The sequence below is a fragment of the Schistocerca americana genome, chromosome 11 (assembly GCF_021461395.2).
Source record: "Schistocerca americana isolate TAMUIC-IGC-003095 chromosome 11, iqSchAmer2.1, whole genome shotgun sequence".
Lineage (NCBI taxonomy): Eukaryota > Metazoa > Arthropoda > Insecta > Orthoptera > Acrididae > Schistocerca > Schistocerca americana.
The window spans coordinates 74,177,673-74,466,030 of record NC_060129.1 but is presented as its reverse complement, the minus strand read 5'-3'; positions in this window follow the sequence as shown (position 1 = coordinate 74,466,030).

Genomic DNA, 288,358 nt, shown 5'->3' with positions numbered 1-288,358 from the left:
GTCTCCTTCCATTGACCCCATGTGGCTTCCGACCTTCCTTCTCTGCTGATGATCTCCTCCTCCACCTGACACACTTCCGTTCCACTGACCTCAATTACTGTCGCTCCGCCATCTTTGTGTCCCTTGACCTTGAATGTAGTCTCCTTCCGCTCTCACTGCCCCTCCTATGTTACCATCCACAACTCCACCTCTTATACCTTCTACCCCTTTGCAGGTGTGCCCCAAGTTTCCATCCTTTCCCCTCTCTTCTACCTCTTATATGTGGCAGACATGCTGCAGTCCCCACCACCCATCCATCCTCTGCAATATGCCAATGACACCACCTTCCTTGTTCTTGCCCCCTCCCTCCTACATTCCCAGCGCCTCCTCCAGTCACACCCTGACCTTTTCACCACCTGGTGCAACCAATGGCTCCTTAAGATTAATCCCTCCAAGACCAACGCAATCATCATAGTCCATACCACCCCCTCCTTTTGCCTTCTATATTTCTACCTCACCATCTATTTCCACCCCATTGCCCTCACTCCCACCCTCAAGTACCTTGGCATCATCCTCGACCACTGCCTTCCCTGGACCCCCCCCCCCCCCCCAATCTCACATTCCAAGCCAAGGTATGTAACTGTCTGTCTGCTCAAACTCCTCTCTGGTCGAACATGCGGATTAGACCCTTCCACTACCTACATACCTATAAGTCCCTCATCCGCCCCATCCTATGCTGTGCCCACCCAACTTGGATCTCTGCCCCCACATCTGCTAGAAATCCAAGTCCTTGAGCACTAAGCTCTGTGCCTCACTTACTGCATCCATCTCCTGCCCCCACATGGATACTTTATGATCTGATTCCCTTCCCCCGTCTCCTCCTGTTCCTAGAACAAATACAGATCATATATGTCTCCTGCAAACTGGATCCCTCCATCCTTTGGTTTCACCCATCCTCTCCCACCCTAGCCCACTGCCCTGCCTGTACCACAGTGTCCCGCCTGGTCTCCATCTCCACATGCTCCATACCCTCGCCCAAGGTGGCTTCCACCAACTCCCCCTCCCAAATGATGTCCTTGTGCCTTCCATCTACCCCTCCTGCCAGGTCTAAACCCTCCTTCTTCCTCCTCTTCAGGGCTCCCTCTCTCCCTCCCTCTCCCCCTTCTCTTCTTCCTCCTTTTCCCCAGCCAAACACCTTCTTTTTCCTTTTCACCTTCCCAGGCTTCCAGCTCCTTTCCTTCTCCCCTCCACTGCCCCTTCCTACCCCCCACCGTCTCTCCTTCCTTATCTTCCCCCATCCTCCCTTCACCCAGTGGTAGGTCCCCTTAAATACCATGATTTTTAACGTTTTCGTTGTGGTGTCAGTGTTACTCCAGTGCTGTGTGCGGTGTTATGTTCCACCACCACCAACAGTGTTACCAGCATCATTCATTTGTGTTCCCACAGTGTGGTGTTTCTTTGTTTTTGTGTTTACACTGTGTTGATTCTCTGTATGTGCGTGTGGCTCTCATCTATTTTGTTTCTAAATCTACCGTTTATACTCATTTATTTTTGTTCATGTTTATTCATCACTTTATACCATTCTATGTTATGTTATTTTCTCATTTGACTAGGTTTTTTCTGTAACTCTCTTGGCTGAAGAGCGGCATATTGCGCTGCTGCCAGCCCACCCCATTCTGGGGAGTGAAGTAACAATAAAGAAAAAACAAGTTTAGTTTTAGGAGTAGTAAAGGGCAAGTGAATAGGAGATGAGAAGCTCCTATGAAGAAAGACCCTGTCTGCCTTTATTATAATGTTGAGTTTTGTCCGCTCGATGTCGAACAAAACCAATTCATGAATAAAAAACTCTTGTGGAATGCAGTTAACCACACTGTTTGACATTTCAAATACGCCATCTCAACTGATGATGAAGAGGAGACTGCCACAAACGTTCGACAATCCGTCTAAAGCTGTGAAACACTCCAATGGCACACGAGCAATCGGTTCAACTCTCCATATATCAGTGCCAGATTCATCTGAATCGACAACACAGATGAAATGGTAAAATTAAGTGCAGTTATTCGTGTTTATAAAAAGTGTGTGGAGAATGAGATTGTGCAGATAGCTAGACTTCGCACAAAACTGTTATGGTACAAGGACAGTGCCTGTCATTTTAAATACAGACAGCAACAGAAGCTGTATAAAAAGGATCAAGTGAAGGGCAAACAAATTTTGAAGACTATAGGATCCCAGTGTTTAAAAATAGATGCCATTGGCTTGTTGTTAAACCAGATTAACATGCCATCTGCAAGATGGAAAGACAAAACTAAGCTGTTCGCTCTAAATTTATTATATTACAGCACTCAGGCATACAGGTTTTGTCAGAATGTTTTATCTTTCCATCAGTGTGCACGTTCCACAGGTATATGGAAGGCATACAAATAAAATGTGGGATAAGTGACAATATGTTCCATCTTTTAAAGCAGAAGGTACAGCATTTCTCTGATACTGATAAACTAGTGCATATGTCATTGGATGAAAAGGCAAATTTAATGTATGACAGCACTTCTGACAGTGTTTTTGGCTTTCAGGGCTTGGAGTTTACATTCACAGTATATTTATCCCACTATTTGGCAGTTGATTTCCCCACTTAGAATAATATAAAGCTGAAGGTCGTACTAGTGGCAACAGACGGCAATGACTGAGACACAGTAGACCTACGGAATGACAAACTGGGCGTCGATCCCTTTTGCATGTAGAGGTAGGCGTCTGTGCTTCGTAAGTGTGAATCTATGTGTTTATATTCCGTGAATATAAAGGAGGTAAGCTGCAGTTCTATGCAACGTCAAAAGCGTTTCTTCACGAGCGTGCTGTAGCTTGCCACTGGATTCATGAGTTTTATCCCTACTTGCGCTTATTTTAAAATCATTTTCAGAAACATATATGTCTTCTGATGATGGTAGTAAAAAAAAATAATTCAAATATTTCTTAAATCACGTAGCAAGGGGATGCAAAAGAAGATTATGCTTATGACGCATCTTAAGTTCTGCTTCCTCACCGCTTTGAGTGCTAGTGTCGCTCCACTTGTCAAACGGTAATAACGTTTACAGCAGTGAGTGTTGTGACTGTTATGTTAGACTGTGATAAAGGCCCGAATAAAAAAGTCTCCTTCTTTATTGTGATTTCAACTCCTCCCAAAGTGGGCGCATTGACAGCAGATTAAAACAGCACTTCAGATAGAAGTTACATAAACTGTATTTAAAAGGTAGTTAAAATATGTAAATGGTTCTATACAAAGTCATCCCCGCTGCTGGCTTCTGCCCCAACCCATTGACAACTTCCCGCATCCTCTTACTCCTCAAACCCAACAAACCCCCATCTGTCACCTCTTCCTATAATCCCATCCCAGTAAGGTCTTTGAATCCATCCTCTCCCGTCGTCTCCATCACCACCTCCATCAACACCACCTCCTCCCCATTACCCAGTGTGGCTTCCGACCCTCATTCTCCACCGAAGACTAACTCCTTAACCTCATTCACCTTCTCTCCCTCCAAGTTAACTCCCAACCAACTCCTTAACTTCGTCGACCTTCTCTCCCTCCAGCTTAACTCCCATCGCACGGACATTTTTGTTTCCCTCATCCTCCGAAATGCCTACGACAGCATGTGGCATCCTCATCTACTCTTTAAACGCCAAACCTAGGCCCTGCCAATCGATTTTGTCTGTCTGGTCGGATTCTTCCTCTCATGCTGTCCCTATTTCACTCTCCAAGCGACCAAATCCTATCTCTTTTATCCCACTGCTGGTGTCCCCCAGACCTCCATTCTCTACATACTCCTCTGTCTCCTGTACACTGCCAATACGTCCAAATCACCTCCACCAGTCCACCTCCTCCAATACGCTGATGTCACCACGTTCCTGCCTCTCTATGCTACCCTTCAATGGTCCTAGCACACTCTCCAAACCCACTGTTTTCATTTCTACCTCACTATTTATGGTCATCCCATCCAGATCACCCCCACCCTGAGATTCCTTGCCCTCACCCTCGACCATCACCTCACCTGGCCCCCTCACCTCCTGACCATCCAGCAGAAAGCCCATTCCCTGCCTCCTGAAACACCTGTCTGGCCAGACATTTGGACTGCAACCTTCCACCATCCTTCACACCTACAAATCCCTCATACATCCCATCCTCTGCTATGCTAGTAGTGCCTGGATCACCACCACCTCCCCCACTTATATAAGGCTCTCCAAGTGCTAGAATGCCATGCACTTTGCCTTGCCTTCCGTATCTGCCTTCCTTCCACTACAAGACTTTTGTATGGCTTCATCACCTACCCCAACTTCCTCTTATTCACCCAACATCTTCACATCCTTTACACTGTCCACAGGCTTGGTCCCCCCACCCCCTGGTTTTCTCCTTCATCTCCCCCCCCCCCCCGACCAGTTGCTGCAACTCTATTGCTGTATCCCTCCCTCTCTCCATGGCATGGACCTGGGCGCTGGTGTTTAGTGGAGGAACAGAGCGAGCTGAATTTCGCAAAGTCCCTGTTTGTGGAATCCGTGTGCATTTTTACAGAAGATATTTTCGTTACACAGAAACGTATTAATACGTGCATGCAGAATATCTCTCATAACAGATTGACATCAATAACACAAGTCTATAACTATGTGCATCTTTCATAAGACCCATCTTGGAACTGGAATGACATGTGCTTTTCTCCAACACTACATACCCTTCGTTGCTCCAGCGATCTGCAAAGATAAACTACTTCTAGAAAGGAGACAAGGCAGATGCCAGACTGCGATTTATTGGAAGAATCATCAGGAAATGTAATCCATCAACAAAGGCAGTAGCGTACAAGACAGTCGTTTGACCAATACCTGAGTACTGCTCATCAGTATGGGATCCGTATCACTGAAAGAAAATAGGCACTATAAAATAATAATCTCTCACGGAAACGACACCATGTGGTAAAAAGTATGAATATATGACTTTATGTGTTCTTCAAAAATTTGTAATTATGATTTTAAAACGTAATATTACAAATAGCAGCCATGAAATAAAAGTCCACGGATGATACTGCAATTGTAGTGAAACACGTTTCGGATATGAAACAAAATTGTGTTTTGCTAAAGGCGGACCCCGTCCAAAAACATTTGTATGTTCAGTTTCTAAATATTCACATTTTTCTCTATGAATCGGCAAGCGATTACGTCACTCCCGGTGGTGAGAATACATCAACGTCGTCCAGATTCTAAAACGCATAGGGAGACATAATAGTGAACTTTGGAAATGTGCCATATATATTTTCTTTGATGGCTGCATGTCTCACGCGATTTTACACAATTGTCCCATTAAATTGCCCAGTTACGCGACGTATTTACAAGCACCAAATTCACCGTCACATCTACATTCCCGTACTACACTGAAAACCACTGTGAAGTACATGGCAGAGTACTTGGCACGGTAACAAGTTTCGAAATTTTTTCCCGTTCTGTTCGCGTACGGAGTGCGTTAAGGACGAGTGCTGAGACGACTCGGTGTTGTGGCCGGCCTTCCTCTGCCTTCAGCCTCCTTACGGCAGCGACGCGTAGTGGCTGGAGAGCGCATCTGGACTCCTCGCTTAACAGTCGCCTGCGAAATATCGTAAGCGGCCTCTCGTGGGGTAACTTGCGTCCTCTTCAAGTGTCTGCCGATTGTGTTGTTTTAACACTTGCGTGGCACTCTCACGTGGGTCGACCACACCTGTGATTATTTGTGCTGCCCTTCTCTGTATACGTTCAGTAGCCGCTGTCGGTGCTATCTTGTATGGGAGTCACACACTTGACTATCATACTATGACAGGACGCACAAGTAACCAATATTGACTGCAGTTGGCTCCACTGTCCGAGCAACCTGCCAGAGGTCCGGAGCCATCGTCACTACATGTCACCCCAGCTGACTAGTTTACAGTTCGTCAGGATCGGATAACGGAACAACTAAGATGGCTTGTAACAAAAAAAAGAGTGCCCCAACACAACTCCGGGTTAAAATTTTGTTACAAATGGGAACGGAATTTCGGACATTCACGATCACGGTATGTCTGCTGCGTCAAATCTGAGTAAAAATGCGAGATCAGGACGGAAACCTCCATCGGCTTCTGCTACAACATCTGACTGCAGTCCTACTGTCGATGTCTGCGACTCACTTTCCGCACAGTGAGACATAAATATTTCGAATTCCTGTATAGTCTCTTAACACTGAGACTTATTCCGCCCAGACAGCTAAAATTATTGCTGACCTTACCCCTAATTATTACTCTCTATGACATCAGAGAGTGACAGTATGCAAACTATGATAGTTTATTAATTTGTATATCCTCAAAATGGGCAATTATTCTGACTGCAAAAGTTGCAGAACCTAGTCGCCTTAGAAAATCTAAAATACTTTCCAATTAAGATTTTGATCTATATGTACACTAAAAAATTTAGTATGCTCTACCCTGTCTACTGACTTCTGTTGGTGAGTTATATTTATTGAAGCAACTGTAATTTTTACAGAAGAAAACTAGGTGTATTGGGTTTTTTTCAAAGTTTAAAGTAAGCCCATTTGCAGGAAACCAATTAATGTCTTTTCCAGAGACTTTATTTCTATCATTTTGAATTGGATATTCTTTTACTGGAGTAATAATGATGCTTGTATCGTTAACAAAGAGTGTTAGTTCAGCTTCAGGTTTCAGATAAGAAAGAAGGTCATTCGCATACATCAAAAACAAAAGGCGCCCAAGATTGAACCCCATGGAACACCTAATGGAATTTTACCCCAGTTACATGAAGTGGGACAATTCCATAAATCACTTGACCCATACAAAGAAACTTTTTGTTTGCTGTTCTGTGGGTATCACGACAATTCCATAAATCACTTGACCCATACAAAGAAACTTTTTGTTTGCTGTTCTGTAGGTATCACTTAAACCACTCTTATGCTATTCCATTTACACCATAGTATAGTCTTTCTGTAACATAATGTCATGGTTCACACAATCAGATGCTTTGGACAAGTCACAGAAATTCCTAATGGTGACATTTTACTATTTAAAGACTATTATGTGGACAGTGAAATTGTATATTGCTGTCTCAGTGGAACAGAATTTATGAAATCCGAACTGTGATTTACTAAGTATCCCATCCCCGTTGAGATGGCTAACCACTCTTGAGTACATTAGTTCCTGTTAGATTTTTGAAAATGCTGTAAGCAAGGATACTGGCCAATAATAATTGACATCTGTGGTGTCTCCCTTTCTGCAGAGAGGCCTGAAAAGTGTATATTTTCACCTGTCTTGGAAAATACCTTGAGTTACTAATGCATTACATATGTGACTCAGAACATCAGTTGTAATTGCTCCACATTGTTTTAATATCTTATTTAAGATGTCATCTACTCCAACAGAACATTTATTTTTCAAAAACGTAATAACTTTACTTATTTCAGAAGAGGTTGTTAGGTGAAACTCAATCTGACTAAAATTTTTCAGAACTGACTCTTCTCTGTACTTTAATAGTAATATTACTTCCCCCAGTGGTTACTTTTCCTGTCTCCCTTCTAACAATATTCCACATTGATTTGATTTTATTGCCAGAGTTGTTAATTTCTTCTCTAACATACACATTTCTTGATTTACTTACAACTTTTCTCAGAGTCTTACAATACTTTTTATAGTGTAAAACTACTTCTGGATATTTACTAGTTCTTGCTGTCTCATACGGTTTTCTTTTTCTTTCTGAAGACATTGTAATACCTGTAATAATCCAAGGTTTCTTTGAAAAGTTTGTGGTGTTACATTTAGTAATTTTATTTGTGAAACAATGTTCAAAAATGGATAAAATTTATTAAGAAATATATTGCATTAATCATTACCATTTGGCTCATTATATACATCTCCCCAGATAACATTTCTTAAACTTTCTCTGAAGTACTCTATAGATACCACGTTGAGCAACCTAACACTTTTACTTAATGGCTTCTCAACTGGACACCCTGTTAAGGTTTTGTAAGTTAATCAGTTGTGTGTCATGGTCTGACAATCCATTTACCACAGGGAAAGCATGTGTTTGTTTTATATCCTCTTTCTGTACAAATACATTATCTATTAGAATGCTGTACATGTAGGGAAATTGACCACTGATTCTAAGTTATGTGTTGTTAATAACACTTCTAGTTCACTTTTCCTATCAGAATTACTCAGAAAGTTTAGACTGAAATCACCACAGATTAATAAATTCTCCTTTTGTCTGACAGATAGCAAAATAGGGAGTCAAACTTTATAATGAATAGCTTCCAGTCTCCTAATGGGGACCTGTACACTGTTGCTACTATCAATACTACACTATCTAGGTGAAGTTTACATGCAGAAACCTCAAAGTGCTAATCAACACAAAATTTGCTTACTTCTATAGTTTTATATTTAATGGCTCAAATGGCTCTGAGAACTTAACGTGTGAGGTCATCAGTCCCCTAGATCTTAGAACTACTTAAACCTAACTAACCTAAGAACATCACACACATCCATGCCCAATGCAGGATTCGAACCTGCGACTGTAGCGGTCGCGTGGTTCCAGACTGTAGCGCCTAGAACTGCTCGGCCACTCCGGCTGGCGTTTTGTATTTATACCCTTGTTGTATGAAAGTGGCAACTCCTCCTTTATCCATCCTAGATCTACAAGTCTAAAATGCTAAATTATACCCATTTATACTGTTCACTATCCATCCCCACAGTTACATGGTGTTCAGACAGACAGAGTATATCAATCACATTCTTATTTTTGAGACCATCTAAATACGCTAATAGCTCATCTACTTTATTTTTTATTCCCCTGATATTTTGATGAAGTAACTTGATACTGCCCTTAGCTTTGCCCCTATTTAGTGTACATGAAGTTTCTTTTATTCTATTTATCTTGATTGTTGTCTGTCTGGACTTTGGCTTTAAGCTAAAAAGCCTGTCTACCTGGATCAATTAACCACAGGTATCACCTCTTGTGCGACTGCCTCCCCCCCCCCCCCCCCTCGCCCTTACGGTTTCTGCTAATAGAGAAGCTAACTTATTTTCCCCCTTCCTGTTTAGGTGCAGGCCGTATGTAGTGTATCCCCACCTACCAATAGCATTAACTGGAACAACACATACGTGAGATTTTGTCGGTGTCTGGAGCAGCACATTCAACTCACTGTTAACATACCTTAAAGCAGTGTTTACCCAGGGCTGATCATGGCGCTGAAAGACCTCCACAGACGCCACATTTGTGTGCCCAGTTTCTGCTCCTATTTTATCCAGGTCACTTCTAATACTGTATCTCGGATTCATAGCAAGGGTGTTTCCTGCCCCCACAACTATAATTACCTGATCTTCCTTCTCAAAGTCATTGCGTAGCTGATCTTTCTGTCACCTGCCTAAGGCTAGCACTTCGTTTCACAAAACTTGTTTCCTGGTACCCTGCACCTAATTTCTCACACTCCTCCCATGAGAGCTGCCTATAAGCAGACTTCTTCTTTTCCTGTTCTGGTTTGATCCTGACCTGTCTTTCTTCTTTAAGCTAATATTCTGCTTCAACCTACTTTCGACTACATCTGGATGAGGCCCTTCCTCCACTTCAGATAGCAACCCAAACTGATTTACTATTTGAATTTCAGGAGTCTTTTCAAGTGTTTCCCCTTTTCGCCCTTTGCTTTCTACTTTTTCCCAGTTCCCAGTCTCTTTTTACTCCCTTAAATTACATAATTCCTAGTTCGCGTTTTCTAGTTCAGCCTTAAGGGCACAAATTTTTGCCTCATGTTATGCGATTTTTCTGTTCTTTCTACATAACTTACACTGCCATCGAAGAGCCTCATTGTATTCCCTCCACGAAACCATAACTTACAGTCTACACAGAAGACCCCCCTCGTCAAATTTCTATGGCAAACAACACATTTGTCAAATATGGTTTGATAGACAAACAGCAAACAATAAGTTGGCACAAGACCTGTACTAATCCGTAAATAAACACTAACGTATACAAACTTTTAAACTTATTTCCGAAAGTTTTAACTACATAAACACTGTATGAGAGAAACGAATGAGTTAGGATTTGAAGGGATAACTCTAGTCAAAAACGAAAATCTACACTCGTGCCATATTTACGGCTAAAAAACGTAAACAAACTAGCGACTAACGGCCTTTACGAATTTCTTCCTTTTAGATCGAAATACAGTCAGGAAACCGATACCTTCAATAGATAGACTACAGGAGAAGTAAGTACATTAATCTAAAATTTAATATTAACAAAATTAGCTCTTATTTCAATATTAATCACTTAACTTAGTGACAGCTTTGTTATACTAAATATTGACCAGAATATGCAGTTGGTAAAACTGAAACCACAAAACTTGGTACAAGTAGTTTCCCAGTAACTGTAAACCATTTAAAAGACTTGCTTGACTTTATTGATAACTTGGGAAATTTCACCAGTAAGAATGATGATAGTTCACAACAGACCACTCGCTATTCATAACAAAATATTTGAAAATATGGTAAATTGTTTTGAAGAAACTGAAAGTAGCAACATTAGTTTCTTATGTGAGGAAGTGAATTTAATGGGTGAACAAAAGAAACATTTCAGATATTAGCTAGATTTTATTATATTTTGCAGGATTTTATTTTCAATATCACCAGTGTCTTGTGCTACCCTGTCCTAATACACTGCATAAGATTAGTCCATATTTTGAAACACACCAAACAGGTGAGCATCTAGGTGGCAATTTTCTGTTGTACAAAACAGAAGATACAGTTCCTTTGTGAATCAGATTATGTTGTTTCACTAATGGTTGACAAAATTCACTTGAAACACTATTTGGACTACACAGGAGGTAACATTTTGGAGACTGGATTCAGTTCTAAAAATTGTGGCATCTGGTGCTCAGTTTTTTATATCTCCAGTTAGGAACGTAAATGGTGAAGAACTCTTCACTCAAATTAAGAAAATATTTCATAGACTACACGCAATTTGTTTCAATTAGCCTGTGTTGTTAGTGATAAGATTTTAATTAACACACGTGCCACATCATTCCCCTCCTCAACTGTCAAATTTTTACGAACACCCCTGTGATGACACAAAACCCCTCTTTGTGATTTATGTTCTGTTCACATATTAAAATGTGTCAGAAAGAACTGAATCAGTAAGAAAGATACTGATGAGAAAATAAAGTACCCACAGTTTGAAACAGTTTCAAAAAGTATACAACTGCTAGTGACCAAGTTCTCTGCAGTTAAAAAGCTACATGATGGAGTGCATACAGAGATAATAAAATCTGTCAACAAACTTAATTTAAAGGGTCTTTATAAAAGCAACATTGAGCAACAAAATGCCAAACCTGTGCTTAATAGTTTCAGTGAGATCGCTGATCAAGGTTTGTTAGCCTTGGAGGAACATTATCTTGCTGAAAGTTTTGAGAGCACTGCTAAATTCATCAAAATTAATTTGTACATGGTGGAATATTCTAAATGTTTGATGTCGTGGTACATTATCCCTTTCAAGGATACACTGCAGAAACCACTTTCCGGAACAACCGACAAAAATATCAGATATTTAGAAAGTTTTTCATCGTGGTTGGATATATGGAAATGTCGTCCTGAACACACATTTGAATTATCCAATAGCATACATTTGGCCATATCAGATACCATTCACTGTATAGAGATGACCAAGTACTGTAGCGAGGACATGTATTTTAAATATATTTTGCCATGAAATGTTCAGACAGATGCTGTAGAAGCGAGATTTGGGAAATAGCGAACAGTGGAAGGATCTCAATGATTGGTATCTTTGGTATCTTGAGACAGATTTTGACATTCAATTCAAGGTTAGGATTCAGACGCTGCTGTCCCTGAAAATTCCATCATCTGTTCTTGGAGAAGTTGGAATAGATGTAGATTCTTTTATAACTGACTGTGAAGATGATGTGACCTTACCTCCAACATTTAAGGGATAATCGATTTCAGTGAGGAACAAATTCAGTCTGTTCAGGAATACTTGCCTGTTTTCACACACTCATGAGTGTATTATGCCAGATCTGTTCCTAAGAAGCTGAGATGTGAGACATCTAAAACATATTTAGAGCTAGATAAAAGTCTTTTAGTAATAGAAAATGATGAACATATAAGAAACACGGACAGAAATAGGTCGTATTGTCATAATAATGAGGCTATTAATGCTGTTATTGTTATTTATTTGGTAGCTAAAAACTTAATGTCTAAAGAACATGAGCACAGCTTCATGAGATGCTCCTCCCGGATAAATTTGCTGTTGATGCAATTAAAAGAGACTGCTACCTAAGGGAGTTGTCTTGTAGTAAGGTAGATCACACAGACTACAGAATTATTTACTGTGTACCGGTAGTAAAAGTAGGGTATTATGTTTCTCCATAGCGGTACTAACAGTGCAAAGAGAAAGTTTTCAACTGTAAAGTAGTTTGGAATAAATTCTGTGACACGTTAACAAACATTTACATTTGGCATTTTCCTCTCAGTCCTAATTTTCTATTCTCGATATGCGTAATTGCAGTTTCAACACTGAATGTGTATAACACTAAGCCTATATTTTACTTTCAATGAATCTGTAAAGAGGTCGACGTCTTGAATTCAGGTGTTAATACTACAGAGTCAACCAACACGTACTGCCGTGAGCAAAACACTGACTACCGCGCTGCCAGCTGTTGGCGACGACAGGCCGCCGTTCGCCATCCTGTAGCAGTCGACAGCTGGCAGTCACGTTTATATCGCATTCTGACGCCTTCTCGGAAAGTATTTGAAGTAGAGCTCAAATCAACAACTGTATATCTCTTGTTCTTTAAAGACCTTTATATAAGCGAACGATGGTTGACACTACTTATTCCAAGAATATTTAATACTCGTTCCCATAGTTCGTGACAAATGGATATAGTTCACAACTCTTCCTAGCACTGGGGATTCGAGGGTTGGATTCCCTCACTTCCTCATCGAGGACTCGCACTGCCTGGGCTACTCTCAGGGTGTATCTTCGACGTGGAAAAGCCCCCAACCGTGCCTGTCGTGTTGTTGCCCGTCTGCACGCCGTCACTGCTGCCTGCCGCCGCCGCCGCCGTCTGTTCGCCGCCGCCGCCGACTGTCGGTGCTCGCCGCTTCCTCTTCCGCCGCCGCCGCCACCTGGTCGCCGCCTCTTCAGCCGCCGCCGCCGCCGCCGCCGCCGCCGCCGCCTCTGTCGCCGTCTCTTGGTGCTCGCCGCTGCCGCCGTCTCTCGGTGTTCGCAACCGCCTGCGATCATGGACGTCCCAACTACCACCATCATCTACACCTCTCCTTCACCTGCCCCCACTGTAACGTCATGGAGTGCTTCCTCTGGGATTCACCCGTCTCATGCACCTCCCCTACTCACAGTCTCCTCCCCATCTATCTCCTCTCCATCGATGTATCCCCACCTGTACGTCACTCCTGCTCCTACCCCTGCTACTGCCCCTGCTGCTTCTCCCGCTCCTGCCTCTGTCCCTGCTCCCAACCCCCCCACCCCTCCTGTCGCCCGTCGAGACGACTTTCCCCATCTCCCCCCTGCGACTACCGCTGCTTCCCCTGCCAGAGTCTCCGCTCGCCGCGCCACAGTCGCCGCCGCAGAGCACCCTACCCTCTCATCCGGTGCTACTGCCTCACAGGAGGGCCCTGCCTCCCACCACCTCCCCATCCATCCAGTTCCTCCTCCCTCCTCCCAGGCAACACCCGCCAAAAAATCTTCCAAACGGCCCAGTGGCGACCTCTCCTCTACTCCTTCCTCCAAACAGCCACTGCCCGCCCCACCTCCCACTGACCCCGCTATGGATACCACCCCACCTCCCTCCTCTCCAGCCCCCTCCCTGTATACCTTTGCCCTAGCCAACCCTGATCCGAAATTCCTGGATGCCCACACCCTCACCCTTGAAATCCGGAAGTACATCCCCAGTGCACCCATCACCCAACTTATCCCTTGCAGAGACTCTGTCCTCATCAAGTCTCCCTCTCCGTCCTTCCATACTTATCTCCTCCGGCGCATTCCCCGCATCACCTTTGGGCCCCACGCATCCCACACCCCATTCCTTACATCCTCCTCTCCTCGTCAACCCCAACCGCCTCGTCGTCCGCCGACCCTCACTGCCGTCATCACAAAACTCAGTCCTGTGGTCACGGAGGCTGAGGTGTTGGCGGAACTGAATGCCCACCCCTCCCTGGAAGTCCGCTCTGCCCGCCGTATTTACAACTCCTCTGGCCCTACTTTCCTCATGCGTATCTTTATAGAGTCCGCCTCCTCCATCGACCACCTCCTCACACAGGGAGCCCTGATTTTCAACCGCCGCCACCCTGTTGACCCATCCCGTTCACCTCCTCAATCCTACCGCTGCCAGCGTTGTCTTCTGTACAATGACCACCTCACCCAAAACTGCAAGAACCCACCCACCTGCCCCCATTGTAAAGCCTCCCACTTCCTCAAACAGTGTCCCAACCTCGCCTCCCCCCCATCCTGCAACACCTGCAATGAACCTCACCCCACCTATTCCTCCAAATGCAAAGCCAAGCCCCCTCCCACCAACCCTGAACTCACTGTCCCCGTTCGCCCCATTGATCCACCTATCCACCCTAACAATTCCCTCTGCCCTCCCCCTACAGCAGAAGACATCATCCGGTTCCTCACCGTCGTCCTGCAGAACATCCACCCCTTCCAGCGCCCCCACACACTCCAGCAGATTTCCCTCGCTGCCCGCTCTATTTTCCACTTAAACACCTACGCCACGTACTCCCACAACCAGGCCCACTTTACCTTCACCCGCCTAGACACCCTCGTTTAAGCCCCTCTCCCCTTCCCACACCCTTCCCACACCCAACCCCATGGCTCGTCAACAGTATCGTCTCCTCTACCTCAACATTCGCTCCCTCCCTGCAAACAAATACCTCTTCATGCATACCCTCTCCCAGCACCAGGTTGACTCCTTCATCCTTAATGAAACCTTCCTCCAACCCCACCATGTAGTCTGCATCTCCCCTTATCTCCTTCACTGCACCGACAATCAACTTGCCCTAGCTCAAGGCGGGGTCACTATCGGCCACCTCCGGCATCTCCCTGTCCAGCCACAACCCCTCCTCAATGACCCAACCGAACACCTCCTCCTCAGCCTCTTTTTTCCTTCCCTCACTGTCACCTGTGCCACTATCTATATTCGCCCCGCAGCTCCTCTCCCCTTTGACTTCATTTCCCATACCTTCATTGAGCATACCTTCTCCACCTATGTGATCGCCGCTGACCTCAACATCCACAGCCGTGACCCTGCCACCCTTTGGCGGTGGCATCAGTTCCTTGCCACCCTCCATGGTGACCTTGTTCCTCTCCCACAGCACACCCGTCCTGAAAGTAACTCTACCCCCGATGTTATCCTCGCTTCCCCCAACCTCCTTGGTCGCATTGCCGTTGATGTCCTCGATCCTGTCGGTAGTGACCATCTCCCTGTCCTTCTCACCATCTCCTCTACCCGTCCTGCCCCTGCAGCCACCTGCCCACCTGCCCCTCCGAAATCTGTCCATGGCTACCACCATGCCAATTGTGATGCCTACCGGGAATCCATTGCCTTACAGGTTGAAAGCCACCCCCTCACTTTCCACCACCCTGATGACATCACCCATGCCTCTTCCTTCCTTCCGAAGACCATCACTGACGCTGTGGAGGCTCATGTCCCTACCAAACTCATCCACCCTCACCGCCCTACGCTTCCTCCACAGGCCGTCCTTCTTCTGCGTGAATCCCGCACGCTCTACCGCTCCTTCCTCCGCACTCGTGACCGGGATACTCTCACCCGCCACTGGCTATTACAGCGACATATCCGGAACCTTCCTGTCTGTCCTTACAGCAAAGAAACTCCGGGACTGGCGACAGACATGCACACGCCTCAACTCCACCCTCCCTGTCAACTCCTCCACGTACTGGTCAGCCTTCCACCACCTTACTGGTAGCCATCCCACCCCGCATTACCCCATCCTCCATGACGATCGACCCTTTCCTGACAACCTCAGTAGGGCTAACCATTTTGCTTCTCACCTGTCCGAGGTCTTCTCCATTCCTGACGATCCCCATTTTGATTACTCCCTCTTCCCCACTGTTCTTGACCGCACTGACACCTCTGTCCCCCCACTCACCCCTAGCGTCCAGTACTTGGATCGGCTACCCCCCTCCGATATCAAAACTCCCATCACCATGCAAGACATCACACTCGTCCTCCGCTCCAAACGAAACACCGCCCCTGGTCATGATGGCATCACCTACCGTCACCTCAAGGAATCCCCTCCATCCTTCCTGTCTGTGCTTGCTACGCTGTACAATGTCCTCCTCTCCACTGGATTTTACCCTGACCTGTGGAAGACTTCCCGTGTCCTGCTGTTCCCTAAGCCTAACAAACCCCCCTCTGCTACCTCTTTCTATCGTCCCATCTGTCTCACCTCCATGTTCAGTAAGGTCTTTGAGGCCATCCTCTCTCGCCGTATCCACCGCCACCTTCACCAGCAGCGCCTCCTTCCTCTTACCCAATGTGGCTTCCGGCCTTCCTTCTCTGCTGACGACCAGCTCCTTCACCTTACCCATCTTCTTTCCCTCCAACTTAACTCCCGTCGCTCTGCTATCTTTGTTTCCCTTGATCTCCAGAACGCCTATGACCGTGTCTGACATTCCGGGCTCCTTTTCAAACTCCAGACCTATGCTCTCCCCATCAACTTCGTCCGTCTCGTTGCTTCCTTCCTCTCCCATCGTCCCTCCTATGTGACTATCCACAATTCCAACTCCCGTACTTTCTACCCCTCTGCCGGCGTGCCCCAAGGTTCTGTCCTTTCCCCTCTCCTCTATCTCCTGTACACTGCTGATATGCCCAAACCTCCCCCTCCTGTTCATCTTCTCCAGTTCGCTGATGACACTGCCTTCCTAGCCCTTTATCCTACCCTTCAACGGTCCCAACGTACCCTTCAAACCCACCTTGAACAATTCACCACTTGGTGCAACCAGTGGTTCCTCCGTGTTAATCCCTCCAAGACCCAGGCGATCATCATAGGCCGCACCACCCGCTCCTTCCGCCTCCATGATATCTACCTCACCATTTACGGCCGTCCTATCCACCTCACTCCTACCCTCAAATACCTTGGCCTCACACTCGACCGCCACCTCACCTGGACTCCCCATCTCCTTACCATCCAAAACAAAGCTCACAACCGCCTCCACCTCCTGAAACTCTTGTCCGGCCGGACGTGGGGTCTGCATCCTTCCACCATCCTTCACACCTACAAATCCATGATCCGCCCCATCCTTTGTTATGCCAGCATCGCTTGGATTTCCGCCCCTCCCCGGTTCTATAAAGCCCTCCAAATCCTCGAACTCCATGCACTCCGCCTTGCCTTCCGCATCCGCCTTCCGTCCCCCACGCGCATCCTCTATGACCTCATCCCCTTCCCCCACCTTCTCCTTTTCCTTGAACACATCCGCACACTATATATTGTCCGCCGCCTTGATCCCCCTCACCCCCTGGTGTCTCCCTTCCTCTCCATTCCCAACCAGTTGCCGCGCCTTTACCGTTGTGTCCCTCCCTCTCTCCATCTCCACACCCTCCATCTCCTTTCCCAACACAACTTCCACCGTCTACCACTCCCGGATGATGAGCTTCGCCCTGACATCTACCCTTCCTACCAACTCTAACCCCCTCTTCCTGCCTCCTCCTCAGGGCTCCCTCTCCTCCCCCTCCCTCCTTCTGAGCGGATTTCCCCTCCTCCTCCCCGTCCATCTCTTGTGCCTTCTTTCAGTGTCTCTGCGCTCCCTCCTGCCCTGTCTTCCCTTTCCCTCTCCCGCCCCATGTGTTTCCTGACTCTTCGTGCAACCACAGTTGCCCCTCCTCTCTTCATCCCGCCGCTTCCCCAGCTGCCCCCTGCTCTCCCCTCCTTTTCCATCCTCTCTGCCCTTTCCCTTGGCAGGTCCCACCTGGTAGTTTTACTCTTCGTCGTGTGTGCTCCAAGTGGGTTTTAAGTGTGTTGTTTTCGGAGTGTTTTTTAATACTGTGGCCAACTTTTAAACTGTGCATGCGCATCCAGTGTCTTCTCTGTGTTTTAAGAATCGCAAACTGTGTTTTAAACTTTCTGGTGACTATTTTAACTGTCCCCAATGAACTTCTACATGTCAGTGATTTTTACCTCCATTTTCTCCCCTTACTCTGTTTTATGTTCCCCTTTTTTTACCTCCTTATGTATGTATTATTTTATTCTTGTTTTAGTTGTCATGTCACTCGGCTGAAGAGCGGCGGATTGTGCTGCTGACAGCCCTCCCCTGCCCATATGGGGCACAATAAAGAAAATCACAATAAAGAAAAAAAAAAAGCTAGCACTGGGCACCCCGCCCCCTGCCACGTCTTCACCGTTGTGTCCCCCCTACCCTCCATCTCTACACCCTCCATCTCCTTTCCCAAGGTGGCTTCCGTCAACTCCGCCTCCCGGATGATGCCCTCTCTCCCTCCATTTATCCTTCCTATCAACTCTGATCCTCAATCCCCCTCCTTTCCTCTGTCTTTTCCCTGGGCTCCCTCTTCCCCCCCTTTCCATCCTGTTTTCTCCCCATTAAACCACTCCCTACCTCCCTTCTCCCCCCAGTCCTTTTGTATTCCCCTCCCCCTGCTCCTTCCGTTTCTGCGGTCCCTGCCAGGGTGGTCGCCCGGCGCGCTACTGCCCACCCTCCACTCTCTCCTTCACCTTCATCGGCTTCACCATCGCCATCGCCCTCACCTGTCCCACTCCCCGCCACATTCCAGTTGTTCCCATCCTCCACACCTCCTCCACCGCCCTCAAGCGCCCCAGCGGCACCCCTGCCTCCTCTGCTTCCAAAAAGGCTCCGCCTCGTCCCCCTTCGCCCACCCCTGATGCCATGGATGTCTCCCCGCCCGTCCCTGCCCCCTCCTCCTACCCCTACCTCCTCTCCCGTCCAGATCCCTCCCTCCTTGAAGCCCGGAACCTCACCCTCTTCCTTCGCCAGCATTGTCCTGGTGCCCCCATCTCACTCCTCGCCGTGATTCGGTACTCATCTCCTCCCCCAGCCCTACCCTCCACACCGATCTCCTTTCCTGCATCCCTGTCACCCGCTTTGGCCCTCATGCCTCTCTCAGCCCTGCTCCTTCGCCACCTCCCTCCCACCAACCCCAACCCCCGCGTCGCCCGCCGACCCTCATCGTCATGATCACTCGGCTCAGTCCAGTGATCACGGAGGAGGAGGTGTTGGTGGAGCTTCAGGCCCATCCCAATCTGGAGGTGCGTGCAGTTCGCCGCATCCATAACGCTGCCGGCCCCACCCGCCTTATGCGGGTTTTTTCTGAGCACGCCCCCTCCATAGACCGTCTCCTGAAGAAGGGTGCCCTCCTTTTTAACCAGCGTTATCGAGTTGACCCCTCCCGTTCCCGTCCTCAATCCCTCCGCTGCCAAAGGTGCTTGCGGTATAATGCGCACCCTACATCTGAGTGCCGCGAGGCACCCACCTGCCTGCACTGTAGGCAAGCCCACTTTTTATGGCAGTGCCCCAATCTCCAGTCCCCCCCCCCTCCTGTAATACCTGTAACCTCCCTCACCCCACCTACTCCCAGAAGTGTAAGGCCCGACCCCTCCTACCACTCCTGAACTCACCGTTCCTGTCCGCCCGCTGGACGCCCCCACCCCTCCCGGCAACTCCCTTCGCCCACCCCCTACCGCGGAGGACATCATCAGATTCCTCACCATTGCCTGCAGAATGTTCATCCTTTTCAGCTCCCACACACCCTCCAACAGATCTCCCTCTCCGCCCATTACGTTTTCCACCTCAAAATATACGCCACCACTCGAACAACCAGGCCCATTTCACCTTCTCCCGTCTTGACACCCTCGTTTAAATCCTTGTCATGGCACGGCAGCACTGTATCCTTTTTAACAACATCCACTCCCTACCCGCCAACAAGATCCTCTTCCTACACACCCTTGCCACCCACCGCGTGGACACCTTCCTCCTTAATGAAACCTTCCTCCAACCCCACCACACCATCCACACTTCGCCCTACCTCCTCCACCGCTCCGATAATCCCTTCCCGATTGCGCGTGGCGGAGTTGCCATTGGTCACCACCGCCGGATCCCCGTTCGGCTACAACCTCTCCTTCCCGACCCCACCGAACACCTGATCCTTAGTCTCTTCTTCCCCGGCCATACCATTACCTGCGCCACCATCTATGTCCGCCCTAACGCTCCTATTCCCTTTGACTTCCTCTCCCACATTGACCGTACCTTCTCCTCCTACGTGATTGCCGCCGACCTCAACATCCATAGTCGTTCCGCCGCCCAGTTACGGCGGTGGCATCGGTTCCTCTCCTCCCTTCAAGGTGACCTCATCCCCATCCCCCAGCACACCCGTCCCGAATCCAACTCCACTCCGATGTTATCCTTCCCTCCCCCAACCTCCTTGGCTGCATAACGGTGGATGTCCTGGAGCCTATTGGTAGCGACCATCTCCCTGTCCTCCTTACAGTCGTCGCCCCTGCCCTGCCCCTCGTAATGACTCTCCCCCTAAGTACATCCATAACTATTCCTGTGCCAACTGGAATGCCTACCAGGATACCCTTTCCACCCAGGTCGATCGCCACCCCTTCACCTACCACCACCCTGACGATGTAACCCATGCCGCCTCCTTTCTCCAGCAGACCTTGTCTGAGGCCGTGGAGGCCCACGTCCCTACTGTCGCCATCCACCCCCACCATCCTACCTTACCCCCACAGGCTGTCCTCCTCCTCCGTGAATCCCGCCGTCTCTACCGTGCCTTCCTCCACACGCGTGACCCGGACACCCTACGACGCCACCGGCAACTCCAGCGACACATTCGTAATTTGCTCGCGGCTATGAAATGCCGGGACTGGCGACAGACATGCACCCGTTTAAATACTGCCCTACCTGTCAACTCGTCCAAGTTCTGGTTCAACCTTCCGTCGCCTTACCGGAACTAAACCCTCACCCTACTATCCTCTTCTCCATGATGATCACCCCTTTCCTGACTCCCTTAGTAAGGCCAATCACTTTGCCTCTAACCTCTCCGATGTCTTTTCCATCCCCGATGATCCACAGTTCGATTACTCCCTCTTCCCGGATGTCTGCGATCGAACTGACATCTCTGTCCCTCCCCTTGCTCCTGGTTTCCAGTACTTGGACAACATTGCACACACGGAACTCAATGTCCCTATCAGTACGCAGGATCTCATTGGTACACTCCGCACAAAATTCAACACCACTCCTGGTCACGATCGTGTCTGCTATCGTCACCTTCGTGAAGCTCCTGTCTCTTTCCTCTCCGTCCTGGTCAGCCTCTACAATGTAGTCCTGTCCACCGGTTACTACCCCGACCTGTGGAAAACCTCCCGTATTCTGATGTTCCTTAAACCCGGCAAACCGCTGTCCGCCGTCTCCTCCTACCGTCCCATCAGCCTTACCTCGGTCTTCAGCAAGGTCCTGGAATCTATCCTCATCCGCCGCCTCCACCAGCACCTCAGCCAACACCGCCTCCTTCCCGTTACCCAGTGTGGCTTTCGGCCGTCCTTCTCTTCTGACGATCCTTCTCCTTCACCTCACTCCTCTCCTTTCCGACCTTCTTAATTCCCGTCGCTCTGCAATCTTCCTCTCCCTGGACCCTGAACGAGCTTATGACCGCGTATGGCATTCCGGTCTCCTTTTCAAGCTCCAAACCTTCGCCCTTCCCATTGACTACGTCCGTGTGATTGGCTCCTTTCTCTCCCACCGTCCTTCCTACGTCACCATCCATAACACCGACTCCTACACCTTTTTCCCCTCCGCCGGTGTGCCCCAAGGCTCCGTCCTCTCCCCCCTTCTGTACCTTTTGTATACGGCGGACATGCCGCCGCCATCACCCCCCGTCCACCTCCTCCAGTTTGCCGATGACACTGCCTTCCTTGCCCTTGCCCCCACCCTACAGCGCTCCCAACACCTTCTCCAATCCCATCTTGACCAGTTCACCGCTTGGTGCAACCAGTGGTTGCTCAAGGTCAATCCCTCCAAAACCCAGGCGATCATTGTAGGCAAAACCACCCCTTCCTTCCTCCTCCTTGATTTCTACATCACCATCTATGGCCGTCCTATCGCCCTCACTCCCACCCTTAAGTAGCTTGGCATCACCCTCGACCATCGCCTCTCCTGGACTCCCCACCTCCGGACAATCCAAGCCAAGGCACGCTCCCGACTCAGTCTCCTCAAGCTCCTCTCCGGCCGTACGTGGGGTCTGGACCCCTCCACCATCCTCCACACCTATAAATCCCTCATCCGCCCTATCCTTTGTTATGCCCATCCGGCTTGGATCTCCGCCCCCCCCCCCCTTGCTTTTGTTGATGTTCATCTTATATCCTCCTTTCAAGACACTGTCCATTCCGTTCAACTGCTCTTCCAAGTCCTTTGCTGTCTCTGACAGAATTACAATGTCATCGGCGAACCTCAAAGTTTTTATTTCTTCTCCTCGGATTTTAATACCTACTCCAAATTTTTCTTTTGTTTCCTTCACTGCTTGCTCAATATAGAGATTGAATAACATCGGGGAGAGGTTACAACCCTGTCTCACTCCCTTACCACTGCTTCCCTTTGATTTGCCTCGACTGTTATAACTGCCATCTGGTTTCTGTAAAAATTATAACTAGCTTTCCGCTCCTTGTATTTTACCCCTGCCACCTTCAGAATTTGAAAGAGAGTATTCCAGTCAACATTGTCAAAAGCCTACTCCAAGTCTACAAAAGCTAGAAATGTAGGTTTGCCTTTCCTTAATCTAGCTTCTAAGATAAGTCGTAGGGTCAGTATTGCCTCACATGTTCCGATATTTCTACAGAATCCAAACTGATCTTCCCTGAGGTCGGCTTCTACTAGTTTTTCCATTCGTCTGTAAAGAATTCGCGTTAATATTTTGCAGCAGTGACTTATTAAACTGATAGTTCGGTAATTTTCACATCTGTCAACGCCTGCTTTCTTTGTGATTGGAATTATTATAATCTTCTTGAAGTCTGAGGGTATTTCGCCTGTCTCATACATTTTGCTCACCAGGTGGTAGAGTTTTGTCAGGACTAGCTCTCCCAGTGCTGTCAGTAGTTCTAATGGAATGTTGTCTACTCCCAGAGCTTTGTTTCGACTCAGGTCTTTCAGTGCTCTGTCAAACTCTACACGCAGTATCATATCTCCCATTTCATCTTCATCTACATCCTCTTCCATTTCCATAATATTGTCCTCAAGTACATTGCCCTTGTATAGACCCTTCTTCAGTAAATGAAGAAACGTAGCAACATATTTTATCTCATATATTAGTTGTTACGTGAGCAATAATAAAGCAAAGGGAGCCGGCGAAAACTTGTAAGATGTTGAGCTTACCTTCCAATTCTGTATAACCTGGAAATATTCAAGATGTATTGCAGTCAGCTATACAGTTCTGATTTAGCTCTGTCCATTTAGGACATAATTTCCTCTGCAACGAGGCACACAACACATATATCAGCTGTGTAAATGAAACAAATTAAGTAATGGATGCAACTGTGAGAACTTCAGTTGGTTAAGACAAGTTCCTGCATAATGTTAGAAATCGAAATCAGTTATGGCTGGTGCTGCCATCGAACGGCGCGCCACGCAACTACCCCTTGCTGCAAGCCGTCGCCACAAGATGGCAGCACGGTGGGCAGCCTCACACTTGTCGTGAACGATCGTTAACTCGTGCAGTTTGTAGCGTAAAGCTCGCCGTATTCAGGTAACGCCACCTAGAAACAAAGCCTCACAGCGTGCGAAATAACGTCATACAGTATCGGCGCTTTGGCAGGCCTTGCAACACCGACTGTCCAATTAAGTGAATGTACCATTACTTCCTGCTTCTTGCAAAATCTAGTAGTAGTAGTAGCTTTATTCATCCATAGATTTCTTTTTTCAGGGATATAGGACATGTCAAAGTATTTAGAAATTTAGATCAATTTAAAATAAGTTAGTTAGAGACTGACACACACAGTGGTTACGGTTACTACAATCCACACCACAAGTTGGGAAACGGGGCCAAATTTCTAGTAGTTTACTGTCGAGATTTCCAAAATGTTTTATTCGTATCTTACAGAAACTAGCAGTACGGCAATAAACAGCCTTTTAAAACACGCCACTAACGCAATCAAAGTAATTTATAGCAATACAAAAATTAAAAAAAATTTAAAGAACATTAGTAAATCACCCACTCAGGGATGCTCAGGCTAGACACAATACTGACCAATTTAAATACGCTCGTAAACACAATTGCCACTCTCAGGCTGGTCACTGCACCGACTTTTAGCCAGCGAAAACTTGTAATAAGATGGCTTAACTTGCTGACACAATTAGAGCTAACCTCGTGCAAGGAAACATTACACCACTCAGTCCTGAATGATCAACCAACAAGAAGCATGGATTTACCCATAACCCACAACAGAATAACGAAACAATTAAACTGCCAAAGCTACACCTCCCATCGGACAGTGACGAGAGGAGGAGGAAAGATCACTGTCTTCAGTTATACTAGTGCCAGGGACAGGAAACCCGGTCGCCGGAGGCCACAAGGCCGATGAAACGCTGGTTACGCAGACTTATTACTTAATGATTAAACCTTCCGCGAACTTAACTTGCAGTTATGCTCGAACAGGCCGTACACGACCTCCGATGGCAAGGATCCACACATCCGACCGCGCACGCGTCGCCAGCGTACCCAACACGCCACGGTCACGCGACGACACGCTCTGTCACCAGAGTTCACGTCTTCTCTGCAACATTGACGGGTAGTGACCGCACCTTCATGGTAGGTGTCTCCTTTTAAACTCCAGTGTTGAAACGGAGGATTTAAAGAAGCTTGCTAACGTCCCACCAAGGCGAAATGAACAGCAACTACTCGTGGGGCGATTCTGTATACAACCAACACGCGGGGAGCTCTTCCGTCAACTCGACCCGCTCGTTACACACAACCGACATACATCACGTGGCGATTCGGTTCAACCGACCACACCTGCTTCGCGCTGGAGAGCCACACTGCCCTCCCGTGTCCACCAGACTCTCTGAGCGCACGCCCCTACTTCTCCGCCACCACACGAGGTTACAACTGGTCAAAGATCTCACTTCCTACATAGCAATTTCCCGGAAGCAAAAACGCAGATGTCGAAAGCAGAGGGACAAGACAACCAAGCAGCCACTTAATAACAGGCAACATATCAACAAACATGTCAGGGGAAGAAAAGGAAAACCAATACAATCTAAACACAAGGTGTAGCACAAGTCGATACATGGCATTAGATTTACTCCTGGTATACAATACTTCCTTTACACATAACTTATTAAATAATGTAATGCCACACTTCAATCATATCTCACTATCAGTCACTGCACACACTATACACAGATTGTTTCATAACACTTCACTCACTACACACCCACCCACCCACACACACACACACACACTCTCTGGTGATCTCTGGGCCATGTTCTGTACCGCATCTTCTCGTTTGCTATCCTGAAAAACTGAGTCAGCATCCTTCAATAATGAGTGAGATGTTGAGTGCAGAAAGAGGAAGAGGTGTTAGTATTGTTCTTTGTGTAGTTTGTAAATTGGCTTTTCAAAAAACCTAAGATAAACATGGTCATAATTTCCTTCACTGTTGTCTACTATAACTGCAAATCTCATATTCGCAATATTTCGATTTCTTTGAGGTGCAACGTTGTAATTTTAACATAACTCATAGAGTGACAATACATAAATCGTAATTTGCGCCTTTTTACGTTACAATTAGCGATCCACGTCAACGCTTGTTTTATGTAATATATATATATATATATATATATATATATATATATATATATATATATATATATATATGATCAGAATAAGATATTAACAATTTTTAATGGAAATCAAGCTCAGATGTGAATCACTAATTGTAAAATACAGCAGGAGTATACTATGTTCATTTCCTGTTACTATAAAATTACCAAATTACCTGAAACCTAGCCACCAAAATTTTGTTTCATACAAATACACATTTAAAGAAGCTGCACACAAATAATGCAAATGTATCGAAATCTATTGATTCATGTAATGTCATCAATAAGTAAGGAAACACACTTTCATGACTCTTTAAAATAATTGAGATATTGTGTTACATACAATTTTCACACACACACAGACACACAGACAGACAGACAGAACAAAAAAACCACACACACACATAAAGAAAGCGAGGGTGTGGGAAGAAAAGGAATGTAATTAAATAAAAATATAAAATGACTTTTTACTTCAGCTCATAATATGAAATCCAAACACTGTCTTACATGTCATTAAATAAATTAAAGTACACTTTAGTCACATTTTTTCATTCTTTTAAAACATTTATATTTTCCTTTGTAGTTGTATCACTACTTCTCTTAGTATAATTATTTAATACGATATTTACACAACAGAGCAGTAAGGAAGACCAGATAGATTCAAGTCTATGTCTGTTTGTACTAAACAAATCACTGGGAATATTACAGGGTGCTACCATCAAAAGCACACACCTTCAATTTGCCTGCTGCAGAAACAAAATTTCATTTTCTTATACAATTTTTTGAAAAGTTCAATAATCATAAATTCACATGCCACTACATATTCTTTGGGATATGCCAAACCTCCTCGATCCTTTGCCATTCTAAAATGATAATCCTGCTTTACTTCATCTGAAATGAGAATTACTTTGAAATACTCACAGGAAGATTCTTCAGCACCTGGTGTCTCCTGGATTTCAAAAGTTGTTTCAAAAATATCTGACACCTTAATAACCACATTTCCAACTACATTAAACTGTACTAAAAGAGAAAACCTGCTCTGTACCCTAAGTTTTTGGTTGGTTTAAAAACCTGTCTAAGAGAAATGTGGTAATTTCCCCCACTTAGCTGGCGGTTTTTACCAAACCTTTCTAACTGTCAGTCTGCACTCTTCCAAGAGGCAAATAGGAACTGTTTTTGACAGATAGCCAATAGCTACTGAAATCGATCAAAGTGGCTGTTGTATGTTTTGGAGCAAAGTGTGTCTCTTTAGAAAGTTTCCTGTTATCATTCATCCCATGCCTTAATCTAACCAAGACACAAAGCTCTTTAAAAAATCAAATATCTGATGGGAATTACAAGTTACAGGTTCCTATAAAATATTTCTTAGCCTCTGACACTGGAGTAATGTTTTCACATTTACAATACACCACCAAAGATTTACTCTTTTTATAAATGTCACAGTGCTTTCCCGATTTTGAATTCCTTTCTTTGAGCCTAGTCTGCAGTGCAACTACTGTCATATCATTAAAAATTTTACATTTTGCTTTTCAATTGAAGTTGTAAACAGAGATTTTAAAGTTAGAGAGTTTCCGTATTGTAATAAATCATCTTTTTCAATGATGTGTAGCTCTTTTAGTGCTGTGAATGATGCAACACCTCCCTCCATGCTCTCACTGAAATCAAGAAAACACAGAATCTGCTCCTTTTCATTGAACCAGTTGTTACAGATACACTTTACAACATGAACTGTATCCACAAAATAGTACAGTGGGCAGGGTGACAGTGTTTTACCTTTACTTCTGGCGAAGTACTGAAATTAGATATTGGTTTCTATTAATTGAATTATTGTCTGCCACTAATCCATCACCTTAAATCAAGCTGCTTCTAATTTAAGAATTACTTTTTTTATTTATGAGAAATGTACATCAGCCTCCATTGTTTTAAGTGGGAGAATGTATACCACATCCTTGTAAGGTGAATCTAAAATTTGTATCATAAAAACTTAAGCACTGATTGCACAGAAACATTCGTCAGAGTTGCAGGCACCACATACAATATTCCCACCTTAATAATGAAGCTGGGTTTTCAAATGTATTTCATCAATTAAGAGAAGAACCGTTTTATCCTGTGAGGCAAATGTTCCATATTTCTGTGAGATATAACTCATAAGTTGACCACTTTGTTTTTCAATGACTGGTCTTGTTAAAAGTTTAGTACAAAACCTGGACAGTGTATTTGGATTTGGCATAGAAATGATGCCAGTGCTTCTGGGAAACTTATATCCACGTGGGGTGATAGCATTTACTAGTCACCACATAATTAGAGAGTCAGCATAATAACCAAACTGAGACGAACTTTCACATTTCAGGAATGAAACCTATTCCTTTGAAAAATATATTTCACTTTCTATTTCTGGCAACTTCTGTACTAAATTTGGCAGATTATCTTCAATGGACGAGAGAGCATTACCAACAGGAACCTCGTCGTTACTACACACCAAATACATTTTCCTAAGAGCGTCACTCACCTCTTTTGTGTTGCAGACTTTTTTGGGAAGTTTCATGTTTCCAAGACATTTCACTTCCACATCATTAATAAAAACACTGAGAAATAAATCACTGTTTATACAGAGTAGCAAACAACTCTTGGCTAAGGATTGTGATTATTTAATAATAAGCACACAGTCATGTTAACTACAGTCCAGTCACTACGCTTATCACAGTCACTTATTTTACTTTTTAGTTGCTCTAAACTACAGAAACAAGTCGCTCCTATCAACTTCTCCTGCATTTCTACACTTTCTGGAATGGAATGTGAGGGGCAGTGTTCTCTAGTCGCTCGCTGCGACTTTTGGGGTCCTCTCAGGCTGATGTTGGACAAACATGAAGGGTATCCCAGTAACTGTGAAGGTATAGCATCTGAAAAAGAAAAGTTTAACATCAAACCAGATGCAACTATACAACCAGCTTCCTCCTTATGAAATAGTAATTTGCAAATGTAGGGCTCTGCCTAACATTTGGTTCTTTAACCTACCTTTCCTTGAGCGTCGACGATCCAATGGTGCTGTTAACAGCTTGCCAGTTCTTGGGTGGTACATACTCGTACTGCTTAATATACCTTCTTCGCTGAAATGCAGCTCACAGACCTTAAAAGAAGCGTACAGTTGATTGTTAAAGATGTTATGAAAATGAACGTCAAGATGGGCGGAACTGTGTATTGCTTTCATGCGTAATACTTTTTGGAATAAAAGTTATTATGTGTTACGCTTTATGTAATGTTATTGTAGTAGTTAACAAAAACAACGGTACTTACAACTGAATGTTTGCTGGGCATCCAATCTTGTCTGTGAACAGCCGAGAACCATTTCAGTTTTAGAGATTCATCAGGCGGAAAATAAAACACAGAAACATTAGGCCCATTGCTGCCTGAGACGTGCGCTGTGAGGCTTCGTTTGAAGGTGGCGCTGCGTCAGGTCCCAGACTCCCAGAGCTCTGACGACGCCGTAATTCGCACAGCGCGGAACCGCGGCGCTCCCTGAACACTGCCGGCACTCCACGCAGCAGCGCGACTGGCGACACAGCTCTGCAGGCTGCGTGGCTGAGCGGTCGGCGCCTCCGTTACCCGGGTTTCCCACTCTCCACCTGCAACCAACCCACCACATCGACTGGCAGTGAAATGCTCCGCACTACCGCTCGACACATTACTAACGTGCAACGCACACCTCGTCACCATCCAACAGCCCCCACTGTCCTCGCCTCCAAGTCCCACCTAAACCGTCCCACAGAGCGGTGCGGGGCTGATCCTGTGTCCTTAGCAGGCTACAAGACTTCCGTACGGACAGAACTCTACACGTCGCTCTTAACGGAACAAAATGGACAGATGTAACGGTTATTTCAGCAGTACCACAAGGAAGTGTGATAGGCCTTTGATGTTTACAAAGTATGCAAATGGTGTAGTAGGATGCTTCGTGTAACGTTCATGTCACATCCCTGCCCACGTTTGTCGCATTTTTGTTGCTGTGTTTTAATGCACGCTATAGGAAGATTTTGCTCCAAGAACCGAGTCTTTTATCACCTACATTTACTGCTTAAATATTAACACACAGCTCCAGCGGTGCTGATGACGTTGCTTACAGTTTTGTACTTCTGTCACGTTGAAAGATTCTCTTCAGCCGACGTTGGTCCCGTTCTTGTAGGATCTTTTACTGGCCGTAGCGACGTCAGAGATTTGACGTTTTAATTTTTAATTTTAATAATTAACAGCCTCAGTTGCACCGTTTGCCTAGAATTTACCTAGGTTTGGGTAGGTGTAACGGAACCTTCTTCAGAATAACAGTAACTACCGTCTTTCCATAGTGGACATCGTGAAGCTAAAACTACAAATCCATAAATTAATACACTGAAACCTAGGTAAATTGTAGGTAAACGGTGCAACTGAGGCCGTTAATTATTCAAATTTAAATTAATATTTACACAGTTGCTGACAGGGCCGCGAAATGTTGAAGGTATTTAAATTTGATGTTTAACCGGAATCCTGATATTCACGGCACACTCATGAAATGCTTGTACGGAAAACTCCCCTACCTCGGAGGTGGTTTATCCCATCGCTCGTGCGCCGACTGCAACATCATAACAACGGCGTCAGGCTCTTCTTGTCTTACATACGCGATGCCGACCGCTGCGCCGTATTCTGCCTGTTTACATATGTCTATATTTGAATACGAATGCCTATACCAGTTTCTTTGGAACTGCGGTTATCCCATCAGACATTATGTCTGTTTTTGTAATCGTCAGCTCTCTTAAGAGTTTGGCGCCTACCCTTCGGTCCATCAATTCCATCAATAAGCCCTGACAGCAACTAAAAATTTGTAATTAGCATTTCCTGAAGAATGGGTGATATTGAAATTATTATTAACTTGTTTTCGCTGCAAGTAACGTCATCAGCACAGCTGGAGCTGTGTATTAATATCTATGCAGTAAATGTAGGTGATAAAAGACTCGGTTCTTGGAGCAAAATATTCCTATACTGTGCATTAAAACACAGCAACAAAAATGTAACAAATGTGGGCAGGGATGTTACATGAACATTACACGAAGCATCGTACTACACCATTTACATACTTTGTAAATAGCAGAGGCCTCTCACACTTCAGTGTGGCACTGCAGAAATAACCGTTACATCTGTCCATTTTGTTCCGTTAAGAGCGACGTATTGAGTTCTGTGTACTTTGGAAAAGCGTCGTGTATTTCCGTTGATGGCTGCACGTCTCACGCGATTGTACACAACTGTGCTCTTAAATCGTCCACTTAGGCCACGTCTTCACAAGCTCCCAGTTCACCGTCACCTCCATATCTACATACCCGTATGTACATCTAAATCTACATTGTACTCTGCTATTCACACCTAAGTGCCTGGCAGAGATTCATCGAAACATTTTCCTACTAATTCTCTACCATTCCACTTTCGAATGGCGCGTGGGAAAAAGGAAGACCTAAATCTTTCTGTTCGAGCTCTGATTCCTCTTATTTTATTATGATGATCATTTCTCCCTACGTAGGTAGGTGTCAACAAAATATTTTCGCATTCGGAAGAGAAAGTTGGTGATTGAAATTTCGCAAATAGATATCGCCGCAAAGAAAACCGCCTTTGTTTCAGTGACTGCCACCCCAACTCGCGTACCATATCAATGACACCCCTACAGCGCGATAACACGAAACGAGCTGTCCTTCTTTGCACTTTTTCGATGTCCTCCGTCAATTCTACCTGGTAAAGATCCCATACCGTGCAGCAATATTCCAGCAGAGGATGGACAAGTGTAATGTAGGCTGTCTCTTTAGTGGGTTTGTCGCACCTTCTAAGTGTTCTGCCAACAAAGTGCAGTCTTTGTTTCGCCTTCCTCACAATATTATCTATGTGGTCTTTCCAATTTAAGTTGCTCGTAATTGTAATTCCTAGGTATCTAGCCGCATTGACAGCCCTTAGATTCGTGCGGTTTATCGTATACCCAATATTTATCCGATTTCTTTTAGTACCCATGTGGATAATCCCGCACTTTTTTTTTTTTTGTTTAGTGCCAATTGTCACTTTTCGCACCACCTTAAATTCTCTCTAGATCATTTTGTAATTGGAACTGATCGTCTGATGAATTTACTAGACGGTAAATTACAGCGTCATCTGGTAACAATCTAAGGGGGCTGCTCAGATTGTCACCTACTCGTAGATTATTTATGTAAATCAGGAACAGCAGGGGGCTATATAACTACGTTGCGGAACGCCAGATATCAACTCTGCTTTACTCGATAATTTACCGTCTATCATTACGGACTGTGACCTATCTGAGAGGAAATCACGAATCCAAACTGAGTTAATACTCCATATGCAAGCAATTTGATTAATAGTTCTTGTGAGGAACGGTATCAAAAGCCTTCTGAAAACCTAGGAATATGGAATCGATCTGAGATCCCTTGTCGACAGCACTCATTATATCATAGAAATAAACAGCTAGCTGTGTTGCACAACAATGTTGCTTTCTGAATCCGTGTTTGTTATATATCAATAAGTCATTTTCATCAAGGTGATTCATAATGTTCAAGTACAGTATACGCTCCAAAATCTTACTGCAAATTGAGGTCAGTGATATGGCTCTTTAATTCAATGGGTTACCCCTATTTCCTTTCTTGAATATTGGTGTGACCTGTGCTACTTTCCAGTCTTTAGGAACAGACCTTTCGTCAAGTGAGCGGTTGTATATGATTTCTAAGAAAGGCGTTATTGTGTCTGCGTACTCTGAAAGGAACCTGATTGGTATACCATCTGGACCTGAAGACTTGCCTTTCTTAAGTGATTTGACTTGTTTCGCAACGCCTAAGATATCTTCTTTTATTTCACTCATGCTAACAGCTGTTCTGGTTTAGAATCCTGGAATATTTACTTCGCTTTCTTTCGTGAAGGAATTACGGAAAACTGTATGTAGTAACTCCGCTTTAGTGGCACCATCATCGGTAACATTTCCATCGCGATCGCGCAGTGACGGTATTGACTGTTTTTTGCCACTGGTGTACTTTACATACGACCAGAGTCTCTTTGGGTTTTCTACCATGTTTTGAGACAATATTTCATTGTGGAAACTGTTAAAGGCATCTCGCATTGTTGTCCACAGTAAATTTCGAGCTTCCGTGGAACTTAGCCACTCTCGGGGATTTTGCATTCTTGTGAATTGGCATCCTTTTTTCGTTGTTTCTGCAGCAGTGTTCTGACGTGTTTTGTGTACCATGGTGGATCAGTCCCATCTCTTATTGACTTATGCGGTATGAATTTATCTACTGCGGTCGATACTGTATCTTTGAATTTGAGCCATATCTGGTCTACACTTACGAAATTAGCTTGCGAGGAATGGAGACTCTCTATTACGAAGGCATCAAGCGAATTTTTATCTGCGTTTATTTTTAGAGGTTTTGGTTGATATGGTTCTGAGCCTCGCTACCATGACTTGGTGTTCACTAGTCCCTGTATCATTCATGACCCTCTCTATTAGATCAGGATTATTTGTGGCTAACAGGTCAAATGTGTTTTCGCAACCATTTACGATTCGTGTGGGCTCATCAACTAATTGTTCAAAGTAATTCTCAGAGAAACCATTTAGTACAATTTCTGAAGATGTTTTCTTTCTACCATCGGCTTTCAACATGTATTTTCACCAACAAATCGAGGGTACATTGAAATCTCCACCAATTATAACTGTATGAGTGGGGTACTAATTTGTAATGTGAGTCAAGTTTTCTTTGAAGCGTTCAGCTATTATATCACTTGAGTCGGAGGTCGGTAGAAGGAGTGAATTATTATTTTGGTACAACTGTTGAGTATAACCTCTACCCATAGTAATTCCAGGAACTAGCTATTTCAACTTCACTACAAGATAAACTACTACCAACAGACACAAACAGACCACCACCTACTTTATTTAATCTATACTCTCAGAACACGGTTTGCGCCTCTGTAAAAATTTCGGCAGAATTTATCTCCGGCTTTGGCCAGCTTTTTGTTCCTATAACGATTTCAGCAAACCACTATGAAGTGCATGGTAGAGGATACTTGGCACGGTAACAAGTTTTGAAATTTTTTCCCTTTCCGTTCGCGTACGGAGTGCGTTAAGGGCGAGTGCTGAGACGTCTCCGTGCTGTGGCCGGCCTGACTCTGCCTTCAGCCTCCTTACGGCAGCGACGCGTAGTGGCTGGAGAGCGCCTCTGGACTCCTCGCTTCAGGGGAAATGTAATGGATTTTTGTCCAAAAAATCGATTTTTCAAAAACATTATTTTCTTGATATACGCAGTTTAATCTATGTTGTTTGTGAATTTTATCACGCTAGCAGCTTTAAAAATGCCTTTAAATTGTTAAACTGATTAATTCTTCACTTGGGGCCTCTCCCACCTTTTCTGAGATTTGGGAAACTGCTTGCTTCAGCGAAATTCTTTTCAGTGTGAAGGCTATTTTCTTTCGATATTTTGGATGACATCTATATCTCTGGCTGACATCTACATCTTTGCCTGAAAGCTTTCTTGCAGTGGTTTATTTACGTTTCGACTATACTAACATATATTAGTGGGTGGACGCTTGAATTTGCAAACCTTTACGTGGAAGTTAAGATTTATGCATAATGTTGGTGGAAAAACTGTGTTTGGATGACGGAGATTTAATGGAAATCGGTTTACCAACAAAAAAGAGGAAGCAGCTCGAAATGAAGAACATAAGCTCTCAGCTTCAGCATCGGAACTTGGGACAGGAGAATTGTACAGGTGCGTGAATGATGTTGATATCGATTCCACTGGATTCAGACTTATTGATTTAGAGCTTCTATGCCAGGCTATAAAGTTTCCATGTTCGTGTGTCTGCTGTAAAAATGCGAAGTGCATGATTGTTGTTGAAGAAAGAAGAGTGGGAATAGCTTGTGACTTTAAATTAATTTGTAATTCGTGTGACAATGATTTTCAATTTCCTCCTCCAAAAAACCTGACACTAGTACCTATGAAAGCAATTTCAGGTTAGCATGTGCTCTAAGATGCGTAGGACAGTGCAGGGAAGGAGGTAATTTATTGTGTGGTTTTCTGAACATGCCTCCACCTTGTGCAAGGCGCGAAAATTAAATTAAGAAATGTCTGATGTTGTATGACATACTGCTACAGTTTCTATGAAGACAGCAGTGCAGACACTGGTGGAAACAATCCAGAGAGATCCTTGAGTAGATATTCATGACAGTGAATCTCCTACAAATGTTAATGACCAGTGTGTGTTTGTAGATGGGATATGGATGCACATATCTCTATGGAGTTGCATCTGTTCTTGCTATTGACTCAGGTACAGTTTTAGATGTAGAAATTACGTCTAAATACTGCCATCAGTGTGCAACAAAGAAAATATCCAACAGTGAAAGTGAGAAACTGTGGCACGAAAAGAATGCAGTAGCGTGCTCTAAAAATTATAGTGGCTCAAGTGGGGCATGGAGGCTGCTGCAGTTGTGAGGATGTTTCCAGATCTGAGGACGAGTATGGTGTTAGATACACTAAATACCTTGCTGATGGGGACTCCTCTACGTTCACAGCTGTAACCGATATAAAGCTGTACAATACAACAATAGAAAGGTTGGAATGTGATGACCACATCCAAAACAGGCTTGGTCGCTTGCTGAAACAGAAGAAAGGTGAAGTACTTGAGGATGGAAAACCACTAGGGGGAAAAGGCATGGTTACTCTGAAAGAAACTGATTCTCTACAGTTATATTATGGGAGAGCTATCAGAAAAGGTACACATAATTTAGAGGCAATGTGGCGTGCAGTGTGGGCAATTTTTTTCCACAAACTATCCAGTGACCAAACACCAATGCACACTCTGTATCCGAAAGACGATTAGTGTAAGTTCAACAACAGCAACGAGATGTATTCACATAAACATGTAGTGGTTAATAAAAAAAAAAGAAAATGAGAAGAAAAGAAAAAGAAAGGGTTGAAAATGTGGGAAGAAATGGTGAATAAAAAGGGGGTTTCAAAATCGTTATTGACCGTGAAAAAGGGAAAGAATGAAATGCAAATCGGACTTCGTATTACAGAAAAGTTATCGGACTTCGTGATTCGGAAAAACTATTGTTGAGTGGTCCTTGTGGCGTTTCTGAGCAAAAGTCAAACAATTTCCACTATAAAAATTATTTGAAGGAGAGCAGAGAATAACAAAACGTGATTAACAGGAGGAAAGGGCGTAGATAAGAGTTGATCCTTTACCATGTTAACATGTCTTCTCTTCTGCGGCGTCCAGGTCTTCAAAAATCTCCTACTTAATTTCTGCGTGAAAAGCAGTAGCTGCTCCGAAATCTTGCAATCGTCCAGTAATCACTAATTTATACAAATCAAAATCATCTTGATACTGGATGCAAATTATTTTACGTTGCTACTTCCCTCCTCCGAATTTCATACCAACTTCCACAATACGTCTGCACATCAATGAGTTTTTTCGTCTTAATCCGACCAAGAATAGCTAATAAGTAAGTTAAGCTTCCGCTCTCAAAGACAAAAGCGGGTAGCAAAACAGAAGGAGTTAAAATTTTTTGTACCTTCATATTCTTATTTTCTCTGCCGTCGAGAGCCCATACCGCTGTGACGGTGTAATTTATGTCTGAGGGAACGAGTGTAGCGCGGCGAAATTCAAAGTCCCGCTACAAACACTCACTACCAGAACCAGTTATGAACCCAATGAAGCCCACATTCAGGTTTCTTGCCAACCCTGGTTTATTGAGGAAGTGTCTTCATGGAAAGACACAAAATTTAAACGAAAGCCTCACTAATTTAATTTTGATTGGATGCTCAAAAAGGTCATTCTGCAGACTTGAAGTACTAAAAATAGGTGTCTATGATGCCGTTTTATGTTACAATAACGGAAATAATGGCAGAATTGAAGTACTGAAGAGAGCTGGTTTAGATCCAGGAACGTTTACAACAAAAGCATTCTACACCATCGACGAGAGCAGGGTCAAGAAAGCTAACAGATGAGTGTCTTACCGGCAAATACAGGGCAGTCAGATTCGAGCAGGAGGGAAGAGAAACCTGGAGTATGAGCAGTATCAGTATGGAGAATAAAATTTTCAGATTAATTGCATGATTAGAATTTGAGTTATGGCTTTTTATGAAGAGGACAATAAAAAAATAAAATTCTGTTGAGTGTCAAAATATTAATTTTGCATATTTATTATTTTTCCGTTAAAACAAAGCTCTTTCGCTTTACACATGAAAAATTTTAGGTTTGTACATTAATAAATACGGCTACAATGATTTTTTAAATAAGTGTTTACAGTTTCCGTTACATACCCCCTTAATAGTCACCTGCGAAATGTCGTAAGTGGCCTCTCGTGGGGTAACTTGCGGCTCTCTTCAAGCACCTGCCGACTGAGTTGTCCCAACACTTGCGTGACACTCTCCTGTGGGTCAGCCACACGTGTGACAATACGTGCTGCCCTTCTCTGTATACGTTCAGTAGCCGCTATCGGTGCTGTCTGGTATGGGACCCACCACTTGAGTATCGTGCTATGACGGGACACACAAGTGTTTCCTAACCAACATCGACTGCAGACTGGCTCCACAGTCCGAGTGTCCTGCCAGACGTCTGAAGTCATTGTGACTGCATTTCACCCCAACTCTCTAGTTCTCAGTTCGTCAGTATCAGATAACGGATCAACTAAGATGACATGTAACAAAAAAGAGTGCCACCAAAACAGCTTTCGGTAAAAATTTTGTTGCAACCGCGAACGAAATTTCGGACACTGACGCTCACGGTATTTCTGCTGCGTCAAATTTGAGTAAAAATGGAGTATTAGGACGGAAATCTCCATCGGCTTCTGCCGCACCATCTGACTGCAGTCCTACTGTCGATATCTCTCTGTCCGCACAGTGAGACATCAATATTTCGCATTCCTGTGTGATCTCTTAACGCTGGGACATTACCCGCCGCGACAGATATAGTTATTGCTGATCTTCATACGATGAACGGCCTCTCTGTTCATGAAAACGTAAAGCATGAGTGCCGACCACTGGATCAAGTTGACATAAAGTAAATACCTGTGCCTAAAAGTCAACAGCGAATATGAATGGTCATCTTAAGTACTCAGAGTGCGTCAAGCTGACCAAACATTGGCATATTATAAAGTCGGGGGGGTGCCATTGGTTTGTTCTAATAGAAGCTACAGATATTCCTACACTTTTGCGCTCTGTTGTGATAAATACTGACGAGAGTATGTAGTTAGTAGAAGTGAAACCACAAATCTTGGTACAGGTATGTTCCCATTAACAATAAACCAATGAAAGGTCTTACTTGACGTTATTGATATCTTGGAAAACTTCGCCAGAAAGAACAATGATCGTTCACAGCAGACTACTTGCTACTCATAATCATTTATTTGAAAAATAAGGTAAATTTTTTTTAAGAAACTGAAAGTAGCAACGTTAATTTTTTGTGTGAGGAAGTGAAATAAATGGGTGTGCAAAAGAAACAGTATAGATACTTGCTAGATTCTATTATGTTTTGAAGTATTTTATTTTCAATATCACCAGGAGTTTAAAAGAGCACACACTGTTTTGTGCTACCACATCCTAATACACTGCATAAGATCTCTCCCCATTTTGAAACGCACCCAGCAGGTAAGGAGCTAGGTGGCAATTTTCTGTTGTATACAAAGCAGAAGATTCGTATCCTTTGTGAATGAAATCATGTTGTTTCACTAATAGTTGACGAAATTATCTTGACGCCTTATTTGCACTTCACGGGAGATAACGTTTTGGAAACTGGTTCAGTTCTAAAAATGCACTAGGCTCAGGTTTTTATCCTTACAGCGAGAAACATAAATGGTGAAGAACTCTTCACTCTAATTAAGAAAATAGTTTCTAGACTACATGCAATTGGTTATAACTGTCTTGTGTTGTTAGTGACGAGAATTCAATTGAAGGGGTCACATCATTCTCTGATTCCTTTCCTCAACTGTCAATAGCTTTCAAACACCACTGTGATGAATCACAACCCCTCTTAAAGTTTTATTTTTTTCGCATATTAAAATGTGTCATAAACAACTTAATCGATAAAAAAGATACTGAAGAGGCAATAAAGTAACTACAGCTTTAAACAGATTCAAAAAGTATACAACTGGTTATGGCCAAGTTCTCTGCCGTTAAAAAGCTACATGATGCAGGGTGTATACAGATAATAAAATCTGCCAATCAACTTAAAGTATCATTATATAAGCCACCTAGAGCGACCAAATGTCAAACCGTGCTTAATGGTTACAATGAGATGACTGTTCAAGGTTTCTTAGCCTTGAGGGGACATCATCTTACTAAGTTCTGGGAGCACTGCTAAACTCATCAAAATTAATTTACACATGGCGGAAGATTTTAAATTTTACCTCACCTGGTAGAGATAACCATTTCAATAATGCTCTTCAGTAACCACTTTCTAGCAAAAGTGGCGAAAATGTCAGATATTTAGAAAGATTTTTATCGTGGTTGGATATACAGACATGTTGTACTGATTGCACATTTGGATTATCCAATAACACACATTTGGCCATATCAGATACCATTCACAGTCTAGAAATGACCAAGTATTGCAGTGAGGAAGAGCCAGGAAAGGTTCAGATAGCTACTCTAGAAGCGAGATTTGGAAAACATCGAACAATGGCAGGATCTCAACGTTTGGTTTCTTGAGACAGGGATTTGATATTGAAATTAAAGCTAAGAATTCAGACCTGGCTGCCCTTGAAAATTCTGACATGTGCTCTTGAAGAAGTTGGAACAGATTCAGATTCTTTTTAAACTGACTTTGTAGTTGATGAGGCCTTACCTCCACTCCCACCAACTTTGACAGTGAAATGGATTTCAGTGAGGAACAAATTCAGTCTGTTCAGGAATACTTGACTATTTTCACATACTTGTCAGGGTTTTATGCCAGATCCTTTCTTAAGAAGCTGAGATGTGAGACATCTAAAACGTAATTAGTGCTAGATAAAAGACTTTTAGCAATAGAAAATGATGAACACATAAGAAAGGTGAACAGATTTGTGTCGTGGTGTCCTAATAATGGGTCATTAATGTTGTTATTTTTACTTATTTTGTTGTTAAAATCATGGCATCTAGAGAACATGAACACAGCTTCATGACATGCTCTTCCCGCCGGCCGGTGTGGCCGAGGGGTTCTAGGCGCTTCAGTCTGGAACTGTGCGACCGCTACGGTCGCAGGTTTGAATCCTGCCTCAGGCATGGATTTATGTGATGTCCTTAGTTAGGTTTAACTAGTTCTAAGTTCTAGGGGACTGATGACCTCAGCTGTTAAGTCCCATAGTGCTCAGAGCCATTTTAGATGCTCTTCCCTAAGATATTTACTGTTGTTGTAATTAAAAGAGAAGACTTCTACCTAAGGGACTTTTCTTGTAGTAAGGTAGATCAGACAGACCACAGAATTATTCAGTGTGTAACAAAAGTACCATGTATATTTTTTTCAATAATTATGTTTAAACATTTAACGAGAGCCATAATGGTAATAACAGCAAGATGAGAAAATTTTCAACTGTATATTAGTTTGGAATAAATTTTCTGACAGGTTAACAAACATTTACTTTTGTCATTTTCCCCTCATTCCTAGTTTTCTCTCCTCAATATGCGTAACTGTACTTTTAGCACTGAATGTTCATAAAACTAGGCCTATATATTATTTTTTCATGTGTTGTTTAAAACTTGGTTACATGAGGGTTTAAAATTTAATTAATCCCAGCGACAATATCGATACGATCTTTGGTGAGTCATTTATGTCTCAGTGAACTACATTTTTGTCAAAGTAATTAAACGTAAGGTCATCAGATTAATTACTTCATCCTGTCTTCTAATTTTTACTAAAACTATCTCTATCACAGATACTCTTGTAGGGTAATTTACAGGCTGTGATGTATGTCGGTTTCACTCTCAGCATTTTTCTTAACAAGCAATAAAATTTTGTATATCATCTCAGACACAATGGCAACGCGTTTGTGATAAATTTTCAGCGCCCTTTGACCTTGAAACGGCAAATGATAAAAACGTTAATGTTTAACTTGAAAATGATTGACGAGAACAACTCACTCCTCAAAGAGCACTCCTATACGTAGACATTAACTGCCGATAATCGTTATATGGGTCTTAGTATTGCAATGACTATAATAAATCATTTCAAGGCTGACGTGTTTTTGTAAATATCCCGTATGCGCACATGAAGTCCTGTGAGAGGCCCGTACCGAACGCTGACGAAATTCGCGGTCGTCGACTTTTGCGTGTGGGGTGAAAGTGACGTCACGTTTGCGGGAAGTTGTGCGAAACGAGTGTTACCAAATTGGCTGTGAAGACAGCAATACAGGTAGAGATTTCAGTGCAGTGACCTCCTTCATAATGTTTCATTTTCAAGCAGTCAAATAATTCTTTCAGTTTACAGTGGAGTAATGTTATTTCAAACGATTAGTTACTGTATCGAAATTAACACTGTGACACAGTTAGTTGCAAGTTCATGCCCGTTTTAGAGAAACATTCTGTCTGTGAAAGGTTGCCACTACTATAGTATAACGTTTACTAAATTGAAACTGTAATAATAAATCAAGATACTACTACAATAAAATTGAGAAAGTGACTCGCTTTAGCGTGAATTATCTGCTTTTGATGATGGACCCCGTCAATACTACTATACTACTTATGCATGTAAGGATTGGAAAATTCTTATCCCAATTATAAAAAAAGAACTTCTGGTAGACAGTTGCACAATTTCTGATGTCACTTGAGATGAAGCAAGTTCAGTATACTGGCTCATCTTCTATGTTTTCCAACCCCGATAAATTTTCGAAAGTAACTATAGTAATAATAACTGTAATAATGACAATATGATACTGCACCTAGTACCCAGGGAGTGCATAGTGATTTCAGGTTCTTAAGTAAGCTTAGCCCTACTGACTTTCATTCTCATTACACACTACTTACTAATACAGTTGCAGTTATCTAATTAGTTAACTCAGAAACTTTGTTTATTGTGAATTATTGTTAACTGAAAAAGTTCATACAATACGACCATACAAATGTAGCATGTGGTAGGAAACGTATTTCAGCATGTTAACGAATATCATTTGAAAGTACCTATTAATTCCACAGGGTATCTAAAATTGTCTGAAACTAATTATCTTCTGAATCAATTATTATTAAAGCTAACTACTGTTACAAATTATGTCGAAATTACTGATAGATTCTGAACTTGGATTTTATAATTTTATTAGTAAATTTTTATGTTCCATTTGATATGCAGCATTTGTTGATTACATAGCTAATTATAAAGCTCAGTATTTGGAGGGTTATAAAATATTTTATGCAAGATGATTGCTATCAGTAATGAGTAGAATAGAACATATTGTTCATAGGCGAAACTATATACAGACCTAGTACATCTGAGGTAAGGCAGTCTGTGGCTGAGGGTAAATGGAGCAACATTTGTATCTCTTGTCATGAGCTGTGTGCTGTAGTCTGATAACTAACATTCTGAAATATTCACATATATTGTGTACTGTACGATTCCTTCATTCGTGACTTTTCTGACAGTAATTACTTATTAATTCCGAGTGAGAACTTATTATTCACTCCCATGAACGATGACCTCTTAGCAGGGCAGTGTTGTCGGACTTTCTTATTTTTGTGCACTATCTCAATGGTTTAGAGTTCCTTAAATGTGTATGAGAGCAATGTCATGGATTACTGATACGTTAAATTTTTGTTACATGTGAATCGCTTTCAGTTGCTGGGCTGTGTAGTGTGATTACTAAAACTAGGACAATTTAACAATCTATGAATCAGTGTAGTAGATTTTCTTTGATTCGAACTACATGTGAGACCCAAATCTGGCCTTATCGGTGAATACTTTACACTGCGAGTGTAATTAAAGTGTTTTAAACCTACCTCTGGTGTCGACCACAGTATCCCTTTAGACTATTAGTAGAACCAGAATCTTTCAGCCAGTTCTGGAAGCAGCACAGCTACCGAGAACAACAGTAGAAACTTATGCAAAAGAAAACAGGATTGTTCTATATTCTTCCTTCAAAAGTACTGTAGGTTCAGTTCTAAATAAGCTTAAATATTCATTCTAAGCCTCCAATTAGCCACGAATATAAACCAGTAGGCGTACTATGTTTTTCTTCTACAGACCACTGGATGACAGAAACGTCCATACCCAGGTAATCAGGGATATGACACAAAACTTGTTATTCGAACAAAAATCAAGAAGATATTAAAAGAAATTACTTCTTTACGAATTTGCGAGAGCTGCAGGAAAGTGTGACATTCCAAGACAAGAAACATTTTGAACAAATTGAGAAACAAGAATAATGGGAAAGGCGGAAGGCCCACAGTTCTTACCGGGACTGGAGAAAGATCTTTTGTAAAAGACAGTATCTGTGTCAGTGATGTGGGTCTCTCAATATCAGTCTTTGAATTGAGGTGCATGGTTAAATCATAACTTGTTACCTATAAAAGGAAAGTAGACTGCCTTGCTGATAACATTGTGCAACAATGAAAATGTAAATCGAATGAAAATAGCCGATTCCTATCAGTTCTAATGTACTTATCGCGAATATCACAAAGACAATTCAAAATTAGCTCTAGTTTTCATTTTACACTGTTGAATTACGGTGAGATTATTATATACGGATTTTTATATTAAGTTTAAAACCAAATATTACATTGGTTTGTTAAAGTCATAATTACTAGTAACAATGCATTATATTATTGTCCCTGCCCTTACCTGTGCATTATTTTAGTTATAAACATTTTGATGTAAGTCTTAGTGATCTTTTTGTCTCCCTCATCTTCAACTTCATAGACTTTATGAATGCATGTAATAGTTTTTGCTCATTTGTTTCCAGATTAACTACCAATTGTTCAAGGTGACTTCTACTGAAGTGAACAAAAATGCCACGAGTTTGTGTTAACAGTGCTGACACATTTTTCTGTGTGTGGGGAGAAGTGACATTTGCTTTACAAAAGAGAGTGAACCTCTAGTAGACCCTAAAAGATTCTGCTCCCGCCCTTGCACATCAAGTTGGGTCTCATGAAAAACTTTGTTAAGGGATGAACAAAGATGGTGACGCATTTAAGTATTTAAGGCAAAAATTCCCTTACTTAAGTGATGCCAAAGTAAAGAAGGCCACCTTTGTAGGCCAACAGATTCAAGATCTTTTTGGAGACCATACTTTTGATAGAATCATACAAGGTGATGAGAAGCACACATGGGAATGTTTTAAGGCAATCTATTAACAGTTCTTATGGAACAAATGCACAATAAATTACAAGGAGATTGTAGATAACATGTTGTCATCTTATGAAAAACTAGGTCCATACATGTCACTGAAAATGCATTTCTTACGTAGTCATCTTGACTTCTTCCCCAAAGATTGTGGTGCAGTAAGTGATGAACATGGGGAGCGATTCCATCAAGATACTGCCACATTTGAGAAGATGTATGCCAGAAAGTGGAGCCCTACTATTTTAGCAGATTACTGCTGGACTGTCATAAGGGATGTTCCCTAGTTTATGTATAAACGTAAAGTCAAGCGAAAACGGTCATCTTCTGTATTTATCGCCGAACAAAATATGTAATTGTATGTACTATACATATGGACATTTAACATTTCTAATCCTTTATATATATATTTGTGGCCAGTTACTTTATATATTTTCTTTTGTGCTTTACATAGTTCTGGTACAATGTACACTTACAAAGTATTTTCATTCATGTGATATCATCTTCATTTTTTTCCTTATTACTTTACTTTTGTACTCCCAGAATGGCACTGAAATTCATCAATGCATAACACGTAACATAATTCAAGTAATTATTCAGTTAAAATTTGTTATGCTGAATCTTGGAACATGAATACATATTTAGTTAGTAAGTTATTTATACAAAAATGTAGATTACTTTTTCAAAAACTAGAGCTAAATATTTATCAATATGATGCATTTGTATTATTTATTTTGAAAGAAACATAACTAACTCAAAATCATGCAACTTACACGCTTCTACTTCAGATTTGTTGTTCAGTGTAATATGCTTGGATGGGACTGGGGAAAGGCATTTTTAGAGAGACAAATTCTGAACTGTCTCACATATTTACAGTCAATATTTCAAGGAATTCTGCTAATGTAAATGGGAATGTATAACTTTTTAGGGAAATACCAAGCTGAGGTTGAAGGCGTCCCTATGAAATATCTTCAGTTTTGATAAAACTAAGTTTCAAGACATACCAGCAAAAGAAAGCTCTTGTTTTGCCAGACATGTCGACGTCCTGAGAAAACTTCTCATGTTATTTGGGAATGCACAGGAGAATTCCTTCTCCCTTATCTTATTTAGAAAGAAAAGCCAAAATGGCCTGACTGGATTTACAGGCACCTCCTGGAATGCAAATGAACACTGCAGATCGGCTAGCTAGAACAGAGTTGTTTGGCAATTGGTTTCAAACTCACTCCCTCCTGTTTGCCTTAAAGAGAGAAGGAAGCAGAGTAATTATTGAAGATAATCTCTCTTGTCACATCTCAATGACAACTTCGGAGCCGTATGAGGAAAACATCATAAAGTTCATTTGCATTCCACTGAACGCTACTAGTCTTCTGCAATGTTGTTTCTTTTTGTTTTCTGAAGAGTTTCTCTGGTGGAGGAGGATGACTGCAAATGAAAAGAAGAAACAGCGTTTTCTGTTGTACATTTAGTGGCGCATTGGCGAATATTCTGCATTTAGGTGAACAGACAGCTTCTACAAATTTAGTGAAACAATTGAGAAATGTGGATATTAAATGCGATGTGAGTCTTATAGCATTTCCCTGTTATGCCAGAAATAAGTCTTGTGCTATGAGACATGTGGGAACTGAATTCCACAAACGTTTGGAGACGGTGAGAGAGACAGTCAGTTTTCAATGTGACAAAACGTATATGTTGCCCATTGAACCAGGGATGATATGGACGTTATTTTCGGATAGGATATGTATTAAAAGAACAAACAGCTTTCATAGCCATGTTATTATTTGATTTAAATATCTTTTATTTCCCCTGAACTGTAAAGAGTGGTTTATGTTCCTTTAGCCTTCCCCTTAGTGGGGAATTTGTTTAAGAGTAGAGAAGTCGACTTTCCTGCATACCAACACGTACTGCTGCATGCAATAGAATGACTACCGTACTGCCATCTGTTGGCGACGGCCGGCAACAGTTGCGCGGCCCGTCCTTCGCGTTCCGAAGCGGCCGACAGATGGCAGTCACGTTTATTTCGCTTTTTGACGTCTTAACGGAAAGTATTTGAAGTAGAGTTCATCTCAACAAAAGCATATCTCTTGTTCTTTAAAGACTTTGGTATAAGAGAACATAGATTTGCAGTAACTTATTCTAAAAATATTTAATACTCGTTCCTATATTTTTTGTCATATGTTATATATTTTACAGCACTTTCATTATTGGCATCAGTAATAATTTTTGGCTGGAGCAGATTCAAAATGTGATCCGTTTTCCATGACTTTTATTGAACGTTGGGACGTGTGGGTTGGATCTATGCATTAGTGATTCACGTCATATTTTGGAACCAGCGAAAGCCATTAGGTAATTCATTTCAAAACCCAGAAGCTCTAGAACTGATGCCTTTCGAACAAGCAAAATAAATTTGCTCTGCAAGAAATAATAAAGGTGCTATAAAACAATAATATTCAAAATTGGTGTCACTTCCCTTGTAAACTGTGACTTAATAAAACGTGTTTTCTGTTGTTTGAATATAGCTGGAGGAGAAGATGTTCGGTACTGGAACATATTTCGATGAATAGAGAACTTCCGCCCATTAACATAATTTTTGGACTGAGGACAAGGCTGGAACGACATAACCAGGCAGTTCAACGTCACATTCAACTGTCGAGTCAGGCGCACAGAAGGCTGTAGGGGGTGGAACCCATAGCTTCTGATTTTCAGGCCTCATGGCGCAACTGTGACGTCATCGCTGCTAGGCTGTGGCTGCAAACTTCCATCATACTGCAAGAGTGAAAGCCTAACAAAATCACGAGACTTACATCTCGACTATCAATCTGTACGCCATTTACAGAGAAATAGTGCCGGCCTTTATCATTCATAAAGAAACTATGTGGTTCCTGTATGCTGTAGTGTAAAATCCATATTACGCTGGTTGCAGTACTCTTTGATTTCCTTCTATTGCGTTTCAGATCATACGCAAAATTACGAGTGAAACCAACATACAACACAGCCTGTAATTTACACCACGTGAGAGAGATAGTTTTAGTAAAATTTATCAGCCGAGATGAAGTAATTATTCTGGTAGCAAAATGTCGTGTGACTAGGGCCTCCCGTCGGGTAGACACCACTTCGGCGACTTGCGCATGGACTTATTTTGGTGATCGTAAGCTTAATCACTTGGACAAAAATGTAATTCAGTGAGACATAAAGATCTTATCGATATTGTCGCCGGGATCGGTTTAATAGTAAATCGTCATCTTACCAAGTTTTAACCAACAAATCAAACAGAGTGTTTTCATACATCTGACACCTCCATCTGTCTGTGTCGTCAGAACTGTCAAATATGTACCAGAATAATGCCATTAATTAAATGAAATCTTTTTAAGTTAAATGTAGGCTTAGTATTATGCAGTTTCAGCGTTAACAATGCAATTAAACAGATCAAGAAAAAAAATTATAAATGAGGGGAAAAGAACAAATGTTAATGTCTATTAACCAGTCACGAAATTTATTCCAAACTGCTTTACGGTTCACATTTTTCCCTTTCTGCTGTTATTACTATTATGGCTATTGTTATTTTTTTAACATAATTATTGAGAAGCATATTACACCCTACATTTTATTACAGACCGAAGAAGTCTGTTATCTGTGTGATCTACCTGACTACGACAAAATTACCTTAGGAAGATGTCTTCTTTTTTAATTGCATCAACAGATAATCTTAAAAGTAAATTTCTCTGGAAAGAGCATCTAATGACGCTGTGTAGATGTTCTCCAGAGACCATGTTTTTAACATCGCAATAAGCAGAAATGACAACATTAATAACCTTATTGGCCTTCATCATTTTCTGTTGCTGATAATGTTTTATCTCGCTCAAAATATGTTTTACATGTCTTACGTGTCAGCTTTTTTCGATCCTCACTGAAATCCGTTATATTGTCAATGTCTGATCGTGGTGGTGGTAAGGTGACATCATCTACACAGTCAGCTTCCAAAGAATCTAAATCTGTTCCAACTCCTCCAAGAACAGATGGAATTTTCAAGGGTAGCGGGGCCTGAACTCTTAGCTTGGATTCGATTTCAATTACCTGTCCCAGAGATGTCAAATAGTGACATACTGCCATTGTTAGATATTTTACGATTTTTTTTCTACAGCATCTGTCTGAAACTTTCGTGGCAAAAGATATTCAAAATTCGAGTCCTTAGTGCAATACTTGGTCATTTCTAGATGACCGTGAGTGGCATGAGGTATGTGCAAATGAGTGTATTTGGATAATCCAAATGTGCGATCAGAACAACGTTTCCATTTATCCAGCCATGATAAACTCTTTTCAGAATATCTGACAGTGGCTTCTGCAGTGCATTCTTGAAACAGATTACCTGTTCAGCTAATATATAAAATGTTCCACCATGTCCAAATTAATTTTGCTGCTGTCAAAACCTTCAGTAACGTGATGTTCCCCCAATGACAGGAAACCTTGAACAGTCCTCTCCTTGAAAATATTTAGCACAGATTTGACAGGTAGTTTTTATAATGAGACTTTAAATTCAGTTTTTTTTACAAAAATTGATTATCTGTGGACTTTTCACGTCATGCAGCTTTTTAATTGCAGAGATTTTGGCCGTACTTAGTTGTGTACGTTCTGAAATAGTTTCAAAGTGTGGGTACTTTGTCTGATCTGGATCTTCTTTACTGATCCAATCGTATGTGACACATTTTAATACGTGAACGGAATGTTAAACTAAAAAGAGGGTTGGGTGTCATAACAAGGAAAATTGTAAACAACTGACAGTTGAGAAAGGGAAGCAAAGAATTGCATGGTCCATCAGTTAACTGAATTTTTGTCACTAACAAGGGAACCTCCCCATCGCACCCCCTACAGATTTAGTTATAAGCTGGCTCAGTGGATAGGCCTTGAAAAACTGAACACAGATCGATCGAGAAAACAGGAAGAAGTTGTGTGGAACTATGAAATAATAAGCAAAATATACAAACTGAGTAGTCCATGTGAAAGATATGCAGCATCAAGGATTGTCTGAACTCTAGAGCGCTGTGGTCACGTGGTTACTGTGAGCAACTGCGGAACGTGAGGTCATTGGTTCAAGTCTTTCCTTGAGTAAAAAATTTACTTTCTTTATTTTCGCAAAGTTATGATCTGTCCGTTATCATTGACGTCTCTGTTCACTGTAATAAGTTTAGTGTCTGTGTTTAGCGACCACACCGCAGAACCGTGCGATTAGTAGACGAAAGGATGTGCCTCTCCAATGGGAACCGAAAATATTTGATCGCAAGGTCATAGGTCAACCGACTCCTCCACAGGCAAAACACGTCTGATATATTCCATACGACACTGCTGGTGGCATGTGCGTCACATGACAGGAATATGTTGTCGACCCACCTAATTTGTACACTTGGCGAATGAGTAAAAGCATTCTTCTAAAGAAGACTGGGTGTGCGTCGTGCTTTGGATCTCAGATCGTAGAGCACTTGCCCGCGAAAGGCGAAGGTCCCGAGTTCGAGTCTCGGTCGGGTACACAGTTTTAATCTGCCAGGAAGTTTCATATCAGCGCACACTCCGCTGCAGAGTGAAAATATCATTCTGGGAACATTCTTCTACCTTCCCCGATTTAGGTTTTCTTGTGGATGTGATAATCACTCCCAAGAAAGTGATGAACACGTAAGAGTTTGTCACATAAACTGAAAATGAAAAATTAAAATTTTCACTTGCGGGAATACTTGAACGAAAGACCTCTCGTCCCACAGTTGCTTACGCTAACCACGGGACCACAGTGGTCATGGGGTCGGATGGTTCTTGATGTGAACTATGATGCACATCAACTACTCAGTTTCTATATTTTGCTCATTATTTCATAGTTCCACACGACTTCTTCCTGTTTTCTCGATTGATCTGTGTTCAGTTTTTCAAGGCCTATCGACTGTGGCAACTTATAACTAAATCTGAGGGGGGTGCGACGGGGAGGTTCCCTTGTAAGAACAGAGACTAATTAGTGAAGCAAAATGATCTGCTTCACACAAAAAGATTGGAACTTGTGTTTTGTATACAACAGGTATTTGTCATCGAGCTTCTAACCTGCTGAGTGTGTTTGAAAATGCAGCCAAATCTTATGAAGTGTACTAGGATGGGGTAGCACAAGACAGTGTGTGCTCCTTATATACTGGTAAGTGTGTGGTGATATGGAAAATAAAATACTACAAAACGTAATACAATCTGGCGAGTATCTGTAACCCCTCTTTTGGACACCCATTAATTTCACTTGTTCACATGAAACATTAATGTTGGTTTTTTTTTTTTTTTTTTTTTTTCTTTATTGTTATTTTCAAACCCGTACAAACAGGCAGGCTGTCAGCAGCATGGCACGCCGCTCTTCAGCCGTAGAGGAGATAAAGATAGAACAGAAAGAATACACAAATGTGACATAACGGTGGGTAATAAAACAGTAGACACATAAAGACAAACACGGAGCCGTTCACACTTGACGAAAATTCACTACCAACTGTTGTCACGACGCACTAACACTGAAGATGGCGATGGCACAGGTGAACGATGGAGTATGACGGGAACACTGAACACGAAACACGACGGCACTCACGAGACACTGATGGCGACGATCTCCGGCGCGCGAATGTCCACTCAGCGTGTACGAGTCCGGGGACCTGCCAAGAGAGGAGGTGGAGGAGGAGGAAGGGGAAATGGGAGAGGGGAGAGCAGAGACGCCATGGGCAAAGGAGAGAGGGGGAGGGAGGAAGGGGGAAGGAAGCCCGGAGGAGAGGGTAGGAGGGAGGGGGGGAAAGGAAAGAGAAGGGAAGGGAAAAGGGGGGGGGGAGGGTGCCTGAAGAAAAGGACACAGGAGGGGGGGAGGATCAAAGTTGATAGGAGGGGTAGATGCAGGGGAGGAGGACATCATCAGGGAGGGGGAGCTGGCGGAAGCCACCTTGGGAGAGGGTAAGGAGGGTGGAGAGATGGAGACCGGGTGGGACATGGGAGTACAGGCGCGGCAGCGGGTGGGGGTGGGAGAGGACCGGGGAGACGAGCGGGTGAGGTGGATCGAGTTTACGGGAGGTGTAGAGGATTCGTATCCTTTCGAGGAAGAGGAGGAGGTGGGGGAAGGGGATAAGGTCATACAGGATCCGCGTGGGGGAAGGGAGACGGATGCGGTAGGCAAGGCGGAGAGCATGGCGTTCAAGGATTTGGAGGGATTTATAAAAGGAAGGGGGGGCAGAGATCCAGGCTGGATGGGCGTAACAGAGGATAGGGCGGATAAGGGACTTATAGGTGTGGAGGATGGTGGAGGGGTCCAGACCCCACGTCCGGCCGGAAAGGAGTTTGAGGAGACGGAGTCGGGAACGTGCCTTGGCTTGGATTGTCTGGAGATGGGGAGTCCAGGAGAGGCGACGGTCGAGGGTGACGCCAAGGTACTTAAGGGTGGGGGTGAGAGCGATGGGACGGCCATAAACGGTGAGATAGAAATCAAGGAGGCGGAAGGAGGGAGTGGTTTTGCCTACAATGATCGCCTGGGTTTTGGAAGGATTGACCTTGAGCAACCACTGGTTGCACCAAGCGGTGAACCGGTCAAGATGGGATTGGAGAAGGCGTTGAGAGCGTTGCAGGGTGGGGGCAAGGGCAAGGAAGGCGGTGTCATCGGCAAACTGGAGAAGGTGGACGGGGGGTGACGGCGGCGGCATATCCGCCGTGTACAAAAGGTACAGAAGGGGGGAGAGGACGGAGCCTTGGGGCACACCGGCGGAGGGGAAAAAGGTGTAGGAATCGGTATTATGGATGGTGACATGGGAAGGACGGCGGGAGAGAAAGGAACCGATCAGACGAACGTAGTTAATGGGAAGGGCGAAGGTTTGGAGCTTGAAGAGGAGACCGGAATGCCATACGCGGTCATATGCGCGTTCGAGGTCAAGAGAGAGGAAGATTGCAGAGCGACAGGAATTGAGCTGTTCGGAAAGGAGATGAGTGAGGTGAAGGAGAAGATCGTCGGAAGAGAAGGACGGCCGAAAGCCACACTGGGTAACGGGGAGGAGGCGGTGCTGGCGGAGATGCTGGTGGACGCGGCGGGTGAGGATAGATTCCAGGACCTTGCTGAAGACCGAGGTAAGGCTGATGGGACGGTAGGAGGAGACGGCGGACGGCGGTTTGCCAGGTTTGAGGAACATGAGGATACGGGAGGTTTTCCACAGGTCGGGGTAGTAACCGGTGGACAGGACTACATTGTAGAGCCTGGCCAGGGTGGAGAGAAAAGAGACAGGAGCTTCACGAAGGTGACGGTAGGTAACACGATCGTGACCAGGAGCGGTGTTGCGTTTGGTGCGGAGTGTATTGATGAGATCCTGTGTGGTGATGGGGGCATTAAGGTCCGTGTGTGGAATGTTGTCCAAGTACTGGAAACCAGGAGCGAGGGGAGGGACAGAGGTGTCAGTTCGATCGCGGATATCTGGGAAGAGGGAGTAATCGAACTGGGGATCATCAGGGATGGAAAACACATCGGATAGGTAGGAGGCAAAGTGATTGGCCTTACTAAGGGCGTCAGGGAAGGGGTGATCATCGTGGAGAAGAGGATAGTAGGGGGAGGGTTTAGTTCCGGTAAGGCGACGGAAGGCGGTCCAGAACTTGGACGAGTTTATAGGGAGGGTAGCATTTAAACGGGTGCATGTCTGTCGCCAGTCCCGGCGTTTCTTGGCCGCGAGCAAATTTCGAATGTGTCGCTGTAGTTGCCGGTGGCGTCGTAGGGTGTCCGGGTCACGCGTGCGGAGGAAGGCACGGTAGAGACGACGGGATTCACGGAGGAGGAGGACGGCCTGTGGTGGTAAGGTAGGACGGTGGGGGTGGATGGCAACAGTAGGGACGTGGGAATCCACGGCCTCAGACAAGGTCTGCTGGAGAAAGGAGGCGGCATGGGTGACATCATCGGGACGGCGGTAGGCGAGAGGGTGGCTATCGACCTGAGTGGAGAGGGTATCCCGGTAGGCATTCCAGTTGGCACGGGAATAGTCATGGATGTACTTAGGGGGAGGGTCATGACGAGGGTCGGGGCGGGGGCGACGGCCGTCTGAAACGGTGAGGAGGACAGGGAGATGGTCGCTACCAATAGGCTCCAGGACATCCACCGCAATGCGACCAAGGAGGTTGGGGGAGGAGAGGATAACATCGGGAGTGGAGTTGGATTCGGGACGGGTGTGCTGGGGGATGGGGATGAGGTCGCCTTGAAGGGAGGAGAGGAACCGATGCCACCGCCGTAACTGGGCAGCGGAGCGACTATGGATGTTGAGGTCGGCAGCGATCACATAGGAGGAGAAGGTACGGTCGATGTGGGAGAGGAAGTCGAAAGGAAGAGGGGCGTTGGGGCGGACATAGATGGTGGCACAGGTAATGGTAAGGCCGGGGAAGAAGAGACTAAGGATCAGGTGTTCGGTGGGGTCGGGAAGGAGAGGCTGGAGCCGAACGGGGATCTGGCGGTGGTGGCCAATGGCAACTCCGCCACGCGCAACTGGGAGGGGATTATCGGAGCGGTGGAGGAGATAGGGGGAGGTGTGGATGGAGTGGTGGGGTTGGAGGAAGGTTTCATTGAGGAGGAAGGCATCCACACGGTGGGTAGCAAGGGTGTGCAGGAAGAGGTTCTTGTTGGCGGGAAGGGAGCGGATATTGTTGAAAAGGATACGATGCTGTCGCGCCATGATAAGGACTTATACGAGGGTGTCAAGGCGGGAGAAGGTGAAATGGGCCTGGTTATTGGAAAAGGTGGCGTACATTTTAAGGTGGAATATGGAACGGGCGGCGAGGGAGATCTGTTGTAAGGTGTGGGGGCGCTGAAAGGGATGGACGTTTTGGAGGACAATGGTGAGGAACCTGATGATGTCCTCAGCAGTGGGGGGGGGGACGAAGGGAATTGCCAGGAGGGGTGGGGGCGTCCAGGGGACGGACAGGTACGGTGAGTTCAGGAGTGGTGGGAGGGGGTCGAGCTTTACACTTTTGGGAGTAGGTGGGGTGGGGGAGGCTGCAGGTATTACAGGAGGGAGGGGATTGGAGGTTGGGGCACTGCCGGAGGAAGTGCGCTTGCCGACAATGCGGGCAGGTGGGGGCCTCGCGGCACTCTGCTGTTGGATGTGCATTGTAGCGCAGACATCTCTGGCAGCGCAGGGATTGAGGGGGGGAACGGGAGGGGTCGACCTTGAACCGCTGATTGAAGAGGAGGGCACCCTCCTTCAGGAGACGGTCAATGGAGGGGGCGTCCTCAGAGAAAACCCGCATAAGGCGGGTGGGGCCGGTCGCGTTGAAAATGCGGCGGACTGCCCGCACCTCCAGGGTGGGATGGGCCTTCAGCTCCGCCAGCACCTCCTCCTCCGTGATCGACGGGCTAAGCCGAGTGATCACGGCGGTGAGGGTCGGCGGGCGACGCGGGGGTTGGGGTTGGCGGGTAGGAGATGGGGAGGGAGCAGGGGTGAGGGTGGCGTGAGGACCAAAACGGGTGATGGGGAGGCGGGAGAGGATGTCAGTATGGAGGGTTGGGCTGGGGGAGGAGATAAGAACAGAATCCCGTCTGGGAGTAAGGAGAGAGATGGGGGCGCCAGGGAAATGTTGGCGGAGGAGGAGGGAGAGATTCCGGGCCTCGAGGAAGGAAGGATCGGGACGGGACAGGAGATATTTGTAGAGACCGGGTGGGGAGGAGGAGGAGGAGGGAGCGGGGCCTGGTGGGGAGACGTCCATGGCATTTTGGGGTGGGGATGGGGGGCGGGGTGGAGCCTTTTTAGGAGCAGAGGAAGTGGAGGCGCCACTAGGGCGTTTGACAGCGGCAGATGGGCGGGTGGTGACAGGAGGGACGGGAACGATGGGGAGGTGGTGGGAAGGGACAGGTCCCGGCACAGACGCAGCAGTCGGCGCCGGAGATAGTGACTGTGACGGTGCAGGCGAATGTGATGGTGATGGTGACGATGATGACGGAGGTGGCGGTGATGGCGATGGCGACGGGGAGAGCTGGGCATGGGCAGTGGCCCGACGGGCCACCACCCTAGCCGGAGCTGCAGTGACAGGCTGGAGGAGTGGGGGGAAAGGATCAGAACGAGAGGAAGAGGCGGGAGAGGGGGCGACAAAGAGCGAGGGCGAAGGGATAGAGAGGAGTGGAGGGATGGAAGGAGGGGGGTGGGACTGGGCACACCAAGTGATAGTGGTGGAGGCGGCGGAAGGGGACGTATACACGATGGCGGTGGTGGTAGTAGTGACGGTGGTGGTGGGGGCGGACATGACGACAAGAAGAAGAAAGAAAAACACAGCACTAAAAGGACAGGACACACACTGGGAGACGACGGACGGCGACGGCGACGGCGACGGCGACGGCGAGAGGCAGGGACGCTGCTGCCGCGGACGGGGCCGGGGCGGCGGCGGCGGCGGCTGCTGCTGCTGCTGCTGCTGCTGGCTGGACTGCTGCTGGCTGGACTGCTGCTGCCACCGGAGGGCGGGCGGGCTGGCTGGCTGGCTGGCTGGCTGGCTGGCTGGCTGGCTGGCTGCGGGACCACTGCTGCAGGCCGGGACCGGGAACTGCTGCTGCTGCTGCTGCTGCTGCTGCTGCTGCTTGGCTGGCTGGCTGGCTGGCTGGCTGGCACCTGTAACCCCTAGCACTTCGATTAGCGCGAAAATGGCACTATCGAAGGGCGGTAACCTTGCGGTGTACCGCCGGAGATGTTAATGTTGGTAATTTCAGTTTTACTACTCGTGGCTCATTTTCATAATTTCCTCTGCAACGAGGCACACAACACTTCTACACCATTCCGAACGATTACACTTCACTGCCACATATATCAGCTATGTAAATAAAACAAAGTAAGTAATTGATGCTACTGCGAGAACTTCCGCTGGTTCAGACACGTTCCTGCAAAACGCAAGAAAACGAAATCAGCGACAGCTAGTCCTGCCATCGAACGGTGCGCCACGCAACTAACCCCTGTTGCAGGCCGGTGCCACAAGATGGCAGTACGGTAGGCAGCTTCACGCTTGTCGTGAGCGACGTCAAGCTGCTTGCAGTTTGCAGCGTAGAGCTCGCCGTCGTCAGGCAACGCCACCTGGAATCAAAGCCTCACAGTCGGCGTCGTGTTGTCATAGCTGGGGTCAAGCAAATATCGGAACTTTGGCACACCCAGCAAAACGGTCTGTCCAAATACGTGAATGTACCATTACTTAATGCGTCTTGCATAAATGTAAATTGTCATTTCAAATAACGTAAAGTAAACATGTTCATAATTTCCTTCACTGATGCGTATTATGACTGCAAATCTCATATTCGCAACATTTCGACTTTTTTCAGGTGCATATTTGTAATTTTAGCATGGCACCATAGAGTGACGATACATAAATCGCAATTTGCGTCTTAATACCTTTTTAACGGAAAACAAGCGGACTCTAACTGTAAAATTTAGCAGGTGAATACCATGTTCATTTTCTGTTGCTGGAAAATTACCGAACTACCTGAAATCTAGCCACCAAAATTTTGTTTTATACGAATACACACAAATTACTGCAAACATTATGGAATCTATTCATTCATGCAATGTCATCAATGAGTAAGGAAACTATTTAACATAATTGAGAAATTCTGTTACAGACAGATGGGAAAAAAACACAACACAAAAAGCGAGGGGTGGGAGGAAACGGAATCTAATTAAATAAAAATATAAGAGTGACTTTTTATTTCACCTCGTAATATGATTTCTAAAACACTCTTGTACACGTCAATAATAAATTAAAGTACACCTTAATTACATTTTTCATTCTTTTAAAAACATTTATGTTCTTCTTCGTAGTTGCATCATTTCTTCCCTTAGTATGATTATTTAATACGATATTTACACAACAGAGCAGTGTGGAACAGCGGATAGATTCAAGACTATGTCTAGTTTTACATGGAAACCACTAAACATATCACTGGGAATATTATTACAGGATGCTATCTTCAAAAGCACACGCCTTTGATTTGCCAATTGGAGAAACAAAATTTCATTTTCTTTTACAATTTTTTGAAAGGAAAGTAAATGTAAGTTACACATGCCACTATATCTTGTTTGGGGTATAACAAGCCTCTTCAATCCTATGCCACTATCAAATGATCATCGTGCTTTACTTCACCCGAAATGAGAAATACTCACAGTCCAATACTCACAGTGAGTTTTTTTAGGACTTGGTGTGAGCAATATCCTGGTATGTGGGCAATAATGGCTAAGTGTCCTGTACTGTGCCTTAAACATCATTCTCATCTACTGCTACATTTAATAAATCTTTTAACTCCTGGATTTCAATAGTTGTTTCAAAAGTGTCCGACATCTTAATAAGCACATCTCGAACTACTTTACATTGTGCTCTAAGCCCTAAGTTTTTGCTCAGTTTCAAAAACCTGTCTAAGAGAAATGTGGTAATTTCCCCAAGGTAAATGGCAGTATTTACCCAACCTTTCTTCCAAACTGTCAGTCTTTACTCTTCCAAGGAGCAAACAGGACCTGTTTTTGTCAGAGAGCTAATTACTACTGAAATCAGTTAAAGAAGCTGTTGTATGTTTTAGAGCAAAGTGTGTCTCTTTATAAAGTATCCTGCATCATTCAACCCATGCCATAAACCTAACCAAGACACAAAGCTCTTTAAAAAATCAAATATCTCATGGGAATTAGAAGTTACAGGTTCCTGCAAAACATTTATTAGCCTCTGGCCCTTAAATAATGTTTTCACATTCACAGTTCACCAGCGAAGATTTATTATTTTTATAAATGTCGCAGTGCTTTTCCAGTTTTGAATTCCTTTCTTCGAGTCTAGTCTCTGCAAAGCTACAACTGTCTTATTATTTAAGATACGAAGCACCAATTTAACATCTTGCCTTTCAATTGAATTTGGAAAAAGAGTTTTTAAAGCGAGAAAATCTCCATATTGCAATAGATCATGTTTTTACAGATACACTTTAAGAGATGAACTGTATCCACAAAAGAGTACAGTGGGCGATCTGCAGAAGTTTGTGCAGGGTGACAGTACTTTATCTTTACTTCTGGTGGAAGTTTGATATTGCTTTTCTATAAATTTAATTATTGTCTGCCACTAACCTAACCACCTCAAAGCAAGCTGCTTCTCAGTTAAGAATTACTTCTTTTATGTATCAGGAAAGTTTACCTTCGTAATCAAGCTAGGATTTCAAATCTATTGCATCAGTCGACGCAAGAAGTGCTTTACCCCGTGAGGCTAAACTTCCAGCTTTCTGTGAGATATGACTACTAACTGATCACCATGTTTTTCAATGATGGACTAGTTAAAAGCCTACTACAAAGCCTGGACAGTGTATTTGTATTTGGCATAGAAATAATGGCAGTGCTTCTGACAAACGTACATCCACGTCAGCTAATAGTATTTAGTAATGATCACAGCACCAGTCAGTATAATATCTAAACTGAGATGAACTTCTACATTTCAGGAATGAAACCTGGAACTTTAAAAAAAATTTTCAATTTCCCTTTCTGGCAACTTCTCCACTAAATTCTGCAAATTATCTTCAGTGAACAACAGAACACTATCAACAGGAATCTCATCTTTATTACACAGTAAATAAATTTCGTTAAGAGCTTGACACACCTCTTGTGTGTTGCAGACTTTTCGGAAGTTTCATCTTTCGAACACATTTCAATTCCACACCATTAATAAAAACTCTGAGAAATAAATCACTGTTTATAACAGAGCAGCAATCGACTGTAGGGTAAGGATTGCGGGTAATTAACAATAAGCACACACTGTCTAATTTGTGATCTACGATCCAGTCACTATGCTTATCGCAGTCACTTATTTTACTTTTTAGTTGTTCTAAACTACAGAAAGAAGCCGCTCCTATCAACTTCTCCTGCGTTTATACGCTTTCTCGAATGGCGATGTGAAGGGCACTGTATTCTAGTCGCTCCCTGCGACTTTCGGGGTCCCTCAGGCTGATGTCGGCGTATTGGACAAATATGAAGGGCATCCCGGTAACTTTGAAGGTATTGCATCTGAAAAGGAAAAGTTTAACATCAAATGAGATGCAACTATACAACCAGCTTCCCACTTAAGACATTGTAATTTACAAATGTAGACCTCTGCCTAACATTTCGTTGTTTAACTTACCTTTTCTCAAACATCGACGATCCAATGGTGCTGTTAACAGCTTGCCAGTTCTTGGGTGGTACATACCTAATATACCTTCTTCGTTGAAATGCAGCTCACATACCTTAAGTGAAGCGTACAGTAGATTGATAAAGATGTTATGAGAATGACCGTTAAGATGGGTGGGACTGTGTATTGCTTTCATTCGTAATACATTTCGCAATAAAAGTTATGTGTTACGATTTAGTAGTTAAGAAAAACAACAATACTTACAACTGAATGTTTGCTGGGCATCCAATCTTGTCTGTGAACAGCCCAGATCCATTTCAATCTAGGAAACTGATATATGGAAAATAAAATACAGAAACTTTAGGCCCATTGCCGTAATTGCCTCTGCAATTTGGCAAGCAACACCTCCGTGGCATTCTGATAAACGCCGTAATTTATTTAGCACAATCTAAAATGTAAACAGTCACTCGATCCGAAGCACAACACACCATGTGGTACTTGCCAAAGTCTCAAAGACCTCGGTTTGTTATGACCCCTGCGTGTGACGTCACAGCTGCCTGAGGCGTGCGCTGTGAGGCTTCGTTTGAAGGTGGCGCTGCGTCAGGTCCCAGACTCTCAGAGCTCTGACGGCGCCGTAATTCGCACAGCGCGGAACCGCGGCGCTCCCTGAACACTGCCGGCACTCCACGCAGCACCGCGACTGGCGACACAGCTCTGCAGGCTGCATGGCTGAGCGGCCGTCGCCTCCGTCGCCCGGGTTTCCGACTCTCCATCTGCAACCGACAGTGTTGCACTGTTTCTGACAGTGAAATGTTTAGGACTAGCTCTCGACGCATTACTAATGTGGAACGCACACCTCGTCACCATCCAACAGCCCCCACTGTCCTCGCCTCCAATTCCTTCCTAAACCGTCCCACAGAGCGGTGCGGGGCTGATCCTGTGTCCTTAGCAGAATCAATGTCTTTTTAGAGAAATACAAAGCCGAGGTTGAAAGCGTTCCTTTTGAAATGTTTTCAGTTTTGATGAAACTGGGTTTCATCACATACTTGCGAAATAAAGCCCTTGTTTCGTCGGACATGTCGACGTCCTGAGAAAACTGAGGACACCTCAAAACCGTGCCTCAGTCTCATATTGTTTGGGAAGGCAGCACGAGAATTCCTTCCCCCTTATCGTATTGATAAAGGTAAGCCAAAATGGACAGACTGGATTTACAGTTCACCTCCTGGAGTGCAAATGAACACATTAGAGTGAGTGGCTAGAACAAAGAGTGTGTTTGACAGTTGGTTTCGGACTCACTTCCTCCTGTTTGCCTCAGAGAAAGGACGACGGAGAGTAATTATCAGAGATAATCCCTCTTCTCACATCTTAATGAAAACTACTGGGCTGTGTGAGGAAAACAACATAAATTTCATTTGCATTCCACCGAACGGTACTAGTCTTATGCAGTCTTTAGATGTGGCTTATTTTTCTTCTCTGAAGAATGACTGGAGAGAGATTCTTTGTCAATGGAGGTAGACTGCAAATGGAAAAAAGAAACATCGTTTTGCGAAGGGTGTATTTAGTGGCCCACTGTCGAAGATTTTTTAGATGAACAGACAGCTTCTACAAATTTAGTGAAAGGATTGAGAAATGTCAAATGCGCTGGAAGTGTGATAATACCAGAAATAAGCCTTGTGTTATGAGAAGTGTCTAAACTGAATTCCAGAAACACTTGGAGACGGCCAGAAAGACAGTCAGAATTCAATGTGAGGATCGTCAAAACGTATTTGTTTCCCATAGAGCCAGCGATAATATGGACGTTGTTTCGGGTTAGGGTACGCGTTAAAAGAACAATCATCTTTCATAGCCATCTGTTTTTATGTAATTCAAAATACGTTTTAATTAGCTTGAACTTTGACAGAAGAGCTGTTTATTTGTCGTCGGCCTGCCTCTTATTGGCCAACCAAAGTATTAGGAAAGAGGTCGTCATTCTTGCATACAGGTGTTAGTACTACTCCTACTACACGTACTGCTGTGAGCAATGGACCGGCTACCGCTCTGCCATCTCTTGGCGACGCCCCGCAACAGCTGTGCGATCCGCCGTCCCCGACCAGTAGCAACAGACAGCTGGGAATCGCATTTATTTCCAATTTTGACGTCTTGTCGGATAGTATCTGAAGTAGCGCTAATCTCAACAATTGTATATACTTTGTTCTGTAATGACGTTGATGTAAATGAATGAAGATTTACAATACTTCTTCGAAGAATGTTTAATACTCGTTCTCACGCTTTGTGACAAATGCTATATAGTGTTCAGAAACGTATTACACATATGACCATGCAGCCAAGGTTTCGTGCGGTTCATTAAACTGTCGAAACGTTGTAATTTTTGGCAGGCGCAGACTGAGGTAAGAGCCTGTGCCTTACAAAGTATTTGAAAAGTTGGATGCGTAGTTGAATAGTGCGTACATTCTTTGACACCAACGATTTTGACGTAATCGCACAGTATTGTCGAAAAGGTGTAATTTTTGGCAGGCACAGACTGCGGTGAGAGTTTGTGGAATTTATTTGTATTTTGTATTTGAAAAGTGGTATGCGTAATCGAATAGTAGGTACTTTCATTGAAAACAATGATTTTGACCTAATGAGATACAGAGTTTTACGTTTCCGAGCAGCTAGATTCCGAACAGCCGGGCTTGCAGAAGATAATAGGGGTCTCAACCCACACCCTCCGATATCCAGGCCTCACGGGGCAACTGTGAGGTCATTGCCTCTAGGTCGCTGCTGCAAACCAGCGTCAGCGCAAGAGCGTCTACTTCTTTCCCGAAAGTGTAACGGTGTGTCATTTACGAAGAAGTGGTGCCACTCTTTATCATTTATAAGGAAACTGTGTCGTTGCCATATGCTAAGGTGCAAAATGCATCTTAAGCTAGTTACAATACACTGTGGCTTCCTTCTGTTCTGCTGGAGGTCGTATTCAAACTTTTACTACGTGCGAAGAAAAACGTGGGGACAGAAACACACACCATAGCGTGTAAATTACACTAACAACAGAGTTACTGTGGCAGTGATATCTACACTAAAATTTGGTAGATAAGATGTCATAATTATTCTGGTGATCGTAAGTTTAATTACTTCGACAAAAATTTGATTCACTGAGACATAAATGACTCATTCACACAGAGAAAGTAAAATTATGTTCTACTATTATTTTTTAAAAAAGCTTCAAATATTACCGAAAATTGTGAAATAGAATATAATAGACATACAAATAATAATAAATAAAATATAATAACATAAAATAAATAATAGAAATTCAATAGGAGAAAAGAATATAAAACAAAATATCGACACTCGATATAGGCGTTTCGATATAAATATGTCGGCGTTGAATTTCACGTCGTTGAAAATCGATATATTTTGGAAAGGATATCGATATTTTAGGAACAGCTCAAGATTTTATGGCCGCCCCCCCCTTACCGTTCGACAGCTAGAGCGATACTAGCGCCCCGAGGGGTGAGAAAACAGTCACATGCGTATTAAGGATAGTGTTTTGTTTTTAGTTATTTTCTACTTAATTCAGGAAACAGCTGTTACATTTTTGCGTTCCATGTATTAGGAAGTTATCAAGAGACGTGAAGTATCATCAAATACATGTGACAACAGCCCAACCACACTGGTTCAATGATGTAAGCTATAACTAATTCATTAAGAAATTCTTTGGAATACGTGTATTTGCAGCGTACTGCGCTGAAAGAAAGAGAATGTAAACGCATGTGTCATGCACGAGTAGCACATGTTTCTGTTGTTATTGCCGTGGGCACTTTCCGAACCACTTAAAAAAATTTTATGGTGTCTCGTGATTTGCCCCTTTCTAACACATCACTCGACTTCCTAATACACAATTATTCTTGTAAATGTAATTACTTTTGTTTCAAAACTGCACGTGTTGAAGATTGTAGCCGTACGCGGCCCAGGTTTAGCAAATCATTTTTGAAATGAATTTTTCCGTGTCGAGAAACAGTTTTATTACTTCTGACGTTTTCCCTTAAGCTACAGTTGTGGGGGCTCATTTGTTACGTTAAGTAATTTAGGTATTACATTCCATATAGGTCTCCTACGTTCCACATTTTCTGATGTGGCTGAAAACGTAGCGAATAAAACTCTGCTTTGTTGGGTAGATATAAGACGTATCTCTGCAGAAGGTCAGGTCTTCAGGAGTTTACTAGGACTGTCTTGTTACAGGAGAATCGTAAATAAACTGCCCTGTAATGTAGCGCTTCATACCGCCGAGGGTGCTTACAACAGAAACTCCCAATGGCAGCCCCATCAGATTTGGTGGCTCGGTGGATAACCCGTCTAAAAATGAACACAGATCAAGCATGGAAACAGAAAGAGAGTGTTCTGAACTGTGCAAAAAGAAAAAATACGAATAGTCAACGGATAAGTGATTGACCTGAATAGCCACGGTAAGCAGTTGTCATACTATACGTTGATTACAGAATATGAGTCATGTGGTAAGAATACGTTACCGTCGCAAGTAAACGTGATGAATAGTGGAAGCAGTTGAGATACCACACACACGTCTCACAGAAATGAAAACAACTAATAAACGGGCGTGAATTATATTACGACAAAGGAGTGAAAACTTCCTACATGGAACGCAACTTAAAAAGACGTTAAAACGTATGTTTTGACAGAGCACAGAGAAACTGAGTGACTGAAACTGTTGCGTTCATTTGTTGCAGCTTATGTGACAAATTGTTATACAGGGTGTTAGAAAAAGGTACGGCCAAACTTTCAGGAAACATTCCTCACACACAAATAAAGAAAAGATGTTATGTGGACACGTGTCCGGAAACGCTTAATTTCCATGTTAGAGCTCATTTTAGTTTCGTCAGTATGTACTGTACTTCCTCGATTCATCGCCAGTTGGCCGAATTGAAGGAAGGTAATGTTGACTTCGGTGCTTGTGTTGACATGCGACTCATTGCTCTACAGTACTAACATCAACCTCACCAGTACGTAGCATCAACAGGTTAGTGTTCATCACGAACGTGGTTTTGCAGTCAGTGCAATGTTTACAAATGCGAAGTTGGCAGATGCCCATTTGATGTATGGATTAGCACGGGGCAATAGCTGTGGCGCGGTACGTTTGTATCGAGACAGATTTCCAGAACAAAGGTGTCCCGGCAGGAAGACGTTCGAAGCAATTAATCGGCGTCTTAGGGAGCACGGAACATTCCAGCCTATGACTCGCGACTGGGGAAGACCTAGAACGACGAGGACACCTGAAACGGACGAGGCAATTCTTCGTGCAGCTGACGATAACCCTAATGTCAGCGCCAGAGAAGTTGCTGCTGTACAAGGAAACGTTGACCACGTCACTGTATGGAGAGTGATACGCGAGAACCAGTTGTTTCCGTACCATGTATAGTGTATGCAGGCACTATCAGCAGCTGATTGGCCTCCACGGGTACACTTCTGCGAATGGTTCATCCGACAATGTGTCAATCCTCATTTCAGTGCAAATGTTCTCTTTACGGATGAGGCTTCATTCCAACGTGATCAAATTGTAAATTTTCACAGTCGACACGTGTGGGCTGACGAGAATCCGCACGCAATTGTGCAATGACGTCATCAACAAAGATTTTCTGTGAACGTTTGGACAGGCATTGTTAGTGATGTCTCAATTGGGCCTCACCTTCTTCCACCTACACTCAATGGAGCACGTTATCACGATTTCATACGGGATACTCTGCCTGTGCTGCTAGAACATGTGCCTTTACAAGTACGACACAACATGTGGTTCGTGCACGATGGAGCTCCTGCACATTTCAGTCGAAGTGTTCGTACGCTTCTCAGCAACAGATTCGGTGACCGATGGATTGGTAGAGGCGGACCAATTCCGTGGCCTCCACGCTCTCCTGACCTCAACCCTCTCGACTTTCATTTATGGGGGCATTTGAAAGCTCTCGTCTACGCAACCCCAGTACCAAATGTAGAGACTCTTCGTGCTCGTATTGTGTACAGCTGTGATACAATACGCCATTCTCCAGGGCCGCATCAGCGCATCAGGGATTCCATGCGACGGAGGGTGGATGCACGTATCCTCGCTAACGGAGGACATTTTGAACATTTCCTGTAACAAAGTGTTTGAAGACACGCTGGTACGTTCTGTTGCTGTGTGTTTCCATTCCATGATTAATGTGAAGAGAAGTAATAAAATGAGCTCTAACATGGAAAGTAAGCGTTTCCGGACACATGTCCACATAACATATTTTCTTTCTTTGTGTGTGAGGAATGTTTCCTGAAAGTTTCGCCGTACCTTTTTGTAACACCCTGTATTTTCAGCATTTCCTTGGAACTGATGACATTCATACGAACACCTATACCGGGCAAGGAGGTATATCTCACTCACTTATCAGGCGTACAAATTAGATGCGCCAATAAGAGGTTCTTACCACATGACACACGTACTGTCACTAATGCCGTGTATGACACACCAGACGTGTTTTCTGATGGAGGATTCGGTTGACCTGTCGCCTTGTCCTCAAACGTTTGCGGTTCCCATTTGAAAGACAATTCCTTTCCGCTTCTAATAGAGTAGTTGCGCAGAATAAACTGTCAATGTAGGTCCCATTCTTACACCCTGTTGTTGCAAACGGATGTTACACCACGACACAGACACAAATTTGAATATAGCGAACAAAGAAAAAGCAAGTTGGCTCGAGGTGGGTTTGAACACCACTCTCCCGCGTGGCGGCCCATCACCGTGATGCTACTATTTGTTTACGTTGTTGTTCATTGCATTTTTTCGGGGCGGATGTCCCATGACACCCGTTCTAGTTGTATCACAGAGGGCGCTTAACCCTCTCCCCAAACACGCTGAGCCACCGTGCCAGCCCTTGACCACAACGCCGTTGCTGCACTACAAGCACTAAAGAAACTGGTATAGGCATGAGTATTCAAATACAGGGATATGTAAACAGGCAAAATATGGCAATACGGTTGGCAACGCATATGTAAGACAAGCGTCTGGCGATGTTGTTACATCGGTTACTGCTGCTGCAGTGGCAATGGAAAGATTTAAGTGAGTTTGAACGTGGTGTTACAGTCGGCGCACAAGCAATGGGACACAGCATCTCCGAGGTAGCGATGAAGTGGAGATTTTCCCGTACGACCATTTCACAAGTGTACCAAGAATGCCAGGAATCCGCTAAAACATCAAATCTCCGACATCTCTCCGGCCGGAAAAAGATCCTGCGAGAAAGGGACTTACGACGACTGAAGAGAATCGTTCGACATGACAAAAGTGCAACCCTTCCGCAAATTGCTGCAGATTTCAGTGCTGGGCCATCAACAAGGTTCAGCGTGTGAACCATTCAGCGAAACATCACCCATATGCACTTTCGAAGGCCCGCTTGCGTACTCTCGATGACGGCACAACACGAAGCTTTATTCCTCGTCTCGGCCCGTCAACGCCGATACTGGACTGTTGATGACTGGAAACACGTCGCTGGTCGTGATGAGACTCGTTTCAAATTGTATCGAGCGGATGGACGTGTGTGGGTATGGAGACAACCTCATGAATCCATGGACCCTGCATGTCAGCAGGGGACTGCTCAAGCAGGTGGAGGCTCTGGAATGGTATGGGGCGAGTGCAGTTGGAGTGATATGTGATCTAGATACGACTCTGGCAGGTGACCCGTACGTAAGCATCCTGTCTGATCGCCTGCATCCATTCATGTCCATTGTGCATTCCGACGGACTTCGGTAATTAGAACAGGACAATGCGACACCCAAACAGAGTGGGTTCAGGAACACTCTTCTGAGTTTAAACACTACCGCTGCCCACCAAACTCCCCAGACGTCAACATTATTTCGCATATCTGGGATGCCTTGCAACGTGCTGTTCAGAAGAGTTCTCCAGCCCCTCGTGCTCTTCAGGTTTTATGGACAGCCCTGCAGGATTCATGGTGTCAGTTCCCTCCAGCACTACTTCAGACATTAGTCGAGTCCACGCCACGTCGTGTTGCGGCACTTCTTCTACGTGCTCGCGGGGGCCCTACACGATATTAGACAGGTGTACCAGTTTCTTTGGCTCTTCAGTGTAGTTACAAGTAGTTCGAGCTTTCATTGTCCATAGATTATTGGTTCAATTATTAAAGATATCAATAAAAATGTATCGACTTTTATGCAAATGTCAAATGTACTCTAAATATAAATATACTGTAAATAATCGGGATTTCAGTTTTGAAAGGAAAAAAAACCTAAGTTTTAACAAGTTGAAGACGATGAAAAGAGCGTACACAATATCCATTTCGCCAAAGATAGCGCTGTAGCTTTCAGTGAGCTTCGTTCTATTGATCTCACTGGTAGCCTGTCACTGTCGCTCATCTGTTTCGATTGTCGTTGGGAAGGAATAGAAGTTCTAATGATATCAGCAAATGTTTTGCATGCCTGGTCTGCGTCTAAATCTGAGAGGAGTCTTCTAGACGCGAACGCAATGGTCTCGCCATGTAAAGTTCACCTACTCTACGTGTGGGTTCTTCTGCTTTGTCACAATGCGTGGCATGTTGCGAGTCTTAAGGGAGGAAAGGAGGTGGTAAGTACATTGCGCTTTCTCAAAGTTCGATTGTCAACGTAACTGTTTCGTCTTACGTATCCAAACACCTGAAACGTATATGCGTAAACGTGAAATTCAGGTTTAAGATCGTGGAACTGTGACGAAGATATAGTGCAATACTGAGTCTGAGATTTCGCACGGAATTTATCAAGATCTACAAATTATAATAAGAAATCAAGTCGTTTCTCAATGGAGTGACTGATTATGTCGACATCCATCGAGAGTTAGCGTAGTTTGGCGATTTGTATTACAGAATAAGTTTTTTCTTTTATTCGTACCGTTTGTCGTGATGTCATTACAACTACAGTCTAATACAATTGCGACATTCATTACTGTGGAAATTTTTACCGTCTTGACAGCTGGTGTGATACTAGCGTCCAAAGCGACGAGAAAGCGACCGCAAAAGTAAAGTTGGTTTTTAACTGTTTTTCTAGTCGATTAGCGAAATAATTGTTACACTTTTGCGTTCGAAGCATTAGTAAGTTGGCAAGAGACATGAATGACCGTGAAACACATGTAGGAACAACCGAATTTTCCTGGTTCAATGCCTCCCTGAGTGGCCGAGCGGTTCTAGGCGCTACAGTCTGGAACCGCGCGACCGCTACGGTCGTAGGCTCGAATCCTGCCTCGGGCATGGATGTGTGTGATGTCCTAAGGTTAGTTAGGTTTAAGTAGTTCTAAGTTCTAGGGGACTGATGACCTCAGAAGTTAAGTCCCATAGTGCTCAGAGCCATTTGAACCCGGTTCAATGACATAAGGTATAGCCGAATGATAAAGTAATACTTTCGAATATGCGTATAATTGTAGCTTACACTGCTGAAAACAAGAGAATATAAACGTATATTTCATGCATGAGAAGAATATATTTGTTTTGTTGTGTATTCTAATTACAACAGACGCCTTCCTTGACGCATAACAACTTCGTAAGCAGCCTAATGTTTCACATAGTCTTACACGTCACTTGGCTTTCTAATACATAAATATTTTTGTAAATCTAATTACTTTTGTTTCAAAATCGAATGTGTTGAAGATTCTAACTGTTTGTGAATCAGACGCAGCAACAATTACGGAGTTGGTTTCATCTGTATTGAGAAACAGTTTTATTGCTTTTATTCTTTCATTGTGACTCCAGTCGGGTTTTTCCTTGTACTACAGTGGTGGTAGTTTATCTGCTACTCTAAATAACGTAGGTATTGCATTGCTTACACGTTTCCTATATTCCACGTGTACTGATTTGACTGGAAGTGCAGTGAAGAAAACTTTACGTTTTTGAGTAGATATATATCTACACCTACACAGTGACGGATACAGAAGAACCTCAAGGATGGGGCGCTATAGATATCTTGTGCTACCTTTACTTTTACTGTAATAAAAATTCGTTTTTAGGCATTTTCTCGAAAATCATTATTACCGTAGATTACAAGTTAGGCAAGGGAAACTACTGTTACGTTATTGGTAAAAATGTTCTTACGAGTCTCATAACAATATTTTTACTGAGAGATTACTACGAATTACTATTATTAATACTTCACAATCAATTGATCACTCTCACTCTTGACTGGCCTTCACACTTGCACTTGCAACAACTAGGACTTTTTACTTATTCATTCTTCAGTATTCATATTTCTGCTTCTGAATGTAAACTAGCTTCCTATTCGGTGCATAGTCCGTATTTATAACGCTACGTATCGAAGGTTCTCTGTACAAGGAAACAGTAGAATATTCGCGACTTTCTTGAACAAATGCCAGACAGGATAACGAATCGAGGTTACTAGAATGGTCGCGACTTTACTCGTAGGTGTGTGTTAGCTATTTATGTCCCAGACAAAAACGTATAAAATACGATCGCGCGTACCACATAGGGAAGTACAACTAAAACTGGGTTATTTTGGAAATCAGCCTTATGCAAGCACAATTACTTTATTTTTAGTACAACTACTCCATATCTCCTTTCAGTTGACTCGACTGCCGAGAGAAACAAACGAATCGGCCCCGCAAGGGGGGGGGGGGGGGGGGTGTCGCCCCCGTATGTATCCGCCACTACATCTACATGGATCCTCTGCAAATCAGACTCAAGTGCCTGGCAGAGGGTTCGTCCAACCACCTCCACAATAATTCTCTATTATTTCAATCTCCGAACAGAGCGCGGTAAAAACGAACACCTTTATCTTTTGTGCGAACTCTGATTTCCCTTATCTTACTATAATGATGGTTTATCGCTACGTAGGTCGGCTTCAACAAAATATTTTCGCATTTGGAGGAGAAAGCTAGCGATTGAAATTTCATGTGAAGATTCCGCCGCAACCGAAAACGCCTTTCTGCAAACGGTCAGGTCTCCTGCTGTTTACTAGCGATTTTTTTGTTCCTATAGAACACGACATTCTCTAGTAAATATCTGTAGGTTACAAGAAAATCGTAAATAAACTATTCCATAATGTAGCCGTTCACACCTGCTAGGGTTGTTAGGAAACCAAGAAAAGAAAAATATGATGTTTTCTTCTTGTTGTTGTTCCAATGTTCAGCGCTACATACGCTTCCGTTTGTAAAAACCATTCTACACATCAACATATACAATTACGCATTGCTTTCGCTTTCAAAAGAGCTCACCGAACTCAACAGTGTAACTTCCTGGCCGCTTGGTGTGCTGCAATCGCTGTGGGTAACAAGAAAGAGACGGAGCGCCGTGACTTACGTTAAAGACTGTGGCGCAGCTGTAGTCTTTCCTTGTTTTGCGGTACTTGGTTCGTTCCCATTTCGATAAATAGTTAAAGTTCTTTTGTGATAACCGTTCCGATTTGCTGCTGTCCCAGGAGCAACGGTCAGTATTCAGAGATATGACAGGAATGATCATTCGAAGCAAAAATGTCTATTAAACATGAGCTCTAACATGCATAGCTTAACAGCTACGAGCACTTCGTCATCTCAGATGCCGTTAAACCGATCTCTTCTATTGCAGCTCTTTGTTTTCCATATTTTGGGAGGTGTTCAGGGTCAAACGAAGAATGGGATAAAACTCGTCAGTCGTCAGCTTTGACTAATGACGTCATATATTAGTCATAGATATTAATTTATTTTCGAACCATAGGTAATATATCGGTTACTTTCTGTGCTAATAATCGTAACTAGGAGTAAATGAATATTTTATTAAGAAATAAATAATGTGTACGATTTTTGATGCTGGTGGTAATTTTGAATCACTTGCGTAGGTCTTGCGAATTATACCTGTGTCTGATAGTCAGTCGTTGCTGTTTCCTCTGCACTCGATTCGTATCTTGTACTATGTAGGTCAGCTGAAGAAGTATTGGCGAAAGAAGAAGAAGCGACGTACGCATAACTGGCATCACGGACCTCAGTTGAATTACGATGGTTGTATCCTGTTCTTCAGCTGACCTATACATGTATATAGGATACAAGTACTGTATCAAATGGCTCTGAGCACTATGGGACTCAACTGCTGAGGTCATTAGTCCCCTAGAACTTAGAACTAGTCAAACCTAACTAACGTAAGGACATCACAAACATCCATGCCCGAGGCAGGATTCGAACCTGCGACCGTAGCGGTCTTGCGGTTCCAGACTGCAGCGCCTTTAACCGCACGGCCACTTCGGCCGGCAGTACTTTATCGCCTTCGCTGGTACTAGTATCGTATTCTTCCACTGGACTATGTAGGTCACCTGAAGTACAGGATACAAATTTTATGTTTGTCAGTTCTCCTGTAAAAATGCAGCATTTGTATGATGTGCTCGATGCTGTGAAAATGATAGTTTTTCATGTTTCTACGGTACTTGTCTACCTCTGGGGTATAAAACGATGGAAATAGTCCAAATAGAGAGTATTTGGTTCTTCATTTTTGCGTTAAAAATTAAGTTGTTATGTTTTCTTACATCAATCAACTTTTATGAATTGTCTTTCATAAAACATCGATTGTTAGGAGTTTGTATTTGAAACGGAAACAGGAATTTCGCGTCCAATATGTAATTAGAAACAAGAAGTCATGCATTATTCATAGAAAATGATGATAAGTTTTATAATTACGAGACCTAAGTATTTCAAATTGAAAGAGAGGAAAAAATAATGCATTCAGAGGAACGGCCCAAGTGTGACACTGAAGCACGAGAGCGTGTAGCCAACTGATCCCGACCCTCCCCATACCTGTCGCGAATGGCGAATGTTAAAAATGATTGTCGGTAGCGTTAGCTCTAATTTCTCCAATTTTTTCGTTGTGGTCATTTCGCGAAATGTTTGAGGGAGGAAGTAACGAGCCGTCTGACTCATCCCTTCTCGAAATTTCAGCAGCAAAACTCTCCGTGGTACACAGCGCCTCTCTTGTAGCGTGTGCCGCTGGAGTTTGTTGGGCACCCCTGCGACGCTCTCGCGCCGACCAAACGATGACGAGACGAAACGCGCCGCTCTTCGTTGGATCTCCTCTGTCTCTCCTATCAGCCCTACCCGGTAAGCGTCCCAGACTGTTGAACAGTACCCAAGAATCGATCGTACAAGCATCTCGTAAGCCACGTGTTTCGTGGATGCGTTGCATTTCCTAATCCTTCTCGTTATGAGACTAGTCATTGGTTTACATGGTCATACCTCATAGGGTCGCTCTAGATAGTTACTCCTAGATATTTCAAGGTAGATACTGCTTCCATCAATTTGTAATCAATAGTAGCCGGCCGCTGTGGCCGAGCGGTTCTAGGCGCTACAGTTTGGAACCGCGCGACCGCTACGGTCATGGATGTGTGTGATGTCCTTAGGTTAGTTAGGTTCAAGTAGTTCTAAGTTCTAGGGGACTGATGACCACAGCAGTTACGTCCGGTAGTGCTCAGAGCCATTTGAACCATTTATCAATAGTGTAGTTGGGCAGCAGTGGATTTCTTTTCCTATCTATGCGCAATATGTTACATTCATTGACGTTCTGGGTCAACTCACAGAGGCTGCAGCATTCATCAGTCCTCTGCAGGTCATTAAGCAAATCGATACTGTCGTGTGGCGTCGCCACTCTCTTATAGACCGCCGTATCGTCCGCAAACAGTGTCGTAAAGCTTCCAACAATAACACTACCACAAGAGGGCTACAAAAGCTCTTGTTCAGTATATAGTTTGACACTTTAGTGACACATCCACGCACAGGGATGCAAAGCGTAATTCTATCACAACAGACAGCGGAATGAATGTTTGAAATATCGTCTGCCACAATACGTAGACGGGGGTGCACAGTGCCGCTATTTGTGATTCACGTATCGAAGTCCAGTGCGTCCTCCCCACACTTCTCGTAACTGATTTGTAGTCGACTTTCTTACCTCTGTTCTCGTAAGAGTTGCCCCAGTAGGTTTCTCCTCCACCGGTCGCGAGCTCAAACGTTTGAGCCGTAAACAGTGCATAATACTTTGACGGTTGGGTAGTCTGAATGCTAAGCATAATAAGAACCTTAAAATGATAGGATTCCAACTAAATTTCCAACTTTATTTGACCTACCGTAATATTACTCTACTCTATCGTTAGTATCCGTGACAAGATTCCCGGTCATTAATCGTTAGTTCCCGAGCACCACTAACACCTCAAAAATGCTTCAACGATCCAAGAATCAGCGTGAGAACCCACGGACAAATCTATCAATTAAATCTGTCTTTATGTGGAGCTGCACACACTAGTTCACATGTTGCTGTTTTGGAAGTATCTATATCGCGACGTATTTACGAGCTCCAAATATTCACCATCACGTCTACATCTACATCCCTGTACGTACACTGCAAGCCACTGTGAAGTGCATGGCATTGGGTACTTGGCACGGTAAAAAATCTTGAATTTTTTTCCCGTTCCGTCCGCGAACGCAGTGCGTTAAGGGGGAGTGCTGAGACGTCTCCGTGCTGTGGCCGGCCTGACTCTGCCTTCAGCCTCCTTACGGCAGCGACGAGTAGTGGCTGGAGAGCGCCTCTGGACGCCTCGCCTGCGACATTTCGTAAGCGGCCTCTCGTGGGACAGCTTGCGTCTCTCATCATTGAGTTGTTTCAACAATTGCGTGACACTCTCCTGTGGGTCAAACAGACATTTCACGATTTCTGCTGCCCTTCTCTGTAGACGTTCATTGGCCGCTGTCGGTTCTGTGTGGTGAGCATCATGCTATGACGGGACCCACAGATGTTTGGTAACCGATATCGGAGGTCAAAAGTGATCGTCACTACATTTCAGATCACCTCACTAGTTTTCAGTCCGTAAGGATCTGGTAAAGCAACAACTAAGATGACATGTAACAAAAAAAAGTGCCCCCAAAACAACTCTAGGTCGAAAATTTTTTTACAGTCGGAGACGGAATTTCGGACGTTCACTGTATTTCTGTTGCGTCAAATTTCAACAAAAATGCAAGATTACGATGATAACCACCATCGGCTTTTGCCACAACAACTGACTGGAATCCTGCTAGGACTCTATTTCTGCACAACGAGACGTAAATAATTCTGTAAATTCCTGTCTAGTCTCTTAACCCTAAGACAATATCCGCCGTGACAGTTACTGTTATTGTTCAGTTTCATACCCTGACGGCCTCCGTTGACGGAAATGTAAAATATGAGCGCCGACAGTTGGATTTGAAGTAATGTGAATAATTGTGGCTAAAACTTAACAGCGCATGTTTACAATCATTACTAACTATTCTTTCTCATAACTAGAGCTACACATATCGGGGTAACGCGATGTTTCCACTATTTTCACACGTGCTTGTGAGTGTCGGCGAGCAATTGCACCATAAGCAGCGACGAAAACTTATCGCCATCTGAAAGGCATATACTGACGTCAAACACATCTACGACGCTATAATTTCTGTATTCTTCAGTAGCGTAACGATATAAAGAAAAATCGTGATAAAACAAAAAATAACGTTATACAAAAAAAAGTTAGACAGTGCCTATTGTAATTAGCAACAAAAACCACTAATTTAACTTAAATCAGAGGACCTCATTTATGGTAAATACATTGTAGATATCGTGTGCAAATTGCGACCGTCGATTATCTACTGTATAATAAAATATTTTAACAGAAAATGAAAAAGCGGCGTCGTACATCACTAACAGAGTATATTTAAGTTACAATTCTATTTTTGCAAGGAGTATTTATTACTTTCATCAAAAACTTGACAACTAAGGTGAGAATATTGCAGGTGGTGCGTTCAACAGTGACAACTTTTTGTGTGCAACCAGTGTTTATGTTTTTAGGATATAAGGTTTAGATTCACCTTACAAGGATGTGGTGTAGTTTCTCCCACCTGAAACAATTCACGCTAATGTAGTTTTCTCATACATAAAAGAAGTAATTCTTAAATTAGAAGCAGCTTGATATGAGGTAGTTGGGTTAGTGGCAGACAATAACTGAATTTATAGAAAAGCAATATCTAACTATAGTACTCCACCAGAAGTAAAGCTAAAGTACTGTCAACTGCACAGACTTCTGCAGATCGCCCTCTGTACTATTTTGGGGATACCGTTCATCTTTTAAAGTGTATTTGTAACAACTGGTTCAATGAAAAGGAGCAGATTCTGTGTTTTCCTGATTTCAGTGGGAGCATGGAGGGAGGTTGAAAAGGATGATTTATTACAATAGAGAAACTCTCTAGCTTTAAAATCTCTGTTTCCAAATTCAGTTGAAAGGCAAGATGCTAAACAAGTGCTTTTTAATGATATGATAGTTGTTGCTTTGCAGAGACTAGGCTTGAAGAAAGGAATTCAAAATTTTTAAAGTGCTGTAACATTTATAAGAATAATAAAACTTCAGTGGTGTACTGTGAATGCGAAAACATTACTTAAGGGTCAGAGGCTAAGAAATGTCTTTCAGGAAACTGTAACTTCTAATTCCTATCACATATTTGATTTTTTAAAGAGCTTTGTGTCTTGGTTAGGTTTATGGCATGGCTTGTATGATAACAGGAAACTTTCTAAAGAAACACGCTATGCTTTAAGACATACAACAGCTGCTTTGACTGATTTCAGTAGTTACTGGCTGTCTGACAAAAAGAGGTCCTATTGGCTCCTTGGAAGAGTATAGACTGACTGCTTGGAATTAAGTGGGGGAAAATACCATATTTCTCTTAGACAGGCTTTTGAAACTGAGCAAAAACCTAGTACTGAGAGCACAGTCTATAGTAGTTGGAGATGTGGTTATTTACGTGTCATATAGTTTTGAAACAACTTTTGAAATCCAGGAGTTAAATGATATTCCAGTACCAGATTTATTAAGTTTGGTGGTAGATGAGAATGAGGTTGAAGGGATAGTGGAGGACAAATGGCTGTTATTTCACTACATATCAGGATACTGCTCACACCAAGTGCTGAAAAAAACTCACTGTGAGTATTTCTTATTTCAGATGAAGTAAAGCAGGAAGATCATTTGATAACGGCAAAGGATCGAGGAGACTTGGAATATCCCAAAGAAGATGTATCATGAGTAACATATGTTTATTTAACTTTTCAAAAAACGTAAAAGAACATCAAATTTTGTTTCTCCAATTCCCAGTGATTTGTTTGGTGGATGTCAGTGTAAAAAACGAACATAGTCTTGAATCTATCAGGTGTTCCATACTGTTCTGTTGTGTAAATATCATATTAAATAATCATATTAAGAGAAGAAATTATGCAGCTATGAAGAAAAATTTAAAAGTTTTTTAAAAGAAGTAAAAACATCATTAGAGCATACTTGAATTTTTTTATTGATATGTAGGAGAATGTATTGGAAATCACATTATGAGGTGAAATAAAATGTCAGTTTTATATTTTTAAATAATTATTCCATTTCTTCCCACCCCTCGCTTTCTGTGTGTGTGCTTTTTTTTTCTGCCTGATGTGTGTAACAGAATATCTCTATTATTTTTAAGGGTCATGAATGTGTGTTTTCTTACTCATTGATGACATTACATGAATCAATAGATTCCAAAATATTTGCATTGATTTGTGTGCCGCTCTTTAGATGTTTATTTGTATGAAAGAAAATTTTGGTGGCTAGGTTTCAGCTAATTAGGTAATTTTCCATTAATAGAAAATGAACATGGTATGCTGCCTCTATATTTTGCAATTAGTGAATCACATCTGCACCCGTTTCCCATTAAGAGATGTTAACGTTTTATTCTGATGAAACATATACGTTTTAACATAAAAATGCGAATACGTGGACCTCTAATTGTAGCACAAAATGGTGCAAATTACGATTTATGTTTTGTCAATCTACGAGCCTATGTTAAAATTACAAAGCTGCACTTAAAAAAAGTCGAAATAATATGAGATTTGCAGTGATAACAGGAATCAGCGAAGGAAATTATGACCATATTTATTTTACGTTGTTTTAAATGATAATTTACGTTTAGGCAAGACGCAGGAAGTAATGATACAGTCACTTAAATGGACAATCCATGTTGCAGGGCATCCCAAACTGCAGATATTGTTTGACTCCTGCTGTGACGTCACAACGCATGCTGTGAGGCTTTGTTTCCAGGTGGCAAGCTATACGCTAAAAACTGCACGTCGAGTAACGATCGTTCAGGACAAACATGAGGCTACTTACCGTGCTGCCATCTTGTTGCATCGACTTTCAACAGGGTGTAGTTACATCATCTTACTGAAAGTTTCGAGAGCGCTGCTAAATTCATCAAAATTAATTTGTGCATGGTGGAACATTTTTAATATTGAAACTTCCTTGCAGATTATAACTGTGTGCCGGGCCGAGATTCGAACTCGGGACCTTTACCTTTCGCTGGCAAGTGCTCTACCAACTGAGTTACCCAAGCACGACTCACGGCCCCACCACCAAACTTTGACAGTATAATCGATTTCAGAGAGGATCAAATTCAGTCTGTCCAGAAATATTTGCCTTTTCTTACACATACTTGTCAGGGCACTGTGCAAATGGTGTTCTTAAGAATCTGAGACACAACACATGTGAAACATATTTAGAGAGAGATTATATATTATCAGCATTAGAAAGCAATGCAGGGTAATGAGGTTATTAATGTTGTTATTTCTGCTTATTCAGTTGGTAATAGCTTGGTCTCCCGAGAACTTCAACACAGCTTCATTAGATGCCCTTCCCAGGGAAATTTACTTTTTAATTCTAGATGCTGATGAAATTAAAAAAAAAAGACTTTTTCCGAAGGGAGTTTTCTTATAGTCAGGTATATCACATAGACGACAGAATTCTTCAGTCGGTGGTAAAAGTATCGTTTAATGTTTCTCAATAATTAGCGATAACGGTAATAACAGCAAAGAGGGAAAATTGTCAACTGTAAAGTAGCTTGAAATAAATTTTGTATCAGGTTAACAAACATTTACATTTGTCATTTTCCTCTCATTCTTAATTTTCTCTTCTCAATACGTGTAATTGCGTTGTTAACACTGAAAGTACATAATGCTAAGCCTATATTTTACTTATAAAAATATTTCATTTCATTAACGGCAGTATGCTGGTACATATTTGACAGTTCTGATCACACAGACAGAGGGACGTGTCAAATTTATGAAATCTTTCTTTTTGCTTTTTTGGTTAAATCTTGGTTACATGAGGGTCTACAATTAAACTGATCCTGACGACAACATCGATACGATCTTTGGTGAGTCTTTTATGTCTCAGTGAATTATATTTTTGTCGAAGGAATTACGCTTATGGTCACCAGAATAATTACTCCATCCAATCTGATAAGTTTTACTAAAACTATCTCCATCACGTAGAATAATTTACAGGCTGTGGCGTATGGCGGTTTCACTCCCAACGTTTTTGTTAACAAACGGTAAAATTCTGTAAATGGTCTCAAACATAATAGAATGAAATCAGAGAACATTGCAACCAGCGTAACATGCATTTTGCACAACAGCATACAGGAAAGGCATAGTGTCTCTTTAACCGATAAAAGAGCGGCACAGTTTCATTGTAAGTGGCACACAGATTGATAGTCGAGAACTAAGTCTCGTGATTTTTTTACACTTTCACGAAAGAACTGCAGGCTTTTGCGGCAATCAGCGACGGTCTATCAGCAATGACGTCACAGTTGACCGTGAGACCTGTGTATCAGAAGCTGTGGGCTCAACCCCCTGAAGTCTTCTGCACGCCTGGCTATCGAGAGCTGAATGTGACGTCGGACTGCCTGGTTATGTCGTTCGTCTCGCCTTCTATCGAACATTTTTAATGGGCTTAAGTTCTCCATTCATCGAATTCTATTCCAGTATCGAAAGTGCTCTGATGCAACAGAAAGAAGTTGAAGCACGTTTTATTGTGTTACACGTTACAAGGGAAATGATCACCATTGTAGAACATTTTATAGCGCCTTTCTTTTTTTCTTGCAGAATAATTGTCTTGCTCGTTCGAAACGCGTCAGTTACAGTGCTTCTGGATTGTGAACGGATTAACATATTGATATTTCAATGAAACTCTGTTTGTTGAACACGATTACCTAATTTTAAATAATGTTCACAACATGGAATTCAAATCCTCAAGTGTCCTCATTCATCCGACATAATATGAACCATCTCATAAGCAAGACAGCCTACTCTGTAGATCCATGTTAACAATATAACACATACACCGCAAATGCTTGACCCACGTTACAAGGTACAAACCATTTTAAAATGTACCTCTTCAAAAATTATAATGAACAGAAATGGATTTAATATACAATGTTTCCAGCACGGATATGCAATAGCTGCGAACTGTATAACATTTGCCACAAACTACCATAACGAGTATTAAATATTTTTGTGATAAGTACTGCAAATATTCGAGCCCTTACATCAAAGTCTTTAAAGAAAAAGAGATATATTATTGTGGAGTTGAACTCTACTTCAAATACTATCTGACAAGACGTCAAAATGCGAAATAAATGTGACTTCCAGCTGTCGGCTGCTACTGGTCGGCGAAAGGCGGGCCACACAACTGTTGCCTGGCGTTGCCAACAGATGGCAGGGCGGTAGTTAGTCTTTTGCTCACGGCACTACATGTTGGTTAACTATGTAGTATTAACACCTGTATGCAAGAACATCGACTTCTTTACTGATACATTAGTTCCCCACTAATGGTCAGACTGATGAAATATAAACCACTCTTCAAAGTTTAGGCGAATTAAACATCGTTTCAAACTAAATAAGAACATGGCTATGAAATATGTTATTTTCTTTTTCATGCACATCCTCTCCCGAAACAATGTCCATATCATCCCTGGTTCTATGGGGAACATATACGTTTTGGCGATCCTCACATTAGAGTCTGACTGTCTTTCTCGCCGTCTCCGAACGTTTCTGGAATTCAGTTCCCACATGTATCATAACACAAAACTTATTTCTAGCCCAACAGGGAGATACTCTAAGTTTCCCATCGCATTTAATATCCACATTTGTCAATCCTTTCACTAAATTTGTAGTAGTTGTCTGTTCACCTAAACGCAAAATATTCGCCAATGCGCCGCTAAATGTACCCTTCAGAAAACGCTGTATCAAAGAATCTCTTCAGAGGAGAAAAATAAACAAGATCTGAAGATCGCAGAAGACTAGTAGCGTTCGGTGGAATGCAAATGAACTGTATGTTCTTTTTCTCACAAAGCTCTGAAGTTTTCATTCAGATTTGAGAAGAGAGAATATTTCAAATATTAATCTCCTTCATTCCTTATTTGAGGCAAACATGAGGAAGTGAGTTTGAATTCAATCGTCAATCAACTCTGTTCTAGCCACCCACTCTGCTGTGTTTATTTGCGTTCCAGGAGGTGGCTGTATATCCAGTCAGTCCATTTTGGTTTACGTTTATCAATAAGATAAGGCGGAAGGAATTCTCCTGCTGCATTCCCCAACAACATAAGAGTGAAGCACGGTCTTGAGGTGTCCTCTGTTTTCTCAGGACGTCGACATATCCAACGAAATAAGAGCTTTCGTTTGCTGGTATGTCATGAAACACATTTTCATCAAAACTGTAAACTTTTCAGCAGGACCGCCTTTAACCTCAGCTTTGTATTTCTCTAAAAAAGATATTGATTACATTCTCATTTACAGCAGCACCCTTCGTTTAAATATTGACAGTAAATTTGTGAGACAGTTCAGAACTATGTCTCTCTAAAAATGCCTTTCCCCAGGCCAATTCAAGCATATTATCGGCAAGGCAGTCCACTGTTCTTTTTCAGGTGACATGATTTAACCATGCACCTGAAGTCAGATACTGATATTGGAAGAACCGTGTCACTGACACTGATACAGTCTTTGACAAAACATCTCTCTTCAGTCTGGGTAAGAACAGTGGGCCTTCCAGCTTTTCCGTCATTCTTGTTTCTCAAATTGTTCACAATGGTTTGTCTTGGAATGTAATACTTCCTTGCGGCTTTCCTGTGTCCATTTAGTCGAGAAGTAATTTCTTCTAATATCTTCTGATTTTCATTCGAATGACCGGTTTCGTGCCATATTCCTGAGAACCTGGTTTTGGACGTTTCTGTCATTCTGCAGTCTGTAAAAGAAAAACATAGTAAGCCAACAGTACTGTTATAATTCGTGGCTTATTGGAAGCTTAGAATGAATGTTTAAGCTTATTTATAGTTGCACCTACCGTAATCTTCGAATAATTTGGAAGAGTGTAGAACAATTCTACTTCCTTCTGCATAAGCCTCTATTGTTCTTCTCGATAGCTGCACTGACTCCAAAATTTCCTGAAAGATGTTACTTCTACTAATAGTCAATAGCGATATTGTGGTCGACACTAGACGTAGACTTAAAACACTTTAATCTTTAATTACACTCTCAGTGTAAAGTGTTCACCGATATGGCCAGATTTGTGTCTCACGTATAGTTCGAATCAAAGAATGCAGAGTACTACCTACTACACAGGTTCATGGATTGTTAAATTGTCCTAGTGTTAGTAACCACACGACACAGTCCAGTAGCTGAAAAAAAAATTCACCTGTGACAAACATTTAACCTATTAGTTCACCATATCACTGCCCTCATACACATTTAGAGAACTCGAAACAATTCTAATAGTGCACAAAAATAATCAAGTCCGTCAACACTGCTCTGCTAAGCGGTCATTGTTCATGAGAGTCAATAATCACGGATGTTCCTCTAATAAGTTTTCAGTCGGCGTTAATTATTGATTACTGTCAAAAAAGTCACAAATGAAGGCCATAGTTGAAGAAAACGAACCGTACACAAATAGCGCGAATATTTCAGAATCTTTGTTATGGTACTACGGCACACAGCTCACGACAAGAGACACACGTGTTGCTCCACTTACCCTCAGCCGCAGACTGCCTGATCTCAGCTGTGCTAGGTCCATACGTACATTCGCCTTGGAACACTATTATTGATAGCAGTCATTTTGCATGAAATACTTTATTATCCTCAAAACACTAGCTTCCGAATTAGCTACTTAATTAACAAATGACATGAACTTGCAATTAGATGTGTCACAGTGTTTATTTCGACACAGTAACTAATCGCTTGAAATAACATTTCACCACTGTAGACAGAAAGAATTATTTGACTGTTTGAAAATGAAACATTATGAAGGAGGTCATGGTATTGAAATCTCTGCCTGTATTTCTTTCTTCACAACAAATGAGGTAACACTCGTTTCACTTTACTTCTTGCACACGTGACGTAATTTTGACGTCATACGCAAAAATCGACCATGGCTATCGAATTTCGTTTGCGTTCAGTATGGGCCTCTCACAGGACTTTACCTTCGCGTACGGTATGTTTACAGAAAACGTCGTTTTTGGAATGATTTATTATAATAATTGATATAATAAAAGTCACATAATGATTTATCGACGGTTAATCTCTTCGTATAAGAGTGTTCTTAGGAATGAGTTGTTATCGTAAATAATTGACAATTTAAACATGAAACAGCTTATTTTATAATCCGCAGTATGCCGTTTCGTGGTTACAAGGCGCTGATAACTTATCGCAGAGACGTTACCATTTATAAAGTCAGTTAATAACGTATCAACCGTTGGACTCTTCATGAGAGAATATGATAACGAAGACACAAGAAACAAATCACAACTGTGACGTCACCGCCACTAGGCTGTCGCTGCAAACCAGCATCAGCGCAAGAACGTGTACGTCTTCCGTGAGAGCGTAACAGACTTAGTTCTCGACTGTCAGTCTGTGTGCCATTTACAAAGAAACTGTGCCATTCTTGTAGGCTATAGCGCCAAATACATGACACATTGGCTGCTATTCTCTGTGATTTCCTTCTATTGGGTATGAGATCAAATACAAAATTTTACTGCTTCTTAAGAAAAACATTGCTAGTGAAACCGACATACACCATAGCCTTTAAAGTATGCTATAGCAGTTAGTGTGATATAGTTTTAGTAAAAGTTAGCAGACAGGATGCAGTAATTATTCTGGTGATCACGAGTTTAATTACTTTGACAAAATTGTAATTCACGGAGACATAAATGACTCACTATAGATCGTATCGATATTGTCGCTCGGATAGTTTAGTCCCTCATGTAACCAAGTTTTAATCAACAAAACCAAAAGAGAGATTTCATAAATCTGATACGTCCTTATGTCTGTGTCATATGTACCAGAATACTGCTGCTAATGAAACGAAATCTTTCTAAGTAAAATATAGGCTTAGTATTATTATGCACATTCAGTGTTAAAAATGCAATTACGCATATTGGTAAGAGAAAATTTGGATAGAGGGGAAAATGACAAATGTAAATGTTGGTTTACGTGTCAAAAAATTTATTCCAAACTACTTTACAGTTGACAATGTTCTCTCTTAGCTGTTTCTACAGTTATGGCAACGTTAATTTTCTTAACATAATTATTGAGAAACATATTACACCCACTTTTACTACACACTGAAGAAAGCTGTGATCTGTGTGATCCACCTTACTACAAGAAAACTCCCTTAGGAAGAAGTCCTCTCTTTTAATTACATCAACAGTAAATTTCTCTGGAAAGAGCATCTCATGAAGCTCTGTTTATGTTCTCTAGACACCAAGTTTTTAGCAACCAAATAAATGAAAATAACAGTATTAATAAACTCATTATTAGGTCATTATGACATACTTCTGTCCATCTTTCTTATATTTTCATCATTTTCTAATACTAAAAGTCTTGTATTTAGCTCTAAATATGTTTTAGATCTCTCACATCTCAACTTCTTAAGAAAAGCTCTGGCATAATACCCTGACAAGTATGTGAAAACAGGCAAGTAATCCTGAACAGACTGAACTCGTTCCTCACTGAAATCCATTATACTGTAAATGTTTGTTGGTGGTGATGGAGGTAAGTTCACATCATCTACTCAGTCAGTTTTAAAAATGGTTCAAATGGCTCTGAGCACTATGGGACTTAACATCTGTGGTCATCAGTCCCCTAGAACTTAGAACTACTTAAACCTAACTAACCTAAGGACATCACACACATCCATGCCCGAGGCAGGATTCGAACCTGCGACCGTAGCAGTCAAGCGGTTCCGGACTGACCGCCTAGAGCCACTAGACCACCGCGGCCGGCAGTTTTAAAAGAATGTGAATCTATTCCAACGACTCGAAGAGCATATGATGGAATTTTCCAGGGCAGCAAGGTCTGAATTCTTAGCTTGAATTGAATGCCACATACCTTTCTCAAAATACCAAAGATACCAATTATTGGGATCTTCCATTGTTCCCTGGTTCCCTGTTTTCCAAATCTCGCTTCTAGAGCATCTGTCTGCACATTTCGTGGCAGAACATATTTAAATTTGGTGCCCTCACTGCAATACTTGTCATTTCAAGAATGTGAGTGGTATCTGATATGGCTGAATGTGTGTTATTGGATAATCCATATGTGTAATCAGGGAAACATTTCCATATATCGAACCATGACAAAAAATCTTTCGAAATATCTGATAATTTCGTCACTTGAGCTGGAAAGCGGTTTTTACAGAGTATTCTTGAAATGGCTATATCTACCAGGTAAGGTAACATTTAAAAAGTTCCACCATGTTTAAATTAATTTTGATGAATTTAGGAGTGCTCTCAATACTTAGTAAGATGATTTTCCCTCAAGGTTAAGAAATCTTGAACAACCATCCCAGTGGAACTATTAAGCACCGATTTGAAATTTTGTCACTTAATGTTGCTTTTATAAACAGACTTTGAATTAGATTTTTTGGCAGATTTTGTTATCTGTGTACACTCAAGGTTATGTAGCTTTTTAGCTGCAGAGAACTTGACCACAAGCAGTTGTATACTTTCTGAAACTTATTCAAACAGTGGGTACTTCATTTCCTCATCACTATCTTTTTATCATTACAGTTGTTTGTGACTTATTTTAATATGTGAGGATAACATAAAACATAAAGAGAGATTGTGTGTCATCAAAAGGGTGTTTGTAAACAATTGATAGTTGAGGAGGGGAAGTAAATCATGATGTGGCCCATCTGTTAACTGAATTATTCTCACTAACAACACAGGCTAATTAAAACCAGTGGCATGTAGTCTAAAAACTATTTTCTTAATTAGAGTGAACGGTTCTTCCCCATTCATGTTGCTAACTGGAGGGATAAAAACCTGAGCTCTAGTTGCCAGATTTTTAGAACTGGCTGCAGATTCCAAAATATTATCTAATGTGAAGTCCAAACAAAGCCTCAATTGAATTTTGTCAACTATTAGTGAAACAACCTAATCTGATTCACAAAGGAACTGGATTTTCTGTGTTGTATACGACAGAAAACTGCCACCTATCTGCTCACCTGCTCAGTGTGTTTCAAAATGTGGAGAAATCTTATGTAGTGTATTAGGATGGGATAGCGCAAGACAGTGTGTGCTCCTTATAAACTCGTAAGTATGTGGTGATATTGAAAATCAAATACTACAAAACATAATATAATTTAGCGAGTATTTGTAATGATACCTTTGCACACCCATTAAATTCACATTCTCACGTAAACAATTAACGTTGCTGCTTTCAGTTTCTCCAAAAACATTTACCATATTTTTCAAATCATTGGTTATGAATAGCAAGTAGTCTGGTGTGAACTATTATTGTTCTTTCTGGTGAAATTTTCCTAATTATCAATAATGTCCAATAAGTCTTTTAAACGGGTTATAGTTAATGGGAAATTCCTTGTACCAAGTTTGGTGTTTTCACTTTTACCAAATATATACTCTGGGCAGTATTTATCACAACGAAACACAAAAGTGTAGAAATATCTGTCGCTTTTGTTAGAACAAAACTAAAGGCACCATCTGACTTTATAATATGCCAATTCTTGTGCAGTTTGTTACCCTCTGAGAACCTAAGAACGGTATTCATATCCGCTGTTGAGTTTTAGGCACAGTTATTTACATTACTTTAACTTGATCCAGCGACCAGCACTCATGTATTACATTTCCATCAACAGAGAGGCCGTCATCGTATGATGATCAGCAATAATTTTAACTGTCAGCGCGGGTACTGTCTCAGCGTTAAGAGACTACACAGGAATTCGAAACATATAAGTCTAGCTGTGCGGAAAGATAGTCGCAGACATCGACAGTAGGACTGCAGTTAGATGGAGGGGCAGAAGCCGATGGCGGTTTCCGTCCTGATCTTGCATGTTTATACAAATTTGACACAGCAGACATACGGGGAGCGTGAGCGTCCGAAGTTCCGTTCCCAGTTGTTACAAGAATTTCACACAGAGCTGTTTTGGGGGCACTCTTTTATGTCTCATGTCATCTTAGTTGCTGCGTTATCTCATCCTGACGAACTGAAAACTAGTGAGCTGGTTGGACATTTAGTGACGATGACTTCAGACCTCTGGCAGGATACTCGGACAGTGGAGCCATGTGCAGTCGATATTGGTTAGGAAACACTTGTGTGTCCTGTCATAGCACAATAGCGTGTGGGTCTCATACCAGACAGCACTGATAGCGGCTACGGAACGTATACAGAGATGGGCAGCACAAATTGTCACACGTGTAGCTGACCCACGGGAGAGCGTCACGCAAGTGTTGAAACAACTCATTCGACAGACGCTTTAAGAGATCCACAAGTTACCCCACCAGAGGCCACTTACGACATTTCGCAAGCGAGGAGTCCAGAGGCGCTCTCCAGCCACTACGCGTCGCTGCCGTAAGGAGGCTGAAGGCAGAGTCAGGCCGGCGACAGCACGGAGACGTCTCAGCACTCGCCCTTAAGGGGAGTTGGAATGCCCTATCTCGCCAATGTTAAATTTGCTAACTTTGTGTACCTTTTTCTTTGGAACTATTATCTTCAGAACTTTGAAATTCTGGCAGAGGTTTTCAGCATATATTGTGAGCCCACTGAACTAGAACCAATGTTTTCTTTTTGTTGGTATAGTATTTATGAATTTTTTACCATTAAGCCATTTTTTATTGGAAAAAGTATAACATAAACTTCCCTAGTTCAGAGAATAAGCCAGTTCTTGTCATGATTCTAGTTCAGTGGCCTCTTTGAACTGTTTTGCAGCATTTCTGAAAATTTGAATGTTGTTGGTTGAGTGGTTTATGAGATAAAGGTACATGTAACACTAAAAATGTCAAATGCCAGAAAATGCGATTAAAGTAATTTATTATGAAAATTCACAAATACCTTTTATTCTATTATCAAAAGTGTCCAGCAGAGTAATCAGGGTCATCTTCTAGTTCTTCTTCTTCACCTAGAAGCTTTCTTCTCCTTGCTGCCCTTGCTTTTTTTGTATTAAATTCAGCTGCATACTGAGCCTTCCTTACTCGCACGCTGTCCAGAAGCTGAAGACCTCTGATGGTGTTGATACCAGGAGCAATGCCGAGCCTTGCCATGACCTTTAGCCTACCCATATGACCATCATTGAATGAAATAACAGCATCACTGACTCCCCATTTCAATGTTTTTATCCCAACAAATACATTCTTAGGTACACGAGTCCAAATGAGGTTGTTGAACGACTCGTTTTGATTCTGGGTACAACCATGAAGACATTTTCGCAGAAGATCAGGATGCCCCAAGTCTCTATATATTGGTTTAATTACTTCCATAACAGCCAATGGAATATAATTTTTATGGTGATAAGGATCCCCAGTAGCTTGAGATTTTCTATAATTGCACCATGACTGAGGACCATCTGGACAAGCAAAATGTTGAGGATTATCATCAGTTGATGATCGATGTAAATATGTGGCCCATACAGCTTGTCTCATTTCCTGCAAATTATTTGCATTATTTCTTATTGCCATACCATAGTATTGTTGTAATTCATTTATAATTTTATCTGACAGGCGACCTCTAATGGTTTTACCATCTGACAAAATTTTGTCCTTCAGATTCTGTTTCAGTTTCCTTAGACGAGTGCCCATTCGTTTCTGAACATGACCGACACATTCTAGTTTAGTTATTGTCTTATTGACATATGGCATGGATTCTGTAACACTTTTGTATGCCTTGGAGTCCCCATCTCCAAGGAATTTTGTGTAAAATACTCCCCGTTCTTTTTCTGATCTGCTAAACATTTTCACAGCAGCGGCAGCCTCCATGCCTCCACTCGTACCTTCATAATTCTTGCTACATATGTGAGCTGCTTCTATCTTACCAGATGCACAATGGTAACAATGTTTAGTGAGCACTTCATAGTCCAAAACTTTACCGCTGTCCACACTAGTAACAGTAGCAACAGCATTTTTGGATGTGTGACCCCTTTTCTGCCAGGTTCCATCAAAAGCAACAGGGATATCTGGGTTTCCTTCATTTATATATTTTGCTTCACTGGCAGCAGCTTTCATTGATAAATCTGCTACAGACTGAACAGCATCTCCTATCACTTCAGTGTAATTGTCAATTTTAGCAGGTGGAGGTGGAAGATTCATTATGGCACAAAATGTTTGAGCAGCAGTATGTCCTTTACCAATTGCTCTCATTGCATACATTAGCCTGATATTACTCTCAAACAAATTGCTACTGCATGTTTTAGAGCTCCAAAAACAGGTCTCATTTTCACAACTGGCACAAACTATAGCAATTTTGCAGGAAAGTCCTATAGATTTTGTTATGTTCATATCAAAAGAACCTCCACAAAGATTACAACACAAACATTTCTTCATAAACTCAGTAAAAACAGGAAAGTCGACTAAAACATATTGTTCATTAGAAGCTTCATCTGTAATTTCACTTGCACAGTTTGATAACTTCTTTTTTGATGCACTGGTGGGCGTGTCTCCTTCACACATCTCAGCTGTACAAACGTCAGAACTTTCACCAGCATCAACAGGTGCTGAAGCAGAATCACTTGAACAAACGTTATTTGTAAATCTATTACCGCGAAACTTTCGCTTTTTAAATAATGATGCACTCCTAGGCATCGTAGAAACTACGCACTCACCACTGAAAGTCAAAACAAGACAGATAACAAACTCCAAATGAGCGACAAACTAAACTCGAGGCTCAAAACAAACACTCACAGATCAAAAACTGAACAATAAACACAGCTAGTCGTAAAAACAATGGTACCTATGGAAGGATCAAAGATTCTACAACTGAAGAGTGAAATCCACAGCCTTCTATATGTAATGTTTTCGGAAATGCGAAGATTTAAATGTGTACAAATCACAAGATGGGTAACTTTGCTGGGCGCACATGTAATTTTGAAAAATTAAATAAAAATACTTCCAATTGGAATTTCTTAACAAATTTTGCACCATTTTAAGCAGAAAATTTCAAATTAAGTTATAAGGTTAAAAACTGAAAATGTGAATTTTTTCCATTTTCCGGCATTCCAACTCCCCTTAACGCACTCCGTACGCGAAAGGAACGGGAAAAAGTATCGAAACTTGTTACTGTTCCAAGTACTCTCTGCCATGCACTTCAGAGTGGTTTGCAGTGTAGTCCGGGGATGTAAATGTGACGGTCAACTTGGTGCTTGTAAATACGTCGCGTAAGTGGACGATTTAATGGCAAAATTGTGTACAATCGAGCGAGAAATGCAGCCATCAACGGAAATATACGGTACTTTTCAAAAGTACACTTTTACGTCTCTATATGCGTTTTAGAATCTGGTACGGCGGTGATGTATTCTCGCCACCGTGAGTGATGTAATCGCTTGCCGATTCATGGAGAAAATGTGAATATTAAGTAACTGAACACACAAATATTTTTTGCTGGGGTCCGCCTTTAACAAAACACTATTTTGTTTCACAACCCAAACATATTTCACTGCAGTTGCTGCAATATCAGTGGGCTTTTATTTTATGGCTGTTAAACATACATAATGTTCTTTGTTGTTTCTACACACGTAAATATTATTTTTTGAAATCGCAATTACATATTTTTGAAGGACGTTTCTTATGTATTCATACCTTTTTACCACATGTTGTAGTTTTCCTGAGATGTTATGTCTTTATAGTACTTGTTTTCTTTCACAGTTTGTCATCTGCAACCATATAGAACTTAATGTAAACAAGTTGTTTAGCAAAAAGTACGATTTGGAAACTGTTATTGCTGTGCCTGAAATTAATTATTTCTGTGTGTGTGTGTGTGTGTGTGTGTGTGTGTGAAGGATAATGTGGGGGAGGGCTTTTATAGGTTGGAGTTACCTAATAGTTCTTTGAGGGCGGAGGACAGAGTTCCATTGCAGAGAACTGTATATTCATTTATTACCTTTTTTCCTTCAACTATGGCTTTTTGTATTTGATACTTTTCTTCAATTATTGCTTTATGTGGGGTGCTGTTGCCGCACTTGAGAATTTTCAAGGCAGTCTTGATATCTGTTGGGTTATTTATCTTGTACATGTGTTCAGCAAATGTGGAATGACATTAGTTATTTTTTAATGCTCTTCTGTGTTCTGTGTATCTAGTATTAGAGTTTCTGCTTCTCTGTCCTGTATAAACTGATTTGCTAGCCTGACATGTTAGTTGGTAAATACCACATCTGTTGCGTTTATCTGTCTTTTGCTGGTTGTTCTTGGCTTTCTCTGTGATGAGTTGTCTGTCCTGTAGGCTAATTTTAACCATTGTTTTTTGAGTACGTTGCCTATTCTGTGGGCTACCTTGTTGTTGTAGGTGAAAGTGAACCAGCTGTTTATTTTTGTGGGTGTTTCTTGTTCATGTGTGCTCATATGTATGTTCTGTTTGTAAGTTGCTGAGAAGGCTTTTGTTTTTATGTGTTGGGTGTCCTTCTTGATTGTGTTTTAATTTTGTGATTCAATTGATCTATAGCATTTGTATCGTATCCATTCTGTACAGCTATTTGTCTGATCGTCAGTAATTCATAGTTATAGTTGTTTTCAGTGAGTATTGGAAACTGGCTAGTTTGTGCGCAATGGGTTTATTAGAACGTTTGTGAGTGGCTGTGCTGGTGGAGTTCACATTCCTGAAAATGGAGAATTGGTGTTGGTTGTTGTGTCTATATATTGTGAAATCAAGAAAACTTAACACTTTGTCGTTTTCTGTTTCTGTGGTGAACGTCTCTAGTTTTATATCTTCGTGGTCTTTTCGCGAGATATACGTGGGAGGTGTCAGTGTATTGATTGACTCTTCTAGCAATGTACGCTCTCGGAACATTAACAATAAACCGTGATGTAACGCAGAACGCCTCTCTTTCAGCATCTGCCATAGGAGTTGGGTGAGGATCACCGAGATGCTTTCGCGCTCACTAAACGATCCTGTCGCGAAACGTGCTGCTCTTCTCTGGATAATCTGTTTCCTCTATCAGCACTACGTGGTACGGATTCCATATTGATCAGCAGTATTCAAGTATTGGTAGAACGATTGTGTTTTATGCTACTACCTTTTTGATGGATTATATTTCCTGTGGATTCTTCCAATGAATCTCAGTCTGGCATCTGCGTTTTCTCATTTCTACAAGCAGTTTATCTTTGCAGATCGCTGGAGCAACGAAGGGCATTTAGCGACAGGAGGAAAGCGCAGGGTCGTACGACAGATGTACATAACTACAGACTTTTATCGTTTACGTAAATCTGTTTAAAAATTATGGGACATGTTCAGCGCGACATGTTCAGCGCGCACTGTTTTGACGTTCTTGGGAAACGAAAATATCTTCTATAAAAACGCATGCGGATTCTGCAAACAAGGAGTTTGCGAAATTCAGCTCGCTCTATTCCTCAACAAGGCATCGTTGCTCAGGTTCATGCCGTGTTTGTTGACAGCAGGAAGGCATTTGACACCGCCCCACACTGCCGTTTAGTTAAGAAATGCGAGCTTAGCATGTATCGCAATAGATTTGCAACTGGCTACGAGACTTCCTTACCGACAGAACTCAACACGTCGCTCTTAACGGAACGAAATAGACAGATGTAATTGTCACTTCTGCAGTACCACAGGGATGTGTCATAGGGCTTTACCTTACACAGTATGTAAATGTTTTAGAACGATGCTTCGTGTGACGGTCATGTCACATCCCTGCCGGCGTTTATTACATTTTTGTTGCTATGTTTTAATGCACGATGTAGGAAGATTTTGCTCCAAGAAGCGAATCTTTTATCACCTATATTTACTGCTTAAATATTAATCCAGAGCTCTAGTGGTGCTGATGACGTTTCTTGCAGCTAGAACATGTTAATAACAACGTCTGACGGTTTAGAAGACGATTGTGCCTCTCTTTCTATGACAGCTGTACCATTCGCAATAAAAATTTATGAGACATGTCCGTCCATCATTGATTCCCGGTCAGTATTATTTCTTATCGCCAGCAATCAGTTATTTATGAAACATTATACTTAGTAGTAGGGGATGTGTGATAAGTTCCCCTTGAGCACCAGGCTTATAAAGTATGTGTTTGTGCTCTGACATGTGCAAAGGAAATGACTGTGTCCAGTCGTAAGGAAGGTATGGATTTGACGTGGAATACTGTGATAGTAAAGCAAAGAGTATGTTAAGTCATAATAATGGTACAGATATTTCAATTTCCAGAGCCACAGCCGTCAGCGGGGTGTATTTCTGATACTTTGCCCATTGTAGCATGTCATCCAAATGAGACCGCGATCCTAATATTTGTTTGTAAGTACAGTGACGGAACATATATGTGTCCGATGTCGTAGGATGATTCTGTGTGTGTGTGCTCGGCGCGGCGGTGGCTGTGGCCTGCAGTGGGAATGACCCACGTCTGCCACTGACGGCAGGAGCCCTCCGAATGGAGAGGCCGTCCTCCAGGTTACGTTTTTTATGTGAACTCAGTGTTTGTGCACTGCATTGTTTTTGGGTGTTTAGGAATTTTGAGGGTTTTTGGATAGCGTTACACATGCGTTATTTCGGTGATCTGTGAGCAGTTTGCATGTCTGTATGCTGTGTACTGGATTATTACGGTTATTTACAAGTTTCGTGTCTCTGCAGATCAGAGTACTGCATTATTTACGAGTAGTTTCCTGGTCTGTAAATTGTATATTTTGACCCAAAGCATGTCAGGGTTGCTGCTTTGTATCAATGTAATAAATAATCTACATGTAATCCGTCTCTAAATAAATTTTTCAAAAAATAAAGTGCACTCCTTCCTCCCACCAGCAGACCAAAACAGGCTGATTCCTTATCCCGCAATTTTCCCCTCCAGACCTCTGGGGCGATGAGTAGGCTGGGGCACAAGTGCAGCCAAGAAAAAAACGTTACGTCATTATGATACTGTGCTCCTATGGACTGAACTGCATGATCATGAGGCCCATAGCGGTGCCCTCTAGCAGTGAACTCGACAACTAGCTCAGTTCTCTGGTCTGGGGGATTGGAGGGAGTTGTCTCTTGTGTAGTGGGGGCTTATTCATAGGTTTTAGAAATGACAGACAATTCCAGCAGAGACAGATGTTTCCACGCATTGTGTTATGCAAAGCATTTATTTGCAGGACCTTATTCTTCTTCCTCTTCATATTTTCATGCATTAATGCCCGCTTCCATTCTTCATGCATTTGAGCTGTGGATGCAGTCCTTGGCTGGATGAGTGCATGTAAGACAGCTATTACAACTCCCCCTGTCTGGCATCAAAATCTCGCTAGTTGAACACACGCTAATTCCACACCTATAGGTCAACAAGCGCTGATATCTCAGCCTCTTGTGGTCATAGTACTACACTAAGCCACTAATGCTGGAGGTGAATAACTAATTTAAATAAATTTCGACAGATTTATACAAATTCGAACAAATTTAAACAAGAATGAGAGTGTGCACTGATATGAAACATTCTGGCAGATTAAAACCGTGTGCCAGACTGAGTTCCTCATTTAGAGTCTTGGTCTGGCACACAGTTTTAATCTGTAAGGACATTTCAAACTTATACAAATTTATACAAATTGAACGACATGAGCAGACTCTAGTGGGGGAAACACCATCTTATCCCCCCTTCAGCTGCATGAGTAAGTTCTTGGAGCAAAATTCCCTCCAAAATTCGAAATCCCCACCCATTTCCCAAGAAGATGACACACCATTATGCAACAAAGTCGGGAGGGGTGGGGACTCATAGAAGCACGTAATTCAATTACCCGAAAAAATCTAATCTTCCAAAGATGGTGGCATGGCAGAGGGCTGCCGTGGTACTTCCCTGCCAAAAGCCGCCATCTATGATATTGGTACTCATGTCATCAGATGACGTGACGGCCGCAATCATGGATGATGTCATGCTCTGTTGCCAAGTCTACAGGCCGCCATCTTGGATGACGTTATCGCCGCCATCTTGAACACATTTGACAACAATGGAGAGTGGGGTGGCATGAATGTTACCCTTCTACACATGGATTCATGAGGTCGTTTTAATACCTGTACGTGTATGAGCAGAACTGCAATGTGAAATGAGACTCGTCCGACCAAACAATATGTATCCTGTCATCAAAAGTCCAATGTCACTGTTGACAGGCTAATGGCTATGTGTAAGGCTTTTTGTTCTGTGATCATCAAAGCTGCACGATTGGGCCATCAGAAAAACAATATCGATGATGTCTCGTTGTGTGGTTCCCCTGCTGAAACTTGTTGGTGCCCCAGCATTGGAATCTGCAGCAATTTGCAAAGTTGCACTTCTGTCGGGTTGAACGGTTCTCTTCACTTGTCGTTCGTCCCGTTCTTGTACAATTGTTTTCCAGCCGAAGCGATGTCGGAGATTTGATTTTTCACCGGATTCCTGATAATCACGATACACTCGTAAAATGGTCGCTGGGGTATATGCCCACTGCGTCGCTACCTCGGAGATGCCGCATCCCTTCGCTCGTGTGCCGACTGTAACATCATAACAACGCACCAGGCACTAGTTGTCTTATATAGGTGATGCCGACCGCTGCGCCGTATTCTGCCTGTTTAGGTATCTCTGTATTGGATACGCATGCCTATACCAGGTTCATTGGGGCTTCAGTGTATTCGCAATACGCTACATCTGTTTGTGCTGAGGCTCCTTTGTTGCTTCCTGCGTCGACCCAATGCAGGTCTCGCTGCCTTTCGCTACAGTCCTCTACCGTCGTGACTTCTCTGCATACAACGGCATTACACGACTAAAGCCTCATGGAACGTCTGACGATATCTACTAGGTTCTCCATATATATCGTGAAAAGTAACAGTCCTACGACAGTCCCTAGGAGCACAGACGAAGTTACACGTATGTCTGACTCGAACGCTGAGTTCCGTTTGCTGGAAACTCTCCAGTCCAGCCACACAGTTGGTATCATATTCTGTACTATAGTATTCCATTGATTATCCGGCTGTGTAGAATGCCGTAGAGAAGTGAAGGAACGTGGCTGCGTAGGGAAGCAGCCTACTCACGCTGTAGTAAATTCACATCAGTTTCCATTGTGTGCCAGCCAGTCTGCTGTAACTAGCTCTGACGTCATAAATGTTGCGCAATACCTTAAAAATCAAGCAAATGACCTAAAACTTTTCTAGCATGTCAGGAATAATACTAAATTAATGTGTGTTAAATGTCATTTCGATAACTTCATCCATTTTCGAAATTTGGACGTTTTTCTAAAAAAATCATTGGCGCAACAGAAAAGAGCTAGAGACTTCAAAATTTATATTTAGATTCATCTTTCATTATGATTTAATAAAAACAGTACTTTGGATTTCACAAATTAAGACTTTAGTGGAAATTCATGATTTTCTGGTTTTCGTCTCAAAACTGAAGGAAGCAAGATAGATTAAGTAGGTTAATAAATAAGACTAGGATGTTTAGATTTAAATAGGTTGGAGGTCCGCTATGACTATGAAAATGTGAAAAGTTTCTTTTGAATACCTATGAAATTATAGCGATAGCGGATCTCAAAAGGCCAGTTCAGAGTTCATCTACTGCGTGCAGTGTGATTAAATTAATTCTCTCGCCCAAAATATTTAACTTAGCCACGTCAGAATTTTATTATCAATACTTACCTGCGTGCTGAATGCACGTTTAAATTAAGAGCTTCATCGGCCATCAGCAAAAGAAGCTATAAATTATTATGCAACTTGAAGTGTTGCGTTACTAGCCCAGCGGCTAGTCGGGAGAGCCGAAAAGATCAGGCGTTCCCTTAGCCGTCCGCACCGCGGCTTTATATATAAGAACGCTGCGCGAGGAAGGAAGGCCCCAGTTCTCTCCAGACGCTGAGTGACACGCCATCTGTGTCGGGAGTCGCGTCGCCTCAGTGTCACTGCTACAAACAGCCTCGGGTGCCGTATTAAGTTACTAGAGATACGCGGAACCATGAAAACATTTCATGTGAAGTGTTAATTCTGGGATGATTTTCATTATATAGCTTCAGTTTGCGTATTGTCGTATTTTCACGTGCCGTCGCGGGACAGATATTCTACCAAATATTTAGCGTGGCGTTTGATGAAATATTTTCATCAAATTATGGCGAGCATTCTTTTTAACATTTAATTCGGACATTTATAGTTGCATCAGCGCATTAGACTCTGAACTGCTCTGTTAGTTAGGTTGTAGGGATACTTGTGTTTTTTATCAGTGAATTTCAGAATATACTCGACTATTTTGGAAAACCGTTTTGATTAGAAATCCCAGACAATCTCCTAATTCCTCAGAGCTATAAGCTGCAGATATAATGTTATCTCAAATAAAGTGGGCACTAGGATCTCTAATTACTGGCTCCACGTTTTCTTAAATCACTTTCTGGGTGCTAAAAAGTAAATAGAGAGCAAGTGTTGAGAACGGCGATAGACAACATTCTAAAAGCCAGAAACTGATTCAACATGCAAGCATATATCCAGCAATTAGATTTATTTTGCAAACTTATCCGCCGCCCCACATATGGTGCATCGGACGGGAAGTGTTTCTACAGTCTATTATTTTTACAAAACTTATCCGCCGTCCCACATATGGTGCATCGGCCGGGAAATCAACTAAGTGAAAGTGATTTTTTTTTTAACTATTCGGATTCGCGAGTGAAATGCGACACGCAACTGAGTATAGAACAGTGAAAGTGTTACGTGTGCATGTGGACGACGCAATTGGATTAACAACACATCTGGATTGACGGAGCTGGCACTGAGTCTAGCGGTGCTGCCGGCATCGCGAGAAGCCAGTCTCGCCGCACCGCAGTCGTCCGCTGGAGCAGCCGGCGCAGCCGGCGCAGCCGGCGCAGCGCCTGCAATTGCGGGCCACGCAAACACACAACAGCCGTCGGAGAGCCGTCTGCAGTTCAACGTGCCACGTCGCATCAGGAATCCCGGTACGCCGCGCCGCCAACGCCATACGTCGTGCAGAAGGAACTAAGTTAAGTGAAAAGCTGTTAAAAATTTTACTAACCTGCACTAAAAGACTGTCGGCGATGGAACCGCCAAAAGAAACTGAGGTTAAACTTATATCAGAACCTATGTCTGTTGAGGGAACTGTAAATCCAGACAACGGTTCAAGTGTAAATATGCATGAAAGTAGTAAGGTTAAGGTGAAACATGAAGTATTGTCTCCTGACCGCAGTGTAAAATGGGGCAATGATTCAATAATAGAAACCCCTGTAGTAAAGCAGAAATTAGAAATTGTAAATTTATTGGATGACAGTTTCTCTGATGAATTAAAAATGAAACAGTCATCAGAGATGGTAGAGTTTAAGAAGGAGAAGTTAGATATGACTAATCAATCAGAAGTTTCATTTAGTTTTGATGATTCTGGTATTGGTGCTAGTTTTTTGTCACCTGAGTGTGATAAAAAGCCAGCTCGTGAGCAACCCAAAGATGCTGGGGCTGTTGATTTAAATGTTATATTACAAGCAATAGCTGCCAGTAATGCACAAATGACAGCTGAATTAAAGTCTGAAATAACTGAGGTCAAAAGCAGTCATGCACAAATGTCAGCTAGAATGAATGCTGAATTAAAGAATGAAATTGTGGCCAGCCAAATGAATTTTAATAAACGATTGGAGGTAATGGACGATACCTTCAAGGCTGGTTGCAATAAGTTGAAAGAGGATCTAGACAGTTTGTATTGTAAAATTGATTACAATCATGAAGATATTAAGAAAAAGGTTGTTCAACAGTTTTCTGAAATGTATAAAACAGTAAAATCCGAAGTTGCTGAGGTTCGCAAAGACTTCCAAATGGAAGAAGCGAAACTGGAACACAAGTTAACAGAAAAGATCGAGGCGGAATCTGAACTGTGCTCAGATAGATTTAAAGATGTTAATATAAAAGCAAACATATGTCAAGCAGACGTAGATGCAATCAAAAGTGATACTACTCATATTGTGCAAAGAGTAGATAATGTTGAAATGAAAGTAGAAAATATTAGTACTAACATTGCTAACATTGAGAGTAAAGTAGCTTCAGTAACTTCTGGTAACGGTAATATACAACAAGTTGTAGCTGCAAACGCCGCTTTTATCGGGTGTCGGTAGTTCTTGCGGTTCGTTCCAGATAAAAATATCCACCCGCTAGATTTCTGGAACGATTTTGAAGATGTGATTCCACCAACTTGGTCTGAACGAGAGAAAATCTCATTTATTAAAAGCCGTTTAGCAGGTGACGCCATGCGTTGGTCAGCTGATGTTATGTTGAAGTGTAAAACATTAGCGGAATTTAAAACAGCTTTTATTAATGAGTATTGGTCTAGCAATAAGCAAAATGAAGTGTTGAGAGAATTTTGGAGTGGGAAACGCTTCAATGCAGGCAAGGAATCAATTAAAGAGTTTGCTAGGTCATGGATCTCACGGTTGTCACATTTGGCGGAAAAGCTAAAACCAGAAATGATTATACTAGGTCTTGAAGCCAAACTGCCATGGTACTGGCAAACTAGAATTATATCTGCCCCTAGAGACAATCTTGATCGTTTCATTGAATATTTAGAACCTGTAGAACGTGTTGCTGCCAATGAGGAGCTAGCACGTAATAACAGAAATGCTAATAACAATAGTAGTAATTTTAGGAACGAGCAACATGGCAATGTAAACATCAGAACAGTAGGTGTTCGTAATCCTAAGAGAGGTAGGAATTGGGAAAATAATTATCAGAACCAACAATGGCGTCCAAGGGATAATAATTTTGTTCCAAACAGAAATATGCATGTAAACAACAGTACAGAAAGTAATGCTATGCCAGCTAACTATAATGAAACTAAAGGAAACAGTAGTAGACCGAGGCAGGGAAACTAGTTCCCGTCTATGAGGACACTGGCGGTTACTTTTCCTAAGCCAGTAGTTACGGGAATTGGTAAGACAAATCAGAATACTCAAACTGAACAGATGGATGAAGTGTCGGTAGCATCTAAGGATACAACAGAAATATTAGATCACTCACAGTATTTGATAGATACCGTGTTAGAGACGCTTTCTAAGTGGGAAGAGAAAGAGAAGGCGCAGCTGTGTAACGATAGGGACGAGCTACAAAATACTGAATTGTCAGGTGAAGAAGCAGAAGAAATTCATGCTTATATTTACGATGAGAATGATGTGCTCTTGTCTAAAGTGCCTGTGCAGGATGTTGATAATGTACTAATAGATTGAGGACAGGAGGTAAGTGAGAATGTAGAGGGTAGGCTGTTGAGGGTCGATGAACCCAGTAGCTGTGACCAGTTGTCACTTGAGAAAGAAACCGACGATAATAGAGAAAGTGGTTTAGCTGTAACTAGTATTATGCCCGGTCTGGAGGCGCAGAATCGCTCAGACTACAGTAATTTGGGTCATGTTCGGGAGACTAAATGTAATGAAGTCGTGCGGTGTTTCGATTTAAAATTAATAGACCGACTGGAAAAGGCAGCTGAAAATGTAATTCAGGAAACCCCTACACACTGTGACCTAAATGTAATGAAGACAGATGTCGATCACTTTAGTTGGAGACAAATCCAAAAGGAACTATTAGATGAATTTGAGGAACCACCTGTACAACCTAGAATAAGCCACCCTATAATAATAGTGAATATGTTGGGTATCAATGTACGTTGTCTCTTAGACAGTGGAAGTGAGGTGAGTGCAATATCTCAGTCCTTCTTTGACGCATTACCTGGTAAGGACAAGCTTACAGTAATGAGGGTATCAGGACTAAGAATAATTGGTGCTACTGGCAAGGTGTCAAAAACAGTAAAGCAAGAAGCTTTGCTACCTTTTAACATAAGTGGTAATTTAATTGATCATCCATGTTTAATTGTAAATAATCTCAGTATTGAGGTTTTAATTGGCATCGATTTCTTGTCAAAATATCAGAGTGTTGTTGACTTTGAAAGAAGCCAGTTGAAAATGGTCTTGCCAATAACCAGAGTAATTATAGTACCTTTTAGTGATAAACATGTAGCAACTGATCATGAAACTTGGGAGCTGCCTATACGAGTTCTGAAAAATAGGAGGTATTGGGACGAAGGTGTTAATCTTAGTAACAGTAAGCTGAACATAGAAGAAGAAGAAGAAGAAGAAGAAGAAGAAGAAGAAGAAGCAATTATTTTAGACAAAATAGAAGCTAAATTGCAGGAAATCGATAAGATTTCGGCCAATCAGAAGGAAGAACTGAGACAGGTTCTAAAAAGGCATCATAAAGTATTTTCAGATCGACGTGGCGTGGTCAAAGGTTATGAATGAATGCTGTAGGGAGGAGGTTGTTCTGTAACCTATACACAGTGTGGCAGCTGTGCAGTCCCAGCTGTGTGAGATCTTCTTTCCATTTCAGGTCTCACTCATTCTTTATCTTTCCTATCCACAAAAATTTCGACCTCTTCTTTCATACTAAAATTTTCCGTTATGACTATGAAGCCAGCATTAAGCTAATGAATGCTGTAGGGAGGAGGTTGTTCTGTAACCTCTACACAGTGTGGCAGCTGTGCAGTCCCAGCTGTGTGAGATCTTCATTCCCTTTCAGGTCTCACTCATTCTTCCTCTTTCCTGTCCTCAAAAATTTCGACCTCTTCTTTCCAGACATGAAAATTTTCTGTCGTGGCTATCAAGCCATGAGTTATGTAACCATTCTATCTACCGATTAGTGAAGAAAAATACCTAATGTGACAAACCTAATAGTGACAAACAATAGAGAAGTATGACGTAATGAAGATACAAATGTATTTGAGTAACAATTATGTATAGTACCCTGGTAATTTAGTAAGTACAAAGTGTTGTTTTATTGGAAATGGTCCCACAATAATATTTTAAAAGATGTAGAAATTCGTGTTCAAGCAGGATCTGAAGTGGTAGTGAAACCTAGTGTATGCATTAGAGCTAACTAATTAATAGTAAGAAAGAGTGCTTAGTGTCATGAAAAATATGCAGATAAGTTGTAAGATTAAACTCACCTGGTGTAGCAAGGAAAGGCAGTGTAATAAAATTGAGCAGTGTTTGTGGTTGAGACGTGAAGGACACGTCCCTGAAGTATTTATAAGGTTGGAGCTGGCCATTATTTTGGGTGTAGTGTGTGACAGGATACACCTACACGTATTGAGGTTATGAGTTGGAGGCGTGAATGCGACCATAGGTACCCTTATGTTAGATGAGACAGAGCAGCTCATGGTGTCCTATAGGTTTAAGGAATTTAGCATTACACTCGTCCATAATTACTTGATGCACTTTAGTGGTAGGTCTGAGAGGGACTACCTGAGGTTTCAGCGTCCGATCGAGTGGAAATGGATTGCCACGTGAGCAAACTAATCAACTGCAATACACTATGAATATGAAGTAAATGTGCTATCCTATGCTTTAAATATTAATAGAGGGAGTGTTAAATAAGTACATACACTAGCAAAATAAATAAATAACATACTGACAGACGTGAAACATTATTTTAGCTCAGCATAAATACACTTCAAAGTAAGTAAGTACCTAATTGCAGATGTGGAACTGACAACAGCAGAGGACCAATAAGTGGATTTAGTAGTCAACTAAACGTAGTGTGTTTTGAACACTCACAACTGTACTATTACCAAAAGTTACTCACATGTACAAAGAAGCTGAGAAAACAACCACTAATCATACTCATACTATCTCTAAGAATAAGGTAATCAAAGATGAGTCAGTTAAGTGCTTAAAATACAAATGTATCAGAAATGTACCGAGCATTGGTTCAGTGTTCCGGCCCAGAAATAATAAATTCAGATTAAATATGATTTATGATTGTATGCCTTAGGAGCATAAATTTTCTCTAGTACATGAATAAAGGCGTTTTGAGCCATTTGTTTAACCATTTTATGACAATTAAGTAACCGTGGGAGTAAAATTGAAAAAGGTCTGTTAACTTTGTTCCAGCAAAATATTGAAGGATAAAATGTATATATCCCCATTTCATTGTGACCCACCCATAGATATTAAGTGAACAGAGTCTGAGGCACTCTTTTTGTTTGTTCTACAGGACAAACGAGATAATGGCAGCCTGGTAGCTGCGTGAAAGTGTGGAGTGACTTGGACACAACTCACAGTGACCCCTCCCCTTTCCCCCATGTAATTTAGAGAGAACGTGAAGGACGCACACCATAGCAACTTCCCCTCCTCTACACTTGTGAATGGTAGTGTAGGACGCCAGCCAAAGCGGCTACAACCACGTGAGTAAAAATTATTTGTGAACTTTTCTTTCAGGTTTAGAAAAGACTGCTAAGAGATAGTCATCTGTTTATGTATCATGTTATTTTCTTTGAATTTGTGTATGTAAAAATGTATTTAATGGATCTAAGATTTTCATAATTTTTCAATTTGTATGTGTTTGTTTGTCTAAGGTAATATGTATACCAAAATATTTCATTGACTTTGCTTAAAATTTTGAGTAATGACATTGTTTAAAAGGCAGTGAACATGCCTACAATTTAAATAATTAATGTAGGTAATCAGTTTTCTTTAATATTTCTACAGGTTTATATTTCAATTTCGATTTTTCATAGGGAGTTAAACTGTACTCTTGCTTCCCTTTTTGTAATTAAATTTTTCTTTCATTCATTAACATTCATAAACAAAAAATTTAAGTAGAGGGTGATGTAGGGAAGCAGCCTACTCACGCTGTAGTAAATTCACATCAGTTTCCATTGTGTGCCAGCCAGTCTGCTGTAAGTAGCTCTGACGTCATAAATGTTGTGCAATACCTTAAAAATCAAGCAAATGACCTAAAACTTTTCTAGCATGTCAGGAATAATACTAAATTAATGTGTGTTAAATATGATTTCGATAACTTCATCCATTTTCGAAATTTGGACGTTTTTCTAAAAAAATCATTGGCGCATCAGAAAAGAGCTAGAGACTTCAAAATTTGTATTTAGATTCATCTTTCATTATGATTTAATAAAAACAGTACTTTGGATTTCACAAATTAAGACTTTAGTGGAAATTCATGATTTTCTGGTTTTCGTCTCAAAACTGAAGGAAGCAAGATAGATTAAGTAGGTTAATAAATAAGGCTAGGATGTTTAGATTTAAATAGGTTGGAGGTCCGCTATGACTATGAAAATGTGAAAAGTTTCTTTTGAATACCTATGAAATTATAGCGATAGCGGATCTCAAAAGGCCAGTTCAGAGTTCATCTACTGCGTGCAGTGTGATTAAATTAATTCTCTCGCCCAAAATATTTAACTTAGCCACGTCAGAATTTTATTATCAATACTTACCTGCGTGCTGAATGCACGTTTAAATTAAGAGCTTCATCGGCCATCAGCAAAAGAAGCTATAAATTATTATGCAACTTGAAGTGGTGCGTTACTAGCCCAGCGGCTAGTCAGGAGAGCCGAAAAGATCAGGCGTTCCCTTAGCCGTCCGCACCGCGGCTTTATATATAAGAACGCTGCGCGAGGAAGGAAGGCCCCAGTTCTCTCCAGACGCTGAGTGACACGCCATCTGTGTCGGGAGTCGCGTCGCCTCAGTGTCACTGCTACAAACAGCCTCGGGTGCCGTATTAAGTTACTAGAGATACGCGGAACCATGAAAACATTTCATGTGAAGTGTTAATTCTGGGATGATTTTCATTATATAGCTTCAGTTTGCGTATTGTCGTATTTTCACGTGCCGTCGCGGGACAGACATTCTACCAAATATTTAGTGTGACGTTTGATGAAATATTTTCATCAAATTATGGCGAGCATTCTTTTTAACATTTAATTCGGACATTTATAGTTGCATCAGCGCATTAGACTCTGAACTGCTCTGTTAGTTAGGTTGTAGGGATACTTGTGTTTTTTATCAGTGAATTTCAGAATATACTCGACTATTTTGGAAAACCGTTTTGATTAGAAATCCCGGACAATCTCCTAATTCCTCAGAGCTATAAGCTGCAGATATAATGTTATCTCAAATAAAGTGGGCACTAGGATCTCTAATTACTGGCTCCACGTTTTCTTAAATCACTTTCTGGGTGCTAAAAAGTAAATAGAGAGCAAGTGTTGAGAACGGCGAAAGACAGCTTTAACAACATTCTAAAAGCCAGAAACTGATTCAATATGCAAGCATTTATACAGCAGTTTATTTTTACAAGTTATCCGCCGCCCCACAGCTGCCCCTACCTGGGCGTCCACGTCTGCTGCTCTCTGCGCCTCGTGGACGAACGGAGCGAGCTGGGCTCCACACGGCCGTCGTCTCCTGGGCCCACCTCGGTCGCTACACGGGAGACTTCCAGTCCCCAGAAACGTCGTAGTCCGAGGGCATGACGCGTGCTCCAAACTTCTACAAGAGACTCGCATCAGGGATACGGGCCTATAGTTTTGTGCGTCTTTTCATCGACCTCCTCGAAAAACGTATGGCGCACTGCTGCTAGAATAGGGACAAGTTTCACGAATTCTGTGTAGAATCGAACTGGTGTACCGTCACGTCAAGTGGCATTCCCCATGTAAAAGCGATTTCAGTTGCTTTCCTGTCCCTCTGTTACTTATTTGCATAGCTTTCATTTTGTCGTTCGTGCGTCGTTTAACGGGAGTAACTTCAATGTTCAAAACATAGATATGCACATGCTGACCACATCTTAATCGTGAATCTAAGGAAATGCGTGAATTGGCGGAATACGAGAGCCGTCGAGTGAGTAAAGTGGCAAACTGCATTTGCGAGAATAATGCTGAGTATTATCAGCCGAAAATTACCGTGGTTGAAGTTTGTAATAATACCGAGAAACTGAGTAGCCAGTGTGGATAACTGGAAAGCAAAACGTAATAACATTTCATCACTACCTCGCTAAATGTATGCTTCAGGAAAAAACCATCATGGTGCCAGATATGTCCACTATTGTCTCTTCTCATATAAGAAACTTGTATACGAATATCGCTGTTGCATAAACTATTAATATCAACAGAGAAAACTTTATTAGGCATAAAAGAATAGCGTCTGCAGAAGCAATAGAGTCAATACAACTTTTAGAATTATCATTGTCTTTCAACTATTTCCAATTCAATGATAAGTATTACTAGCAAGAACAAGCTTTGGTTAGGGGGTATTATCTTGCTAGAACCTTGTCAGATATTTTCTTCAACGACCTTGAGAAAAAATCTTTACTAAATACCAAGTATAAGGGAAAACACAGTCTATTTTAAGCGATATGTTGACGACATTGTAGCTCGAATCCAAGGTGATAAGTAATATGTAGAGATTTATTTACAATACATCAACAGTATGCACAAAAAGCTGCTGTCCACTGTTGAATTAGAAGATAATGATAAATTAAGAGTTTTGGCTTTGACATTGACAGATCTGGTGGTACGCATTCGTTTCAGATGATCAGGAAACGACGTACCACTGATGTCTGAATATAAACATCGAATCTTGCAGCAGCTAGCCTATCAAATTCTGGCAGTTCACCTATATGGAGCACTGGCAGCAGTATAGTCAAAACAGTAAGTGTTAAGCTCCATCCAGGAGAGAAACATGACACCTATTTATTCACGCATTTATTATTATGCTTGTGCCACACTTATTTAAGAAGATACCAAGAGGATTTCCCATCTCTGTATTTGTCACTCTGACTCAGATTCATGAACGAGGGCGTACTGAAAAGTTATGTCTCCGAAATTTTTATGTGAAAACCGTTAAAGATTTGCAAATAAAACAAACGATTTTATCAGTCTACGTCTTTATTTTTCTGAGCTACATACTTGCAGCCCTCTGCTGCTTGACGGCTCCGAATTGTAGCGTGTAACATGGTGGTGCGTAATGTAGATATGTCGCTGTGTGATATACAGTGCAGAAAACTGAGAGCCTAAACGACGGCCACCAACTCACTCAGTGGCAAAGGCTGCCGCACACTACCAGTGGCTGGTGGCAAAAGATAGGGGGTATGAATGTGTTGTTACTTTTTTATTTTTTATTTTTTTTTTTTTTTTATTTATTGATTTATTTAACCTGGCAAGATTAGGGCCATCAGGCCCTCTCTTACATCTAACCAGGCATTCTACTTATTTTACATTCATATGTTTTAGTAGGCATGTTAAACTACATCTAGTACAAAAAGTGAGATAAACAATTTGAAAGGTACACCTGGAAAAATACATACATATAGAGTTTATATTCTTAGGTCACAAGTACTGTTATAATTAGACATTATTGAAGAGACAGATTTTAGATAGGAGTGCCGGCAGCACGGAGTATGAGGGAGACTCATGGTGAAGGGAGGAGAAGAATAGAGACATGATGAAACATAATTAAGGAAATATAAAGGAAAAGAAGATTGCGTGGCTAATAGAGAAAGATGAAGAGGAAGGCATCTCAGGAGCAAGATAGGAGACGCTAGCTTTGCTATTTGACAGATGAGGGGATTGTCCTTGTACATTAATTTTGTGGAGAACTTTGTGAGGATGATAGTAGGAAATGCTTCAACTTCTTCTTAAAAGCAGCAGGAGATCGAATTTTGCACAAGGTAAGGGGCAATTTGTTCCATAGGCGGACAGCGGCAACTGAGAAGGAGTTTGCAAAAGTTTTTGTTTTGTGAGTGGGCACAGTTAGGATACCAAATAAGAGTGACCTCGTGTTTCGATTATGATGACATGACAGGTTTTTAATCTCTGAAGCAAGGTACTGGGGTGCTTGCGCGATGAGGAGTCGGTGGAGTAGACATAGAGTGTGGTAGTCACGCAATTTGTCAGGCCGCAGCCACCCTAGCTCGGAGTATGAAGCACTAACATGATCATATCGGCGAATGTTGCAGGTGTAACGCACACAGGCATTCATGGTTAGCTCTAGCCGTCTTTTGTTTTCACTACTCATGCCTTGTTGAATCACATCACAATAGTGGAGGTTCGGTAGAACGAGTGCTTGCACGAGCTGGCGTTTCAAGTCCTGTGGAAATATGTTCCGAAACTTTTTGAGAGCATAGAGACAAGCAGACGTCTTTCGGCACACTGCGACTGTATTCTCCGCCCAGTTGAGATGCTCATCCAAAGTTACACCCAAGTTCTTCACTGTTTTCTGATATGGTATTGGAGTACCGTCGAGCAGAATAGGAGGTAGCCGTTCGCGGAAATCTGAACTTATTAATTTCTGATGGGCTATTAAGATTACTTGCGTCTTTTTTGCATTTAGTTTAAGCCCCAGGTTTTTCGCCCATCTCACTACTGAAGACAGATCATCATTCATCTGAGCGATTGCAGTGTTTACATCTTCAGGTCTGACACTTAGGTAGAGCTGGAGGTCGTCGGCATAGAAATGATATTTACAGGAGGACAGAACCGACGAAATATCGTTGACATATAAAGAAAACAAAAGTGGTCCTAAGACTGATCCTTGTGGCACTCCCGAGGAAACATGTTTCCAGGAAGATTTTTCATTTACGCAGACAACACATTGCTGTCTGTCTTTTAAGTAGCTTTCAAACCATCTCACTGCACTATCAGAGAAATTAAGCTGTTGCATTTTTCTGAGCAATATGTCAAAGTTAACAGTGTCAAAAGCTTTGCTGAAGTCCAGTAGCGTCAATATTGTTGCCTTTCGATTGTCGATGGCATATTTCAGGTCATCAGTTACTTTAATTAGAGCAGTGTTTGTGCTGTGATGTTTACGGAAACCGGATTGAAATTTGTCATATAGGCTGAATTCATGCAAGTGTTCAGTGATTTGGTCATGAACAATATATTCAAGTGCTTTGGAAACAGCAGGCAGTATGCTAATTGGTCGGTAATCACTAGGCAGTTGCGGGTTTTCGATCTTAGGGATGGGTCGAATTAGGCTTCTTTTCCATGCAGTAGGATATATTCCGTTCACGAGGGAAAAATTAAATATGTCAGTTAAGACAGGTACTAAGATATCGGCAACATTCTTAATCATGGTTATACCGATACTGTCGTTGCCTATTGCATCAGAAGAGATTCTCATTATTGCTTTTCTTGCCGTATTTGTTGTTACATGTTTCAGATGGAAGGTATCGTTGTTAGTTATCCTGTTTGGGGATTCTTGTGGACGGTAATTATCAGCTGTGCTGGTATTCAGAGGTGGAGAGAAGAATTCATTTAATTCGTTAGCAGACACATGAAAAGTAGTTTCCGATTTTGCCTTTCCGACCCCCAAGCTACGGAGATTCTTCCATAGAGTCGTGGGCGTCAGATCGCTGCATACAAGGGAGCGAGCGTGCCTGATTTTAGCATTGCGAATGCATTGTTTCACTCTGTTCCGTAGCTTTCTATATTCTTCGAAACGCTCGGGTTTCGGATCTGCCTTGAAACGCCTGTGGGCAGCATCCCTATTAGTCATCATTTGACGTAGTTCAGCTGTCAGCCATGGAGCAGGAGATTTTCTTACACGGATTGTGCGCACAGGTGCATGTTTGTCATAGAGGGCAGTGAGTTTATCACCAAGGTCATTAATTTTGCCGTCGATTGTGGGTTTTCTGATTATTTGATGCCATAGGATTTCTGAGCAATCGGCTGTTAGAGCGTCAAGGTCAATACGTTTCATGTTCCTACAAGTTATGTAACGCGATTTGATCCTTGGGGGCTGCACAGAGTAGGCCAGGAATATTACATCATGTGCTGAGAGGCCAGGGGCCGATGTTTGACCAACATCTCTTACTTTGTCAGTCTGTTTCGTTGCGATTACGTCTATAAGAGTATGACTGTGCGCCGTATGGTGTGTAGGTTGTAATGGAAGAATGTTCATGCTATTGCAACTAAACAGTCTTCTTAGGTTTATTGCGGAGGGAGTGTCTCTTAGCAGGTCTATGTTCAAGTCACCCATTACTCGATTACAAGTATTTCTGGACATCCCTAAACGCCTGAAATTTTGGGTGGAATACTCTTACACCAATGACCACCTCACACTTGTTCCACAACAAGTGTAATTTTGGTCGCCCAATAAAGCACCTCCGAACCCTGTAACAGACATGGATAGCAGTTTTGAACGTCCCTTTGTGTGCAGTCTCCTCCTCTTCCTCCTCCTCCTCCTCCTCATGTCCGTAATAAATCCATCCCCTCCATTAATCGTTAATGTCTCCCCTTCATATTAGGAAAACACTTATCAGTGCGCTGCACCAAAGACAGTTGCACCACAGAGACCGTACGTGAAAAAATTCTGAAGCTCTCAACATGGAAGCTTGTTAGGACTGTCAAAGGATGTCAAACTAAACACCTTTCAGACGTCAAATTTCCAACCTTATTTTATTTGGCAACCAGTTTCAGCATTTTACTACACTATCTTCAGGCCCCTGACCGACGTGTAGGAAGAATCTGCGTTGGTTGTGATCAAAACAGGGGTAGGAATACTGGTACGAGTAGATCACAACCCAGGTAGATTTCTCCTATACGTCGGTCAGGGGCCTGAAGATGGCGTAGTAAAATGCTGAAACTGGTTGCCAAATAAAATAAGGTTGGAAATTTGACGGCTGAAAGGTGTTTAGTTTGACATCCATTATCGAACAGCCGAGTCCCACAACCATGTATTAAAAGGCGGACAAACAACGACTTGTTAGGACTAGAACGCCGATTAAGATTCAACATGTAAATACGACTAGAGAAAAATGGTTTCCGAAATTTTTGTTAATCTGAATGTTGTGTCGAATGTAAACGTCGTATCCGTCGTACTGTTAACACTGTGTTGTCAGTAAATACATCGAAACTTTGCAGCAAATATTAAATTCTGATAGCCCATCTTGATGGAGACCATGAGGCAAAATTTAATAGCTTTTGGTGTAGTCAAAACGGTTAATAATTGGAACACTGTCTGCCTCTGGTCAGGAAAAAAAAAACGAGGGCTACTTGTTTCCATAAATCATTTTCTTTGCTTCGTAGGTACATGCAAGAGGAGTCAATAATACCGTATTTAACAGTCACTGAGTCATCACTTCTAAATTAAAAACGCTATAAAACTATTTGGTCTTTACTCACGATGAGGGGAGTAATGTGACCGACGAAGTTAAAAGCTTTGTTCCAATTTCAGTTATTTAGCAATTGATGAACGGTATGTAGTCTCTCCTTTCATTAATAACGATTGTGTAGGGTTGCTTATGGTGCCCTGTAACAGCATGACACACATTCTTGTCTCGGTGTTTTTACATTTCCTACTGTAGTAGACAAATATTGTAATCAAGGTACATATATCTTACTTTGTAGCACCTTTGTTACATCTATCGCATTTCCTACTGTCTACTAGACTTTAAAGTTCTAACTCACCAACATCGTATTCCATAATTATGCCCCTTTTAGCACATTTTACCAAAGAATAACTATTGGACACCTGAGAATGCGATCATCACTCTCTCACGTCACGTCAGTCGTATACAACGCTGCTGGATGACAAAACCTCGCCCAACGAGCCCTGCTGACGTTCAGCCTATGTTCCCCACGTCACTGCAACGCCAGCACGAGCCACACAAAGTCACGAAACCTGTGTCACATTCGGATGATTATACTGGTTTGGAGTGCATTCAGTCACAAATGCAGATCACAGTATTGCAGAGGCTGAATTTACTTTTCCGTCAGTTCCCCACCACACGAAGGCAATAAAGCTTTGTTGCTGCTGGCTCTCCGGAACATTGACAATTAAACTCACTCGCAAGTAATGGCGGTCTTCTGACGTAAATGGGAAAATTTTGTACAATCTACCCACAGCAGGACACCGCGTATCCTGCCAGTTGCGAGATGCGTATCCATTCCGACATGTGAATCACACTTGCTGGCCAGTTGTACTATTTTAATGCATCCGGACAGTGCTCTTTTGACCCGCACCTTCAGTGGTGGCCTTCAGCCTCAGATGGCTCCAGTTGATGTCAATCTAAACTCCTGAGGGGGAGGATATTGGGTGCTAAGATCTTCCAGAATAGAAATCATCAAAAGATACCGTCAAAACATTTTTATTCCAGCCAATTAACGTATATGATATTGTTCGACTATGTGCAACTGGATCACACGCGTTGTCCAGTAAGAGGTGTAACTACTTATACTCCAAGATTATGAAGACTAGTAACGGCTGGAAAGAGTCCTCTCGAGACAGGGATAAATCTGAACCATGTATGTAGAATTAGCGCATAGTTTGTCACCAGCCATCGATTGTGAAGATGTAATAAAAAAGCTAACGCCATCATCCGTTTTTATCGATGCGGAGTTTAAATGCACTGTGAGAAACTGTTTCATTTCGAAGCAATGCGTCCAGCTGTTGTTTTTCTGTTTGAGATTGTTGAAATGGCTCTGAGCACTATTGGACGTAACATCTAAGGCCATCAGTCCCCTAGACTTAGAACCACTTGAACCTAACTAATCCAAGGACATCACACACATGCATGCTCGAGGCAGGACTCGAACCTGCGACCGTAGCAGCAGCACGGTTCCGGACTGAAGCGCCTAGAACCGCTTGGCCACAACGGGCGGCATTTCTCTGTTTCGACAGATTCGATTAATAACTGGCAACAGATACAAAAGGTTCTAACCAGGACCTTCACATAAACTCCACTTAGGTGGTACAAAATTAAAACAAAAAACTTGTGTCATCCACATTCTTTTATCGTGATGCTGGGAAGAGCCGGTCACAAGAACGAGCTTTGGTTTACGGTGCCTGACTGCGTTATAGCTGCTCGTGGCCTGTGTAAAGCTTTCGATACACCCCACGCTTCATACCTTCGTCCATACAGATAGACACATAGACGGCGCAGAAATTATGTTTTATAAAGAAGGGATTTCATTTGACCCTCGTAAGTTATTAATGGGCATAAATTATTAATTAATAAATACATGTTATGAAATGGTCATTATAAATGTTATACATATAAATACATGTTCTAATAATGTTCCACATCTCCTAAAACACTGCAGCAATTTGAAGCAAACTTGGTATACATATCACTCACATACTATTGTGAAAGAAGAACAACCATTTGCAGTTCATACACATCATTTGCAACGCCAATAAAATTGTTAGTGGTTTAAGTAAACTATTCAATCATGAGGTATTGTTCGCCCCACACTTTTCGTTTTAAATTTTACATCTCGAAGAATTCACACGCATAAATTTTCAGGATATTTAGGATCTGTTTTTGGCTATGGGAAATTATTGTATACTTTTTAGTCCGTATTAAGAACGTTTTATATTAAGATATTTACGTATTTTTATTTATTTTTCTGATAATAAAGGCAAACTGTGTGTGTCAGCTGCATCACGCACGCAAGCACAGTGGGGCATCCTGTCAGATTTCAAAAAGTCCAAGCTCATTTGGGTGTACATCAGGGTGCAGAATCGATCGTAACGTTCTCTGTTACATCACGCCTCATACCTCGATACTGTGACGGTACCCGTATCGGATGAAGCAGATTTCATAATTGTACGTCAAGGATGTTATTTCTTAAAGCATCACAATAAAATAAACCGCACATATTGCTGAACAAATCACCATAAAACTACATGAATCCTGCCAAACCGATATCTGGTTTTCCCTACACGTGTAAATGAGTCACACAGTCAAAACAAGAAGAGAAGTTCGCACCATCTCAGAGCTTCCAACAGCTTGCGCAGTCCCCTGGTGACATCCAGGGTCCATGGTTCATGTGGTTGTCTCCATACCCGTACACGTCCATCCGCTCTATACAATTTGAAACGAGACTAGTCTGACCAGGCAACATGTTTCCAGTCATCAATAGTCCTGTGTCAGTGTTGACTGGTCCAGGCGAGGCGTAAAGCTTTCTGTAGTGCAGTCATCAAGGGTACACAAGTTGACTATCGTCTCCAGAAGCCCATATCGATGATGTTTCGTCGAATGCTTCACACGCTGACCCTTGTTGATTGCCCAGCATTGAAATCTGCAGCAATTTGCAAAAGGGTTGCACTTAAATCACGTTGAACGATTCTCTTCAGTCGTCGTTGGTCCCCTTCACGCAGGATCTTTTCCTTACCGCAGCGATGTCGGAGATTTGATATTTACAATACAGTCGTGAAATAGTCGTACAGGTAAAGTCCCACTTCTTCGCTACCTCGGAGAAGCTGTGTCCCAAACTCACATAAATATTGATAACCTGCCTTTGTAGCAGCAGTATCCGATCTGACAACTGCGCCAGACGCTTGTCTTACGTAGGCGTTGCCAACAGCAGCGCCGTATTCTGCCTGTTTACATACCTTTGTATTTGAATACGAATGCCTACACCAGTTTCTTTGGCGCTTGCAGTGTAGTAACGGAGTTGATGAACTAGAATGGGTGTCATGGGACATCCACCCCGAAAAAATGCAATGAACAACGACGGAAAAAAATAGTAGGGTCACGCTAGGCACAAGTTGATGAGACACGTATAGCGCGTGTGGCAGGGCGCAGTGCACCGCGCATGTTTGTAACTTCACAGGTTCAAATGGGGCCGCGCAAATTGGGACGCGACGCGACACAACCCTGCGCCAGCTGTTTCTCGCCTCGCGAGTCCTGCAGGAGGGGTGAGGCGGTGAGCGGGGGAGGGGGGGGCGGCAGTGTGTGCTCACTTAGGCACGGCGCATATGGGTAGTGAAAAAATACGGCCTTAATGTGTACTGAATTTTATTTTCACTGAGTAGTGTTTCGATTTTCGACGTTTAAGTGCTCCATCTCTTTTCGTTTGTACGTAATAGTTTTCACTTACAGATATCTGTGCAGTTCTTTTCTTTTGTTTACTCTTTTCGCAAGACCAATGCACAGTTCACTAAGTGGTGAGCCATTAGCCACTGGGATTATATCTTCTGCCTCCACAATGTTTTCAGATGGTGAGAAGGGACAGACGATTCATTGTAAGGGTAGTTAATTAGGAGCATTATAAAATCATGTCATCTGGAAGCAAGGCAGGAAAGTAAAACAACAGTAAATATCTCAGGGGAGAGCATCTAAAATGGCTCTGAGCACTATGGGACTTAACATCTGTGGTCATCAGTCCCCTAGAACTGAGAACTACTTGAACCTAACTAATCTAAGGACATCACACACATCCATGCCCGAGGCAGGATTCGAACCTGCGACCGTAGCGGTCACGTGGTTCCAGACTGAAGCGCCTAGAACCCGACGGCCACACCGGCCGGCTTTTTTTAAGTGTCTTGGAAATTGCCTACGGCAATAACAACAGAAATATATGCTACTTATGCATGACATACGTGTTTACATTGTCTTTCTTTCAGCGGAGTACGTTGCAAATACACCTATTCGAAAGAATTTCTTAATAAATATGTTATAGTTTATATCATTGAATCAGTGTGGTTCAGCTGTTTTCACATGTATTTAATGATACTTCACATCTCTTGATAAGTTCGTAATACATAAAACGCAAAAATGTAACAACTGTTTCCTGAATTAAGTACAAAATAAGTAAAAACAAATATTATCCTTAAGACCCATTCATTGCTTTCTCACCCCTGGGGCGCTAGTATCGCTCTAGCTGTCGAACGGTAAGGGAGTGCGGCCATAAAATCTAGGGCTGTTCCTAAATATCGATATATTTTATAAAATATATCGATTTTCAGTGACATGAAATTGAACGCCGACATATCGATATATTTATATCAAAACGGCTATGTCGAGTGTAGATATTTTTATTTTATATTCTTTTTTGTATTATATTTCCATTATTTATTTTTATTGTTTTATTTGTTATTTTATTTATTATTATTTGTCTGTCGATTATTATCTCTTTTCCCAATTTTTGGTAAATATTTGAAGGTGATTTTTGAAAGTATAGTAGAACATAATTTTACTTTCTCTGTGTGAATGAGTAATTTATGTCCCAGTGAACCACATTTTTGTCGAAGTAATTAAACTTACGATCACCAGAATGATTACGACATCTCATCTACTAAATTTTAGTGTAGATATCACTGTCACAGTAACTTTATTAGTGTAATTTACATGCTATGGTGTCTGTTTCTGTCACAACGTTTTTCTTAGCAAGTAGTAAAAGTTTGTAATATGACTACCAGCAGAAGCAAATCACAGTGTATTGTAACTAGCTTAACATACATTTTGCACCTTAGCATATGGCAATGGCACAGTTTCTGTTTAAATGATAAAAAGCGGCACCATTTCTTAGTAAATGGCCCCACTATTGATAGTCAAGAACAAAGTCGTTATACTTCTGGGAAAGAAGTAAACGCTCTTGCGCCGATGCTGGTTTGCAGCATCGACCTAGGGGCAACGACCTCACAGTTGCGCCGTGAGTCCTGTGTATCAGAGTGTGTGGGTTGAGCCACGTGCTGTCTTCTGCTAGCCTGGCTGTCCTGAGTTGAAGGCGACATAGGGCTGCCTGGTTGTGTAATTCCAGCCTCGCCCTCGAATGAACATTATGTTAATGTGGCGAAGTTCTTCATTCATCAAATTACCTTCCAAGTTCCAATACCGAACATTCTCTGCTCCAGCTTTACTCAATAACCACATAGATCTTGTAACATATTTTATGAAATCACAGTTTCCGAGGGAAGTAACAACATGTTGAATATTAAGATTATCATTCATATACATTGCGAGGCGCAAACTATTACTCGATCTGTGCCTGTCAAAATTTGGTAGTAGTTTAGAGGTTGTAGTGGGCAGTTGTATTTGAGAGAATGTCTTTTTTTTTCTTTATTGTGATTTCATTCCCCTGCCCCATATGGGCAGGGCAGGGCTGTCAGCGGCACAATCCGCCGCTCTTCAGCCAAGAGACATGACAACTAAAACAAGAATAAAATGATACATACATAAGGAGATAAAAAAGGGGAACATAAAACAATGGGAGAGAATGGTGGTAAAAAGACATGGACATGTAGACGTTCATGGGGGACAGTTAAAAAAAGTCACCAGAAAGTTAAAAAACACAGTTGGCGATTCTTGAAACACAGAGAAGACACTGAATGCGAATGCAAAGGTTAAAAGTTGGCCACAGTATTAAAAACACTCCAAAACAACACACTTAAAACTCACTTGGAGCACACACGACGAAGAGTAAAACTACCAGGTGGGACCCGCTGAGGGAAAGGTCAGAGAGGATGGAAAAGCAGGGGAGAGCATGGGGCAGCTGAGGAAGCGGCGGGGTGAAGAGAGGAGGGGCAACCGTGGGTTCACGAAGAGGCAGGAGACACGTGGGGTGGGAGAGGAAAATGGAAGACAGGGCAGGAGGGAGTGCAGAGACTCTGAGAGGAGGCACAAGAGATGGAGGGGGAGTAGGAGGGGAAAGCCACACAGGAGCAGGGAGGGGGAGGAGAGAGAGCCCTGAAGAGGAGGCAGGAAGAGGGGTTTGAGTTGGTAGGAAGGGTAGATGTCAGGGCGAAGCTCATCATCTGGGAGGGGTAGATGGTGGAAGTTGTGTTGGGAAAGGATATTGAGGGTGTGGAGATGAAGAGAGGGAGGGACACAACGGTAAATGCGCAGCAACTGGTTGGGAGTGGAGAGGAAGGGAGACACCAGGGGGTGAGGGGGATCAAGGTGGCGGACAATATATAGTGTATGGATGTGTTCAAGGAAAAGGAGAAGGTGGGGGAAGGGGGTGAGGTCGTAGAGGATGCACATGGGTTGACGGAAGGCGTATGTGGAAGGCGAGGCAGAGTGCATGGCGTTCGAGGCTTTGGAGGGCATTATAGAACTGGGGAGGAGCGGAAATCCAAGCGATGCTGGCATAACAAAGGAAAGGGCAGATCATGGATTTGTAGGTGTGGAGGATGGTGGAGGGATGCAGACCCCACGTTAGGGTGGACTGGAGTTTCAGGAGGCGGAGGCGGTTGTGAGCTTTGTTTAGGATGGTAAGGAGATGGGGAGTCCAGGTGAGGTGGCGGTCGAGTGTGAGGCCAAAGTATTTGAGGGTAGGAGTGAGGTGGATAGGATGGCCATAAATGGTGAGGTAGAAATCATGGAGGCGGAAGGAGCGGGTGGTGTGGCCTATGATGATCGCCTGGGTCTTGGAGGGATTAACACGGAGGAACCACTGGTTGCACCAAGCGGTGAATTGGTCAAGGTGGGTTTGGAGAGTACGTTGGGACCGTTGAAGGGTAGGATAAAGGGCTAGGAAGGCAGTGTCATCAGCGAACTGGAGAAGATGAACAGGAGGGGGAGGTTTGGGCATATCAGCAGTGTACAGGAGATAGAGGAGAGGGGAAAGGACAGAACCTTGGGGCACGCCAGCAGAGGTAGAAAGTACGGGAGTTGGAATTGTGGATAGTCACATAGGAGGGACGATGGGAGAGGAAGGAAGCAACGAGATGGACGAAGTTGATGGGGAGAGCATAGGTCTAGAGTTTGAAGAGGAGCCCGTGATACCAGACACGGGCATAGGCGTTCTGGAGATCAAGGGAAACAAAGACAGCAGAGCGACGGGAGTTAAGTTGGAGGGAAAGAAGATTGGTAAGGTTAAGGAGCTGGTCATCGGCAGAGAAGGAAGACCGGAAGCCACATTGGGTAAGAGGAAGGAGGCGGTGCTGGTTAAGGTGGCGGTGAATACGGCGAGAGAGGATGGCCACAAAGACCTTACTGAACATGGAGGTGAGGCAGATGGGTAGTGGGCAGAGGTAGCAGAGGGGGGTTTGTTAGGCTTAGGGAACAGCAGGACACGGGAAGTCTTCCACAAGTCAGGGTAAAATCCAGTGGAGAGGAGGACATTGTACAGGGTAGCAAGGACAGACAGGAAGGATGGAAGGGATTCCTCAAGGTGACGGTAGGTGATGCCATCATGACCAGGGGCGGTGTTGCGTTTGGAGCGGAGGACGAGTGTGATGTCTTTCATGGTGATGAGAGTGTTGATGTCTGAGGGGGTTAACCGATCCAAGTACTGGAAGCTAGGGGCGAGCGGGGGGACAGAGGTGTCAGTGCGGTCAAGGACAGTGGGGAAGAGGGAGTAATCAAAATGGGGATCGTCAGGAATGGAGAAGACCTCAGATCGGTGAGAGGCAAAATGATTAGCCTTACTGAGGTTGTCAGGAAAGGGTCGATCGTCATGGAGGATGGGGTAATGCGGGGTGGGATGGCTACCAGTAAGGCGGTGGAAGGCTGACCAGTACTTCGAGGAGTTGATAGGGAGTGGAGTTGAGGCGCATGCATGTCTGACGCCATTCCCGGCGTTTCTTTGCTGTAAGGAGGTGTCCAATATGTTGCTGTAATTGCCAGTGGCAGGTGAGAGTATCCCGGTCACGAGTGCGGAGGAAGGAGCAGTAGAGCCTGCAGGATTCACGCAGAAGAAGGACTGCCTGTGGAGGAAGCATAGGGCGGTGAGGGTGGATGAGTTTTGTAGGGACATGAGCCTCCACAGCGTCAGTGATGGTCTTCTGAAGGAAGGAAGAGGCATGGGTGATGTCATCAGGGTGGTGGAAAGTGAGGGGTGGCTTCCGACCTGTAAGGCAATCGATTCCCGGTAGGCATCCCAATTGGCATGGTGGTAGTCATGGACAGACTTTGGAGAGGCAGCTGGGCGGGTGGCTGCAGTGGTGGGACAGGTAGAGGAGATGGTGAGGACAGGGAGATGCACTACCGACGGGATCGAGGACATCAATGGCAATGTGACCAAGGAGGTTGGGGGAAGCGAGGATAACATTGAGGGTGGAGTTACTTTCAGGACCGGTGTGCTGTGGGAGAGGAACAAGGTCACCATGGAGGGTGGCAAGGAACTGATGCCACCGCCGAAGGGTGGCAGGGTCATGGCTGTGGATGTTGAGGTCAGCAGCGATGACATAGGTGGAGAACGTACGGTCAACCTGGGAAATGAAGTCAAATGGGAGAGGAGCTGCGGGGTGGATATACATAGTGGCACAGGTGGCGGTGAGGGAGGGAAAAATTAGGCTGAGGAGAAGGTGTTTGGTTGGGTCATTGAGGAGGGGTTGTGGCCAGACAGGGAGATGCCTGAGGTGGCCTATAGCAACCCCGCCTCGAGCTAGGGGAAGGGGATTGTCAGTGCGGTGAAGGAGATAAGGGGAGATGCGGACTACATGGTGGGGTTGGAGGAAGGTTTCATTAAGGATGAAGGAGTCAACCTGATGCTAGGAGAGGGAATGCATGAAGAGGTATTTGTTTGCAGGGAGGGAGTGAATGTTGAGGTAGAGGAGACAATACTGTTGACACGCCATGAGGTTAAGGGTGGGGAGGGTGCAGGAAGGGGAGAGAGGGGCTTACACGAGGGTGTCTAGGCGGTTGAAGGTAAAGTGGGCCTGGTTGTGGGAGTATGTGGCGTAGGTATTTAAGTGGAAAACTGAGCGGGCCACAAGGGAAATCTGCTGGAGTGTGTGGGGGCGCTGGAAGGGGTGGATGTTCTACAGGACAATGGTGAGGAACCGGATGATGACTTCTGCTGTAGGGGGAGGGCGGAGGGAATTGTTAGGGTGGATGAGTGGGTCAATGGGGCGAACGGGGACAGTGAGTTCAGGGTTGGTGGGAGGGGGCTTGGCTTTGCATTTGGAGGAATAGGTGGGGTGAGGTTCATTGCAGGTGTTGCAGGATGGGGGGGAGGCCAGGTTGGGACACTGTTGGAGGAAGTGGGAGACTTTACAATGGGGGCAGGTGGGTGGGTTCTTGCAGTTTTGGGTGAGGTGGTCATTGTACAGAAGACAATGCTGGCAGTGGTAGGATTGAGGAGGGGAACGGGACGGGTCAACAGGGTGGCGGCAGTTGAAAATCAGGGCTCCCTGCGTGAGGAGGTGGTCGATGGAGGAGGCGGACTCTGTAAATATATGCATGAGGAAAGTAGGGCCAGAGGAGTTGTAAATACGGCTGGCAGAGCGGACTTCCAGGGAGGGGTGGGCATTCAGTTCCGCCAACACCTCAGCCTGCGTGACCACAGGGCTGAGTTTTGTGATGACGGCAGTGAGGGTCGGCAGACGACGAGGCGGTTGAGGCTGACGAGGAGAGGAGGATGTAAGGAATGGGGTGAGGGATGTGTGGGGCCCAAAGGTGATGTGGGGAAGGCGCTGAAGGAGATCAGTATGGAAGGACGGAGAGGGAGACTTGATGGGAACAGAGTCTCTGCGAGGGAAAAGTTGGGTGATGGGTGCACTGGGGACATACTTCCAGATTTCAAGGGTGAGTGTGCGGGCATCCAGGAATTTCGGATCAGGGTTGGCTAGGACAAAGGTATACAGGGAGAGGGCTGGAGAGGAGGGAGGTGGGGTGGTATCCATAGCAAGGTCAGTGGGAGGTGGGGCGGGCAGTGGCTTTTTGGATAAGAGAGTAGAGGAGAGGTCGCCACTGGGCCGTTTGGAAGATTTTTTGGCGGGTGTTGCCTGGGAGGAGGGATGAGGGACTGGATGGATGGGGAGGTGGTGGGAGGCAGGGCCCTCCTGTGAGGCAGTAGCACCGGATGAGAGGGTAGGGCGCTCTGTGACAGCGACTGTGGCGCGGCGGGTGGAGACTCTGGCAGGGGAAGCAGAGGTAGTCACAGGGGGGAGAGGGGGAAAGTCGTCTCAGTAGGCGACAGGAGCGGGAGGGAAGTTGGGAGCAGGGACAGAGGCAGGAGTGGGAGCAGCAGCAGGGGCTGTCGCAGGGGTAGGAGCAGGAGTGACGTACAGGTGGGGATACAGCGATGGAGAGGAGATAGATGGGGAGGAGACTGTGAGTAGGGGAGGTGCATGAGACGGGTGAATCCCAGAGCAAGCACTCCATGGTGTTACAGTGGGGGCAGGTGAAGGGGAGGTGTAGATGATGGTGGTAGTTGGGGCGTCCATGATTTCAGGCGGCAGCGAACACCGAGAGACGGCGGCGGCGGCGGCGGCAGCAGAAGAAGCGGCGAGCACCAAGAGACGGCGACCAGGCGGCGGCTGCGGCGGCGGCAAGCACCGGGCGGCAGCGAACAGACGATGGCGGCGGCGGCGGGCAGCAGTGATGGCGTGCAAACGGGCAACAACGCGACAGGCACGGTTGGGGCTCTTCCACGTCGAAGATACACCCTGATAGTAGCCCAGGCAGTGCGAGTCCTCGATGAGGAAGTGAGGGAATCCAACCCTCGAATGTGTCAGAGAATGTCGAGGGCAGTTGTAGTTCATAGCATTTACCACAAACCATGAGAACAGGTATTAAACGTTCTTGGATGAAGTATTGTAAATCTTCGTTCATTTACATCAACATCATTACAGAACAAAGTATATACAGTTGTTGAGATTAGCGTTACTTCAGATACTATCCGACAAGACGTCAAAATTGGAAATAAATGCGATTGCCAGCTGTCTGTTGCTGCTGGTCGGCGGACGGCGCCAAGAGATGGCAGAGCGGTAGCTGTTCCTTTGCTCACAGTAGCACATGTTGGTTAACTAAGTAGTACTAACACCTTCTAACAATACCAGCACTTGCAAAGTAGGTTAGAAATCAGATTAATAATGTTGCTCACGCAGCATATGTTTGCTTCATTGGGCAACAACAAAGTTATTGACTGTGGATGCTATCGGCAGAATGGAAATAATGAACTCACTGTAAAAAACTTATTAATTTTGGCTCTTATCTTGAATGGATTCCCACATAGATTTCGTCAAAGTTGTTATGGCTCATCTTGTTGATTCTAGGGTGATTCCACTTTGACTGCTAGAAAGTCCAGATCTGTATTTTAGCACTATTTGAAGATCTAGCAAATGCGTCTTTCAGGAAATTCTTAATGATCAAACAATCTCAGATCAGAAAATGGTATGGTAGAAATAATTTTTGACTTGGTGTTCACGATTCATATCTTTATTTGACTTCTTGTATAATCACATATACTTCTTCTTAATTGTCACATCATCAAGAAAACAACTTTGTATCAATCTTAATACATTGAATAGCCACTTCAAACCAAACACAAGACTTGACTGCTCTTTTACAAAGCGAAATAACAACTTAACTTCTGCAAAGCGAAACAAAGACTGCTCTGTGCGCATTCGCCCCAAAACTGTTACAAGTAAGTCAAAGATTATGACAGTCTCACAGAAATGAATGCACACAAGAACCATATCGCTGTAATATAACGATACATCGGAGTACCTATACATTAATAAAACCAAATGCGAATATTGTCACAAAAATGTGTCTGTTATTTCGCAGAAAAGTAGTACGACATTACTGGTATCGAGAACTGGGTTGGAATGCCGTAATGGTCGCGTAAATAATGAACCATTACAACCTGTAAGAAAGAATGTCGACCTCTTTGCTGATACTTATGGTTGGCCAATAAGAGGCAGGCCGACGGCACATAAACCGCTCTTCTGTCAAAGTTTAAGCTAGTTAAAACATATTTTAAATTACATAAAAACAGGTGGCTATGAAAAGTGATTGTTCTTTTAATGCATACCCTACCCTGAAACAACGTCCATATCATCCCTGCCTCTATGTGGAACATATACGTTTTGACGACTCTCTTTCTCGCCTCCTCCAAATGTTTCTGGGATTCAGTTTCTACACTTTTCAGAAGACAAGACTTATTTCTAGCATTATCACACTTCCAGCCCACTTGACATTTCTCAATCCTTTCATTAAATTTGTAGAAGCTGTCTGTTCATCTAAAAAAATCTTCGACAATGGGCCACTAAATACACCCTTCGGAAAACGATGTTTCTTCTTTCCATCTGCAATCTGCATCCATTGACAAGGAATCTCTCTCCAGTTATTTTTCAGAGTGAAAAATAAGCCACATCTAAAGACTACATAAGACTAGTACCGTCCAGTGCAATGCAAATGAAATTTGTGTTGTTTTCCTCACACAGCCCCGTAGTTTTCATTAAGATGTGAGAAGAGGGATTATCTCTGATAATTACTCTCCGTCGTCCTTTCTCTGAGGCAAACAGGAGGAAGTGAGTCTGAAACCAACTGTCAAACACACTCTGTTCTAGCCACTCACTCAAATGTGTTCATTTGCATACCCGGTGGTGAACTGTGAATCCAGTCTGCCCATTTTGGCTTACCTTTATCTATACGATAAGGAGGAAGGAATTCTCGTGCTGCCTTGCCAAACAACATGAGAGTGATTCACGGTTTTGAGGTGTCCTCAGTTTTCTCAGGACGTCGACATGTCCGACGAAACAAGGGCTTTGTTTTGCAGGTATGTCATAAAACACAGTTTCTTAAAAACTGAAAGCATTTCAAAAGGAACACCTTCAAACTCGGCTTTGTATTTCTCTAAAAACTGTTATTGATTACATTCTGCTTTACAGCAGCAGCCTTCCTTCAAATAATGACTGTAAATTTATGAGACACTTGAGAACTATGTCTCTCTAAAAATGCCTTTGAATAATTTTTAAATAATTAGCAAGAGTTTAGAACGATCCTGCTTCCTTCTGCATAAGTCTACAGTGTTTTTCTCGGTAGCTGCGCTGGCTCCAGAACTGACTGAAAGATGTTAGTTTTACTAATAGTCACCAGCGATATTGTGGTCGACACTAGAGGTAGATTGAAAACACTTTAATTACACTCTCACTGAAAATTATTCACCAATATGGCCAGATTTTTGTGTCTCGAAAGCAAAGCAGTGTGCTACCTACTACACGTAATACAATCTAGCAAGTATCTATAATGTTTCTTTTGCACACCCATTTAATTCACTTGCTCACACAAAAAATTAGCGTTGCTACTTTCGGTTTCTTCAAAAAAAAAAAAATTATCATATTTTTCAAATAAATGGTTGTGAGTAGCAAGCGGTCTGTTGTGAACTATCATTGTTCTTTCTGGAGAAGTTTTCCAAGTTATCAATAAAGTCAAGTAAGTCCTCTAAATGGTTTATTGTTAATGGGAACTTCCTTGTACCAAGTTTTGTGGTTTCACTTCTACCAACTGCATATTCTGGTCAGCATTTATCACAACAGAACACAAAAGTGTAGGGATATCTGTCGCTTCTATTAGAACAAAACCAATAGCACCACCTGACTTTATAATATGTCAATGTTTGGTCAGCTTGCTGCCTTCTGAGTACTTAAGATAGCCACATTCGAGGTTGACTTTTAGGCACAGGTATCTACTTTACTTCAACTACATCCAGCGGTCGGCACTCATGCTTTACATTTTCATGAACAGAGAGGCCGTCAAAGTATGAAGATCATCAATAATTATATCAGTCAGGGCATAACTGTCCCAGCGTTAAGAGATAGCACTGCAATTCGAAATACTGATGTATCACTGTGCGGAAAGAGAGTCGCAGATATCGACAGTAGGATTGCAGTCAGATGGTGCGGCAGAAGCCGATGGAGGTTTCCGTCCTGATTTTCCATTTTTACTCATATTTGACGCAGCAGAAATACCGTGAGCATGAGTGTCCGAAATTCCGTTCCCGGTTGCAACAAAATTAATATTTTGACAGAAATTTGAATTTTATTTTTTTTATTGTCTTTTTCATAAAAATCCACAACTCAAATTCCAATCATGCAAATAATCGGAAAATTTTATTCTCGTCTCCTGAAAAGATCATACCATTGAATTACAGTTATTGATTTATGGTATAAACTGTATCATGAACAGTGTTTTTAATGTTGCACCTCCAGAATTAACTTTTTTTGCTACAATCTAAAAATGAGAATGTAAGTGGAAGATCTCGTTTTTTTTTACTTCCAGGGAGACAACAACACGTCGCAAACAGTTCCTGAAAATTTCATATCATTACCATTTGTACCTTTTGAGGAAAGGCTTCTGATAACATGAAAAATGAGGTTCGAATATTTTTCTCTCATACTTCTACATGTGATAAGCTAACCTCAATTTTAAAATCTTCCATGCTGATACTCCTCATACACCAAGTTTCTCTTCTCTCCTCCTTCACGAGGATGCATGAGTCATGTGACACAGCCTGCGTTCTACTCGTATACAGCCACGTGTTCCGTATATGGCTTAAAGCAGTGTCAACATCCGATCGTTAACGGTAAACCTGTCGGTCATCAGAGGACTTCCATCTCACGTGTGATGAAACTTGAAACATTCGTCTAAGCGAAGTTTGATTTTATGCGATCCCCCTGTCGCATCTTGGATGTAAAATCGAGACTTCAGGGTCATAACTAACTTAGCGGTAAGAGCTTGTGATGCGCTGCAACCCTGTGTACACATTTGCCTGACTGATTCTCTGTTTACAGAGTTAGTGACGGAATGACTTGTAATTTTCACATGTCGCACGCTGCTGCTTTGCGTTTAACTGTTTCCTTGTAGGAAGTAACTATCATTCTATGTAGGCCTTAAGCAGGCATCGTATAATTTCTGAACCGTGATCGGGTGTGGACCGTGGACACTATACGTCTCCGCAAAGCTATATTGTGCTCGTATCATGCAACGCAAATGATTTATGGTTCGACAAGATAGTTTAGCGTAGACAAATGGGGAAGAAGGATGTGTCTCTGATAGGTCGGAAACGTATGCTATCTAACATTATAGCCAGTTTTTAAGTGCAGAACGTTGTAGTCTTAAGAATGCGTGTGTTTATGTTCTCTCTCTTACGAATACCTTCCAGGTGCGGATCCTACACTAGAACAATACTTTAGAGTTGATAGCTTGGTTGATTTACGTAAAAATGTATTGAGCTCCATCCGTCTGGAGCTCCATTGCGTATAAAAATCAATCCTTTGTTATTCTTCTTAACTGTCTTCTATTATATGACCGCACTTTGGAGTCCGTTACTATACATCAGTAAGGGGTGTTACGCTCCCCGACATGGTCGCATCTTGAGAAATCTCGTGCACTTGGACGGGTTAGGACTCGGAAAGCTCATTCATTCACGAGACATGGAGTGTAGAGGTTTTCTTATGGTCGGATGCTGATTAATTCGCTAACTGTGCTGCAGTGCTGGTTGGTCAATGACAGTGTGAGGATGGTCTTTCACCCTAAGACGGCGAAAATGCTCTGTGGCTCCCATACGCTGAGAGATAGATCGTACATTAATAAACACTATGCTCGAGGTGATAGAACTATGTAGAGCGCTGTCTCGAATACTTTGATGATTTATGTGTTCAAGAATTAAGAGTTAGTGGATTTTGGCTCAGTCATATATCAATGTTGGCTCAGTCATATATCGATGTTCGCAGTCATAATCACAATGTGGATACTGAAACTGAAGAAACATGCTGTCACATCATTGGCCGGTGATGAACTTAGTGTAAAATTCTTCGCGCTATCAAGTCTGTTGCTTAATATTACAGTACATCGATGGTGTCTTTTCCATCACATCCTTGCATTGGTTACCACATAATCATTGAGTGACCTGGCTTGTTTGAGTTGGGGAACAAGTTTTGTGCATGGGTGACAACTTCTGGGGGTTGCTAGTAACTATACTTGAATACTGCTCAGCAGTGTGGGATCCGTACCAGATAGGGTTGATAGAAGAGATAGAGAAGATCCAACGGAGAGCAGCGCGCTTCGTTACAGGATCATTTAGTAATCGCGAAAGCGTTACGGAGATGATAGATAAACTCCAGTGGAAGACTCTGCAGGAGAGATGCTCAGTAGCTCGGTACGGGCTTTTATTGAAGTTTCGAGAACATACCTTCACCGAAGAGTCAAGCAGTATATTGCTCCCTCCTACGTATATCTCGCGAAGAGACCATGAGGATAAAACCAGGGAGATTAGAGCCCACACAGAGGCATACCGACAGTCCTTCTTTCCACGAACAATACGAGACTGGAATAGAAGGGAGAACCGATAGAGGTACTGAAGGTACCCTCCGCCACACACCGTCAGGTGGCTTGCGGAGTATGGACGTAGATGTAGATGTAGATGTATACAGCGATCATGTACATGAATGCAAAATTAGAAATAACTCGAAATGGAATGCGGAGCCATCATCTATTCCATCACCATGACACATGAGTTTAAATGTAGAAGTCATGAATCACTTTTGGACGGTACTTTGGAAACTCTCCACAACGCTGCCAAACTCTTCTAGTTTCCTTATATTGTAAGTGTGTCTTATCTAAAAATCATCCAGTGTTATGCTATCCGCCATAAAAGTATGATTTACACGGTGTGATGTCTAGTTTTCTGTGAGAGGTATAGCATCAGAGCGTCTTTATGTCGGCTTAGAATCTGACACAGATCTCGAAGTCATGGCAGAAAACGAAATGTTTGGCAATGTACAAAAGCGTGTTAGGAAACAGTGTTTGAATCAGGGCCCGAGGGAGCGTCTCATACGATAATTCGCTTAGAGAATAAGTGATGAAAGTCTAAAGGAGTCTCTGTGTGTTTGTATATTTAGTATGTTCGTCTCCACCTAGGCAGCTGTGGTTTGAGGTGTCGGACTTGGTGAACCGTTAGGAATGCCTGGATGGCTGCACGCTACGCTATTCTGCAGAAGTACTGTGAAATCTCTTTCTTCACGCTGGAGGATGACCGCAGCTTTGTGTCATTGCGCACGCATCGACGTCTAGCTTTTATAGTTCGCAATTTTTCTATGTTGGGGTGGGTATAGGATAACGAAGATAGCATGTTGGGGATCTGTAGGACTAGTATCTAGTTTGGGTACGCACTACATTGCGCGCATTTCCACAGAATGCTCAAAACACGGTCCTGCTGCAGTAACTCAGCTCGATCTGTTTCTACACAGCTTGCAGAAGGTGTAGGATGTGTCTTTCTCCAACTTAAATTGGAACTAGCACTTGTGGAAAGCTGTAAAAATGGGTGCGACTGGAGGATGTGTAGAGTGTGATTAAAAGGAGGTTGTAATTTTACTATAGAAGACAGATTCGAGGAATGGGACTCGTTTACAGATATGAGAGTGCGTGGAATATGATTGACTTGTGGGTGTGAGCCTATGCAAGTATGTGTTTGAATGGACGTAATTTCTAAATATATAGCGTAAGGCTAGAGATCTGAGAAGTTGGTGTATATTTTTCTTCTTAGCACCTCAATCAGCACAGCATCTACTACTACTGTCTGTCATCGCCTATAACTCAGCGGATATATCACGGAACGTCTGATATGGTCTCGAGACAGAATGCGTTGCAAAAACTAATGGATTATGTAGTTGCGAGCGGTGTGATGAAGCAAATAGCTCTTGCATACCACGTTCAAAGTTCATTGCGTTTATCGCGAGGTTGCATCGTTGGCTCGTAATACACACATTTCTACGATCACCGTCACGGTATTTGTCCGGAAAACACAACCTCATTCAGCGGTAGTGTCTTACCTCTATTCGTAAAGTGGTTATAGGGTTAAACATGGACACTTGGGACACCTGTAGAAGGAAGAGCGAATGTGAGAGTAACATGCAGTAGTTGTTGGGATCGAGATTTTTTCTTTAACATCTGCTAGATTACGTCTATGACACAGTGCTACGACTCGTGGGAAGAACGTAAGAGACATGCACACCCATCGTTAATTTCGGTCAGTATTATTTGGTGTCGTATGCATACAGTTATTGAGGAGGTAGTATTATATTTAGTATTAGTGTTTGGGTGTGTGATATGTTAGCATTTGAGCATCAGGTTTATAAAGTATATCTGTTTGTGTAAAGGAAATGTCTATGTGCTGTTGTAGGGAGGGTATGGATTTGACTTGGAGTACTGTGATACTGAAGGGAAGAGTATGTCTAGTTACAGGTATTTCCAGAGCCACAGCGGTCAACAGAGTGTATTTCCGATACTTCGGTCATTGCCGAATACCATTCAGTTGAGACCCCGATAGTTAGATTTAATTGTAAGTATAATGGTAGATGATATATGTGAGGGGTTTTCTAGAATGTGTACGTGTATGCAAAGTCTGTGGTGGTACTGATTCGGGTTCCCATGTAATTGGTAGCAACTTTCCGAATGCAGAGGCCTATTGGAGTGTAGGAATGTATGAGAGTTAACTTAACCATCTTCTAGACGACCGAATAGCGAAATAATACTTAGAATGTGCTGGGTGGCTTTTGTGATCAAGTGCAACTTTGGGAAGATTGTGCGGTTGCGATGGACCGTTATTCCCTCCCATGTAAATTGTTCTGTCGACTGCTTCTGCACATTCCGTGTCTTTATTTAGTTGAGGGGATATGGATTGTGGTTTGCTGGACATACGTTTGCCTGTTCTCTAGACTTGAGAAACACCCTAGTTGGTTTTTAAACAATTTTGATCATTTAGAATCTGTTACATAACCGACTTCGGTATTCGAGAGTCCCAATATCAATTTACTCAACTTGTTTCTAGTTAGTCAATGGTTTACAGCACGCTGCACATAGCTAAAGTTGGGTGTTTGTGGAGAAATAATTTACAGTCTATATCTTGTGCATTGTGTTGCGTTAGCCATCGGGAGGCTACTGCTTTGTGCTTGATATCGAGAAGTACGGCGAAAATTGTATAATATTATGGCGTAAATACGGTTGTTCTTTTAATCGACGAGTCTGGAGGTGTCTGTAGAAATGCGAGCAAGAAAGCGGAAACAGTAACGCGTTTGTGCCGGTGTAACGAGCCTGTCTTTCGCATCAGTTCTCAGAGAGTGACATTGGTTTGCTGATGTAAAGGGGGTGATTGGGTATGGTGGCGTATATGAATTGCATGTTTACTAGATCGAGACAGTACTCGGTGATATATTTCCTGCTTGGAGATTGGTTTGACGCTCCAATATTCTTGCGAGTACCGTATGTATTTGATGACCAGTAGACAACCTTGCGATGCTTAGTTGTCGGTGCCAAATGGTGATCAGTGTAAAATAGTTTATTACCACTGAGTGTAGCGTCTGTACAAAGAAAGAACAGGTTGTGGCTGTATAGATTGGGGGAACTGTCAGTTCAATTTAGCAATCTTTGCAAAATAACGACAGAAAGCCCCAGAAAGAAAATGTTCGATTGATTATGGTGGGATATTGGAGTGGTGACAACATTTGTGTGTCTTGAGAGCAGGGTTAAATAAAAAATACAAGTCCATTTTTACCGCCATTTTCCTAGGTGTGGCGCATCATCATGTTGGAATTTGAACTTCCAGCCATTTCCTGGGGGATGAGGGGTTAGTTTAGTGGAGGTAGCCCAATTGATCTTCTTCCCGCCAAAATTCAAACTTCCCGCCAAAATCCACCATCTTTGATGATGTCACAGTGGAACTGTCTGGTGGCGACAATATCAACTAAGCCAGTTGCGTCTAGAACTCGTGGCAAATACATATGCTTGAATTTGGTTAAATAATAGAGACATGTGCCTTTTTCCCCTCCATTTTTCTTGGTGCGACGCATTATCATATTGGAATTTGAAATTCGAGCCATTTTTCTGGGGTAGGGCGCATGGCACTTTCCCACCAAAATTCAAACTTCCCGCCAAAATCACTCATCTTGAATGACGTCACCACCGTCATCTTGGATGACGTCATCGCAGCCATCTTGGATGACGTCGTCGTGGACATCTCGGATAACGATACTTCGGAATAGATGTCTGTCGTTCAAATATTGCCAACCGCTGAGCCACGCAGCCTGCAGAGCTGTGTCGCCAGTCGCGGTGCTGCGTGGAGTACCGGCAGTGTTCAGGGTGCGCCGCGGTTCCGCGCTGTGCGAATTGCGGCGCCGCCAGAGCTCTGAGAGTCTGGGACCTGACGCAGCGCCGCCTTCAAACGAAGCCTCACAGCGCACGCCTCAGGCAGCTGTGACGTCATAAGCAGGGGACACAATAAACTGAGCTCTTTCAGTCTTCTGCAAGTACCACATGCTGTGTTGTGCTTCAGATAGAGTAAACCTTTACAACTCAGATTGTGCTACATAAGTTACAGCGCTGATCAGAATGACATGGAGTTGTTGCGCGCGACATTTCAGAGGCAATTGCGACATTGGGCCTAAAGTCTCGCTGTTTTATTTTCAGTTTGTTGTATCTCTAAGACTGAAATGGATCTTGGCTGTTCACAGAAAAGATTGGATGCCCAGTAAACATTCAATTGTAAGTATCGTTGTTTTTTTAAATTACTATAACACAATTACATAAATCGTAATGCATAATAGCTTTTATTCCGAAATGTATTACGAATGAAAGCAATACACAGTCCTGCCCATCTGAACGGTCGTTTTCGTAACATCTTTAACAATCAACTTCCCGCTTCTTTTAAGGTATGTGAGCTGCATTTCAGCGAAGAAGGTACATTAAGCAGTACAAGTATGTACGACCCAAGAACTGGCCAACTGTTAACAGCACCACTGGATCGTCGATGCTGAAGAAAAGGTAGGTTAAAGAACCAAATGTTAGGCAGAAGCCTATATTTGTAAATTACAATGTGATAAGAAGGAAGCTGCTTTATTAGTTCAATTTCGTTTGGTGTTAAGCTTTCCTTTTTCAGATTCTGTACCTTCAAAGTCATCGGGATGCCCTTCAATTCTGTCCAATACGCCAACGTCAGCCCAAGGGGACCCCAAAAGTAGCAGGGAGCGACTAGAAAACAGTGCCCATCACACTGATATTCGAGAAAGTGTAGGAACGCAGAAGAAGTTGATAGAAGCGACTTCTTTCTGTAATTTAGAGCAACTAAAAAGTAAAATAGCTACTATGATGAGCATAGTGAGTGGATCGTAGTTAACAAAGTAAATAGTGTCTGCTTATTATTAATTAACCACAATCCTTACCCAAGAGTTGTTAGCTACTCTGTTATAAACAGTGACTTATTTCACAGTGTTTTTATTAACGGTGCGGAATTGAAATGTGTTCGAAAGATTAAACTTCCCAAATAAGTTGTTCCTCTTGATAATGTTCTATCGTTCATTCAAGATAATTTGCAGAATTTAGTAGCGAAGTTGCCAGAAAGGGAAACTGAAGTATATTTTTAGAGGAAATGGTTTCATTCCTGAAATGTAAAAGTTCATCTCAGTTTAGATATTATGCTGACTGTCTGATTATGTGCTCATTAGTAAATACTGTTAGTACACCTGGACATAAGTTTCTCAGAAGCACTGGCATTATTTCTATTCCAAATCCAAATACACTGTTCAGGCTTTGTAGTAAGCTTTTAACTAGATCAGTAATTGAAAAATAAACTGATCAGCTTATGAGTTATATCTCACAGAAAGCTGGAACATTAGCCTCACAGGATAAACCAGTTATTCTGTTAATTGATGACATGCATTTGAAATCACAGCTTGATAAAGAAGGTGGGAATATCGTAGGTGGTGCCTTCAACAGTGACTAATTTTTGTGTGCAACCAGCGCTTATGTTTTAATGATACAAATTTTAGATTCACCTTACAAGGATGTGGTACACATTCTCCCACTTAAAACAATTAAGGCTGATGTAGTTTTCTCATACATATAATAAGTAATTCTTAAACTATAAGCAGCTCAGTGTGAGGTGGTTGCGTTAATGGGAGACAATAACTAAATTTATAGAAAAGCAATATCAAACTTTAGCACTCCGCCAGAAGTAAAGATAAAGTACTGTCACCCAGCAGAAACTTCTCCAGATCGCCCACTGTACTAGTTTGGGGATACAGTTCATCTTTTAAAGGGTATATGTAACAACTGGTTAAATTAAAAGGAGCAGATTCTGTGTTTCCCTGATATTAAAGAGAGCATGGAGGGAGGTTTTGCATCAGTCAGAGCACTAAAAGAGCCACACACCATTGAAAAAGATGATTCATTGCAATACGGAAACTCTATAGCTTCAAAATCTCAGTTTCCAAATTGAACTGAAAGACAAAATGTCAAACTGGTGCTTCATATCTTTAATGATTTCACAGTTGTTGCTTTGCAGAGACTGGCACGAAGAAAGGAATTCAAAATAGCGAAAGGATTGCAACATTTATAAAAATAGTAAATCTTTGGTGGTGTATTGTGAATGTGAAAACATTACTTAAGTGTCAGAGGGTAAGAAATGTTTTCCAGGAACCTGTAACTTGTAATTTCCATCACCTATTTGATTTTTTAAAGAGCTGTGTGTCTTGGTTCGGTTTATGGCATGGGTTGAATGATACAGCATACTTTCTAAAGGAACACACTATGCTCTAAGACATACAACAGCTGCTTTGACTGATTTCAGTAGCTATTGGCTTTCTGACAAATACAGGTTCTATATGCTCCTTGGAAGAGTACAGACTGACAGTTTGGAATTAAGTGGGGGAAAATACCATATTTCTCTTAGACAGGCTTTTGAAACTGAGCAAAAAGCGTTGAGAGCACAGTCTCAAGTTGTTGGAGATGTGGTTATTTAGGTGTCATAGATTTTTGGAACAACTTTTGAAATCCAGGAGCTAAAAGATACCCCAGTACCAGATTTATTAAATCTGGTGGTAGATGAGAATGATGTTGAAGGAATAGTCGAGGACGCCTGGCCATTATTTCACTACATAGTAGGATATTGCTCACAACAAGTACTGAAAAACATCTCACTGTGAGCATTGCACTGTGAGTATTTCTCAGTTCAGATTATTTAAAGCAGGATGTCATTTGATAATGGCAAAGGATCGAGAAGGCTTGGCAAATCCCACAGAGAGTGTAGTGGCATGTGTAACTTAAGTTTATTTAACTTTACAAAAAAATTTAATAGAACATGAAATTTTGTTTCTCCAATAGGCAAATCAAAGGCGTTTGCTTTCGAAGGTAGCATCCTGTAATATACTCAGTGATTTGTTTAGTGTAAAACCCAACATAGCTTTGAATCTAACAGGTGTTCCATACTGCTCTGTTTTGTAAATATCATATTAAATAATCGTACAAAGAGAAGAAATGATAAGACTACGAAGAACATTACTGTTTTTAAAAGAATGAAAAATGTAACTAAAGTGTACTTTAATTTTTTTATTGACATGTACAAGACTGGTTTGGAAAACATATTACGAGGTGAAATAAAAAGTCACTGTAATTTACGTATGGAGCTTTATAACTAAAAATTCTTAGTCAGCATTGATCGATTTGTTCTGAAAGTAACGGACACTAATCACATGTTTGCGTTAGTATTAGCGGCAAACTAGCCCTTGGGCAATATCATGTGTAGCTATTAAAAATGTTTTTGTCATTATTTCGAGGTCTGCGAACTACATTTCACTGAGGACCTCATTCTGAGACGTGGTAAATATTTCGACAGATCCACAGGACAGAAATATTCTGTGCCTCTTCTGAAACCTCGTCTTAAACCAGCAACTGTACCATTGATTCTGCCTAACTGTCTAGAGCACCTTTCGTCAGCTTCTTGTTCAATGGAAGTGCGTGGAAAACAGAAAATTAGACCTCGCTATTGCAGCCAATGTAACAACGTATGCCCATTATGAACAGGAAAGACATTTAGTGGACTTGAATGGCTTTCTTCAGTCCTTGGAAGGGATGAAGTTGCCCAAAGATTGCGTACTATAAAGTCTGAAAGTGTCATTAGTGTTGCTCTAATAGAAACGATAGATCCTCTTCCATGTTCTGCTGTGGTGAATACTGGCCCAAGTATGCAGTTACATCTTGGTAAAAATGTAACCTCAAAACTTGGTACAAGGAAGTTCCCATTAACTATAAACCATTTTACCCTGGTATGCGTATCCTGGGTCCAATGGACCTGCAGACAAACTTTTAATTACTGTATGAAAGACTTAAAATTGGGGCCCAGCTCATAAGGTACGCTCTCTTGCAGTATTCAGTAACACATTAAATGCACCATTAGAAATCTGTGTCTTTAGTTTTAAGCGTTACTTTCATTTTCGTCTTGATACCACACACTTACATAACTTGGGTCTAGGAAGCCTATGGTTTATGATGTAGCGTTATCAAATTATACTGGGTTGTAATCGATTACATTTTGTTGAAATTCAGAGAATGCATTATCGGTACACCTAGATACTGTAACTCCAGAAAGTGTATTGTTACAACTTTCAACAGATAGCATACTGCTGTGTTGGTAACAGAGCGTAATATTGTAGTCGATTATTACGAGTATGGGGAGAAATATAGTAATGATGTGGGAGTTTCCTGCACAGCAGTGGAGTGTCTGATATTCGATATAAGCTCAGAAGAAAGGTAAGAGCCATTCGTAACAATAAACAATAAAATGAACAGCAATTAGAGTCCTACAGTCGACCAAAGAAAAGACGTTATTTCTTCACATTATTTTTTCCAGATATAATGACAGAATGTACATCTAAAAAAAACGGACAGGAAAGAAGATAGTATATGCTTATCAAGCCTAAATTTTGAATCAGTTGTTAGTCAGTGGCTAGCTGAAGATGATGATTTCCATTCATATTTAAGTAATGCTTCAAATGAAAAACATGAAATTGTTCGTTAGGGAGCGGCATGCAGCTCTCTGAGTGAAGAGCAAAGTTGTGGTGGTGGCGGCGATGATGAAGTTAGTGATGATGATGATATGATGGCGACAATGAGGTAGGTAATAACGTCTCTGAGAAATAGGCAGTGTGAATGCTAACAAACATATTGCTCCAAACGGTATGCAGTGGAGTAAGTGCCCCCCAGTATCAAATAAAATGCCTTCACACAATTTTGTGAAATTTATTATAGGACCAGCAAGGAGCATAATCACTTACATCTCCAAAGATGCTTGGAATTTATTTATTCCTCTAGCCATTGAGGCTGGAATTGAGAGATGCACAAACCTAGAAGGAAGAAGAGTTTGTGTACCAAGAAAAATAAACCTAGAATCATTTAGCTAGAGAAGAAATATTCGGCTTCCGGGGGGATTTTACTCATAATGCAGCAGATAAAGTGTGGGATGTTCCAATCAGGGAACTTTTCTGGGAAGGTATTGCAATCCATTATATAGAGCTACAATGTCTGTGAGATAGTTTGAGGCAATAAGAAGATTCATTAGATTTGATGACAAATGAACAAAGAGCCTAGGTGACAAATTGATAACTTGCTGCTATATCCTATGTATGGAAAATATTTACTGGACAGTGTAAGAAAATAATGACGCCTAAAAGTAATGTTACGATGGATGAACAGGTAGTTCAATTTAGGAGTCATTGTGAATTTGTCCAGTATATGACAAAGAAATCTGGAATGTGTGGAATGAAAATATTCTGAATGTCCAAAGCTAAACTGATAATGCAGTTGACAGGTTTGAGTAGACAGGAAGAGAACCAGGTGAGCCATGCCAGAAAAATTTGGGCTTTTCCACAGTGAAGTCCCTTGCAGGCACCACTAATGGTACAGCACTGTTACTTATAGAAATGTTACCATAGATAATTATTTCACAAGTGTACCTTGGCAGAACATCTGTTGTGTAAAACGCTGATTGTTGTGGGAACAATTAGGATGAATAAAAGAGAAATTTCAAAAGAGATGAAGCACAATTGGCGCAGAGCAGTAAATTCAAGTCCATTTGCAATTACAAAAGAAATAAAGATGGTTAATTTTTCATCAAAGATAAACATATGTGTAGCCCTCTTACGCTCCATACATCATGATAAATCAATAGAAGAACAGTATCCAAACCATAAGCCTGAGATTGTGAAATTTTATAACCAAAGAAATCATGGTGTGGATGTTGTGGATCAACTAATGCGTAATTATATATGCAAAAGATAAACTAAACGGTGGCCAATGTCTCTCTGTTGCAACATAAGGGATGTACACACTCTAAATGCCTTTATTCTTTACAAAACACAACGCACCATGTATCACAATGGGATTTTGCACAAGAGGAGATTTCGTCAAAGACCTCTCAGTCGAGATGATCCAACAGTTTATGACGAGAAGATCGCCTAATCCCCTTCTACAGAAATCCATATACGTCGATATGGAAAATTTCATTACTATTCCTAAAACACAAAACAGCAATAGTAAAAACAACAGCACAGTGAGTCGTCAGAAGAGATGGCGTTCATTATCTCCTGCATCGAAGGACAGAAAAACAAAGACAATGTTCTGTAAATGCAGAAAACGTGTGCCAGGACCTTAGCAGCGTGCTACGTAACAATTGTAAAATTATTGTCATCCTTGTTTGCTTATTGATTTGTTCTTTGTGGATATCATAGCCACTGATCCGAGAACAACTGGTGGTTTATGTTTCAGTGAAAGTGTTATAAATGATCATAGCTGTCTTATAATATACTGAAAAGCTTTAAAACAATGCATTTCTTTATGTTAATATCCACAAAATATTGTTTCCATTAAAATTTTCGAATTAAACATAACAGGTTCATTGGACCCAGGGTATGTGAATGTGCAGAAAATATATGTAATGCAAAGAAGGGTTGTATGACTAAATTCACATCATAGATAACTTGGAAAACGTAACCAGAAAGAACAATAATACTTCAGTAGCAATGTAATTACTATTCAGAACCAATTATTGGAAAAAAAATTGTAAATTTTTTTGATAAAACTGAAATTAGAAACATTAAGTTTTTATGTGAGCAAGTGAATTTAATAAGTGTCCAAAAGAAGTATTACAGATACTCGCCAGAGTGTGTTATTTTTTGCAGTATTTTATTTTCAATATCACTACACACTTACGAGTTTATAAGGAGCACAAATTGTCTTGCACTACCCCTTCCTAATGCACTGCATGATGTATGTGTGCATTTTCAAACACTCAGTAGCTAGGGGCTATTAACTGTTGTATACAAATCAGGAATTCCAATTTCTTTGTGAATCAGTTCACGTTGTTCACTGATTACTCTGTGTTGTTAGTGACAAAAATTCAATTAACAGATGGGCCACATCATCCTTTGCTTCGCCTTCTCAACTGTCAATTGCTTACAGTCTCCCTTGTAATGACAGACAACCCCCTTTCTAGCTTAACATTCCGATCCTATATTAAAATGTGTCACATACAACTAGATCAATAAAGAACATCCAGATCAGACAATAAAGTACTCACAGTTTGAAACTCTTTCAGAAAGTACTCAACTCATTATGGCGAAAATCTCTGCAGTTAAAAATCATATGACGTGTAGTGTACACAAATGATAAGTTTTTGCCACATAACCTAATTGAAAGTTTTTTTTTTTTAATAAAAGCAACCTGGAGTACAAAATGTCATGCTTAATATTTTCCATGAGAGGACTGTTCAAGGTTTGTTAGCTTTGAGGGAACATCATTTTACTGAAAGTTTTGAGAGCACTGTTAAATTCATCAAAATAAATTTGAACATGGTGGAACATTTTAAATATTAGCTGACTTGGTAGAGATATCCATTTCAAGGATGCACTGCAAACACTACTTTCCAGCACAGTATCAGATATTTCCAAAGATTTTTGTCATGGCTGGATGTATGTTAACGTTGTCCTGATTGCACATTTGAGTTATCCAATGACACTCATTTGCGTATATATTGTACCACTCATGCTCTTCTAGAAATGACCAAGTACTGCATTGAGGACTCGAATTTTAAATATCTTTTGCCAGGAATGGTTTAAACAGATGCTGCAGAAAACAGATATGAAAAATATCAAACAATGTCAGTATGTCACTATCATCTATGTGACAGGTATTTGAGATTGAATCCAAGCTAAGAATTCAAGCCCCACTATCCTCGAAAATTCCATCATCTGTTCTTGGAGAAGTTGGAACAGATTTAGATTCTTGGAAGCCGACTGTGTAGATGATGTCACCTTATCTCCAGCACGACCCAACTTTGACAGTATAATGGATATCAGTGAGGACCAAATTCAGTCTGTTCAGGAATACTTGCCTTATTTTACACATACTTGTCAGGGTACTGTGCAAATGCTGTTGTTAAGAAGCTGACATGCGAGACATGTAAAACACATTTCGAGCGAGATAAAATATTATCAGCAAGAGAAAAAAATGAAGGTCAATCAGGTTATTTATGTTGTTATTTCTGCTTATTCGATTGGTAAAATCTTGGTATCTGGATAACACCAACACAGCTCCATTAGATGCTCTTCCCAGATGCATTTAGTTTTTAAGATTAGCTGTTGATGTAGCTAAAAAAGAAGACTTCTTCCTAAGGGAGTCTTCTTATAGTCACGTATATCACACAGATGACAGAATTCTTCAGTGGGTAGAGTATACTAAAGCTGTAACTACTATAGTTTATGCATATGGGTGGATACGATTATGTAATTATTGAAATTTATGCTAGAGCTAGCGTAGATTGTAATTGATGTAAAATAAGCTTAAGTATATTTGTATATTTGTAATAATTCAATAACTGAAGAAATATTTCAAATTATGTCTCGAAGTAGCAGTTTGACGAAAGCACAAGTTCTTATTGTAATTCGAACAAATTAGCATTTTGTGATTATTAAGCGTAATTGCTTCAATTTAATGTATCCCAATTATTCTTATTTATTTTTCAATATGAGCATGATATTGGTTATTTTTGTTACTTAAATATCACACACAACATTTAGTACATCGATTAATTAGAGGTATCACGTCTTATCATTAACTAAAAGTAATTGGATTAAGTATTTCACACACGCCTCTTTTTAGTTCTTAGAACAAAAATTATTTTTATCAGACAATGCACACAATACTATCTAATGCATAAGATGATCACTTATCAATTTATTCTACTCTTTCTTACCTATTATTGCTGAAGTGATGGTCAGTAGACTTGTAGCATGCCGAAAAGCGTTTAATTTGTGTTTCCGTGATCTCAAAGAAATTTCTAAGTAGCTTCTCGCCTCACAAGAGATTCAGAATGATTTAGTTTCATCTCGTGGTTATCGTGTTGGCGTCATAGGAAAAAATGTAAAGAAACAATCTATAACATTTATAAATTGGGAATTTGTGATTGCTACTTCGAAATGAAACTAGAAATGTTAAATTAAACAGTAATTATTTAACAAAATAAGTTTTTTGTACTGAAATCCAACATTTTGTGAATAATTGCCACAGTTTTGAACATAACAAAGAATTGTGCCGTATTTCGGCAAAATACTTGGAAGTTACAACAATTTTAGCTCAACTCTGGAGCGAAAGGATAAAATATTCATAATAAGATTCTATCAGTAGCCGCAATTGGTGATAATAATGGAATGACTGAATAAATTCCTAACAGGAATACAAGTTAAGTTCATTTGAACAAAATGGAAGAAAATAGGAGTCTGATAGCGTAAGATGCTGTCGGAAAGTCGCGCGATTAAAGAAGAAGGAGAAGAAGAAGAAGAGAGAGAAAAGACGGGCGCGCATTCTTATATAGAACAAAACACAGATAATAATGATACGCCGTTCACATTATTCTGGGTGTACATATTCGCTGACTTCCAGTGCAGTTCATTGACTTAGTGCTTAAATTATATCGTTAAATCTTAAGACTTCGATAGAAAAAAAATAGTAGGCTATGTTATTACGTCGCGGGCAGGGCACAATATTATAGTAGTAAAAGTACCGTGTAATATGTTTCTCAATAATTATGTTAAAAATTAATGATAGCCATAACGGTAATAACAGAAAAAAGAGCAAATTGTCAACTGTAAAGTAGTATGAAATAAATTTTGAGTCAGGTTAAGAAACTTTTACATTTGTCGTTTTCCTGTCATTCCTAATTTTCTCTTCTTGATACAAGCAATTGGATAGTTAGCACTGGGAGTGCATAATACTAAGCCTATATTTTACTTAGAAAGACTTCATTTAATGGTAGTAGTCTGGTTCATATTTGACAGTTCTGGCGACACCGACAGACGGAGGTGTCAGATTATGAAATCTCCATTTTGGGTTTGTTAGTTACAACTTCGTTACGTGAGGGTTTAGTATTACACTAATCCTGGTGACAATATCGATACGATGTTTGGTCAGTCATTTATGTCTCACTGAACTACGTTTGTGTCAAAGTAATTAAAATTATGATCACCAGAATAATTACTGCAATTTGTCTGCTAATTTTACTACAACTATCTCTATCACAGTAACTTTAATAGTGTAATTTACAGGCTGTGGTGTAAGTCGCTTTCGCTCACAACGTTTTTCTTAACCAGCAGTAAAAGAAGGTGAGGGAGGGCTCAACCCCCTGCAGTCCTTTGCGCGCCTGGCTGTGAGAGTTAATGTGACGTAGCACTGCCTGGTTATGTAGTTCCAGCCTGAATCCAACATTTTTTAATGGGCTGAAATTCTCCATTCATGGAATTATGTTTCAATATCGAAAGCATAAGTTTTGTAAGTCTGGATTGCGTTCTCGCTAACCTGACGTTTAATAATAATAATAAAAAAAATAGTGCTCTGCTCCAAAAGAAAGAAGTTGAAGCACGCTTTATTAAGTTACGCGTTACAAAGGAAATGATCACCAATGTTGAATGTTATTATTTTATAGCGCCTGTATTATTTCTTGTAGAGTAATTTTGTCTTGTTCGTTCGAAACACATCAGTTATAGTGCTTCTGGATTGTGAAATGAATGACCTATTGACATTATTACGCTTCTTAGTTGACATACATTCCTTGAAGCGTTTAGAATATGAGGGGCGTCGTACTGACTTCAGAGGTGCGGTCAAGCAGTTTATTGAATGTCCGGTGCTATACTGCCACAGAAAGCTTTCGCTGCCTTGAAAGAGAGCTACGAATCAAGTGGGATCAGATGAAACTTTGGATGTTAAGCACGATTACCTAGTTTTTAAATAAAACTTAAAACAAATCCTCTAGTTCTGATTGCTCATTGATCTGTCGTAATAACAACTAGCTTTCTCAAACAGGAACAACCTCTCCATAGCACCCCTAGTTCATCTCATCCTGTTCTAGAAACTGACACACACACTACTGGTTTGAGTATTCGGTAAGAGGCACACACACCTCACTTGGATGTGCCTCTGCCAAAAATTATCTACTTTAAGTGAAAAACAAGAATCAGAAATTTATCTTTTTTTTTCCTTTATTGGGTTCCGATTCCCCTTAAAGGGGGCGGGCTGGCAGCAGCTTATTACGCCGCTCTTCAGCCTACAGAATTTGTTTTAAAAAGATGAAGATCATAAAAAATAATAACAGTTGGCGATAAAATCGGTGACTTAAAGGTAAAAATAGCAGAAAATTCTGGAGCATAAAACATAAAACACAGGGTCGATGAAGCTAATAAAACACACAGGAAGCAGAAAAACAATAGACAGACAATTAAAAAAACACAGCGACAGTCTGGGTTCTGTTCGCAACAGATATAAAAAGCACACCCAGCGACAGCATGATTTCTGTTCGCAACATTGTGGAAGGACGCAGAACACCGAACACTCACTTAAACATTGCGCTAAAAGTTGGCACAAATACGACATACCACACCCGACAGCAGGTGGGGGGAAACTGGTCAGATGACGGGAAAAAGGGGGGGAGGAGAGGAAAAGTGAAGGGGGAGGGGGGAAAGGAGCTAATGGAAAAGGAGGATCCATAAGAGGGGTGGCGGTTGCTGAGCAAACGGGCCAGGGATTGGGGAAGGCAGAGAAGGGGAGTACAAAAGGAGTCGGGGGGGGGGGGGGGGGAAAGGAGATGATAGGCGGGGAGAAAACACAGGATGGAAGGGGTGAGGAAGAGGGAGCCCAGGGAAAGGACAGAGGAAAGGAGGGGGGGTTGAGGATCAGAGTTGATAGGAAGGATAAATGGAGGGAGACAGGGCATCATCTGGAAGGGGGAGCTGATGGAAGCCACCTTGGGAAAGGAGATGTAGGGTGTAGAGATGGAGGGTAGGGGGGACACAACGGTGATGACGTGGCAGGGGGCGGGGATGGGAGAGGAGAGGAGCAACCAGGGGATGAGGGGGTTCAAGACGGCGGGAGGTGTAGAGGATGCGGATATGTTCGTGGAATAGGAGCAGATGGGGGAAGGGAATGAGATCATAGAGGATCCGCATGGGGGATGGGAGGCTTCTATGGAAGGCGAAGTGGAGTGCATGATGCTCAAGGATTTGGAGGGACTTATAGAATTTGGGGGGGCAGATATCCAGGCAGGACTGGCATAACAGAGGATGGGACAGATTGAGGATTTGTAGGTGTGGAGGATGGTAGAAGGGTGCAACCCCCACGTCCAGCCAGAGAGGAGTTTGAGGAGTCGGAGGCGGTTGTGGGCTTTGGATTGGATGGAGCGGAGATGAGGGAGCCAGGTGAGGTGACGGTCAATGGTGAGGCCAAGATAGGTGAGGGTGGGGGTGAGGTGGACAGGACGTGCGCAGACAGTAAGGGAGAAATCCAGCAGCTGAAACGAGCGAGTGGTACGACCTACGATGATTGCCTGGGTCTTGGAAGGATTGAGTTTCAGGAGCCACTGGTTACACCATGCAGCAAAAAGGTCAAGGTAATTCTGGAGAAGGCGTTGGGACCGTTGGAGGGTAGGAGCGAGGGCGAGGAATGCGGTGTCATCAGCATATTGCAAGAGGTGTACTGGTGGGGGGAGGGGGGGCTGGGGCATATCTGCCGTGTACAGGAGGTAGAGGAGAGGGGAGAGGACAGAGCCCTGGGGCACACCGGCAGAGGGGTAGAAGGTGTGGGAATTGGCATTATGGATGGTAACATAGGAGGGGTGGTGGGAGAGGAAGGAGGCCATCAGATGGATTTAGTTGATAGGAAGGGCGTAGGTTTGGTGTTTAAACAGGAGACCGGGATGCCAGACACGGTCGTAGGCCTTTTCGAGGTCAAGTGAGACAAAAATGGCGGAGCGACGGGAGTTAAGCTGGAGGGAGAGGAGATGAGTGAGGCGGAGGAGTTGGTCATCAGCAGAGAAGGAAGGTCAAAAGCCACATTGGGTGTTTGGGAGTAGATGGTTTTTTGGTGGAGATGGATGCGCTGGGAAAGGATGGATTCCAAGAGCTTGCTGAACACCGATGTGAGACAGATATGACGATAGGAAGAGGCATCAGATGGAGGCTTGTTGGGTTTGGAGAACATCAGGATACGGGAGGTTTTCCACAGGTCGGGATAGAAGCCAGTGGCAAGGATGACATTGTAGAGGGTGGCAAGGAGGGAAAGGAAGGAGGGAGGGCAGTGTTTGAGGTGGCGGTAGGTAACGTAGTCGTGGCCAGGAGCAGTGTTGCATTTAGTGCAGAGTGTGAGGCTGATGTCCTGTGTTGTGATGGGAGTGTTAAGTGCAGATGGTGGGGTGTGGCCCAAGTACTGGAAGCTAGGAGCAAGGGGAGGAACAGGGGTATTCGTACGCTCTATGACATCAGGGAAGAGGGAATAATCAAAGTGGGGTTCATCTGGGATGGAAAAAAATCAGAGAGGTGGGAGGCAAAGTGGTTGGCCTTACTGAGGTTGTCAGGAAAGGGACAGTCATTAAGGAGGAGAGGGTAGTGGGGGGTGGGGCGGTTCCCAGTAAGGGGGTGGAAAGCAGACCAATACTTGGAAGAGTTTATGGGAAGCGTGGTGTTGAGTTGTGTACATGTCTGGCGCCAGGCACGGCGTTTCTTCACAGTAAGCAGGTTGCGGATGTGTCGTTGTAATTGCCGGTGGCAGGTAAGTGTATCCCGGTCACGAGTGCGGAGAAAAGAGCGGTAGAGGCGGCGGGACTCTTGAAGGAGAAGGACGGCCTGTGGAGGCAGGGCGGGGCGGTGAGGGTGGATGGCTTTGGTTTGGATATGGGTAGAGGTGGCGTCAGACAAGGTCTGGTGCAGGAAGGCAGCAGTGCGAGACATGTCATCAGGAGATTGGAGGGTAAGGTCGTGGCTGTCAACCTGGGTGTGAATGGAGTCCCGGTAGGCACCCCAGTTGGCACGGGAGTAATCATGGACAAGTTCAGGAGGGACGTCAGGGCGAGGATCGTTGCGGGGATGGCGACCATTAGAGATAGTGAGGAGAACAGGAGCATGGTCACTGCCAATGAGGTCAAGGACATCTGCGGTGACGGGCCCAAGGAGGTTGGGAGATGCAATGACCACATCAGGAGTGGTGTTGGATTCGGGAGAAATTTGTCTTTTTTTTTTTTTTTCTTTATTGTTATTTTCAAACCCGTACAAACAGGCAGGCTGTCAGCAGCATGGTACGCCGCTCTTCAGCCGTAGAGGAGATAAAGAAAGAACAGAAAGAATACACAAATGTGACATAACGGTGGGTAATAAAACAGTAGACACATAAAGACAAACACGGAGCCGTTCACACTCGACGATAATTCACTACAAACTGGTGTCACGACGCACTAACACTGAAGATGGCGATGGCACAGGTGAACGATGGAGTATGACGGGAACACTGAACACGAAACACGACGGCACTCACGAGACACTGATGGCGATGATCTCCGGCGCGCGAATGTCCACTCAGCGTGTACGAGTCCGGGGACCTGCCAAGAGTGGAGGTGGAGGAGGAGGAAGGGGAAATGGGACAGGGGAGAGCAGAGATGCCATGGGCAAAGGAGAGAGGGGGAGGGAGGAAGGGGGAGGGAAGCCCGGAGGAGAGGGTAGGAGGGAGGGGGGAAAGGAAAGAGAAGGGAAGGGAAAGGGGGGGAGGGAGGGTGCCTGAAGGAAAGGACACAGGAGGGGGGGGAGGATCAAAGTTGATAGGAGGGGTAGATGCAGGGGAGGAGGACATCATCAGGGAGGGGGAGCTGGCGGAAGCCACCTTGGAAGAGGGTAAGGAGGGTGGAGAGATGGAGACCGGGTGGGACGTGGGAGTACAGGCGCGGCAGCGGGCGGGGGTGGGAGAGGATCGGGGAGACGAGCGGGTGAGGAGGATCGAGTTTACGGGAGGTGTATAGGATTCGTATCCTTTCGAGGAAGAGGAGGAGGTGGGGGAAGGGGAGAAGGTCATATAGGATCCGCGTGGGGGAAGGGAGACGGATGCGATAGGCAAGGCGGAGAGCATGGCGTTCAAGGATTTGGAGGGATTTATAAAAGGAAGGGGGGGCGGAGATCCAGGCGGGATGGGCGTAACAGAGGATAGGGCGGATGAGGGACTTATAGGTGTGGAGGATGGTGGAGGGGTCCAGACCCCACGTTCGGCCGGAAAGGAGCTTGAGGAGACGGAGTCGGGAACGTGCCTTGGCTTGGATTGTCTGGAGATGGGGAGTCCAGGAGAGGCGACGGTCGAGGGTGACGCCAAGGTACTTAAGGGTGGGGGTGAGAGCGATGGGACGGCCATAAACGGTGAGATAGAAATCAAGGAGGCGGAAGGAGGGAGTGGTTTTGCCTACAATGATCGCCTGGGTTTTGGAAGGATTGACCTTGAGCAACCACTGGTTGCACCAAGCGGTGAACCGGTCAAGATGGGATTGGAGAAGGTGTTGGGAGCGTCGCAGGGTGGGGGCAAGGGCGAGGAAGGCGGTGTCATCGGCAAACTGGAGAAGGTGGACGGGGGGTGACGGCGGCGGCATGTCCGCCGTGTACAACAAGTACAGAAGGGGGGAGAGGACGGAGCCTTGGGGCACACCGGCGGAGGGGAAAAAGGTGTAGGAATCGGTGTTATGGATGGTGACATAGGAAGGACGGCGGGAGAGAAAGGAACCGATCAGACGAACGTAGTTAATGGGAAGGGCGAAGGTTTGGAGCTTGAAGAGGAGACCGGAATGCCATACGCGGTCATATGCGCGTTCGAGGTCAAGAGAGAGGAAGATTGCGGAGCGACGGGAATTGAGCTGTTCGGAAAGGAGATGAGTGAGGTGAAGGAGAAGATCGTCGGAAGAGAAGGACGGCCGAAAGCCACACTGGGTAACGGGGAGGAGGCGGTGCTGGCGGAGATGCTGGTGGATGCGGCGGGTGAGGATAGATTCCAGGACCTTGCTGAAGACCGAGGTAAGGCTGATGGGACGGTAGGAGGAGACGGCGGACGGCGGTTTGCCAGGTTTGAGGAACATGAGGATACAGGTGGTTTTCCACAGGTCGGGGTAGTAACCGGTGGAGAGAAAAGAGACAGGAGCTTCACGAAGGTGACGGTAGGTGACACGATCGTGACCAGGAGCGGTGTTGCGTTTGGTGCGGAGTGTATTGATGAGATCTTGTGTGGTGATGGGGGCATTAAGGTCCGTGTGTGGAATGTCGTCCAAGTACTGGAAACCAGGAGCGAGGGGAGGGACAGAGGTGTCAGTTCGATCGCGGATATCTGGGAAGAGGGAGTAATCGAACTGGGGATCATCAGGGATGGAAAACACATCGGACAGGTAGGAGGCAAAGTGATTGGCCTTACTAAGGGCGTCAGGGAAGGGGTGATCATTGTGGAGAAGAGGATAGTAGGGGGAGGGTTTAGTTCCGGTAAGGCGACGGAAAGCGGTCCAGAACTTGGACGAGTTTATAGGGAGGGTAGCAGTTAAACGGGTGCATGTCTGTCGCCAGTCCCGGCGTTTCTTGGCCGCGAGCAAATTTCGAATGTGTCGCTGTAGTTGCCGGTGGCGTCGTAGGGTGTCCGGGTCACGCGTGCGGAGGAAGGCACGGTAGAGACGACGGGATTCACGGAGGAGGAGGACGGCCTGTGGTGGTAAGGTAGGACGGTGGGGGTGGATGGCAACAGTAGGGACGTGGGCCTCCACGGCCTCAGACAAGGTCTGCTGGAGAAAGGAGGCGGCATGGGTGACATCATCGGGACGGCAGTAGGCGAGAGGGTGGCTATCGACCTGAGTGGAGAGGGTAGGCATTCCAGTTGGCACGGGAATAGTCATGGATGTACTTAGGGGGAGGGTCATGACAAGGGTCGGGGCGGGGGCGACGGCCGTCTGAAACGGTGAGGAGGACAGGGAGATGGTCGCTACCAATAGGCTCCAGGACATCCACCGTAATGCGACCAAGGAGGTTGGGGGAGGAGAGGATAACATCGGGAGTGGAGTTGGATTCGGGACGAGTGTGCTGGGGGATGGGGATGAGGTCGCCTTGAAGGGAGGAGAGGAACCGATGCCACCGCCGTAACTGGGCAGCGGAGCGACTATGGATGTTGAGGTCAGCGGCGATCACATAGGAGAAGAAGGTACGATCGATGTGGGAGAGGAAGTCGAAAGGAAGAGGGGCGTTGGGGCGGACATAGATGGTGGCACAGGTAATGGTAAGGCCGGGGAAGAAGAGACTAAGGATCAGGTGTTCGGTGGGGTCGGGAAGGAGAGGCTGGAGCCGAACGGGGATCTGGCGGTGGTGGCCAATGGCAACTCCGCCACGCGCAACTGGGAGGTAATTATCGGAGCGGTGGAGGAGATAGGGGGAGGTGTGGATGGAGTGGTGGGGTTGGAGGAAGGTTTCATTGAGGAGGAAGGCATCCACACGGTGGGTAGCAAGGGTGTGCAGGAAGAGGTTCTTGTTGGCGGGAAGGGAGCGGATATTGTTGAAAAGGATACGATGCTGTCGCGCCATGATAAGGACTTATACGAGGGTGTCAAGGCGGGAGAAGGTGAAATGGGCCTGGTTATTGGAAAAGGTGGCGTACATTTTAAGGTGGAATATGGAACGGGCGGCGAGGGAGATCTGTTGTAAGGTGTGGGGGCGCTGAAAGGGATGGACGTTTTGAAGGACAATGGTGAGGAACCTGATGATGTCCTCAGCAGTGGGGGGGGACGAAGGGAATTGCCAGGAGGGGTGGGGGCGTCCAGGGGACGGACAGGTACGGTGAGTTCAGGAGTGGTGAGAGGGGGTCGGGCTTTGCACTTTTGGGAGTAGGTGGGGTGGGGGAGGCTGCAGGTATTACAGGAGGGAGGGGATTGGAGGTTGGGGCACTGCCAGAGGAAGTGCGCTTGCCGACAATGTGGGCAGGTGGGGGCCTCGCGGCACTCTGCTGTTGGATGTGCATTGTAGCGCAGACATCTCTGGCAGCGCAGGGATTGAGGGGGGGAACGGGAGGGGTCGACCTTGTACCGCTGATTGAAGAGGAGGGCACCCTCCTTCAGGAGACGGTCAATGGAGGGGGTGTCCTCAGAGAAAACCCGCATAAGGCGGGTGGGGCCGGTCGCGTTGAAGATGCGGCGGACCGCCCGCACCTCCAGGGTGGGATGGGCCTTCAGCTCCGCCAGCACCTCCTCCTCCGTGATCGACGGGCCAAGCCGAGTGATCACGGCGGTGAGGGTCGGCGGGCGACGCGGGGGTTGGGGTTGGCGGGTAGGAGATGGGGAGGGAGCAGGGGTGAGGGAGGCATGAGGACCAAAACGGGTGATGGGGAGGCGGGAGAGGATGTCAGTATGGAGGGTTGGGCTGGGGGAGGAGATAAGAACAGAATCCCGCCTGGGAGTAAGGAGAGAGATGGGGACGCCAGGGAAATGTTGGCGGAGGAGGAGGGAGAGATTCCGGGCCTCGAGGAAGGAAGGATCGGGATGGGACAGGAGATATTTGTAGAGACCGGGTGGGGAGGAGGAGGAGGAGGAGGAGGAGGAGGGAGCGGGGCCTGGTGGGGAGACGTCCATGGCATTTTGGGGTGGGGATGGCGGGCGGGGTGGAGCCTTTTTAGGAGCAGAGGAAGTGGAGGCGCCACTAGGGCGTTTGACAGCGGCAGATGGGCGGGTGGTGACAGGAGGGACGGGAACGATGGGGAGGTGGTGGGAAGGGACAGGTCCCGGCACGGACGCAGCAGTCGGCGCCGGAGATAGTGACTGTGATGGTGAGAAATTTGTCACAGGTAAGGGCTGTAAACCATATCGCATTTGCCACGAACTACGAGAACGAGTTTTAAGTATTCTTGGAATAAGTACTGCAAAGCCTTGTTCGCTTATACCAAGATCTTTAAAAGGCAAGAGATATGTACTTGTTGAGTTGAACATCAAATACTTTACGACAAAACGTAAAAATGCGAAATAAACGTGACTGCCAGCAGTTGGCTGCTACTGGATGGCGAATGGCGGGCCACACGGCTGTTGCCTGGCGTCGCCAACAGATGGCAGGTCGATAGTCACTTTTATGCTTGCGGCAATACGTGTTGGTAAACTATGTAGTATTACACCTGTATGCAAGGATGTCAACGTCCTTACAGATACATTGTAAGTAAAATGTAGGCTTAATATTGTGCACATTCAGTGTTCAAAATGTAATTACGCATATCGAGAAGAGAAAATTAAGATTAATGGGGAAATGACAAATGTAAATGTTTGTTAAGCTCTCACAAAATTTATTCCAAACTACTTTACAGTTGACAATTTTCTCTTTTGTCTGTTAATACCGTTACGGCTATCGTTAAGTATTAACATTATAATTGAGAATCATTTTAAACCCTACTTTTGCTATACACTAAAGAATTCTGTAGTCTGTGTGATCTAGCTTACTACAAGAAAACTCCCTTTGATAGCACTCTTCTCTTTCAGTTACGTCAACAGTAAATTTCTCTGGAGAGAGCATTTCACAAAGCTGTGTTCATGATCTCTAGACACCAAGTTTTTTACTAACCAAATAAGTAAAAATAACAGCATTAACAGCCTCATTATTAGGACAATACGACCTACTTGTGTCCACCTTTCGTATATGTTTATGATTTTCTGTTACTAAAAGTCTTTTATCTAGCTCTAAATATGTTTTAGATGTCTTCTTAAGAACAGCTCTGGTATAATACCCTGACAAGTATGTGAAAACAGTCAAGTATTCCTGAACAGACTGCATTTCTTCCTCACTGAAATCCATTATACCGTAAATGTTTGTTGGAGTTAATGTCACATCATCTACACAGTCAGTTTTAAAAGAATCTAAATCTATTAGAACTTCTCCAAGAGCAAATGATGGAATTTTGAAGGACAGCAAGGTCTGAATTCTATGCTTGGATTGAATATCAAATACCAGTCTCATGATACCAGATACAAATCATTGAGATCCTGCCATTGTTCGATATTTTCCAAATCTCGCTTCTAAAGCATCTGTTCCACCATTTCCTGGCAAAACATATTTAAAATTCGAGGCCTCAGTGGAATACTTGATCATTTCTAGAATGTGAGTGGTATCTGATATGGCCAAATGAGTGTTATTGGTTAATCCAAATTCTGCGATCAGGACAACATTTCCATTTATCTAACCATGATGAAAAACTTTTTAAATATCTGATATTTTCTTCTGCTGGAAAGTTGTTTCTGCAGTGCGTCCTTAAAATGGCTATCTCTAACAGGGAAGGTAACATTTAAAATGCTCCACCATGTGTAGATTAATTTTGATGAATTTAGCTGTTTTCTCAGAACTAAAAACTTAGTAAGATGATGTTCCCTCAAGGCTAAGAAACCTTGAACAGTTGTTCCACTGAAATTATTAAGCACAGGTTTGACATTTTGTCACTCAATGTTGCTTTTATAAAGAGATTTTGAGTTTGTTGGCAGATTTTATTATCTGTGTAGACTCGATGTTATGCAGCTTTTTAACAGCAGAGAACTTGGCCACTAGCAGTTGTATACTTTCTGAAATTGTTTCAAACAGTGGGTACTTTATTGTCTCATCAGTAATTTTTTTTATTGATTCAGTAGTTTCTGACACATTTTAATATGTGAACAGAATATAAAACATAAAGAGGGGTTTTGTATCATCACAGGGATGTTTGTAAAAATTTGAGGAAGGGAAGCAAAGCTTGGTGTAGCCCATCTGATAATTCAATTCTTGTCACTAACAATACAGGCTAATTAAAACAAATTGCATGTAGTCTAGAAACTATTTTCTTAATTAGAGTGAACAGTTCTTCACCATTTACGTCCTTCACATGAGGGATAAAAACTTGAGCACTAGTTGCCACATCTTTAGAACTGAATGCAGTTTCCAGAATGCTACCTCCTGTGAAGCACTTGTGTGTCCCGTCATAGCACGATACTCAAGTACCAGATAACAGCGATAGCGGCTACTGAACGTATACAGAGAAGGGCAGCACAAATTGTCACAGGTGTGGGTGACCCGCGGGAGTGTGTCACGCAAGCGTCAAAAAACTCAATCGGCAGACGCCTGAAGAGAGCCGCAAGTTACCCCACGAGAGGCCGCTTACAATATTTCGCAGGTAGCTGTTAAGCGAGGTGTCCAGGGGCGCTCTCCAGCCACTACGCGGCGCTGCCGTAAGTAGGCTGAAGGCAGAGTAAGGCCGGCCACGGCACGGAGACGTCTCAGCACTCGCCCTTAACACACTCCGTGCACGAACGGAACGGGAAAGAATTTCGAAACTAGTTACCGTGCCAAGTACTCTCTGCCAGGCACCTCACAGCTGTTTGCAGTGTAGTGCGGGGATGTACATTGGACGGTCAATTTGGTGCTTCAAAATACGTCGCCTAAGTGGACGATTTAATAGCACAATTATGTTCAATCACGTCAGACATGCAACCATCAACGGAAATATACGGCAATTTCCCAAAGCACCCTTTTACGTCCCCGTATGCGTTTTAGAATCTGGTACGACGGTGATGCATTCTCGCCACCGTGTGTGATGTAGTCGCTTGCCGATTAAGAGAGAAAAATGTGAATATTAAGAAAATGAACATACAAATGTTTTGGATGGGATCGATCTTTAGCAAAACACTATTTTGTTTCACAACCAAAACTTATTTCACTACAGTTGCAGCAACAGCAGCGGGCTTTTATTTTATGGCTGTTAAACATAAAGAATGTTCTATGCTGTTTGTACCTATGTAAATATTACATTTTAAAATCGCAATTACAAATTTTTGAAGAACGCATATAGTTTTGTCGTCCTACATTTTTACCACATGGTGTGATATTCCTGAGGTATTATGTTGTGTTGGCAGAATAGCCAACATCGTGTTACTAGAGGAGGTCGAAATGCACGCGTTTCAGCTCACGCAGGCTGGCGTGAGGAGGGAAGAACTATACTGACGTGAGGTCTGGAACATGACAAGAAATTAGAATTCAGAAAGCGGACATAATTAGTTTGATACTTAACTTTAATCCATTAATGATGAACGTCGCTCTTGACAGTACATGATTCACAATTTTGTCTGTTCAGAATACATTCTTGAAGTTATTAGTTATAGTAACTGAATGTGGCGCCTTGCTAGGTCGTAGCAAATCACTTAGCTGAAGGCTATATGCTAAACTGTCGTCTCAGCAAAGGAGAGCGTATGCAGACAGTGAACCATCGCTAGCAAAGTCGGCTGCACAACTGAGAGAGTGCTAGGGAGTCTTTCTAAACTAGACCTGCTGTGTGGCGGCGCTCGGTCTGCAATCACTGATAGTGGCGACACGCGGGTCCGACGTATACTAACGGACCGCCGCCGATTTAAAGGCTACCACCTAGCAAGTGTGGTGTCTGGCGGTGACACCACATATTATGTATTTATATTGCGTGTTTTCTTTCAAAGTTTGACATCTACAGCCATATAGAACTTAGTGTAGACAAGTTATTTAGCAAAAAATACTACTTGGGAACTGTTATGGCTATGCCTCAAATTAATTAATTCTGTGTGGAAGATTTTGTGTGTGTGTGTGTGTTCGTGTGTGCGAAGAGTTGGTGCTCTCTAATAATTCTTTGAGGGCAGAGAACAGAGGTCCATTGTAGAGGACTGTGTATTCACTTATTACTTGTTTTCCTACAACTATGGCTTATCATATTTGATAGTTTTCCTCAATTATCAAATTTTTTGGGGGCTGTTGCTGCATTTGAGAATTTTCAAGTCAGTATTCATGTCTGTGGGGCTATTTTTCTTGTCCATATGTAGTGAAGTAGAAGTGGATAGTTCCTGTGAATTATTATGGGTGGAGGTTACACTCAACAACCGAGCTAGGTTAATAATTGGCTCCTTTTACCGACCTCCCGACTCAGCAGCATTAGTGGCAGAACAACTGAGAGAAAATTTGGAATACATTGCCAGATATAGACTGGGACACTCAGATGTTTAGGACGGGTGGTAGGGACAGAGCATCGAGTGACATTATACTGAGTGCACTATCCGAAAATTATCTCGAGCAATTAAACAGAGAACCGACTCATGGAGATAACATCTTGGACCTACTGATAACAAACAGACCCGAACTTTTCGAATCTGTATGTACAGAACAGGGAATCAGTGATCATAAGGCCGTTGCAGCATCCCTGAATATGGAAGTTAATAGAAATATAAAAAAAGGGAGGAAGGTTTATCTGTTTAGCAAGAGTAATAGAAGGCAGATTTCAGACTACCTAACAGATCAAAACGAAAATTTCTGTTCCGACACTGACAATGTTGAGTGTTTATGGAAAAAGTTCAAGGCAATCGTAAAATGCGTTTTAGACAGGTACGTGCCGAGTAAAACTGTGAGGGACGGGAAAAACCCACCGTGGTACAACAACAAAGTTAGGAAACTACTGCGAAAGCAAAGAGAGCTTCACTCCAAGTTTAAACACAGCCAAAACCTCTCAGACAAACAGAAGCTAAACGATGTCAAAGTTAGCGTAAGGAGGGCTATGCGTGAAGCGTTCATTGAATTCGAAAGTAAAATTCTATGTACCGACTTGACAGAAAATCCTAGGAAGTTCTGGTCTTACGTTAAATCAGTAAGCGGCTCGAAACAGCATATCCAGACACTACGGGATGATGATGGCATTGAAACAGAGGATGACACGCGTAAAGCTGAAATACTAAACACCTTTTTCCAAAGCTGTTTCACAGAGGAAGACCGCACTGCAGTTCCTTCTCTAAATCCTCGCACAAACGAAAAAATGGTTGACATCGAAATAAGTGTCCAAGGAATAGAAAAGCAACTGGAATCACTCAATAGAGGAAAGTCCACTGGACCTGACGGGATACCAATTCGATTCTACACAGAGTACGCGAAAGAACTTGCCCCCCTTCTAACAGCCGTGTACCGCAAGTCTCTAGAGGAACGGAGGGTTCCAAATGATTGGAAAACAGCACAGATAGTCCCAGTCTTCAAGAAGGGTCGTCGAGCAGATGCGCAAAACTATAGACCTATATCTCTTACGTCGATCTCTTGTAGAATTTTAGAACATGTTTTTTGCTCGCGTATCATGTCATTTCTGGAAACCCAGAATCTAGTATGTAGGAATCAACATGGATTCCGGAAACAGCGATCGTGTGAGACCCAACTCGCCTTATTTGTTCGTGAGACCCAGAAAATATTAGATACAGGCTCCCAGGTAGATGCTATTTTTCTTGACTTCCGGAAGGCGTTCGATACAGTTCCGCACTGTCGCCTGATAAACAAAGTAAGAGCCTACGGAATATCAGACCAGCTGTGTGGCTGGATTGAAGAGTTTTTAGCAAACAGAACACAGCATGTTGTTATCAATGGAGAGACGTCTACAGACGTTAAAGTAACCTCTGGCGTGCCACAGGGGAGTGTTATGGGACCATTGCTTTTCACAATATATATAAATGACTTAGTAGATAGTGTCGGAAGTTCCATGCGGCTTTTCGCGGATGATGCTGTAGTATACAGAGAAGTTGCTGCATTAGAAAATTGTAGCGAAATACAGGAAGATCTGCAGCGGATAGGCACTTGGTGCAGGGAGTGGCAACTGACCCTTAACATAGACAAATGTAATGTATTGCGAATACATAGAAAGAAGGATCCTTTACTGTATGATTATATGATAGCGGAACAAACACTGGTAGCAGTTACTTCTGTAAAATATCTGGGAGTATGCGTACGGAACGATTTGAAGTGGAATGATCATATAAAACTAATTGTTGGTAAGGCGGGTACCAGGTTGAGATTCATTGGGAGAGTGCTTAGAAAATGTAGTCCATCAACAAAGGAGGTGGCTTACAAAACACTCGTTCGACCTATACTTGAGTATTGCTCATCAGTGTGGGATCCGTACCAGGTCGGGTTGACGGAGGAGATAGAGAAGATCCAAAGAAGAGCGGCGCGTTTCGTCACTGGGTTATTTGGTAACCGTGATAGCGTTACGGAGATGTTTAATAAACTCAAGTGGCAGACTCTGCAAGAGAAGCGCTCTGCATCGCGGTGTAGCTTGCTCGCCAGGTTTCGAGAGGGTGCGTTTCTGGATGAGGTATCGAATATATTGCTTCCCCCTACTTATACTTCCCGAGGAGATCACGAATGTAAAATTAGAGAGATTAGAGCGCGCACGGAGGCTTTCAGACAGTCGTTCTTCCCGCGAACCATACGCGACTGGAACAGGAAAGGGAGGTAATGACAGTGGCACGTAAAGTGCCCTCCGCCACACACCGTTGGGTGGCTTGCGGAGTATCAATGTAGATGTAGATGTAGATGTAGGTATTGAGAAAATGTGGAATGACAACTGTCATTTTTTGATGTTCCTCTGTTTCCTGTGCATCTGGTATTAATGTTTCTGCTTGGCTGTCCTATATACAGTGATTTACAATCCTGTCATGTTAGTTGGTAAATACCAGATGTGTTGTGTTTGTCTGGGCTTGTGTTGGTTGTCCTCAGTTTTCTCTGTGTTCAGTTTGTCTGCCCTGTAGTCTGCTTTTAGCCCCTTTTTTGAGTATGTTGCCTATTCTGTGGTCTCCTTTGTTGTTGTTGGTGAGAGTGAATCAATTGTTTACTGTTGTTGGTGTTCCTTGTTCATGTATGCTTACATGTGTGTTCTGTGTGTTGGTAAGTTGGTAAGGAGGCTTTTGTTTTTGTGTGTTGGGTGTCCTTTTTGATTGTGTTTTAATTTTGTGGTCCAGTTTATCTATAGTGTTTGTATCGTATCCATTCTTTACAGCTTTTTGTCTATCTGTAGTTCAATGTTTTAGTTGTTTTCACTGAGTGGTGTTTTGTTCAGGCTGTGCAGCATATATTGGAAACCGGCTAGTTTGTGACCATTCGGATTATTAGAATGTTTCTGAATGGCTGTGCTGGTGTGTTCACTTTTCTGAAAATGGAGAATTGGTGTTGGTTGTTGCGTCTATAAATTGTGAACTGAAAGAAATTTGACATTTTGTCGTTTTCTGTTTCTATGGTTGCATTGATTGACTCTTCTAGTAATGTACGCTCTCGGAAGATTAACACTAGACCGTGTCGTGAGTCAGAACGCCTCTCTTGCAGCGTCTGCCACAGGAGTTGTCTCACTAAAAGAATCAGTGACGAAACGTGCTGCTGTTCTCTGGATCTTTTCTGTTTCCTCTATCAGTCCTGTCTGGTGTGGATCCCATATCGATGAGCAGCAGTCAAGTACTGGTCGAACGAGCGTTTCGTAAGCTACTGCCTCAGTCTGGCACCTTCCTTGCAGTGGCAAACTGCATTCGGTGGAATACTGCTGTATATTATCAGACGAAAATTACCGTGGGTTAAGTTCGTAATCATACCGACAAACTGAGTAGCCAGTTTGGATAACAGGAAAGCAAACGTAATAACATTTCATCACTACCTCACTAAATGCATGCGTCAGAAGAACAATTTTGAGTAAAAAGCAGATGCCTTTGTCCCACTGGGCAACGATTCGAAACATTCGTTAGATATACAAATCGCGCCGATTTCAACACATTGCAAAGCGCAATTTATAACAGGAAATGAAAATGACGATTATTTATTCGTTTCTCAAAATTGACAGGAAAACTACTGGTTTGTTTAAATATACATCCGGAATATGGAGCAGACTAGAGCGGAATTTCGGACGGAAGATACTACAACAATGGCAACATGTAGGTAGCACAGGTCACGTGGTCAGCTTGTCGAGTCAAGAATAAAGCGGGAGGTTCGGCGCTTCTGACCCAGAGCGTAAGAGGCGGTCTGACAGACGTCCATCAACTGTTTTCAACGTGTAGAAGACCTGTATAGTAGACACATTGAAATCGAAAAGCGCCTTGGTTACGTCATCAAAGAAAAAATCTTTTCGTGTAATAAATGTTTTGCTGTAGTGAGATAAATAGAAGGCCAACTTCATTCCAGTACACGTCATGCTGGAGAATCGTTCGCAACGTTTTCTGATGCGTCACACTTCATATTTCGATACTGCGGCGGTGTCTGTACCAGAATAAGCAGGATTCATAGCCTCTTACTCTGTATGAAAATCGTACAGTGCGGATGTACTGCATGACAATTAAACATTGTACACATATTGTGACCAAATTGCCAGAAAAGTACACGATTCCTTGCCAAACCGTTATGTATGTGCGGAGTGGAAAACAGCACAGTCTGGAAGCATTAAAATGGTTGGCCAGCAACTAACAGTTGTGATTCACATGTAGGAATCGGCACGCATCTCGCAACTGAGGGGATACGCGAGATTCTGCTGTCATCAGAAGAACAATCTTATATCATAAAACAGCCTTTACTCGCGAGAGAGTTAAACTGCCAACATTTCGGAGCGCCAGCAGCAACAATCATTCCCTGAGGCACCGACAAATTTCTGTCAGCCGCAGAAAACGGCAAACTGACGCAAAATTAAATTCGGCTTCTGCATTACTGGGCTCTGCATTTGTGACTGAATGTGCTCCAGATCAGTACAGTGCTACGCGGTCTAGTAGATTTTTAATCTAGTTTCACTTTGTTTTCAGAACGTCGACGGCACATGTATGTGAACATATACGCAATGTGTAATATCAGTGTGAGGAGGATACCATGATTCTTTCGAAACTAATATCTGGAATAAGGGTCTTAAATACAAGCGATCTTGGCTGTCACAAAATAATATGTATAAGCAGAGATCGCCCCAGAAACATTTGTAAGTTACGTAGTAATATGCCGCTCCAGGCGTTAGGTGAAGTATACAGCATGTTAAAACTTAATAAGAAGATAATTAGATGTGACCTACACGTAAACTATTAATAAGAGTGCCTTAAACAGCGCGGTACCCCTAAATACGTTTGGGTTACTATGAAGCACTCCTTTCAGATTCTCCGAAAAATGACACAAAGAGCAAAGTGGAGAGTGATCATAGCACAAATACAGAACTTTTATAAACGCAATTACCTCATGACCGCCAAAGTGATAAACATAGAGGATGACTTGAAGAAGATGCTATCGTTAGAGCAGTTTTGTGAAACTATCATTTGGGAAAAAATTAACAAACATTTTGATAGTGTGCAAACTGTTCAGAGTGATAAATTCAATTTGCTGATAGGATAGACCACATGACTAATATAAAGGTTACGGACCAAGAGCCTGAGTTGCTAGAAAACGGATTACAGTATAATATACCATCGACCATAAACGAATGATTAATGAAATAGTTAGAGAAACGATAATTGGTTTGCACTCTTCCTCCAGCGAGAAGTGTGAAAATATAACTGCGGCAATCGGTATAGCTCAAGTTTTTGGAACTGAGTTTTGTAGCCTAGCATGACAACAATAATGTAACAAAAATTGTCAAAACTGTCACCGAAAAGCTGACAGACCATAAAGCAATAATTATTAAAGCAGACAAGAATATTGCAGCGGTTGTTATTTATAAAGGCGATTGCTTTAAGAAAATTGAAAATTTTTTTAAGATAATGGCATAGTGTAGATAGATAAGAACTCCATCAACAAATTTAGTTGTGAAATTTGGAAAGAAAAATAATCAGTCACACTTCTTGTTGGAGGAAAGCCAAGTGTTCGCTAAAATGATGTCATGTTAATTATCCACAAATTAATACCCATAAACATAACAAAACAGATGATGCCAATTGTTGACAGATGACATTCCCCACTGCCAAGCTGAGTTCTTTTAATTTCTTTATTAAAAGAACTGTTAGTTTTTCAAAATCTTTCAAATGCAAAGAATAATGTAGTATTGGCGAATTTTTTTAAAACCATCATGGTGCCAGATACATTCACTCTAGCCTCTTTTGATATAAGAAACTTGTATACGAATCTCCATGTTACAGAAATTATTAATACCATTAGAGCAAACCTTATTAGGCATAAAAGGAATAACCCTGCAGAAGCAATAGGATTAATAGAATTTTCAGAATATTAATTGTCTTTCAACTATTTCCAATTCGATGATAAGTATTATTATCAAGGAGAAAGTTTGGTTAGGGGGAACTGTTTTGTAGGAACCTTGTCAGATATCGTCTTCAACGACCTTGAGGAAAACATCTTTACTAAATACCAGGTATATGGGAAAACAGGCTATTGCAAGCGATATGTTGATGACGTTATAGCTCTAATCCAAGGCGATAGGAAATATGTAGAGATTTATTTACAATACATCAACAGTATATACAGAAAGATGCTGTTCACTGTTGAATTAGAAGATAATGATAAATAAAAATTTTTGGATTGACATTGGCGGATCTGGTGGTATGCATTCGTTTCAGATCATCAGGAAACCATGTACCACCGATGTGGTAATGTCAACTCAGGTCACCGATCCAGGTATCAAAAAGCATTTTTCTTTTCTGTGATACAGAGGCTTTTGAATCCTTCCTTAGAACAATAAGCAAATTAAGGAATTTACTATTTTCAGATCGATTGCCTATAGAAATGAATATGAGTAATCCTTAGTAGATTAATTATATAACAGGTTATATAAAAGGAATAAGATATAAAGTAAACCACATTTGCTGGTTAAAACCAAGATCATATCAATTTCCTACCAAGATACTGTCTCAGACAAGATTGAAGGAAGTCTTTGGAGAACAAATATTAAAGTGACCTTTAGCAAAAATAATAATTTACAATTTAACACACGCCATTATGTTCGATTGCACAGAGATGATCATAGCAATTCAGAGGTATACTGATTACATTGTGTGGAGTGTGGTAGTTTCTACGTAGGCCAGACCAGTACATCCTTTTTTGGAAGATTTTGTGACCATATACGTAATCACAATAAAACAACCATTGGTGAGCATTTGTGACTTTCCAACAATACAGTCCATGTTATGGGGCACTGTATGAGAATACCGCATAAAGCACCTATATGTAATCAACTTAACATACACGATATTTCAGGAATAAATAAACCCTGGAAACACCACACATAACGCATTTTGAACGATCAATTGGAAGCAGGAGACAACAGCTTCTTTAATATTTTCCAAGGTGAATTGTGAAACTGAATCCCCTTACCGCATTCCCTTATTTTCCTTCACGACACCTATATCTAGTCCTCTATCAGATTCTCCTCTTTTCTACTACCTGATCACCCTATTTTCTTCCCCAACTGCCATCATTCAATACCTCCATCCCTCCCAGACTTCAGACCACTTTACCCCTCTCGCCCTTCCACCCCCTCTTTATCTGATAATGGATGAAGGCTTTGTAGCATGTTTCAGCATAACATATCAGGGTTGGCGTTTTCTGTGGGAGGAGACCAGACAGAAACGTCATCGGCCTAATCGGATTACGGAAGAATGGGGAAGGATGTCGGTCATGCCCTTTGAAAGGAACCATCTCGGCATTTGCCTGGAGCGATTTAGGGAAATCACAGCCGGACGCGGGATTGAATCATCGTCCTCCCGAATGTGAGTCCAGTGTTAACGTATCAGATTCACTCTTTTAACTTAGTTGTTTTTTTTAATAAAAGGGAAAATAGGTTCAGTTGAAAATTAGATTCATTATATACACCACAGTATGATATCAATGTCACAAAATTGGTTATTGTTATTATGCACTGGGAAATGTGAGATAGCTACGTATATCTTTGACAATATGTATTATGCTACTCGTGTTCCAACTTTACCTCCTATGTTATAGTACCTCATATACTACCTTAAGGTGCTTCCAGAACTTTTCTTCTAGACATTGACTTAGATAATCAGATCAGATATAAAATATTCAGCAGAGTTAAATTCAAATTTCAGCAATAACCTCAGTGCAGGAACATACTGTAAACTGGAGTTACTACTATAATCTGAAAGGCGTACTAGAAACGTTCGCTGTACCCTAGGAGGTTTTGCATGTTGTTTGTCTACTCCTCACCCACCACTTTCAATCACTTTGTACAAGCTCTGAGCAAGTTTCGATCACATACTTATTTCACAATGCTTCCTCTATTTGATACTTCTCTTAAGAGATGTTTGTCAATGGTTTTACTCTGTACTACCCTACTTAACCTCTTGGCACCTTTGCTGTTAGCTACATGTCGCTTTCCTTTAAAGATATATAATACTACCTTTTATCTCACTTTGTATCACTCAAACATAAACCTTATTATCTGTCCTCCTCCCTTAGGACTGGCTATGAGGTGATCTCCTCACTATCCCACCAATAATAACGTTGTCTTAATTATTTTAGTATAGTTAGTATAATCAGTTTAATATTATTTTACCTTAGTTCAATTAAAAAGAACCTCAGTTTAATCCACTGTGTGGCTGTTTTCATGGTGTGTAGCTTTAACTCTATTGGTGTTAGGGACGTTATACTTTTTCCTTTTATTCAGTTGACAACCTATCTTGGAACATTCTGTTTCATAAATGACAAACCATGAGCAGTTTTTTAACATATTTACATTTTGTTCACAAAATGTCAATGAGAGATGTATGTGAACATATACATAAAAACGATAATGTCAGTCTGAAGATGACAACACGATTCTCTCAAGACTAGTACTTGGAATAAAGGTCTTAACATAAAGCGATCTTGGGTTTCACAAAAAACAAATATAAGCAGAGATCGCTCCAACAATATCCGTAAGTTATATGAATGACTTATGTGTACTTTCCACAGACAAACAAACTAATATCAATCTGAATAGCAAGCCCAGTATTTTAGGACCTGTGACTATACCCACAGTGTAGAGACTAGAGTAGCTGACCAGCTACTATTCCCAATATCTTCAACATGCATGACTGCCCATAGGATCCTGAGATTAGAAATTTCTAAGGCTGCAATTATTTTTCTGTCTGTCTGTAATTTCCATAAAAGTCGTATTCTTCTCCTGCCAAGCACACAGAAAAGTGATGTGATTGAATTACATTTTCCAGTTATGAGAGAAGCTGAAAAAATGAAGAAAAATTTGTGTCACAGCCAGGACTATAACCATGCATCTATATTAGCTGTACTGTTATGGTGGTGTCATGGTTAGCACAGCTGCCTAGTAAGCATGAGACCTGGGTGCCAGTCCCAGCCATGGCACAAATTTTAATTCACTTCTTCAGCTTCTATTATTCAGAATGCTGTTGTTAAAATCTCAGAAACTGCAGAAACTGCTATAACAACATTCTAAAGGTTACAATTACTTTCAAAAATTTTGTTTCTTAATGTAAATCACAATCGTGTTAGTACCTGGTTCCTACTTATCATTACAGTAAATATTATTAAATGTTTAAACAGTGCTTTTGGAAATGTTTTTGCAGCAAACTGCAACTGTGGTTGCATAAATCGAATATTTTAAAAGTAGATGACAATTCCCAAAGCGTGTGTTTTGGGTTTCATTTCCCAATGGTGTTATTAGCTAAAACAAGAAAAAGAACTGACCATTTATCATAATTGTGTTATTCGTCATTGTACATTTCAGCAACTACTGAGGACATTATTCACAACACCATATTGATGACTCAAGAGCTGTAACTTGCCCTACATCATATGGCTTTTGAAACCTTCAAACACCGTCAACTCATTACCTGACATTTATATTATAAAAACGCTATTTCGCATGTTTTTATAACACCATCTTCTAAAGCTTTGCTAGTACGTATTTAATGTAGTTAAGGTTTTGGTTTTTATGTTTATCTTTCCTTTGAGCACAAGATTTTACACAGAAGAATTTTTTTAAATAAAAACGAGAATTTCGTGCTTCTTGGAAAAGGCTTAAACAGTTTGGATAAAATTTTATATTTAGATACGGATTTTGATTTTTTAGTTTATCTATATTCGTGTGTTTCTTGAAAAAAATCGATTTTACACAATAAGTATTTTATATCGCAATTTCATAAGTCTTTGTTACTATTGGATGTTACAGTAGAGGTGCATCGAAATTTTGTGAGATGGCGGTATAACATTATTCGAATACGAACACATTGGACTCACCGTACATCCAATAGTAACAATTATCCTAGAAATCTTTTAGGTTAGACATGGTTTCCTCTGATCGCTGGTATCTCGCAAATGAAAATTTATATTTAGTTAACTGTTTGCTTTCGACATTATTTGAATAATTAGCTTCTCCCAAAAAATACGATTTTACAAAAAGAAACAGAGCTAAACTCGGTCTTCCACACATTATAGTAATAACAAAAGTAATATGCACATAACGGCATTAGGTTACTGATTACTTGCATAACTGTATCAAAGTTTCTTGTATAAACACAGTTCAAAGCAAGTATTGTCACAAACATTTACAGTTCAGGATCAGTTCACACTGAGTTTATAAATTATAGTTCAAAAACATTATCTTTCTTAGTTGACTCGATGTTAGACGTCGTCGTAAGTATGTGAGAGTATTTCCAGCCCTTGAAAAAACACACTCACAAGGAAATGAGCTTCCCACCACACACAAGCGTAACATGAGCTGGTACAGTCTCGGGTAGTTTATCTTATGTTCACTCCACCATCTAAAAGGGTCTGCCTTTCTTCCTAAAGGCTGAATTTCGATATACTTGTCGAATTGTATTATTGTAGACGTCATGGGTGTAATAGTTTGATTCGAAGAGCGATGAACACTGGAGTCAAAATCTTCCCAAAATAAATCTTCCTCTGTGTCTGCTGATTGTTCCTGTTCTTCAGGCTGTTTTGCCTCATCATCGCTGAATATTCTTAATACTGCAGCTTTTTGTATAACAGACTGTTTTGCTTTGTTTTACGAATTTGTAGACAGAAATGCTTGCTTTTTAAATCTGGGATCAAGCAAGGTAGCTTCAGCCAACGTAGCTCTGTCTTCAATATCTTTGAAACGTCTGTCAAGTTCGTCCTTGATTTTTCTAATAACAGATAATACCTGTCTAGGTTTGTTGGCAGTATCGTATTTCTCAAAATGTTTTCTCAAGCACCGAGAAAATAGAATTAGTTTAGATATAGTTACTTGTTTCTCAGAACTCATATCCTCAGTGATATGTAAAAAAGGCTTTAAAATTTTACACATTTCTTTGACCATTTCAAAGTCTTTCTCAGTAATTACTATTGCAGGATTCATTATTGCTAAAGTTGCAACAATTGCATCGCTGCTCTTCACTACACTTTCAAACATTGCCAGGGTTGAATTCCACCTTGTTTGAACGTCTTGTTTCACACTCTGCTCTGGAAGACCCATTTGTTTTTGTACTTCATGGAATACTTTGCCACTGCAAATATCTCGCAGCTTAAATCATATTAGCGGCATTGTCAGTCAAAATTACGACAATTTTATTTTTAATCACAATTGCGACAATTTTATAGTCAATTTCACACTCTTGACAAGCCCTCCTTATTTCATGGGAGATATTTTCGGCAGTGTGTTTTTCATTGAACGCAAAACAATCAAGTAACGCGCTGCATAACTTAGGGGTTTCATCTAAATAGTGCACAGTTATTTCGACATAATTTTCGCCAGCATCCGAAGTCCAACTGTCTGTAGTAACACAACACGCAACAGCTTGAGACATGTTTGCTTTTACTCTCTCTTTCATACTATTGTACGGTGAATCCAACAGTGCGTTCGAGAGAGTCTTTCTCGAAGGTAATACATAATTTTCATTTAGATTGTGTATCAGTTCTCTAAATTCTGGCTGTTCAACTATTCTGAATGGGTGAAACTGCTTCACAATTAATTTCAGAACAATTCCGTCCAAAATTTTGACCTTCGACACTGGTAGGGGTCTCGTGACGAAATCACAAATTGTGCTCTGTCCCGTCCTCTGTTTTCTTGTTGCTGGCTGAATCGGTTCCTTGCTCGACGTCGAGGGTATAGAATACGATGTTGAGGGCACTATGACAGACGTTGAAAACGATGATGTTTTTACTTCAGTAACACTCTCCACTTCGTCTTCAATAACCAACTGAGAATCTTCGGGTGTGAGAACAGCAGTAGGATGCTGTGTTTCTAAGTGTCTTGCTAAATTGGAAGTCGTTCCAGCTTTGAAGGAATAAATACTAGAAAATATTTCGCATTTTGTACGACCAGGGTTAATTTCTAGAAAATATTTCCAGATAACACTTTTTTTCGCTTATCACGATCCATTTTAGTAACATACACTAACACTTTAACATGCACATACACAAAGAAAACGACAATCACTTATCTTTACGACGACGCAAGTAACTCAATAGATGAAAGTATATAAACACTCCTGTTTTCTGCCCTTTTCTCTCAGTCCTTAGGCAATCATTTTCTTTTTCAACGAATGATAGTATGTTTACTGTAGTTTCCGAATATTTGCAACACTTTTATAATCATGTATAACTTATTTGATCCAACCCTAGAATAAATGTCGATTGTTATGAACTCAGTAAAGATGAAACACCTTGCCATTAAATCATTACGCTTTTACAGGGTTACCAACCGTCCGGCTTTTTCCAGATATGTTCGACTTTTTTGTTCCTTTTTTTAATGTTTGGCAGAGTTTTTGTTTTTTAGAAATATCCTGCTTTGTGGAAACAAAGATGTATTTCATCATGTAACGAAGTTAAGTACAGCGTAATTGAAATGAGGTATAGATTGCAAACTCTTGGCTGTATGTTTTTCACGAGATTCGCTACCAATGGTTAGACTGGATAAATCTTTCATTCAAAGCCGAGATTAAGATTTCGCTATTCGAGATATTGTAATATGTGTAGCACTGTCTCGTCCACGCTCTTAAGGCCGTATTACACTATACGCCTATCGCGCTCACCTACGTATCAGCTCCCTAATCGTAAACATCGGGAACTGCAGACGTGTTCACGTTGCCCGAACAGACAGACGATGCTACGGCGATAGTCCTCACACGAACACGTGCATCCACACTAGATGACAATACCATGCGAAACTCCTAGGGAACCATCTCATTTATTGTGAAGACGTTCATTTTAACTATGTTTTCTGAGAGCTTACAGTTCATATTTGTCAAGTAGTCGTTATACTTTTTTATTGTCATTTTTATTGAGGAATTGTTCTCTCATATAGCTATCACCGAATTATGCTACGGTATTAGTGTTCTGACTTATGGTCTCAACTATTCGTTTCTTTTATGGCACTTAAGTTGCACAAGCATATATTTATCTATATTTACATTTATACAGCATTTCGCCCGTGGAGGACACATTGTTATTTGAGCTGCTGGTCTGTAACCCTTAAGATTATGGCAGCATGAGGATAACTAAAAGCCAGACGTTGTTGGGTTAAACCAAGACTGGAAAGAAGGTACGAAGGCAGATGTGATGCGGCTCATATTATGCTATCAATGAAGTCCACACAGTTTATTCATTCATTTCCTGATCGGACCATATCACCGACTTCTGTCAGTTTCTCTTTCTTGGCGTACTAAAATAAAGCAAACTGTGCAATCAAATCAAACGTGACCTTTCGTCAATTTTAAGACATTACCCATACAAATCGAAAATGACACTTGTAAAGTCATATGCATGATTAGTCAGAAATAAACAATTGGTGGCGTATCTTATCACGATGCAGTGGATCGTGAGAGGAATACAAACACCTTTCCTCGCCAAAAAGAATTGTTTAGTTGCTGTATTTATGAAAATTTGAGGAATGGACAAAATCTTCAATATAAAAACTTGAAGTTGGGATCTGGTCACAGAGGTTAATAACAACAGTAAACCATAAACAAATGAGCAGAAAACTGACTGTAGTACCCCCTTGTGCGCATGCGCGAGTTACCTCTATATACTGCACGCGCGCGGATTGGTATCACCCTACGTTTTTCTGTGCTCTTTCAAATTCCACAGCTCCTTATATGTCATAATAAAGCAGCAGTCAGCCATCACACACTGCAAATTTAGCTTAACTTTTGTTTCGTCGAAATACAAAGCATAGTTATTTTGCTTTTAATTTGTCTGAGAACTTGCTTCTGCCACTACTATTTATATGAGAAGACGACATACTTCTGAAGTGTAGGACACAATTGTATACAGCGACATTACTTCACTGCTAGTTTGCTAAATCTGTTAGTTCCACCAGTGCTGCCACTAAATGGCAGTCCCACTAGACCAATATTACAGAGCCTATATAGAGAGAATGTAGGCCCTCTAGCCAATACCTTTCTTGGCGGATCACCGTGTAATACCGTCTTTAAACAAAAGCGATTTAATTAATAATTTCAAGTTCGAGTTTTCGAACGTTATCGTGTTCAGATTCATATTAAATTTTAGTGAAGTAATGTCGCTGTATACGATTGAATCCTACTGTTTAGAAGTATGTCGTATTCTCACGTAAATAGTAGTGACAGCAGCAAGTTCTCAGACAAATTAAAAGTAAAATACCTATGCTTTGTATTTAGAAGAAATGAAAGTTAATCTAAATTTGATGCGTGGGAGGGCTGTCAGCTGCGTTATGAACTACAAGGGTGATGTGAACTTGGAAAGGCATGTTAGCACAGAAGAACATAGGATGATACGGGCCAAACCACGTCTGCCTCACTACCAGATTTTGTTGCAATAAAACGGACGTCTGTTGTTAGATACGTTCAAGCCACACAACCAGACTGGTATACCACGTAATTTTGCACCACCTTTCGCACAAATCGGCTCCTATTTCCTGGCATACTGAAATAAAACAATACATGCAATCAAATCAAACGCGACATTTCAGCAATTAAGGCATTACATGTATGAATCGATAATCACGCTTGTAACGTCATATGCATGTTTACTCATAAATGAACTATTTCTGGCATATCTTATCATGGCACAGTTCGATTCTAACCCCATTAACAATTTCAGTCATGTCCTGCCACATTTGACTAAGATGTAGAACTTTTTGCATGTCGTAAGTATCGTGCCATCGCAGAATGGAATGAATCGTGAACGAATCGCATGAACCGATATGCGATGAAAATCGCATTGTAGAAAACGAAACAGCAAAAGAAAGACGTCGCTCAACTCGTACACACACACACACACACACACACACACCACGATTTGCACTATGACACTGAAGGGCATTAACCACATTAAGGTACACCCCTGTTAAAAACATACATATCAATATGCTCAGCCTGCAACGAAAGAGCCGTACACTATATGGCATTTGCCACGAACTAAGAGAACGAGTATTAAATATCCTTGTGATAATTACTGCAAATCTTCGTTCCCTTATGTCAAAGTCTTTAATGAACAAAACATACGCTGTTGCTGGGTTGAGCTCTACTTCAAATACTTTCCGACAAGACGTCAGAATGCGAAATAAACGTGACTGCCAGCTGTCGGCTGCTGCTGGACGGCGAACGGCGGGCCACACAGCTGTTGCCTTGCGTCGCCAACAGATGGCAGCGCGATAGACAGTCTTTTGCTCACGGCAGTCGGTTTTGGTTACCCACGTAGTATTAACATCTGTTCAAAAGGGGTTCAGATGACTCTGAGCACTATAGGACTTAACATCTAAGGTCATCAGTCCGATAGAACTTGAAACTACTTAAACCTACCCAACCTAAGGACATCACACACTTCCATGCCTGAGGCTGGATTCGAACCTGCGACTGTAGCATCCGTGCCGTTCAGGACGGAAGCGCCTAGAACCACTCGGCCACAGAGACCGGCATTAACACCTGTGTGCAAGAATGTGCACTTCTTTACTGATACATTTGTTCCCCAATAAGGGGCAGGCTGATGGTACATAAACCACTCTTTAAAGTTCAGGGAATTAAAACGTATTTTAAATTAAATAAAAACTTTGCTATGAAAGTTGTTTGTTCTTTTAATGCATATCCTCTCCTGAAATAATGTCCGTATCATCCCTGGTTCTATGGGCTACATACACGTTTTGACGATCCTCACATTGAACTATGTCTTTCTCGCCGTCTCTAAATTTTTCTGGAATTCAGTTACCACACGTCTCATAACACAAGACTTGTTTTGTTTCTAGCATATCAGGGAGATACTATAAGACTCCCATCGCATTTCAATTCATATTTCTCAATCCTTTCACTACATTTGTAGACGCTGCCTGTTCACCTAAACGCAAAATATTCGCCAATGCGCCACTAAATGTACCTTTCAGAAAACTCTGTTTCTTATTTTCATTTCCTGTCTTCCTCCACTAACAAAGAATCTCTTCAGAGGAGAAAAATAAACAACATCTCAAGATCGCAGAAGACTAGTAGCGTTCGGTGGAATGCAAACGAAATATATGTTCTTTTTCTCACAAAACTCTGAAGTTTTCATAGAGATTTGAGAAGAGTGAATATCTCAATAATTAATCTCCTTTCTTCCTTATTTGAGGCAAACATGAGGAAGTGAGTTTCAATTCAACTGTCATTCAACTCTGTTCTAGCCACCCAATCTGCTGTGTTTATTTGCGTTCCAGGAGGTGCCTGTATATCCAGTCAGTCCATTATCGTTTGCGTTTATCAATAAGATAAGGCGGAAGGAATTCTCCTGCTGCTTTCCCAAAGAACATGAGAGTGAAGCACGGTCTTGAGGTGTCCTGTTTTCTCAGGACGTCGACATGTCGACATGTCCGACGAAACAAGCACTTTCTTTTGCTGGTCGGTCAGTAAACATATGTTCAGCAAAAGTGTAAACTTTTCAGCAGGAACGCCTTCAACCCCGGCTTCATATTTCTCTAAAAAAGATATTGATTACATTCTCATATACAGCAGCACCCTTCCTTGAAATACACACTGTAAATTTGTGAGACAGTTCAGAAATATGACTCTCTAAAAATGCTTTTCCTCGGGCCCATCCAAGCATATTATCAGCAAGGCAGTCTACTTTTGTTTTTCATGTCTTAAGATACGATTTAACCATGCACCTGAAGTCAAAGACTGATACTGGAAGCCCTACGTCACTGACACTGATACAGTCTTTTACAAAACATATTTCTTCAGTCTCGGTAAGAACAGTGGGCGTTCCAGCTTTCAAGTTATTCTTGTTTCTCAATTTCTTCACAATGGTTTGTCTTGGAATGTCACATTTCCTTTCACCTTCGCTGTGTCCAATTCGTCCAGAAGTAATTTCTTCTAATATCCTCTTGAATTTCATTCGAATAACCAGTTTCGCGCCATATTCCTGACTACCTGTTGTTGGACGTTTCTGTCATCCCATGGTCTGCAAAAGAAAAACATGGTAAGACCACATAATTTGGGGCTAATTGGAGGCTTAGAATGAATATTTAAGCTTATTTGTAATTGCACCTGAAGCACTTTCGGAATAATTTGGGAGAATGTATAACAATTCTACTTCCTTCTGCATAAGCCTCTATTGTTCTTCTCGATAGGTGCTCTGGCTCCAGAATTGACTGAAAGATGTTAGTTCTACTAACAGTCTACAGCGATATTGTGGTCGACACTGGAGGTAGATTTATAACACTTTAGTTACTCTCACTGTAAAGTATTCACCGATATGGCCAGATTTGTGTCTCACATACAGTTCGAAACAAAGGAAAGCAGAGTGCTACCCACTGCACAGGTTCATAGATAGTTAAATTGTCCCAGTGTTAGTAATCACACAACACAGTCCAGCGACTGAAAACAATTCACATGTGACAAAAATTTTACGTATCAATTCACTATAACAGTGCTTTCATATGCATTTAAGGAACACGAAACAATTAAGATAGTGCACAAAAGTAATCAAGTCCGTCAACACTGCCCTGCTAAGCGGTCACTGTTCATGGCAATCAACAATCACCCAGTTCCTCTAATAAGTTATCACTCGGAATTAATTATTAATCACTGTCACAAAAGTCACGACTGAAGCCCATAATTGAAGAAAACGAACCATATACAACACAAGCGAATATTTCAGAATGTTTGTCATCGCACTACAGCACACTGCTCTCGAGAAGAGACACAGGTGTTGCTCCATTTACCCTCAGCCGCAGACAGCCTGGCCCCAGATGTGCTAGGTCTATATGTACTTTCATCTACGAACTATATGTTCTGAACTACTCGTTATGACAGCAGCCATCTTGAAAAAAATATTTTATGATCGTCAAAACACTGAGCTTCGTCATTAGCTACTGAACTGGTGCGTTTCTGGCGCCAGTTTCCATCGATCGTCAGTTTGGTCTTTGAGTCGACTTCGGTGCTTGTTTGTCTTCTGCTCATCTTTGGCTCTGCTGGGGAGGTGTGTCGGGGGCTGTGTACGTAGGCAGGGCGGCGCGAGGACGAGTCGGACAACGGAGGAGCGGGGCCAGCGGCTGCGGCGTGTTGAGTCGTGAGGGCAGATCCACCGCCCACCGTGGTTTGGTCTTCCTAGAGGTCGGAAGGACGAGCTCCTTCGAGTCTGTTATAAGCTACGCCGGCCGACTGAATTGGAGTCGCCGAGTTGCTTCTGTGGGTTGCATGCGGCATAATTGAATATGCCAGTGTACTAAAAGTCCTTTGGAATTGTTTCAGTTGTTTATCACTTACCTCGGTGTCGTGACTAAGTATCCTGACGGCAGTTGAGGAAGTGTGGCCACGCCCAACCAACCGACACGAAGCCTGGTTAAAGACGTAGCTAGAAGTGCAACGAGGAATGAGTGAAGTTCGGCTCTGGCGTTTCAATACACGCCGAGATACGTCCTCTACTCTGCCTCGTAGTTCATTTCGTAGTTTGGCGTGTAAATGTGCGCCGAGATAATTCTTGTCATCCTAACTTTAGGGTATGATTTTTGGCGATCTTATTAATCAAAGTGTAAGGGCTGGCACTGGCCAAGTAACTCACCGATGCTAATTTGTTTTACATTCAGTTGTACTGATCACCTGTTCTCTAGATAAGATTGTGTAGTTTATGTCTCAGAGTATTGTCTACCGTTGATGTGTTGTGTTACAGGTAACTGGTAGCGGTCGACGCGAGCATACTGGGAGCACAGCACCGTGGGGGCAGAGAGGTATTTAATTCCCTGTCATCTCCTTTACATCTTGGGTTATGTTGTCACTTTGCCAGGATCCATCTTTCAGGTGGAGAATTATAGCATCAGAAGTACAGTTCCAGTGCAGAGTACATTTCTATGTAATTTTCTGTCTCGTGGATCTCTCGTATTGATTTGAATCCTTGGTCTGCTCGCATCTATCGCTAATTTTGCCGATGTTTTGCCTAGCGCGTGGTCGGAACGAGAGAAAATTTCTTTCATAGGAAGTCATTTGTCTGAAGTGCTTTCCGGTGGTCGGCTCACGTAATGACACGATGCAAAACTCTTTCTGGATTTAAAACTGCATTGCTTAACGAGTACTGATCAAGCAACAAACGAAACGATATTTTAAGAAAGTTCAGGAATGGTAAAAAATTTTCTCCGCGTCATAACTCCATAAAAGGGTTCTCTATAAAGCGGGTTTCACGGCTGTCACATTTGACAGAAAAGATGAAACCGGAAATTATTATAATTAGACTGGCAGGTAAGCTGCCTTGGTACTGGCAGAAGAGAATCATTTCCACAACTAGAGAAAATGTGAATAGCCTCATTGAACATTTAGAGAGAGTAGAAAGAGTAGCTGCTGCTGAGGAGCAGATGCAGAACAATAACAGGTCCTCTGTTTGGCAATAGGGAAGGCAATTCATCTAGTGGGGGTTAAGGCCCTGGGGACAATGCAAGTAGAGGCCTTCAACGCCTTTTGGATTTTTCTGGTTAGGTAATCAACAGCACTAACCAGATTGACAGGTGTGGTCAGGTCGAGATGTTGCTGGGTGGTGATATTGAGAATCCTAGAAAATTTGTCCCAATCTGTGAAGGTCAAAATGGATGTCTAAAGACAGAGCGATGTCGGTAAGGTGCAGAAGCAATTTACTTTTAAAGTTCATTATATATTTTTTATTTTAAATTGTAGTAAAGATTCCAGCTTTCAGCGTCTTCGCTACCAACTTCTCACTTCAATACTATATATCGCCTGAAATGTATTTGCTTGATGTTATCATCATCATTTAAGACTGATTATGCCTTTCAGCGTTCAGTCTGGAGCATAGCCCCCCTTATACAGTTCCTCCATGATCACCTATTCAGTGCTAACATTGGTGCCTCTTCTGATGCTAAACCTATTACTTCAAAATCATTCTCAAACGAATCCAGGTACCTTCTCCTCGGTCTGCCCCGACTCCTCCTACCCTCTACTGCTGAATCCATGAGTCTCTTGGGTAACCTTGCTTCTCCCATGTGTGTAACATGACCCCACCATCTAAGCCTGTTCGCCTTGATTACTACATCTATAGAGTTCATTCCCAGTTTTTCTTTGATTTCCTCCTGCCATTGTTCCCATCTACTAGTACCTGCAATCATCCTAGCTACTTTCATGTCCGTAACCTCAACCTTGTTGATAAGGTAACCTGAATCCACCCAGCTTTCGCTCCCATACAACAAAGTTGGTCGAAAGATCGAACGGTGTACAGATAACTTAGTCTTGGTACTGACTTCCTTCTTGCAGAAGAGAGTAGATCGTAGCTGAGCGCTCACTGCATTAGCTTTGCTACACCTTGCTTCCAGTTCTTTCACTATGTTGCCATCCTGTGAGAATATGCCTCCTAAGTACTTGAAACCGTCCACCTGTTCTAACTTTGTTCCTCCTATTTGGCACTCAATCCGTTTATATTTCTTTCCCACTGACATTACTTTCGTTTTGGAGATGATAATCTTCATACCATAGTCCTTACATTTCTGATCTAGCTCTGAAATATTACTTTGCAAACTTTCAATCGAATCTGCCATCACAACTAAGTCATCCGCAAATGCAAGACTGCTTATTTTGTGTTCACATATCTTAATCTCACCCAGCCAGTCCATTGTTTTCAACATATGATCCATAAATAATATGAACAACAGTGGAGACAGGTTGCAGCCTTGTCTTACCCCTGAAACTACTCTGAACCATGAACTCAATTTACCTTCAACTCTAACTGCTGCCTGACTATCCATGTAAAGAACTTTAATTGCTTGCAAAAGTTTGCCTCCTATTCCATAATCTTGTAGAACAGACAATAACTTCCTCCTAGGAACCCGGTCATATGCCTTTTCTAGATCTATAAAGCATAGATACAATTCCCTGTTCCACTCATAACACTTCTCCATTATTTGCCGTAAGCTAAAGATCTGGTCCTGACAACCTCTAAGAGGCCTAAACCCACACTGATTTTCATCCAATTGGTCCTCAACTAATACTTGCACTTTCCTTTCAACAATACCTGAGAAGATTTTACCCACAACGCTGATTAAAGAGATACCTCTATAGTTGTTACAATCTTTTCTGTTTCCATGTTTAAAGATTGGTGTGATTACTGCTTTTGTCCAGTCTGGTGGAACCTGTCCCAACTCCCATGCCATTTCAATTATCCTGTGTAGGCATTTAAGACCTGACATTCCACTGTATTTGATGAGTTCCGACTTAATTTCATCCACCCCAGCCGCTTTATTGCACTGCAATCCATTGACCATTTTTTCCACTTCCTCAAATGTGATCCTATTTCCATCATCATTCCTATCCCATTCTATCTCGAAATCTGAAACATTACTGATCGTATTTTTACCTACATTGAGCAACTCTTCAAAATATTCCCTCCAACTGCCCAAGGCATCCACAGGATTCACCAGCAGTTTTCCTGACCTGTCCAAAATGCTTCTCATTTCCTTCTTACCTCCCTTTCGAAGACTGCTAATTACACTCCAGAATGGTTTTCCAGCAGCTTGACCCATAGTCTCCAACCTGTTTCCAAAGTCTTCCCACGATTTCTTCTTGGATGCTGCAATTATCTGTTTGGCTTTGTTTCGTTCTTCAACATAACTTTCTCTGTCTACCTGGGTTCTGGTATGTAGCCATTTTTGATACACCTTCTTTTTCCTTTTACAGTCTGCCTTGACTGTATCATTCCACCAAGCTGTTTGCATCATCCTACTTTTACACACTACTGTTCCAAGACATTTTTTAGCCACTTCTATTACTGTGTCCCTGTACCTTATCCATTCCTTTTCCAATGACTGTAATTGACTACCTTCAACTAACTGGTACCTTTCTGAGATCACTGTCATGTACTTGTGCCTGATTTCCTTATCCTGAAGTTTCTCCACTGTTATCCTCCTACATATGGACCTGACCTCCTGCACTTTCAGCCTCACAATCCCAATTTCACTGCAGATTAAATAATATTTAGTGTCATCAAAGAATCCCCTGAATACACGTGTGTCCCTCACAGCCTTCCTGAATTCCTGATCTGTTATTATATAGTCAATGACAGATTTGGTTCCCCTGCCTTCCCAAGTATACCGGTGAATGTTCTTATGTTTAAAAAAGGAGTTTGTGATTACTAAGCCCATACTGGCACAGAAATCCAAGAGTTGTTTCCCGTTCCTGTTGGCCTCCATATCCTCTCCAAATTTACCCATAACCTTTTCATACCCTTCTGTTCGATTTCCAATCCTGGCGTTAAAATCACCCATGAGCAGAACACTGTCCTTGTCCTTTACTCTAACAACTACATCACTGAGTGCCTCACAAAAACTATCCATCTTATCTTGATCTGTCCCTCCACAATGCGAATATACTAACACAATCCTAATTTTCTTGCTAGACACTGTCAAATCTATCCACATCAGTCGTTCGTTTACATACCTTATTGAAACTACGCTGGGTTCCATTTCTTTCCTGATGTAAAGCCCTACACCCCATTGTGCTATTCCTGATTTGACTCCTGACAGGTAGACCTTGTATTCTCCCACTTCTCTTCTTTCTCACCCCTCACCCAAATGTCACTAACAGCTAAAACGTCCAGCCCCATCTTACTTGCAGCCGCTGCCAGCTCTACCTTCTTCCCAGAGTAGCCCCCATTGATATTAATAGCTCCCCATCTCATTACCATTTGTTTGCCAAGTCGTTTCTTAGGAGTCCCTGGTTTGTCTGTTAGAGGGGGGACTGCGTCACCTCCAAAGGTACGAGGCATTTTGCTCTGATTGTTGCCAGCATCATGTTTAAAGTACCAGGGAAGCAGGTTGCTAGTCTCACTTGCCCGGAGTCCCATTGGGTTTTACCCCTAACTGCTGAGGGACTAACCGGTGGATTTGGTAGTCTTTGCCATATGAGCACAAAGGTGACCACGACTCAGAATATGTCCGAGATGCCCAGCCTTATTCCAAAGTAACTGGTATCCCAACTGTCGGGACCACTTACTGGGCCACTCATATGTTGCCCGTGGTTCATGAACTAGGACATGACTACAGGAACCCACACCATGCTTGATGTTAATGAAATTTTAATAGGTTATGGACACATATATTCGCAGTGGAAATCTCAAGTTACAGAATTTTGCAGCATCTCAAAAAAAAATTTCATATGATTTTTCTAAAGTAACTTTTTCTCAGTCCAGGACAAACACAACAGAAAGCGTGGGTTCGTTTAGAATATCTGTAAGACGCTACAACCACTGCGACTATATAGTATGATAGGTATGGTATAAAGAGTGATATTTAAGACCACTTCTGTGCGTACTGGACCTCGCGATTAACAGCGTGCGTATGCCACGAACCCTGTGCTGTTGGAAAAGAGTTTCCCTGTGACACAACATAACACCTGATGCCGCCACTGGGCCCACTGTTATTCCCATTTACCGCGGTCCACGCAACAGCACCAGACTTATATATCACTCATTACAAAATTCATACGTTCACAGAAAAAGTCACTTTAGAAAAAAAAGAACTTTTTTTGGGTGGTTAAAAAATTTGTAACATGAGATTTCCACTGCCAATATATGTGAATATAACCTATTAAAATGTCTTTAACATCGGACAAATACACACATCAAAAAGAGTTTTTCATCACCTCGGTTCCGAGATTTCCGCAACCTATACAGAAAATTGGTACAGAGATCAATATAAACATCATTTCCGCCCTTTCTGTTACTCATGAAAACCACACCTTGCATGTTGTACCACCATACAGTGAGACCTTCAAACGTGATGGTCCAGATTGCTGTACACAACAGTACCTCCAATGCCCAGTAGCACGTCCTCTTGTATGCCTGTATTTGTCGTGGCATAATACCCACAAGTTCATCAAGGCACTGTTGGCCCAGATTCACCCACTTCTCAACGGCGATCCGGCGTAGATCCCTCAGAAAGGTTGATGGGTCACCTCGTCCATTAACAGCCGTTTTCAATCTATCCCAGGCATGTGCGATTGGGTTCGTGTCTGGAAAACATGCTGCCCACTCTAGTCGAGCGATGTCGTCATTCTGAAGGAAATCATTCACAAGATGTGTACGATGGGGGAGCGAATTGTCGTCCATGAAGACGAATGGTTGCACTGCCGGTCGGAGGATGGCATTCACGTATCGCACAGAATTTACAGCGTCCCACATAATGCCACCCCAATACAGCGTCGAAACTCCACCTTGCTGCAGCCGCTGTACAGTGTGTCTAAGGCATTTAGCATGACCAGGTTGCCTCCAAACACGTCTCCGACGATTGTAAGACATGTGCGACACTCATTGGTGAAGAGAATGTGATGCCAATCCCGAGCGGTCCATTGGGCATGTCGTTGAGCCCATCTGTACCGCGCTGCACGGTGTCGTGGTTGCAAAGAGGGACCTCGCCATGGACGTTGGGAATGAAGTAGCGCAACATGCAGCCTATTGCGCACAGTTTGAATCGTAACACGACGTCTGAAGGCTGAACGAAAATCATTATTCAACATGCTAGCGTTGCTATCAGGATTCCTCCGAGTCATAATCCGCCGCAGCGGGCATCCACTGCAGTAGTAGCCCTCGGTCGGCCTGAGCGAGGCATGTCATCGACAGTTCCTCTCTCTCTGCATCTCCTCCATGTCAGGGCCACATCGTCTGGTTCAGTCCGAGATGCCTGGACACTTCCCCTGGTGGCAGCCCTTCCTGTCACAAAGTAAAAATGTGGACGCGGTCTAACCGCGGCATTAACCATCTAGGTATGGTTGAACTACCGACAACACGAGACATGTACCTCCACCGTAGTGGAATGACTGGACTGATGGGCTGTCCGACCACTTCCGTCTATCAGGCGCTGCTCATGCACGGTTGTTTACATCTTTGGGTGGGTTTAGTGACATCTCTGAATAGTCAAAGGGACTGTGTGTTTGATACAATATCCACAGTCAACGGCTGTCTTCAGGAGTTTTGGGAATCAGGGTGACGCCAAATTTTGTTTGATGTGTGTATCTTTCAAGTTATATACACTCCTGGAAATTGAAATAAGAACACCGTGAATTTATTGTCCCAGGAAGGGGAAACTTTATTGACACATTCCTGGGGTCAGATACATCACATAATCACACTGACAGAACCACAGGCACATAGACACAGGCAACAGAGCATGCAGAATTTCGGCACTAGTACAGTGTATATCCACCTTTTGCAGTAATGCAGGCTGCTATTCTCCCATGGAGACGATCGTAGAGATGCTGGATGTAGTCCTATGGAACGGCTCGCCATGCCATTTCCACCTGGCGCCTCAGTTGGACCAGCGTTCGTGCTGGACGTGCAGACCGCGTGAGACGACACTTCATCCAGTCCCAAACATGCTCAATGGGGGACAGATCTGGAGATCTTGCTGGCCAGGGTAGTTGACTTATACCTTCTAGAGCACGTTGGGTGGCACGGGATACATGCGGACGTGCATTGTCCTGTTGGAACAGCAAGTTCCCTTGCCCGTCTAGGAATGGTAGAACGATGGGTTCGATGATGGTTTGGATGTACCGTGCACTATTCAGTGTCCCCTCGACGATCACCAGTGGTGTACGGCCAGTGTAGGAGATGGCTCCCCACACCATGATGCTGGGTGTTGGCCCTGTGTGCCTCGGTCGTATGCAGTCCTGATTGTGGCGCTCACCTGCGCGGCGCCAAACACGCATACGACCATCATTGGCACCAAGGCAGAAGCGACTCTCATCGCTGAAGACGACACGTCTCCATTCGTCCCTCCATTCACGCCTGTCGCGACACCACTGGAGGCGGGCTGCACGATGTTGGGGCGTGAGCGGAAGACGGCCTAACGGTGTGCGGGACCGTAGCCCAGCTTCATGGAGACGGTTGCGAATGGTCCTCGCCGATACCCCAGGAGCAACAGTGTCCCTAATTTGCTGGGAAGTGGCGGTGCGGTCCCCTACGGCACTGCGTAGGATCCTACAGTCTTGGCGTGCATCCGTGCGTCGCTGCGGTCCGGTCCCAGGTCGACGGGCACGTGCACCTTCCGCCGACCACTGGCGACAACATTGATGTACTGTGGAGACCTCACGCCCCACGTGTTGAGCAATTCGGCGGTACGTCCACCTGGCCTCCCGCATGCCCACTATAGGCCCTCGCTCAAAGTCCGTCAACTGCACATACGGTTCACGTCCACGCTGTCGCGGCATGCTACCAGTGTTAAAGACTGCGATGGAGCTTCGTATGCCACGGCAAACTGGCTGACACTGACGGCGGCGGTGCACAAATGCTGCGCAGCTAGCGCCATTCGACGGCCAACACCGCGGTTCCTGGTGTGTCCGCTGTGCCGTGCGTGTGATCATTGCTTGTACAGCCCTCTCGCAGTGTCCGGAGCAAGTATGGTGGGTCTGACACACCGGTGTCAATGTGTTCTTTTTTCCATTTCCAGGAGGGTAGTTTTACAGTAAGCAGTTAGTAGCGAAGATGTCGAGTGCCAGACAATCTTTATGACAATCTAAAATAAAATATATATCTTTGAAAATCAAATTTTTCCATACATCCTAACGGGGAATATAACAAGAAAAAATTGGCATAACTCATTTTACGTTAGGCCGGCCTACTGGTTCGCTTCTAATAAACTCATAAACTCGAGTCTCCATAATAAAAACAATCTGGTAGTAAGTGTATGACCGTGCACCTCGCAACGCAGTTTTTCAAATTTGGAAAAAAGCCTCACTTTTCTGGAGTAATTTTTGTAATTCCAGAAAATAATGGACGTCACACATTTTTATGAATGATGTCGTTTCAAAATAGAATAACAAAATAGAGGGTGCATCAAAAAGAATCATTCGTTTTGGCAGATTTCTGGAAGTAATAAACATAAACAGTGAATAGGAAACCCTTTCATAACTTTTCATAGGTATTTAATATGCCCCTTTTGAGATGCACCGCATGTGTCACTGTTGTATTCAGATCGTTACCACATTGCAGCGAGCTTGTCTCGAGCTACAGCTAGCACAGCTGCTGTTATGCAATGTCTCAGTTCATTCATATTCTCATGCAATAACGGTTCGCCTTTCCATTGTCCTCCTGCTTAGCTGGGTGGTAACGTGCTTGCCTCCCATCAAGCGGGGCCAGGTTCGATTCCTGGCTGGGTTGGAGATTTCCTCCGCTCGTGGACTGAGAGTTGTCCTCATCATCGTTTCAACCTCATCACCGGCACACAAGTCGCCCAGTGTGGCGTCGACTGCAGTAAGACTCGCACTCGGCGGCCGAATGTGCCCGGCTGGGGCCTCCCTGCCAAAAATGCCATACGCTCATTTCCATTTTACCTTTCCATTTTAATGGAATGTTGCCTCGTCACTAAATACTAAGTGTGGATGAAAACTGTCATCCTGCAACTTGCCAATAACGAAATTACAGAATCCGCACGTTGTTGTCACCTCAAAGAAGAGCTTGCGGTAGCTGAATGTTGTTCGGTTTCGTGTGTAAGCCTCGACGGCATGTTGAGCTGCCGAGCTGCACGGCGAACGGATTTCCGCGGACTCCTCGTGGAACTACGGCGGATGCGTTCGACGCCTGTGTCAGACACTCGGGGGGCGGCCCGGCGATCTGCCTTTACACAAACGACCTGTTTCTCGGAACTGTTCGTGCCGTCGTCTAATGCTCTGTGCTGTAGGAGGATCCACACCGTACCCATTACCAAAGTCACGCTGGACAGCTACCACTGACCCGTAATGCCCAAAACGGAGAACACAAAACGCTGTCTGTTGTCCCCAAACCATTTTTACTACAATCCGTTCAACATAAGAATAAACCTGGTGTAAACAAAGACAAACTCGATGATTGGTCAGAAGCCGTAGCACACGCACACTGGTGTTGTTACGCTCTTTGAACTAGGTCCTACTTACTATTAGATATCTTATTACTTACTTTAAATGAAACTGTAGGATATTCAAATGTATTAACAGCCATCAATGTTTTCCTTAATCGCGTTTTAGTTACGTAGACTTTATTTCAGAGAATCTGCAGCGTTCTGGTCTTATTGTCGCGCTGTTAACGCGCGATATGAAAATGGCTGAGGCTGCTTTCTGTTCTGTAGTGAAACACGCGTGTGGAATATGGTTAAATAGTGCCGAGAAATGGGCAGTTCTTAATGTTTTTCATAAATTTACGGGGGTAATCGGCTTTAAAGTTTTCCCGGGTTGTATAAATTGTAGTTGCAATGATCCTAACATTGAACGTATAGTGCATTTGATAGCATAGTGGAATATGTATGAATCACATGAGATTATATGTGCGTTAGTTCAAATCATCCCCGTGCTTTTCTTTTTTTTTCTCTTTCAATTTCAAATACTTAGCTCTCTTAATTATAAAGCTTATCATAATTTTCTATGAATAATGCACGTCTTCTTGTTTACAATTGCATATTGGACGCAAAATTCCGGTTTCCATGTCAAATAAAAATTCTTAATTATCGATATTTTATGAAAGACTGTTCATAAGAGTTGATTGATATAAGAAAACATAACAGTTTAATTTTGAAGGCAGAAATGAAGGACCAAATACTCTTCATTTGGACTATTTCCATCATTTTATACCCCAGAGGTAGATAAGTACCGTAGAAACATGAAAAACATTCATTCTCACACCATCGAGCCATCATAAAAGTGCTGCATTTTTACAGCAGAACTGATCTCGAGCCAACCTGCGGGATTTGGACCGAGAAGTAACAAAACTCTTACGGTGCCAAACTTAACTGAAACTAACGCACGCAGCTTTTTCACACGCCACTGCCGAACGCTGGCGGGATATAGAACGGCTCGTCATAAAAGAAGAGAAAATGCTGCCCCTGGTTGGCTTCGTAGATTCTGTTGATAGGCTTGATATCAACCTAGTAGGTTACACTTCCAGAACTGAAATATGTTTCTCGAATTCGGATGAGGAACTATACTGTGAAATCCTCTCTTACCTTACACACAGCTTATGCAGAAAAATACGTTGTGGCTAAATCAGGAATTTTCATCATTCTTGTTTTTAATTACAATAGTACATTAACTAAAAACTTTAAGGTATTGTGGTTTTCGTCTAAGGAGAGTATTGTTGGAGACTTACAGTGTATTATTCCATTCTGTTTAAAAATTAAATAACATTCGAAGTTTTACGCTCCTGTGTTCGTCTCCTTTTACGTGTGAATTGCAGCTGGCCACGTCACTGCAGGCTAGCTGTACGACGTGACCGGCCTGTGCTGTCCAAGTTAAATGCTCCGGTAAAGCTGTTATCCCGTACTATCGCTGAAGCCGATGAGCGCATAACGCACAGCACAAAACGTACCCTTATTTTCGTACTTGACAGTACTCGAGACAGCTTGGCTACAGTCCCACGTGACACGGAAATTCAATAGGGTTCCAGCTAAACCGGAAGAATACATAGTGCAATGTTTACATCAGGTTTATTCTTATGATGAACGAATTATAGAACTAAAATTGGCCGACACTGCAGCTACCTAGCAGGAGCCATTTAAATGTCGAGAGTTTGCTCTTCCCAACTAGACGTTGTTCACTCACGTACCTCAAATAACATAACAGTTACAACTTTTTATAATCGGATGACTCTTTTTGATACATCCTGTAAAACTTCTATTCCAGGGGCGGCTATAGGCTGAGTCTAAAACGTGTTTGAAGCAACCACAGCCCTCTACATAGTATTTGCCGTAAATAAATCGTTGCTTTGTATCGAACAATACACTTTACCAACATTGCTTAACGGGAGCTTGCGATTAGTTAAGGAGGAAACCGACAGGTTAAAATCGCTACCAGTATTTCAGTTTCGAATGGTCGGTACTTTTCGGTATTTGTTTCATTTCGACTGTAACAGGTGTTCTTTACTAATAACCCAATAAAAAATCGCGAAATATCAATTAGCCGCAGCAGTATTGCTAAAACTTTTCGTCTTTAAGTAATCAGTTTTTAAAAATAGGAGTAATTTTTATTCGTAAAATTTGCATTGGTTTGAAATACAGGGCTATTACAAATGATTGAAGCGATTTCATAAATTCACTGTAGCTCCATTCATTGACATATGGTCACGACACACTACAGATACGTAGAAAAACTCATAAAGTTTTGTTCGGCTGAAGCCGCACTTCAGGTTTCTGCCGCCAGAGCAATCGAGAGCGCAGTGAGACAAAATGGCGACAGGAGCCCAGAAAGCGTATGTCGTGCTTGAAATGCACTCACATCACTCAGTCATAACAGTGCAACGACACTTCAGGACGAAGTTGAACAAAGATCCACCAACTGCTAACTCCATTCGGCGATGGTATGCGCAGTTTAAAGCTTCTGGATGCCTCTGTAAGGGGAAATCAACGGGTCGGCCTGCAGTGAGCGAAGAAACGGTTGAACGCGTGCGGGCAAGTTTCACGCGTAGCCCGCGGAAAATTGGCTCCTGCCACAACTGGAGACCGACAGCGCCGACTTCATCTTTCAACAGGATGGTGCTCCACCGCACTTCCATCATGATGTTCGGCATTTCTTAAACAGGAGATTGGAAAAGCGATGGATCGGTCATGGTGGAGATCATGATCAGCAATTCGTGTCATGGCCTCCACGCTCTCCCGACTTAACCCCGTGCGATTTCTTTCCGTGGGGTTATGTGAAAGATTCAGAGTTTAAACCTCCTCTACCAAGAAACGTGCCGGAACTGCGAGCTCACATCAACGATGCTTTCGAACTCATTGATGGGGACATGCTGCGCCGAGTGTGGGACGAACTTGATTATCGGCTTGATGTCTGCCGAATCACTGAAGGGGCACTTATCGAATAATTGTGAATGTCTAAAAAAAACTTTTTGAGTTTTTGTATGTGTGTGCAAAGCATTGTGAAAATATCTCAAATAATAAAGTTATTGTAGAGCTGTGAAATCGCTTCAATCATTTGTAATAACCCTGTATTTCTGTATAATAGAAAACAGGGAAAGCCATCGGTGATATTTTAATAACAATGCTGACAGAAGTGAGCAACACACACATGGCATAAGAACTGGTGCAGCACGGCTGAGGCAATAACGTCCCTGTTACCGCACGCCGCAGCTGAAGGTAGGCGTGCACGGGCAGCACGCGAGACCTGCCCGCACCCCGTCTGTACGGCGGTCTCTCGCTGTCGTCGGCAGACGTTCTTCGTGTTGCAGATTGGCACCAACCTTAGTCTCGAAATACGTTGACACAAAGTGATTGCAAATGCTTCATTTGCTTTAAGAGATAAGAGATTTCAATGAAATCAGAAAAACAGGAAGGAAATTATCGTTACAACAATAAATTAAAAACTCGACAAGTATACAATGAAAATAGGAAATAACTAATCTACTGCCTGTGCCTTCATTATATGCCCCTATCTGCTTGTAGCCCATGGAAAGAGACACATTAACACGGAAAATAGTCACCTCAGTTTTGACCCTTTAGCACCCAGTTTTCGTAAAGTTCAAATTGTGGTTTGATCTCCGATTACAGCACGAGCTTTGAGAAGAGACTGTAGAGACAGAAAAATAGAGAATCAACAGGAGAATCCTGATGATTTCTTGCATTACTGAACCACATGCCACTTCTCGAGAAAAGCGACGAATTGTGGGCGGAGTAAGTTTTCTTTTATTTGCCCTTCCAATTTAATATTTTTTTACATACATCTTGAAACTGAGTGAGTCAAAATCGTTCAATCCTCGTTGGATTTCTACTTTATTACGGGAAATAATAGGCCTAAAAACCTGTTGGAAAGCTAACGGCACGTGTATCGTGAAAACATCTACAGCTATATGGAGGACTTGGATACACAGTAGTAACTAAAAATTAAATACGTATCTTTAAGATATCGACACTAGTATCGAAAAATAAACTTAATTTGTCTGTCACAAGTGGAGACCGCGACACGTAGTTACAGACAGACTGGGCGTCCCAGACGGAGTGGTCAGTACTCGGCGATATGGCGGGAACGATAATTCCAAGGCAAGAAGTCTAGTAAACATTGGCTCCAAAATTCGTACCTTCACAGCTATGAGCACTTTTTCATCTTCGATGCCGTGAAACAAATCACTTACACTGCAGGTGTTCGGCTTATGGTATTTATGGAGAGGATGGTATGGGTGAAAACAAGAAAAGGGAGTCTATACTCTGTTCATCATAAGAATAAACCTGATGTAGACCTAACGCCATGTATTCTTCCACCTTTGCTTGACTATCATTGGATTTCATTTCACGTATTGCGAAGCCAAGCTGTGACCAGTACAGTGAAGTACGATCATAAAGATACGTTTTATGCTGCGTTACACGCAAACAGACGGAGAGATAATGCGGGACAACAGCTTTACCGGCGCATTAAACTTGGACACCACTGGCCAACTAACCTGCAATGATGTGAGCAGTTGCAGTTCAGACGTAAAAAAAAAAAAAAGACGAGCATAGAAAAATAACAGCTTCGACTGGCATTTAATTTTTAAAAGAGAATGAAATAATATTCGGAAAAACTCCAGCACTACCGAGCGCGTCTTACGCGACTATACAGATAGCACAAAATGCTCTAGCTCTCACCTAGCACAGTATTCCATTTACAGACAAGAGCGATGAAAATTTCTAACTTGGGAACATAGCGTAATTTTTCTGAGCGAGCTGTGTACGGTTCAAAAGGGATTTCACCGTACTGTTGAATACTGAAGCCACTGAAGGTATTAATTACAGTCAGTCGTCTGGTAATCTCCTAGCTCCTTCTTCATCCGAATCCGAGAAATAAATTTCATTTTTTGAAGTGTCACCTGCTACGTTAATAACGAACCTGTCAACAACAGAACCACGAAGTCAACCAGGTGCCACATTTTCTCTTCTTCTTTTATCACGTGCCATTCTGTATCCCGCCAGCGTTCGGCAGTGACATGTGGAAAAGCCGCGTGCGTTAGTTCCAGTACATATGGCAGCAAAACAGTCTTGTTACTTCTCGGTCCAAATCCCGCACCTTGTCTCGAGGTCAGTTCTGTTGGGTTCATATTGTGATGGTACAGTGGCAAATGTAAAAATGCAGCATTTGTATGATGTGTTGCATGCTGCGAAAATGATTGTTTTTTATGTTTCTACGATACTTATATACATATGTGGTATAAAACGATGGACATAGTCCAAATGAAGAGTATTCGGTTTTTCATTTCTACCTTAAAAAATTACATTGTTATGTTTTCTTAATTCAAGCAACTTCTATTAACAGTCTTTCATGAAATATCGATAATTAAGTATTTGTATTTAATATGAAAACAGCAATTTCGCGTGCAATATATAATTAGAAACAAGAAGACCTGCATTATTCCCAAAAAGTGCTGATGAATTTTACAATTATGAGATGTAGGTATCTCAAATTGAACGAGAAAAAAATAGCTCATACGAGTTTTGAACCAGCTAACCATAAACTGCAGTTGATTTTTTGTCATGATTATGATTTCGTTACAGATCCTCTAACCATTCGTTCCTCAACTCTGTACAATACACTCCATCGAAAAACCTCGAAGCCGATTGTCTGTAAATTTATGAAAAATTTCTAGGCACTTCACTTCATAGCCGTCCTCCAAACGCGTGTTTCACTGCGCAACAGGAAGCAGCCTCAGCCATTTTCATACTGCTCGATAACAACGCGACAATCAGAGCACAACAATGCAGAGGCTGTAACTGCACACCATTTTTGAAATGAAAACTACGTAGCTAAAGCGTGATCAGGAAAAACATTGATGGCTGTTACTACATTTGAATATCTTAAAGCTTCATTTAACGTAACTTAGCAATAATACATATCTATTGTATCTAGTACATAACTAGTACCTAGTTCCAAGAGTGTAACAACGCCAGTGTACGTGTGCCACGGCTTCTGATCAATCATCGTGTTTGTGTTTGTTTACATCAGGTTTATTCTTATGATGATGAAAGGAATATAGTAAACATGAGCGCTAAAATGCTTAACCGAAAAGGCTATGAGCACTTGTTCAGTTGTAGAGACCATTCCACAGTAACGAAGAAGAAAAAGGTGAGACTATTGAAGAATGGGATACAACCCGTCGGCTTTGATCAATGATGGCACACGTTACCACACATCTTGCACTGCAAAGATTTAAAAGCATAGACGAATGTCGAGAAACAAACGATTGAAAAGCAGAGGCAACAGATCGTGGACATGTATCATGTACATCCACATTTCGGACTTAACGTGACGTATATCACTTTCTCTTACAGTAGAGAACCATTGTATAAAGTGATATATGTGACAATGGCATGGAGTGCCTATGTTAATATATATATGAATTTTACGTTTATCAGTTTTTTCACCTTCGCTGGTACTAGAGTCAACTGAAAAATACGATACTAGTACTAGCGAACGCGAAAAAAGGGAGAAACATAAAATTTGTATCCTGTTCTTCAGGTGACCTACATAGTTCAGTTGAAGAATACGATACTAGATCTAGCGAAGGCGATAAAGTATTTGTATCCTATATACATGTATAGGTCAGCTGAAGAACAGAATACAACTATCGTAATTCAACTGAGGTACGTGATGCCAGTTATGCGTACGTCGGTTCTTCTTCTTACGCCAGTACTTCTTCAGTTGACCTAAACAGTACAAGATACGAACCGACTGCAGAGGAAACAGCAATTAGAACGACTCACTATCAAACACAGGTATAAGTAACAAGATCTACACAAGTGATTCAAAATTACCACCACCATCAAAAGTCGTACACATTATTTATTTCTTAATAACACATTCATTCATTTCTAGTTACGATTATTACGTTTCGCCACAGAAGGTAACCAATTTATTACCTATGATTCGAAAATAAATTAATATCTATGACTAAAATATGACGCCATTGTTCAAAGCCGACGAGTTTTATGCCATTCTTCATTTGACCCTTACCTCCTCCCAAAATATGGAAAGCAAAGAGCTGCAGTAGAAGAGATTTGTTTCACAGCATCTAAGATGACCAAGTGCTCACAGCTGTTAAGGTATGCATGTTAGAGCTCATGCTTGCTAGACATGTTTGTTTCGAATGGTCATTTCTGTCATATATCCGAATATTGACTATTCCTCCTGAGATTCCCTGTATGTAGCAGTAGCAAATCAAAACGGTTATCACAAAATAACGTCAACTATTTATCGAAATGCGAACAAACCAAGTACTGCAAAACAAGGAAAGACTACAGCTGCGGCACAGTCTTAACATAACAGTCACGGCGCTCCGTCTCTTTCTTGTTACCCACAGCGGTTGCAGCACACCAAGCGGCCAAGAAGTTACACTGTTGAGTTCAGTGAAATATTTTAAAAGTGAAAGTGATGCTTAATTGTTTATATTGGTCTGTAGAATGGTTTTCACAAACGGAAGCGTATGTAGCGCTGCACATTGGAACAACAACAAGAAGAAGACACCACATTTTTCTTTTTTTAGTTTCCTAGCAACCATAGCAGATGTAAACTGCTACATTATGGAACCCTTTATTTACAAATTTTCGTGTAACCTACAGATATTTCCTAGAGAATGTCGTGTTCTTTAAGAACTAAAACATCGTCAGTAAACAGGAGACGTGACAGCTTGCATAGAGGCATTTTCGATTGAGGCGTAATCTTCTCACGAAATTTCAATCACTAGTTTTCTGCTCCAAATGCGAAAACATTTTGTTGACGCCCACCTACATAGGAAGAAACGATCATTATAATAAGATAAGACAAATCAGAGCTCCCACGGAAAGATATATGTGTTCGTTTTTTCCGCGCACTGTTCGGAGATTGAAATAATAGAGAATTGTTGTGAAGGTGGTTGAACGAACCCTCTGCCAGGCACTTGAGTCTGATTTACAGAGGATCCATGTAGATGCAGCGGCGGATACATACGGGGGCGAACCACCCCCCCCCCCCCCCCCCCATCTTGCAGGGGCCAATTCGTTCGTTTTTTTCGGCAGTCCATCTATGAGTCTCTAAGACTGAAATGGATCTGGGCTGTTCACAGATAAGATTGGATGCCACCGCTCCGCTCGCAGGTTCGAATCCTGCCTCGGGCATGGATGTGTGGGATGTCCTTAGGTTAGTTAGGTTTAATTCGTTCTAAGTTCTAGGCGACTGATGACCTCAGATGTTAAGTCGCATAGTGCTCAGAGCCATTTGAACCATTTGGATGCCCAATAAACATTCAGTTGTAAGTATCGTTGTTTTTCTTAAGTACTATAAGACCATTACATATTCCGTAACGCATAACTTTTATTCCGAAATGTATTACGAATGAAAGCAATACACAATTCAGCTATCTTAACGGTAATTTTCATAACATCTTTACCAATCAACTGTACGCCTCTTTTAAGGTCTATGAGCTACATTTCGGTGAAGAAGGTATATTAAGCAGTACAAGTATGTACGACCCAAGAACTGGCAAACTGTTAACAGCACCATTGGATCGTCTGAAGAAAAGGTATGTTAAAGAACCAAATGTTAGGCAGAGGCCTACATTTGTAATTTACAACCTCATAAGGGGAAAGCTGGTTGTATAGTTGCATCTCATTTGATGTTAACCTTTTCTCTTTGAGATGCTGTACCTTCAAAGTTACCGGTATACCTTTCATATTTGTCCAGTACGCCAACATCAGCCTGAGGGGACCCCGAAAGTCGCAGGGAGCGACTAGAAAACAGTGCTCTTCACATCGCCATTCGAGAAAGTGTATAAACGCAGGAGAAGTTGATAGACCAACTAAAAAGTAAAATAAGTGTCTGCAATAAGAATAGCTACTGGATCGCAGATCACAAATTAGGCAATGTGTGCTTATTGTTAATTACCCACAATCCTTACACTAGAGTTGATTGCTACTCTGTTATAAACAGTGATTTATTTCTCAGAGTTTTTATTAATGGTGTGGAATTGAAATGTGTTGGAAAGATGAAACTTCCCAAAAGTCTGCAACACACAAGAGGTCTGTCAAGCTCTTAACGAAATTTATTTGGTGTGAAATAAATAGGAGATTCCTGTTGATAGTGTTCTGTCGTTCACTGAAGATAATTTGCAGAATTTAGTGGAGAAGTTGGCAGAAAGGGAAATTGAAAAAAATTTTAAAGTTACAGGTTTCATTCCTGAAATGTAGAAGTTCATCTCAGTTAAGTTATTATACTGACTGATTCTGTGATCATTACTAAATACTATTAGCTGACGTGGATGTAAGTTTGTCTGAAGCACTGCCATTATTTCTATGCCAAATACAAATACGCTGTCCAGGCTTTGTAGTAAGCTTTTACTAGTCCAGTCGTTGAAAAACATAGTGATCAGTTAGTAGTCATATCTCACAGAAAGCTGCAACTTTAGCCTTACAGGGCAAAGCACTTCCTGTGTTAACTGATGCAATACATTTGAAATCCTAATTTGATTACGAAGGTGGACTTTCGTGATACATAAAAGAAGTAATTCTTAAATCAGAACCAGCTTGATTTGAGGCGGTTAGCTTAGTGGCAGACAATAATTCAATTTATAGAAAAGCAATATCAAACTTTAGTACTCAACCAGAAGTACAGGTAAAGTACTGTCACCCTGCACAAACTTCTGCAGATCGCCCACTGTACTCATTTGTGGATACGGTTCATATTTCAAAGTGTATCTGTAACAACTGATTCAATGAAAAGGAGCAGATTCTGTGTTTTTCTGATTTCAGTGACAGCATGGAGGGAGGTTTTGCATCAGTCACAACACTAAAAGAGCTACACATGACTGAAAAACATGATCTATTGCAATATGGAAATTCTCTAACTTTAAAAACTCTCTTTCCAAATTCAATTGAAAGGCAAGATGTTAAATTGGTGCTTCGTATCTTAAATAAGACAGTTGTTGCTTTTCAGAGACTACACTCGAAGAAAGGAACTCAAAATTGGGAAAGCACTGCGACATTTATAAAAATAATAAATCTTCGGCGGTGAATTGTGAATGTGAAAACATTACTTAAGGGCCAGAGGCTAATTAATGTTTTGCAGGATCCTGTAAAGTCTAATTCCCATGACATATTTGATTTTTTAAACAGCTTTGTGTCTTGGTTCGGTTTATGACATGGGGTGAATGATGTAGGATACTTTCTAAAGAATCACACTTTGCTCTAAAACATACAACAGTTGCCTTGACTGATTTCAGTAGCTATTGGCTCTCTGACAAAAACAGGTCCTATTTGCTCCTTGGAAGAGTACAGACTGACAGTTTGGAAGATAGGTTCGGTAAATACTGCCATTTAAGTCGGGAAATTACCACACTTCTCTTAGACAGAGAAACTGAGCAAAAACTTAGGGCTGGGAGCACAGTGTAAATTAGTTTGAGATGAGGTTATTAAGGAGTCAGATCTTTATGAAACAACTTTTGAAATACAGGAGTTAAAAGATTTATTAAATGTAGTAGTAGATGAGAATGATGTTGAAGGGGTTGTAGAGGACGCCTAGCCATTATTGCCCTACATACCAGGGTATTGCTCGCACCAAGTGCTGAAAAAAACTCACTGTGAGTATTTCTCATTTCAGATGAAGTAAGGCACGATGATCATCTGATAATGGCATAGGATCGAATAGGCATGGCATACCCCAAACAAGATATTGTAGCATGTGTAACTTACCTTTACTTTACCTTGCAAAATATTGTAAAAGATTATGAAACTTTTTTTCTCCAGTATGCAAATCAAAGGTATGTGCTTTTTAAGATAGCACCCTGTAATATTCCCAGTAATTTATTTAGTGGATTCCAATCTAAAAACATACATAGTCTTGAATCTATCACGTGTTCCATGTTGCTCTGTTGTGCAAATATCGTATTAAATAAACATACTAAGAGAAGAAATGATGCAACTATGAAGAAGAACATAAATGTTTTCAAAAGAATGAAAAATGTCACTAAAGTGTACTTTAATTTTTTTATTGACATGTACAAGAGTGTTTTGGAAATCGTATTATGAGATGAAATAAAAAGTCGCTTTTACATTTTTAATTAATTATATTCCGTTTCCTCCCACCCCTCGCTTTCTGTTTGTGTGGTGTTTTTCCCATCTGTCTGCAACAGAATTTCTCAGTTATTTTAAATAGTTTCCTTACTCATTGATGACATGAATCAATAAATTCCATAATATTTGCAGTAATTTGTGAGTTGGTTCTTTAAATGTTTATTCGTAAGAAACAAAATTTTGGTGGCTAGGTTTCAGCTAGTTCAGTAATTTTCCAGTAACAGGAAGTGAACATGGTATTCTACTGCTATATTTTACAATTAGTGATTCACATGTGCACTTGTTTTCCATTAAAATGTATTAATGTTTGTTTCTGATCAAATATTTATAAGGTCCAAATTACGATTTATGTATTGTCACTTTATCGTTTTTTTTTGTTTTGTTTTTCTTTATTGTATTTCAATTGCCCACCGGGGCGGGCTGGCAGCAGCATATGTGCTGCTCTTCAGCCGAAAGACATAGAACAAACAATAGAAGACATTTAAAAAGAACAAAGGAGAGAGTATGGTGAACATAGATGCAAAAAAGTGGGATCATCATGGAAGGCAATAGACAAAAAACGGGGTGACCGTAAAATGGAGAAAAAACTGTTTAAAAGTAGCACACACAAAAAGCCACACACTGCGACAATTAAAAGAACACAAGGCACAGTATGACTGGAGCATGAAAGGTATTGACGAATGGTGTAGCACATAACAAACACTGATGGCGAACCTCAAGGCAGTACACAATTAAAATCACACCTCTTGACGCACAGGAGAAACAGCACTAAACACAACACTGATGCGGCACACTGACGATGATCAAGACAGAGGATCTGCCAGGCGCAAGGAGAGGAGGGAAACTGGAAGAAGGGAGTGAGGGGAAGAGATGGGGGAGGAGATGAGCGGGGGGGCGCGCTGAAGAGGGCCAGGTAGGGAGGGACGTGGGAAGGAAAGAGGCAAGTAGGGGGTGCAGGGTGTCAGGGGGAGGGGGGAAGGAGGAAAATCCGCTCTTGGAGAAAGAGGGAAGAGGAAAAAAGGGAGCCCTAGGGAGGGGGGGGGGAACAAGGCCAGGTTATAGTTGGAAGGAAGGGTAGATGTCACGGCGAAGTTCCTCATCCGGGAGGAGGAGGCGTTGGAAATTGCCCTGATGAAGGTGATGGAGGGTGTGGAGGTGGAGAGAGGGAGGGATACAGCGATAGAGGCGTGGCAACGGGTGTGGGGTGGAGAGGAAGGAGGAAACCAGAGGGTGGGGTGGATCAAACCTGCTGACAATGTAAAGGATGCGGATATGTTGGAGGAACAGGAGGAGGTGGGGGAAGGGGATCAGTTCATACAGGAGCTGTGTGGGTGAAGGAAGGCAGATACGGAAGGCAAGGCGGAGCACATGTCATTCAAGGATTTGGAGGGCCTTGTAAAAGCGGGTGGGGGAGGAAATCCAGGCAATGCTGGCATAACAGAGGATAGGACGGATGAGGGATTTGTAGGTGTGGAGGATGGTAGAAGGATGCAATCCCCACGTCCGGCCAGACAGGAGTTTCAGAAGGCGGAGGCGGGAATGGGCTTTCTGCTGGATGGTCTGGAGATGAGGGGTCCAGGTGAGGTGTCGGTCGAGGGTGAGGCCAAGGTATTTCAGGGTGGGGATGATCTGGATAGGACGACCATAAAGGGTGAGATAGAAATCATGGAGGCAAAAGGAGCGAGTGGTGCGGCCTATGATGATTGCCTGGGTTTTGGAGGGGTTGAGATGGAGGAAACACTGGTTACACCAAGTGGTGAACTGGTTAAGGTGGGTTTGGAGGGTACGTTGAGATCGTTGAAGGGTAGGATAGAGAGCCAGGAAGGCAGTGTCATCAGCATACTGGAGAAGGTGGACTGGTGGGGGTGGCATGGGCATATCAGCTGTGTACAAGAGATAAAGGAGAGGGGAGAGGACAGAACCATGGGGGACACCAGCTGTGGGATAAAAGGTACAGGAGATGGTGTTGTGGAAGGTGACATAGGAAGGACGGTGTGAGAGGAAGGAAGCGACCAGATAGACTAAATTGATAGGCAAAGCATAGGTTGGGAGTTTAAAGAGGAGACCGGGATGCCATACATGGTCATAGGCATTTTGGAGGTCAAGGGAAACAAAAATGGCGGAGTGACGGGAGTTGAACTGGAGGGACAGGAGGTGAACAAGGTTGAGGAGTTGGTCTTCAGCAGAGAAGGAGGGTCAGAAGCCACACTGGGTTAGGGAGAGGAGGTGGTGTTGAGCAAGGTGCTGATGGATACGGTGGGAGAGGATGGATTCAAGGACCTTACTGAAGATGGAGGTGAGGCAGATGGGACGATAGGAAGAGGTGGCAGAAGGGGGTTTGTAGGGTTTGAGGAATAAGAGGATGCGGGAGGTCTTCCACAGGTCAGGGTTGAAGCCAGTAGAGAGGATGACATTATAGAGATGGGTGAGTACAGTTAGGAAGGAATAGGGGCTTTCTTGAAGGTGACGGTAGGTGACACAGTCGTGACCAGGGGCCGTGTTGCGTTTGGACCGGAGGATATGTTTAATGTCTTGTGCTGTGATGGGAGTGTTTATGTTGGAGGGGGGCAACTGGAGACTAGGAGCCAGTGGAGCGACCGAGGTATCGGCATATTCCATGACGGTGGGGAAAGAGAATAATCAAAGTGGGGATCATCGGGGATGCAGAAGACCTCGGAAAGGTGGGAAGCGAAGTGGTTGGCCTCTCTGAGGTTGTCAGGAAGGGGGCGATCGTTATGGAGAAGGGGGTAGTGGGGAGTGTAAAGGGAACCAGTAAGGCGATGGAAGGCGGACCAGTACTTGGAGGAGTTGATAGGGAGGGTGTTGTTGAGTCGTGTGCAGGTCTGGCGCCAGTCTCGGCGTTTCGTTGCTGTAATAAGGTTCCATACGTGTCGCTGTATTTGCCGGTGGCGTTGAAGTGTATCCCTGTCACGAGTGCGCAGGAAGGAGCGATAGAGGCGGCAGGATTCACGGAGGAGGAGGACAGCCCACGGAGGGAGAGTGGGACGGTGTGGGTTGATGGTTTTAGTAGGAACATGGACCTCCACGGCGTCAGTAATTACCTTCTGAAGGAAGGACGAGGCATGGATGATGTCGTCAGGATGGCGATAGGTAAGATGGTGGCTTTCGACCTGGGTGGAGATGGAGTCCCGATAGGCACCCAAGTTCGCACGGTGATAGTCATGGACGACCTTGGGAAGGGGTGCAGGGTGTGGAGCCAGAGGGGGGCGGTGAGCAGACGTTATGGTGAGAAGGACAGGGAGGTGATTGCTACCTGTGGGGTCAAGGACAGCGACAGTGATACGCCCAAGGAGGTTGGCAGAAGCAATCACAACATCGGGGGTGGTGTCACTTTCGGGTCGGGTGTGCTGGGGAAGGGGAACAAGGTCACCTTGGATTGTGGAGAGGAACTGATGCCAACGCAGAAGGGCAGCCGGACAGGGGGATCAATGGGACGAACTGGGACTGTAAGCTCAGGGGTGGCTGGAGGGGGTTTAGCTTTACACTTGTGGGAGTAGGTGGGATGGGGGCCATTGCAGGTATTACAGGAAGGAGGAGCAGCGAGGTTGGGGCAGTTCTTAAGAAAGTGGGAGGCCTTGCAATGGGGACAGGTGGGGGGGGGGGTTTGCAGTTGGGAGTCAGGTGGTCATTGTACATCAGGCACCGCTGGCAACGGTAGGATTGGGGAGGCGATTTGGAGGATTCGACAGGGTGGTGACGGTGTTATATCAGGGCACACTGGGTGAGGAGATGGTCAATGGATGGGGTGGACTCAGAGAACACCCGCATGAGGTAGGTGGGACCAGAGGTATTGTGGATACGGCGGGCAGAGCGGATTTCCAAGTCCGGGTGGGAGTTCAGTTCTGCCAACACTTCATCCTCTGTGATCACCGGGCTGAGCTTGGTGATCACAGCGGTGTAGGTGCGGAGGCGATGGGGAGGCTGGGGCTGATGAGGAGTGGAAGCGGAAAGGAAGGGTGTCAGCGAGGCGTGGGGGCCAGACATAACTCGTGGGAGTTTTCGCAGGAGGTCTGTGTGAAAGGATGGGGACGGGGACTTGATAAGGACAGAGTCCCTCTGGGGAATGAGTTGGGAAATGGGAGCACCAGGTAAGTACTTTCGTATCTCCATGCTGAGGGTACGAGTGTCGAGGAACTTAGCATCGGGAGTTGACAGGACAAAGGTGTGGAGGGTGGGGGCCGAGGTATGTGTGGCAGGAGGAGGGGTGGTGTCCATGGAGACAGCAGGGGGAGGGGGAGGTGGTGCTGACTTTTTGTGGGAAATGGCGGGAGCAGGGTCGGAAATGACGCGCTTTTGGGGTTTTTTCGAGACTGGAGGCTGGGAGGAGGGGAGAGGAACGGGGAGGAGAGGGAGGTGGCGGGTGGCAGATCGCTGTGGTGTACTGGAGGCACTGGGAGAAGCAGCTGGTTCAGTGGTGGCGATGGTGGCTCGGCGCGACGTGATGCGTGCGGGAGATGCAGATGCCGAAGTGACGCAGTGGGTGAGAGAGGGGAAGCCGACCACCTGGGGGGCGGCAGCAGAGGTGGCAACAGAAGCGTACATGAGGGCTGGGGTAGTACTGGGAGCTGTTGAGGGTGTGGAGGCTGGAGGAAGGGTGTAGAGGTGTGGGTATACGGCAGGGGAGGAGATAGGGGGATGGGTAAGTGAGGAAAGGGGGGGGAGGTGGGAGGAGGGAGGCCAGGGGCGGCACTCCAGGAAGTGACTGTGGGTGAGGGGGAGGGGGAGGTGTAGATGATAGTGGAGGTGGGAGTACTCATTGCAGACGAACGGCGACTGACAGACGGACGGGCAGCAGGGGGCGGCGGCGTCGGTGTCGGTGTCGGTAGCGGCAGTTGGCGACGAACAGATGGACGGACAGCAGACAGCGGCGGCGGCGGCGGCGGCGGCGGCGGCGATGGACAGCGAGCAAGCGGTGGGCGGACAGACAGACAGACAGACAGACACAATCGTCGAAGACGCAGATTCCACCCTGAGAGTAGCCCAGGCTTTGCAATCTGACGCTTTGGAAGGAGGGGATCCAACTCTCTAGAGTGTCACTGTATTGTCATTCTATGGGGCTATGTTAACATTAGAAAGATGCACCTGAAAAAAGTCGAAATGTTGCGAATATGAGATTTGCAGTCATAATACGCATCACTGAAGGAAATTATGAACATGTTTACTTCACGTTATTTGAAATGACAATTTACATTTATGCAAGACGCATTAAGTAATGATACATTCACTTAATTGGACAGACCTTTGCTGGGCGTGCCAAAGTTCTGATATTTGCTTGACCCTTGCTGTGCTGTGAGGCTTTGATTCCAGGTGGCGTTGCCTGACGACGGCGAGCTCTACGCTACAAACTGCAAGCAGAGTAACGATCGCTCACGACAAGCATGAGGCTGCCTACCGTGCTGTCATCTTGTGGCGCCAGCCTGCAACAGGGGTTAGTTGCGTGGCACACTGTTCGATGGCAGGACTAAGCGTTGCTGATTTCATTTCGTTTTCTTGCGTTTTGCAGGATCGTGTCTTAACCAACTGAAGTTCTCACAATAGGACCAATTACTTACTTTGTTTTATTTTCATAGCTGATATGTGTGGCAGTGAAGTGTAATCGTTCGAAATGGTGTAGAAGTTTTGTGTGCATCGTTGCAGAGGAAATTATGAAAATGAGCCACGAGTAGTAAAACTGAAATTAGCAACATTAATGTTTCATGTGAACAAGTGAATTTAATGCGTGTCCAAAAGAGGGATTACAGATACTCGCCAGACTGTATTACGTTTTGTAATATTTTATTTTGAATATCACCACACACTTACCAGTATATAAGGAGCACACACTGTCTTGTGCTACCCCATCCTAGTACACTTCATAAGATTTGTCCACATTTTCAAACACACTCAGCAGGTTAGAAGCTCGATGACAAATACCTGTTGTATACAAAACACAAGTTACAATCTTTTTTTGTGAAGCAGATCATTTTTCTTCACTAATTAGTCTCTGTTCTTACAAGGGAACCTCCCCGTTGCACCCCCCTCAGATTTAGTTATAAGTTGCCACAGTCGATAGGCCTTGAAAAACTGAACACAGATCAATCGAGAAAACAGGAAGAAGTCGTGTGGAACTATGAAATAATAAGCAAAATATAGAAACTGAGTAGTTGATGTGCATCATAGTTCACATCAAGAACCATCCGACCCCATGACCACTGTGGTCCCGTGGTTAGCGTAAGCAACTGTGGGACGAGAGGTCTTTCGTTCAAGTATTCCCGCAAGCGAAAATTTTAATTTTTCATTTTCAGTTTATGTGACAAACTCTTACGTGTTCATCACTTTCTTGGGAGTGATTATCACATCCATAAGAAAACCTAAATTGGGCAAGGTAGAAGAATGTTCCCAGAATGATATTTTCACTCTGCAGCGGAGTGTGCGCTGATATGAAACTTCCTGGCAGATTAAAACTGTGTACCCGACCGAGACTCGAACTCGGGACCTTCGCCTTTCACGGGCAAGTGCTCTACCATCTGAGCTACCAAAGCACGACGCACACCCACTCTTCTTTAGAAGATTGCTTTTACTCATTCGCCAAATGTACAAGTTAGGTGGGTCGACAACATATTCCTGTCATGTGACGCACATGCCACCAGCAGTGTCGTATAGAATATATCAGACGTGTTTCCCTGTGGAGGAATCGGTTGACCTATGACCTTGCGATCAAATATTTTCGGTTCCCATTGGAGAGGCACGTCCTTTCGTCTACTAATCCCACGGTTTTGCGGTGCGGTTGCAAAACACAGACACTAACCTTATTACAGTGAACAGAGACGTCAATGATCGAACGGACAGATCATAACTTCGCGAAAATAAAGAAACTAAATTTTTTACTCGAGGAAACACTTGAACCAAGGACCACACGTTCCGCAGTTGCCCACGGTAACCACGTGACCACGGCGCTCTAGAGTTCACACAGTTCTTGATGTTGCATATCTTTCGCATGCACTACTCAGTTTGTATATTTTGCTTATTATTTCATAGTTCCACACAACTTTTTCCTGTTTTCTCGGTCAATCTGTGTTCAGTTTTTCAAGGCCTATTCACTGAGCCAGCTTATAACTAAATCTGAGGGGGGTGCGATGGGGAGGTTCCCTTGTTAGTGACAAAAATTTAGTTAACAGATGGACCATGCAATTCTTTGCTTCCCTTTCTCAACTGTCAGTTGTTTACAATTTCACTTGTTATGACACCCAACCCTCTTTTTACTTTAACATTCCGTTCACATATTAAAATGTCTCACATACAATTGGATCAATAAAGAAGATCCAGATCAGACAAAGTACCCACACTTTGAAACTATTTCAGAACGTATACACCTAAGTATGGCGAAAATCTCTCCTATTAAAAAGCTGCATGACGTGGAAAGTCCACAGATAATAAATTTTTGTGAAAAAAAACTTAATTTAAAGTCTCATTATAAAAACTACCTGTCAAATCTGTGCTAAATATTTTCGAGGAGAGGACTGTTCAAGGTTTCCTATCATTGGGGGAACATCATTTTACTGAAGGTTTTGACAACACTGCTAAATTCAGCAAAATTAATTTGGACATGGTAGAACATTTTATATATTAGCTGAACAGGTAATCTGTTTCAAGAATGCACTGCAGAAGCCACTGTCAGATATTCTGAAAAGTGTTTATCATGGCTGGATATATGGAAACGTTGTTCTGATCGCACATTTGGATTGTCCAAAGACACTCATTTGCACATACCTCATGCCACTCACGGTCATCTAGAAATGACCAAGTATTGCATTAAGGACTCAAATTTTGAATATCTTTTGCCACGGAAGTTTCAGACAGATGCTGTAGAAAAAAAATCGTAAAATATCAAACTATGGCAGTATGTCACTATTTAGCATCTCTGGGACAGGTAATTGAAATTGAATCCAAGCTAAGAATTCAGGCCCCGCTACCCTTGAAAATTCCATCATCTGTTCTTGGAGGAGTTGGAGCAGATTTAGATTCTTTGGAAGCTGACTGTGTAGATGATGTCATCTTACCACCACCACGATCAGACATTGACAATATAACAGATTTCAGTGAGGATCGAAAAAAGCTGACACGTAAGACATGTAAAACATATTTAGAGCGAGATAAAACATTATCAACAACAGAAAATGATGAAGGCCAATAAGGTTATTAATGTTGTCATTTCTGCTTATTGGGATGTTAAAAACATGGTCTCTGGAGAACATCTACAAAGTATCATTAGATGCTCTTCCCAGAGAAATTTACTTTGAAAATTAGCTGTTGATGCAATTAAAAAAGAAGACATCTTGCTGAGGTAATTTTATCGTAGTCAGGTAGATCACACAGATAACAGACTTCTTCGGTGTGTAGTAATATGTAGGGTGTAATATACTTCTCAATAATTATGTTAAAAAAATAACGATAGATATAACAGTGATAACAGCACAAAGGGAAAAATGTCAACTGTAAAGCAGTTTGGAATAAATTTCGTGACTGGTTAATAGACATTAACATTTGTCCTATTCCCCTCATTCATAATTTTTTTTCTTGATCTGTTTAATTGTATTGTTAACACAGAAACTGCATAATACTAAGCCTACATTTTACTTAAAAAGATTTCATTTAATTAATGGCATCATTCTGGTGTATATTTGACAGTTCTGACGACACAGACAGATGGAGGTGTCAGATGTATGAAATCTCTCTGTTTGATTTGTTGGTTAGGACTTGGTAAGATGACGATTTAGTATTAAACCGATCCCAGCGACAATATCGATAAGATCTTTATGTCTCACTGAATTACATTTTTGGCCAAGTGTTAAGCTTATGATCACCAGAATAATTCGCCGCGCAAGTCGCTTAGGTGGTGTCAACTCGAAAGACTTGCACCCGGCGAACGGTCTACCCTACGGAAGGCCATAGTCACATGACGTTTTGTTACCAGAATAATTACTTCATCCCATCTGATAAATTTTACTAAAACTATCTCTCTCGCATAGTGTAAATTACAGGCTGTGTTGTATGTTGGTTTCACTCGTAATTTTGCGAATGATCTGAAACACAATAGAAGGAAATCAAAGAGTATTGTAACCAGCGTAACACGCATTTTGCACTACAGCATACAGGAACCACTTAGTTTCTTTACAAAAGATAAAGGGCGGCACAGTTTCTTTGTAAATGACGTACAGATTGATAGTCCAGATGTAAGTCTCGTGATTTCGTTAAGCTTTCACTCTTGCAGTATAATGGAGGTTTGCAGCTACATCCTTGCGGCGATGACGTCACAGTTGCGCCGTGAGGCCTGTGTATCAAACGCTGTGGGTTCAACCCCCTGCAGCTTTCTGGGCGGCAGACTGTCGACAGTTGAATGTGATGTCGGACTGCCTGGTTATGTCGTTCCAGCCTTGTCCTCAGTCGAAAATTTTTTTAATGTGCGGAAGTTCTCTATTCATCGAAATATGTTCCAGTATCGAACACGCTCTCCCCAGCTATATTCCAACAACAGAAAAAAATTGAAACACGTTTTATTAAGTCACAGTTTACAAGGGAAGTGACACCAATTTTGAATATCATTGTTTTATAATACCTTTATTATTATTATTATTATTATTATTATTATTATTATTATTTTCTTTACTGTGATTTTGATCACCTTACACAAGGCAGGCTGTCAGCAGCAGAGTATGCCGCTCTTCAGCCTTGAGTTTTACAATAAGTAATGAATATAGGTGGCACAGAAAATACAATCAAAACGGCGCGCAAAAAATGTAGACACTAAAAAACAAAAAACACGGAGCCGTTCACGCTGGACTAGTTGACACAGCGTACATAACATGGATGATGGTGACGTTACACGTGAACAGTGGTGGCGTGACGGCGAACAAACACTAAACACAAACGAAGGCACACACACAAGACACTGACGGCGATGATCTCCGGCGCGCGAATGTTCACTGTGCGTGTGTGAGTCCGGGGACCTGCCAAGAGGGGTGGAGGTGGAAGGGGAGTGGGAGAGCGAGAGGAGAGAGCAGAAATGCCACAGACATGGGAGATAGGGGGAGGGAGGAAGGGGGTGGGGATGCACGGGGGAAGAGGGAGCGGACAAGGGAAAAGTAAAAGAGAAGGGAAGGGAAGATAGGAAAGAGAAGGGAGGGTGCATAAAGGAAAGGACACAGGAAGTGGGGGGGGGAGGATCAAAGTTGATAGGAGGGGTAGATGGACGGGAGGAGGACATCATCTGGGAGGGGGAGCTGGCGGAAGCCACCTTGGGAGAGGATAAGGAAGGTGGAGAGATGGAGACCGGGTGGGATGTGGGAATACAGGTGCAGCAGCGGGCGGGGGGGGCAGAGGATGGTTGAGACAAGCGGATGAGGAGGATCGAGTTTGCAGGAGGTGTACAGGATCCGTACCCTTTCAAGGAAGAGAAGGAGGTGGGGGAAGGGGATGAGATCATACAGGATATGCGTGGGGGAGGGGAGACGGATGCGATAGGTGAGGTGGAGAGCATGGCGTTCAAAGATTTGGAGGAATTTATAGAAGGTAGGGGAGAGTGAAGATCCAGACCGGATGGGCATAACAAAGGATAGGGAGGATGAGGGATTTATAGGTGTGGAGGATGGTGGAGGGTTCCAGACCCCACATACGGCTGGAAAGGAGCTTGAGGAGATGGAGTCAGGAATGTGCCTTGGCTCGGATTGTCCGCAGATGGGGAGTCCAGGAGAGGTGACGGTTGAGGGCGACCCCAAGGTACTTAAAGGTGGGAGTGAGGGCGATAGGATGGCCATAGATGGTGAGATAGAAATCAAGGAGGCGGAAGGAAGGGGTGATTTTGCCTTCAATCATCGCCTGGGTTTTGGAAGGATTGACCTTGAGCAACCACTGGTTGCACCAAGCGGTGAGCCGGTCAAGATGGGATTTGAGGAAGTGTTTGGAGCGCTGCAGGGTGGGGGCAAGTGCAAGGAAGGTGGTGCCATCGGCAAACTGGAGGTCGTAGACGGGGGGTGACAGCGGCGGCATGTCTGCTATGTGCAAGAGGTACAGAAGGGGGGAGAGGACGGAGCCTTGGGGTACACTGGCGCAGGGGAAGAAGGTGTAGTAGTTGGTGTTATGGATGGTGACGTATGAAGGACGGTGGGAGAGAAATGAGCCGATCAGACAGACGTAGTTAATGGGAAGGGCGAAGGTTTGGAGCTTGAGGAGGAGACCCGAATGCCAATCGCGGTCATAAACTCATTCGAGGTCCAGGGAGAGGAAGATTGCGGAGCGATGGGAATGAAGCTGGTTGGAAAGGAGATGAGTGAGGTAAAGGAGAAGATCGTCAGAAGAGAAGGACGGCCGAAAGCCACACTGGGTAACGGGAAGGAGGCAGTGCTGACGGAGATGCTGGTGGATGCGGCGGGTGAGGATAGATTCCAGGACTGCTGAGGAGATGTTCGCTACCTATAGGCTCCAGGACATCCACCGTTATGTGGCCAAGGAGGTTGCGGGAGGAAATGATAGCATCGGGAGTGGAGTTGGATTTGGGACGGGTGTGAAGGGGGATGGGGATGAGGTCGCCTTGAAGGGAGGAGAGGAACCGATACCACCGCCGTAACTGGGCGGCAGAACGACTATGGATGTTGAGGTCAGCGGCGACCATATAGGAGGAGAAGGTACGGTCAATGTGGGAGAGGAAGTCGAGGGAAATAGGGGCGTCAGGGCGAACATCGATGGTGGCGCAGGTAATAGTAAGGCAGGGGAAGAAGAGACTAAGGATCAGGTATTTGGTGAGATCAGGAAGGAGAGGTTGGAGCTGAACGGGGATCTGGCAGTGATGACCAATGGCAACTCCGCCACGCGTAATCGGGAGGGGATTATCGCAGCGGTGGAGGAGGTAGGGCGAAGTGTGGACGGTGTGGTGGGGTTGGAGGCTGGTTTCATTGAGGAGGAAGGCATCCACGTGATGGGTGGCAAGGGTGTGCAGGAAGAGGTTCTTGTTGGTGGGAAGGGAGTGGATGTTGTCGAAAAGGATATGGTGCTGTCGAGCCATGACAGGGATTTAAACGAGGGTGTCAAAATGGGAGAAGGTGAAATGGGCCTGGTTGTTGGAGTAGGTGGCGTACATTTTGAGTTGGAAAACGGAACGGGTGGCGAGGGAGATCTGTTTGCGGGTGTGCAGGCGCTGAAAAGGATGAACATTCTGAAGGACGATGGTGAGGAATCTGATGATGTCCTCAGCGGTAGGGGGTGAGCAAAGGGAATTTCCGGGAGGGGTGGGGACGTCCAGAGGGCAAACAGGAACGGGGAGTTCAGGAGTGTTAAGAGGGGGTCAGGCCTTACATCTCTGGGAGTAGGTAGGATGAAGGAGGTTACTAGTATTACAGGAGGGGGGAGGGGAATGGAGATTGGGACACTGCCGTAGAAAGTGGGCTTGTGTACAGTGCAGGCAGATGGGGCCTCGTGGCACTCACATGTCGGGTACACATTATGCTGCAAGCACCTTTGGCAGCTGAGGGATTGAGGAGGGGAATGGGAGGGGTCAACTTTATAACATTGGTTAAAAAGGTTGGCACCCTTCTTCAGGAGACAGTCTATGGAGGGGGCGTGCTCGGAAAAGACCCGCACAAGGCGGGTGGGGCCGGCAGTGTTGTGGATGCGACGAACCGCACGCACCTCCAGATGGGGATGTGCCTGAAGCTCCGCCAGCACCTCCTCCTCTGTGATCGCCGGATTAAGCCAAGTGATCACATCGGTGAGGGTCGGTGGGTGACGCGAGTGGTTGGGGTTGGCAGGAGAGAGGCGGGGAAGGAGCAGGTGTGAGGGAGGCATTAGGGCCAAAGTGGGTGACAGGGATGCGGGAAGGAGGTGTGTGTGGAGGGTAGGGCTGGGGGAGGAGATCAGCACCGAATCACTGTGAGGAGGGAGATGGGGGCACCAGGAAAATTCTAGCGAAGGAAGAGGGTGAGGTTCCGGGCTTCAAGATGGGAGGGATCAGGATGGGAGAGGAGGTAGCGGTAGGAGGAGGGGGTAGAGGAGGATGAGGAGGGGGCAGAGACAGGCGGGGAGACATCCATGGCATCATCGGTGGGGGAAGGGGGATGAGGCGGAGCCTTATTGGGAGTAGAGGAGGCAGGGGTGCCACCGGGGCGGTTGACGGCGACGGAGGAGGTATGGGGAATGGGAGCGACGCGAAGGTGGCAGGGATGGCAGGTCCCAGTGCTGGAGGCGGCGCCGGAGATGGTGAGGGCGATGGCGAAGGCTACAGTGAAGACGAAGATGATGAGGGTGAAGGAGAGAGTGGAGCATGGGCCGTAGCCCTCCGGCGACCACCCGAGCAGGGGCTGTAGAAACGGAAGGAGCAGAGGGAGGGAATGGAGGGAAGCGATCAGAGGAGGTGCGGGAGGGAGGAGCCAGGGAGGGGGTGACAAATAGGGAGGGAGACAGGAGAGTGAGGAGTGGGGGGATGGACTGAGGGGTGAGTGATGTGGCACACCACATGATAGTGGTGGCAGCGTCGGAGGGGGAGGTGTATATGATGGCAGTGGTGGTGGCTGTAGAAGAGGTGGTAGGGGTCGACATTATGAGAAGGGGGAAAAAACACAGGACAAGACAAGAAGCAAATAAGAGACAGGCAGGACGACGAGAGACACAGAGTAGAAAGGGATGGAGAATGACGAAGGATGAAGGAGACTGGGGCCGTAGCCCCACTCTGCTGCTTCTGGCGGGGTGAGCGACCTGGCTGGCAGGATGGTGGGGATGCCTCCTCTGTTGCTACTGCTGCTCTGCTGCTCGTGGCGATGGCGCTGCTGCTGCTGCTGCTGCTGGTGGGGGCAGCTAGGAACACTGTTGGCTGCCAGCTGCGACCGCTTGTGGCTGCGACCGCTGGTGGCTGCGTCCGCTGGTGGCTGCTGGCGGGGACGCTGCTGGCTGCTGGCTGCTGGCTGCTGGCTGCTGGCCGGTCCCGGTGCTAGCGAGGACTGCTGCGGGCTGCTGGCGGGGACCACAGCTGGCTGCTGGTGGGGACTGCTGCTGGCTGCTGGCGAGGACCGCTGCTGTCTGGACTGCTGCACGCCGATGGGCTGGCTGGCTGGCTGGCTGGCTGGAACCTGCAACACCTAATGCTTTGATTGGTACCGGAAGAGCACAATTGAAGGGCGATATTCAACCGAATTACCGCCGGAGATGCTTTATTATTTCTTGCAGAGCAAATTTATTTTGCTTGTTTGAAACGTATCAGTTCTAGTGCTTCTGGGTTTTGAAAGGAATTACCTAATTTGTGGTGGACAGGAAATCGCGTATCTGTTAGAAATCACAGTGATTGAGAAGTCACAGATATCACAATAACAACTTTACAAAATCTAGCAGTCGCAAGTAGCATTTCACATTCAACGCCGTGAGCCATCTGTTGACCGAATTCCGTACTGCTTTCTGCAATTTCAGTGACAAGTCCCGGCTAGAAACCGCAAGTAGCAACTAAAAAGCGCAGTTAACAGTGCCATCTGTTGGCCAAAGTTCGTACTATGCTCATCTCTGCGACACGCTATCGAGTCTAACTGCAAATTTCCGTGACAATTCGCAACTAAGAGTCGCAAGTAGCAACTAATAAGCGCAGTTAGCAGTGCCATCTGTAGAGCAAAGTTCATAGTACGCTATTCGTTGCCGAGACACTGCGATTTCTGTGAGAAATCGCAACTAAGAGTCGCAAGTAGCAACTAAAAAGCGCAGTTAACATTCTTTTCCTAGTACCATCTGTTGACCGACGTACGTACTTTGTTATGAGATCCTTGTGCCTCACGAGATCGGTGTACTGTGTGTGCATATAAAGGACTTATTTCATTAGTGGTACAAGTCCATTTTTGTTCGTTTTGAGATACAGAGCCGTAAAATTAAATGAGCGCTGAAAAATCTGCAGTTGAGATACCAGAAATATTCAAGCATATGGCTCCTTGCTAGAGATGAACCTTTATTTATGTTTGTTTGGATTATTAATTTCAGAAGCATTATAGCAGAAAAGTGGAGGTAATGGACTTGTACCACTATTGAAATAAGCCCTTCACATTATATGACGACATGCACATTCAGCATCAGTTATGGTTGGTCAAACACAGCTGTGACTCTGAAAGTATTATATTAATAAAAAGCAACATTGCCTTTTTCACCCGAAAATATCAAGTAACGTAACAAATGTGTTTGATTCTGCTTCCAATATGACAGTTTTGGTTAATACTACACATGCCTACAGGACTTTGCAATGTTAACACAGCAGAACTCAGACATCTGTATAAGTGTAGTGAAATGAAAACAGTATTATTGAGTCATATGAATGCCTCACTTTTGTTCCGATAGTTCAAGACTCAGGATAAAAGTTTTACACCTGCTGTTCTACATGGCAACTTCTCACACAAGAACTTTTTGCCGACACTACTACCACTTCACATCAACAGTCTCAAAATGCATATTCTAGACTTCGGGATATGTTACAGGTCAGTGTCACACCAAGATTGTGTTTACCAGTAAATAAGTGGCGGAAAATTAAGGGTATAGGATGGCTTAAACATATGGAAAATGAGGTTTTCATTATTCACTCACTGTATTTAACATTTATTATTCCTTTAAAATCGCACAACTTCCATAAAACACAGTTTAATCACTCGTCTGCACACTTATTTCGCAATTATGTCATTTTTAAACTGCAAAATCTTCTAAGGGCTGTCTTGAATCTTCACGAGTCTCTCTCAACAGCCCTGATGTGGATAGATACGTACAGCAACCAGTAATCAGAGTCAGAACTGTGTCTGCAAAATCACAAGGATTATTAAACAATTTTTGCTGTCACTAATTACAAGCAATATAATTGACAGAGTAGATTGCAAAAATTTGCACTAATGAAAGCCACTCAATGGGGTATATTTGACATTTGCAAGAATGAATTAATTAAGTCCATCGAAACACTTAGATACTAACCTCTCGTCTGACGAAAACGGTCTAAAGACGCAGTGGCAATTTCTCCAGATCTGTTGACAATGATATTTTGGGTTATCACTTTACTGAGTGACTGAAATGTAGTTCGCGTACCTGTGAACATAACAATATGTTAGAATTCATTTAATTAACACGAACTATTACGCTACTGTATGGCTACTTACATATTAATTACACTATTAGTATTTTCACAGTTGTTTCTTTAATACGAAATTAAAGCCAACGGAAGAACAAACGTAAAACATACTTACCAATGACAGGTTTCTTGAGATGCAATTTTCTGTGTGGACAGATGTAACTTTTTCATACGGTGGTAAGTCGCAGAAATCGCAGGATTCACAGAAATCGCAGAAGTAGCAGAAGTCGCAGAAATCGCAGAAGTCGCAGAAGTAGCAGAAATCACAGAAGTCGCAGAAGTAGCAGAAGTCGCAGGAATCGCGGAAGTATCAGAAGTCGCAGAAATTACAGAAGTAGCAGAAATCGCAGAATTAGCAGTGGCGGAGGGATACACGACCTAGGTACCTTAACTGCGACTCTTAATTGCGACAAATCACAGTTAAGAATATGATACTGAAAAGTAGCATTCACAAAAATCACTGATATCGGAAAATCGCAGTTTAGCCCATCACTATACCTAATGGCTTTCGCTGGTTCCAAAATATGACGTGAATCACTAATGCATAGATCCAACCCACATGTCCCAATGTTCAATAAAAGTTATGGGCAGGTCACATCTCGAATCTGCTCCCGCCAAAAGTTATGTTTCTTTTTTTTTTTTCTTTATTGTTATTTTCAAACCCGTACAAACAGGCAGGCTGTCAGCAGCATGGTACGCCGCTCTTCAGCCGTAGAGGAGATAAAGAAAGAACAGAAAGAATACACAAATGTGACATAACGGTGGGTAATAAAAAGTAGACACATAAAGACAAACACGGAGCCGTTCACACTCGACGATATTTCACTACAAACTGTTGTCACGACACACTAGCACTGAAGATGGCGATGGCACAGGTGAACGATGGAGTATGACGGGAACACTGAACACTAAACATGACGGCACTCACGAGAGACTGATGGCGATGATCTCCGGCGCGCGAATGTCCACTCAGCGTGTACGAGTCCGGGGACCTGCCAAGAGAGGAGGTGGAGGAGGAGGAAGGGGAAATGGGAGAGGGGAGAGCAGAGACGCCATGGGCAAAGGAGAGAGGGGGAGGGAGGAAGGGGGAAGGAAGCCCGGAGGAGAGGGTAGGAGGGAGGGGGGGAAAGGAAAGAGAAGGGAAGGGAATGGGGGAGGGAGGATGCCTGAAGGAAAGGACACAGGAGGTGGGGGGGAGGATCAAAGTTGATAGGAGGGGTAGATGCAGGGAGGAGGACATCATCAGGGAGGGGGAGCTGGCGGAAGCCACCTTGGGAGAGGGTAAGGAGGGTGGAGAGATGGAGACTGGGTGGGATGTGAAAATACAGGCGCGGCAGCGGGCGGGGGTGGGAGAGGATCAGGGACACGAGCGGGTGAGGAGGATCAAGTTTACGGGAGGTGTACAGGATCCGTATCCTTTCAAGGAAAAGGAGGAGGTGGGGGAAGGGGATGAGATCATACAGGATCCGCGTGGGGGAGGGGAGACGGATGCGATAAGCAAGGCGGAGAGCATGGCGTTCAAGGATTTGGAGGGATTTATAAAAGGAAGGGGGGGCGAAGATCCAGGCTGGATGGGCGTAACAGAGGACAGGGCGGATGAGGGATTTATAGGTTGTGAGGATTGTGGAGGGGTCCAGACCCCACGTGCGGCCGGAAAGGAGCTTGAGGAGACGGAGTTGGGAACATGCCTTGGCTTGGATCGTCTGGAGATGGGGAGTCCAGGAGAGGCGACGGTCGAGGGTGACGCCAAGGTACTTAAGGGTGGGAGTGAGGGCGATAGGACGGCCATAGACGGTGAGATAGAAATCAAGGAGGTGGAAGGAAGGGGTGGTTTTGCCTACAATGATCGCCTGGGTTTTGGAGGGATTGACCTTGAGCAACCACTGGTTGCACCAAGCGGTGAACCGGTCAAGATGGGATTGGAGAAGGCGTTGGGAGCGTTGCAGGGTTGGGGCAAGGGCGAGGAAGGCGGTGTCATCGGCAAACTGGAGGAAGTGGACGGGGGGCGACGGCGGCGGCATGTCCGCCGTGTACAAAAGGTACAGAAGGGGGGAGAGGACGGAGCCTTGGGGCACACCGGCAGAGGGGAGAAAGGTGTAGGAATCTGTGTTATGGATGGTGACATAGGAAGGACGGCGGGAGAGAAAGGAACCGATCAGACGGACATAGTTAATGGGAAGGGCAAAGGTTTGGAGCTTGAAGAGGAGACCGGAATGATAGACGCGGTCATAAGCCCGTTCTAGGTCAAGGGAGAGGAAGATTGCGCAGCGACGGGAATTAAGCTGTTCGGAAAGGAGATGAGTGAGGTGAAGGAGAAGATCGTCGGAAGAGAAGGATGCCCGAAAGCCACACTGGGTGACGGGAAGGAGGCGGTGCTGGCGGAGATGCTGGTGGATGCGGCGGGTGAGGATAGATTCCAGGACCTTGCCTAAGACCGAGTTAAGGCTGATGGGACGGGAGGAGGAGACGGCGGACGGCGGTTTGCCAGGTTTAAGGAACATGAGGATACAGGAGGTTTTCCACAGGTCGGGGTAGTAACCGGTGGACAGGACTACATTGTAGAGCCTGGTCAGGGTGGAGAGGAAAGAGACAGAAGCTTCACGAAGGTGACGGTAGGTGGCATGATCGTGACCAGGAGCGGAGTTGCGTTTTGTGCGGAGTGTATCAATGAGATCCTGTGTAGTGATAGGGGCATTGAGTTCCGTGTGTGTAATGTTGTCCAAGTACTGGAAACCAGGAGCGAGGGGAGGGACAGAAGTGTCAGTTCGATCACGGATATCCGGGAAGAGGGAGTAATCGAACTGGGGATGGAGAAAACATCGGAGAGGTAGGAGGCAAAGTGATTGGCCTTACTAAGGGTGTCAGGGAAGGGGTGATCATCGTGGAGAAGAGGATAGTAGGGGGAGGGTTTAGTTCCGGTAAGGCGACGGAAGGCCGACCAGAACTTGGATGAGTTGATTGGTAGGGTTGCATTTAAACGGGTGCATGTCTGTCGCCAGTCCCGGCGTTTCTTAGCCGCGAGCAAATTACGAACGTGTCGCTGGAGTTGCCGGTGGCGTCGTAGTGTGTCCGGGTCACGCGTGCGGAGGAAGGCACGGTAGAGACAACGGGATTCACGGAGGAGGAGAACGGCCTGTGGGGGTAAGGTAGGACGGTGGGGGTGGATGGCGACAGTAGGAACGTGGGCCTCCATGGCCTCAGACAAGGTCTGCTGGAGAAAGGAGGCGGCATGGGTGACATCGTCAGGGTGGTGGTAGGTGAGAGGGTGGCTATCGACCTGGGTGGAAAGGGTTTCCCGGTAGGCATTCAGTCGGCTCAGGAATAGTCGTGGACAAACTTAGGGGGAGGGTCAGTACGAGGGTCGGGGCGAGGGCGACGACCGTCTGAAACAGTGAGGAGGACAGGGAGATGGTCACTACCAAGAGGCTCCAGGACATCCACCGTTATGCGGCCAAGGAGGTTGGGGGAGGAGAGGATAACATCAGGAGTGGAGTTGGATTCGGGAGGGGTATGCTGGGGGATGGGGACCAGGTCGCCTTGAAGGGTGGATAGGAACCGATGCCGCCGCCGTAACTGGGCAGTGGTACGACTATGGATGTTGAGGTCGGCAGCGATCACGTAGGAGGAAAAGGTACGATCGACGTGGGAGAGGAAGTCGAAGGGAATAGGAGCGTTGGGGCGGACATAGATGGTGGCGCAGGTAACGGTAAGGCCGGGGAAGAAGAGACTAAGCATCAGGTGTTCAGTGGGGTCGGGAAGGGGAGGTTGGAGCCGAACGGGGATCTGGCGGTGGTGACCAATGGCAACTCCGCCACGCGCAATTGGGAGGGGATTATCGGAGCAGTGGAGGAGGTAGGGTGAAGTGTGAATAGTGTGGTGGGGTTGGAGGAAGGTTTCATTATGGAGCAAGGCATCCACACGGTGGGTGGCAAGGGTGTGCAGGAAGAGGTTCCTGTTGGCGGGTAGGGAGCGGATGTTGTTGAAAAGGATACGTTGCTGTCGCACCATGATAGGGATTTAGACGAGGGTGTCAAGGCGGGAGAAGGTGAAATGGGCCTGGTTGTTGGAGTAGGTGGTGTACATCTTGAGTTGGAATATGGAACGAGCGGCAAGGGAGATCTGTTGGAGGGTGTGGGGGCGCTGAAGGGGATGAACCTTCTGGAGGACGATGGTAAGGAACCTGATGATGTCCTCAGCGGTGGGGGGGGACGAAGGGAATTGCCAGGAGGGGTGGGGGCGTCCAGGGGACGGACAGGGATGGTGAGTTCAGGAGTGGTTGGAGGGGGTCAGGCTTTACACTTTTGGGAGTAGGTGGGATGGGGGAGATTGCAGGTATCTCAGGAAGGAGGGGATTGGAGGTTAGGGCACTGCCTGAGGAAGTGCGCTTGCCGACAATGCGGGCTGGTGGGGGCCTCGCGGCACTCAGCTGTGGGGTCCGCGTTATAGCGCAGACACCTCTGGCAGCGCAGGGATTGAGGAGGGGAACGGGAGGGGTCGACCTTGTACCTCTGGTTAAAAAGGAGGGCACCCTCCTTCAGGAGATGGTCAATGGAGGGGGCGTGCTCAGAAAAAACCCGCATAAGGCGGGTGGGGCCGGCAGCGTTATGTATGCGGCGAACCGCACGCACCTCCAAATGGGGATGCGCCTTGAGCTCCGCCAACACCTCCTCCTCCGTGATCACTGGACTAAGCCGAGTGATCACGGCGGTGAGAGTTGGCGGGCGACGCGGAGGTTGGGGTTGGCGGGAGGGAGGTGGTGAAGGAGCAGGGGTGAGAGAGGCATGAGGGCCAAAGCGGGTGACAGGGATGCGGGAAAGGAGGTATGTGTGGAGGGTTGGGCTGGGGGAGGAGATGAGGACCGAATCACAGCGAGGAGTGAGGAGGGAGATGGGGGCACCAGGACAATGCTGGCGAAGGAAGATGGTGAGGTTCCGGGCTTCAAGGAGAGAGGGATCAGGACGGGAGAGGAGGTAGCGGTAGGAGGAGGGGGTAGAGGAGGAGGAGGAGTGGGCAGGGACAGGCGGGGAGACATCCATGGCATCATGGGTGGGGGAAGGAGGACGAGGTGGAGCCTTTTTGGAAGCAGAGGAAGCAGGGGTGCCACTGGGGCTCTTGACGGCGGTGGAGGAGGTGTGTGGGACGGGAACAACTGGAATGTGGCGGGGAGGGGCAGGTCCCGGTGCCAGAGTCGGCGCCGGAGATGGTGATGGTGATGGTGAAGGTGAAGGCGAAGGCGACGGCGACGATGACGATGACGGTGGCAGTGGCGGCGGTGATGGCGAAGGTGACGGGGAGAGCTGGGCGTGGACAGTGGCCCGACGGGCCACCACCCGAGCCGCAGCTGCAGTTACAGGCTGGGGGAGTGGGGGGAAATGATCAGAACGAGAGGGGCGAGAGGAAGAAGCGGGAGAGGGGGCGACAAAGATAGAGGGTGAAGGGAGAGTGAGGAGAGGTGGGATGGAAAGAGGGGGGTGGGACTGGGCACACCAAGTTATAGTGGTGGAGGCGGTGGAAGGGGAAGTATAAACTATGGCGGTGGTGGTAGTGGTGGCAGCGGTGGTGGGGGCGGACATGACTGTAGACAGAAACAATAACGAACAGAACGAAGAGGAAAGGACAGAAACTGGGGACAGACAAAGACGAAGACGGATGAAGACGAAGACGGCCGTAGACCAGGGTCAGGACGGAGGCGACCAGGTGGCACCGGATGGCGGCGGCAGCGGCGGCGGCGGGCACCGCATGGCGGCGGCGGCGGGCACCGGATGGCGGCGGCGGCGGGCACCGGATGGCGGCGGCGGCGGCGGCGACAAACGGACGGACAGACAGCAGACGGCGGCGAACAGGCAGGCAGACGGACGGACGGACGGACGGACAGCAGGCAGCAGCGGCGGCGGTGGACAGCGAGCAGGCAGGCGGACAGACGGACGAACAGCGACAGGCAGGCAGACAGACAGACAGACAGACAGACACAACCGCCGAAGACGGAGATTAGAACCTGAGAGTAGCCCAGGCGTTGCAACCTGACGTCGTCGACTGAGGGGATCCAACTCTCTGAAGGCGCCAAAAGTTATAACTGATACGAATATTGTACAACGGTTCATTGAAAGTGCTGTAAAATATATAACATACGACAAAAAATATAGGAACGGGTATTAAATATTTTTAGAATAAGTTACTGCAAAGCTATGTTGTCTTATACTAAAGTCTTTAAAGAACAAGAGATATGCTTTTGTTGAGATGAAGTCTACTTCAAATACTTTCCGACAAGACGTCAGAAAGCGAAATAAACGTGACCGCCATCTGTCGGCCGCTACTGGAAAGCGAAGTGCGGGCCGCGCAACTGTTGCCGTTCGTCGCCAACAGATGGCATTACAGTAGTCATTCTACTGCACGCAGCAGTACGTGTTGGTTACCCACGTGGTATTAACACCTGTACGCAGGTATGTCGACCTCTCTACTCTTATAAACTAATTCCCCACTAAGGGGAAGGCTAAAAGAACATAAACCACTCTTTAGAGTGCAGGAGAAATAAAAGATATTTTAAATCAAATAATAACATGGCTATGAAAGCTGTTTGTTCTTTTAATACATATCCTATCCGAAAATAACGTCCATATCATCCCTGGTTCTATGGGTAATATTTACGTTTTGACAATCCTCACATTGAAAACTGACAGGTTTCTCGCTGTCTCCAAACGTTTGTGGAATTCAGTTCCCACACGTCTCATAGCACAAGACTTATTTCTGGCATAACAGGGAGGTGCTATAAGACTCGCATCGCATTTAATATCCACATTTCTCAATTGTTTCACTAAATTTGTAGAAACTGTCTGTTCACCTAAATGCAGAATATTCGCCAATACGCCACTAAATGTACAACAGAAAACGCTGTTTCTTCTTTTCACTTGCAGTCATCCTCCTCCACCAGAGAAACACTTCAGAGAATAAAAAGAAACCACATCTGAAGATTGCAGAAGACTAGTAGCGTTCGGTGGAATGCAAATGAACTTTATGTTGTTTTCCTCATACAGCTCCGAAGTTGTCATGGAGATGTGACAAGAGAGATTCTCTTCAATAATTACTCTCCTTCCTTCTCTCTTTAAAGCAAACAGGAGGGAGTGAGTTTGAAACCAACTTTCAAATAACTCTGTTCTAGCCAGCCGCTCTGCAGTGTTCATTTGCATTCCAGGAGGTGACCGTAAATCCAGTCAGGCCATTTTGGATTTTCTGTTTAAATAAGATAAGGGAGGAGGAATTCTCCTGTGCATTCCCAAATAACATGAGAGGTTTTCTCAGGACGTCGACATGTCTGGCAAAACAAGAGCTTTCTTTTGCTGGTATGTCTTGAAACTTAGTTTTATCAAAACTGAACGTATTTCACAGGGACACCTTCAACCTCAGATTGGTATTTCCCTAAAAAGTTATACATTCCCATTTACATTAGCAGAATTCCTTGAAATATTGACTGTAAATGTATGAGACAGTTCAGAATTTGTCGCTCTAAAAATGCCTTTCCCCAGTCCCACCCAAGCATATTACACTGAACAACATATTTGAAGTAGAAGCGTGTAAGTTGCATGGTTTTGAGTTAGTTATGTTTATTTCAATATAAAATGATACAAATGAGTCATCTTCATAAACATTTAGCTCTAGTTTTAGAAAAAGTAATCTACATTTTTGTATAAGTAACTCACTAACTAAATATGCATTCATGTTCCAAGATTCACCATAACAAATTTTAACTGAATAATTACTTGAATTATGCTATGTGTTATGCTATGTGTTATGCCATTCTGGGTGTACAAAAGTGAAATAATAAGAAAAAATGAAGATGATATTACATGAATGAAAATACACTCCTGGAAATTGAAATAAGAACACCGTGAATTCATTGTCCCAGGAAGGGGAAACTTTATTGACACATTCCTGGGGTCAGATACACCACATGATCACACTGGCAGAACCACAGGCACATAGACACAGGCAACAGAGCATGCATAATGTCGGCACTAGTACAGTGTATATCCACCTTTCGCAGCAATGCAGGCTGCTATTCTCCCATGGAGACGATCGTAGAGATGCTGGATGTAGTCCTGTGGAACGGCTTGCCATGCCATTTCCACCTGGCGCCTCAGTTGGACCAGCGTTCGTGCTGGACGTGCAGACCGCGTGAGACGACGCTTCATCCAGTCCCAAACATGCTCAATGGGGGACAGATCCGGAGATCTTGCTGGCCAGGGTAGTTGACTTACACCTTCTAGAGCACGTTGGGTGGCACGGGATACATGCGGACGCGCATTGTCCTGTTGGAACAGCAAGTTCCCTTGCCCGTCTAGGAATGGTAGAACGATGGGTTCGATGACGGTTTGGATGTACCGTGCACTATTCAGTGTCCCCTCGACGATCACCAGTGGTGTACAGCCAGTGTAGGAGATCGCTCCCCACACCATGATGCCAGGTGTTGGCCCTGTGTGCCTCGGTCGTATGCAGTCCTGATTGTGGCGCTCACCTGCACGGCGCCAAACACGCATACGACCATCATTGGCACCAAGGCAGAAGCGACTCTCATCGCTGAAGACGACACGTCTCCATTAGTCCCTCCATTCACGCCTGTCGCGACATCATTGGAAGCGGGCTGCACGATAATGGGGCGTGAGCGGAAGACGGCTTAACGGTGTGCGGGACCGTAGCCCAGCTTCATGGAGACGGTTGCCAATGGTCCTCGCCGATACCCCAGGAGCAACAGTGTCCCTAATTTGCTGGGAAGTGGCGGTGCGGTCCCCTACGGCACTGCGTAGGATCCTACGGTCTTGGCGTGCATGCGTGCGTCGCTGCGGTCCGGTCCCAGGTCGACGGGCACGTGCACCTTCCGCCGACCACTAGCGACAACATCGATGTACTGTGGAGACCTCACGCCCCACGTGTTGAGCAATTCGGCGGTACGTCCACCCGGCCTCCCGCATGCCCACTATACGCCCTCGCTCAAAGTCCGTCAACTGCACATACGGTTCACGTCCACGCTGTCGCGGCATGCTACCAGTGTTAAAGACTGCGATGGAGCTCCGTATGCCACGGCAAACTGGCTGACACTGACGGCGGCGGTGCACAAATGCTGCGCAGCTAGCGCCATTTGATGGCCAACACCGCGGTTCCTGGTGTGTCCGCTGTGCCCTGCGTGTGATCATTGCTTGTACAGCCCTCTCGCAGTGTCCGGAGCAAGTATGGTGGGTCTGACACACCGGTGTCAGTGTGTTCTTTCTTCCATTTCCAGGAGTGTACTTCATAAGTGTACATTGTACCAGATCTATGTAAAGCACAAAAGAAAATATGTAAAGTAACTGGCCACAAATGTATATAAGGAATTAGAAATGTTAAACGTCCACATGTATAATATATACAGTTACATATTTTGTTCAGAGATACATTCAGAAGATGACCGCTTTCGCTTGACTTGATGTTTTAACACAAACTGGGGAACATCCCTTATGACAGTCCAGCAGTAATCTGCTAAAATAGTAGGGCTCCACTCTCTGGCATACCTCTTCTCAAATGTGGCAGTATCTTGATGGAATCGCTCCCCATGTTCATCACTTACTGCACCACAATCTTTGGGGAAGAAGTCAAGATGACTATGTAAGAAATGCATTTTCAGTGACATGTATGAACCAAGTTTTTCATAAGATGACAACATGTTATCTACAATCTCGTTGTAATTTATTGTGCGTTAGTTCCATAAGAACTGTTAATAGATTGCCTTAAAACATTCCCATGCGTGCTTCTTATCACCTTGTATGATTCTATCAAAAGTATGGTCTCCAAAAAGCTCTCGAATCTGTGGGCCTACAAAGGTGGCCTTCTTTACTTTGGCATCACTTAAGTAAGGGAATTTTTGCCTTAAGTACTTAAATGCGTCACCATCTTTGTTCATTCCTTAACAAAGTTTTTCATGAGACGCAACTTGATGTGCAAAGGGGGGGGGAGCAGAATCTTTTAGGGTCTACTAGAAGTTCACTCTCTTTTGTAAAGCGAATGTCACTTCTCCGCACACACAGCAAAATGTGTCAGCACTGTTAACACAAACTCGTGGCATTTTTGTTCACTTCAGTAGCAGTCACCTTGACAATTGGTGGTTAATCTGGAAACAAATGAGGAAAAACTATTACATACATTCAACTATGAAGTTGAAGATAAGGGAGACAAAAAGATCATTAAAATTATAGCTAAAATATTGCACAGGTAAGTGCAGGGACAATAATATAATGCGTTGTTACTAGTAATTATGACTTTAACAAAACCAATATAATATTGGTTTTAAATTTAACATAAAAATCCGTATATAATAATCTCACCGTAATTCAGCAGTGTAAAATGAAAACTAGAGCTAATTTTGAATTGTCTTTGTGATATTCGCGATAAGTACGTTAGAACTGATAGGAAACGGCTATTTTCATTCGATTTACATTTTCATTGTTTCACAGTGTTATCAGCAAGGCAGTCTACTTCTCTTTTATAGGTATGAAGATATGATTTAACCATGCACTTCAATTCAAAGACTGATATTGAGAGACCCACATGACTGACTCAGATAATGTTTTCTACAAAAGATTTTTTTCCAGTCTCGCTAAGAACTGTGGGCCTTCCACCTTTCCCATTATTCTTGTTTCTCAATTGGTTCACAATGTTTCTTGCATTGGAATGTCACACTTCCCTGCAGCTCTCTCAAATTCGTAAAGAAGTAATTTCTTTTAATATCTTCTTGATTTTTGTTCGAATAACGAGTTTTGCGTCATATCCCTGAGTACCTGGCTATGGACGTTTCTTTTATCCTGTGGTCTGTAGAAGAAAAACATAGTAAGCCTACTGATTTATATTCATGGCTAATTGGAGGCTTAGAATGAATATTTAAGCTTATTTAGAACTGAACCTATAGTACTTTTGAAGGAAGAATATAGAACAGTCCTGTTTTCTTTTGCATAAGTTTCTACTTTTGTTCTCGGCAGCTGTGCTGCCTCCAGAACTGGCTGAAAGATGTTGGTTCTACTAATAGTCTAAAGCGATACTGTGGTCGACACCAGAGGTAGGTTTAAAACACCTTAATTACCCTCACAGTGTTAAGTATTCACCGATAAGGCCAGATTTGGGTCTCACATGTAGTTCGAATCAAAGAAAATCTACTACACTGATTCATAGATTGTTAAATTGTCCTAGTTTTAGTAATCACACTACACAGCCCAGCAACGTAACGTATCAGTAATCCATGACATTGCTCTCATACACATTTAAGGAACTCTAAACCATTAAGATAGTGCACAAAAGTAATCAAGTCCGACAACACTGCCCTGCTAAGAGGCCATTGTTCATGGGAGTGAATAATAAGTTCTCACTCGGAATTAATAACTAATTACTGTCCGAAAAGTCACGAATGAAGGAATCGTACAGTACACAATATATGTGAATATTTCAGAATGTTAGTTATCAGACTACAGCACACAGCTCACGACAAGAGATACAGATGTTGCTCCATTTACCCTCAGCCACAGACTGCCTTACCTCGGATGTACTAGGTCTGTATATAGTTTCGCCTATGAACAATATCTTCTACGCTACTCATTATTGATAGCAGCCATCTTGTATAAAATATTTTATAACCCTCCAAATACTGAGCTTTATAATTAGCTATGTAATCAACAAATGCTGCATATCAAATGGAACATAAAAATTTACTAATAAAATTATAGAGTCCAAGTTCAGAATGTATCAGTAATTTCGACATAATTTGTAACAGTAGTTAGCTTTAATAATAATTGATTAAGAAGATAATTAGTTTCAGACAATTTTAGATACCTTGTGGAATTGTTGAAATAGGTGCTCTCAAATGATATTCGTTAACATGCTGAAATAGGTTTCCTACCACATGCAAAATTTGTATGGTCGTATTGTATGAACTTTTTCAATTAACAGTAATTCACAATAAACAAAGTTTCTGAGTTAACTAATTAGATAACTGCAACTGTATTAGTAAGTAGTGTGTAATGAGGATGAAACTCAGTAGGGCTAAGCTGATTTAGGAATCTGAAATCACTATGCACCCCCTGGGTACTAGGTACAGTATCATATTGTAATTATTACAGTTATCATTGCTATAGTTACTTTCGAAAATTTACCTGGGTTGAAAAACATTGAAGATGAGCCTGGATTCTGAACTTGCTTCGTCTCAAGTGACATCAGAAATTGTGCAACTGTCTATCAAAAGTTTTTTTTATAACTGGGATAAGAATTTTCGAATCCTTACATGCATAAGTAGTATAGTAGTACTGATGGAATCCATCATCAAAATCAGATAATTCATGCTAAAGCTAGTCACTTTCTCAATTTTATTGTAGTAGTATCTTGATTTATTATTACAGTTTCAATGTAGTAAACGTTATACTGTAGTAGTGGCAACCTTTCACCGGCGGAATGTTTCTCTAAAACGAGCATGAACTTGCAACTAACTGTGTCACAGTGTTAATTTCGATACAGTAACTAATCGTTTGAAATAACATTACTCCACTGTAAACTGAAAGAATTATTTGACTGCTTGAAAATGAAACATTATGAAGGAGGTCACTGCACTGAAATCTCTACCTGTATTGCTGTCTTCACAGCCAATTTGGTAACACTCGTTTCGCACAACTTCCCGCAAACGTGACGTCACTTTCACGCCACACGCAAAAGTCGACGACCGCGAATTTCGTCAGCGTTCGATACGGGCCTCTCGCAGGACTTCATGTGCACATACGGAATATTTACAAAAACACGTCAGCCTTGAAATGATTTATTATAGTCATTGCAATACTAAGACCCGTATAACGATTATCGGCAGTTAATGTCTACGTATAGGAGTGCTCTTTGAGGAGTGAGTTGTTCTCGTCAATCATTTTCAAGTCAAACAAGAACGTTTTTATAATTAGCCGTTTGAAGGTCACAGGGCGTTGAAAATTTATCGCAAACGCGTTGCCATTGTGTCTGAGATGATATACAAAATTTTATTGCTTGTTAAGAAAAATGCTGAGAGTGAAACCGACATACATCACAGCCTGTAAATTACCCTACAAGAGTATCTGTGATAGAGATAGTTTTAGTAAAAATTAGAAGACAGGATGAAGTAATTACTCTGATGACCTTACGTTTAATTACTTTGACAATAATGTAGTTCACTGAGACATAAATGACTCACGAAAGATCGTATCGATATTGTCGCTGGGATTAGTTAAATTTTAAACCCTCATGCAGCCAAGTTTTAAACAACACATGAAAAAATAATATATATGCCTAGTTTTATGAACTTTCAGTGCTAAAAGTGCAGTTACGCATATTGAGGAGAGAAAACTAGGAATGAGGGGAAAATGACAAAAGTAAATGTTTGTTAACCTGTGAGAAAATTTATTCCAAACTAATATACAGTTGAATATTTTCTTATCTTGCTGTTATTACCATTATGGCTCTCGTTAAATGTTTAAACATAATTATTGAAAAAAATATACACAGTACTTTTGTTACACACTGAATAATTCTGTGGTCTGTCTGATCTACCTTACTACAAGAAAAGTCCCTTAGGTAGAAGTCTTCTCTTTTAATTACAACAACAGTAAATATCTCAGGGGAGAGCATCTAAAATGGCTCTGAGCACTATGGGACTTAACAGCTGAGGTCATCAGTCCCCTAGAACTTAGAACTATTTAAACCTAACTAGGGACATCACACAAATCCATGTCCGAGGCAGGATTCGAACCTGCGACTTTAGCGGTTGCGCGGTTCCAGACTGAAGTGCCTAGAACCGCTCGGTCACACCGGCCGGCGGGAGGAGCATCTCATAAAGCTGTGTTCATGTTCTCTAGATGCCATGATTTTAACAACAAAATAAGTAAAAATAACAACATTAATGACCAATTATTAGGGCACTATGACACAAATCAGTTCACCTTTCTTATGTGTTCATCATTTTATATTACTAAAAGTCTTTTATCTAGCACTAATTACGTTTTAGGTGTCTCACATCTCAGTTTCTTAAGAACAGATCTGGCATAATACCCTGACAAGTATGTGAAAATAGTCAAGTATTCCTGAGCAGACTGAATTTGTTCCTCACTGAGATCCATTTCCCTGTCAAAGTTGGTGGGGGTGGAGGTAAGGCCTCACCAACTACACAGTCAGTTTAAAAAGAATCTGAATTTGTTCCAATATCTTCAAGTGCACATGTCAGAATTTTCAAGGCAGCCAGGTCTGAATTCTTAGCTTTAATTTGAATATCAAATCCCTGTCTCAAGAAACCAAACGTTAAGATCCTGCCATTGTTCGATGTTTTCCAAATCTCGCTTCTAGAGTAGCTATCTGAACCTTTCCTGGCACTTCCTCACTACAATACTTGGTCATTTCTAGACTGTGAATGGTATCTGATATGGCCAAATGTGTGTTATTGGATAATCCAAATGTGCAATCAGGACAACATGTCTGTATATCCAACAACGATAAAAATCTTTCTAAATATCTGATATTTTCGTCACTTTTGCTAGAAAGTGGTTACTGAAGAGCATTATTGAAATGGCTATCTCTACCAGGTAAGGTAAAATTTAAAATCTTCCACCATGTGTAAATTAATTTTGATGAGTTTAGCAGTGCTCCCAAAACTTAGTAAGATGATGTCCCCTCAAGTCTACGAAACCTTGAACAGTCATCTCATTGAAACTATTAAGCACAGGTTTGACATTTGGTCGCTCTAGGTGGCTTTTATAAAAATACTTTAAGTTGATTGGCAGATTTTATTATCCGTATACACCCTGCACCATGTAGCTTTTTAACTGCAGAGAACTTGGCCATAACCAGTTGTATACTTTTTCAATCTGTTTAACACTGTAGTTACTTTATTGCCTCATCAGTATCTTTTTTATCGATTCAGTTGTTTCTGACACATTTTAATATGCGAAAAATATAAAACTTTAAGAGGGGTTGTGATTCATCACAGTGGTGTTTGTAAACTATTGACAGTTGAGGAAAGGAAGCAGAGAATGATGTGGCCCCTTCAATTGAATTCTCGTCACTAACAACACAAGCTAATTATAACCAATTGCATGTAGTCTAGAAACTATTTTCTTAATTAGAGTGAACAGTTCTTCACCATTTATGTTTCTCACTGTAGGGATAAAAACCTGAGGACTAGTTGCCGCATTTTTAGAACTGAATCAGTTTCCAAAACCTCCTGTGAAGTCCAAATAAGGCGTCATGTTAATTTCGTCAACTATTAGTGAAACAACATGATTTCATTCACAAAGGATCCGGAACTTCTATTTTGTATACAACAGAAAATTGTCACCTAGCTGCTCACCTGCTGGGTGCGTTTCAAAATGAGGAGAGATATTATGCAGTGTATTAGGATGTGGTAGCACAAGACAGTGTCTGCTTCTTTTAAACTTGTAGTGATACTGAAAATAAAATACTACAAAACATAATACAATCTAGGAAGTATCTATAATGTTTCTTTTGCACACCCATTTAATTCAGTTGCTCACAAAAATAATTAAGGTTGCTACTTTCAGTTTCTTCAAAAAATTACCGTATTTTTTCAAATAAATGGTTATGAGTAGCAAGTGGTCTCTTGTGAACTACCATTGTTCTTTCTAGTAAAGTTTTCCAAGTTATCAATAACGTCAAGTAAGTCCTCCAAATGGTTAATTGTTAATGGGAACTTCCTTGTACCAAGTTTTGTGGTTTCACTTCTACCAACTGCATACTCTGGTCAGTATTTATCACAAAAGAACGCAAAAGTGTAGGAATATCTTTCGCTTCTATTAGAACAAAACCAATAGCACCATCTGACTATATAATATCCTAATTTTTGGTCAGCTTCATGCCCTCTGAGTACTTAAGATAGCCATTCATATTCGCTTTTGACTTTTAGGCTGAGGTATTTACTTTACTGCAACTTGATCCTGCGGTCGGCACTCGTGCTTTACATTTTCATGAGCAGAAAGGCTGTCATTCTATGAAGATCAGCAATAATTATATTTGTCAGGGCGGGTACTGTCTCAGCGTTAAGAGATAACACAGGAATTAGAAATATTTATGTCTAACGGTGCGGAAAGAGAGTAACAGATATCGACAGTAGGACTGCAGTCAGATGGTGCGGCAGAAGCCGATGAAGGTTTCCGTCCTGATATTCCATTTTTACTCAAATTTGACGCAGCAGAAATACCGTGAGCGTGAGTGTCCGAAATTCCGTTCGCGGTTGCAACAAAATTGTAACCCAAAGCTGTTTTCGTGGCACTCTTTTTTGTTACATGTCATCTTAGTTGTTCCGTTATCTGATATTGAAGAAATGAGAACTAGTGAGTTGGAGTGAAATGCAGTCACGATGACTTCTGACCTCTTCCAGGACACTCGGAGAGTGGAGCCAGTCTGGTGTCGATGTTGGTTACGAAACACTAGTGCGTCCCGTCATAGCATGAACCTCAAGTGTGTGGGTCCCATACCAGTCAGCACCGATAGCGGCTACTGAACGTATACAGAGAAGGGCATCAGAAATTGTCACAGGTGTGGCTGACCCACGGGAGAGTGTCACGCAAGTGTTGAGACAACTCAGTCGGCAGGTGCTTGAAGAGAGCCGCAAGTTACCCCACGAGAGGCCAAATATGATATTTCGCAAGGCGATTATTAAGGGGATATGTAACGAAAAAGTAAACATTTATTTAAAAAATCATTTCAGCCGTATTTATTAATGTACAAACGTAAAATTTTACATGTGTAAAGCAAAAGAGCTTTGTTTTAACGGAAAAATATAATAAATATGCAAAATTAATATTCTGACAGGAAATTGAATTTTATTTTTTTATTCTTCATAAAAAGTCATAACTCAAATTCTAATCAAGCAATTAATCTGAAAATTTTATTGTCATGTCCTGAGAAAATTATAAGACAGTTATTACAATTATTAATTTATGGTATAAACTTTATCATTAACATTGTTTTTAATTTTGCACATCGAAAATTAACTTTTTTTGCTACAATCCAAAAATGAGAATATAATTGCAAGATCTCGTATTTTTTAGTTCCAAGGAGACAACAACACGTTGCGCACAGTTCCTGAAAATTTCATAGCATTAGCGTGTGTACCTTTTGAGTAAAGGCTTCTGATGACGTAGAAAATGAGGTTCGAATATTTTCTTCTCATATATCTACATGTGATAAGCTTACCTCAGTTTTAAAATCCTCCATACTGATACTCCTCATACTCCAGGTTTCTCTTGTCTCCTCCTCGAATCTGCCTGGTCTATATTTGCCAGTAAGACACTGATCTGCTAGCTTTCGTCGCTCGTCGATGGTGTAAAATGCTTTTGTTGTAAACGTTCCTGGATCCAAACCAACTCTCTTCAGTACTTCAATTCTGCCATTATTTCCGTTATTGTAACATAAAACTGCATCATAGACACTTATTTTTAGTATTTCAAGTCTGCAGAATATCCTATTTGAGCATCCAATCCAAATTAAATTAGTGAGGCTTTCATTTGAATTTTGTGTCTTTCCATGAAGACACTTCCCCAATCAACCAGGGTTTGCAAGAAACCTGGATGTGGGCATCATTGCATTCATAACTGGTTCTGGTAGTGAGTGTTTGTAGAGGGACTTTGATTTTACCCGCGCTGCACTCGGTCGCTCAGACATGAATTACACCGTCACAGCGGTATGAGCGCTCGACGGCAGAGAAGATAAGAATATGAAGGTACAAGAAATTGTAACTCCTTTCGTTTTGCTACCCGCTTTTGTCTTTGAGAGCGGAAGCTTAACTTACTTATTAGCTAGTCTTGGTCGGATTAAGACGAAAAAACTCATTGATGTGCAGACGTATTATGGAAGTTGGTATGAAATTCGGAGGAGGGAAGTAGAAATGTAAAATAATTTGCATTCAGTATCAAAATGATTTTGATTTGTATAAATTAGTGATTCATGGACGATTGCAAGATTTCGGAGCAGCCACTACTTTTCACGCAGAAATGAAGTAGGAGATTTTTGAAGACCTGGACGCCGCATGAGAGAAGACATGTTAACATGCTAAAGGATGAACTCTTATCTACGCCCTTTCCTCCTGTTAGTCACATTTTGTTATTCTCTGTTCTCCTGCAAATAATTTTTGTAGTGGAAATTGTTGACTTTTGCTCAGGAACGCCACAAGGACCACCCCAAGAATAGCTTTTCCGAATCACGAAGTCCGATAACTTTTCTGTAATGCGAAGTATGATTTGCATTTCCTTCTTTCCCTTTCTCACGGCCATTAACGATTTTAAAAACACCTTTTTATTCACCATTTCTTCCCACATTTTCACCCCTTTCTTTTCTTTTCTTCTCATTTCCTTTTTTTTGTTAACCACTACATGTTTATGTGAATACATCTCGTTGCTGTTGTTGAACTTACACCAATCGTCTTTCGGATACAGAGTGTGCATTCGTGTTTGGTCACTGGATAGCTTGTGGAAAAAAATTGCCCACACTGCACGCCACATTGCTTCTAAATTATGTGTGTCTTTTCTGATAGCTCTCCCATTATATAACTGTAGAGAATCAATTTCTTTCAGAGTAACCATGCCTTTTCCTCCTAGTGGTTTTCCATCCTCAAGTACTTCACCTTTCTTCTCTTCCAGCAACCGACGAAGCCTATCACCAAGCCTCTTTTGGATGTGGTCATCACATTCCAACTTTTGTGTTGTTGTATTGTACAGCTTTATATCTGTTACAGCTGTGAAAGTAAAGAAGTACCCATCAGGAGGGTATTTAGTGTATCTAACACCATACTCGTCCTCAGATCTGGAGAACAGCCTCACAACTGCAGCAGCCTCCATGCCCCCACTTGAGACACTATAATTTTTAGAGCATGCTACTGCACTCTTTTCGTGCCACAGTTTCTCACTTTCATTGTTGGATATTTTCTTTGTTGCACACTGATGGCAGGATTTAAACGTAATTTCTACATCTAAAAGTGTACCTGAGTCAATAGCAATAGCAAGAACAGATGGAACTCCATGTTGCATCCCTGTGCATCCAGGTCCCATCTACAAACACACACCGGTCATTAATATTTGTTGGAGATTCACTGTCATGAATATCTACTCAAGGATCTCTCTGGATTGTTTCCAACAGTGCCTGCACTGCTTTCTTCATAGAAACTGTAGCAGTATCACATACAACATCGGGCATTTCTTTATTCAATTTTCGCGCCTTGCACAAGATGGAGGCATGTTCAGAAAATCACACAATAAATTGCCTCCTTCCCTGTCCTGTCCAATGCATATCAGAGCATATGCTAACCTAAAATTGCTTTCATAGGAACCAGTGCCAGTTTTGTTGGAGGAGGAAAATGAAAATTCATAGCCACACGAATTACAGATTAATTTAAAGTCACAAGCTATTCCCACTCTTCTTTCTTCAGCAACAATCATGCATTGCGCATTTTTACAGCAAACACACCAACATGGAAACTTTAAAGCCTGACATAGAAGCTCTAAATCAATAAGCCTGAATCCAGTAGAATCCCTATCAACATCATTCACGCACCTGTACAATTCTCCTGTCCCAAGTTCCGATGCTCAATCTGAGAGCTTATATTCTTCATTTCGAGCTGCTTCCTCTTTTTTTGTTGGTAAACCGATTCCCATTAAATCTCCGTCTCCCATACACAGTTTTTCCACCACCGTTGTGCATAAATCTTTACTTCCACGTAAAGGTTTGCAAATTCCACCGTCCACCTAGTATTGTCGAAACGTAAACAAACCACTGCAAGAAAGCTTTCAGGCAAAGATGTAGATGTCAGCCAGAGATATAGATGTGAGCCTAAAATATCGAAAGAAAATAGCCTTCACGATGAAAAGAATTTCGCTGAAACAAGCAGTTACCCAAATCTCAGAAAATGCGGGTGTGGCTGCCAGTTCAGAGTTAATCAGTTTAACAGTTTAAAGGCCTTTTTAAAGCTGCTATCGTGATAAAATTCACACACAATATAGATTAAACTGCGAATATCAAGAAAATAATATTTTTGGAAAATCACTTTTTGGACCAAAATCCACTACGTTTCTCCTGAAGCGAGGAGTCCAGAGGCGCTCTCCAGCCACTACGCGTCGCTGCCGTAAGGAGGCTGAAGGCAGAGTAAGGCCGGCCACAGCACGGAGACGTCTCATCATTCGCCCTTAACGCACTCCGTTCGAGAACGGAACGGGAAAGAATTTCAAACCTTGTTGCAGTGCCAAGTACCCTCTACCATGCACTTCATAGTGGTTTGATGAAATAGTTATAGGAACAGAAAGCTGGCTGAAGCCGGAGATAAATTCTGCCGAAATTTTTACAGAGGCGCAAACCGTGTACAGAAAGTATAGATTAAGTAAAGTAGGTGGTGTTGTGTTTGTGTCTGTTGGCAGTAGTTTATCTTGTAGTGAAGTAGAAATAGATAGTTCCATCGAATTACAATGGGTAGAGGTTATACTCAACATCCGTACCAAAATAATAATTCACTGCTTCTACCGACCTCCGACTCAAATGATATAATAGCTGAACGCTTCAAAGAAAACTTGACTCTCATTACAAATTAGTACCCCACTCATACAGTTATAATTGGTGGAGATTTCAATCTACCTTCGATTTGTTGGTGACAATACATGCTGAAAGCCGGTGGTAGACAGAAAACATCTTCCGAAATTGTACTAAATGCTTTCTCTGAGAATTACTTTGAACAATTAGTTGATGAGCCCACACGAATTGTAAATGGTTGCGAAAACACACTTGACCTCTTAGTCACAAATAATCCTGATGTAATAGAGAGGGTCATGAATGATACAGGGATTAGTGAACACAAGTCACTGTAACGAGGCTCAGAACCATATCAACCGAAAACCTCTAAAAATAAACGCAGATAAAAATTCGCTCGATGCCTTCCTAATAGAGAGTCTCGATTCCTCGCAAGCTAATTTCGTAAGGGTAGACCAGATATGGCTCAAATTCAAAGATACACTGTCGACAGCAGTAGATAGATTCATACCGCATAAGTTAATAACAGACGGGACTGACCAACCATGGTACACAAAACTCGTCAGAACACTGCTGCAGAAGCAACGAAAAAAGCATGCCAATTCAGAAGAATGCAAAATCCCCGAGAGTGGCTAAGTTTCACGGAAGCTCGAAATTTACTGCGGATGTCAATGCGAGATGCCTTTACTTGTTTCCACAGTGAAATATTGACTCAAAACATGGTAGAAAACCCAAAGAGACTCTGGTCGTATGTAAAGTACACCAGTGGCAGAAAACAGTCAATACCGTCACTGCGCGATAGCGATGGAAATGTTACCGATGATGGTGCCACTAAAGCGGAGTTACTAAATACAGTTTTCCGTAATTCCTTCACGAAAGAAGGCGAAGTAAATATTCAAGAATTCGAAACAAGAATAGCTGTTAGCATGAGTGAAATAAAAGTAGATATCTTAGGCGTTGCGAAACAACTCAAATCACTTAAGAAAGGCAAGTCTCCAGGTCCAGATGGTATACCAAGCAGGTATGCAGACACAATAGCGCCTTTCTTAGCAATCATATACAACTGCTCACTTGACGAAAGGTCTGTTCCTAAAGACTGGAAAGTAGCACAGGTCACACCAATATTCAAGAAAGGAAATAGGAGTAACCCACTGAATTACAGACCCGTATCACTGACCTCAATTTGCAGTAACATTTTGGAGTGTACACTGTACTCGAAAATTATGAATCACCTTGAAGAAAATGACTTATTGATACATAACCAACACGGATTCAGAAATATCTTTCTCGTGCAACACAGTTAGCTGTTTATTCCCATGAAGTAATGAGTGCTGTCGACAAGGGATCTCAGATCGATTGCATATTCCTAGATTTCCAGAAGGCTTTTGATACCGTTCCTCAGAAGCGACTATTAATCAAATTGCTTGCATACAGAGTATCGTCTCAGTTTGGATTCGTGATTTCCTCTCAGAGAGGTCACAGTCCGTAATTATAGACGGTAAATCATCGAGTAGAACAGAGTTGACATCTGGTGTTCCGCGACGTAGTGTCATAGGCCCCCTGCTGTTCCTTATTTACATAAATGATCTACCAGTAGGTGACAATCTTATCACCTCCCTTAGATTGTTAACAGATGACGCTGTAATTTACCGCGTAGTAAAATGATCAGACGATCAATTCCAATTACAAAATGATCTAGAGAGAATTTATGTATGGTGCGAAAAGTGACAATTGGCACCAAACAAAGAAAAGTACGAGATCATCCACGTGGTTACTAAAAGAAATCCGATAAATTTTTGGTGTATGATAAATCGCACGAATCTAAGGACTGTCAATGCGACTAAATACCTAGGAATTACAATTACAAGCAACTTAAATTGGAAAGACCATATAGATAATGTTGTGCGGAAGGCGAAACAAAGATTGCACTTTGTTGGCAGAACAATTAGAAGATGCGACAAACCCGCTAAAGAGACAGGCTACATTACACTTGTCCGTCCTCTGCTGGAATATTGCTGCACGGTATGGGATCCTTACCAGGTAGGATTGACAGAGGACATCGAAAAAGTGCAAAGAAGGGCAGCTCGTTTCGTGTTATCAAGCAATAGGGGTGAGAGTGTCACTGATATGATACGCGATTTGGGGTGGCAGTCACTGAAACAAAGGCGGTTTTCTTTGCGGCGAAATATATTTGTGAAATTTCAATCACCAACTTTCTCTTCCGAATGCGAAAATATTTTGTTGACACCCACCTGCGTAGGGAGAAATGAACATCATAATAAAATAAGAGGAATCAGAGCTCGAACAGAACGATTTAGGTGTTCCTTTTTCCCACGTGCCATTCGATAGTGGAATGGTAGAGAATTAGTAGCAAAATGGTTCGATGAACCTGTGCCAGGCACGTAAGTGTGAATTGCAGAGTATTCGTGTAGATGTATTATGGGGATGTAGATATAGACATAACGGTGGACTTGGAGCTTGTAAAGACGTTGCCTAAGTGGACGATTTAATAGCACAGTTTTGTACAATCGCGTGACATATGCAGCCATCAACGGTAATACACGACGCTTTTCCAAAGTACACAGAACTCAATACGTCGCTCTTAACGGAACAAAATGGACAGATGTAACGGTTATTTCTGCAGTGCCACAAGGAAGTGTGATAGGCCTTTACTGTTTACAAAGTATGTAAATGGTGTAGTAGGATGCTTGATGTAACGTTCATGTCACAACCCTGCCGATGTTTATTATATTTTTGTTGCTGTGTTTTAATGCACGGTATAGGAAGATTTTGCTCCAAGAACCGAGTCTTTCATCACCTACATTTACTGCATGAATATTAATAAACAGCTACAGCGGTGCTGATGACGCTACTTGCAGCGAGAACAAGTTAATAAGAATTTCAAAATCACTCATTCTTCAGGAATTGCTAAGTACAAATTTTAGTTGCTGTCAGGGCTTATTAATGGAATTGACGGACCGAAGGGTAGGCGCCAACCCCTTAAGAGAGTCTAGGCGCTCAGTCCGGAACCGCGCAACAGGTTCGAATCCTGCCTCAGGAATGGATGATTGTGATGTCCTTAGGTTAGTTAGGTTTAATTAGTTGTAAGTTCTGGGGGACTGATGACCTAAGATGTTAAGTTACATAGCGCTCAGAGCCAGAGCCTCTTAAGAGAGCTGACCATTACAAAAACAGACATAATGTCTGATGGGATAACCGCAGTTCCAAAGAAACTGGTGTAGGCATGCGTATTCACATATAGACATATGTAAACAGGTAGAATACGGGGCAGCGGTCGGCATCTCGTATGTAAGACAACAAGAGACTGGCACGGTTGCTATGATGTTATAGTCGGCGCGCGAGCGGTGGGATGAACCGCCTCCGAGGTAGCGATGCAGTGGGGAGTTTTCCGTACAAACATTTCACGAGTGTACCGTGAATATGAGGAATCCGGTAAAACATCAAATTTAAGTATCTTCTACATTTCGCGGCCCTGTCAGCAACTGCGTAAGTATTAATCTTAATTTTAATAAATAACAGCTTCAGTTGCACAGTTTGCCTAGAATTTACCTCGGTTTCAGTGTATTAATTTATGGATTTGTAGTTTTAGCTTGACGAAGTCCACTGTGTAAAGACGGTAGTTACTGTTATTCTGAAGAAGGTTGGGTTACCCCTACTGAAACCTACGTAAATTCAAGGCAAACGGTGCAACTGAGTCTGTTAGTTATCAAAATTAAAATTAAAACATCAAATCTCTGACATCGCTGCGGCCAGTAAAAGATCCTACAAGAACGGAACCAACGTCGACTAAAGAGAATCATTCAACGTGACAGAATTACAAAACTTCCGAAAATTGCTGCAGACACCAATACTGGGGCATCAACAAGTGTCAGTGTGCAAACCGTTCAACCAAGCATCATCGATATGGGGTTTCGGCGCCAAAGACAGAATCGTGTGCCTTTGATGACTGCCACAAGACGTACATGGGGACGCACAGTGCTGCTACGTGTGATTTACATATGAAAGACCGGTGCGTCCTCGCCACACTTCTTGTAACTGATTTTTAGTCGACTTTCTTACCTCGCGTCTCGTAAGAGTTGCCCCAGTCGGTTTCTCGTCCACTAGTCGCGCGCTTTAGCGCTCGAACCGTAAACAGTCCATAATCATGTGACTATTCTGTGGGATTAAATGCTAAGCATCACAAGAATCTTAAAATGTTAGGATGGCGACTAATTTTGTTTTATTTCACCAATCCCAAAGTTAAAAAGACGATTTCTAAAGCCAGTCTGTCGTTAACATCCATAACAAGAATCCTGCTCATTAAGCATTAGGTCCCGAGCATCGCTAACGTGTAAAAAATGCTTCAACGATCCTAGAATCAGCGTGAGATCGTACAGACAAATGAAACAATTTACTCTGCCAATATGTGGAGCTGCAGTTTTCACTCTAGTTCGCGTGTTGCCGCTTTGGAAACCGATCGTAGACCAGTCGTCAGCTGTCTTAAGAGTTTGGCGCCAATATCCACAGTCAGCATCTGCCTTCAGAAGTTCTGGAACCCTAGGTGATGCAAAACTTTCTTTGACTGGTGTATATTCACATCTGTCTCTAATAATCGTCAAGCAATTATATTATACAGTGTGGGTAGACCTTCTCAACGTCGTACCATGTTGTAAACCGCATACAGAGACGTAAAAGTGTACTTTGGAAACGTGCCGTATATTTCGGTTGATGGCTGAGTGTCTCACGCAACTGTACGCAATTGTAACATTAAATCGCACACTTACGCGACGTCTTGAGGCTCCAAGTCCCCCGTCACATCTGTATCTACATCCCCATACGTACACTGAAAACCCCTATGAACTGCATGGCAGAGGGTACTTGGCACGGTATTAAGTTTTGAAATTTTTTCCCGTTCCGTTCGCGAACGGAGTGCGTTATGGGCGAGTGCTAAGACGTCTCCGTGCAGTGGCCGGCCTGACTCTGCATTCAGACGCCTTACGGCAGCGACGAGTAGTGGCTGGAGAGCGCCTCTGCGCTCCTCGCTTCAGGGGAAATGTAATGGATTTTCGTCCAAAAAATCGTGTTTTGAAAAATATAGTTTTCTTGATATACGCAGTTTAATCTGTGTTGTGTGTGAATTTTACCACGATAGCAGCATTAAAAACGCCTTGAAATTTTTAAACTGATTAACTCTGCACCGGCGGTCACTCCCACCTTTCCTGACATTTGAGAAACACCCTGCTTCAGCTGAATTCTTGTCAGTGTGAAGGCTATTTTCTTTCGATATTTTTGGCTGACATCTATATCTGGCAGACATCTACATCTTTGCTTGAAAACATTCTTGCACGTAGCTTATTTACGTTTCGACAATACTAACACATATTAGTAAGTTGAATTCGCCAACCTTTACGTGGAAGTCAAAGTTTATGCATAATGTGGGTGGAAAAACTGTGTTTGGGTGACGGAGATTTAATCGAAATCGGTTTACTAACAAAATAGAGGAAGCAGCTTGAAATGTAGGACATAATCTCTCAGTTTCAGCATCGGAACTTGGGACAGGAGAATTGTACAGGTGCGTGAATGCTATTGATATGGATTCCACTGGATTCATACTTATTGATTTAGATCTTCTATGCCAGGCTATAAAATTTTCATGTTCATGTGTTTGCTGTAAAAATACGGAATGCATTATTGTTGATGAAGAAAGAAGAATGGGAATAGCATGTTATTTTAAATTAATTTGTAATTTGTGTGGCAATGAATTTTCATTTTCCTCCTCCAAAAAAACTGATCCTGTTACCTGTGACAGCAATTTCAGGTTAGCATATGCTCTCAGTTGCGTAGGACGGAGCAGGGAAGGACGTAATTTATTGTGTGGTTTTCTGAACATGCCTCCACCTTGTGCAAGATGTGAAACAATAGATAAAGGAATGTCTGATGCTGTATGCGATACTACTACAGTTTCTATGACGAAAACAGTGCAGACACTGGTGGAAAAAGCCTAAAGAGATCCTGGAGTCAATGACCATGACAGTGAATCTCCTACAAATGTTAATGTGTTTGTAGGTGTTATCCGGATGCACATATCTGTTCTTGGTATTGACTCAGTTAAACTTTTAGATGCAGAAATTATGTCTAAATACTGCCACCAGTGTGCTACAAAGAAAATGTCCAACAATGAAATTGAGAAACTGAGGCATGACAAGCATGCAGGAGCATGCTCTAAAAATTATAGTGGCTCAAGTGGGGGCATGGAGGCTGCTGCAGTTGTGAGGATGTCTTCCAGGTCTGAGGACCAGTATGACGTTAGATATAATAAATACCTTGCTAATGGGGAGTCCTATTCGTTCAAAGCTGTAACAGACAAAAATCTGTAAAATGCAACAGAAAATTTGGAATACGATGACGACATCCAAAAGAGGCTTGGTGATAGGCTTCGTCACTTGCTGAAAGAAAGGGAAGATAAAGTAATTAAGGAGGGAAAAGCACAAGGAGGAAAAGGCAGGCTTACTCTGAAAGAAGTTGATTCACTTAAGTTATTTTATGGGACAGCTTTCAGGAAAGACACACAAAAATTAGAAGCAATGAGGCGTGCTGTGTGTGCAGATTTTTCCCTACAAACTACCCACTAACCAAACAGTAACGCACAATCTGGGTCTGAAAGGCGAATGATGTAAGTTCAACAACAGAAACGAGACATATTCACATAAACACTCAGTACCAAAACCTGTTATGAATGCAATGAAGCCCACATTCAGCTTTCTTGTAAACCCTCATTTATTGAGGAAGTGTCTTCATGGAAAGACACAAAATGCAAATGAAATCCTCTGTTATTTAATTTGGATTGGATACTCAAAAAGGACATTCTGTGGACTTGAAGTACTAAAAAACAGGTGTTTATGATGCAGTTTTATGTTGCAGTAACGGAAATAATGGCAGAATTGAAGTACAGAAGAGAGTTTGGTTTAGATCCTGGTACATTTACAACAAAAGCGTTCTACACCATCTATACTCCTCAAAATTATTCGGAAAGTACTGTATGTTCTGTTATAAATAAGTTTAAATATTCATTCTAAGCCTCCAATTAGCCATGAATTTAAATGGTACGGTAGGCTTACTACGTTTTTCTTCTACAGAGTACGGGATGACAGAAACGTCCAAAACAGGTAGTCAGGGATACGACACGAAACCTGTTATTCGAACGAAAACCAAGATGATATTAGAAGAGATTACTTCTGGACGAAGTATGAACCTGCAACTATCTGTGTCACAGTGTTGATTTCGATACAGTAATTAATCGTTTGAAATAACATTACACCACTGTGAACTGAAGGAATTATTTGACTGCTTGAAAATCAAACATTACGAAGGAGGTCATTGCATTGAAATATCTAGCTATATTAAGCTGTCTTCACAGCAAATGCGGTAAAACTCGTTTCGCACTACTTCTCGCAAAAGTGACGTTACACTAACCCCACACGCTGCAGGGGAGTATGATATTCCAAGACAAAAAACATTGTGAACAAATTAAGAAACCAGAATAACAGGAAAGCTGGAAGGCCCACAGTTCTTACAGAGATTGGAGAAAGATCTTTTGTAAAAGACTGTATTAGTGACCGTGACGTGAGTCTCTCAAAATCAGTCTTTGACTTGAGGTGCATGGTTAAATCATGTCTTGATACTTATAAAAGAAAAGTAGACTGCCTTGCTGATATTACTGTGCAACAATGAAAATATAAATAGAATGAAAATAGCCAGCTCTTATTCTAATGTGCTGATCGCGAATATCATAAAGACAGTTCAAAATTAGCTCTAGTTTTCATTATGCACAGTTTTACTACAGTGAGATAATTATATACGGATTTTATGTTAAGTTTAAAATCAAATGTTATAATGATTTGTCAAAGTCATAATAAATAGTAACAATGGATTATGTTATTATCGCTGGTCTTACTTGTGCAATATTTTTGGTATACACAATTTGATATCAGTTTTAGTGGTCCTTTTGTCTCCCCTCTCTTCAACTTCGTTGACATTATTAATGCGTGTAATAATTTTTGCCCATTTATTTCCAGATTAAGTACCAGTTGTTCAAGTTGACTGTTACTGAAGTGAACAAAAATACCATGAGTTTGTGTTGACAGTGCTGATGACACATTTTGCTACATGTGTGGAGAAGTGACATTTGCTTCCCAAAAAGACTGAACTTTTAGTAGACCCTAAAAAATTTCTGTTCCTGCCATTGCATATCAGGTTGCCTCTCATGAAAAACTTTGTTAAAGGAATGAACAAAGATGGTGATGCGTTTACTTAAGTCAAAAATTCCCTTAATGCCCTAGGCCCAAAGATTCGGGAACTTTTTGGAGATCATACTTTTGATGGAATCATACAAGGTGATGAGAAGCATGCATAGGACTGTTTTAAGACAGTCTGTTTACAGTTCTTAGGCAATAAACGAGCAATAAATTACAAGGAAAATGTAGCTAACCTGTTGTCATCTTATGAAAAACTTGTGATTGTGGTGCAGTAAGTGATGAACATGGGGAGCGATTTCATCAAGATACTGCCACATGTATGACAGAAAGTGGAACCCTACTATTTTAGCAGGTTACTGCTGTATTTTAGCAGATTACTGCTGGACTGTATTAAGGGATGTTCCTCAGTTTGTGTTTAAACGTCATGCCAAGCGAAAATAGTCATCTTCTGAATTTATCTCTGAACAAAGTATGTAATTTTATATACTATACATATGGACATTTATCATTTGTAGTCCTTTATATATAGTTGCGACCACTTAATTTATATATTTTCTTTTGACTTCTGTACTTCCAGAATGGCACTGAAATTTATCAGTGCATAACACATAAGATAATTCAAGTAATTACTCAATTAAAACTTGTTGTGCTGAATCTTGAATCATGAATGCATATTTAGTTAGTGAGGTATTTATACAAAAATGTAGATTACATTTTTAAAAAACTAGAGCTAAATATTTATGAAGATGATGATTTCGTATCTTTTACCCTGAAATAAGCATAACTAAGTCAAAAGCATGCAATTTACACACTTTCACTTCAAAGGCGACGATCGAGGGTGGCACCAATATACTTAAGGGTGGGGGTGAGGGCGATAGGACAACCATAAATGGTGATGTAGAAATCGTGGAGGTGGAAGGAAGGGGTGGTTTTGCCTACAATGATCGCCTGGGTTTTGGAAGGACTGACCCGAAGCAACCACTGGTTGCACCAAGTGCTGAACTGGACAAGATGGGATTCGAGAAGGTGTTGAGAGTGCTGCAGGGGGCAAGTGCAAGGAAGGCGGTGTCATCGGCGTACTGGAGAAGGTGGATGGAGGGTGAAGGCGGTGGCATGTCGGCCGTATACAAAAGGTACAGAAGAGGGGAGCGGATGGATCCTTGGGGCACACCGGTGGAGGGGAAAAAGGTGTAGGAATCCGTGTTGTGTATGGTGACGTAGGTAGGATGTTGGGAAAGAAAGTAATCGATCAGATGGACGTAGTTAACAGGAAGGGCGAAGGTTTGGAGCTTGAAGAGAAGACCAGAATGCCACATGTGGTCATAGGCTCATTCAAGGTCAAGGGAGAGGAAGATAGCGGAGCGACAGAGATGGGTGAGGTGAAGGAGAAGGTCATCGGAAGAGAAGGACTGCCAAAAGCCATACTGGGTAACAGGAAAGAGGCGGTGCTGGCAGAGATGCTGGTGGATGTGTGGGGTGAGGATGGATTTCATGACCTTGCTGAAGACTGAGGTAAGGCCGATGGGACGGTAGGAGGAGACAGCGGACGGCAGTTTACCGGGTTTAAGGAACATCAGGATATGGGAGGTTTTTCACAGGTTGTGGTAGTAGCCGATGGACAGGACTACATTGTAGAGTCTTGCCAGGGTGGAGAGGAAAGAAGCAGGTGCTTCACAAAGGTGGCGATAGGTGACACGATCGTGACGAGGAGCAGTGTTGCGTTTTGTGCAGAGTGTAGCAATGAGATCCTGTGCAGTGACAGGGCCATTGAGTTCGGTGTGTGCGGTTTCCAAGTACTGGAAACCTGGTGGGAGGGGAGGGACAGAGGTGTCAGATCGATCGCAGACACCCGGGAAGAGGGAGTAATCGAATTGGGGATCGTCAGGGATGGTAAAGACATTGGAGAGGTAGGAGGCAAAGTGATTGGCCTTGCTAAGATTGTGAGGGAACAGTTGGTTATCAGGAAGGAGAGGATAGTAGGGGGGGGTTTAGATCTGGTAAGGCGGCAGAAGGCTGACCAGTACTTGGACGAGTTTAGAGGATGTGTAGCGTTTAAACGGGTGCATGTCTGTCGCCAATCCCGGCCTTTCTTAGCCGCGTCACGGAAATAATCATGGACGTACTTCATGGGAGGTTCATGATAGGGGTCAGGATGGGGGCGACGACCATCTTAAACGGTGAGTAGGACAGGGAGATGGTCACTACTAGTGGGGACCAGGAGATCCACTGTTATGCAGCCAAGGAGGTTAGGGGAGGAGCGGACGACATCGGGAGTGGAGTTGGATTCGGGAAGGATGTGTTGGGGAATGGGGACGAGGTCGCCTTGGAGGTAGGAGAGGAACCGATGCCACTGCTATAACTGGGTGGCGGAATGACTATGGATGTTGAGGTCAGCGGCGATCACATAGGAGGAGAAGGTCCGGTCAATGAGGGAGAGGAAGTCAAAAGGAATAGGGGTGTTAGGGCGGACATAGATGGTGGCGCAGATGATGGTAAGGCTAGGGACGAAGAGCCTTAGGATCCAGTGTTCGGTGGGGTCGGGAAGGAGATGTTGGTGCCGAACTGGGATATGGCAGTTGTGACCTATAGCAACTCTGCCACGTGCTATTACGAAGGGATTATCGGAGCAGTGAAGGAGTTAGGGCGAGGTGTGTATGGTGTGGTGGGGTGAAGAAAGGTTTCATTGCGGAGGAAGGCATCCACACGGTGGGTAGCGAGGGTGTGCATGGAGAGGTTCTTGTTGGTGGGAAGGGAATGGATGTTGTTGAACAGGATACAGTGCTGACACATCACGACAGACGAGGGTGTCGAAACGGGAGAAGGTAAAATGGGCCTGGTTGTGGGAGTGGGTGGCATACATTTTAAGGTGGAAGATGAAACGGGTGGTGATGGCTATCTGCTGGAGGGTGTGAGGGCGCTGGAAAGATTGGACATTTTGGAGTACGATGGTGAGGAACCTGATGATGTGCTCAGCAATGGGGGGGGAGGGGATGAAGGGAATTGCCAGGAGGGGTGGGGGCGTCCAGAGGGCGGACAAGGACAGTGGGTTCAGGAGTGGTGGGAGGGGGTTGGGCTTTACATTTTTGGGAGTACGTGGGATGTGGGAGATTACAGGTGTTACAGGAGGGAGGGGACTGAAGGTTGGGGCACTGTCAGAGGGAATGTGCTTGCTTTCAGTGCGGGCAGGTGGGAGCATCACGGCACACAGATGTTGTATGTGCGTTGTAATGCAGGCACAGTAGGGGAACGGGAGGGGTCGACTTTGTATCATTGGTTAAAGAGGAGAGCACCCTCCTTCAGGAGGCGGTCAATGGAGGGGGCGTCTTCCGAAAAAACCCACATATGGCAGTTGGGGTCGGCAGAGTTAAAAATGTGGCGGACCACCCGGACCTCCAACGAGGGATGCGTCTTGAGCTCCGCCAACACCTCCATCTCTGTGATTGTCGGACTAAGTCGAGTGATCACATCAGTGAGGATTAGTGGGCGATGCAGGGGTTGGGGTTGGCGGGTAGGAGATGGTGAAGGAGCGGGGATTAGGGAGGTGTTGGGGCCAAACCAGGTGACGGGGATGCAGGAAAGGATGTCAGTATAAAGGAAGGGGCTTGGAAGGAGAGTCTCTTCGGGGAGTGAGGAGGATGGGGCTCCAGGGAAGTGTTGGTGGAGGAGGAGGGAGAGGATTCGGGTCTTCATGAGGGAAGGATCAGGATGAGATAGGAGGTATTTGTAGGAAGAGGGAGGAGGAGGAGGAGGGGGAAGGTGGAGGGAGCAGGGCAAGGCAGGGAGACATCCGTGGCATTCCGGGGCATATTTGGGAGCTGAGGAGGTGGTGGTGCCACTAGGGCGTTTGAGGGCAGCGGAAGGGTGGGTGGTGACATGCGGGATGAATAACAGGGAGGTGGCAGGAAGTGGCAGGTTCCGGCCTGGACGCAGGAGATGGCGCCTGAGATGGCGATGGTGAAGGCGATGGCGATGGCGATGACGGAGATGACGGTGATGGCGAAGGCGATGGGGAGAGCTGTGCATGGGCAGGAGTCCATTGGGCCACCATCCTAGCGGAGCTGCAGTGACAGGCAGGTCGAGTGGGGGGAAAGAATCAGAGGTGAGGATGGAAGAAGCTGGGGAGGGGGCGACGAAGAAAAAAAATGGTTCAAACGGCTCTGAGCACTATGTGACTCATTATCTATGGTCATCAGTCCCCTAGAAGAGAACTACTTAAACCTAACTAACCTAAGGACAGCACACAACACCCAGTCATCACGAGGCAGAGAAAATCCCTGACCCCACCGGGAATCGAACCCGGATACCCAGGCATCGGGGCGACAAAGAGCGAGGGCGAAGGGAGAGTGAGAAGAGGGGGATGGAAAGAGGGGGGGCGACTAGGCACACCATGTAATGTTGGTGGTGGTGGTGGTGGAGGGGGAAGTATAAACAATTGCGGTGGTGGTGGTACTGGTAGTAGTGGTGGGGGCTGACATTATGACAAGTAGGAACTAAGACAGTACAGGACGAAAACGAGAGAGGAAAACAGGGGACGGACGATGATGGACAAAGACGGACGAAGACAGAGGACAACTGTGGCGAAAGTCCCATGATGCTGGCGCTGGTGACTGCTGGCAGGAACGCTGGCTGGCAGGAATGGGACTGCCGCTGCTGCTGCTGCTGCTGGCTGGACTGCTGCTGCTGCTGCTGGCTGGACCGCTGCTTCTGCTGGCTGGACCGCTGCTGGCTGGCTGGACCACTACTAGCTGGCTGGCTGGCCGGCTGGCTGGCTGGCCCCTGCAAACCTAACGCTTCGATTAGTGACAGAAATCACGAATCGAAGGGTGGTACTCGTTATGAGGTACCGCCGGAGATGGTTATTTCGGGACAGGATATGCATTAAAAGAAGTCCAGCCAGCCAGCAGCAGTGGTCCAGCCAGCCAGCAGCAGCAGTGGTCCAGGCTGCAGCAGCAGCGGTCCAGCCAGCAGCAGCAGCAGTCCAGCAAGCAGCGGCAGCAGCAGCTGCGGCGTTCCTGCCAACCAGTGTCCCTGCCAGCAGTCGCCAGCGCCAGGAGCGTGGGACTTTGGCCCCAGTTGTCGTCCGTTTCCTTCCATCTCTGTCTGTCTTCGTCCCTCCCCAGTTTTCCTCTCTCGTTTTTCGTCCTGCACTGTCTTAGTTCCTACATGTCATCATGTCAGCCCCCACCACCACTACCATTACCACCACCACTGCCATAGTTTATAATTCCTCCTCTGCCGCCACCACCACCATTACATGGTGTACCCAGTCGCCTCCCCTTTTTCCATCCCTACTCTTCTCACTCTCCCTTTGCCCTCGCTCTCCATCGCCCTCTCCCCAGTTTCTTCCTCCCGCACCTCCACCTCTGATCTTTTCTGCCCATTCCCCCAGCCTGTCACTGCAGCTCCCGCTAGGGTGGTGGCCCGACAGGCCACTGCCCATACCCAGGTTTCCCCCTCGCCTTCGCCATCACTGTCTTCTCCAACATCACCGTCGCTGTTACCTTCACCATCGCCATCTCCGGCGCTGGCTCCTGCGTCCACGCCGGGATATGCCATTTCCCGCCACCTTCCTATTGCTCCCGTCCCACATATCTCCACTCACTGTTCCCCTGCCCTTATTCGCCCTAGCGGCACCACCACCTCCTCAGCTCCCAAAAAGGCCCCGCCCCTTCCTCCTTTATCCCCCCAGGATGCGATGGATGTATCCCCACCTGGCCCTGCTCCCTCTGCCTCCTCCTCCTCCTATCTCCCCACCACCTGACGATCCAAGCCAAGGCACACTCCCGACTCTGTCTCCTCAAGCTCCTTTCTGGACGTACGTGGGGTCTGGACCCTTCCACCATCCTCCATACCTATAAATCCCTCATTCGCCCTACCCTTTGCTACGCCCACCCTGCCTGGATCTCCGCTCCACCTACCTTTTACAAATCCCTTCAGATCCTTGAACGCCATCCTCTTCGCCTCTCCTATCGCATCCGTCTCCCCTTCCCCATGTGGATCCTGTACGAGCTTATTGCCTTCCCCCAACTCCTCCTATTCCTCGAACAGCTACAGATCCTCTACACCTCCTGTAAACTCGATCCTCCTGACCCGCTGGTCTCTCCCATCCTCTCCTGACCCCATCTGCTGCCGCGCCTTTACTTCCACGTCCCACCTGCTCTCCATCTCTCCACTCTCCACACCATCTCCCAAGGTGGTTTCCGCCAGCTCCCCCTCCCTGATGATGCCCTCCTCCCCTCCATCTACCCCTCCTACCAACTCTGATCCTTCTTCCGTCTTCCTGTGTTATTTCCTTTGGGCACCCTCTCTCCCTTCTCTCCCCCTTCCCTCCCTCCTCCCTTTCTCCCCACTCCTCCCCCGGGCTTCCCCTATCTCCATATCTCCATTCCTCGTCTCATTTCCTCTGCCATTGGCATCTTTACTCTCCCCTCTTCCTCCCCCTCCCCCTCCCCCTTCTTCTCCTCTTGGCAGGTCCCCCAACACGCACACGTTACATGGACATTCGCGCGCCAGAGATCGTCGCCATCCATTTCTCGTGTGTGTGCCATTGTGTTTGTTTAGTGTTCGCCGTCACACTCCAACGTTCACCTGTGCCATCGAAATCATCAGTGTTTGTGAGCTGTGCCAACGTGTTTCAGTGTATTTTTCGTCGAGTGTGAACGGCTCCGTGTTATTGTACTCTGTGTCTACTGTTTTTTACCCGCCATTATGTATATTATGTGTATTCTTTCCGTTTTCTCATTGTCTACTCTAAGGCTGAAGAGCAGCGTAGAATGCTGCTGCCAGCCTACCTGATGTACAGGTATTAAAACTTACAATAAAGGAAAAAAAAACATTAAAAGAAGAAATAGCTTTCATAGCCATGTTTATATTTAATTTAAAATATCCTTTATTTACCCTGAACTTTGAAGACTGGTTTACGTGCCGTCAGCCTTCCACTTATTGGGGAACTAATGTATCAGAGAAGTCGACATTCTTGCATACAGGTGTCAATACTACGTGGGTAACCAACACGTACTGCTATGGGCAAAAGACTGTCTACCGCTCTGTCATCTGTTGGCGACGGCCAGCAACAGCTGTGTGGCCCGCGCTTCGCCTTCCATTAGCGGCCGACAGCTGGCAGTCACGTTTATTTCGAATTTCGACGTCTTGTTGGAATGTATTTGAAGTAGAGTTCATCTCAGCAATAATATGTCTCTTTCTCGTAAAGACTTTGATATAAGAGAACGTAGATTTGCGGTACTTATGCTAAGAATATTTAATACTCGTTCCTATAGTTCGTGACAAATGTTATATAGTTTACAGCTCTGTTGTTAATGACCGAAAAACGGTGGAGACATTAGTTTGCAATTTAAAGGTGTTCCAGGTGCCAGCGAGCCAGCCAGCAGCAGTTCCTGGTCCCGGCCTGCAGCAGTGGTCCCGCAGCCAGCCAGCCAGCCAGCCCTCCGGTGGCAGCAGCAGTCCAGCCAGCAGCAGCAGCAGCAGCAGCAGCAGCAGCCGCCGCCGCCCCGGCCCTGTCCGCGGCAGCAGCGTCCTTGCCTCTCGCCGTCGCCGTCGCCGCCGTCGCCGTCACCGTCGCCGTCCGTCGTCTCCCAGTGTGTGTCCTGTCCTTTTAGTGCTGTGTTTTTTCTTTCTTCTTCTTGTCGTCATGTCCGCCCCCACCACCACCGTCACTACTACCACCACCGCCATCGTGTATACGTCCCCTTCCGCCGCCTCCACCACTATCACTTGGTGTGCCCAGTCCCACCCCCCTCCTTCCATCCCTCCCCTCCTCTCTATCCCTTCGCCCTCGCTCTTTGTCGGCCCCTCTCCCGCTTCTTCCTCTCGTTCTGATCCTTTCCCCCCACTCCCCCAGCCTGTCACTGCAGCTCCGGCTAGGGTGGTGGCCCGTCGGGCCACTGCCCACGCCCAGCTCTCCCCGTCGCCATCGCCATCACCGCCGCCACCGCCACCGCCACCTCCGTCATCATCGTCGCCATCACCATCACTGACACATTCGCCTGCACTGTCACAGTCACTATCTCCGGCGCCGACTGCTGCGTCTGTGCCGGGACCTGTCCCTTCCCGCCACCTCCCCATCGTTCCCGTCCCTCATATCACCACCCGCCCATCTGCCGCTGTCAAACGCCCTAGTGGTGCCTCCAATTCCTCTGCTCCTAAAAAGGCTCCACCCCGCCCCCCATCCCCACCCCAAAATGCCATGGACGTCTCCCCACCAGGCCCCGCTCCCTCCTCCTCCTCCTCCCCACCCGGTCTCTACAAATATCTCCTGTCCCGTCCCGATCCTTCCTTCCTCGAGGCCCAGAATCTCTCCCTCCTCCTCTGCCAACATTTCCCTGGCGCCCCCATATCTCTCCTTACTCCCAGACGGGATTCTGTCCTTATCTCCTCCCCCAGCCCAACCCTCCATACTGACATCCTCTCCCGCCTCCCCATCACCCGTTTTGGTCCTCACGCCTCCCTCACCCCTGCTCCCTCCCCATCTCCTACCCGCCAACCCCAACCCCCGCGTCGCCCGCCGACCCTCACCGCCGTGATCACTCGGCTTAGCCCGTCGATCACGGAGGAGGAGGTGCTGGCGGAGCTGAAGGCCCATCCCACCCTGGAGGTGCGGGCAGTCCGCCGCATTTTCAACGCGACCGGCCCCACCCGCCTTATGCGGGTTTTCTCTGAGGACGCCCCCTCCATTGACCGTCTCCTGAAGGAGGGTGCCCTCCTCTTCAATCAGCGGTACAGGGTCGACCCCTTCCGTTCCCCCCCTCAATTCCTGCGCTGCCAGAGATGTCTGCGCTACAATGCACATCCAACAGCAGAGTGCCGCGAGGCCCCCACCTGCCCGCATTGTCGGCAAGCGCACTTCCTCCGGCAGTGCCCCAACCTCCAATCCCCTCCCTCCTGTAATACCTGCAGCCTCCCCCACCCCACCTACTCCCAAAAGTGTAAAGCCCGACGCCCTCCCACCACTCCTGAACTCACCGTACCTGTCCGTCCCCTGGACGCCCCCACCCCTCCTGGCAATTCCCTTCGTCCCCCCCCCCCCACTGCTGAGGACATCATCAGGTTCCTCACCATTGTCCTCCAAAACGTCCATCCCATTCAGCGCCCCCACACCTTACAACAGGTCTCCCTCGCCGCCCATTCCATATTCCACCTTAAAATGTACGCCACCTATTCCAATAACCAGGCCCATTTCACCTTCTCCCGCCTAGACACCCTCGTTTAAGTCCTTATCATGGCGCGACCGCATCGTATCCTTTTCAACAATATCCGCTCCCTTCCCGCCAACAAGAACCTCTTCCTGCACACCCTTGCTACACACCGTGTGGATGCCTTCCTCCTCAATGAAACCTTCCTCCAACCCCACCACTCCATCCACACCTCCCCCTATCTCCTCCACCGCTCCGATAATCCCCTCCCAGTTGCGCGTGGCGGAGTTGCCATTGGCCACCACCGCCAGATCCCCGTTCGGCTCCAACCTCTCCTTCCCGACCCCACCGAACACCTGATCCTTAGTCTCTTCTTCCCCGGCCTTACCATTACCTGTGCCACCATCTATGTCCGCCCCAACGCCCCTCTTCCTTTCGACTTCCTCTCCCACATCGACCGTACCTTCTCCTCCTATGTGATCGCCGCCGACCTCAACATCCATAGTCGCTCCACTGCCCAATTACGGCGGTGGCATCGGTTCCTCTCCTCCCTTCAAGGCGACCTCAACCCCATCCCCCAGCACACCCGTCCCGAATCCAACTCCACTCCCGATGTTATTCTCTCCTCCCCCAACCTCCTTGGTCGCATTACGGTGGATGTCCTGGAGCCTATTGGTAGCGACCATCTCCCTGTCCTCCTCACCGTTTCAGACGGCCGTCGCCCCCGCCCCGACCCTCGTCATGACCCTCCCCCTAAGTACATCCATGACTATTCCCGTGCCAACTGGAATGCCTACCGGGATACCCTCTCCACTCAGGTCGATAGCCACCCTCTCGCCTACCGCCGTCCCGATGATGTCACCCATGCCGCCTCCTTTCTCCAGCAGACCTTGTCTGAGGCCGTGGAGGCCCACGTCCCTACTGTTGCCATCCACCCCCACCGTCCTACCTTACCACCACAGGCCGTCCTCCTCCTCCGTGAATCCCGTCGTCTCTACCGTGCCTTCCTCCGCACGCGTGACCCGGACACCCTACGACGCCACCGGCAACTACAGCGACACATTTGAAATTTGCTCGCGGCTAAGAAACGCCGGGACTGGCGACAGACATGCACCCGTTTAAATGCTACCCTCCCTATAAACTCGTCCAAGTTCTGGACCGCCTTCCGTCGCCTTACCGGAACTAAACCCTCCCCCTACTATCCTCGTCTCCACGATGATCACCCCTTCCCTGATGCCCTTAGTACGGCCAATCACTTTGCCTCCTACCTGTCCGATGTGTTTTCCATCCCTGATGATCCCCAGTTCGATTACTCCCTCTTCCCAGATATCCGCGATTGAACTGACACCTCTATCCCTCCCCTCGCTCCCGGTTTCCAGTACTTGGACAACATTCCACACACGGACCTAAATGCCCCCATCACCACACAGGATCTCATCACTACACTCCGCACCAAACGCAACACCGCTCCTGGTCACGATCGTGTCACCTACCGTCACCTTCGTGAAGCTCCTGTCTCTTTTCTCTCCACCCTGGCCAGGCTCTACAATGTAGTCCTGTCCACCGGTTACTACCCCGACCTGTGGAAAACCTCCCGTATCCTCATGTTCCTCAAACCTGGCAAACCGCCGTCCGCCGTCTCCTCCTACCGTCCCATCAGCCTTAACTCGGTCTTCAGCAAGGTCCTGGAATCTATCCTCACCCGCCGCATCCACCAGCATCTCCGCCAGCACCGCCTCCTCCCCGTTACCCAGTGTGGCTTTCGGCCGTCCTTCTCTTCCGACGATCTTCTCCTTCACCTCACTCATCTCCTTTCCGAACAGCTCAATTCCCGTCACTCCGCCATCTTCCTCTCTCTTGACCTCGAACTAGCATATGACCGCGTATGGCATTCCGGTCTCCTCTTGAAGCTCCAAACCTTCGCCCTTCCCATTAACTACGTTCGTCTGATCGGTTCCTTTCTCTCCCGCCGTCCTTCCCATGTCACCATCCATAAAACCGATTCCTACACCTTTTTCCCCTCCGCCGGTGTGCCCCAAGGCTCCGTCCTCTCCCCCCTTCTGTACTTGTTGTACACGGCGGACATGCCGCCGCCGTCACCCCCCGTCCACCTTCTCCAGTTTGCCGATGACACCGCCTTCCTTGCCCTTGCCCCCACCCTGCAACGCTCCCAACACCTTCTCCAATCCCATCTTGACCGGTTCACCGCTTGGTGCAACCAGTGGTTGCTCAAGGTCAATCCTTCCAAAACCCAGGCGATCATTGTAGGCAAAACCACTCCCTCCTTCCGCCTCCTTGATTTCTATCTCACCGTTTATGGCCGTCCCATCGCTCTCACCCCCACCCTTAAGTACCTTGGCGTCACCCTCGACCGTCGCCTCTCCTGGACTCCCCATCTCCAGACAATCCAAGCCAAGGCACGTTCCCAACTCCGTCTCCTCAAGCTCCTTTCCGGCCGAACGTGGGGTCTGGACCCCTCCACCATCCTCCACACCTATAAGTCCCTCATCCGCCCTATCCTCTGTTACGCCCATCCAGCCTGGATCTCCGCCCCCCCTTCCTTTTATAAATCCCTCCAAATCCTTGAACGCCATGCTCTCCGCCTTGCCTATCGCATCCGTCTCCCTTCCCCCACGCGGATCCTGTATGACCTTATCCCCTCCCCCCACCTCCTCCTCTTCCTCGAAAGGATACGAATCCTATACACCTCCCGTAAACTCGATCCACCTCACCCGCTCGTCTCCCCAATCCTCTCCCACCCCCGCCCGCTGCCGCGCCTGTACTCCCATGTCCCACCCGGTCTCCATTCTCCACCCTCCTTACCCTCTCCCAAGGTGGCTTCCGCCAGCTCCCTCTCCCTGATGATGCCCTCCTCCCCTCCATCTACCCCTCCTACCAACTATGATCCTCCCGCCCTCCTCCTGTGCTTGCTCCTCAGGGCACCCTCCCTCCCTTCTCTCCCTTTTCCCTCCCTCCTCCTTTTCTGGTCCCTCGTCCCCCGGGCCCCCCCTCCCCTGTCCCTATCCTCCTGTCCCCGTCTCCTAAGCCGTGGCATCCTCTTTTCCTCCCCTCTCCCCCTCCTCATCCCTGTTGCCCTCTTGGCAGGTCCCCGGACTCGCACACACTCAGTGAACATTCGCGCGCCGGAGATCACCGCCATCAGTGTATCGTGTGTGCCGTCCTGTTTAGTGTTCAGTTTCGCCGTCACGCTCCATTGTTCACCAGTGACATCGTCTTCTTCAGTGTTTGTGCGTCGGGTCTCCAGTTCATAGTGTGGATTGTCATCAAGTGTGAACGGCTTCTTGTGCTTTTATATTCTTGTGTCTCCTGTTTTTTCCCGCCGTTTTTCTATGTAATGTCTCTTCTTTGTTTATCTCCATGTACTCTCTTCGGCTGAAGAGCGGCGTATTGTGCTGCTGCCAGCCTACCTGGTTGTTCAGGTTTCAAAATTACAATAAAGTAAAAAAAAAAAAATTGTGAATGACGCTATTTGTCTTTAATTTTGAAATGATCAATTTTTGAAGGGTGCAGATCCAGTCGGTATCTGTGTCCCGAAATGTGCAGTAAACACCGGTGTGCAATAGAGTTTACATATGTCGGGTGGTAGGCTAAACACGTTGGACTACATAGGTTACTTCGTGATTCGTGTCTTGATTCGAAACAACTTACATCTCGAGTATCAATCGCTATGCCATTTATAATAAAATTGTACTTTTGTAAAGAAACTATGTGGTTCCTGTATGTTGTGCAAAATGCATGTTACGCTGGTTACAACACTCTGTGATTTCCTTCTATTGTGTTTCAGATCATATGCAAAATTTTATTGCTTGTTAAGAAAAACGTTGTGAGTGAAACTGACGTACTTCTACATCTACATCTACATCCATACTCCGCAATCCAACTGACGGTGTGTCGCGGAGGCTACCTTGAGTACCTCTACCGGTTCTCCCTTCTATTCCAGTCTCGTATTGTTCGTGGAAAGAAGGATTGTCGGTATGCTTCTGTCTGGGCTCTAATCTCTCTGATTTTATCCTCATGGTCTCTTCGCGAGATATATGTAGGAGGGAGCAATACACTGTTTGACTCCTCGGTGCAGGTATGTTCTCGAAACTTCAACAAAAGCCCGTACCGAGCTACTGAGCGTCTCTTCCGCACAGTCTTCCACTGGAGTTTATCTATCATCTCCGTAACGCTTTCGCGATTACTAAAAGATCCTGCAACGAATCGCGCTGCTCTCCGTTGGATCTTCTCTATCTCTTCTATCAACCCTATTTCATATGGATCCCACACTGCTGAGCAGTATTCAAGCAGTGGGCGAACAAGCGTACTGTAACCTACTTCCTTTGTTTTCGGATTGTATTTCCTTAGGATTCCTCCAATGAGTCTCATTCTGGCATCTGCTTTACCGACGATCAACTTTATATGATCATTCCATATTAAATCACTCCTAATGCGTACTCCCAGATAATTTATGGAATTAACTGTTTCCAGTTGCTGACTCGCTACATTGTAGCTAAATGTGTTCGCAGCACATTACACTTGTCTACATTGAGATTTAGTTGCCATTCCCCTGTACCATGCGTCAATTCGCCGCTGATCCTCATGCGTTTTAGTACAGTTTTCCATTGTTAAAACCTCTCGATATATCACAGCATCACCCGCGAAAAGCCTCAGTGAACTTCCAATGTCATCCATAAGGTCATTTATGTATATTGTGAATAGCAACAGTCCTACGACACTCCCCTGCGGCACACCTGAAATCACTCTTACTTCGGAAGACTTCTCTCCATTAAGAATGACGTACTGTGTTCTGTTATATAGGAACTCTTCAATCCAATCACACAATTGGTCCGATAGTCCATATGCTCTTACTTTGTTCATTAAACGACTGTGGGGAACTCTATCGAATGCCTTGCAGAAGTCAAGGAACACGGCATCTACCTGTGAACCCGAGTCTCGTGGACGAATAGCGCTAAGTGGGTTTCACACGATCGTCTTTTTCGAAACCCATTCTGATTCCTATAGAGTAGATTTCTAGTCTCCACACAAGTCATTATACTCGAACATTATATGTGTTCCAAAATTCTACAACTGATCGACGTTGTTGATATAGGTCTATACTTCTGCACATCTTTTCGACGTCCCTTCTTGAAAACGGGGATGACCTGTGTCCTTTTCCAATCCTTTGGAACGCTACGCTCTTCTAGAGACCTACGGTACACCGCTGCTAGAAGGTGGGCAAGTTCCTTCGCGTACTCTGTGGAAAATCGAACTGGTATCCCATCAGGTGCAGCGGCCTTTCCTCTTTTGAGCGATTTTTATTGTTTCTGTGTCCCTCTGTCGTCTATTTCGATAATTACCATTTTGTCATCTATGGGACAATCTAGAGAAGGAATTACAGTGCAGTCTTGCTATGTGAAACAGCTTTGGAAAAAGACATTTAGTATTTCGGCATTTAGTCTGTCATCCTCTGTTTCAGTACCATTTTGGTCACAGAGCATCTGGACATATTGTTTTGTTCCACCTACTGCTTTGACATAAGACCAAAATTTCTTTGGATTTTCTGGCAAGTCAGAACAGAGAACTTTACTTTCGAATTCACTGACCGCCTCTCGCATAGCCCTCCTCACACTACTTTTCCCTTCGCGTAATTTTTGTTTGTGTACAAGGCTTTGGCTATTTTTGTGTTTGCTGTGAAGTTCCCTTTGCTTCCACAGCAGTTTTGTAACTCGTTTGTTGTACCACGGTGGCTCTTTTCCATCTCTTATGATCTTGCTTCGCACATATTCATCTAACGCATACTGTATGATGGTTTTGAACTCTGTCCACTGATCCTCAACACTATCTGTACTTGAGACAAAATTTTTGTGTTGAGCCGTCAGGCACTCTGAAATCTGCATTGTCTCCAGGATCAGTTTAATAGTAAATAATCATGTAACCATGTTTTAACCAACAAAGTAAAAAAATAGATTTCATAAATATGACACTTCAGTCTGTCTGTGTCAGCAGAACTGTCAAATATGTACCAGAATACCGCCGTTAATGAAATGAAATATTTATATGTAAAATATTGGCTTATTATTATGCACTTACACAGATCAAGAAGAAAAAAATTAAAAATGAAGGGAAAATGACAAAAGTAAATGTTTGTTTACCTGACACAAAATTTATTCCAAACTACTTTACAGTTGACAGTTTTCTCTTGTTGCTGTTATTATAAGTATGGCAATCATTTTTTTTAATATGAATACTGAGAAAAATATTACATCCGCTTTTATTACACAGTGAAGAATTCTGCCGTCTGTGTAAACTACCAGACTACGAGGAAACTCTCGTAGGAAAATGTCTTCTTATCTTAATTGCATCAACAGCTAATCTTAAAAGTAAATTTCTCTGGGAAGAGCATCTAATGAAGCTGTGATGATGTTCTCCAGAGACCATGTTTTTAACATCCCAGTAAGCGGAAATGACAACATCAATAACCTCATTTTTAGTTGCTGATAATATTATATCTCGCTCTAAATATGTTTTACATGTCTCGCACCTCAGATCCAAGAAGAGCATTGGAACAGTACCCTGACAGGTATGTGTAAAAGAAGGCAAGTATTCCTGAACAGACTGAATTTGATCTTCACTGCAATCTATTATACTGTCAGTGTTTGATCGTGGTGGTGGTGGTAAGGTGACATCATCTACACAGTCAGCTTCCTAAAAATTTAAATCTGTTCCAACTTCAACAAGAGCAGATGATGGAATTTTGAAGGGTAGCGGGGCTGAATTCTTAGCTTCAATTCAGATTCAAATACTTGTCCCAGAGATAACAAACAGTGACGTCCTGCCATTGTTCGATATCTTCCAAATCTTTTTTTTTTTTTTTTTTTTTTTTTTTTTTTTCAGCATCTGTCTGAACCTTTCCTAGTTGAAGATATTTAATATTCGAGTCCTCAATGCAGTAGTTGGTCATTTCTAGAAGAGCGTGAGTGGTACGAGATATGCGCAAATGAGTGTCACTGGATAATCCAAATGTGCGATCAGGACAACGTTTCCATATAATTATCCAGCCATGATAAACACTTTTCTAAATATCTGACAGTAGTTTCTGTAGTGCATCCTTCTAACGGATATGTCTACCATGTGAACGAATATTTAAAATGTTCCGCCATGTACAAATTAATTTTGATGAATTTAGCAGTGGTCTCTGAACTTTCAGTAAGATGTTTTTCCCCCCAAAGATAACAAATGTTGAACAGTCCTCTGATTGAAAATATTAAGCACAAGTTTGACGTTTTGTCGCTCTAGGTTATTTTTATAGAGACTTATTAAGTTCTTTGGCAAAAATGTATTATCTGTGTACATTCCACGACATCAGCTTTTTAGCTGCAGCGAATTTCGCCATAAGCAGTTGTGTACTTTCTGAAATAGTTTCAAACTGTGGGTACTTTACTGTCTTATCTGGGTCTTCTTTATTGATCCAGTTGTATGTAACTTGTAACACATTTTAATATGTGAATGGAACGTAAAATATAAAAAGGGATTGTAAACAATTGACAGTTAAGGAGGGGACGCAAAGAATGACGTAGTCCATCAGTTAATTGAATTTTTGTGAGTATCAGCACAGACTAATTAGTGGAGCAACACGATCTGATTCACAAAGAAATTGGAACGTCTGTTTTGCATACAACACTTAATTGCCACCTAGTTGCTAACCTGCTGATTATGAAAATGCGAACAAATCTTATGCATTGTATTAGGATGGGGTAGAACAAGACAGTGTATGCTCCTTACCTACTGGTGTGTGTGTGTGAGGGGGGAGGGGGGGATGATATTGAAAAGAAAATACAACAAAACATAAAACTACATGGCGAGTATCTGTCATGCTTCATTCGGACACCCATTAAATTCACTTGCTCACATAAAAAATTAATTTTGCTACTTTCTGTCTTATCAAAAAAATTTACCATATTTTTTAAATAATTGATTATGAATAACAAGTAGTCTGTTACTGAACTATCATTGTTCTTTCTGGTGAAGTTATCCAAGTTACCTATAACGTCTATTAAGTCCTTTAATGCTTCTGTGCATGACCGATACTTTCTGGACATTTACATATCCTGGGTCCATTCGAACCATTATGTCTAATTCGAGAATTTAACGGACAAAGAGTATTGAAATATTTTGTTTTACTGTTTCTCAGTATAACAGATGTGATCATTTTTAACACATTTATTAAATTAAAAGGAGTACATCACAATCGTAAATAATTTTCGATAGATATATTACATTATAAAAACTGAAACATAAGCCACTATTATTATCACAAACTGTTCTTATATTGGTGGTTATGAGATTCATAAAGAACAAAGCATTAAGCAAACAAGGATAACATTAATTTTTACAGTTGTTACACACCACACTGCTACAGTCGTGGCACACGTTTTGTGCATTTACAGAACACTGTCTTGGTTTTTTTTGTGGCCTTTGAAGCAGGACACAATGAACACCTTCTATTCTGATGGCTCACTGTGCTGTTGTTGTTACTACTGCTGTTTTGTGTTTTAGGAATTGTAATGAACTTTCCCATATCCAGGGATATAGGTTTCTGTAGAATGTGAGTAGGCAATCTTCTCGTCATAAACTATTGGAGCATCTCAACTGAAAGATCCTCAATGAAATGTCTCTTCTTGTGCAAAATCCCTTCGTGATTCAAGGGATGTTGCGTTCTGTAAATAATAAAGGCATTTAGAGCCCGTACATCAATTATGTTTTACTAGAGAGCAACTGGCCACCGTTTAGTTGGCTGTTGCATGAATAATCACTGACTAGTTGGTTCATACATCCACACCATCCTTCCTTAATAAATTTTCAGATATAAAATTAAAGAAAATTTCGCAATCTCAGGGTCCACGTTTGGATACTGTTCATCTATAGATTTACCATGATGGTAATGGAAACGGAAATGTGGCCAGGGCCTCCCGTTGGGTGGATCGATTGCCTGGTTCAAGTGTTTCACCACTGTGACGACTTGCGTGCCGATGGGGATGAAAGGATGATGATAAGGACAACACAACAGCCAGTCCCTGAGCAGAGAAAATCTCCGATGTAGCAGGGAATCGAACCCGGGCCATTAAGTATGACATTCCGTCGCACTGACCACTCAGCTACCAGGGGCGGACATGCATGGTACATAGGAGGACTACATACTTGTTTTTGTTTGGTGAAAAACGAAAAATCGTCATTTCTTTTGTAAATGCAAATAGGTTTGAATGTACTGCTCTGCTCCTATTTCGCTTCATCTCTTTTGGAATTTCTCTTTTATTCATCTACCCCTCCGCCGGTGTGCCCCAAGGTTCCGTCCTCTCCCCTCTTCTCTACCTTCTGTATACGGCGGACATGCCACTGCCTTTACCTCCCATTCCCCTCCGCCAGTATGCCGATGACACTACCTTTTTTGCCCTCGCCCCCACCCGGCAACGCTCGCAGCATCTTCTCCAATCCCATGTTGATTGGTTCACCACTTGGTGTAACCAATGGCTGCTCAAGGTCAATCCTTCCAAAACCCAGGCAATCATTGTAGGCAAAACCACCCCTCCCTTCTGCCTACTTGATTTTTATATCACCATCCATGGCCATCCCATTCACCTCACCCCAACCCTCAAGTACCTTTGTGTCACCCTTGACTGTTGCCTTTCCTGGAACCCCCATCTCTGGACGATCCAAACCAAGGCACGTTCCTGACTCCATCTCCTCAAACTCTTTTCTGGTGGCATATGGGGTCTGGACCCCTCCACCATCCTCCTCACTTATAAATCCGTCATCATGCCACCTGGATCACCACCCCCCCCTCCAATTCCTTGAACACCACATGCTCCACCTCACCTATCGCATCTGTCTTCCATCCGCCACATGGATCCAATACGACTTGATTCTCTTCCTGCACCTTCTCCTTTTCCTCAGATACGGATCCTTTACACCTCCTGCAAACTCGATCCCTCAAACCCACTTGTCTCTCCCATCTTCACCCGTCGCTGCCCGCTGCTGTACCTGTATTCTCGCATCCCACCTGCATCTTCACACCCTCCATACCCTTTCCCAAGGTGGCTTCTGCCAACTCTTCTTCCCTGATGATCTCCTTGTCCTGTCCATCTACCCCTCCTACCAGCTCTGACTCTCCCATCCCACTCCACCTCTTTTTCCCCAGGCCTCTCTCTCTCCTTCCTCACCTTCCTTTCCACCCCCCTCCTTTCTCCCACATATTCCGCCTCCACCCCTCTTCCTCGGCTTCCAACCACCCTTCTCTCCTCCCTCCACTCATCCTTTCTTTCCCACTGGCTCCATCCACCCTTTCCGCCCTCCTACCTCTCCCTTTGACCTGGAGGCAGCCCCCCCCCCTTTGTCAGCGTGAGTGCTTCGCTGATGATCGTCGCCAGTGTTTTAGGTGCTTCAGTGTCTCTCCGTTTGTGTACAGTGTCTTCATCAGTGTTTTCTCCTATGTTCGTGTCTCCACCTGGACGTCTTCGTCTTTTTTGAACTGGTGCCGCCCTTCATTACAGTGTCTTCTGTCGAACGAATTTTGGTCACTTGTGCAGTATTCATCTTGTGTTTGCTATGTTTTTTATGTTTTCCATGCCGTCTGTGTCTTTTCGCCTAAGCGCAGTGTATGTAGGCAGCTGCGGGCCCGCCTCAGCTGAGGCATGAAATTACAATAAAGAAAAAAAAAGATACATGTAACTTAGTGAACTTATCATTTCTGAGAACGCATGCTGTTACAGCACGATTACCTGTAAATACCACATTAATGCAATAAATGCTCAAAATGATGACCGTCAACCTCAATGCATTTGCCAATGTGTATCAATATTCCTCTCAACAGTGAGTAGTTCGCCTTCAGTAATGTTCATAGATGCATTCACAATGTATTGACGCATGTTGTCAGGCGTTGTCGGTGGATCACGATAGCAAATATCCTTCAACTTTCCCCATAGAAAGGAATCCGGCGACGTCAGATCCGGTCAACGTGCGGGCCACGGTATGGTGCTTCGACGACCAATCCACCTGTCATGAAATATGCTATTCAGTACCGTTTCAACCGCACGTGAGCTATGTGCCGGACATCCATCATGTTGGAAGTACATCGCCATTCTGTCATGCAGTGAAACATCTTGTAGTAAGATCAGTAGAACATTACATAGGAAATCAGCATACATCGCACCTTTAAGATTGCCATCGATGAAATGGGGACCAATTATCCTTCCTCCCATAATGCCGCACCATACATTAACCCGGCAAGGTCGCTGATGTTCCACTTGTCGCAGCCATTCGTGGATTTCCCGTTGCCCAATAGTGCATGTTATGCCGGTTTACGTTAGTGCTGTTGGTGGATTGTCATTTCTCTTGTGACCAGTGGCAGAACTGTACACAACGTTCAAAGTCGTCGCCATCCAATTCCTGGTGCATAGAAGTATGGTACGGGTACAATCGATGTTAATGTAGCATTCTCAACACCGACGTTTTTTAGATTCCCGATTCTCGTGCATTTTGATTGCTACTGATGTGCGGATTAGCCGCGACAGCAGCCAAAACACCAACTTGGGCATCATCATTTGTTGCAGGTCGTGGCTGACGTTTCACATGTGGCTGAAATTTTCCTGTTTCCTTATACAATGTAATTATCCGGTGAACAGTCCGGACACTTGGATGATGTCGTCCAGGATACCGAGCATCATACATAGCACACGCCCGTTGGGCATTTTGATCACAATAGCTGTACATCAACACCATACCGACCTTTTCCGAAATTGGTAAACGGTCCATAAAACACGGGTAATGTATAACGAAGCAAATACCGTCGTTACTAGCGGAATGTTACGTGATACCACGTACTTATACGTTTGTGAATATTACAGCACCATCTGCCACAAAGCGAAAAAAGTAGTCCAACTAAAACATTCGTATTTCTTTACGTCCTACACGAATATGTAATGAAAATGAGGGTTCCTATTTTAAAAAAACGCAGCAGATATCCGTTTGACCTATGGCAGCGCCAATCTAGTGGACCAATCATAGCGCCATCTGGTTACCCCTTCAAGCTATACGAGTTTCGTTCTTTGTACATTTTTCGTTTGATGCTTATGTCGTGAGATATTTGGCCTGGTCACTATCAATGGACCACCCCGCGTATATGATCAGAATAACATATTAACAACTTTTAATGGCAAACAAGGGCAGATGTGAATCACAATTGTAAAATGTAGCAGGAGCATACTATGCTCATTTTCTGTTACTGGAAAATTACCGAATTAGCTGAAACCTAGCCACCAAAATTTTGTTTTATTCGAATACACACTTAAATAAGGAGCACACAAAATAATGCAAATATTGTGGAATCTATTGATTTATGTCATGTCGTCAACGAGTAAGAACACTTCATGACTCTTCAAAATAATTGAGAAATTCTTACATGTAATTTTCACACAGACAGACACAACAAAAAAAAAAGCATTCAAGCACATAAAGAAAGAAAGGGTGTGGGAAGAAAAGGAATGTAATTAATTAAAAATATAAAAGTGACTTTATATTTCACCTCATAATATTAAATCCGTAACACTAATCTAAATGTCATTAAGAAATTAATGTGCACTTAAGTTGCATTTTTTCATTGTTTTAAAAAGATTAATATTTACCTTTGTAGTTGCATCACTTCTCTTAGTATAATTATTTAATACAATATTTACACAACGGAGCAGTATGGAAGCACTGATGGATTCAAGACTATGTCTGTTTGTACATTGAAATCTACTAAACAAAACACTGGGAATATTACAGGATGCTACCTCCAAGAGCACACACACTTAATTTGCTTGTTGCAGAAACAAAATTTCATGTTCTTTTACAATTTTTTGAAAAGTTAAATAAGCACAAGTTACATATGCCACTACATATTTTTGGGATATGCCAAGACTCCTCGATCCTTTGCCATTATCAAATGATAATCCTGCTTTACTTAATCTGAAATGAGAAATACTTTGAAATACTCACAGTGAGATTTTTCAGCACTTGGTGTGACCAATATCCTGATATGTAGTGCAAAAATGGCCAGGTGTCCTCCACTATCCCTTCAACGTCATTCTCATCTACCACCACATTAAATAAATCTGGCACTGGGATTTCTTTTAACTCCTGGATTTCAAAAGTTGTCTCAAAAGTATCTGATTCCTTAATAACCACATGTACAACACCTTGAAACTGTAGTACAAGGGAAAACATGGCACATACAGTCACACACAACAGATCGACCGTACAGCAATAACATGAAAAGAACCCCCAAAACTTCACAAAAATTAGACACAAAACAACGCTGTGCACTGATCAGAAATTTCGTCTCTGAACAATGTGGAAGTTGTTAGAGCGCTAGACAACAAGAAGTGTGTGGTTAGTACGTCCTAACTACTGACTGCTTCTCTTTACTGCCTCTGGTAGTCTCACCCTGTGGCAGCGGTCGGCCATATAAATGGGTTATACTGAAACGCGGTGCGTGGCTTTTTAAACTTACTGGACCACCGAATGCTAATGCAAATAAGCACTCGGATATTTTCTTTTAAAGTAAATTATTTAGGCAATGAAGTTGAAAATAAATTAATTACAATTAAGTAATGAAATTATTAACTTGTTGCACAGCAACCATTTACAACTCAGTACTCTCATAAAATGGATGCTGAAATTAATTTACTAAAATGCGTGATCAGCCTGAATGAAAGCAGTTAGTTAAACTAAAACATAATTCTTTAGAATCTAATTGAAATTCAGAATTTGGGCTTGCAAGAATACTGCGCTTTGGTAACGACAGGTTGGGTGTACCAAAATCGATTTCGGAGGGTGTGGCTACGTTGATGGACACACATGAAGTATAAACACAATTTAGTTTAAGCACAAACACAAGTTAAACACCATACAATAAAAAGATTGTAATAACACTGGTCGTTGCCTAAGTTAAATTTAACACTGTTTCAAATGGTTAAATGGTGATGGACAACATGAAGGGGGAGGTATGTGAAAATTCTTTGAAGGGGAACGAATAAATGCACGTACTTACGTAAGATCCATACTAATGAACGATGATCAAGACATATTACACCTACACCAAAGACTCAGGGAAAAAGATTCGTTCCTTCAGAAGTAGTAACCTTTCGACAATACAGTTGCTTAAACATTCACAGACAAATAAAACCGATGCAAGGGGGGAATGGGGGGGGGACATACTAGAGTTAAAAAAAAGATCACATTTACAAGGAGTCTGAATATTTTCACAAAACGGTTAAATTACACGCGCGACGCGCAAGGAGACAAAATGAACCACAAAAAATTTGTCCCTCGGTGGACACAGAGAGCTGAGGGCTCAAATGCTCCGTCGAAGCACCTAGTTCAGACTAACAAAGCAACCATTTGAAATTTCACACAGTAAAATACTCTAAAATCCATTAATTACACAGAGAATTCAACAGAAACTAAATTCATTCAAGGAAGCACGACTGATCACTGAAAAATACGGTAGACGAGTTCGCGCCACGTGGTGCGAAGCATAAAGGTAAATTTATCAAATCACAGGTGAAACCGAAAGCATTCAAACTGCAGTAATAAATGAAAACATTCACACGAGAATGTAACCATGCACATCTACACACTTAGGGAAGTCTTCTGCAAAGTAATGTCAGCATTACTAGATGGGAAGCCTTTGCACATTAGAAGGTCTGTTAGCACAAAGAACGTACCAGAAGACTCTTATTAAAACAGCTAAATTGCACCATGGTCTATCCTGCGTAAACTGTGGATCATATAATGCACCTATCGCGGCAATAAAGGGAGAACTATACTACTTCAGCTTGCCTCAAGAGTTACACATCTCACTCTAAGCTCAGTCTTAAGCTACAGACCACACTCACCGACTGCCCAGCGTTAAGCGCTTAAGCACCCCCCAGAACAACGAATCTCCACAGGTAGCCAGAACAGACCAAAGGGGTTGCTTCCGGTACCAACCTACCCACTGTTGATAAACACGACTCAGAATGCACAAGCCTCTTTCCTTTGACTGAACACCCAAAATTGGCCAGACTGACCACAGCACACAGCAAGTTCCATACTACTGGCTACCAAAGGAAACACGAAAAATACATACACATGCACTTTCACACGGGCAGTAATGAGAAGGATGGAAATCTGGGAGTATTCATTCATATTCAGTGTAAATCTAATTGAGGGCTTCCATGTGAACAATTACATAATATTAGTACTTTAATACCGATGCAGTACACAGAGACCTTTCAATGGTGCGAGGTCAGATCCCAGTTGCCTTGCAAAACTATTGCGGAACCGTCGTGCCTTCACAGTCAAATGACGGACCTCTCTCTCTCTCTCTCTCTCTCTCTCTGGTGTCACACACGGTCAGCCATGCTCTGGCCTTCGGGATACAGTTTCGATCTCTACGAACTGCCAGCTGTTTGTTGCTTTAATTTGGGACACCAGTGTATTTCAAAATGTTAACGACTATCGTTTAAAAGTCCGTACCTCCAACGTTTCCGCAAGGTATGTAAACCTGTCCAAAACTAATTATCTTCCCAATTAATTTTTTGTCGAACTTACTGTTAGATCCTGAACTTGCCCATTATAATTTTGTTAGTAATTTTTTATGTTCCACTTGACGTGCAGTATTTTTTAATTAAGTAGCTAATAAGATAGCTCAGTATTTTGCGGATTATAAAATATTTTAAGCAAGATGGCTGCCGTCAATAATGAGTAGTGTAGAACATATTTCTCACAGTCGAAGCTGTATATGGACCTAGCACAACTGAGGTCAGGCAGTCTGCGGCTGAGGGTAAATGGAGCAACACCTGTGTCTCTTGTCGTGAGCTGTGTACTGTAATCCGATAACTAACATTATGAAATATTCGCGTACATTGTGTACAGTTCGTTTTCTTCACTCGTGGACTTCATTCATGACTTTTCTGACAGTAATTAATAATTAATTCTGAGCGAGAACTTTTTACACGTTGATCATTGACTCCTATGAACAATCACCACTTAGCAGGGCAGTGTTAAGGGATTTGATTATTGTTTTGCACTATCTTAATTGTTCAGAGTTCTTTAGAAGTGTATGAGGGCAGTGACATGGTGAACTGATACGTTAAATTTTTGTCACATAAGAATTGTTCCTCCGGCCGATGGGGCCGAGTCCTTCTAGAAGCTTCAGCCCGTAACCAAGCTGCTACTACGGTCGCAGGTTCGAATCCTGCCTTGGGCATGGCTGTGTGTGATGTCCTTAGGTTAGTTACATTTAAGTAGTTCTAAGTCTAGGCGACTGATGATTACAGATTTTATGTCCCATAGTGCTAAGAGCCATTTGAAGCATTTTTCAACTGTTTCACCCACAGGACCGTTCTGTGTTATTACTAACACAAGGACAATTTAACAATATGCGAGCCAGTGTAGTAGGTAGTAGTCTGCTTTGCTTTTGAGACACAAATCTGGCCATATCGGTGAATAATTTTCAGTGAGAGTGCAATTAAAGTGTTTTAAATCTACGTCCAATGTCCAGCAAAATACTGCTGTAGACTATTAGTAGAACTAACATCTTTCAGCCGATTCTGGAGCCGCACAGCTACCGAGAAGAACAGTAGAGACTTATGCAGAAGGAAGCAGGATCGTTCTACACTCTTGCGAATTATTCAAAAATTGCTGTAGGTTTAATAACAAACAAGCCGAAATATTCATTCTAAGACTCTAGTTAGCCACGAATTTAAATAGTGCTGTAGGCTTACTACGTTTTTCTTCTACGTATCATGGCATGGCAGAAAGGTTGAAACCCGGGTACTTGGTGATATGGCAGGAAACCTGTTACTCGAATGAAAATTCTAAATAAGATATTTGAAGAAAATACGTCTAGACGAAGTGGACAGAGGGAAGCTGCAAGGAGATATGACATTCCAACACAGACCATTTGGGAACAAATTGAGAAGGAAGAGCAACTGCAAGACTGGAACCCCACCACTCTTACCGAAATTGGAGAAAGATGGTTTGTTGATCACTGTATCAGTATTAGTGATGTGGGTCTTCCAATTCCAGTCTTTGACTTGAGATGCATGATTAAATGGTATCTTGATACCTGTATAAGAAAAGTTTACTGCCTTGCTGATAATATGCTTTCGATGGGCCTGGGGAAAGGTAATTTCTAGGGACATAATTCTGAACTGTCTCATAAAATTACAGCCTGTATTTCAAGGAACACTGCTGCTGTAAATGATAATGTAATCAATAACTTTTTGGAGAAATACAAAGCCGAGGTTGACGGCGTTCCTTTTGAAATGTTTCTAGTTTTGATGAAACTGGGTTTCGTAACATACCTGCAAAAGAAAGCTCTTTTTTCGTCGGACATGTCGACGTCCTGAGAAAACTGAGGACAACTCAAAACCGTGCCTCACTCTCATGTTGTTTGGGAAGGCAGCACGAGAATTCCTTCCCCCTTATCGTATAGATAAAGGTAAGCCCAAATGGACAGACTGGATACACAGTTCACCTCCTGGAATGCAAATGAACACATTGGAGTGAGTGGCTAGAACAGAGTGTGTTTGACAGCTGGTTTCAGACTCACTTCCTCCTGTTTGCCTCAGAGAAAGGAGGACAGAGAGTAATTATTAGAGGTAAACCTTCTTCTCACATCTTAATGAAAACTATGCGACTGTTTCAGGAAAACAACATAAATTTCATCTGCATTCCACTGAACGGTACTAGTCTTATGCACTCTTTAGATGTGGCTTTTTTTTTTCTCTGAAGAATAACTGGAGAGAGATTCTTTATCAATGGATGCACATTGCAGATGGAAAGAAGAAACATCGTTTTCCGAAGGGTGTGTTTAGTGGCCCACAGTCGAAGATTTTTTAGATGAACAGAGAGCTTCTACAAATTTAATGAAAGGATTGAGAAATGTCAAATGCGCTGGAAGTGTGATAGTGCTAGAAATAAGTCTTGTGTTATGAGAAGTGTGGAAACTGAATTCAGTAAAAATTTGGAGAAGGCGAGAAAGACAGTCAGACTTCAATGTGAAGATCGTCAAAACGTATATGTTCCAAATAGAGCCAGGGATGGTATGGACGTTGTTTCAGGGTGGGGTATGCATTAAAAGAACAATCATCTATCACAACCATCTGTTTTTATATAATTTAAAATATGTTTTAACTAGCTTGGACTTTGACAGAACAGGGGTTTATGTGCCGTCGGCCTGCCCCTTACTGGGCAACCAAAGTATCAGCAAAGAGGTCTACATTCTTGCATACAGGTTGTAATGGTTCATTATTTATGTGACCATGAAAGGTCTCTGTTGGATACCTTACACGTTAATTTCTTAAATCCCCTTCTGAATTTACTGTGGTGTTTCTGACTCCTTCTGGGAGGAGACTGAGCAGTGAAACGTGTTACTTTTACACATAAACAAGAACGATCTGTCACACTACTACACTTTAAAACACAATTTATATGTAATTCATGCCACGCAGTCTCATATGGAACCTACATGCGCTTTTTTATATAGTGTATACGGTAAGATATTGTCATCCCCCTTCCCTTCTGTGTGACAGGATGAATGAGCAAATGTATTTCTAGTTGCATGCTTGATGGTAGCAGACAAGCCTGTCTGCTAGAGAACAGTAGGACCAACGTCAGAACAGGTAGCTACGCTTTCTAAAAGCAAAGAGGTTTCTATTCTTAGCATGGTCCTGTCCGTCCCTTGTCATGTTGATATAGGAAGCTGCCTCTCTGGTCACTTCCGTTTGTATCTGTGAAGCACCCTCGGTAGGGGCCCACGGAAGTCTGTCCGTGGTGAGTGTCTGAAGTGGTAAGGTCTCCGGCTAAGTGCGTCTCTACTACGTCTGTAGGACAATGGATTTCTTAAGTTCAGCCTAACTGAAAATTTAATCACCTCTGTTTCAGGTTTAGATCTAAAATATCTTACGTTATCTTAAATTTGCAATGCAGTGTAATTCGAGTGTGAAGTTCAGAATATTTTCCAGTAGAAGCTTAGTCACTACTCTGTAAGCAAAGTGGAACCACGTGTTGATGATCTGTAACTCTAAGATCATCAGTCTTAAATGTGAATGTGCTTGAGATTATAATGTCTCGTCTTGAAAACATTTTTGCAATATAGCAACTTCTCTTTATGTTCAACCCACGTGGTGTGTACTTTGTGAGACCAGTACCACGTGCTTATATAATTGTTTGACCCATCAGGTTAATAGTATGACGATAGTAACCAGTAAAAGGTTTTCTTTCGATGTGATTTGTTGTATTTCTCAAAATTATTGTTGAGTTACACTCTTTGTGTAAACTAAGTTGACCACGTGAAGCATGTGGTGTAATCATTAAAGTAGCCCTCAGCTATTCTTTTCGAGAAGATTTCACAGACAATTAGTATGAATTTAGTATACCAGTGAGTGTAATTTCATGGCGGACAGGACTGCGCTACGATCATAACTTCTTTGGGTGAAAATTTAATCAGTTGGTTGTGCTTCATTTCGTCTTGCATATGTTTCAACGTTCTTCGTGTGTTATTTTATGAATGCAGTGCTGTATGCAGTCTCCTAGTCTTGGCTCTATATTTGATGTGCTCAAACTCACATTTTCACAAACCTAAATAAGGCGCCAGTTTAGTTATGAATCAAGTTTATTATGCTGAAATTTTAACGGAACAATGATAAATGTTAATATAAATGACCAAATATAAACTGATTTATTTCTTTTTATTTAAATTCTCTTTTTATATACATATCACCGGTTGTCTTAAGATGACTATTAAAAGATTATAATTAATGTTAGTCTGGTTGGGAATTTGGTAAGCCAGACTGGATACCTGGTGAAACAGTTGCTCAGTAATGAAAGGTTAACTTCCCCAGATAGCTCACAGCTTTTAACCCGCTTTTATTGCCTTGAATATCGGCACCGCTTTCAGAACAACTTATTGCATCAACATTACGTCCATTACGGCATTCCAACCGCAGTTCTCGATACCACTAATATCGTACTACTTTTCTGCGAAGTAACAGACATTTTTTTGTGGCAGTATTCACATTTGGTTTTATTGATGTATAGGTACTCCAATGTATGGATATATTACAGTGATATGGTTTTTGTGTGTATTCCTTTCTGTGAGACTGTCATAATATTTGACTTACTTGTAACCGTTTCGGCGAGAATGCACACAGAGCAGTCTGTGTTTCACTTTGCAGAAGTTAAGCTGATATTTCGCTTTGTAAAAGAATAGTCAAGTCTTGTGTTTGGTTAAAGTGGAAATTAAATGTTTGAAGATTGATACAAAAATGTTGTCTTGATGATGTGACAATTGAGAAGAAGTATATGTGGATTTACAAAACGTCAAATAAAAATGTGAATCGTTAACACTAAGTCAAAAATTATTTCTACCATACCATTTTCCAATCTGGGATTGTTTGATCATTAAGAATTTCCTGAAACACGCATTTGTTAGATCTTGAAATATTGCTAAAATACAGATCTGGACCTTCTAGCAGTCAAAGTGGAATCACCCTAGAATCAACAAGATGAGCCATAGCAACTTCGACGATATCTACGTGGGAATCCATTCAAGATAAGTGCCAAAGTTAATGAGTTTTTACAGTGACTTCATTATTTCCATTCTGACGATACCATTCACAGTCAATAACTTTGTTGTTGCCCAATAAAGCGAACATATGCTGCGTGAGTAACATTGTCAGTCTGATTTCTAACCTACTTTGCAAGTGGTGGTATTGTTAGAAGGTGCTAGTACTACTTAGATAACCAACACGTACTGCTGTGAGCAAAGGACCTGTTACCGCGCTGCCATCTCTTGGCGACGCCTCGCAACAGCTGTGTGGGGCGCCATCCGCTGACAAGTAGCAACAGACAGCTGGCAATCGCATTTACTTCGAATTTTGACGTCTTGTCGAATAGTATCTGAAGTAACGTTAATCTCAAGAACTGTATACACTTTGTTCTGCAACGGCGTTGATGTAAATAAACGAATATTTACAATACTTCTTCCAAGAATGTGTAATACTCGTTCTCTTGGTCTCTGGCAAATGCTATACAGTTTACAGTAACTTCACTGTGAGCTATAGTTGGGTCCTGCATAACTACCAATTTTTGACAGGCACAGATAGAGTAAATATCTGTGCCTCACAATGTATGTGATTGATAATCGTAATTCCACAGGTTGTCACCTCGGTAACTGTGATTTTATAAATTTTGTTACAAGATTTATGTAATTTTTAAATAAAGCTGGAGCAGAGCATGTTCGGTATCGGAACTTGAAACGTTATTTGATGAATGGAGAACTTCGGCCCATAAACATAATGTTCGTTTTAGGGCGATGCTGGAACTACACAACCAGGGAAAATTTCCAACAATGAACACAGTGAGAACTGTGGCAAGAAAAGCATGCAGTAGCATGCTCTAAAAATTATAGTGGCTCAAGTGAGGGCATTGGGGCTGCTGCTGTTGTGAGGATGTTCTCCAGATCTGAGGACCAGTATGGTGTTAGATATACTAAATACTTTCCTGCTAGTGACTCCTCTAAGTTCACAGCTGTAACAGATATAAAGCTGTACAATACAACAATAGAAAAGTTGGAATGCGTTGACGACTCCCAAAAGAGGCTTGGTGGTAGGCTTCGTCGCTTGCTGAAAGAGAAGAAAGGTGAAGTGTTTGAGGATGAAAAACCACTAGGGGGAAAAGGCATGGTTACTCTGAAGGAAATCGATTATCTACAATTATTTTATAGAAGAGCTATCAGAAAAGACACACATAATTTAGAGGCAATGTGGCGTGCTGTGTGGGCAACTTTTTTCCACAAACTATCCAATGACCAGACACCAATGCACAATATGTGTCCGAAAGACGATTGGTTTAAGTTCAACAACGGAAATGAGATGTATTCATATAAACACTCACTACGAGAACCTGTTATGAATGCAATGAAGCCCACATTCAGGTTTCTTGCATACCCTGATTTATTGAGGAAGTGTCTTCATGGAAAGACACAAAATGCAAATGAAAGTATCAATAATTTAATTTGGATTGGATGCTCAAAAAGGACTTTCTGTGGACTTGAAGTACTAAAATAGGTGTCTATGATGCAGTTTTATGTTACAATAACGGAAATAATGGCAGAATTGAGGTACTTAATGGAGCTGGTTTAGATAGTGGTACGTTTACAACAAAAGCTTTTTACACCATCGACGATATCAGGGTCCGTAAAGCCAAAAGATCAGTGTCTTAGTGGCACATACAAGCCAGGCAGATTCGAAGAGGCGAGACGAGAAACCTGGAGGATGAGGAGTATTAGTACGGAGGATTTCAAAATGGATGTAAGTTTATTGCATGTAGAAGTATGAGAAGAAAATCTTTGAACCTGTTTTTTTATGTTATTAGAAGCCTTTCCTCTAAAAGTATATGCGCTAATGCTAGGAAATTTTATGCAACTGTTCACAACGTGTTGTTGTCTCCCTGGAACTAAAAAATACGAGATCCTGCAATTACATTCTCATTTTTAGATTGTAGGAGAAACAGTTAATTTTAGATGTGCAAAGTTAAAAACTCTGTTAATGATATAGTTTGTACTATAAATTAAAAACTGTAGTTCAGTACAATTTCCAGATTAATTGCGTGATTAGATTTTGAGTTATGGCTTTTTTATAAAAACCCATAAAAATATAAATATTAATCCTGCATATTTTATTACATTTTCCGTTAAATTACAGCTCTTTTGCTTTACACATACAAAGTTTTAGTTTTCTATATTGATAAATATGACTGTAATGATTTTTAAATAAATGTATACATCTTTTGTCCTTTCCTCCTCAACAATCGCCTGCAAAATGTCATATGTGGCCTCTGGTGGGGTAACTTGTGGATCTGTTCAAGCGCCTGCCGACCGAGTTGTTTCATCACCTGCGTGACACTCTCCCGTGGGACAGCCACATCTGTGACATCTTGTGCTGCCCTTCTCTCTATACTTTCAGTAGCCGGTATCGGTGCTATGTGGTTTGGGTCCAACACACTTGAGTATGGTGCTATAACGGGACGCACAAGTGCTTCGTAACCAATATCGACAGCAGACTGGCTCCACTGTCCGAGTGTCCTGCCAGAGATCTGAAGTCACCCTCACTGCATTTCACTCAAGCTTATTAGTTTTCAGTTCGTCAGGATCAGATAACGGAACAACTAAGGTGACATGCAAGAAAAAGAATGCCCCCAAAACAGCTTTGGGTGAAAATTTTGTTGCAACCGGGAACAGTATTTCAGAAACTCACTCTAACGGTATTTCTGCTGCGTAAAATTTGGATAAAAATGCAAGATCAGGGAGGAAACCTATACTAGCTTCTGCCACACCATCTGACTGCAGTCCTACTGTCGATGTCTGCGACTCTCCTTCCACAGAGTGAGACATCAATATTTGGAATTCCTGTGTTATCTCTTAACGCAGTAACAGTAACAGTACCCGCCCCGACAGACAAATTTATAGCTGATCTTCATACGATGCCGACCTCCTTGTTGATGTAAATGTAAAGCATGGGTGCAGACCTCTGGATTTAGTTGAAGTAAAGCAAATACCGGTGACTAAAAGTCAACAGCGAATATGAATGGCTATCTTAAGTACTCAGAGGGCAGCAAGCTGACCAAACATTGGCATATTATAAAGTCAGATGGTGCCATTGGTTTTGTTCTAATAGAAGCGACAGATATTTCTACACTTTTGCGTTCTGTTGTGATAAATACTGACCAGAGTATTCAGTTGGTGGAAGTGAAACCACAAAACTTGGTACAAGGAAGTTCCCATTAACAGTAAACCATTTAGAGGACTTACATGACGTTATTGACAACTTGGAAAACTTCACCAGGAAGAACAATGATAGTTCACGATGGACCACTTGCTATTCATAATCTTTTTTTTTTAAATATAGTTTTTTTATGAAACTGAAAGTAGCAACATTAATTTTTTATGTGAGAAAGTGAATTAAATGGGTGTGCAAAAGAAACATTATAGATACTCGCCAGATTGTATTACGTTTTGTGGTATTTTGTTTTCAATATCACCACACACTTACGAGTATATAAGGAGCATACACTGTCTTGTGCTACCTCATCCCTATGCACTGCATAAGATTTGTCCGCATTTTCCAACACACCTAGCAAGTAAGCAGCTAGGTGGCAATTTTCTGTTGTACACAAAACAAAATATCCAGTTCCTTTGTGAATCAGATCATGTTGTTTCTCTAATAGTTGACAATATTCACTTGAAACTTTATCTGGATTACACAGGAGGTAACATTTTGGAGGCTGCATTCAGTTCTAAAAATGTGGCAACTAGTGCTCAGGTTTTTATCCCTCCAGTGAGGAACATAAATGGTGAAGAAATCGACAATCTAATTAATAAAATAGTTCACAGACTACATGCAATTTGTTTTAATTAGTCTGTGTTGTCAGTGACAAGAATTCAGTTAACAGATGGGCAACGTCATGCTTTGCTTCCCCTCCTCAACTGTCAAATTCTCACCAACACCCCTGTGATGACACAAAACCCCTCTTAGTGTTTTATATTCTGTTCACATATTAAAATGTGTCAGAAACAACTGAATCAATAAGAAACATACTGATGAGACAATAGAGTACCCACAGTTTGAAACAGTTTCAGAAAGTATACAACTGCTTGTGGCCACTTAAAAAACTACATGATGTAATGTGTACATAGATGATAAAATCTTCCAACAAGATTAATTTAAAGTCTTTCTACAAAAGAGACATTGAGCAACATGCTTAATAGTTTCAGTGAGATCGCTTATCAAAGTTTGTCAGCCTTGGTGGAACATTATCTTACTGAAAGTTTTGAGAGCACTGCTAAATTCATCAAAATTAATCTGTACATGGTGGAATATTTTAAATGTTTGCTGCCCTGGTAGAGGTATACCTTTCAAGGATGCACTGCAGGAATCACTTTCCAGCACAAGTGAAGAAAATATCAGATATTTAGAAAGTGTTTTTTTATCATGGTTGGATGTATGGAAATGTTGTCCTGATCACACATTTGGATTATCTAGTAACACACATTTGGCCATATCAGATACCACTCACATTCTAGAAATGTTCAAGTATTGCAGTGGGGACTCGAATTTTAAATATGTTTTGCCAGATAATATTCAGACAGATGCTCTAGAAGCGAGATTTGGAAAAATCGAACAATGGCAGGATCTCAGTGGTTGGTATCTTGAGTCAGGTATTTGATAATTAATTGCTGTCCTTCAAAATTCCATTATCTGCTCATGGAGAAGTTGAGATAGATTCAGATACTTTTAAAACTGACTGTGTAGATGATGTGACCTCTCCTCCACCACCACCAACAAACATTTACAGTATAATGAAGTTCAGTGAGGAACAAATTCAATATGTTCGTGAATACTTGCCTGTTTTCACATACTTGTCAGGGTATTCTGCCAGAGCTGTTCTTGAGAAGCTGAGATCTGAAATATCTAAAACATATTTTGAGCTAGATAAAAGTCTTTTAGTAATAGAAAATGATGAACAAGTAAGAAAGATGGACAGAAATAGGACATATTGCCCTAATAATGAGGTTATTAATGCTGTTATTTTTACTTATTTGGTTGCTAAAAACTTGATGTCTAGAGAACATGAACACAGCTTCGTGAGATGCTCTTCCCAGAGAAATTTACTGTTGATGTAATTAAAAGAGAAGACTTCTACCTAAGGGAGTTTTCTTGTCGTAAGGTAGATCACACTGACTACAGATTTCTTTAGTGTGTAGTAAAAGTAGGGTTTCATATGTTTCTCAATAATTATGTTAAAAAATTAAAGATAGCCATAACGGTAATAACAGCAAAAAAAGAAAATTGTCAACTGTAAAGTAGTTTGGAATAAATTTTGTGACAGGTTAACAAACATACACATTTGTCCTTTTTCCTTGATTTCTAATTTTCCCTTCTAGATATGCATAATTGCATTTTTAACACTGAATGTGCATAATACTAAGCCTATACTTTACTTACAATATGTCTATAAAGAGGTTGACGTTCTTGCATACAGGTGTTAATACTACACAGTTAACCAACGTACTGCCGTGAGCCAAAGACTGACTACCGCGCTGCTATCTGTTGGCGACGCAAGGCAACAGCTGTGTGGCCCACCGTTCGCCGTCCAGTGGCAGCCTACAGCGGCAGTCACTTTCATTTCGCATTTTGTCGTCTTGTCACAAAGTATTTGAATTAGAGCTCTGCTGAACAACTGAATATCTCTTGTTCTTTAAATACCTTCATATTAGTGAACTATGCTTTAGAGTACTTATTCCAAAAATATTTAATACTCGTTGTCGTAGTCAGTGGCCAATGCCATATAGCTTACAGCATATATACTCCACGGGAGGATCTCCCGCGGTACGCCGCAATTTTACCGCCCTTCGATAGTGCCATTTTCGCGCTAATCGAAGTGCTAGGGGTTACAGGTGCCAGCCAGCCAGCCAGCCAAGCAGGAGCAGCAGCAGCAGCAGCAGTTCCCGGTCCCGGCCTGCAGCAGTGGTCCCGCAGCCAGCCAGCCAGCCAGCCAGCCAGCCAGCCCTCCGGTGGCAGCAGCAGTCCAGCCAGCAGCAGTCCAGCCAGCAGCAGCAGCCGCCGCCGCCGCCGCCCCGGCCCCGTCCGCGGCAGCAGCGTCCCTGCCTCTCGCCGTCGCCGTCGCCGTCGCCGTCGCCGTCGCCGTCCGTCGTCTCCCAGTGTGTGTCCTGTCCTTTTATGCTGTGTTTTTCTTTCTTCTTCTTCTTGTCGTCATGTCCGCCCCCACCACCACCGTCACTACTACCACCACCGCCATCGTGTATACGTCCCCTTCCGCCGCCTCCACCACTATCACTTGGTGTGCCCAGTCCCACCCCCCTCCTTCCATCCCTCCCCTCCTCTCTCTCCCTTCGCCCTCGCTCTTTGTCGCCCCCTCTCCCGCCTCTTCCTCTCGTTCTGATCCTTTCCCCCCCCTCCCCCAGCCTGTCACTGCAGTTCCGGCTAGGGTGGTGGCCCGTCGGGCCACTGCCCATGCCCAGCTCTCCCCGTCGCCATCGCCATCACCGCCACCTCCGTCATCATCGTCACCATCACCATCACATTCGCCTGCACCGTCACAGTCACTATCTCCGGCGCCGACTGCTGCGTCCGTGCCGGGACCTGTCCCTTCCCACCACCTCCCCATCGTTCCCGTCCCTCCTGTCACCACCCGCCCATCTGCCGCTGTCAAACGCCCTAGTGGCGCCTCCACTTCCTCTGCTCCTAAGAAGGCTCCACCCCGCCCCCCATCCCCACCCCAAAATGCCATGGACGTCTCCCCACCAGGCCCCGCTCCCTCCTCCTCCTCCTCCCCACCCGGTCTCTACAAATATCTCCTGTCCCGTCCCGATCCTTCCTTCCTCGAGGCCCGGAATCTCTCCCTCCTCCTCCGCCAACATTTCCCTGGCGCCCCCATCTCTCTCCTTACTCCCAGACGGGATTCTGTTCTTATCTCCTCCCCCAGCCCAACCATCCATACTGACATCCTCTCCCGCCTCCCCATCGCCCGTTTTGGTCCTCACGCCACCCTCACCCCTGCTCCCTCCCCATCTCCTACCCGCCAACCCCAACCCCCGCGTCGCCCGCCGACCCTCACCGCCGTGATCACTCGGCTTAGCCCGTCGATCACGGAGGAGGAGGTGCTGGCGGAGCTGAAGGCCCATCCCACCCTGGAGGTGCGGGCAGTCCGCCGCATTTTCAACGCGACCGGCCCCACCCGCCTTATGCGGGTTTTCTCTGAGGACGCCCCCTCCATTGACCGTCTCCTGAAGGAGGGTGCCCTCCTCTTCAATCAGCGGTTCAAGGTCGACCCCTCCCGTTCCCCCCCTCAATCCCTGCGCTGCCAGAGATGTCTGCGCTACAATGCACATCCAACAGCAGAGTGCCGCGAGGCCCCCACCTGCCCGCATTGTCGGCAAGCGCACTTCCTCTGGCAGTGCCCCAACCTCCAATCCCCTCCCTCCTGTAATACCTGCAGCCTCCCCCACCCCACCTACTCCCAAAAGTGTAAAGCCCGACCCCCTCCCACCACTCCTGAACTCACCGTACCTGTCCGTCCCCTGGACGCCCCCACCCCTCCTGGCAATTCCCTTCGTCCCCCCCCCACTGCTGAGGACATCATCAGGTTCCTCACCATTGTCCTCCAAAACGTCCATCCCTTTCAGCGCCCCCACACCTTACAACAGATCTCCCTCGCCGCCCGTTCCATATTCCACCTTAAAATGTACGCCACCTTTTCCAATAACCAGGCCCATTTCACCTTCTCCCGCCTTGACACCCTCGTATAAGTCCTTATCATGGCGCGACAGCATCGTATACTTTTCAACAATATCCGCTCCCTTCCCGCCAACAAGAACCTCTTCCTGCACACCCTTGCTACCCACCGTGTGGATGCCTTCCTCCTCAATGAAACCTTCCTCCAACCCCACCACTCCATCCACACCTCCCCCTATCTCCTCCACCGCTCCGATAATCCCCTCCCAGTTGCGCGTGGCGGAGTTGCCATTGGCCACCACCGCCAGATCCCCGTTCGGCTCCAGCCTCTCCTTCCCGACCCCACCGAACACCTGATCCTTAGTCTCTTCTTCCCCGGCCTTACCATTACCTGTGCCACCATCTATGTCCGCCCCAACGCCCCTTTTCCTTTCGACTTCCTCTCCCACATCGACCGTACCTTCTCCTCCTATGTGATCGCTGCCGACCTCAACATCCATAGTCGCTCCGCTGCCCAGTTACGGCGGTGGCATCGGTTCCTCTCCTCCCTTCAAGGCGACCTCATCCCCATCCCCCAGCACACCCGTCCCGAATCCAACTCCACTCCCAATGTTATCCTCTCCTCCCCCAACCTCCTTGGTCGCATTGCGGTGGATGTCCTGGAGCCTATTGGTAGCGACCATCTCCCTGTCCTCCTCACCGTTTCAGACGGCCGTCGCCCCCGCCCCGACCCTCGTCATGACCCTCCCCCTAAGTACATCCATGACTATTCCCGTGCCAACTGGAATGCCTACCGGGATACCCTCTCCACTCAGGTCGATAGCCACCCTCTCGCCTACCGCCGTCCCGATGATGTCACCCATGCCGCCTCCTTTCTCCAGCAGACCTTGTCTGAGGCCGTGGAGGCCCACGTCCCTACTGTTGCCATCCACCCCCACCGTCCTACCTTACCACCACAGGCCGACCTCCTCCTCCGTGAATCCCGTCGTCTCTACCGTGCCTTCCTCCGCACGCGTAACCCGGACACCCTACGACGCCACCGGCAACTACAGCGACACATTCGAAATTTGCTCGCGGCCAAGAAACGCCGGGACTGGCGACAGACATGCACCCGTTTAAATGCTACCCTCCCTATCAACTCGTCCAAGTTCTGGACCGCCTTCCGTCGCCTTACCGGAACTAAACCCTCCCCCTACTATCCTCTTCTCCACGATGATCACCCCTTCCCTGACGCCCTTAGTAAGGCCAATCACTTTGCCTCCTACCTATCCGATGTGTTTTCCATCCCTGATGATCCCCGGTTCGATTACTCCCTCTTCCCCGATATCCGCGATCGAACTGACACCTCTGTCCCTCCCCTCGCTCCTGGTTTCCAGTACTTGGACAACATTCCACACACGGACCTTAATGCCCCCATCACCACACAGGATCTCATCAATACACTCCGCACCAAACGCAACACCGCTCCTGGTCATGATCGTGTTACCTACCGTCACCTTCGTGAAGCTCCTGTCTCTTTTCTCTCCACCCTGGCCAGGCTCTACAATGTAGTCCTGTCCACCGGTTACTACCCCGACCTGTGGAAAACCTCCCGTATCCTCATGTTCCTCAAACCTGGCAAACCGCCGTCCGCCGTCTCCTCCTACCGTCCCATCAGCCTTACCTCGGTCTTCAGCAAGGTCCTGGAATCTATCCTCACCCGCCGCGTCCACCAGCATCTCCGCCAGCACCGCCTCCTCTCCGTTACCCAGTGTGGCTTTCGGCCGTCCTTCTCTTCCGACGATCTTCTCCTTCACCTCACTCATCTCCTTTCCGAACAGCTCAATTCCCGTCGCTCCGCAATCTTCCTCTCTCTTGACCTCGAACGCGCATATGACCGCGTATGGCATTCCGGTCTCCTCTTGAAGCTCCAAACCTTCGCCCTTCCCATTAACTACGTTCGTCTGATCGGTTCCTTTCTCTCCCGCCGTCCTTCCCATGTCACCATCCATAATACCGATTCCTACACCTTTTTACCATCCGCCGGTGTGCCCCAAGGCTCCGTCCTCTCCCCCCTTCTGTACCTTTTGTACACGGCGGATATGCCGCCGCCGTCACCCCCCGTCCACCTTCTCCAGTTTGCCAATGACACCGCCTTCCTTGCCCTTGCCCCCACCCTGCAACGCTCTCAACGCCTTCTCCAATCCCATCTTGACCGGTTCACCGCTTGGTGCAACCAGTGGTTGCTCAAGGTCAATCCTTCCAAAACCCAGGCGATCATTGTAGGCAAAACCACTCCCTCCTTCCGCCTCCTTGATTTCTATCTCACCGTTTATGGCCGTCCCATCGCTCTCACCCCCACCCTTAAGTACCTTGGCGTCACCCTCGACCGTCGCCTCTCCTGGACTCCCCATCTCCAGACCATCCAAGCCAAGGCACGTACCCGACTCCGTCTCCTCAAACTCCTTTCCGGCCGGACGTGGGGTCTGGACCCCTCCACCATCCTCCACACCTATAAGTCCCTTATCCGCCCTATCCTCTGTTACGCCCATCCAGCCTGGATCTCCGCCGCCCCTTCCTTTTATAAATCCCTCCAAATCCTTGAACGCCATGCTCTCCGCCTTGCCTATCGCATCCGTCTCCCTTCCCCCACGCGGATCCTGTATGACCTTATCCCCTTCCCCCACCTTCTCCTCTTCCTCGAAAGGATACGAATCCTATACACCTCCCGTAAACTCGATCCACCTCACCCGCTCGTCTCCCCGGTCCTCTCCCACCCCCGCCCGCTGCCGCGCCTTTACTCCCATGTCCCACCCGGTCTCCATCTCTCCACCCTCCTTACCCTCTCCCAAGGTGGCTTCCGCCAGCTCCCCCTCCCTGATGATGTCCTCCTCCCCTGCATCTACCCCTCCTATCAACTTTGATCCTCGCCCCCCTCCTGTGTCCTTTCCTTCAGGCACCCTCCCTCCCCCCCTTTTCCCTTCCCTTCTCTTTCTTTTCCCCCCTCCCTCCTATCCTCTCCTCCGGGCTTCACTCCCCCTACCTCCCTCCCCCTCTCTCCTTTGCCCATGGCATCTCTGCTCTCCCCTCTCCCATTTCCCCTTCCTCCTCCTCCACCTCCTCTCTTGGCAGGTCCCCGGACTCGTACACGCTGAGTGGACATTCGCGCGCCGGAGATCGTCGCCATCAGTGTCTCGTGAGTGCAGTCGTGTTTCGTGTTCATTGTTCCCGTCATACTCCATCGTTCACCTGTGCCATCGCCATCTTCAGTGTTAGTGCGTCGTGACACCAGTTTGTAGTGAATTTTCGTCAAGTGTGAACGGCTCCGTGTTTGTCTTTATGTGTCTACTGTTTTATTACCCACCGTTATGTCACATTTGTGTATTCTTTCTGTTCTATCTTTATCTCCTCTACGGCTGAAGAGCGGCGTACCATGCTGCTGACAGCCTGCCTGTTTGTACGGGTTTGAAAATAACAATAAAGAAAAAAAAAAAAAATACTCCACGGGACACATTCGAGGGTTGGATTCCCTCAGTTCTTCGTCGAAGAGTTTCACTGCCTGGGCTACTCTCAGGGTGCACCCTCGACGTGGAAGATCCCCACCCTTGCCTTGCCGTCTGCTCGTCGTCAGTACTGCTCGCCGCCGCCGCCGCCTGGTCGCCGCCTGCCGGTGCTCGCTGCCGCCGCCGCCGCCGCCGCCGTCGTTTGGTTGCCGCCTGCCGGTCCTCACCGCCGCCGCCGTTTGGTCGCCGCCTGCCGGTCCTCGCCGCCGCCGCCGCCTGGTCGCCGCCTGCCGGTGCTCGCCGCCTGCCGCCGCCGCCGCCGCCTGGTCACCGCCGCCGCCGCCTGGTCGCCGCCGCCGCCGCCCTTCTCGCGCGCCGCCACCATGTCCCAACCCACCACCACTACCACTATCATTTTCACCTCTCCCTCCGCTGCTCCAACCACCATCACATGGAGCTCATCCTCCACCCCACTTCCCGTCCTTCCTTCTCTCCCTGTCCACCCCACCCCTGCGCCACTTTCGGCTGTACCCACCCCCAACTCCTCTTCCCCTATCACTGTCGCCCCATCGACAGCTACTGACTTTCCGCCGCTCCCCGCACCGCCTCCGACAGGCTCCAAGCCAGCACGGATCTCTGCTCGACGTTCCACAGTCTCAGTGACACCCACGCCCCCATCGTCTGCGTCTTCCGCTGCTCAGGGTGGTCCTGCCCCCCGCCATCTCCCCCTGCAACCCGTCCCCCTGCCCCCTCCCCACCCAGTGGTGTCCACGAAACCTTCCAAGCGCCCGAATGCTGACCCTTCCCCCAAGTCTCCTCCAAAAAAACCCCCAATCCCCGTGACCCACCCACTCCCATGGACGCGGCCCCGACCCCCGCCCCCGCCACGCCTGCCACCCACACCTTTGTCCTCTCCAATCCTGACCCTCAATTCCTTGATGCCCGCTCCCTCACTCTCGCTATCCGGAAATACTGCCCCAATGCTCCCATCTCCCAACTGATTCCTCGCAAGGACTCGGTCCTCATAAAATCCCCCAATGCTTCCTTCCACACCGACCTCCTCTCCCGCATCCCTCGTATCCAATTTGGCCAACGTGCAACCCTCACCCCCTACCACACCCCGTCCTCTCCCCGTCAGCCTCAACCTCCCCGACGTCCGCCGACCTTCACTGCTGTGATCACGAAGCTTAGCCCCGTGATCACGGAGGCTGAGGTGTTGGCGGAACTCAACTCCCGGCCCGACATCGAAATCCACTCGGCCCGTCGCATCTTCAATGATGCCGGGCCGACTTTTCTCATGCGGATATTCACTGAATCCTCCTCCTCCATTGACCGCCTCCTCACCGAGGGAGCCCTCATCTACAATCAGCGCCATAAGGTGGACCCCTCCCGTTCCCCAGTCCAATCCTACCACTGCCAATGCTGTCTCACCTACAACGACCACGTTACCTCTGCCTGCAAGAACCCCCATACTTGTCCCCACTGCAAAGCTTCCCACTTCCTCAAGCATTGCCCCAACCTCACCTCTCCCCCCTCCTGCAACACTTGTAATGAACCCCATCCTACCTACTCCTCGAAGTGTAAAGCGAAACCTCCTCCAGTAACCCCTGAGCTCACCGTCCCTGTCCGTCCTGTTGATGACCCCATCCACCCCAACAACTCGCTCCGCCCTCCCCCTACTGCTGAGGACATCATCCGTTTCACCACCATTGTGCTCCAAAACATCCACCCCTTCCAGCGCTCCCACACTCTTTCCCAAATCGCCCTCGCTGCCCGTTCCATCTTCCATCTTACCACCTCTGCCACTTACTCCCATAACCAGGCCCACTTCACCTTCACCCCCCTCACCACCCTCGTCTAACTCTCCACTCCCATGGTACAACAACCGTACCGTATCCTGTACCACAACGTTCGCTCCCTGCCCACCCACAAACTCCTCTCCCTCCACACCCTACGTCAGCACTGCGTGGATGCCTTCGTCCTCAATGAAACCTTCCTTCAGCCCCGTATCTCCGTCTCCACTGCCCCTTACACCCTACATCGCACCGATAACCCATACCCTCTGGCACGTGGCGGAGTTGCTATAGGCCACCTCAAGCACCTCCCAGTCCGGCCCCAACCTCTCCTTAACAATCCTGCCGAGCATCTCACCCTCAGCCTCTTCTTCCCCGCCCTTCCCATCACCTGTGCCACCATTTATGTCCGCCCTCGCACCCCCATCCCATACGATTTCCTGGCCCACACTGACCGCACCTTCTCCACCTACGTGATTGCCGCCGACCTCAATATCCACAGCCGTGATCCTGCCGACCTCCGGCGGTGGCATCAGTTTCTCACCACTCTCCAGGGAGACCTGGTTCCCCTGCCCCAGCACACCCGGCCCGAATCCAACACCACTCCTGATGTAGTCCTTGCCTCTCCCAACCTTCTTGGGCGCATCACTGCGGATGTCCTTGACCTCATTGGCAGTGACCATGCTCCTGTCCTCCTCACTATCTCTACCGGTCGCCATCCCCGCCACACTCCTCGCCCTGACGTCCCTCCTAAACTTGCCCATGATTACTCCCATGCCAACTGGGATGCCTACCGGGATTCCATTCACACCCAGGTTGACAGCCACGCCCTTACCCTCCAGTCTCCTGATGACATCTCTCGCACTGCTGCCTTCCTGCACCAGACCTTGTCTGACGCCGTCGCCACCCATATCCCCACCAAAGCCATCCACCCTCACCGCCCTGCCCTTCCACCACAGGCCGTCCTTCTCCTTCGGGAGTCCCGCCGCCTCTACCGCTCTTTTCTCCGCACTCGTGACCGGGATACACTTACCCGCCACCGGCAATTACAGCGACAGATCCGCAACCTGCTTGTTGCGAAGAAACGCCGAGCCTGGCGCCAGACATGTACACACCTCAACACCACGTTCCCCATCAACTCTTCCAAGTATTGGTCTGCTTTCCACCGCCTTACTGGGAACCGCCCCACCCCCCAGTACCCTCTCCTCCTTAATGACCGTCCCTTTCCTGACAACCTCAGTAAGGCCAACCACTTTGCCTCCCACCTCTCTGCTGTTTTTTCCATCCCAGATGATCCTCACTTTGATTATTCCCTCTTCCCTGATGTCATGGACCGTACGGATACCTCTGTTCCTCCCCTTGCTCCTAGCTTCCAGTACTTGGGCCACACCCCACCATCTGCACTTAACACTCCCATCACTACACAGGACATCAGCCTCACACTCCGCACTAAACGCAATACTGCTCCCGGCCACGACTGCGTTACCTACCGCCACCTCAAACACTGCCCTCCCTCCTTCCTTTCCCTCCTTGCCGCCCTCTACAATGTCATCCTTGCCACTGGCTCCTATCCCGACCTGTGGAAAACCTCCCGTATCCTGATGTTCTCCAACCCCAATAAGCCTCCATCTGATGCCTCTTCCTATCGTCCTATCTGTCTCACGTCGGTGTTCAGCAAGCTCTTGGAATCCATCCTTTCCCGGCGTATCCATCTCCACATCCACCAAAACCACCTCCTCCCAAACACCCAATGTGGCTTTCGACCTTCCTTCTCTGCTGATGACCAACTCCTCCGCCTCACTCATCTCCTCTCCCTCCAGCTTAACACCCGTCGCTCCGCCATTTTTGTCTCACTTGACCTTGAAAAGGCCTACGACCGTGTCTGGCATCCCGGTCTCCTGTTTAAACTCCAAACCTACGCCCTTCCTATCAACTACATCCGTCTGGTGGCCTCCTTCCTCTCCCGCCGCCCCTCCTACATTACCATCCATCATGCCAATTCCCGCACCTTCTACCCCTCTGCCGGTGTGCCCCAGGGCTCTGTCCTCTCCCCTCTCCTCTACCTCCTGTACACGGCAGATATGCCCCAACCCCCCCTCCAGTGCACCTCTTGCAATATGCTGATGACACCGCATTCCTCGCCCTCGCTCCTACCCTCCAACGGTCCCAACGCCTTCTCCAGAATCACCTTGACCTTTTTGCTGCATGGTGTAACCAATGGCTCCTGAAACTAAATCCTTCCAAGACCCAGGCAATCATCGTAGGTCGTACCTCTCGCTCCTTCCGGCTCCTGGATTTCTCCCTTACTGTCTGTGCACGTCCTGTCCGTCTCACCCCCACCCTCACCTACCTTGGCCTCACCATTGACCGTCACCTCATCTGGATCCCTCATCTCCGATCCATCCAATCCAAAGCCCACAACCGCCTCCGCCTCCTCAAACTCCTCTCTGGCCGGACATGGGGGTTGCACCCCTCTACCATCCTCCACACCTACAAATCCTTAATCCATCCCATCCTCTGTTATGCCAGTCCTGCCTGGATATCTGCCCCCCCCCCCAAATTCTATCAGTCCCTCCAGATCCTTGAGCGTCATGCACTCCACCTCGCCTTCCGTATCCGCCTCCCGTCCCCCACGCGGATCCTCTATGATCTCATTCCTTTCCCCCATCTGCTCCTATTCCTCGAACATATCCACATCCTCTACACCTCCCGCCGTCTTGAACCCCCTCACCCCCTGGTTGCTCCTCTCCTCTCCCATCCCCGCCCCCTGCCACGTCTTCACCGTTGTGTCCCCCCTACCCTCCATCTCTACACCCTCCATCTCCTTTCCCGAGGTGGCTTCCATCAACTCCCCCTCCCGGATGATGCCCTCTCTCCCTCCATTTATCCTTCCTATCAACTCTGATCCTCCATCCCCCTCCTTTCCTCTGTCCTTTCCCTGGGCTCCCTCTCCCCCCCCCACTTCTGTCCTGTTCTTCCCCCCACTAAACCTCTCCCTACCTCCCTTCTCCCCCCTAGTCCTTTTGTATTCCCCTCCTCTGCCTACCCCACTCCCTGTCGCGTCTGCCCCCCCCCCCTCTTATGGGTCCTCATCCTCCTTCCGCTCCTTTCCCGGCTCCCCCCTTCGCTTTTACTCTCCTTTCCCCCCCTTTTTCGTTTTCCCATCTTCTGTCCAGTTTCCCCCCACCTGCTCTCGACTGTGGTGTCACATTTGCCAACTGTTTAGTGCAGTGTTCCAGTGACTATTCAGTGTTGTTTGTCTTTCTCATGTTGCGAACAGACACCATGCTGTCGCTCGGTGTGAATTTTATTTCCTTTGCGAACAGAATCCAGACTGTCGCCGTGTTTTTAATTGTCTATTGTTTTCCCTGTCTACTTCGTATGTATTTTTATTAGCGTCATCATCCCTGTGTTGTTGTTTTAAGTTCCACGATTTCTTTTCGCCTTGTTCCTCTCTAAGTCTCCGATTTTATCGCCTGTTGTTTTTCTTATTTGTTCTCTTGCTCTTTGTCACAAAATCTGTCGGCTGAAGAGCGGCGTCCTAAGCTGCTGCCAGCCCGCCCCCTTCGGGGGGAATTGAAATTCAATAAATGAAAAAAAAAAAAAAAATACTCCACGGGTCTGCAAGTCCCACCGCCACACCTTCACCTGCCCATGTTAGTACTATCACCGTCAGAGGGTGGTACGGGACTACAAGCCCCACCGCCACACCTCCAAAGTGAATTGCAGTCACTGCGCTGTGGAAATTTAATGCCTCACCAACACAGTTAGACCGCAATAGACCGGTGATGCTGTACTGTAACATATCACCCCGGACTACAAGTAAAAAAAAAAAAAAACATTATGTAAGTATGTCCACGACTATTCCCGAGCCGACTGGAATGCCTACCGGGACACCCTTTCCACCCAAGTCGATAGCCACCCTCTCACCTACCACCACCCTGACGATGTCACCCATGCCGCCTCCTTTCTCCAGCAGACCTTGTCTGAGGCCGTGGAGGCCCACGTTCCTACTGTCGCCATCCACCCCCACCGTCCTACCTTACCCCCACAGGCCGTTCTCCTCCTCCGGGAATCCCGTCGTCTCTATCGTGCGTTCCTCCGCACGCGTGACCCAGACACACTACGACGCCACCGGCAACTCCAGCGACACGTTCCTAATTTGCTCGCGGCTAAGAAACGCCGGGACTGGCGACAGACATGCACCCGTTTAAATGCAACCCTACCAATCAACTCGTCCAAGTTCTGGTCGGCCTTCTGTCGCCTTACCGGAACTAAACCCTCCCCCTACTATCATCTTCTCCACGATGATCACCCCTTCCCTGACACCCTTAGTAAGGCCAATCACTTTGCCTCCTACCTCTCCGATGTCTTCTCCATCCCCGACGATCCCCAGTTCGATTACTCCCTCTTCCCGGATATCCGCGATCGAACTGACATCTCTGTCCCTCCCCTCGCTCCTGGTTTCCAGTACTTGGACAACATTACACACACGGAACTCAATGCCCCTATCACTACACAGGATCTCATTGATACACTCCGCACAAAACGCCACACCGCTCCTGGTCACGATCGTGCCACCTACTGTCACCTTCGTGAAGCTCCTGTCTCTTTCCTCTCCACCCTGGCCAGGCTCTACAATGTAGTCCTGTCCACCGGTTACTACCCCGACCTATGGAAAACCTCCCGTATCCTCATGTTCCTTAAACCTGGCAAACCGCCGTCCGCCGTCTCCTCCTACCGTCCCATCAGCCTTACCTCGGTCTTCAGCAAGGTCCTGGAATCTATCCTCACCCGCCGCATCCACCAGCATCTCCGCCAGCACCGCCTCCTTCCCGTCACCCAGTGTGGCTTTCGGCCATCCTTCTCTTCCGACGATCTTCTCCTTCACCTCACTCATCTCCTTTCCGAACAGCTTAATTCCCGTCGCTCCACAATCTTCCTCTCCCTTGACCTCGAACGCACTTATGACCGCGTCTGGCATTCCGGTCTCCTCTTCAAGCTCCAAACCTTTGCCCTTCCCATTAACTACGTATGTCTGATCGGTTCCTTTCTCTCCCGCCGTCCTTCCTATGTCACCATCCATAACACAGATTCCTACACCTTTTTCCCCTCCGCCGGTGTGCCCCACGGCTCCATCCTCTCCCCCCTTCTGTACCTTTTGTACACGGCGGACATGCCGCCGCCGTCGCCCCCCGTCCACCTCCTCCAGTTTGCCGATGACACCGCCTTCCTCGCCCTTGCCCCCACCCTGTAACGCTCCCAACGCCTTCTCCTATCCCATCTTGACCGATTCACCGCTTGGTGTAACCAGTGGTTGCTCAAGGTCAATCCTTCGAAAACCCAGGCGATCATTGTAGGCAAAACCACCCCTTCCTTCCGCCTCCTTGATTTCTATCTCACCGTCTATGGCCGTCCCATCGCCCTCACTCCCACCCTTAAGTACCTTGGCGTCACCCTCGACCATCGCCTCTCCTGGACTCCCCATCTCCATGCAATCCAAGCCAAGGCACGTTCCTGACTCCGTCTCCTTAAGCTCCTTTCCGGCCGTACGTGGGGTCTGGACCCTTACACAATCCTCCACACCTATAAATCCCTCATCCGCCCTATCCTTTGTTATGCCCATCCAGCCTGGATCTCCGCCCCCCCTACCTTTTATAAATCCCTCCAAATCCTTGAACGCCATGCTCTCTGCCTCTCTTATCGCATCCGTCTCCCCTCCCCCACACGGATCCTGTATGATCTCATCCCCTTCCCCCACCTCCTCCTTTTCCTTGAAAGGATATGGATCCTGTACACCTCCCGTAAACTCGATCCTCCTCACCCGCTCGTCTTCCCACTCCTCTCCCATCCCCGCCCGCTGCCGCGCCTGTATTCCCACGTCCCGCCCGGTCTCCATCTCTCCACCCTCCTTACTCTCTCCCAAGGTGGCTTCCGCCAGCTCCCCCTCCCTGATGATGTCCTCCTCCCCTCCATCTACCCCTCCTACCAACTTTGATCCTGCCCCACCACCTACTTCCGGTGTCCTTTCCTTTAGGCACCCTCCCTCCCTCCCTTCTCTTCCCTTCCCTTCTCTATCCTTTCCCCCATCTCCTCTCTCCACTCCTCTTCCCCCGGGCTTCCCCTCCCCCTTCCTCTCTCCTCCCTCTCTCCCCTGCCCGTGGCGTCTCTGCTCTCCCCTCTCGCTCTCCCATCCCCTCCTCCTCCTCCTCCTCCTCCTCCTCCTCCTCCCTTGGCAGGTCCCCAGACTCGCACACGCACAGTGAACATTCGCGCGCCGGAGATCATCGCCCTCAGTTTAGTGTCTGTGCCGTCGTGTTTGTGCATCTGCGTTTTTCGCCGTCCACGCTCCTTCGTTCACTTGTGTCGTCTAACTCGTCAGTGTTTGTGCACAGTGCTGACAGTTTTCTTGTTTGTTTCGTCGAGTGTGAACGGCTTCATGTTTTTTAATTATTGTATCTCCTGTTTTTTTTAACCGCCACTCTGTTCCTTATATGTCTCACATTCTTTTTATTGTCATGCTTACGGCTGAAGAGCGGACTCAACTTTTCCGCTGCCAGCCGACCTTGTATGGGGTGTTCAAATAACAATAAAGAAAAAAAAATACATTATGTACGGAGGGGTCGAGGGTTGTACCTTCATTAATTTTTGTGGGGACACACCAAGTTGGATGTGTGCCTATAAGTTAACTGGAGACTTGGGGGTGCCAGGCTGAGACTGCTTGTGAAGTCAATCACAACAGTTCAACAAGTAAGCAATACTTGAAGAGTTAGAAACACTTTTGTAGTTAGTGATCAAAACCAAGGTAATCGTGCTTAATATGCAGAGGCTCATCTGGTCACTGTTGATTCATAGTTCCCTTTGAAGGCAGCAAAAACCTTCTGTGGCAGTATTGCACCGCGACATCTTCAATAATGTGCTTGACCACACACCTGAAGTCGCTACGATGTCTCATATGCTGAATGCCCTAAGGAATGTATGTCAACTAAGATGCGCAATAATGTCAAATGGTCACCCATTTCACAATCTAGAAGCACTATAACTGATGCGTTTCGAACGAGCAAGAAGGAATCACACTGTAAGAAATAATAAAGCCACTACAAAATAATAATATTCAACACTGGTGATCACTTCCCTTGTGACACGGAACTTAATAGAACGTGCTTCAACTTTTTTCTGTTGGAGCAGAGCACGTTCCATATTGGAACATTGAAAGGGTACAGTACCGCCCGACATTGAAAATAGGTACAACATACTTCATTATTCTTGTCAGAACAACATATTTTTTCTAATAATAACTCAATTTCAATTAATACAGCGAAGCCAAATACCAGTGTGGGAAAGAATGACAATTTATTTATTTAATTGATCACATGTGCACTCCCACAAAATACACTCCTGGAAATTGAAATAAGAACACCGTGAATTCATTGTCCCAGGAAGGGGAAACTTTATTGACACATTCCTGGGGTCAGATACATCACATGATCACACTGACAGAACCACAGGCACATAGACACAGGCAACAGAGCATGCACAATGTCGGCACTAGTACAGTGTATATCCACCTTTCGCAGCAATGCAGGCTGCTATTCTCCCATGGAGACGATC